At 38.4% G+C, this 237,400-nt stretch overlaps 16 protein-coding genes across 22 annotated transcripts; 9 read left to right on the forward strand and 7 right to left on the reverse strand.

The window, feature by feature from the left end:
• Positions 1-107,842: 107,842 nt before the first annotated feature.
• Positions 107,843-139,898, reverse strand: LOC124410372 (lachesin-like). The gene is made up of 7 exons (XM_046888673.1): positions 139,314-139,898; positions 138,904-139,064; positions 135,199-135,409; positions 130,305-130,432; positions 128,726-128,894; positions 125,126-125,253; positions 107,843-107,855 (listed from the first exon to the last, which is right to left on the reverse strand). The coding sequence occupies exons 1-6, from the start codon at positions 139,351-139,353 to the stop codon at positions 125,150-125,152; spliced, it is 813 nt and encodes a 270-aa protein (XP_046744629.1). The 5' UTR covers positions 139,354-139,898; the 3' UTR covers positions 107,843-107,855; positions 125,126-125,149.
• A 6,642-nt stretch (positions 139,899-146,540) lies between these two features.
• LOC124410683 (peptide-N(4)-(N-acetyl-beta-glucosaminyl)asparagine amidase) lies at positions 146,541-149,493 on the forward strand. Its single transcript, XM_046889245.1, has 6 exons — positions 146,541-146,932; positions 147,004-147,356; positions 147,630-147,833; positions 147,965-148,139; positions 148,198-148,617; positions 148,719-149,493. Exons 1-6 carry the CDS (start codon positions 146,714-146,716, stop codon positions 149,280-149,282), a joined length of 1,935 nt encoding a protein of 644 aa, XP_046745201.1. The 5' UTR covers positions 146,541-146,713; the 3' UTR covers positions 149,283-149,493.
• Positions 149,494-150,081: 588 nt separating this feature from the next.
• Positions 150,082-155,165, reverse strand: LOC124410681 (tyrosine-protein kinase hopscotch). The gene is made up of 13 exons (XM_046889240.1): positions 154,836-155,165; positions 154,434-154,732; positions 153,961-154,320; positions 153,623-153,826; positions 153,256-153,533; positions 152,829-153,165; positions 152,541-152,703; positions 152,314-152,435; positions 151,964-152,117; positions 151,492-151,813; positions 151,102-151,415; positions 150,648-150,985; positions 150,082-150,565 (listed from the first exon to the last, which is right to left on the reverse strand). The coding sequence occupies exons 1-13, from the start codon at positions 154,935-154,937 to the stop codon at positions 150,250-150,252; spliced, it is 3,309 nt and encodes a 1,102-aa protein (XP_046745196.1). The 5' UTR covers positions 154,938-155,165; the 3' UTR covers positions 150,082-150,249.
• Positions 155,166-155,649: 484 nt separating this feature from the next.
• LOC124410684 (proteasome subunit alpha type-4-like) lies at positions 155,650-157,116 on the forward strand. The gene is made up of 3 exons (XM_046889246.1): positions 155,650-155,759; positions 156,128-156,755; positions 156,847-157,116. The coding sequence occupies exons 1-3, from the start codon at positions 155,757-155,759 to the stop codon at positions 156,987-156,989; spliced, it is 774 nt and encodes a 257-aa protein (XP_046745202.1). The 5' UTR covers positions 155,650-155,756; the 3' UTR covers positions 156,990-157,116.
• Positions 157,117-157,331: 215 nt separating this feature from the next.
• On the reverse strand, positions 157,332-163,155 carry LOC124410682 (endoplasmic reticulum metallopeptidase 1-like). Of its 3 annotated transcripts, none has more exons than XM_046889242.1 (7): positions 162,948-163,155; positions 159,628-161,127; positions 159,234-159,414; positions 158,620-158,960; positions 158,311-158,516; positions 157,892-158,189; positions 157,332-157,795 (listed from the first exon to the last, which is right to left on the reverse strand). In XM_046889242.1, exons 1-7 carry the CDS (start codon positions 162,951-162,953, stop codon positions 157,634-157,636), a joined length of 2,694 nt encoding a protein of 897 aa, XP_046745198.1. In that variant the 5' UTR covers positions 162,954-163,155; the 3' UTR covers positions 157,332-157,633. The 3 variants fall into 3 exon arrangements, with proteins under 3 accessions (XP_046745198.1, XP_046745197.1, XP_046745199.1); XM_046889241.1 differs by having other exon boundaries at positions 159,619-161,127; XM_046889243.1 differs by lacking the exon at positions 162,948-163,155 and adding an exon at positions 161,311-161,456 and having other exon boundaries at positions 159,619-161,127.
• A 7,220-nt stretch (positions 163,156-170,375) lies between these two features.
• Positions 170,376-172,306, forward strand: LOC124410323 (elongation factor Tu, mitochondrial-like). Its single transcript, XM_046888590.1, has 4 exons — positions 170,376-170,977; positions 171,068-171,439; positions 171,513-171,704; positions 171,787-172,306. The coding sequence occupies exons 1-4, from the start codon at positions 170,426-170,428 to the stop codon at positions 172,054-172,056; spliced, it is 1,386 nt and encodes a 461-aa protein (XP_046744546.1). The 5' UTR covers positions 170,376-170,425; the 3' UTR covers positions 172,057-172,306.
• A 94-nt stretch (positions 172,307-172,400) lies between these two features.
• On the reverse strand, positions 172,401-175,677 carry LOC124410320 (ATP synthase subunit alpha, mitochondrial). Its single transcript, XM_046888585.1, has 8 exons — positions 175,517-175,677; positions 175,050-175,163; positions 174,511-174,860; positions 174,024-174,380; positions 173,518-173,899; positions 173,260-173,404; positions 173,010-173,127; positions 172,401-172,872 (listed from the first exon to the last, which is right to left on the reverse strand). The coding sequence occupies exons 1-8, from the start codon at positions 175,580-175,582 to the stop codon at positions 172,758-172,760; spliced, it is 1,647 nt and encodes a 548-aa protein (XP_046744541.1). The 5' UTR covers positions 175,583-175,677; the 3' UTR covers positions 172,401-172,757.
• Positions 175,678-175,952: 275 nt separating this feature from the next.
• LOC124410324 (guanine nucleotide-binding protein subunit beta-5) lies at positions 175,953-178,585 on the forward strand. Its single transcript, XM_046888591.1, has 5 exons — positions 175,953-176,534; positions 176,662-176,798; positions 176,892-177,010; positions 177,148-177,505; positions 177,595-178,585. The coding sequence occupies exons 1-5, from the start codon at positions 176,429-176,431 to the stop codon at positions 177,922-177,924; spliced, it is 1,050 nt and encodes a 349-aa protein (XP_046744547.1). The 5' UTR covers positions 175,953-176,428; the 3' UTR covers positions 177,925-178,585.
• A 332-nt stretch (positions 178,586-178,917) lies between these two features.
• Positions 178,918-181,730, forward strand: LOC124410322 (ubiquitin carboxyl-terminal hydrolase 14). The gene is made up of 6 exons (XM_046888588.1): positions 178,918-179,105; positions 179,222-179,400; positions 179,597-180,061; positions 180,184-180,456; positions 180,562-180,853; positions 181,003-181,730. Exons 1-6 carry the CDS (start codon positions 179,090-179,092, stop codon positions 181,257-181,259), a joined length of 1,482 nt encoding a protein of 493 aa, XP_046744544.1. The 5' UTR covers positions 178,918-179,089; the 3' UTR covers positions 181,260-181,730.
• Positions 181,731-184,304: 2,574 nt separating this feature from the next.
• On the forward strand, positions 184,305-194,073 carry LOC124410321 (tyrosine-protein kinase Src42A). Of its 2 annotated transcripts, XM_046888587.1 has the most exons (7): positions 184,305-184,957; positions 186,638-186,759; positions 187,465-187,628; positions 190,006-190,333; positions 190,421-190,756; positions 190,899-191,114; positions 191,583-194,073. In XM_046888587.1, the coding sequence occupies exons 1-6, from the start codon at positions 184,599-184,601 to the stop codon at positions 191,105-191,107; spliced, it is 1,518 nt and encodes a 505-aa protein (XP_046744543.1). In that variant the 5' UTR covers positions 184,305-184,598; the 3' UTR covers positions 191,108-191,114; positions 191,583-194,073. The 2 variants fall into 2 exon arrangements, with proteins under 2 accessions (XP_046744543.1, XP_046744542.1); XM_046888586.1 differs by having other exon boundaries at positions 190,899-194,073.
• A 1,463-nt stretch (positions 194,074-195,536) lies between these two features.
• LOC124410325 (ras-related protein Rab-23) lies at positions 195,537-206,994 on the forward strand. Its single transcript, XM_046888592.1, has 6 exons — positions 195,537-195,892; positions 199,181-199,302; positions 201,547-201,709; positions 202,924-203,003; positions 203,561-203,754; positions 205,597-206,994. The coding sequence occupies exons 1-6, from the start codon at positions 195,860-195,862 to the stop codon at positions 205,728-205,730; spliced, it is 726 nt and encodes a 241-aa protein (XP_046744548.1). The 5' UTR covers positions 195,537-195,859; the 3' UTR covers positions 205,731-206,994.
• Positions 206,995-208,899: 1,905 nt separating this feature from the next.
• Positions 208,900-210,680, reverse strand: LOC124410327 (BAG family molecular chaperone regulator 2). The gene is made up of 3 exons (XM_046888595.1): positions 210,278-210,680; positions 209,848-209,960; positions 208,900-209,547 (listed from the first exon to the last, which is right to left on the reverse strand). Exons 1-3 carry the CDS (start codon positions 210,444-210,446, stop codon positions 209,323-209,325), a joined length of 507 nt encoding a protein of 168 aa, XP_046744551.1. The 5' UTR covers positions 210,447-210,680; the 3' UTR covers positions 208,900-209,322.
• Positions 210,681-211,807: 1,127 nt separating this feature from the next.
• Positions 211,808-215,177, forward strand: LOC124410326 (receptor expression-enhancing protein 5-like). 2 transcript variants are annotated; one of them, XM_046888593.1, is made up of 4 exons: positions 211,808-212,034; positions 212,832-213,064; positions 213,786-213,921; positions 214,046-215,177. In XM_046888593.1, the coding sequence occupies exons 1-4, from the start codon at positions 211,908-211,910 to the stop codon at positions 214,090-214,092; spliced, it is 543 nt and encodes a 180-aa protein (XP_046744549.1). In that variant the 5' UTR covers positions 211,808-211,907; the 3' UTR covers positions 214,093-215,177. The 2 variants fall into 2 exon arrangements, with proteins under 2 accessions (XP_046744549.1, XP_046744550.1); XM_046888594.1 differs by lacking the exon at positions 211,808-212,034 and adding an exon at positions 212,522-212,672.
• A 155-nt stretch (positions 215,178-215,332) lies between these two features.
• On the reverse strand, positions 215,333-218,917 carry LOC124410319 (armadillo repeat-containing protein gudu). Of its 2 annotated transcripts, XM_046888583.1 has the most exons (9): positions 218,781-218,917; positions 218,254-218,560; positions 217,735-218,025; positions 217,378-217,626; positions 216,849-217,280; positions 216,357-216,761; positions 216,040-216,261; positions 215,845-215,960; positions 215,333-215,731 (listed from the first exon to the last, which is right to left on the reverse strand). In XM_046888583.1, the coding sequence occupies exons 1-9, from the start codon at positions 218,825-218,827 to the stop codon at positions 215,698-215,700; spliced, it is 2,103 nt and encodes a 700-aa protein (XP_046744539.1). In that variant the 5' UTR covers positions 218,828-218,917; the 3' UTR covers positions 215,333-215,697. The 2 variants fall into 2 exon arrangements, with proteins under 2 accessions (XP_046744539.1, XP_046744540.1); XM_046888584.1 differs by lacking the exon at positions 216,040-216,261 and having other exon boundaries at positions 216,531-216,761.
• A 4,669-nt stretch (positions 218,918-223,586) lies between these two features.
• On the forward strand, positions 223,587-227,527 carry LOC124410338. Of its 2 annotated transcripts, none has more exons than XM_046888619.1 (4): positions 223,587-223,888; positions 224,659-225,137; positions 225,422-226,214; positions 226,310-227,527. In XM_046888619.1, the coding sequence occupies exons 2-4, from the start codon at positions 224,666-224,668 to the stop codon at positions 226,527-226,529; spliced, it is 1,485 nt and encodes a 494-aa protein (XP_046744575.1). In that variant the 5' UTR covers positions 223,587-223,888; positions 224,659-224,665; the 3' UTR covers positions 226,530-227,527. The 2 variants fall into 2 exon arrangements, with proteins under 2 accessions (XP_046744575.1, XP_046744576.1); XM_046888620.1 differs by having other exon boundaries at positions 223,587-223,874; positions 224,662-225,137.
• Positions 227,528-227,885: 358 nt separating this feature from the next.
• Positions 227,886-228,768, reverse strand: LOC124410340 (ubiquitin-conjugating enzyme E2 T-like). Its single transcript, XM_046888621.1, has one exon. It carries the CDS (start codon positions 228,591-228,593, stop codon positions 228,114-228,116), a length of 480 nt encoding a protein of 159 aa, XP_046744577.1. The 5' UTR covers positions 228,594-228,768; the 3' UTR covers positions 227,886-228,113.
• Between the last annotated feature and the right edge of the window lie 8,632 nt (positions 228,769-237,400).

The following is a 237,400-nucleotide window of genomic DNA, read 5'->3' on the forward strand; positions in this document are numbered from 1 at the left end:
TCCGTTTCGACCCGAGGCCTGACCCACTGCCAAAATACTCTTTTGACCGCTATGAATACACGCCGAATTTTTTACCCCGTAATTCGGAGACGCTGCTTCGTACGATTGGATAGGAATGGCTCTAGTTAAATTGGATGATCGATAATTTGTAGTTCGCAAACTCGGCTTGAAATTAAAAGAACGCTTTTTATAACACCTAGAAAATATCGTCTACCTATATGCACTTACTGTTCATTGCAGGGTAATTCCGAAACGGCGACACGTCTCTAGGCAAGAAGTTTAACTTTAGTTTGCTAAGTCGTAAAGCTAATATTTCAAGTCCACGTCTTGGAAGTAACAAAGGAAGGCGGAGAAATTTCACTAGAATACTATAACTAGATAACGTTGCAAACGGACCAATGGAAGCGAACGATACACGTTCATTCAACCGGGAAATTTTGGTTTGTCAACCAATTTTCACCTTCGATGAGTTCGCAAATTATACCAAAAAGTCACCTCGACTAACTTCCGGCCGATATCCAATAGTTCGCAATTATTTTCAACAACTTGTGGTTTCCATCCTCTAGATTTCTTACGATGTCCAATCTAAGTTCCCGCTGATTTTCTTTTTTCTTTTCATACCGATGATTGCAGTGAAGCAGAATTGCGTATCAGAAGCTTGCAGGCGCATGGCTTCGAATACCGACATTTTATCAACACACTTGGCGACAAACATTTCGTGTCGTCGTAAAAATATTGCGATATTGTCTTTGCCGTGAAAGAAGTGCTTCTGAGATAGGCAGAAAATACCGTTGAAATTGGTTAAATATTTGCAAAGCAATATGATACCGAAATTTTAAACAGCCTCGACACCTTATACGTTTAGGTATTTCTCAAATTGAACAACACACGAATCGTGTTGAAACGGGCTAAGAGAGAACTCGCGAACCATAGCAGGGACGGGAATAAATATTTCATGCAGATCGCATCAGCGGCAGGTTGACGAGATAATAATACTTGTTTGAAAACACGTTTTCTCAGGCCCCTCGACAACCGGGTTTCACACGGCGGAGTTGTCCCGATATTTCTAAAATCGAATGACGCTGTAGGGTCTGAATATTTATTCACGGTATTTGGACAAAAGATTGCGTCTCGGCTTCAAGGGTTAGTTATCGACTACCGTTTTACATATACGTACACGTATAACATTTATACGTACAGGGTGAAAACTGCTGCTCGGTAGGAAGAGAATGAAAATAATTTTTTTGAAATTTTTTTTATTACTTTTCTTCATTTAAAAGAGGTCGAGATGAATAGGTACACACGTTAATTAATTTAGTGTATTATATGGGGCATAATGGCGGATAAAAAGAACCGAGGGGCGGGGGGGAGTCTGACGGGGATTCACCGCCCTATGGAATTATATGTATAATAGAGATACTCTCATGCCCGGGCTGATTGTAGGTGGATATAGGAGAGAGAGAGGAGGAAGAGAGATAGTCGGTTGTACACGGTTTGCCGGAAACGGTGGGAAGACGTACGTTGTTATAGGTATATACGAGAAACGTGCAGCGCCGCAGTCGCCGGCGGATAAAATTGGCGAGTCTATTCGCGAAAGTAGGACAAATTCAAGTCTTTTCAAGCATGGCAGCCGAAGATAGGAATCTTAGCGTTTCGACGTCGAGCTCGTCTGGTTGTTTCAACAATTCCAGAGATAATCTCGTCCCCTTTCCGCCGTCGTAAAGCCGGGCTGCCCGGAAACGCGAAAACAGGAAAATTGCTGATTGGCTGCGAAACAATCGCGCCTATCTTCATTCGCCTTTGAAAAAATATCCCGCAAGATAATTATATACGTGAGTCGATTATATCGCGCAAAGCTCATCTCCAGGATGAATCGTTCTTACAGAAAGAAATTTTTTCCCCCAGTTCTTGGGTGATTTTCGAATTTCTCGTATCAAACCTAAGCCACCTTCTCAGTATATAGTAACCTCCTCTGGGAGGCGGTTGATTCTTTCTCACCGTTCGTGAGGATATCTTTTTTCGCAAGTAAAAAGAAAAACTTGCTAATTGCAGGTGAGAGTTCGCACGGAAGTCCCGAGACGAGGGGACGGAAAGTATTGGGGAAGAAATCTCGAGCGGAAGAAGTCGCCGGGTAGCAAATGGCGTCTGTTCCGGACGGGGCGAAAGTCTCTCAGCTCTCTGCTGCAGAATTAGTCGGCCTCGCAACGAGGAAAACGTTCGCCGTTTCCCGTCTCGAGAATAGCCAGCGCCAGTGAATAGGGAAGAGATTCGAAATTGGGAAACGGGAAGCGGGAAGGCGGAGAATCGCTGTGGCTGACAATGAGAAACCTGGTCCGCGTCGTGGAGACGGGCAACAATTCGCAACAATTTCCCTCGGGATTAAAACCGTTAATCGTCCTGAAAATAAACGTCCCGACGATGCGAGGGGAGAGGATTCGGCAAGAAGTCCCAGTAGCTCTTTGTTAACTTGCCCAACGGTTGAAGACATTACTGATTCGTTAAATCTTCTTGCTTCGCATGCATATACTGGCTGTTTTCGAGTAAGTGCCGCAGTATGTTGGATTGCCTACCATTCAGGGGAACTATTATCGGTAATACATACCTACTGAGTTATCGGTAGGTAGCGCGTTTAAAGCCGATCGCGTTGCAAAGTTGTGTGGATTTGACCGAGCATTTGTTTCGTTGTTTGTAATTTATACCGAAGCGTTCAGTAATCGCGACCCAGATTTACGTTAAAGTGATTATATTACATGACTCGACTTGACTAGAGTGATTATCACTCGGTAGGTCTGTTTTACCGATATTTGTTCCCCTCGGTAGTAGGCAAGCCAACATACCGTGGTGTTTACTCGGAAACACCTTGTATAAATAAGATGCAGATATTTTGAACAAAGGATCCAACCGGGGAGAAAAATACACCTCGAAATGTTTGTTTGGTCCTGATATTGTCCAAGCTCGCGTGAATTACAAGTGATAAAAACATTGAGAAACACCACAAGCTCGGCCTGATGCAGAGAGAAGCAAGAAGAGGGAGGATTGTCGCAGGACCAAAAATCTCCGAGATATTCTTATTTCTCCTCGGACAAATTTCCATGAATTTTTCAACACCTTTCCGCGAACCACCGCGCGTACCACGTTGGAAGTCTTTTCGACTCGGGAGTATTATGCGTGCGGAAAGAGGAAAAGGGCTGATACATGAATAATTAAAATGGCAAAACCCCGTCTCCCGATTAAATAATAACGAGATTTTCAAAAATGTCTGTTTCCAATTTCGCCACGATTTTCGGCGAGTATGTAAGCCGCGATGAAGTAAAGGAACGTGAAAAAAGGAGATGCATAATTCTGGAAGACTCTCATCCCCGGAGCGATGACCTCAATCACACAAAATCTGCCTGTGAAGGAACATTTCAGTGTAAAAATTCGTAACAAGACTCTGAAAGAACGCAAACTCGAAGGATTTGAAAAAAAAGTCGAAACTCGCGTTTCGTTGTTAAAAAATACGCCACCTGCATTTGAATTGTGAAAATGTCGGAGGGTGAAAACTCGCTAAGCTTAACAAATCCGAGGCGGGTGCAGAGGGCGGATAGTTTATGAGCTTCGAAGCTTTTATACGTGGTTTATCAGCCATACAAGGATCCCGGAAACTGCCCGCGGGGGGCTTCAGGGGTGCTAAAACGCACATACAGTGCAGGTTGGCACGCGAGCGAGGCCCGCGTGCAGTGCAGGACCCGCTTTTATGCTGTTTAGGGTAAATGCGTGTTTTCCCACAATCCGCAGGAGCCCCGTGGCGCCGGGCTAAAGTAGCGCAAACTTTTCCTCCCTCTTTCTGCAGATAGCGTCAAAAGTCATGCGAGCGAGTTTCACCCCCCGCCGGGGGGAAATTTTCGTCCTTCGTCAGTATTTATGCGTGCGTGTCATTTCGGCTTGTAAGTCAAACGCTTAATCGGTCCCTTGATCCTGGTTTCGGTAGCCACCCTTGATTTTTTCACCTTTTAGTTCCTTGATAAGGGAAACGAAGTAGTTTGTTATCCGGTAATTTTCATAAGTAATCCAATCATTCGAGCTTTTCTTTTCAATTCGATTCTCTGGCATCCGTAGGTCTGACGAGTTTTTAAAAATAATTAAACAAAATTAGTTGAAGTCTAATAAAAAAACCTTAAAGCACCCCAAATAATGTTCCGTTTCTTTCGTACCAAAATCACGTTTTTATATTAATCAATTTTTGTGTATCACGTCGTTAACTTTCTTTCTGAATGGGATTATTTGTCACAATGATACGGTGATTTGAGGGAGGGAAGGAGGGGGGGGGGGGTGATTTACCTGAAGTAATTCGATACAAGCTTGAGGCTTAATTAACTGAGATTGCAGACATGTTGCGCTTTGATGAAAATCGTATACCCAACAATGTATTAATTGCTCAAAAAACCGATAATGATAGAGTCCTTTTGGTTAGCGCCATTCATCTGTCTCAAATGACATGCGAGGTAAATAGGGAGAATAAATTTTTTCAGCGAAACACAATCCGACCGACGACGTCTGCAGTGAGAGTTTTCGAACCTTTTTTTCTTACCTGAAATCGCATGAAATTGGAGACTATTTTTTGAGACTGTACAGATCCTCAAAGTGACCTTAAAGATCAAAGGACGTCAAGAAGAGCAAAGAATGCGAGGTAACAATTGCAAAAACTCAAGCTGGAGGGATGAAGCGTTGCGAAAGGCGTTGGCAAATTGAAAGGAAGAAATTTGACGGGTAAGTATGGATATTCATCGGGAATCCAAAGAATTTCCGTTTGGTAGCAAGACCGGCAATATATGGGATATTTATGCTTCCAAAAAATACGACTCTGAAGATCCTCGAGCGCAGCGATCGCGGCCAGTGAAATCTCGTCCGTCCGAAATGGCGGGCCTTGGTTAAGTTATTTAAAAGGGGAAATAAAAATCCCAATAAATAATATAACACCTATAATATAACAGGTACGCATAGCCCATAACCTTTAACACGTATAAACGAGAGCCTATCGAATAACGGATCCAATCGAACCGGAGATGAAAACGGTGCATGCGGTGAAAAGTGGAGGTAGGGGTAGAAAAAATGGGGGCTGGTTATAATAAAGTCCACCCGCCTAGGCATAAAACGTCGAAAATATACACACTGCACGGCAATGTAATACACACAAATCCACTCGCGTTGAAAATTCCTCGGGAGATTATTTTCTGTCTTATATATGTTATATAAGCGGTGTAAAATTTCTCCACAGTTTATTATAATTTCAAACTTGCAAGAAATGTAAGCTGCAAGTGTAAGTGCGTCGATCGATCTAAACAAGATTATAGCGCAGTCACGTTGATGGAATATGTAAAAATGAATACGAGTACGGCTCACTTTTCAGTGGATATTGATTGAATGTTATTTCTTTTTACTTTTTTCTTTTCTCTCTTCATTCGTTTTTTATACCGCGAAACGGATCGAGTGTAGCGCGACATTTTTCACCGACACTTGCAAGTATAGGACGAGCACTCTAAACTCGAAATCATGAAATAACTTGGTGTTGCTGCAGCCCAACTTCGCGGTATGACATGAGAAAAGTCGGTGTGCTGTGTGGGGGTGCGGCCTGAAACATTGGGTGATTTTTTTATATTACATACCGCAGATGAGACCCGAGCAAAAACGCGTGTAAAAAATTAGCTGCCTTAAACAATGAGCATTTTCTCTCACCGGCTTTCGCAGCTTCCATTAGGTATATAGCTAAGAAATTAACACAGAAATATTACCTTCGGGTGTTTAAAGTAAAGGGACCGGAAATTCTGTATAACTTGTTTCGAAATTCAACGTCTGATTTGTCGAACTTGAAAAGATAAACATCATTTTCACAATTTAGTACAGTTCTTGGCAGTTAATTCTTCCAACCGTAAAGGAGTTTGAGGAGTGGCTTTCATCCCCTGAAATAACTACTTTGAGCAAAAAATTCTTCCCGTATGATCATAGCTTTGCGTATTTAGTATTTCGTTTTTTTTTTTTTGTACTATTCTGTTTTCTTTCTTCTTCTACCGATAGCTGATGCAATAAATTCACACCGCGTTTCAGGGATGCATCGGAATTCAATTTTCCTTGCGTTAGGTTGGAAAGCAAATGGAGAGGGAGAGTAAGGGATTGAAAAAACGAAACGTCACAGCAACGGAATTTATAGCCCACGTCGTGATTGCGTTGACGAAGGAATTTACGCACGGTAAATTTCACCGTCGCGTCGTGCTAATTCCGACCAAATTTTTGCACAGGTACAATTATTCTACACAGCAGCAGGCTGGCTCGTAACGCGGGTCAACGGCTGAAACATGATCGGATCGCCGAGTGGCTCAGTGAATTAAAAATTTCAAATACGTTCGAATAACCACGGGAAAAGTGAAAGAGCGTTCAATTCCGATCTGCAACGAGTCGAAAGTGAAATATTCGAACGAAAAGGTCTTTCGGTGAGCGACACTAATAACCCATACAAAAATAACCCAAAACGAAAACAACCCGAAAAAAATGACCCAAGACAAAAATAAGTCGAGCAAAAATAATGCAAAACAAGAATAAGCCAAACAAAAACAACCCAAGACAAAAATAACCGAAAAAAAATTAACTCGAATCAAAAATAACCAAAAACGAAAATAAGGTGAATAGAAAATAACCCAAAGAAAATTAACTCGAGTCAAAAACAACCAAAATAAAAACAATAAATATAAAAGTAACTGATGAAAGAAAAAAAAAATTGTCAAAATATTCAATTAAATGAAATTAATAAAATTTCAAATATGATATTTTTGTAACAAGTTACTTTTCTATCTACTATTTTTGTTCGAGTCATTATTTTTGGAGCATTTAGTCCTAGCACCCTTTACTTTTCCTGATCACCATCCGTCGAAGACAAGCACGTACATACCAGCTTTGCCGAGACGTTAAACCAGCCTGACCGAACTCAAATGAAAGAATAAATTATACATCGGAAGCCCGCGGAGCGCGAATGATGTCCTCGTAGGTACAAGCCAGCCTTTCATTTGAATAATCTAATATAACACGCGGCTTCGAGTCAGGACACCCTTTAAATACGTATAGAGGGCTGTGCACGTACCCATATATAAATATACACGTCACGTGTACGCTGGAGAATTGTTAAAACGTAACGGGGCTGCGGCTGCTATGCCTGCAGGATATAACGGGTAGCCGAATACTTGTCGACGAGGTTTTTTAATTTTTTTTTTTTCTTTTTATTACATCATTTAATACAACTTTTCACGCAATTGAGAAGAGGCAAAGATGAAACGGAAAAGCATTAGAAAATCGAATCGATTGCTTAACCCTCCGCCAGCCATGTGGTTTTTTAATTACATTCCCGGCTAACGCGGACGATTTCATCCTGAGCTTCCCCCCCCCCCCCCCCCCCCCTCCACCCACTTAGAGCTTTCCAAAAGTTTCCAAAAAATTCAGGTCATTAGTTGCAGGTGTATACTTGACATTCAAATAGTTTGCATTAGGAAATTTACAATTAGTTAATTAGTAGAATTCCCGAGACACCGATAAGTGAGAAAGTTAGGGTGCATGATGTCGTTCATGTTGGCCGGGGGAGGCTTGAATAGGATTTTCAGTTTTGTACATATTTGATAAATTTTTTGGCGAAACGAATCCGATACTAAATGGCATTCTATTGTCACGTTATACGAAATGATTTGTATAATTTAATCGTTTCGGGCGTTTCCGCTGCTTCATAAATATTCTAAGAATGCGGTGAAAACGATTTCGGAAGCCAAAATTTACTCGGCTAATAATAGAACATTTATTTCAATTTTACGGAAACACAATTTTCAAACCAAAGAAAAGATTGATAGCAGACAGGCCGTTGGAAACATATTATGTTTGTATATTCTGTGCGAAATAGCTAAATTATATCAATTTCCTAGATTTTTAACAAACCTGAGTTAAGCGGGGTGAATTTGACACTTTTTTTTGATGCGAAATTTTTATGACGGAAGCACACATCACACATTTTGAAAACTATGTAATTACGTTCAGAAACGGTTTCTCGTGGAATAGCATCCGTTTGAACATGTGTCAGGCAATTATTCGCGAAAAAAAATCATTCGTTTAAAATTTATTAAAAACGAAATATTACGTACATTAAACAATTTTGCGACAAGGTCTAGATCATTGTATTGAGAATATCTATTCAAAATGGCGGAAACGAATGGCAAATCGTGAATTTTGATTATTTTTCAACGAAATTAACATAACTTGTATATAAAAATCTATTAAAAGAAAAAAAAATAAACAGTCGAAATTCACGATCGATTACACAGTGAAAAAAGATCGACCAAATTTACTAATCATGCCGATTAAATATAGCGAAAGATAAGTCGTTTGATAAAACAAAAAAGTGGTCAGGGTGGGGGTAAAAACTTTGGAAAATCGATATCCGAAATGGCTTCTACATCAAAATTTCAAAGAAGCAAACATAAATAACGTAAAATGAAGATCTAAAAATTCATCTTTAGTCGCTTCATTTTCGCATATTTGATGTATTGACCCTTCCAAGTTTCAACCCCCAGCCAGTGCGATTGGTCAGAATCCGTTGGTTAGATCGTTAAAATATTTTCTACACGACATAACGAAGACACCCGGTAGATTCACGTACGTGGCACATATGTAATAAAGTACATAGGTAGAGGGAAAGTTATAGTAGCTTTTCTCGAATGACGGTGCCGTTACGCCGTCAAACAAACAAGGAGGGGTGGGTGGCGGTGCTCAGCGCGGAATGTACTTTGCATAGAAACTATTGAAACAAATTGTTACTTCGAAGGAACGATTGCGGACCGTTTACGCCGATCGATAAAATCACTCTCAACCCTTCGCACACGCTGCAGCAGGCTTCTTGAGAGTCGGGGGGTGTTTTACCCTTGAGTGATTCGGTCTTCGCGTGCGAGTCGGAAAGTACTTTTGACTAAAAGTGAGATACGCAGTCCGGCAGGTGATTTTCGGATACCCCTTGCGATTTCCGATCACTCTGGATATAAATAAAATATAGGGGAGGGTGAACACGACGGCCACCCCTTAAGGGGTCAGTTATTACTTTTTGTGGCATTTTACCATCAAATTCATTTATTTTCCTTCTACTTTGAACAAATTCACCGAGATTTTATTAAAACTCTGAAAAAAAAAATTTTTTGTTCAGAGGCACGAAGGCACCGAGCTAAAAAATTGTAAAAACAATTTTTGATAACAATTTTTTTTTTTTTTTTTTTTCTCTCGAACGTTTATTTTCTTCAGGATATGGTAAATTGGCCTGAAACAGCCTAAATGGATGAATACCCTAAATTCACAACAATGAAAAAAACAATAAAATAAAATTTTCGACCCAATTTTATTTTTTATCTTATTATAATTTATATATATATATTATAATAGTGAAATATATATCATTATTCTGTGCAGTTTACCACCCCTGTGATTCGTAATTGTTTCGAATTCACGCCGAGCGATGGTAATTCGCGAGTTATCGACGCCCGGACAGACGGTGACGGTGACGATGGGGGTGAATGGGGTGGGTACTTCGATAAAGGTACTTCGTCCGGTTTTACGGGGATCACCGGTTAGAAGGCGAGTCCGTTCACAGTGCGAAATCCTGTTAGTACTGTTGAATTACCCTTCTACTTCCGTTTCGTTCAATAGAGGCTTAACTGCAAGTTTCGAAGTATAGCTTTAAAATAAGGGAACAAAACGAATATCTGTGACGTCACCCCCTTTCCACCCCGAAACCACGGGGCTCCATCGATCCGGTATAACTTTGACATTGTACGAATATATCCGAATGCCCATTGTGTTAGCAATCATGAATGTCTTCAAATTTTCACACCCCTAAACTCTCCGCATTTCCTCCCTCCCTCTCTCTCTCTATCTATCCATCCATCCATCCATCCATCCATCTCAATGAGACTGAAATACCATTTTCCTGGTTAGGCAACCTCAACGCGTGTCTGACAACACCTTCAAATACAGAATGTGATTCGATATTGTAGTACAAATTGTATTATACCTATATACATATATATACACGCGTGATATAATATTTATAAAGGTTTTCGGGAAAAGAAGCTACCGTTCTTCAACTTTTACACAGATATTTTCCAATCCTCCTCGATTCTCACCGGTGTTGTAAACATTGAATACAAATAACGAGAGAACTAGAAAAAAAAGGGGGGAGGGGGTGTGTGTGGAGAAGAAAGAAAAAAAAACGAAACTTGAAACTTGACAAGTAAAAGAAAATTCTCCGTTGATCTGGAAGACTGCATGATTGTTATATGTGTGCCGTTACCGAATCGTGACACAGATTTGCTTTGGTATTTTGAGAGAAAAAAAAAAAAAAAAGAAAAAAAACCTTCATCTTTAGATTTCTATACCATTCCACGAAATATTTTGTCGATTTCATTTGATTATACGCAAGAATTTAAAATCCAACGCAAAGTCGATAAAGTTTCAAAACCACAATGAATCGATCATCGATATTTTCCCGGAATGAAAATTGAAAATTGAAAATTTGTTATATATGTATATACGAGGGTGTAATAACATGGAAATGATCGGAAAAACGTATAACATTGATTAACACTATCCATAGACGAGCGGTGAAATCATGCGATTCGTTCAGATATGAAATTCCTTCGGTTTTTGGTTTAAATATACCAAATGCCTGCAGTCCGTTTGGAGGAAAAATTACGTCGGTTAGGCAAGGCGAGGAGTGTTTTATTGAAATTTTGTCGCGGTTTCGGGGGTTGGAAGGTGGAGGGTGGATAGGAGGCTTACCCACATCCAGCCTCTTATGGCGACCCCGAATTCTTATACGACCCACGACTTCCGCCCCCGTGGGGCGGCGGGTTAGCGGACTTGGTATAATATCGATGGGGGATCGGAGTTACTTAACTCACAAGCCTGGAGTCTACAAGATACCCATTACCGCAGCCAATCTCCGGAAAATTCATTAAACATCTCTTTTACCGGGTCATTAAACTCCGGCCGACTTGCTCTTTGCCACGCCGTCTCCAATAAGCCTTGCACACTGCCATGCCGTCAGCACCGCACGACCTTATTGTTATCAGAAAAGCCCGATATTTCACGCTCGAGTTATCAACTCCCCGTCAAAGGCGCCGCTTTTCACTCTTTCCCTCCTTCGTCCCTATAAATTTGATTTTCTTAACGAAACGCGGCATTCGCGACTTGCGGACAATTACCGTCGTCGTCGCCTTCCTTCGGGATACTGTAATTTATATTTAGCCATTTCAGCGCTTTCGGCTACCTATAGAGGGGAAAAGCCTTGTAGGATCTCCGTTTTTATTCGCCCAATTTATCGATTTAACCCTTGGAAGTAACGGGGTCTGAGGAATTTGAAAAAATCTTTTTTCTTTCTATATAGAAAAGTGATCTAAAGTTCATAACATTGGACCAAATTACAGTCAAATGTTGGTGGGTCGATGACCTTACGCCAAATGGGGTATTCCGATCCTCTAAGGGTTGAACAAAAAAATTTACCTGTTTTATTAAGAATGATTAAAAATTATCTATTTTCAATTAAATTCATTATTTAATCCCGATTAATCAACCGACTTGATTATTTTTTCTCACGATCTCAGTTTTTGTTTTTTACTCGAGGATCAAAAATTTCGTAGCCACAATGGCGGAGTTTTTTTTTTCTAAACTACGATAAGCAGTTTGATCCGGATTTTCCCTACTTTTTCACCATCGCCAAATGATTCGTAAAATAAAAATGAATTTTGCAAAAACGAGTTAAATAAAAAAAACTGGGTCGAAGTTCACTGTATCGAGGATAAAAGAAGAGGAAAAATTGATAAACTTTGATCTAACGATGCGAGCATGGAGTAGGTACAAGGCGAGTGTCACACGTGCGTGTATTCAACTGACAGCTTTGATGTTAAATGAGGGTGAAAAACAAAAAGAGAATCTGAACGTAACTCGCGCAGTTAAGCGACACCCGTAGGAGTCGACAGAATTCATCTCGTTATCTGCCTGACATATGCTCTGAGTTATTGTACACACGCATGTACGAGCTTTGGATAATAATTTTGACAAGTGGCGGTCTCGTATTTTCCGGAATTTTTTTTTCTTTCCTCCCGCTTCCCCCTCCTCGGCCATTCCATCGATTCCGCCTCACATTCAGCCTCAGCTTTATCCAATTTGATTCGTTAATCCGTGGCAATATGGTGATTCCGTTGGAATTCTCCTCCCCTTGACCCATGTCTGAAAAAATGTCCGGGTTAATTGTAACGCGGATATTTCTGAGGCACGAATACGGAATATTGGAATAATTTTATCATCAATTTTATCAGGCTCAACTCCTTGTCTGTTATAAATAATTTCTTGCTTGTCTTCTTCGCCGGCTAGTAAGTCGACTTAATAGAAGGACTTAATTTTTAATACCAAAAGAGGTAACTGAGGAGAAAGCCTTCGACGAATCACGAACGCGTTTCGCCCGTCACGTAACTAGCTTTACTAGCTGGCTGTAATTTTCCATAATTCAATAAAGGCGGCGATTTTCCGAGGATCCGGGAGACTCTTTGAAGTCACACATCAAGGGAAAAATTTCAAAAATCCTTCTACAAAGAGGTTAAATTCTATTTCGTTGTGAGGGGTGACAAATTTGCGATACCGTGTGGCGTGTTTTCTAAAATGCACAAATAAATAAATAAATAAATAAAAAACACCTCTGTTAACATGGAAAAAAATTTAATCTAAATTTTCAATCTGTTGTGGTGAATATATGAAAAGCACTTTTTTTAAATCTTGTAACTCTCACGTTTCTTTTGTAACTCTTATTATCGGTTTTATAAATCTTACCCGAATTCCTGTCATTTTCGACAATTCAGCTGCAAGACGAGATTGGATGAATAGAAAACGCAGAGAAATATTAAAAGTGTAATAAATTTTTGAACACACAATCATAACATATTCCCGCAGAGACTAGAAACAAAGTTGAAAGTCAAAGCAGGCGAAAAAAATGTTCAACTAATTTAAGTAAACTTTAATGCAGCTTAAGCTTTAGGAAATTTCTTTTCTTCTTCCATTGTATTTGCTTCCCTCAAGTGAAGCACTTATTATATTCCCGCGGCTTAAAATCGCCACCAAACCTTAGGGTCCGTTAATTTTGGGGTTTTCAGCTACAGTCACAAAGCCCCTCCAACCTTATAAGGTAATTCAGTCTTGAATCTTCCCAATGTAATCTAACCTAAGCTCAGCATTGTTAATTTTCTTGAGGAAAACCGCGCGGCTCTCTCCTCTCGTCGCTTCACTCCTGAGTAAATATTTCTGTCCTGCATATAGATAGATATAATGTATAGGACGTAGGTAGATGTAACACTTTACATAGCCTTGCCTCGGTGGTAAGGAAATTCTGCCAATATATATGTATGTGAAAGGTTGGTCTTGGGCGAAAAAATTCTTTACGTCTTTCTTGGCACGTCTCCGCCTCCATTTAGAGGTAGACTTTGTACCCTGAATCCAGACTTATCACGTATAATATAAAAAGTAGGGTTGGGCTAGGGCAGCTTAACAATAAGTTTGCTTCAAGGGGCTTGGTCATGATTTACTCCCGTCTACTTTCCATGCTATTTTATATTATGAAATTCATCCTCTTTCAATAGACTTTAGGTATATATGATCTGGGCTAATTACGGATTAGCAACGATTCGGTGTACCGAAAGGTATAAGCATGGATCAAGGATGAATCGGTTGGACTATCTGAATAAAACGTTAGCTGAGGGAGAAAAGATGTCGTCTAAATTGAAGAGAGAAATAACAAAAATTCCACAGACAAATTTAATAAAACTCAGTTTCTTTAATTTTTTTTTTTTTTTTTTTAAACTCTTTAGTTTCAGACACTTACAGCCTTCTTCAATTCTCCTGTTCAATTCTCCAGAAAATATTATTTGAGCGAATGATGATGAAATTTCTTGTTGATAGATATTTGAAATAAAGTTAAGAAAGCCCTTTCTACATAGTTATTATTTAATTAATACATGAATTACATAATTTCTTAGTAATATCATGAAAAAAAAGGAATATCGTTCTTGTCAAAAATTGACAATTGGAAAAAAGTTTATTGTAATAAGAACGTTCAAATAAGTATAAGCTCTGGTGTTTTGATCCGATTGGTATATTTCGTGATTTTATTTTCTTAGCCAAAGAGATATTCAGAAATCATTCTATTCAGATTCGACGAATTCAACGTTCAACAGTGAGGGTGAAAAATTTACAATGCAAGGTTACAATTAGAGAGAGAGAAAAATAAAACTGAATGTAAATTTTTCTCAGGCGCTAGCTTTAAAAACTAAGTAATGCAAAGAGGGATGAAAACCGAGCAGCACATAATTTCGGTTTGCGGGCGGCGCGGCGGGTTAAATCAGATTCCGTAAAGGCGACGGGCGAGAGATCGGATCGAAACGAAGTTTAATTTCGGTCCACGATGGAAAGTCCTTGAGTCTGCAGCGGAGGGTGCAAAGGATGATTTCGAAGGACGAGTTAATTTCGGGTAATGTACGGCACTCGGAGATTTTACGGAGATTAGGAGAGAGCCGAATTCGAGCCACATTTGCCTTATCGAGATCAGAGATGACCCGGAATCAATGACCGAGTCGTTCCACCGCGAAGGAGCCACAGGATCGATTTTCCGAAAGGGCATCACCGCTCGACCAAGGACCGGAAGTGGTTTCCCCCCTTCTCAAGCGGAAGCTCCGCACCCTTGACGAAAAACATTCGAGGGTGTACCTGGAAGGATTTTACTCCCCGAAGAGTTCGTCCGACTCCGGCGCACAGCTTCGACTTTCAAGTGTTTCCGTCATCTCCGGGGTTCAGAAGAGGAAAAAGGTCAGCCTCCATTTCCAGCTGCATCTTTTACGGGTAGTCGAAGGTCCCGAGTTTCCGATTCCCTCTCAAAGTGGCTGGTTTCCGATGATTTTACAATTCAACACCCAGTCGATACTCAGTGATCATTTCGAATTTCAAATAACAAAAGGTGACGGTAAGCAGGCATACGTAACTGGTTCTGGATGCAGATTTCTGTACCGACATTTTACCGACTCCAATAAAATTATGCAGAGTGGGGATATTCAGTAGCATCGAACGTTCTAAAAGTGTCGGTAACATGTCGGTACAGGAATCTGTAACCCTCGAACGCTCTCAAAGTGTCGGTAACATGTCGGTAAAGGAATCTGTAACCCTCAATCGCTCTAAAAGTGTCGGTAAAATGTCGGTACAGGAATCTGTATCCATAACCGGCTATTTATACCTCCTACAGCGTGTTTTTCGCATAATATTTGCCTTTGTTGTATTGAAATTTCCGTGGTAGGTATGTATTGAGGAGGGAAAAACCACCCCTCAGCCATCACCACCGCTGCGGATCAAACGATCTGAGGGATTACCGAACTCGGTTGGTGAATTGCGTAATGTAATCTCCCTGCGCGAAAATAATAGTAATAATAATAACAACAATAATCAGTCAGTGTATATACCGTTTTTGCCGTTGACGGAATTTCATCCAACCGAGCTGAGCTTATCGAGCGAACAGTCAGAGCCCGGGCTAATTCGATCATTGAAAGTTTACATCGTCCGATGAGGAATTAATATTCTTCATCCATTACGTTCACCGTCACGAGGTTGAAGGGCAGATTAAATTCTGGAACAGGGGATGGTGTATATTTCTTTCCCTGTTAGCGCGTGACGATTGACTTTCGTTCGATTTACACCCCCATTCTATACCTATTATATACGAAATATTCTTATAAGCGTAAATAACTGTTAAAAGTATATAATTTTGTGCTGAAAGGAACTGCTGGAATGGAAATCCGTAACTTAATGCAATGATCCGAGCCAACTGTCAAAAAGATAACTTTCCAAATATTTTCATCCAAATTCTCAACCTTAGTGACGTTGTGCCTTATACATACGTGTACGAATTTTGAAAAAGGATTTGACCGATAGATATTTCGTCGTGACGTGGTTGCATCCTCGGTTAAAAAAAACTTGTCGACATCAATTTTTCAATCAAACATAGAATCCAGTATCGCGTTTTATGCATATCCATATGGCGATAAAAAATAATCATGCACATGCATTGGTACGATGATACGTGAGCGTACTTCCGAAACTTGTTCGACAAAATATGAACGTGTGTCAAATATGTTATATAACGTCTATAGATACAACGCTGACGGGAATCGTGAATGTATTTGAAATAAATTTTATCCCGCGTTGCACAATCGACGTAGTTTCCGAAACGTGTTGACTATTATTTTTATTATTATTATTATTATTATTATTATTGTCGTTATTAGTATATTTGCATGAGGCGTAACAGGATTATTTTTTTTTTTTTTTTTACGGTTGCGTAAATCTGGCATCACCAGAGATTATCCGCAACGTGTTGCGTTACGTAACGTAATAATAACACGTTTTAAAACGAGACGAAGAACGTTTCATTTTTCGCAAGTTTCTAAACATTATTTTCCTCTCCCGTCCTCGTTTTTCGCCAGGTCGAAATCGGCACAGTTCAACCGTAACGGAATCGAATAACGCGTAGCGTTTGGTTACTATACGAAAATTCATTTTAATCATTCTTCTTCGGAGTGGTGGAAGTTCAAAGAGAAAATGGAGCGGGAGAAAGAGAAAGAAAAGAAAGAAATTGGATGAAAGAAAATAAGACCAAACACGGTAAATATGAGGATGAAGAAAAAAAAAAAGAAAGAAGATGAAAAAGAGGGAGAAAAGAAGAGTAATAATGAAATTGGAGAGAGATGCGGAGAATGAACTGGCGAGTGAAACCCCGTGAAGAAGGGGCAGAAATACACATCATCCCTATCTCGAAATGCTGCGACTTGGTAGCCGGTCACGAGTTTCACTGACAGAAGACTCGTCGAGAAGCCATGATGCAGGAATGAATCGAGGCTGTGAGAGGTTAGCTAATGTAAAATTGTCACGCCCTTGACACTACAGGATGTTGGAAAGGTTTATTTCTTCTCCAGTCTTCTCTCTTTCGAATGGTGCTGCAGGTGTATAAAAGAGTGGAGTGAATCGCGGTTATCTATGAATTCACAAGACATGGTCGAGGGTTCTTTTGAATCGCGAGGCGTGGACGGAACACTAAGCGGAGATTTTTAGAGGCGCAAAAGCGAATCGATCATGCCTTCTATATACGACGAAATCACAGCCCAAGATGATGGACTCGCTTTTTGGGGATAGCTTGCAGTAACTCCGACTCGATTCGCCGCGTCTACGACTGATTGTGAAATGGGCGAGTAGCCTGAGAACCCTGAGAAGCTCGCTCCTGAGGGGTGAAAAGAGAGAGGATAAATATTACTTGGAAAAAGTCACTTCAAAAGGAACTTGAGAGCATTATACTTAAGCCACTTTAACTCCAAGGGCTCCAAGTAGACATGCGAACCAACGAATTAAGGATTCTTTCCAGAAATTTTTATAGCTTCGCGAGAAACTCGCATAGAAAATTTGTATTTTTTTATACTGGGAGCTTTTTTTTTTTTTTTTTTGAAACTCGACGCTTAACACCGACAGACAGGTAATCAAAGCTACATTTTAGGTTTATAAGTACATATTCAAAAAGAAGTAAACAGGCAACTGAAGCTATATTTTGTATGGCTAAGTTTTCAGAATGTATTTGAATTTTTGTAACTCATTTTTTATCTTGTAATACATTTTCAAAATGTAATGGACAACTGGTAACCGAAGCTACGTTGTGTAGTGCGACATATTCAAAATGTAGCAGACAATCAACCGAGGCTGCGAGTTGCAGTGCAACATAATAAACCGTAGCAGAGAAACTACCTGAGCTACAATTTGCATCCATACGTATTCAAAATGTAGCGCAGAGGGTACTGAAGCTACATCGTCTATTTGTACAGATGTATAATATATATATATATATATATATATATATATATATATATATATATATATATATATATATATATATATATATAGGCATAAAAAAACTACTTTTTCTGTAGTGAAGCATATTCAAAATGTAGCAGACAATTAACCGAGACTACGAGTTGCAGTGCAGCATATTGAAACGTAGCAGAGAAACTACCTGAGCTACGATTTACATCCATACGCAGTCAAAACGTAGCACAGAGGGAACTGAAGCTACACCGTCAATTTATACACATGTAAGATATATCAGATAGGCTAAAAGAAACTACGTTTTAGCGAGGCATATTCAAAATGTAGCTTCAGTAACCTGTCCACCGTTTTTCGAATTTCTCGCATTACAAGATGTAGCTTCGGTTGTGTGCACGACGTATTCATTTTTAACATGCTACCCTGGAAAATGTAGCTTCAGTTACCTCTCTTCTGGCGTTGAGCGACAAGTTTCACAGAAAACTTTCGGCACGTATACATTGGTCACCACAATGGGTGAAATTTTCTAATTTTGTTTGTTTTCTTTTTGTTGCATCAAGTTTTTGAACAAGAAATGAACGGAATTTACATATCATTACCATTGGCCGGCGAGTGCAATTTGCAAATGTAGCTTCTCGCACTTCGTGCACATGTAGGTAGGTGTACACGGTGCAGATGTACACGTTTCACCGCATGCAATAATAATATATATGAGAAAAGACGCGGAATCAGTTTTCCCCCAGACGTTGTCTGCCGGCTAGTTTTTATTTACTCCGTCCTCCTCCTTCCTTTCCCTTCCTTCTATTTCTTCACCTCTGCCGCTTTCTCTCCTCCTGCGCTATACGCGTATATATATGGGGCATTCCATGTCAAATTGACAGCCCATATACCTCCTCCCTTTCGATTTTGATCATTTTTTAGTACGATGTTCTTACCGAGCCATATGGGTCTTTTTCAGATTTTCTTTAACCACTAGTGAAATTTATAAAGAATCACGAAAGCAATTCTGGAAACGCTATTTTTAAAAGTCTGAAAAATTTCAGCTTAATCACATTAATTTCAGAATTCCGTGATGTATTTAGAAAAGGAAATCGAATAGAAAGAAAACTCTAATTTCGACATGGAAAAACTAAAAACTTGCGAAAAAATAGTAAAAATAGTAGAATAGTAAAAATTTTTTTCAAATTTTACCGATGGCTAAAAAAATATGGAAAAAAATTCCGTGACCCTTTTGATGACAAGGGTGAGGTGCACGGGCTACTAAATTGACGCGGAATGCCCCATATATAAGAAACCGCCCTCTCAGTCGTAAATTCTGCTCGCTATTTCCCCGAGTCAACGCACTTAGTTGCAATTCTGCAGGTCTCTCCTTCCCCTTCTTCACCGAATGTACGGATTTCTTGTGGGTTTTTTAAAACGACACTCGATAACGAATGTGTTGTCAACGATGGTGGAGGTAGCTGAAGAGTCTTACTCAATTTTCAGCAAGAAAATCCGTTCGGTCTCTATACTCCTAGAATCGCGGATAAAGTTTCTATCCACCTGCAGGACGAGCTCATGCGGGTCTTTCGTTACCCTCCGATTTTTCTTGCGCCTGACAATTTTATTATCTCTTTTCATCCCTGCCTCCCCCCCCCCCCCCCCCCTTCCGCCCTGGAAAATCGGGAATCGAAGCGGCAGATAATCTTCTTGAAATGTACTTACAGCGGATTTTTTTTTTCGCATCCTTGCCTCCGATTCCTGAATTATCCGTCCGATTCTCTGACGAACTTTCCGCATATGGCGAGCAAAGCGGTCTGCTTAAGGGTGAAAAATCACCGACTCGCTGAGCCTCCGTCGGCCAGCCGTTGTCTCGGATTCGAGAGAGCCGAATAATCCGTGTCGGGCGACTTTTCCTTAAAACTCGAAGGATTATTTATATTTTATCTCCGTCACGGTCCGTCGGTTAAGTAACACCCCCCGACGGGTCAGGCCTCGGATTTGTAAGGGTTGAAAGAAAAATGGGGGAGGAAAAGGCGAGAAGGAAAAGGAGGAAAAATAAGGATACAATGGGAAAAAATGTGAAAAATCTGAAACCGGAGATAAACTTCGCAGATTTCTTTAAGGATGTATTGCCGTGCTATATATTATATATGGTTTGGTAGAAAAATCGTTGCCGCAAGTGATCATGAAATAAAGTATCATGAATCATATAATTTATTAAACGTTCTTAGAAACAGAGAAATGAAAAATGTCGAAAGAAATTATACTTTTCTAAATGAAACTTTTAATCGACATATTGTTTTTTTTTTTTTTTCTCACAAAGTATCATTCAATTATACATCAAGTGAAAGCAAAATTTTTTTCATTTCTTTCACCGCATTTGGTGAAAGCAATCATTTCTTTCTTTCTTGTGTGTGATAATAATTAGGCATTGCCAGTTGAAATTTGCAGTGTTTTTTAATAGATTCAATGCGATTAATGCAACTTTTGTTGCAATTTTATAAATTTTCCTTCGATAATTTTTGGTTGTTAAAAGTTCTTTCTTTGTCTAATATTTCATTTTTATTGTCGATGATTTGAAACAGAGGGCATTTCGAAAACAAATAAACATCGACGCTGTCGAGAAATGCAATATTTTTTATGTTGCAAGCATTATTGGTCCTTAAAAAGATTATTTATGAATTTCGACCGGCGCAGCCCCCAAATCGGCTCCACATAATTCATAAATATTTCCCCAATTTCTTCAGCTTTGTATCTCAACTTTAACCCGTGCCCCAAAGAGGGTAAATTCTATTCAACCCTTTCAGAGGCACATCAAATCTACCAAACGGATTTAGATGAAATTTCGTATGGGATTACGAATCTGGATTCAAAATTTGAAAATTCAAAATCGCGGCTCCAGCAGCGTGGAGCAAAATCCAAAAAGTCATTTGATTTCGATAAAATTCAGTAATCGAGGGTTTTCAAGGTCACTGATTACAAATCTGGACCCAAAATTACAAAATTCAAAATGGTGGATCTAATACAGTAATATCAAGTAACTTTTGAGGTTTTGGTCCACTATCTTGGAACCGTCCCTTTCAATTTAAAAATTTTGAGTTCATATTCACAATCAGTAACCAAAGACACCCTCCTGTATCAAATTTCATGTAAATCCGTTCGGCAGCTTTGATGTACCCCTGATGTAAACGTTGAATGGGGAAATTCACCCTTTTTGGAGAACGAATTAAAGTCAAGATAAAAATTTGAAATAATTTTTGAATCATTTTAGAATTATTTGGAGTCGATTTAAGGAACGGGCAGGTCAAAATTCAAAAATTACCTTTCTAAGGACCACCCTAATCAAAATGCATACGTTATGCAAAGACAATCCAAAATGAATGAAAAATAGTGATTTCAAAAATTACAATACAGGTAATGCTGGGCTCGTTTTATCCCCGGGACATTTTATTGACCGATTCAGCCGTGACTATAAACCTTGAGCGATTTCCTCCCGGAAGTTTTACCGATTTCTCTCAAGTTTCCTCCCCCTAATTTTCCTCCCTTTCTCTCGTCTTTCTCCTCATTTTTTCACCGACTATTATACGCGTATACGGATACCCGCGGCTACACACCGACGTGTATTATTGATGCGGCCACCGCACACGTGGACAGCTTGAAATTAGATTTCTTACGGTTTCTGAGTTCCTCCGATTTCTCATACGCAGCTCGATCTCGGCTCTCAGTCCCCTCTGTCAATATTATTTTCCCAATCCCAGGACCGCTGTGCAAAGCTCGTTTCCCCGAAATTACATTCCTGCGGGACCAACCGTTGCGAAAATTTTTTATGCATTCTTATGCACGTCTTACATATATGGGATTTCACCACAGGGTTTCGTTGTCTCTAACCAAATGGCGCTATGGCTGTAGTCGGTCTGTGAAAGTCGGGGACTGGCGGACCGTATTTGACTTTTACGTATTCCTATTCACCGCCTGCAATCACCTACAAGTGCGCAAACACATAGTCCACAGCCGTTTGCAGAGGAGACAGAAAATTGAGAAGTAGAAGAAAAGAAAAGAAAAAATAAATAAATGAGAAAAGTCTTCGACTAGCCGAGGCTCCGAGTCAGATCCAAGATAGATTCCGGGCTGCCAGCGAGCCACAGAAAATCTTAAACGAGGCGTAAAGACGATCCTTCAATTGTTTCCCCCCAAGGGGTGTTTATCGAATTGGTTTCTCAAGAACGAAGAAGAAGTCATTCCGCCGAGTCCGAGTCTCGAAACAGGCCCGAGGATCGATAGCGGAGATTAGAAGGTGCGAAAGTGATGGCTGAGAGACGAGAGATAAAATAACGAGGAGGAATAAGAAGAGGAGAAGAAAGAGATGCCCGTTAACAAGGAGGCCGAACAAGGTCGGAGCTCTACGTCGTCGTGGGGAAAAAAGAGAAGCCGTTATATTCCCGTCTCGACAGAAATTGCGAAATTTTGTTATTTGACGAGGAGCGGATCCCCGATCGAAAGCGATCATCCCCTACGATATTGCGTCTTTATACCAATACGTACACTCGGGGTGGGGGATAAATTCTCATCGCCGTGAACGGTCAACTAAATTTACGTTTTGTCGAAGCCCTGCAGTAGCGATCCGCCTCTGTCCAAACACAGAAGCACAGACAGGGTACAAGCTATAGAGATTCTCATCCCCTCTGTTCCTTAAACCGCAAGGGTTGGAAATTTTCAAGGTTAAATAAAGGAAGACAACAACGCCTCGCCGTTAGATCAGGAAGATACTTAAGGTATATAAGGAATAGAGAGCACGAAGAAGAAAGAAGTAAGAAAAGAATCGGGGACACAACCTGGGGAAAAAGTCCTTCCGCAAGGATCAAAATTAGGGCAGTATTAAATTAGACGAGATCTGGCCGCCCGGCGCGGCGACCTTTTATCAGAGCCACACAATTTCGTCCCCCGAGGCATCGCGTTCGCATTTTTCCTTTCGTTTTTGGGCAAGGAATAAAACCCTGAGGCGAAAAGAAAATGCTTTCACATTCAAGGGGCGAATATTTTGAGAGAAAAAAAAGGAGGCAAAAGTGTTATCTACACATCCGGGCACCGCGGTAAGACTGTCAATTTTTTTAAATTAAGAACAAGGAGTGAGATAAATTTTGTCTCGTTAATTTCAGCTCACGATGAAAGGTGAGAGTAAGAAGAGAAAGTCTCAAAACTTCCCCTCGCTGCATCGCTGCGATTGGATTCAAACGGGAAAGGGTCGATTCTACAGAAATCAGTTCTACATGAATATTTTTCTACAAGAAGAAACTTGAAATTTGCATAAAAAATTATCCTGCATGATTTATTCTACGTGAGAATTGTTCTACAGAAGATTTTTCTATAGAATAACTTTTTTTGTTTCGCACTCTATCCGTACATGTAAATTGAAAACAAATAATTTTAACGATTTGTTAGAAACATATTTTATACAAAAAAAAATGTTCCGTAGAAAAATATTCTGTAGGTAAAATTTTTTGTAGCAAAATATTCTGTAGAACAATTTTCATGTAGAATAAATCATTCTGGATAATTTCTGTTGCCAATTTAAAGTGCCTTTCTGTAGAAAAATATTCATACATAAACTAGTGTGTAAAAGATATTTTGTAGAAAATTCGCTCTGTAGAATTGCTTTTTGTAAAATCGAACCACACTCATTCAAATGCCAGAAACAAATCGAGTAGAGTTATCCTTGGAGGATCTGGTGCACGGTCTTGATTATAAAACCGTTTTCAACTGCATGGTGGCGACGTGGTTTGGCAATAACTGTTGCAGGAGGCCTCGCGGCAAGTGTCTGGAAATGCAGTGAAAATCCCCGTATAGGTAGTTCTCTAATTGTCTCTCCGATGCCCCGTAACTTTAAAACTCGATTTAAAACTGATTAAAGTTGGCGACGCGACGGCTGTTTGCCGGGGCTGAGAATCGTTCTCGAGGCTCGCGGAGCTTCAACTGCGAAGTCCCGAAAGTATATAATCTATATATATGTATATATGTATATATGTACCTGGTATTGGTGATAACTCGGGTCTCTCTCTGCTCGCCTATCGGTGCCATCTTATTTCAACGAGATCAGCAGACTGGCCAATAACCTTCCGACGTAATACCCTCTCGATGAATCTGACAAATGGGGAAAAAGCGAATTCAGACGCAACGCAGTTATATCTTGGAATCAAAAATTCATTATTTCTTCATTTTCTTTACTTTTCTTTTCTTTTTTTTTTTTTTTACTTTTGTTTTTTTCAACGGCAAGAAAGTTTCAGGCATTTCGAAGTGAAGGTTCAAGATTGTTGGTGAAAATTCGTTTTCGATGATTGTATAAAAATGAGAGCAAATTACAATTTCTCAGTAAACTGCAGATATTCACTTGCTACGATTTTAATGGCTCTAACTTCTAACTTCTCACCTAATGGAAAATAGGACTGCTGATTAAATAAATACTGTTTTATTAGAACGAAAAACGAGAATGTTATAAGCCGGATAAGTGATTTTCCATTGAAATGTCGAAAAATCCTTCCTTCAATCAGCAGATGTTCCTGTCTTCTAACAGAATTATTCTGTTCCTATGTTTCAGATAAGGGCGTTCTCAAGTTATCGTGGTCAGTGTAAAGGAAAAATTTTTTTTAGAGAATTTCGATACCCTTCTAATTATAAAATACATCTTAACAAAAAAAATTACATCTTAAATTCAATAAACTGCAATATGAAATTACACTTTGTTTTAGATTGAAAGAAAGCATTGTTTATGAAAAAAAAAATTCTTGAATTTCTCTCATGACAACTGCATATAACCCTTTAAAAAAAGCTTCGATAATAATAATTTTCTAAGGGATCTCCTCAACTGACGAGGGAAAAAAAAGGTTTTTTCAGTAATTTTTTTTAATAAGTTTTTACTGTAAATATTGATGTAGACTTTATTGGGCTCAATAAATACACTCAATCAACAAATAATTAATCACTTTTTATACACGAGTATCGTAGTTGAAAATCTGTCTAAAAGAAAAAGGTAGAAATACGTTAAAATTTTCGTGTAAAAAAAGTGATTAAAATCAATAAAAAAAAATTTCTTCTACATAATTCGAGAGTGTATATATTAAGATTAACAAAGCCTATATATATATATATATATATATATATATATATATATCAGTATTTACAGTTACAAGTAATTAAAAAAATTCTTAAAAAAAGCCTTTTTTTACTTTAGGTACCTAAATAGAAATACCACAAAGCAGTAATTTTTGTCGAATCTGCAATCTCCTCAAATCCTTCAGACGTAATTTTTGATTATCACCCCAGAACAAGCAATATTCTCGGATCGACTCGTCAGATCGGTTCTCTGACCTCTGAGCTCCAAGTATTCCTCAAGCTTATTCTTTCTGCTTGACACCTCAGGACTCTCGTTGACGTGCTAACCACGAATCGAGCGGATCCTCTTTTTTCGACGTTTCTTCAAAGGACATCTTCAGCGCGTTTTAACCCTCACATCCTTCGAGAGCTCTGCGCGAATCGTGAGACCATTCTAGAAGCTATATTGCTCCCGAAATTTCTCGGGCCTTTTTACCCACGCAGACAATTGGAATCGCGCTATTCTAACGCTGATCCCTTCTCCTCGACTCCCGAAGACTCAAACCTGAATTCTAGTCCTGCTCTAGTTTTTTTTTCACAACCTTATCCGACCCTCAGACACAACTGAACTTGCTTATCTTCTTTAAGCATCAACCGATTGGGGAGAAAAAAAAAAAGGAACAAAAATTGACCCAAAATAAAAGTTGATATTCTCATTTTATTCGTCTTGAGGCAAACAAGTAAATTGTTAGTAAAATTAAGGCGACACCGCTAAAGAAAACATTATAGTTAGTCACTCTATTACCATAACTGAACCGACCATGAACCTCATGACTTGAGTTTCGTTACATAAATGAAATTTGTTGAAGTACGATATCTGCTGGTTGCCGAAAGGAAGAGATGAAAGTAGAGAGAAAGAGAGAGAGAAAAAAATACGGAAAGATCACCGAGGGTGAATAAGAACTCGCGGAAATAACAATAACCCTTGATAATACTTTATAATCGACCCCGTGACATGTTGGTTTGGGCGAAGAGGGTGAAGGAAGCCGCCTTTAGGATGGATGGAAAAACAACAAAAGACCCCGGGGATTTAAATTGGAACCGTTCGCCGCTTTTCGCTCTTGGGAAAACTTAGCTTCAAACATTTTTTACACATGTATCCAGTTTGCTAATATCACTTTTCACTGTCAAAGGAATTTCGATACGGCGAGAAATAAATCTTTCGTTATTATTATCAAATTTTAGTTCAACCAAAAACGATTCGTTAACTGCACTCTTATGCAAAAAAAACAAAAAAAAAAAAACAACAAACAACAAACAACAACTTTTTTCTTCTCCTTCTTATTATCACGTATAATTATCATAGATTTCATGCTCCTAATTTAAAATATAGTTAAAAAAAAGGACGTACCACCTATACTCTTTTCTTTTAATGATTTTTTAAGGATGGGTGGTCAAAAAAATACCTGTTTTCAGGAGTTGATTGTTTTTTTTTTTTCAAGAACATGAAAGCATTTGGAGAAATTTTAGTTTCAGGGCTTTATTATTTACAGTTTCAAGAACATTTTAGAATTTTTTTTTATCGAAATTAATAACAAAATTGCGGCCTAACGCATATCGTTCGTTACTTATGTGCATCATGCCGCAATTTTGTCAATAATTTGAATAAATATTTTTTTAAATGTTTCTCAAATTATAAATAATAAAGCCCTCGAACTCGAATGACTTTGAGCGTTTTTATTTTCTTTGAAAAAAAATAAAAAAATCTCCTAAAAATTACAAATTCTAAGTTTTGAACAATAAAAACAAATCATATCACGTAATACATACGCGATAGTATAAATTGGAAAGGTGATCTATATTCGGCACTTCGATACCTTCATTTCTATCATATTTTTTTTGAAGGATGATTTCGTTGCAAAACAGTGGTATTAAAAAATTTTCCATCTATCGTTATTTGTTTGAACTAAAATTTTATAACGATAAAAAAAACATTTATTTCGACATATTCAAATATATGTTTGGCAACAGTGAGTAAACTCTTTTCTAAATCTTCGCTCACTTTCGTGTCCTGACTTCTGCAGAAACTCTGCACACGAATTTAGACCTTTTCTCGTGTATTTTGCGATAGTTATATAGGACTGGATTATAAAATTCAGCTCTTGTGATCGGATACTGATTTATTCCTTCCGCTTATTCTCCCTTCAACGTTTTATCACGTGTCGAATGCGTGTAATGGACGAAACGAAATACTTTTGAGGCAATAAATTTATCGTTTTTACTTGTCTAAAATCACTTCCATCCATCTCTTGCGTTACCGATTTCAATAAATACGAAAATAACCTTTTGTATAATAACGAGATATTTGAAGTTCGTTTCGAAAGGAGTTTCACCCTTGTTTTTAGGGTAAAAAGTTGCCTTTTTGTACACGTTAAGGGAGGCAAGTTATACGTTATTATGTAGATAAGAAAAAGACTGACACGATTGATATTATCGAGTATTTTTTTAACTAGCTTGAATCACGCGTCGAATATCATAACTCCGGGCATGGTGTTTAGATGAGAGAAGTTATAACCGGAATTTGATTCGTTTCAATTAAAATTGTCACGCTTGTAAATCACGACATTGTTCCTAAACGATTTCATTGGTATAGAAAGTGGTCTCCATTAAATTACCTTCATTTATTTAACGCGAAACTTTTCAGCCTCACATTATATCATTAAAATTGAAAATTCCTCGCCGCCCTTTCGAAAACTGTGAAAAGGTAAAGGGAAAGGGAAAATTGGTAAAATTACTAGAAACCGTCGAGTGAACTTTTCGCAAACAATAATCATTCCACGTTCGAGAGGGATTATAAAACGGGATGAATTTTGACCGCCGTTTACCGTTTGTAAGCGGGTAAATGCAAAGTTAGACAAAAGCCGGAATAACCGATAAAGGTTGTCCCTGGGATAAAGTATAACGTGGTTAAATTTCCGCAAGAAAAATGGCCGACAAAAAAAGTTAGGTACAATATTTCCCACCCATTGTAGGTACACTCGTCAGGCTGATACCTTAATTTAAAAAAGGTCCTCCTTCAATCCGCAAAGAAAATACGAGATCAAAAATTGAGACGAACAATTTTCCAAATTAACCGCAGAGTGACTTGCGGGGTATAAAATATTCACGATCAAAAGTAAAATAAGTCCAAGTAAATCAAGAATGAAGAAAATAAAAACACGAGAAGCATTATAAAATTGGAACAACGTTGCGGCTCTGATTTAATCAATCAATGTGAAATGTTTTTTTTTTTTTTTTGTTTCCGGATCTTGAGTGGTTTACGTTATAAAAATTGAATGTGAAAAGCTGTTTTACAAATATCCGTCAGTCTTCAACGTCAAGTTATGCAATTTTTTTTTTTTTTTTTTTTTTCTCTTCTTTTTTTCCTTTTTAAACACCCGAGTAATTATTACCCTCCGGTTTAAAAGGTTGATCAGAATATCAGCGACGTAGAAAATTCCAAGCTGCAATATATTTCATTTATTCAACTCACGAACAGCTCGTTATACATCGGAAATTATGTCGAATAACGCGCAGGTGTTACAAAAATTTGAACACTGCAGATATTGAACGTGAAAAATAAACGCCTTGTAAGGGAACGATTTGTTAAATTGCAGTAGAATTTCACGTGATAATATACGAGTTGCGGATAGAAAAAGTGAGCGAAAAAAAGTCCGAGCGGAAATAAAACGATGCGAGAGAATTGTTTACTTTCCTTTCCTTTCCTTTCCTTTCCTTTCCTACCATTTATCGATATCATTGCTTGTTCGTGACTGTGGCGCCATTCCACACGTTTTCCGAAATCTCGACACCTAACCATCGACAAGAAAACGTTGTACCTCTCCGCCATGGTGGTCACCGCAAATCCCATCGCTTACGATCCCAAGTCACGCGACCGTTCGACCCGACGACAGACGCACCAGAAAAGTTAATTAAGGGAGTATTTTGCTCTGGAGAGCTTAATTTTAGGCACTTTGCTAAGTAAGTTGAAAAGGATATAAAAAAAACATTTTTGCCATCGTTTTTTTTTTTTTTTTTTTTTTTTTTTTTTTTTTTTTTTTGCAAGACATTTTTTGACGTTTCAAGAATATATAGAAAAAAAAAAATCAAAAATACAAAAAGTTAAAGGGTGGTTAACTGGGGGCTACAAGGAAAAAAAAAGCGCGTCCTGATCGACATGTGTTTGACTCTTGTAGTGTTACAAAAAAACAAAAAAAAACAATTCAAAGAAATTCTTTGTTAGTAAAGACGTCTCAATAGTCCGGAGCACGGAAAGATGAAAAAAAATATATTTTTTGACTTTTTCGAATGACAAATAATAGTAACAAATTTTTTTTTTTTTTTCAAGATAATTTGAATTTCCAAAAATCTTCTTAGAGGCTTATTCTTCAAGTTCTTAGCTATGAAAGCATGGAGAAAAAAAAATCGATTCTTTCAAATTCCTATAGACCAGAATAGACCCTTAAAAATTATTTTTCGCCCCTTCGAAAAAATCCGAATCCTATCGAATATTTTTGAATTTATTACCGTGTTTTTCATCCGTTTCGTCTTTTTTTCATTTCTCTGATTTTGTTCGCTTTCTTTTACACCCTAACTCACCCTCGAGGTTCCTAATTGCTGTCAGGTTTTGTCTGATTCTGTTATAAACACTCACACGTACAGTGAAAAATGACGAAACAAATTATAAATTCAAAATTCAGGAGGAGGAGAATTATTACTTGAAGTGTTGAAGTTTTTCAATTCCGAATCGTGAATACGGATCACAAGAATTCAATTTATTTCTTCTTTTTTTTTTCTTCTTTGTTAAAAAAATCGAACGATTCTATACTTAATCTATACTAATGTCATCATGATGAATGGAGGTTCATTTAGTTTCTTAATAGATTTACTCCGAATCGTTTAAATTGAATGTTTTATAACGTTATTGTGTTCTTTAATTAAGAAGCATCGGTTTCTTAATTATTTCTTAAAACGATTTCGCACATAATGATTTTCCAATTACCTGGAAGGGGAATTTGTTTTTTTTTTTTTTTTTTTTTTTTTTTTTCCTTTTTGTCAAGGATTAATTAATCAACAAATATCATCAGCTATAATTAATGAAATACTGTGAGAAAACGGTACACACCGAGTTTTCGACGCTGAAATAACACGACGGAATTATATAATTTCTCCGAAATTTAATAATATAATAATTGGGATAAGCTTTTCCAAATGGAATTCGAGGCTTGGTTCCAAATTCTCGATAATTTTGTCTAGACCACACGCTCGATGAATCCCAATCTACATATACCAGAGGCACTCATAGTTCATAGTTCTCATTCCGTTTCACATTCCCTAATTTCACCCTGCTCAAAAACCGATCAAACATCCCGCAAACCTCTGGAAAAGTATACAATTTTTGTCTCCGTTATACCCAATATTGCATTATTACGAAACCAGTAATTATTACGTGCGAATATCCATAGAAGGGTGAAAATTTCAGGGGTTGACGGAGCAATAACGAGCTTCTAGTTCCCCTCGTTTACAAAAAAGAAAAAATACACACACATATATTTATATTAGGGTGGCGCAAAAAAACCGACTATTTTTTTTTTTTTTTTTTTTTTCTGAGTCTCGTGTGACAAAATGTTAGTTTTTGATGGTTCAAGAGCCCACTCCGAAGGACAGGTAAAAAAAAATTTTTTAAGAGGTCGCTCCACATTTTTTAAAACGTGAGAAATCGTCGAAAATCGATTTTTGATTTTTTTTTCTCGTTACGGTATAATTTTATAGACAAAAAAAAAAATAAGTTTCCGAAAGTTTCAGTTCAAAATTTGAATTTTGAAAGGTCGCTTATAACTTTTTTTCAATTTTTTGGTGCATTTCTTTAGATCTTTTCGAGCTACCTTTTAATATTCATATTAAAATGTCATAAATTTTTTTTCTTCAATTTAGTAAGAAAGAATCGACAACAATACACCACGATATGAATTAAAAATCAAACAAAATACTGAAAATATAATTTTTTTAATTTAATTTTTTGACAATTTTTGACATTTTAAAAAATTTGGAGCGACCTCTTAAAAATTTTTTTTTCGAGCTGTCCTTTGGAGTGGGCTCTTAAAACATCAAAAACCAACATTTTGTCACACGAAACTCAAAAAAAAAAAAATAGTCGGTTTTTTTGCGCCACCCCAATATAAGTAATATATATATATTCTCTATATAAGGATCACTTTCCGTATGAAACTCCGAACCGCATTCCATGTATTATTATTCCTTGGAAAATTACCAAACTGACATTAACACCCGCCTCGACCCTAGAAGCAACTGGCAAACAACCCGTTTTATAAATCATGGTCTATCACTGCTTGACCCTCGGCCAAAGGGTTGCAGGCAGCTTGTAGATAAGGTGGTTTCTCTTCGGCTTGTAGGTGTAAGAGAGAGTTTTTCCTCCTCCACATATTCAACCGAAGCGTTGATTTTTCCCATTCCTCAACGATTAACGATTAACGATATATCCTCCCGCGTCGAGACGTCCCGACGCTTTTTATCCCCCATTTTGCACGGGTTCATTTGGCGATCCTCGCCGTTTATGGGGGCTACCGGCCCGGATGACGACCGTCAAATTTATCGGAAACATTATCAGAACCGCAGCCTCGAAGGAACGACTTTCCGGCGAGAACGAGAACGGATCCGATTCGCAAGCTAGCGAGTCCCGAACCGTTCCAAGTTTCGAAAAAGCCGACGAAGCGCACCGAAATGCGGTTATAACGAGGCCGAGGTCGAATACCATTTGCAGTTGAGAAGAGAAGGAAATTGGTTGGTTGTGATCGTCAGATGGAGGCCAGAAGGGTTAATAAACGTAGTAAAACGGGCGTATAGAAAGAATTAAAAACATGGCGTTAACATCGGAGTGAAAATCAATTTTAATTACTTTTCCCCCGTTGTTTGAACGGCCCGACGCAGCTATTTTCCCATCATACATATATATATATATACCGAATGCGTGAAGGATAATCAAGGTCCCACACAAAGCTCCCTAAATTTGCCTCAATTCCCCAAAGGCCAAAGCTGATGAAAGCCAGGAGTGCGAGGAAGGAAGGAAGGAAGGAAGGAAGGAAGGATGAAATTACGGTATGTCTACATAGTTATAGCGACAAAAGAGCAAAGGCGAGAGACCGCCTGACTGTAGACAGCCCGAATGACGTATTATAGACAAAGCGTATCTCACACCCCGTTTACATAACCATATTAAACATATAAAGCGTGGAGAAGCTAGTCGTTGAAACCCGCGCGTCTAACTTCTCACGCGACGTTCGGTTCTAACACTAAGAGAAAACTGTGTTCTTCTACTGTTCGGAGATAAAGCCGGTCATGGACGTATACCATTTGCTGAAAGGAATCGAAATAAAAGAAAAAACCTTTCTCTCTCTCTATCTCTCTTTCTCTTTCTCTGGTAGAAAGTCTTTTCGCTTTTCTAATCGTGACGCGCCTGAACGAACGAACGAACTATCGTAGAAAAAGCTCACATAAGGATTGAGATATAGGTATTCATTTTTTGCCTTTTTTATGGGGAAATTTCTCTCTATATAAATATATATATATGTATATATGTATAGAGAGAGAGAGAGAGAGAAAGAGCTTTCATACGGTCGTTAGCTTTGACAAATAGGATTCCGTTTGGGACAGTCTGACGTTCTATCGCCAGCCGCACGCGTTCTGATTTCCTGATTTCATTAACCCCCACCTCACGCCTCACGCCAGTCTCAGCGATTACACGTGACTCACATATACCTGCCAACCAATAATAATCATCGGTAACTGCAATCTCGGTGTAAAGTTCTCCGATTAACAATTAATTCCGAACACCTGCGGCATCGCGGTTGACTTACGTGGTGTTAAAAATCCAAACGATGAAAGGGTCGTTAAACCGGGGTTGAAACCGGACGAGGGGATGTAGGAAAAAAAAAACTGCTTAAACTCCTACAAAGAAAGTTAAATCGCTCACGGAGTAGGTAAGGTATATATATATATACTTTGCTAATCGCACTGTTCTTCAACGTTATTTCCCCCAAGGACCTTCGATTTTTCAACTCACCGCCTCCCCCGCCCCTTGATCTCGTTATTTACAACCACCCACGTCCTTTCGTGAGGCATACGTATACATATACAAAAATATATATATATATATATGAATATATGTACATATTCATGCGCGTTGTTCAATATTCGAGAACGTTTACCGCAAGGCATCTCGCAGAGACTCGCGGTGAGATGATAGTTCGACCTGCAGCGACAGCCAGATTTTTATCCCCTCTTCCTTTTCTCAAGACGAGTCGACTACTTCTTAGTCTTATTCTTTAACCGAAAGAAAGAAGCACCTAAGAGCTGAGACATTCTCCTGATATAATATTGAATATCCTTCGGTCCAGAGCCAGGATTTCAACCGGCTTGGACGATATAATCTGGAACCGCGACAGGCTTAACCTTCCCTCCTCCGCCCCGCGGCCATCTTGGAAGTTCGTAAATTTTCCCAACCTCCGATCGGGGAGGACCCTTCTGTCTCTCTCTCTCTCTCTCTCTCTCCCGCTCTCTATTACTTCACACCCAGCGTCTCTCCGTCGGCTGTATAAAATTCAGTACATCTATAGCGAGCGAGTGTTGGGTTGGTTAGAGGGGTTGTTGGGGTGCGAGAGTGAGGGATGTGCCGCGTTCACCCGACCACTCGAATATGATAAATTGACGCACGATCCACGTGGACGAGTCAATTTAAGTTTTCCTCTGCGTGTCGTGTATATATATATATATATATGTATACGTAACCTCGAAAGAATATTCTCGCTTCTGTTCCACCCTCAATTTCCCCATTTTTCGCCTCTCGGTCCACCGTCTTCCGTATTTTAACCCGACCCGAATACACAACGTTTACCAAAACCATACTTGCAGGTCGGTCTGACTCTTGCCCACTCATCCTACCAACTTGAATCACCTGTCAACGGCGAATTGAGAAATGACGAGACTTCGATCTAACGCCGCTTCATCCCCTAAACGACGATGGACTATTTTCACCCAGCTCGTTACCCGGCCTCATTTTTTCCATCCAACACTTCAACGCAATCAGCCTTATCGATAGTTCGACTCCGGAAAACCGGTTGTGTGAAAACGATCGTAACTCCCGAAGATGGAGACTCATGATTTCTCACCACCGGTAGAATACTGTATTATATATTTTCCCCTCGTGTCGGCGGGGGTTGTAAAACACATCCTCTAAACAGGACACCGTAATTACAGTTATTTGTACGTTTATTTTTTGGCTAGTTAAATTGAGGCAAGAGTTTACCACTTTTATGACGTCGTGGTGAAATAGGTAAAAAAGTCTTGTAGAGTCACCTGAAATTAAGTGAAGTAATTTTAAGTTGTCTAAAGTGACGTGAAGAAATTGAGTAACGTGAAGCTGCCTAAACACACCTAAAATCAACTAGAGTCACTTGAAATCACTTTAACTGGCGAGAGTGACTCATGAAGTTGCCAGAAGTCGTGTTACATAAGAAAACGTCACCTAAGATCACGTTGAGTTTTAAAAGCTCACCTAACACGTGACACGTGAAATCGATTGAAGCAATGAAATCATTTCAAATATACACCCGAATTCAGGGGTGTTTACCACCTGTAGCCGAGGGTTGATCAACTCTAGAGTCACGTCGTAGAGCAGTCTCTGAAATGTTGAAACCATGTCATGACTCGACTACGGTGCAGAGATTCCTGGAAAAACTTTTACTTCTAAAAGGGACGATCCTGAAAACCCAGAGAATATCCATGGTAGAAAATAGCCTTGCGAATCGAGGCCAGAGGATCGCTTTTCATTCGTGCATTGCCGAGGTTTTTACCACAGAGAAAGGAGGCTGACCCGGTCAACTCGGAGCAGCACCGACGTGTGGGTGCCGAGTTGAGTCGAGACCTAAATCGTCGACGAGGGCGTAAGAACAAACTGAACTTTGGCTAAGGGTCGCTCCGATGCTCAATTGTTCTCGCGTTAGCACCGGCTCCGCCCTTTTTACCACTATACCTTGCACCGCCCATTGCCAGCACTATTTCCTGGAGGAACTACCGCGGGGAGCAACCCCCCGCAATCCTATTTCAAAAGGGGATAAATCAGAGCGTGTTAGCCGGCTAACTAGGCGGGATTTTCGCCCATCGCAGAGCTTGATCTCTATTGTAATGAGAAAATCAGATCCAACCGGTGTAATTTTTAGTCTTCTTGATTTACCGTGGTCGCAGGGGCGTTTGGAGAAATGACAAAATCGTAAAGCTGCATCGTCTGTATTGACATCGTAAGAAGAGTATCGAAAAACAACCGCAGCAAGTCTAAAACTGTGTATGTATTCCGGTCATTTTTTCTCTCTTTCGAACATTTTCAAAGTGATAGAAAGAGGTGCGGAATGAATCTGACGCGGAGGAAGTTCAACCCCGGACCGAACATAGAATTGAGCTTTTGCTTACCGTTCCGAAAAAAGATCAGAGATCGAGGAGATAAGTAACCTGCTCGCGGATGATCTAATTCTTCTTTTTCATCAATTGTGCGCCTCTAAAGTCGCGACTTTGGACTGCAAGCTTCCATAGAGCTTTTCGTGGAAACGTAATACAGAAAGGAACACGAGTGTCCGATGATGAAAAAGATGGAAACGGCTGTAGGAGTGAAAAAAATTGGAGACACAAAAGGTATAAGCGTTTCTGCTTTTCCAGGACTCGACTGAAAAGACCGGGCACTGATACAATCCTATTTCCAATAGAACCGCGGATTTGCATGGAATAAAAAATAGTCACAACTAGACTGGATCCACTAGTTTCCACAAACACTTTGGAAAGAAAATATGTAGCTAGAATCCGGCACAATTCACAGGACAAACTGCACTCTGAGAGTCGAACTTTAGCGACTACTTCAAACCGTATCTATTTCAATACTATATTAGACCCTACTTTGAAGCTAAAAATGTCCGAAATTTTCTGATTTACCAAGTTTAGGATGAAAGTAGGGTCTCTTTAGAACCTCCTTTAACCCTTTAGAGGTAGCACAGTTCAATGTATCAATAAATTTTGGAATTTCGTATTGATATCAACTTGAAGGTCCTCTTGTTAAAAGGGTTTTTGTATTCCCAAGAACGTTGAATAAATACAGTTGATTTGCAATACTTGATTTTCAAATGTTATTAAAACTTGACAAAATTATGTGGAAATGGAGGTGCTGTAGGTTGAATAGCATGAAAATAGGTTCAATCTTCTACTAAGAGCGCCAAAGTAGAGTTTGGTACTTTTGCTTTTCGGAATGGAGGTTCAATATAGGGTTCGTTCTTAAATTTTTATAAGTTGGAGAGTCAACGTAGGATTCCTAGGTTCGGTTTCCTTAAAAGTAGGTTCATACGAACCTTGTTGGAATGTCGAATGTGGTCTTTAAATTTGTACTCGGGCTTAAACTCGTCCGCGCATCGCTTCTCCCGATCAGTTACAGACCATCGGAGTGTTTTGCATGGATAGAGGATTGCTTTGGAAACCAGGGAATTCCCGGTAGCAGGCTCATCACCGGCTTCAAAATCACTTTGTCGTATCAATTTATCGTCGACGTGAATTTCCCAGCGTGTCCTGCAGGAAGAGGAGAGCCATTGCATCCGCGTAATTAGCGTTTGCTAGGCATCGGGACGAATGTAGACTCCGCGAGTGTGTGCTTTCAATGCATAACAAGGGACCGTGAGGTAGAATAATTGACTAAAATCCGAAGCAGGATGAAAGCGTACCACACCAGACACTATATCCCCATAGGCACTCTGCGGGGGATTAACTCTATACGTCGTAGTCGTACAGAGTACAGGTAACCGGAGATAAATGTTCTCTGCATGGATTTGCTCTTCCCGTATCCAGCCTCGGTGTTCATATCTGGATGCTCATTTAAACGGGCGGGACACTTCGTGCTGGCCAAAAGGTAAAATCGAAATTGCACAAGTTTCCTGATGGCCCCTACATTAACCTCTATCAGCCCGAATTAACCCCCACGGAAAACCATCATCAACCAACACGTCCGAGTATCACCATCTACGTGTGAATTTTGTGTAATACGTGTGTGCAAACCGTGTTTCGTTGCTTTCATTTTCTAACATTGCGACAATCTGTTACTTGCAACCGTTCGTGTTTACATTATGGCGAAAAACGGAAATATGAAAGAAAAAATTTTCAGACCAGAAAGGAAACTCCCGATAGCAGATAAAATTTTCATCGTTTCACCGACGTCGATATACCTACTCAGGTATAGTATATATCAGAGATTATTCGTATGGTAATAAAGAACCGTGTTAGATAAATAAAATGAATAATCACCGAGTAAAAAACGACACGTCGAATCGACCGGAACTCCCGAACGTCCACGAACCTGTGCACGTGTTTTACGACTCACTCGGTCATATTTCGCTTTAATCGTGTATTTCACGTTTAATATTCACGACTGTACGAAAAACAGTTGGACCCGTTTACTAGGTTCCAATGGAATCCGAGGATATTCGATGTTTTGCACTAAATTTAATCCGTTCGAACAATTATCGTTGATTTCGCTCCAAGTCTTCTTCGTACTCGTCGAAATCATTTCGATTGTATTTCATCTTCAACATAATCCGTGTCACTTAATTTTCAAATGTGAAAATAAACCTTCATCACAGTTTGTGAGATCGAAATCATTCCAAAGGTGACCAACCTTCGTGCAGTATCTTCAGAGTTCTTTCCTTTTCAGTGCATAGAATCCGTAACCCTTCCAAAAACTTCGCCATAAACTATGAATTTATAACATTGGGTAAAACGGTTTGGGCAGTAAACAAGTTCCTCAGAATTAGCCGATATCAAGAAGGATTTAAGTTATTCTGAGCATGGTCAACAAAGGTATTGATGAATTACACAATTACAACGTTCAAAGGAACTGCAGAGTTTGAACAAGCCAAGAAACGAATAAAACTCAGAGTTTTGAACACATGGCAAGAGTGCAAATGAACTCAGGTTCCATTTCACTCGAGTTTCTTCATCGTACAATTAAGAAGCGATCCACAGACTCATAAGGTAAGTGTGCCAGTTATTGTCACGATAAAACCCAATCACTGAACCTTTTATTTTCCAACTTATAAATAGTCGGTCCAAATTGTGAATATCTCAATGACTAAGATCGATCGCTAGAGGATTAGACACAAAAAATTCATTCTTTGGTACACTAAGAACCAAAGATCAAACAGACGCAACGAAAAATGGTGAGAGTCAATACCTGGGACACTCATTGTAAAAAATGTTGACTTCAAAAGTGGGCAAATCGTTATGTGGTTTACGTAGTTTTGCACTCACCATCGGCAGTTTAACGTAATAGAATCGAAGGATGGAGGCAGGTCATCACCGTTAAGCCCTGGGAGAGGAAATCTCTCGTGAGTAGGAAGGATCAAAGCCTCGGGGCGATCCGAGTGAGACAGTTTCGAATCTGCAACGACTCGATTAATTTAATTCAAGCGTTTGAATCGTCCTTGACTCGTCCTTTGTCGGAAACTCGACGAGGCCTCCTTTCACCCAAGGATTACACCATCGAGCTAGCCGATAACACCGCGTTGCAATACCTAACCCGGTGAACCTGAACCCTTCCAGTTTCTTGGCGGGTCATCAAAAACTCTTTTTCCTCCATTCAAGCCTCGGCTGTATCGACGCTCTCTGCCAACTTCCCTTAATCTCAACGGGGCCGAGCGGCGGGTTACGGAGGAGGCCGCTTCTTCCTTAATGAAAATAATCTCTGAGGTTCTTCCGATACCGCCGGATTGAAACCCGAACCAGTTTCCGACAGCCCGGGAATATTTCACATGGCAACGACAACCCCAGAAAGCTGGAAATAACGAGAAAAGAGTCAAACATCAGCAGGAATAGTGGAAAAGTTCAAACGATTCGCGAATAGTCGCAGAAAAAGCAATCGGTGGCTTCTCAATCAGTTTTTATCGAAAATATTTCAGTAAACATTGAGCAAATAAAAGTAAAGTTAAATTTGCGCAGAAATTCTATTTCATAGTCAAATACTCACGGTTAAATGATCAGAAATCAATACATATTTCGAATGGCTTTCCGTTAATTTGAGTTATCGGTATTTTCATTACGTCAGAAAAGCCTCGGGAATTCAATTTCGCGAGGTTGAATAGTAATAATAATAATAATAATAATAATAATAATAATAATGACAATAATAATAATTGCGACGGGACATGCATTGTGCAACGTAGAAATGTAGTATTTCAGAGAAGTAGGGAGCAGTTGGAGTTGAACAAGCACTGTTCCGTGTTGCGTGCCCTCTATTTCGTTCATCTCGACAATGCGAGAGGTAGAAAGAAGGAGGGAATTTCCTGGAGGAGCGAGGCAAAGGAAAATAAACAGCTAGCGAGTGGTGTATATAGTAGAGCGTATATACATGTGCAGCAATGTGCTGTTGCGCAATTCAATGCATCGCCGGAATTTTAGTCAGCTGTATAGAAGAATAAAAGAGAAGAATAGCCTCCGCCAGGGGAAAAGATTAAGAATGAGACCTCATCACGGTTTCTATTTACGAATCTTGATCTATGTATGTTTACGTATGTATGAATCGCCATTCGTTTCATTTTCCAGGTTTACGTTAGTCTTGAAAATTGAATTTCTTGAGGTTTTTCCTTCTCTCTCTCTCTCTACTGTGAGTGGGTAATACATTTCCAGCTTGTAGGGTAAAGAATCGTATGAAAAGTAAGCAAAAAAAAAAAAAAAAAAAAAAGAAAAGAAATGTGCAATACCTATGAAATATCTGGTCTGCAAACCGGATGTAATATAACCTGCGATTTCACCTTGGAGTCTCGTTTTCTACATTTTGCTTCTCTTCACGTTGCAGATATTAGAATTCGAACGTCACGTCGTCGTCGCTCTGAAGAAGCTCAAGTGTAACTGTTAGAGTGGGACGCCAGTCGAAACGCCAGTTGTTGCAAAACGGGTGACTCCTATTCGACTTCTAGTATTGCTCGTATCATGGATGGAAGGTGCTCAGTGGAAATGCCGTGTTATTCTATCCTGGTCGATGCGGACCAGCAAAGCGGAAGGAGTTTCCGGTAGCTTTCCAGCTTTTACGACCATTTCGCACTAGCATCGAGAGAACGGTGCCACTAGCTACATGTGTTCTCTCCTCGAACGCGGGATTCCCGTCCTGGAAGTTCCGGCGATTAAGCCTCATCTACGTCCCGCCGCCAATCCTCGTTTCCATCGATTTTCGATGGGCGATACGCCACTCGCAGCCCGATTCGTTTGAATGTGTTCATTTGAAAGGATCGGACGTCGCTTTGGATTTGTACTTGAACGATATGTACGTACGTACAACATATCTACAATCGGTGTGAACCGAACACGGTATAATGGATCTAAATTGAACGTCACGCTGGAAAAGTTTATGCATCGGAAGTGTTTCAGAAGCTGATGAGTTTTGATCTATAAGGTCTGAAAGAAGAGGCGTGCATCAAGCGAGCTTGAAGCGTGTGGTAAAGAGACGAGAAATAAGAAGAAGAAGAAGAAGAAGAAGAAGAAAAAAATGTATATAAAGAAAGTTTGAGAAGCGATCTCGCGAACTTCGCATCATGTCTAGAAGAGTAAGATACAGTGAGATAGAAAGGCCTGGAAAGAGCCTGCGGCGTATTTGTTCCGGTGTGGATTTCTATGAAACAGAAGACCGTGCCGAGGCTGAGAGAGGGATGATGATGATGATGATGATGATGATGATGCTGAGCGAAGTAGGAAGGGTGTAACCCGGGGGGTTGGGGGTAAGGCGCGATTTTGAAAAGAAACGGTGTACGGGAGAAAAGCAGTCGGGAACGGATGGTGCTTAGTTTTACACCTCGGAGAGTCCGGGAGTCTCGCACCGAGGCGCGATAATGAAACTCCAACGTTTTTACCCTCTGAACGGAATAAAAAGCCACCTTCCTGCACCACCGGTGAAAAAAAAAAAAAAGAAAAGCAGAGGAGGAGGAGTAGTAGGAAGAGAAATGAGAAAGAAGGGAAGAGTAGCGAAATAAAAGGAAAAGGAAGAGTAAAAGAAAAGAGACGAGGCGTAAAGTGGACGCCGAGACTTGGTGTCGATCGTCTCCATCTCCCACCCTTTTCCCTCCATCCCCTAGTATCTTCTCTTTGTTTTACTTTCCGCGGAGTACAGCGAAGACATCCCGGGCCGGACGAGAAATGCTGGAGTGAGAAATCGAAGCGAAACACTCGGTGCCGGCAGCCGAGTCGCCGAGTGGCAGATATGCAAGTCTGATTGCGGGTATTCATGCAGATTCCCCCAAGGGGTAGAGACTTTGGGGTGGTTTTCGCGTCCCTTCTTTTCCCTCAAAATGGCTGTGAGGTAGTCCTAATGGCGTAGTTTTGCCTCTATTGTCTTATTATGGCGCCCTTCAGGGTAGGCAGATTAGGGCGTCACGCGCGGCTACCCGGGTTGCCTGTATTGTGCGGAATACCCGCAGAGCGTAAACGGTGGAATTAAGACGTCTGAACCGGCTGAGCGGCGTATGTAAAGTGATTTCGTCAACTTCCACCTTTGTTCAATGGCGGCCGCCTCGGATCAGCGACGTAACTATGGAGAGTAGAGGACACAAGACAAGTGTCTCATGCGGGTTTTCGACTGAAAAAAAATGTCCGCCAAAAAGCGACGGATACTTGTTCAACGAGTCACCAAAATGGCGCTAATAAGCAATCAGGCTTCCCTTCTGAACTTGGCGTTTTCTTTTAAACGTGAAACTTTTAGGTACTTTCTATACACAAAGACAGTTCTCGTTACCTCAACCCTCCAGAGACGAAATCCTGCGAATTACGATTGAAAAGCGGGTATTTCTCCGTTTCTCGCATCTCGTCACTCAGGCAGTGAAAGAAGAAACACAGGGTGAGAAGATTCGAGAGAAAGTTCATAAAACCCGTAATAACTCGACCGTAACCAAACGTCATTGCTGCAGACGTAAAAACGTTGAGAATAAATGAAAGCGGGAGATAAGAAACAGCGAGAAGATTGTATAGATATGCATGTACACGAAAATTTCTGCGTCTCCCACGATTCGATGCGGATCTCTCTCGCTCTGCTTGATCAATTTTAATCGCAGCCGCGCTCGTTAAACGTTCCGTAAAATTTCATTCGCCCGGTATACAATATTGCGCTTCCGAAAACTTGATGAAATATGTTCACCACTTTTACCCTCGTCCTCCCTCCCACCCTCAGCCCCTCTCCTCCTCTCCCCGTCGGAGTTTCGTTATCCACTCGACCAATCGCCGTGTATCTGTTTTCATTTACCTACCGACAAACCAGCTCAATTTCTCCGTCGCGTCGCCCGGCGAGGCGCAAGAAACTTCAGCAATATATAGTGTCTTTTCCGGTCTTTTCGCATACCTCGTCCCATCGTTAAACCGACCGCTCGTTTATCCCAAGCATGTTATTCGGGATTAGCTCCACGCATAGTGGGTAAAAAAAAAAATGCCAAAATTTCATCAGGATCTCATCTCTCGTCCATCCAACACGCAATTTTTCATCCACGTAGTGTGTCCCTCTTTTCTACACAAGCCATTTCATCCCTCGATGAAAAACTCCAGCTTATCTAAGAGTCAGGATCAGACTCTTCGAAAACTGCAGTAGGTACCAAGAGGATCCTCAGTGCGGTCCATAAGCGCAGCAATTCCCTGCAGAACCCTCGACTGACTCTGTTGACTGACTGTATACCCGGTACCACCCGGTACCCTTCTCCAGGCAGACAATTAGGCGCTGAGAGTCTTGGTCCATGTACCTACTCTGTGCACGACGACGAGGTTCGGCCGTATAGCGCAGCGTCATCATTAGACATCCTCTCTACGGAACAACCTCCGGGATGAAGGAGCAGCGAGAAGGGAGAAGGGAGGAGGGCTGGTTCCTCGAGGCACGCTATAGACGCCCACACTTTCCTTTGAGACCGGAGCAGTCCTCGTTAATTACACCGGACGAAAACACATTAGCCGTCCTTCTCCTCCTCGGACGAGGTCCTTGGATGCTAAGCCAGTCTAGGCCACCGGTCACGGGCGAAGACGGGGTGCAGAGCACTTCGACGTTGGGGAAGAGAAGAGCTGCCCGGCTTTATTCAGGTAACGGACGGGCCTCGAATCCGGGGAATAACAGCTCGGCAGAGGCTGGGAGAGACGGAGGCTTGGAAGTCCCCTGTTATCGCTAATGTCCTCCTCCTGAATAATACCGCTATCGGTATAAACTGCCTCGCCACACACTAGCCGTCGTATCACTCGAACCAACGACTGGACTACGGCATGGCATCCCGAAAGTTCTTCCGACAGGTAAAACACCCGTTCGACCCCCTGATCGTGCCGCCAATACCCCATTACAAGCCAGCTTGTATACCTCTACTATCCACGTCGTTACCTGCCTCCCGACCCAATTGCCTACCGTGGCTTCATCCACTTCGCCATAGCTTCTCGACTCTAGGTGAAGAACACTTCATTTCGATGATATGAAGTCTGGGTCTGGGCTCGAATGGACGGTTCAATGGATCTGCGGCAGAGTATCTTGGCGACAAATTAATCCCCAGCGAAGGAAAAACAAGTTTGTTTTTCGCCAATTTAATTCTCCGAAATTTAAGTGGGGAACCTCAATTAAGGACGGGGAGTCAAAACAGTTTTTTCTTTCCCATCCACTCTATCTCTCTCTCTCTCTCTCTCTCTCTCTCTCTCTGTGTTCCGTGAACGTGGCAAACCTTACACCAATTAGCATAACACGTACGTAGTGCCCTTTGCGAAAACGTGAGGGTCAAGTTTTCTCTGTAATTCGAGTAATTTCCACCGACCTTGTACAGAGGCACTTCATTCGCTGTGTATCGCCATCTTCATTTCGAGGTATGATCGTTGAGCTGTGAGCCTCGGAAAAAGGTACACTAATTTCCTTTGATGCCTCAACCTTCCCACTGACTTGACTTCGTTCCTAAACAAAATGCGAGTTCAACTCTATGCGAACTACGTGACAATGGAAGAGATGATAGAATTCATCGTTACATAATTCGTATACAGAATTGAAATCGGATTTTGTTTCAGACTGAAAACAAATTAGCCAGAAGGTTCAGGCATTAATGAATGAATATCACTGTGAACAATATTATAATTCGTAAGTAATCATCGCTTCCCCTTAAAGTAGGATTACTCGTTTTGTCATACTTCGATTACCGGGTAATGGTAAGATTGGATTCTAGCTAAACGCCTACGTTCAAAGTGTATATATATACACTAAAACAACGTCACCGTTTTTGACAAGAGATGTAGATACTTTCGACCTTTCGTTTCACCTACATATTATCGAAAGCCAACTAGACTCAACGGTCTAAACTTGACGGTTGAAATCTCCGAATCCGAAGATACTCAACAATCAGTTTCTCGAAAAGCTTATTCGATACCGAGTCTCGTTTCTCTAAAGAAAAAAAACCTTGTTTCGTTGTTTCTACCTCCATGCGCTTTTCGCCAAAACTTATGCCATGCAGTCTGTTTTGCGGAAGAATTGTAACGGGGCAAAGAAGCGCACAAAAGTAGTCCGAGTCCGGGCTAATTTATTAAATAGCAGTTGAGCCCGAGGAAGTGGTACGGAGTTACTGAACTTGGAACGATCGACTCTCTGCCTGTTTGTTGTTTGGCCCAAATTCGCTGACCCCAACTGTGTTACACGAACCCATTTGTTTTCCCCATCCCCCACCCCCGGCGATCTTGTTCACGATGGTAGAAAATAAATCATAGTACCGTCATCACTTGTCCATTGGAAGTAATTTCACGTTTTATAGCTCGGCACCTTTGTCGCATGGTGTGGAAAACATCCTCAAGGATAATGGAAGTTATTCGGCCACAGTAGAGTGAAAGCGGGGAAAACCGCACCCTTCGTCCTTCTGGTTTAAGCCAAAGACTCTAGGATACCACGAGAGTCAATTTCAAAGTGATTCTCAATCATGCGAGGAGCTTCCATGTCCAGTTAGGTAGGATCGACGGTTGCGGTTGTGGCTTAGCCTGTCGTGTCCTGGCTTGCTAAAATGATACGCGGTCTGGACTCGTCGACTAATGCTGATCCACTTTGTTTGCCTCGGATTTATCTCCCTTCGGTTCCAGAGGGAGAATCGAGCAGACGCCCCACGTTGACCGGGAATGGCGGTATTTTCCCCGCCGCGCCGCGACGTGCTCGGTGGTTTTTGGAATATCGTATCCCGGAAACGACGACCGGTTCCCGTCTAATGCGGTTCGCTCTGATTGGAATTCACCCGGGCGGCGGTATGGCCCACGTATATCGCTCTACGGCCAACCCCTCGCAATTAAAAAATACGCCGCTCCACCAAAGAGGGTTTTTTTTTTACCACCACTCGCAACTCGGGTGGTCAAATCAGGCTAATTCAACACGCATCATTCGTCGATACATATATAAAGGTTTCAAATTCAACGCGTTGATTTCTCATCCAAATTTTTCGACGATGGGATAATATCTGGTTCTGTAGTTCTAGGAAGACGTATAGAGAACGTCAATTCATATTCCGAGGGGTTGATTTCTCGACTCACAAAATGAAGCATTTAGAATTTCTGAAGTCTTCTGAAAATGTCCATAGAGATCCTTTAAAACCGCATGTTTCAAGATTTTGTTAAATCGTATGAGATCGTTTGTATTAACTTTAAAGTCCTCAAAAACCACATAAGTGTCTTAAAATCATTCGACGTTGAATTAAACTTGTTGCACACACCATGGAGAAACTACCGAGTATCCGACTCCTGCAAGTGCATTCCAACATGTAAAGAATAATCTCCCTTCTTCTACCGTGAAAAACATGAAAAACAAACTGCTGCACAAGCAACTGTTGCAGGTGATTCGAAAGGTGAGTGGCTACTGCCGAATTATACGAGGGATAGAAAAAAAACGCTAACCAAAATGGGAACATCGGGAACGAAATAAATGGAATGAAGGGCCGACCGTAGAGATTGGCAGAGGATTTATCCCCGCGTTCGTCTTTCGTAATTGAAAAGTCTCTCGAACGCGTGTCTTTCACCCCGACCATCTCGGGTCGTACCTTCGCCGCCATGGCGTTGGAGTGGACCCTGGTGATCTACATGTACATGTGAGTATATACATACATACATATATACACAATGCATGTACACCTAGAAACCCCTTACACGCACACCTGTCGCCGACGAAAAAAGCCGTAATTCCGAAGGAGGGGGGGGAGGGGGAGGGGGGGGGGGGGAGTGAAGGAGGGGTTCACCTCGCCGGTGCAATTTGCCAGGGCAACCAGAAATAATGGGAAACCCATTGTGACCAGTCGTACCTACTGGTTACGAGACTTTTTTCTTTTTCTTTCTGTTTTTTTTTTTTTTTTTTTTTTTTTTATGTACCGTTTTTCCCCCTTCTTCCGTATTCCGTTCATGTTTAACCCTGTTTGTTAGTACATATACATATTTTATTTTCGTTTTATTGTTTTCCCTCCTCTCGCTCTCGCTCGTATTTTATCCTCCTATACTCTAGTTTATTACAAATTTTTGCATTACTATTCTCTCTTCAACTCTGAGTCGCCCCCGGGCTCGGAAAAACCACTTGGTTTGTTTTATTTTTTTTTATTTTTTTTTTTTTTTTTTTTTTCACCACTTTGGTTCGCGGCCGTGATTCCGTGCAGCCTTCGACCGATTCCCACGGACCCTGTAGTATACGGATCTGTAATGGGTTGAGGGTGGAAAAGCCATTTGGTTTAATGAAACTAAGTATACTAAGTATCCATTCTGATACCATCATCGAGGGGGTAAAATTGGGCTTTTATGCCGGCTATTTTCCAAATTTTTACTAACCTCGTTTCTGTTTTTTTTTTTTTTCCTTTACTTTTCTAATTTTTTTTTTTTTTTTTCTCCCAGCGTCAGAGGTGTTTTAAAAGTGATACTTAATCTTAACAGCACCAACGTACCGTGTAATTAAACCTCCCTGTCATTCTGAAAATTATTCTCTTTCTTTTTTGTCCAATCTTTTTTGTCCAATCTTTCTTCTCCTTTTTTTTTTTTTTTTTTTTCATTCCCTTTCGAATCCCACGAAGGCGCATACATTACGAATCACTATTTAAAAAAAAAAAAATAGGTGGGTCGACGGTAAAAGTTTGACGGATTGATCAAAACCGCAATGCAGCGCAGCGCAAATTTGATCCGCAAATTGAATGGTTTTCATTTCCATGTAAATTCTCTCTCTCTCTCTCTCTCTCTCTCTCTCTCTCTCTCTCTCAACTGTATCATTCGGATTGCGTGTTATCGGGAGACGTCGCGGAGCCGTATTATATAGTGATGATCATTTTTTTATTTTTTTTTTTATTTTTTTTTTTCCCTTATTTCTTCATTTATTTTTAGCAGTTCGTTCAATTATCCCAAGGTGGCGTCGAGGCCTGTTTTTTTTCATCTTGATCAAGATACGAGTAGGTACGGGGCGGCACCTTGGGATTCCGCGTTATTGGTATCGGCCACGCGATAAACACCGGAAACCCCGTTTCCTCCGATCAAGATGAAAATGTTATGGAGAGTTGTTTGCCGAGGGAAACGCTGACGTTGACGACATTGCCACCTGAAATTTATAACTTTTTGCATACACATTTAATTTTTAATACATGGGTTAAAGAGATGTATTGCGGATATCGCGGAATTGAGTCACACGTACATACTTACGAAAACATTAAATCGAAATAGTTTGACTAGTCGACTGTTAAATTATTGAAAAGGATGAGAAATCAGTGTCTACTGTAGGAAATTATTTGATTGAAAGATCGCGTGTCTCGTTTATGTATTATACAGATTGGCGCATGTAAAAAAAATGGTCGTAATTTAAGAAAATGATCGTAAATTTTTTAACCCCCAAAAACCATCTCAACATTTTTCCCACCTAAAAAAACCTTAGCGCAATTATTTTTCCACTAAATTTAGTTTATAGTTTCCACATTATATTAGTTTACAGTATCAGGTTAACAGAATTAAAATAATTTTACATAAAAAATAATACAAATATGGCGTGTGATATTTTTTTTTTTTTGTAGTTTTATTGGAAAATATTTGAAATTTCTGATTAGTGTTATTTTCGATCGCTGATATCTTTGAAACGATTGATCTGAGGAACTTTGATCTTCGGACGTTTTCTTTAGAGCGTGAAATTTCCTAGAAAATCTCTTTTTTCAGATTGTTGTTACGATGAACCGTTCCAAAGTAATAAAAATTCAAAAATAAAAAATAAAAATTTCCCGTGTCATTTAAATAGAAAATAAAAAAAGTGGATAGAGGCAAACCTTTCTATTGATATTAAAAGCTCATATTGGCGACAAAATTTTTGATTTTAGGTAAACTATCAATTTTTGGACGCCATAAGAAGAAAAAAAAAAAAAAAAAATCGTCTTTTTTTTTTAAACACCCTAGTATAAATATATTAGAAACACATGTAGGTACATCGAATGAGTCGAACTTTAACAAGGGTCAGACCGGAATTTGAAGCTCGTATAGATCATTTAATCCAGATCTTACTTGAAGACGAATGAAGATGTCGGCGCTGATTTAGCGATTGGCGTAGAGCAGCGGGTCCCCGGGATCCCGGAGCTTCCGGAAAACGAACGACGACGATCAGTCCGTCACTTCTGGATCCTGAGGGAGGAAGAGGGTGAGGGCGGGGGGGGGGGGGGGGGGGGGAACGTTTTTTGAAGTATCTCCCAAGGACGAAGTGTCGGGTTAGCCGCGCTTCTTAGTTCAATTTTCGAATTCCCCCCGCGCTTTGGGACTACCCAGTATCATCCGGATTTCAGCTTCAACCCCTGGCTCTCAGCCCTTCTTCCGTGGGGGATGATGAACGCCAGGCGTTGGAGGAACGGAGCTTCCGAAGCCCGGTATAATATTTCAAAGACGAATGCTAGCGGCGGGCTTTTCTGCCGGGACGAAGGATGGGTGAGGCAATGGGTAATTATCAACTTTTCAAATGCAAATGAGCCTTCTCTCTCTCTCTCACTCTTTCTCTCTCTCTCTCTCTCTCTCTCTCTATTCTCAGCTCTTCCCTCCCTCCGTCAAGCTTGTGTGACGCGTTGCGGTGAAAGAGTGTTTCTAATTAGCGAGATCCCTGACTTCCCTCCTCATCGTGTGACGGTAACTTGATGAGTGACTCGGTATAAATTCACAAGAAATATCTTTGACGGTTCGCTGCACCGTGAGAGAAAATAAAAAAAAAAAAAAAAACGAACGAACTAACGAACGAAAAGGGGTGGAAAAATACGGGAAGGATAGTTGAATGTTTTCTTTGTACGAATACGAATTTTCTTTTTTTTTTTTTTTTTTTTTTTTTTTTTTTCAAAAAATGAAAAAAGAAAAAACTCCGCACGCTTCGAATAATATTTAATTCGCTTTTTCTCTGATCCTTTTCTTATTCTAATACTCTTTAGGAATCGGGTCTCGTTAAAGAGGAGGAATTTAACTTTCCGTTATACATATAAAAATCACTTTGACAATGCCTTGACGAAGCTCTTGTTTTTCTTTCTGAACTGACTTACATACAGTAAATTGAATCGGAATCGTCTTTATGTTTCTTTCAGGGTAATATTACTCTTCTGCAATCTGCGAGTACATTAGCAGTATATTAGGAATCAAAGATATGCGATTAATCGAATAACTGTGAATTTTTGTAGATTGTTTTTTCATACAAAACAATAAAAAGAAAAAAATGTCCAATGTTTCATTACATATTACAGTTAAATTTTTTTCCTCCCTCACAGAGAGAATGCAAGAAATTAATTAATTTAAATGTAGCTATACGTCCTCCTTAACGATTCTCGTTTTTCGAGCTAACTGAAATGTGTAGAATTGATAAGATGAAAGTATCCGACAAAGGCAACACAATTTTTAAAAAGTTTTTCGAATCAAAAAGGCCAGATTTTGGATTCTATTTATTATCATCGACACGGAGCTTCGGAAAAATTCTCGTTAACGGGATCGCCGGGATATATATACGTGATGAACAGATTCCAAAATATCGACTATAACGTCTGCACACACAACACGTTGGCAATTAGTTAATTAGTTATCTGTAGAATAGATTATCGAAGCGTAAACCTCGGCGAAATGTGCCTCGATTTAAAAATTCTTCGAAAAAGTTTCGAGTTATTAAAACCGCGAGCTTTCAAGCTTTCAAGCTTTCAAGCTTTCAAGCTCACGATATCGTGTACCGTTCGCTTCCGGACGAAAAAGCTGCCCGGTAATCCGTCGGTTTTCGCTTCAGCTTCGGGATCTCAGTTTTCGACCGACGAATCCACGTTACACACGTCACTCCCTTATAAGCAGGCTGCTGCAGGGGCTCAGCGAGTATTTCACGTCAAATTTATACTCACATACACACCGAGTCTCGTTCCTCGGTGACAAATGTCTCGTTCAAGATCCAAGGAGTATGTTAACTCTGCAGGGTGCATGAATATTTTTCACTTCAAACTTTTATGAATCTTATTATATGTATATACGTACGACAGCTTTGATGTAGCGCCCGCCGCTGCAATTCCTGATGCTTGAATAATTCTCACGCGTTGAAACATATTGCAGCTCGTTAAAACATCGTAACAAATTATCGAGAAATTGATTTCGTCGATTGTAAAATTTAATTACTCTTAAACCCATGATAATAGGAATTGCACGTTTAGGTTAGGTTAGATTAGATTAGATTAGCTCATAATCGAAAAATCCGGCTCTTGTTATAAATGAAATGAAAAATAATTTTAACTGTAAGCACAAATTCATCATTTCGTTTGATTACGATCACTCCTATCATATTTTCACGCAACTGATATATTATAATTTGATGTTTGTGCAGATATAAATTCATACTATGGTCTTGGTGAGCTAAAAAAAATATAATTATTTCGACAGCGTAGCAATAACGAGAAACTGTTAGTGTATATCACAACTGTGATTACGCTAATTGCTAATACTTGTTATACATCCCAAATTTGCTTGTTATTTGAAGAATATTTAACGATAAACCGTTATTATGACCAAATCCATTTTACTTATGCCCACAAGATTTGAAATTTTATCTCAACGTTTCGATGAAATTTATCCATATCCACTTTACCATATCCAACAGTGATGGTCGAATGTTGGATATCGATGGTCTCGCATAAAATGGTCCATTCAAATTCACGAGATTTTCAGAGAAGCATCCACCTACGCATCCACAATCCCGAGGTTTTTCGGTTCGAAACTTTTAATACCTACCCCGAAGCGTTACGATCTAACGATCAGTTTCCACGTATCTTCTACTCTCAGACCAACAACGGTTGAGTAATTCAATCTTTTCGTCGTCAGAGAAGCGTCGTGCGCACTGCCAGCAAGGTTTGAAATCCAGGATTCGAATAATTCGACATTCCTCGTCTCGACCTTCTCGCAACAATGCCGTTGAAACAATGAACCGCGATCCTTACGTCTTGCCAAGATCCGTCACGCGGCGTATTTCAATTCCGCACCCTATCCCTCCCAAGCACACAGGACAGGAATTCTCTCCCAGCTGCAGGTTGAAAAATTAGTCATTTTGTGCCTGGAACCCACGATGCGCTATGTCTCTTGATCTTCCAACGACCATGACCATCATCCCACGGTTCGATCTGGTCGAGTCCTTTCAAACCACATCATAGAGAAGGATCTCTCCTGAAGGAAGAAGCCCGGCCGTGTTCCGAACGGTTCACCGATACCTCCTCCCCCTCCCACCCCCGCCGCGCTCACTCTCTTTTCCTAATAAATGGAGAAGAGCCCGCGCCAATCGAGTGTATGGATGTAATTTCTTTCCCTGATTCATTCAGTGCTTCGGCCATTTCAGACCCGGCGAACCGAAACGGGGAGACGGAACTACCGGCGGCGGTATCCGGTCGTAATTGGGCCGTTCGTCATTCGGCCACCCCTTATATATACCGGAGGATTACACATACCTACACTTGCATACGCGCTAAGATAGGTAGGTATGATCAGAGACCCCCGACTCTCATCCTCGCGATTTTCCCGGTTAAATTCCGCCCCCGGAACGGTTTGTAATCTGTGTAATATCTAAGGGCGCATCATGGACGTGAGTAAGTAGAAAAAAATTAAAAAAAAAAAATGACAAAAAATATCACCCAGACCAGTCTGTCAGTTGTGAAAAGAACAACAACAACCCCCGACTCGTACGGGGGATTTACGTGTTAATTTTGACAATTATTGTGCCCCGTTGCCACGAGGCGGGATATTAAAATTCAAATGTTACGACCGCACGCTCGGTAGGTAGGTAACTAATATTCCAGTTAATACACTCCGCGCCATTAGCTTCCGCAGACTGGGTTCTCCGTAATGGAGGGGAAAAAAAATAATTTTTTTTTTTTATTTAAATGATGATTTTTTTTTTAATTTTTTTTTTTTTTTTTTTTTTTTTTTTCAAAACTTCACCCGGGTAAACATGACGCGACGTTTTACCGCATACGTATTATATATATATATATATATATGTATATTTTTGAATTCAAATCATCCTGGGGGGTAACCTTCTCCAACTCCTGGTATCAATCATTATATTTAAACTCGCTATGTATATATATATATATATATATATGTATATAGCGTATGCAGGAGTTAAAATCCAGGTATTCATGTCAGGGTAATTTTTTTTTTTTTTTTTTTTCATCCGTTATCCACCAAAGGGCTCGTCTTTTTCAACGCGAGACTTTGTGCAAATTATTTCTATTCGTGTGTATATAGGTATGTATATCACTCGCGACGAGCGAGAAAAGAAGAGAGAAAATCGGCTGAAACGGGTGACCAAGATTCATTGAGGACAATGATTATTATCCGTATAATTTTGTCGTTACGTTCGTTTTTTTTTTTTATTTTTTTTTTTTTTTTTTGTGTTGTCGTTGCTTCTTCTTTTTTTTTTTGGAAACGAACAGTGACCGAGGAACGAATATCCCGCGAAACTTTTTAAAAACGTGAACATCCGCTGGGCGTTGAAAAAAAAATTCTAGCCAAACGAAGTTTCAACGAAACGTTTCTTTCAATCGAATTTTCAAGAAAAAATTTTGTAAAAATCATACACAATATTGTTAACTTTGACAATTCATCACTGGATTTTAATTTCCTTTTCCGTAATATCCTCGCGAAAAAAAAAAAAAAAAAAAAAAAAAAAAAAACTCGATAATCATATTCCGGCCTACGAGCACAGCGTTTCAACTTCGTCCGGAATCCCTCGGGTTTTCGTGGAGTAGATTATGATCGGAAGACACGATCGTCGTCATGAATCACGATTGACAAGTAAAATCGAACGGTTCCCTCGGATCCGAATGGGCAGTCAGGGGTTGCAAAATATGCGTAAATCCAAGGGACGGTGTATGCGTTCTGCATAAGTTGGTGGTTGGACGGTATACGAGTACATACATACGAGCTGCTGGTACATGGTAACTAATACATTCGAACGAGGAATCCGCGGAATGCCGAGTAGACGGCTAAGCCAACGTCTGCCAGGTTCCGAAACGAAAATACTGGTCAACAAAAATTCCATTTTTGTGTGTAACGTGAAAACTTTGAAGTGATTATGTTACAAAGAAGTTTTAATGTAATAGAATATAAATATTAGAATATTTTCAACGTAATATGATTTTATGTTTTTTTTTTTTTTTTTTTTTGGTGACAAGGAAAGTGCTTACTAATTTTGAAATACTTAGGATATCTACCCTTGTTAGAAAACTGTATGTATTTTGATTCGACCGAGTCATTTTTGATTCAGGGTATTTTTTTTTCTTTCTATTTTTATTTATTTCAACTAACTAACTGGTATTTATTGTAAGCAAAAAAAAAAAAACAGGGTGGAATTCGAAGATAATTTTTTACGAAACACCCCAATTTACTCCCAACCATCCACCCCCTAAAAAGGAGAGGTTCCCTTCTTGTTCACCGTTTCGCCAAGGTTCAACGAGTGCTCTAATTGTACCTAATTCACTCTTCTTGCTCCTCCCAGCATCTCCGGACGCCAATTTTACGACACTCGTCTCTCAACCGCCTCCACTTAACACACCGCACCGGGGTAATTTAGCCGCTCTGCGTCTGCTTCCTTTATATTTTGAAAATTGGCGGCAAGCATTCGCCTTTCTTCCTTTGTCCTGCCTTCGATCGGTGATTGATCGCTCCCCAATTTCCATGCTGCGAAAACGACGCGGGAGATTCGATGATCTTACTTCCATAGAAGTCGTAGTTGATCTTCACTTTATCACGGAGTAATGTGGCATGCGACCCATCTAAATTGCTAATTACTTACATGAATTTTTTAACAGCAGAGTGTATGTAGCAAGAAATGTTTCTGTTTGAGATTTGGTCTTAGTCGAGTATCAGTAATGAATAAACAATTCAACAGAACGAGAGTCACATTAATATTTGTTAAAAAATAGCGTATATAGTCTGTCTGAACGAACACTCGACATGCTTTTATAATTCCAATTAGACTGACTGCATTTTCCTGGTGAGATACGAGGGTCTGAAGAACCGCGAATTGTGTGAGATGAATAGAAGCTGGAATTCGCTTTCTGCAATATCGGCTTTAAAATTTGCACCATCGTGAATCCGACTTCGGATATTCCGTCTGTGAATTCTTCAGAGCGGCGCACTTTTGCTTCCTGGGGTCGATAATGCGCAGCAAAAGAGCTGGAGAGAAAAGGGGGAGAACTAACGAGAAGGCAAGATGAGCTTAAGAGGACAATTCTGAAGGATTTATTTCTTTGAAGTTACATCACGATTCGCGTTCACTTGATTAAACAGTCCGATCTATTAGAGAGTCATGATTCAGTCGGTGGTAGAGAGGCTGTCTGCTACCTGCTTCGGCCTTTGATTTCATCGATACTAAAGTGTCATCGAATTCGACACCGTGTAGGTACAGTAACGACGAACTAAGTGCTCGCGCCTCCGTTAAACAGGAATTTCCGAATCTGCTACGGGAAACGGGTTGGAACCTAGGATGACATGAGGGATGAGGAATGTGAGAGCGACGAGTTACAGACGAGTTCCTGACCACTCGTCAGTTCGCATTTACCAGATTCCAAGATACCTGGGATTCAAAAGATTTTACATGATTTCAAGGATTTCATAGAACCCAGAGATTATAGAAAATTTATGTGATTCCAGGGATTTCGAAGACGTCGAAGGGATTTCAAAAGGTTCCGAAGGATTTCACAAGATTTCAGGGGTTTCATATAATTGCAAAAATTTCATCGATGTGTCACAGATTGCGAAAGATCTTACAGGATTTATAAATATTTCATGAAACTGCGTGTGAGTTTAATGATTTTAAAGGATTTTATAAAATGTGAGGTAGGGGTTAAAAACTAGAATCTTCAATCGATAAAAGTACGAAAATATCTAATTTTCACAAGCTTGAAAATCATATTCATAGAATTATAAAAATTCATAAATTCTAAGTGTAGAAAATTGAAAATATAGGAAGTTGGACTAGAGAAAGAAAAAATATCAAAAGGTGAAAACATAGAACGGCAAAATCTCTATTCTATATTTTCAGGATGAATTCTGACGATTCTACAGTTCGACATTCTACATTCTGACCATTTGAACTGAACTTTCCAAATTTTTCGCTTCTTTAAAAATTCCATATCTTAAAAAATCTATTTATTGATCTTTCTATATTTTTACCCCCACCCCAACAGCTGTTGACTAAAAAATAGAAGAGCAGTGTACACACCGGAAGTCAAGGATGAGCCGATCCACCCCTACTTTTTCTAAACGAGGATGTCAACCGAGCAGTATTCGCGGTTTCGTACGAGTACAAGTTCCTCAAAAGCGAGGGTGGGTCGAGTTTGAGAAATCTGGACTTCACCCTTCCGCTCGATCCGTATAATTAGGACCAATTCTGCGGTTGATGCGCAGCCGATACGATACGAGCGAATTCTTTATCGTTTCAGGTTCGTGAAACGCGCGACTTGCGGGGGTTGGGAAATTCAAAAGTCAGCCGCGTTCATCCCTCCGGGGCTTTTTCAATATATAAGGAATTCGCCAATAAAACGAGTCGCTATGTTTGAATTGGCAAGGCGAAATCCGCGACCCGTTGTCCGCTCGAAGTTGACTCCAGTGTTCGGGGCGGAAAAGCCGGAGGGGAAAAATCGTGCCGAGGAAAACCAGGGCGGAGGTCGAGGCCCATGGATGTCCCGATGGAAGCCAGTACCAACCAGCAAGGCCTGTCAGCTGGTTCGGCGTAAAAGTTGTTTGAGTTTACCGTCGTTTGTTTGTTTTATTTCACCCCACCAACCCTCTCTCTCTTTTTTCTCTCTCATTCTCTCTGTCTATCTCTTCGTCCCCAGTTTCTCTGTACTTTTATCATGCAAGTTGTTGTGTCAAATTTCGTCAATTTTTCCTCCCACTAATTCACCGTCTGTCCATCGTTAGATTTTCATCTCTTATCTAAAAAATCTCAACGTTTTCAGGAGAATCTGAATGTAAACCGTATCGACGAATAATAACACTGCCGCATGGAATTTTCGAGTTTGTTTCCATCGGTAAAAATTACGTCTGTAAACCCAGGAACCGCAAATAGTTGTAAACGACGTGTAATACGGTTAACATATATGGTTTCGCCATGGTTAACGTGAGCTGTATTAAACCCGCAAGAATTTTCCCGACATTCCTCGATGATATATTTCGAAATAACATTCTTGGACTGCTCCGGTGTAATTTACCCACCGACTCACATCAAGGGGATGAATAAGACTAACCCTAAACGAGGCGAAGGATTAATCTTCATCTTTTTTTTTTACCCCTGCTTCCCAGTTCGCGGCAAAAAAAAAAAGAAAAAAAAAACAACAATCTCGGAATTGTGAACAAAAAAAAAAAAAAAAAAAAAAAAAAAAAAGAAACTCGAACCAGGCGACGCATTCCAAATTTAATTCGCCCGAATCTCGGGGTGTATAAATTTGTAGAAGAGAGGGGAAAAAAAAAAAAAAAAAAAAAGCAATTCGCTCATCGCTCACAACAGCAATCGGTATAACAGGGAAATCGTGTTCCCGTTTTTTTAGATTCCCGCCGAGCGACAGCGAAGGGATGGAGAGAAAAAGTCGAGTCACAAGAGGGAGAAAAAATTGTGTAGTAGATCAGAATAAGTGCATCGATCATCTGCATTACATTCTCGTTCATGACCTGGATAAGTTTTTTTTTTTTTTTTTTTTTTTTTTTATTATTATTATTATTTTTTTTTCTCTTCTGTCGAGGGGAAAAGACCATTTTTGCCGTTCCACGGGTCGGGAGGACCCCTCGATAATGATGATAACGTTACTGCGTATCCCAGGGACTATAAAACGCAGGTAAAGAAGAAGGAAAAAAAAAACAAAGTAATGAGAGAGAAAAAAAAAAAAAGAATGTATGAATAAAAAAAAAAATCCTTCTCCTCTTTCTTCTTCTTTTTCAGCTTATAGACAAAGTGGATTTCCTTTTTATAGGCGGCATCCCGGAGTTTATAAAATCTTGGAAGTGTCGAGGGGTTAATCGGCAGGTGCAGGGTTAAAATTTTCCAGAGAGGAAAGATTAAGAAGAGATCAGCTACTTGGTTGCGGTCCTCCTTGATGAAGACGTCGAATGACTTTGAGTAAGGTCAGACAGGGCGAGGCATCCCGGCCAATTTGGCGATCGGATCATTTCCGGTTCGAGTGCCGGAAGCAGCCGCCGCGTCTGGTGATCGTCTCTCCCTCGTTTAAACTCATACTTCATCCTCCAGCGATCGCTGACGCGCCAGCCGGGTGCCCATCACGTATTCAAATTCATTCCACGAGGCCGTCGAGGGGCGGGGATGGAAACGGGAAATGAAGGAACAAGGAACGGAACGAGCGCTAGAGATCGCTAGAGAAACGCGGGCGTTCCTGAACTTGCGGGACGACGAAAGTAAGCTTCTGTCTTCTTGACTCGCCTGCCTCTCTGTCCGTATCGATTCGAACCTCGAGGGATACAACGTCTCAGGGAATTAAGAAATGTTGTGAAAAAAAAAAAGAATTATTCCAACTCGTCGAATCCCGTTCGCGTCGAAGGAACCGGGACGAAATCGGTCCCGAAAATAAATCGAACGGGAGGAGAGTTGTTAATTCGATTGAATATTTTTTATCGCTGCGAATTGTTGCGTCTTTTTTTTCCCTCTCTCTCTCTCTCTCTCTCTCTCTCTCGAAATTCGAGTTAACCGTTGATTAGAATTTCAACAATTCGGAGCGACGGAACGTCGAGTTGTGAAAACTTTGAGAAGTATCAAGAGTTCCTAAATTTATAAGATCAATTCTCCGAACGACTATATCGAAATTTTCGATGTCAATTCGAATCGTTTGAATTTTGGTTTATTTGGAGTTTTGACAGTTCGATCCGTTGAGCGTGACTGAGATCGCTCGGCATTACTTTTGAATTTTTTGAATTTCTTTTCCTATGGTGGAAAAAAAATATTTGTTCGTCTTATCGATGAAACAGTCCTTTCTCTAAAAGTGAAAAAAATGGAGTACCCATGATTTTTTATTTTTTATTTTTTATTCAAGTCAGAGGCCCAGATTGTCTGGCTTTCCCCTGCAAACTTCGCAGATCACATCACGAGAAACTATATTACGAGTTGCTGTGGCTCGAGCGGCGCAGATCAGGTTCACCTGATAAGCAGTTTTATTAAGAGGATCAGTGCTGGCTGATCTTATGGAAATTGGAAAAGTGTCGGCTACTGAATATCTCAGCTTCTCGACCAGCGAATAGAACTTGTAATTGGTTCTAGTTGAATAAAAATAACCAAACTACCAGTCTTCAACTATTAAAAAACGCAATAAATTGCTGTAAAAGTATCGTTATCAGTAAATATAGTTGAATATATAAAAGGGAAAAATATTTCCGATAAGCAACATCATAGAAAAGTTAAGTAAAACCAAATTGTTTCAATAAAATTCGTTGATTACCGTACGTCGATAATCGATTACCGTCGGTCGATAACGAAGTCCAAGACCAATTCCTCGACGGCATTGATGATTTAGATCGATCTTTTCGCGCAAGATCGCTTAAGACGGGTGGCGATAAGCAAAATCATAGACGATAAGTCGCTTATAGATCAACTGCAAGCGATGCGATCGATCAATTGAGCCTAACGTGAGCTGACATTACTTTCCACCTTTTGGAAATCCACACGCCTTATCACGTAGGACGAGATCTCCATGGTTTCGGGACGCCAATCAGAACAGCAGATCAATCATTCTCGCACATAGTTATTCCGTCGCACGTTTCGAAGGCACATAGCTTCTCCGCGGATGTGATTAACGGTCATAGTTTCCGAAGGGCGGCGGGGGGGGGGGGGGATATCACGAAAGGGAATACACTGATTACAAATCGCCTAATGGACTATGTGCTGTTTTCACGATTTGCCCAAGACTCCTGGAATCATGAAGAGCAAGAGAAGCGATAAGGACTTCGGTGAAACTGCCCAATCAACCGTTTCTCTCAAATATTTGCGATACTGATACAGGACGAATATACAAAGCGAAGAAGTATTATTTATAGAGGTAAAGCTACAAGCGGAATAGAATCAAATTGAGAGAAATACGGAAGAGCATGCAGTTATGGCGGAACGAGGAAGATTTCGCTGTTCGTCTCGAAGACGAACTGAACTGCTTCAGGGTATTGCCGATCGACTCGAGAAAGCGCGAGTGAGCATCCGAGTATAGCCATGAGTGCAAACACAGCATGCTTGGAAAATTATTATTACAACCGGCTACGTTTCTGTTCCTCCAATATTTCATCCCCTTGACTTGAGGTGAACTCGAACGTGTTCCTTTTTCGCCTCGAGATACACTCACCAATATCCCGAGATACAATGCGGCTTACTTCTGCCTTGGGACAAATGAATAATATATACATATATTCCAGATAGACCGTTTCAGCGTTGTATATATATATGTATATATGTATATACACGCACACACACATATATATCACGTGGCACACAAAGATATTGTATGAATATTCCATTTTTTCCGTCTTCTACTACTTCGTCGAGTTTTCATCGAGTCTTTATACTTATGGGAAACCTGAGCTTGAATTAAACGAACTAACGAACGTTCGAAAATACAAAATTTAGGTAGGATCAAAAGAAAAAAAAAATTTACCGTATAATGAAAAAACAACAGCGATATTAACTTGGAATTGAATATTCTCGTCTTGAGCGTGTTTCGCCTTCGCGGTGTTGTTTTTCTTTTTGTCGTTTTTCTTTCTTCGTACCGCTTTTCAGGCAAACTTCACCGCCTCGATGAAATTGCGAAAACACTCGTTCGACCAATTTCAAAATTATCGATGCAGCATGTAAAGCACTTTTACGGAGAAAATGACAAAAATTAAACTCACCAAAAACCAACTACAAGAGGCACTCGTACGAAAGTAAAAAAACAGATTTTCACTGTGAGAAATCAATGCATTAACTGATGCACAAGCTCGGTGTTATCATTGTTCTAATATTATGATTATAACTGCCCCTTGAGGTTGAAATTTTTTTTTTTCTTCTTCTTTTTTATATAACAAAGGATAAAATTAAGTGCCTCAACTTTTTATTGAATATAAATTATTCGTAAATCATTTACTCGAGTAGTAATTGCACAGCTCATAACGTAAAAGGTTTGAAGTTGCGCTTTACTCTCAACTAATCAAAGTCAAATAATTTTCTGAACTTGATTTTATGATTAATTTTCTCACGAGAAAGTTAGATAATAATTTAAAATTAATCTTCGTATGAAAACTGAAAAATTTATTCCCATATTTATTTTTGTTTCTTCTCCTCCTGCTGCCTCTCCGGTATTTATTTATTAGTTTTTTTTCTTCTATCCGAACGTAATGCATGTACGTACGTACATTGTTGTACATTACAGGAACGAACATCGAGAGCTGCTGTAGTTGAAATGTAGGTTCGGAGCTACGCAATTAAGTCGGTAAAAATAGCGTTACAGTCGGTCGCGAAGCGTAGAGGTTTTCGTAAAAAAAAAAAAAAAAAAAAAAAAAAAATTGAACTGTTACACGAGGATAAACGACAAGAGGGAAGAGCTAAAGTTCACTGAGCAATAAAAAGAGTAGGAGTAGAAAAAACGAGAACGAGTTTCCGTCGTAAAAACGTTGGGCAAATCCAGAATTAATATCAGTTTTATACACGATCGTGGTAACAGCAGTAACACAGTAAGCGTTTTATTTTTAGTGGAGAGAAAAAAAGGTAGGGAAGAAAAACAAAAAAAAAAAAAAAAAAAAAAAAACAAGAAACAACAACAGAAAAAAAGAAATTTATGAACAAATAAAATTCAAGAATGCACGGAAAATAGTTTTCATGTGGCGTGTTTCTGCCAGGGGGGGGGTGGGGGGGTGGGGGTTAAAAATGGGATACATGTTATAATGAAAAGTAAAAAAATAAGGGAAGAACGTGAAACTGCTGCACCAGCCCCACCCCCCCCCCACCCTCGCCACCGCCGCCGCCGCACACAAAAAAAAGAAAGTATAAAAAAAGAATGAAATAAGTAAAAGGAATCTCATGTTACTCTGTTGAAAAACATTTTTGACCCTTCATGTGCCTGTATTGAGTTGATACTATTTTTAAAATAGACACGTGCACGAGAAGGTTGGTTGAAAAGGGTCTGCATCCGCGGATCCAGAGGGTATAAAATTGACCGGAAGGTAGACACTGGAGAGAAAAGCGCGGCGGAAATACCGAACGAAAATGAAAGAAGAAAATGTCCAATTCGTCTCGGCTTCTGCAGTTCCTGAACTATAAGTATCGCAACCCTTTATTATCATGAAAATATACAGGGTAGGGGTGGGCAAAATGGGATACCCACCCTCAATAATTTCTAGAAAAATTTTGTTTTTTCTATTTAAACATTATTTTCAATTTTCAAAAATATTAAAAATTATTTTACTTTTACATCTGAAAATCAGTTTTATTTTCTTTGGTTACAATGAAAAAAATAAAATAAAGAGTGTGTTTCAGTCCCCCCCCCCCCCCCCCCCCCCCGCTCACCCCTCCCTTAATAGTTATAAATATAAAAATATTTGGCAAAATTACAGCGACTCTCTATTTTCCTCTTTCTCTCTCTTCTTTGTGCCGAGACTTTTCGCGAGAGACGGTTCAAGGTCAGCAGATATCAGCCCCTCGGGAATACCAGCTAAAAAACCATGGCCGCGGTGAGTCGTTTATGGACCCCATCACCTCGTAAACAAGAATTCTGGGGAGATGGACGAGGGAGGGGGGAAGGCAAAGCCCTTCGATTCCCCGGAATGATAGGGTACATTACGGAAATACACACCGAGAGAAATTTCCAGATGTGGTTACTACGCACTCCGTAACTGTTTTCATCTTTCACCGTAAGCGAAAAATATATATACATATATATATATATATATATATATATATATTTGATTTCTGTATCTCTAACGAGAATTAATCTAGTCTGTGTCTTACTCTATTCTATTATCATCGATCATAGAAACATATTTACTTATAACTATTGCAACAATTGCAACGTTGCTGAAACTATAATTATTGACATCAAGTTATTATTTAACAAAAAAAAAAAAAAAAGAAATAAAATTAACAATTATAACCTGACTAAAGACTTAGTTGTGCCACATTTTCATCTGACGAAAATGTAACGATACTCATTTTTCTTGAAATTTTTTTTGAAGTAACTATAAAGTAATTCGACAATTCTTCGCGTCGAGTGAAATTAGCAGAGGAAAATACCGCTTCTTTACAATTCTCAGATTTTACTTTGTACTTGGAAAATTCGTTCGACGATGGAAATTTTCTTTTCTTTTTTTTTTTTTTTTTTTTTTTTTTTCTCTCTTATCTCTCTTCCTTTAAAATTTTCAAATTATTAAGCGAAGCGATATCAAATCTGGGCGTAATTTCGTCAAGTTAAAGACAAAGTGTGAGTTGAACTGCCACGGCACGAAGGATCGTTACTGTAAAGAGTAACTGAGCGTTCAGCATCCCTCTGGCGACAAAAGGAGCTCCGGGTTGTAATAACCTCCGGCATCTCAGGTGCCGAAAATTACCCCGGAAATTCATCCGGCATCATGCCATCCCAGTTTTCATTCATCGAGTGGCTCCGTCGTGTTTTCACAGTCAGATAAGTGTCGAATTAATTTTTGCTAATTAGGCTTGACTTTCTTTCGATAGTCGAGTGTCGATTAGAAAGTATGGAAAGCACTTCACGGTGTCTCAGTTATTGGCATCGAGTAAGTAAATGAATAATAAATAAATAAATAAATAAAAATGATATATTATACAACAAACAGTGAAAAAAAAAAATCACTCATCGTGGTTCTTTGATTTTCGATCAAGTTATTCCAGCACAAAGATATGTATAATTTTATTTCCCATATAACACAGCAAGATACCATCTTGCGAAACAATTATTTGGCAAAGTCATTAAAACTCTGTGAAAATTTGATGAAATTATTAACCACTTTGTCGAAGTATAATAATAACGAGAAATTCAATCTTTGAAACAGATAAATTATTAGCTTTCAATTCTACGGGGTTGAATATAAATTATCTAAATTATAACAAATATGTATACATTAGGGTGGCGCAAAAAAACCGACTATTGTTTTTTTATTGAGTCTCGTGTGACAAAATGTTAGTTTTTGATGTTTTAAAAGCCCATTCCAAAAGACAGTACGAAAAAAAAATTTCAGAGGTCGCTCCACATTTTTTAAAACGTCAGAAATTGTCAGAAATCGATTTTTTTTTCTTACATTTTTTGTCTCGTTACGGTATAATTTTATAGACAGCAAAAAAAAAAAAATAAGTTTCCGAAAGTTTCAGTTCAAAATTTGAATTTTGAAAGGTCGCTCATAATTTCTTTTCAATTTTTTGGTGCATTTCTTTAGATCTTTTCGAGCGACCTTTTAATATTCATATTAAAATGTCATAAATTTTTTTTCTTCAATTTAGTAAGAAAGAATCGATAACAATACACCACGAAATGAATTAAAAATAAAACAAAATACTGAAAATATCATTTTTTTAATTTAATTTTTTGACGATTTTTGACATTTTAAAAAATTTGGAGCGACCTCTTAAAATTTTTTTCTTTTGAGCTGTCCTTCGGAGTAGGCTCTTAAAACGTCAAAAACTAACATTTTGTCACACGAGACTCAAAAAAAAAAAAAACAGTTAGTTTTTTGCGCCACCCTAGTATACATATATATGTATGTATGTTTAAAAATAAAATAATAATCGTGTTTTCTCAACCATTTGAGAAAATAAATTATTCACCTACGATCTAATAACAATACATTATAAGAACAATTAATTATTAAATAATTGCAAGTTCAAATTCTCTCTCTCTCTCTCTCTCTCTCTCTCTCTCTTTTAATTATCTCAAATTGCTTCGTCAGCCTTACGGGGATTAAAAATACGTTAAAACGAACATGTGCTTTTTTCCCAGAATAGAAAGTAAAAGTACCGGTGATAGTCCTGCGGGAGCGAAGGGTGGACGGGAGGGCTTCCCGTGACGAAGGGGTTAGTCGTGCCTGTTCCTGTCGCTCGCCCGAGGGAAAAGCGAATCCCAGCCAAAGAGGAGGCATAAACGGGCCAACTACCGACGGCGTTATGATATTCTCCCGGCGTTTGGACATGGAGAAGGGTAACAAGGGTGGTTTCCTACGCGGAAAGGGACTCGACCCTACTTACAGAAGTCCCGATGCCATGCCGGCTCGACTTTCGGGTTCGCCAGGCAATCGCCTTTCCGTCCCGCTGCGAGTTGCACGAAATCCTTGACTTTGTGCGGGAACATGTATCTCGGACTGTTTGAAATGACGATGATATTTTACGAAATTTTTTTTTTTTTTTTTTTTTTTCATTTTTCTTTCTACTTGAACAGGAGTTTGATCGTTATTAGTATTGGCCGGTGAATTACATCGGTGAACACGAATTTTTAATCCGTTTTCTAGATTTCAAATTTTTCATTTCTTCCACGTAAGTAATAGAAGAAAAAAATAATTTTCCTCACGAGAAGGATATTTTGAATGTTAAGAAAAATTATCTCATTTTCTCAAAACATTTATTGTAAATAAAAATTAAACAAACTTCAGTTTCTCATTTAAATATCATTTTTTTTATAAAAAATTCAAATTTAACTTACGAAGTTTATAATTAATGAATTAAGATTTTCATTGTAACTCGATGCATGGAATCAGAGTTTATTTATTTAAATATAAACTCAAAGAAGAAAAAAAATTATTTCTTTAACCTGTGTGTTAGCTAAATTCTCACGGGACACTTGATTTTCCCGTTCAAAAAAACGTGAGAAAAAATTAAACACACTTTTTATATTACGTATCACTTCGCGGATTTTTTCAAAACAATGTGAACATAATCGTTTAGACGCATTATTAAAAATCATCTTCAAAAGTAATGATTACTTATTTCACTTATCAGTAATAATAAATCAGATAAAAAACAAAAACAAAAATTTCGTTACGTCAGTTTCAAAATACGGATCAAAGAAGCTACGAAAAAACGTTGCATCTATATTATATACGTACCTACATAAAAATGAGCTGCAACTGTGAAACATCAATTTTCAAAATTTAGACAAATTATTCGGTGGAAAAAAAGAATAACAACAACAATAACAACAATGATAAAAGAATCAGATCTCCCTCTCACATCAGCCGGAAAAAATTAAGACAATTAGTTCGAATACGTAATAATTTTGTTCTTTTTATCTTTTTTTCTTTTTTCACTTCATTATCCAGAAACAGCTTGCCCGACATTCTTTCGCTCTGCAGTTTTGGTAGAAAAATTCCTAAATTGAGTTATCTCAGATACTGGCTGTAATGGTGGCATGTATGTATATATATATATATATAGGACATGCCCTGCACATGCACCGTATATCTATGATTTACCACGATGGTGCAGGTATGTACCTACTCGAAGGAAAAATCTCTGCACCCTCGTGTATGCATGTATGTATGTATGTATGTGGCTAGTGTAACCCGAGCTCTACGAAGCCCATGTAGCTTAGGTATACCGTATAATATTATAAATATTCATCGGCACGGCTGGCGGGTAAATTTTTATCATATAGGATAAATTCTTGACGTGAAAATAATCAGGTAACCAGTTATTTAACGAGTAATATATATATATGTATATATATATATATATATTTGTTAGATGATAATGGCGTAATGCAATTTTCTGTCTAATAATATTATTATTATTATTATTATTATTAATATTATACGATAAAATATTAATGTATTACCTACACGCGGAATGTTTTAGCATTTTTTTTTTTTTTTTTTTTTTTTTTTGGGGCGAAGCTGAATATGCGTTGGAAAAATTTCAAGATTAAATCAAATATGAATAAATTTTGTGAGCCGCCGCGCGCCGTCCGCCTTCCCTTGAGAATTGAATTACTCTCGCGCGAACCGAAAGCAAACCGAATGAGAGAGAGAGAGAAAGAGAAAAAAAAAATAAAAAACGAAAAAGAAAAAGAGAAAATGAAAAAGGAAAATAAAGAAAAGAGGAAAGAAAAATTATTTGGTCGAACGAGACAAAAGATGGGGATTAAAAAGGGTGGGGGAGGAAAAAAAAAAAAAATATGCAATATTCACCCTTCCGGTATAAATAACACATCCGACATCTCCGCTCAAGTATAATATGAATATTCATTCGCGTGCCAGGAGAAATTTTTGCTAACGGTAAGAAGATTTCTCCGGAATGATAACAAAAACACAAAAAAAAAAAAAAAAATCAAAGAAATTCCACAAAAACAATTAAGTTGCGTTCTGTCCTGGCCAGAAGGCTTTTTTTTTTTTTTTTTTCCATATATAAAATACAAAAACGTATCAGGTATAGCTTGCAAAAAGTTTCTCGTAATTATTATCGATCTTTCGAATCTCAATTTCTCTAGAGTATAGTAAGAATATAAAGGTAAAAAAAAAAAAAGAAGAAAAGAAAAAACACTCCGGCACTCCAGAAACCTAAGCATGTCCGATTAGAGCGGTACACCGTTGGGAGAACGGAGTTTTCGAAACTGGAATTAGATCGGACCGTCGATTTCGAGGGATAAAAGCTTTGGCCTTGCGCGAAGACGACATCGTTTGATAAATCGTTCGGATCATTCGTCGAAAAATATAATCAGAGCGAAAATTTAACTTTAATAAAAATATTTCTGAACACCGTGTTGGATACGAACGCGGAGAAGAGTAATCAGTAGCACAGTGAAGTTGGCAATTTACAGAAAATGTATAATGACGGTAACCGCAAAATACCGGTATCAATATTCATTTATTCAAAATGACGCGCCTCCCCAAAAAAACTCGCCGGTGATAATAAGTGGTGCAAATTAACGCAAAACGTAGCCGAAATTACGTTGAAAATTAGTTTTTGTTTTATTGTAATTAAGGGTCGCGTAATTATTATTATTTAGTTTGTTTTTTTTTTTTTTGTTCTGCGTACGAATGCGAGGGACACAATTTGTGTGATAAAAAAAAAAAGAAAAAAAAAGAAAAAATTTCTACCGCAACGTCGTCCGAAGGACGAAGGGAAAGAAAATCTTTGGACGTAAATTTTGAACCATAATTTCGATCCGTTTATGAGATTCTGAATTTCAAGAGACGATAATCGGTCCAAGTACCTATGTTTGTTCGTATATATCGTGAGGCAGAGATCTACGGGGATGAAACAACCCCTGAAGGATTACCAATCTCAATGCGTATGAGATACGTGTTTGCAATGTTCTTATGGACGAATATAAAATAGGATAAAACGAATCCGGCACAGCTGGACTTTCGATGCAACGATCATTTTTCATCGTCGGTTGGTAGACATGCAGGCGGAGTAGTAGCCGCTCCTCATTCGTTGGCAATCCTGCAGATACGAAGGATTGCGACACTGCAGAGAAGCGGGGGATAATACACGTCAAGATAAATCCGCGTAGACGGATAATCCGTCGAGGATAGTCTCACTCCTTTAATCTTGTGTCACAATTTTTTTTTTTTTTTTTTTTTTTTTTTTCACAAATATGTCAACCTTACTTCCAACTCCGTCCTTCTGCGCGTCACGTGTAACAAGATGACGAAAAAAAAAATAAAAGACAAAGAAAAAGAAAAGAAAAGAAATAATAAAGAAGAGGAAAAGAATTCGCCGGTTATGTCTTAGCGGGGTGTGAAAAAAACAGTTGATAATGCGATAGCTAGTGTATGAAAAGGTGAAAATTTGACACGATTTTGCCAGGCTTTAAAAATTATTACCTATAGTACAGCAAAACATTTTTTTCATCTTTCTCGCTGCTTTTTCTCAACCTCAAATTTTCTTCTGCAAGCCTTAATTGCTCTCGTTTCGTAGGTTTTCGTTTCGTCTCGCTAGAATTCTCGTAGCGAATGCGATGAAGCGAGTAAAAAAAAAAAATAAATAAATAAAAAAAAAAAAAACCAAATCGAATTTCAAGACACCGGCGATGTATGCAAAAATGAAATTTTCACCAGGCTGTAGAGTAGTGCGCAGTTTTCTCGGACTATTATTCCGGGAACAAAGTTCTGTATAGGTGCCAGGTCTTTCTTTTTCCTCATTCCATTATCTGGTAGGAAAAATTTTTACTTTTTTTCGAAGACTTGGTACTTCAGGAAAGGCTTTCGTAGCTTCGGGGCCGTAATTAAACTGGCAAAGTTCTGTTTGACTTTTCACCTCCTTAAGCGAGAGAGAGAGAGAGAGATTTGATACATGTTTATTCATTTAGGCTCTGGGGGTTAACCCATAAGAGCTCGACACAATGCGTGGTACAAAATAAGAGTAGATTTGCCTTAAGGACTAATTAAATGAAAATAATAAGCATAAATAAAAACAAAATAATGCGAGAGAGAGAGAGAGAGATATAGAAAGAAATTGTTTATTCGATCCTGGAGTCAATCTCCCCCTAATTACTCAAAAGTATCAACAAATCGAAAATAATTACAAATCTTTAACAAAATAACAAGGGTTGAGTAAAAAACGAAGAATTGATAAGGAATAAAGAGAGTAGATTTTACGGTGAGCTACATTGAAAATATAATCATAGAAACAACTAGGAACTAAAGATAAGTATCCTTAAATACAATTACAAAAAGTTACAATTTACGAGTTTCTGTCCTTACTCAAGAGAGAGAGAGAGAGAGAGAGAGAGAGAGAGAGAGAGAGAGAGAGAGAGAGAGAGAGAGAGAAAAGAGGAATCGTCATGCCAAACACGAAGCGAGAGTCGAGTTAAAGAGTTAGGTGATCCTAAAATGAAAGTGTCTTCCTTCCTGTCGATATCAGGGAAAAATCCGAAGTTGTCTATATAGGGTATATAAAAATTCTTTGCGAGTCTCTAAAAGTGACTGTCACGATTTCAGGGTGTGTGTGTGTGTGTGTGTGTGTGACATAGAGAGGGTGGTTTTCCACGGAAGGGGGAAATACAGCGCAATAAAGTAAGAATCGATTCCCGAATCGGGGCTTCCCGGGGTCTCGGTTCTTCTGGGAATTTCGCGTGACGAGGAGGAGGATCGCCCGGACGGTTGCGGACCGGTTCAGGGCCAGGGTGAGCGCTGTATACCACCGTCGTTAGGGATTACATGAAAACTTCCCGAAGAGCCTGTCTAAGCGCTTCCATCCATCTACCGACTGTTCAGGATTTGCCGCGGCGGAATCTGGAGGACGGACGCCATCACGGGGGGGGGGGGGGGGGGGTGAAACCCACCCCCGAAGCTTTGCGGGGCAGAGAAGCTCCGCGGATCCGGGCCGAGTCCTGGAAAGTGGCCGCATCCGGCTCCTCGGTCCCGCTGACAAGTGCTTCGTGAATTTGTCCGGTACCGAGTCGTCAGTCTTCTTCCGTTTATGAATAAGGGAAGACACGGAGTCGTTAGACGGACGCTTTTTCCCTCCGTCGAGTGAGCTTTGTTATTTATTTCAACCCCCCGCCTCCCGCCCCTCCTCCACCTTCCGCTTACTCTCTCGCTTGTGCTTTTTATCCTTTTTTGTCTTGTGATTTAAAAGAGTAATGAAATGCCCTGGGAAAACACCTGACATTGTCAGGTTGATAACTGGGGATGAAACTACCCTTTGGGTTTGAGAGACGTAAGTCTTCGTATTGAATGATAAAATGAATTCTATGGCCAGAAGAAAAACAATTTCATCCAAATTTTAAGTGGTGGACAGGTAAAACGGTAATTTTTTATTTATTTTTCAAATAACTAATCTTTTTTTTCTTCTCCAGAAGACACGGAGTTTGAATCTGTAAATTTTAAGTAACATTCAAAAGAAACAAATCAAAACGACTGCAGTTTTTTTTTTTTTTTTTTTTTTTTTTTTTAGCTAGTTAGTTGAAAAAGTAATAAAAATTCACCATTTTGCATGCCCACTTCAGTTTTGGTTAGAATATTTTTGGTTTCGGTCAGAAGAGTTCGTGCAACTTTTTTTTCACAATTTTAAAAAATGTCGAAATATCCTCATCCAAAGCGATCTGAGGGTGCGAGCGGGGGTTATAAAATTTAAAAAAAAATTGGAATGCTTTTTAGAGTTGAAACAACAATGTAAAAAACGGTGGCGCAAATACAAGAGGGTGAGGGTCAGACCCTGGTTGAATTGACGTGGAATGCCCCATATTATTTTTGTACAACCGCTTCTGGGTGCCATGCCGACGTGGAAAACGACGGGGCTTTCCATGTCGTTTCCGTTTTTAATATCCCTCGAGAAAAACCTGAGTAAAAAACTTCTTCAACATTTGTACGGGTTGTCAGGAGGGGCGTGCAAGTCAAGGAGAACCAAATTCAAAATTAGGGGTTTGATTATTCTCAAATTACCATGCATTTTTAAAGCCCTGATATTTACTTAAGGGGATGCCATAGTCTGATATTACCGACTGCGTTTAATGACTTTTATTTTGGCTTATATCAGAGAATATACATCGCAATGCAATTTTGAATAAAAATTCAAGGATGCATTTTGGTTTTACGCAGAAATAGAGAAATGCTACAATAAAAAAGAAATCGTAATCACGGTTCATCTTACTTTCGTGATTAAATCGTGCATAAATCACGAAACATAACCTCAATTTTTAATTTTTAAACTGAATATCCGTTCGTACCGTTCCGTGTTTCGAAATTTTCGATGAAATTAAGAAACGTCACAAAACACACAGCGTGAACCTTGTTTTTTGGTAATATCTACTTTACAAAAATACTTTCGCCATTTAAAATAAGTTTAATTACGAAAGTGGTTCTTTGGTTAGAACCAGATGATAAAATCACAAGTTCAATATTTTTTCTATGCAGTATGTACATCATGTAAAGTCATAATTGTCTGCTTTTATAAATTAAAATTTTGACGCTTTCATTTATGATGATTTCGTGATGGTGATCCGTTCGAGAAAAGAACTTGTAAATTTTCTACCATCCATCCAATTATCCGATTCTTTTCACCGAATCAGCAGTCCACTTCTTCAAATTCGTTACCGCGTTTTATCCAACTTAAAATTTTCAAGCTGCTTCCACGCAGTCTTGAGCTTACAATTAGTAACATCAACGTAACGAAACGTCAAAAGCAAAATGTGTATTCAACTACTTTATAAAAACTTTGAAACAATTAAACTTAGAAAATACGGTGAAAAATATGAATCTGTTTTACTTTATTACACAGTTTACTGCAAATTCGAAAAGACCCCATATAAAGTTGCTAATTATAACGATTTTAACTAAAACCCGATCATATAACACGACCACATGAACGTGAGAAACTTGAACGTCTGACTCGAGTGCAGTGATTGTCGCATGACTAATGGATGTCCATAAAACTTAAAGTTCCTCTTCATTACAAAGTTCCCCAAAAAAAAAAAAAAAAATGTATAAATAAATAAATAAATAAATAAAAAGAAAAAAGGAAAAGGCGACGAGAAATTTTTCAATAGCATTATACGAGTTAGAGAAAGTAAAAAATGTTCCAATTTTCATTATTTCCCACCCATATCGTGGTAGAAAGGTGGTCTCCTCGCTTACACCCCGTTGTGAATTTTCATTTCCCCAGTCAGTTCCTGCAGAAAGGTTGCTAGTATGCATACATATATGGATATATAGGTGGCGGTACGCGTGCGTTATTTCGGAGATATACGAGGTGAGGTACAGGTATAAATTTGAGGGCGAGGCAGCGGTGAGAAGAGGGGTAGAGTTGAGGGGAGTAATCAGTACTTGGTTATTCTTCATCCCGTTCGTATTCCGGGATCTTTGGGTTGCCCGGCATTCGCGGTTATGTCGAGAGTAGTCGAGCGGTGCAAAAAGGACGCCCACCAAGCCGGAGGCATCAGCTGGGACGGCGTGACACGCGGTGGCAGGGTTTTTTTAATTACCCAAAATGCCCGGGGCCCTCCTCCCCAGAAAAAATGGAAAGGGGTTGAGGTTGAGGTGCCCCTTAGCTCGGTGATATGATAGTTTTAAAGCGGGCAACGTGCGAGTGGCTTAAAGCCGATGTATTGCCGGAGGAACTGTATCGTGAAACTTGGTGAACGGTCTGTCTGTGCACCGAACCTCCTCTCCTGGAATTATCGTCTTCCCAGAGCTTCTCCTCGAGGTGAAGATCATGCAGATGCAGATGCACAGGTAGCGGTACCGTCGAGTGGTTTCCTCGGTGAGATATCGGCTGCTAGACTCCGGCAGCTCAGTCCAATTCCCACTTCAGGTGTTAGTAGGTACGTTAGCGCATGTTGGACAGGGTGTAGTGAGCGTCTTATAGGTGCGCACGAACCCTTGGTTTACGCTAATTTCAACCGCGGCAAACGCTTGCGTGAAACCGTATACTTAGATTAAATTTATGAGAATACTGGGGAGGGACTGACGATGGTGGTGGTGGTGGTGGGGCTTTGGTCATAAATCGACCACGACGAAGCTTGCGTAGTTAATAAAACTCTGGAGGAGGAATTGCGAGGAAGGGAGAGAAGAATGAGATGAAGAAGTGGAAGTTATGCCCTGTTCATTTATGAAAATAACTTATGCCTCTAGGAATCCAGGTAATCTTTCAAAAAATCACCAGAAATGCTTTGAGGTAAAATTTCATTCTCGTGGCTCATGCTCTCGTGGTCATTCATGAGCAGTTCTTCATCCGTTTACAATTTTGATCACAAGGTATAATAATCACTGACCATATAGACAAAGAAGAAAACACCCCCTCAGCTAAAATACGAATGAAGCTTGGTACAGAAGATTAATGTTCGTACAGAAATGTAGGTACGATGGTGCTTGCAGACTGGATTGTGAGGTAAGGCATTTCCAGTCAAAGTGCAGATGCAGCAGCTGCGTGAAACTGCACGGGTATGCAGTACAACGCGAAGCGCATCGTGTAATTCACAATTAGTCGATTAGCCGAGCTTCTGGATAAGGACCATAGAATCGTGCGATGATATCTCTTCATTCAATTGGACCACATAACGGAAACGGTCTATGGCAATGGAGCTTGTCGAGGTGCAAGTTAGGCGTAGTAATCAGGTATCATTCGCGACGACAAAGTGATATTATGAAGGAAGAATACGACGAAAGAACTGCTGGTAAGTGCGTCGAAAGCTTTGGCCTTGGAGACGTCGTTGAAACTCGGTCGCATTTATTGTCTAGCTTGTAATTTCCGAGACAAATAACTTAAAGCTTGCAGATTCCCACTTTTCCACTCGTCTATGTAACATCGTGGATCTATACGTATCCATGAATGGAAAGGTGAAGAGCAGGTTTCCGTTGTGTCACAGTGGTACTAGAGAAACTCATGCAAGCCACAAAGAAGCTTAGCCGCGTACCTCATGTCCTGCCGGGAAACAATAAACATCCATTAAACTCGACTCCGTCTCTCAAGAGCTTCGTCTATCAGTATAACGTTGAGCTGTCTTTCGCACGAAGGATTCTTCCTTCTGCACCAACACCAACGTACTTGGATATTTAAAGAGTTAAGTCGAAGTGCGTAGAAGCAATTAATTTACTAATGTAAATCGAGACAAAGAGACCAAAGCTACACGCGGTGAAAGCCTTCCTTTAGTGAAACAATGACGAGTCATATTGTTCTCTTGATTGCCACGCAGCATTCACGATAAATGCCTGACACAGTGAACTCGACAAGCCCTCTCCTAACTGCACGCAGACTAGTGCTGTGCGATTAATCGATTAATCGATTAAGTCAATTTTCCGATTAATCGTTTTACCAATTAATCGATGGCCGATTCATATACCGATTGATCAGTGGATTCATATGAGGCGACTACAAATAAACGAAACCGTCGAGTGATCGATTAATTAGAAAAACGATTAACCGAAATGGTCGATTCATCGATTTCTGCCGATTAATCGCACAGTACTAATTCAGACTAGCCTCCATTTTTTCAGATGAATAGAGGCATAGAATTTATTTTTAAAACCTTATAGTGAATGCAGCCGTGAATAACCGAGCTTAAAGCGCGAAGAGTGTGGAAAAGTAGAGAGAGTCGACTGTGTGCGGAAAGTGTAAATTGTAGTAACCGTATATCGATCAAGATCGAAAATCTGGTGTGTTTTTAGCTTCCGCCCGAAGCAGGGGCGAGATATAAAAATACACTTTGGGCGGAATAACATTGAGAAACAACATTTCTATCCGGAATACATTTATGGACGAGTAACAAAATAATATTTAACTTTCTACGTAGCGAGCCTGTCTCTGAAATTCTGTTTTTCAAACTTCTCTGCACTTCTTTCCACACCGAGAATTTAAAAAGACAAAACCCACCCCAGCATCCTTCAATTAATACGATACCTCTACCCGCATATAATGCATTCGCAAACAACGAGGGGTAAGAATGCAGGGGGAATTTTTTAACGGTAAAATAAAGACTTGGCACGTGTTCAGAGTTCTCTGTGCCAGAGTACGGTGTGTACCTACCTCGTTCTCATGCTCATTCGCAACTACATTCACGTTCCAACCTATTTACGTTACGTATAGGTGTATATACTGTGGGTTTAATCGTACGTTGTGAATTTATTATTATATCTCGAAAAAAGCAGCAGCAGCAGCAGCAGCAGCAGCGGCATCAGCATCAGCAGCATGCAGCAGCTAGTGTAAAATGGGCAAAAAATAGTATAATGAATCGTAAAATTTTTTTCCCACCCCCAATGATCCTGCAACGGTGTCCCGGGTAGGTACATCAAGTGTAATCAATAACAAGCCTGATGACGTTTTACATGAGCGCATAGTTGGCATAAATAATACGTGTGTATACGTCCTGCTTAATAACGACCCTCTGTCCATTAGAGCGTCCATCCTGACGCCTAATAAATCTACCGTTCGTATATACATATATATATACATGAATACATATGTATATCAGCATGTAGAGACGCGTTGATCAATAAAAAGACGATCAATCGTTATTCAAAACATGTTAAACTTTTCTGACGTTGACAGAGCCCATTTAAAATCCCCCCGATGGTTGGGCGGCGAGTTTCGTTATCAGCACCTCGAAAGCATTGGATAAACATTATATATGCATATATAAGAAAGAGGCCATTGGGAACTGGAAACAGTTGACGAATCGACGCTATGGGATGATCAGACGCGAAAATACCGTCGCCTCGAATCTTTCACGTTTACTTTTTCTCTGACGAGAAGACGAAAGCCTGGATGAGTAATCACGTTTCTCTCATACGTGGAAATTTGTAACGAACAACCCGATAGCCTCGGGCTCCAAGTTGGTTATTAACCAAGGCAAAGTGGGCTTGGAGCTCGAGGTGGGGTGTAAAGCAAAGACCGAGTGGAGGAAACGTGAAACAGTTCATACGTGCGGAGAGCTTACAGAAATCATGCAAAATGGAACGTGACGAGAAGCAAATTCGACCCGTAAGTAGTAATTCAAAGCCGTTTCTAGGTACAGATTCCAATTACCGACACTTACCGACACTTTACTCGGACTCAAACGCGTCTCTGCGATTTTGACTTTCGGGTGAGTACAGTAGGGGGGGGGGGGGGGGGGGGGGTAATCGCGGCAACGTCATCGTGGAGAAGGGTTTGAGGCTGGGTACGATGTCGGTAAGTGTCGGTAGTAGGAATCTGTATCTAGAGCCGGTTTTGTATTACTACCCCCGTAATCTCTCCACTGAAAATCTTTTTTATTATCCTGAGTAATCCACTCCGCTGAATATATCGTGGGACTGGATGCTGATTGTGAGATCGAGTTTTAGGGATTCGGTTAAATCTGTGAGACTGAACGATGCATCAGGTCTGAATACTTTATCTTTAGTATTTTGATGAACAATACTTTGTCTGAATAGAAAAAAAAAATCTTTACAATCGAATTTCAACTAAAACTCACGGCTCTCAGAATTTGAAAGCAACTACTTCGTGAGTTTTTTTTCAATTTTAATTTTACTCGTGTGAAATAAATTCTTCCAAAGTCATCTGAGATGAATTATTTTCTCAGCTTCGCGGTTTAATCACATAAAATCATGTTGAACACTGTTATAATTGATAAACTTATTGCAATCGTTAAAAATTTGTTTCGGGAGTTTCGTGAAAAATCTGTTCATGAAGAAAATATGCCTGAAAATCCATCGAAATTCAAATCAAACAACAAAATCATATCTTTCACCCACCAAAGATATCAGAATTGAACTTTTTCTGTTTGAGTTTGCTGATGCGAATTGTTATTCTTGTGAGAAGATAAAGATTCTTGAAAATTAAATTCCATCGACTGAACTCCAGTCCGAGTTTTTAAAGATTCTACGTTATCACTTTTCTTTGTCGAGTTAAGTTTTTTTTTCACAGGTCCGTTACACGCCTAACGCAACCTCAAACTCCGGCGTATATTTATCTTCGCGGGCGATTAAATGTATGTACACAGATTTTCCGGGATTGCGTAAACGGTACCCTCGACCTTCGGAGAGCCAGCCGGAATGGGATCTCGTTGAAGGGCAGTACCGTAAGGGATTCGGTGGCAGGAAGTATTCCGCAAACTTGCAGATCCCGGTCCGTCCCTGTGAATATATTCCAAGGGGCAGTATAAAGCGTAATCCAAACAGCAGAATCCTCTTAGTGGAGTAAGTAGGTATATATAGAATGCTCTTTAGGCTCGAGTGTAACGTATGCATAACCGAACGCCCACGGAAAAACGAATCAACGTCCCAAACGCGCCGTTTGAGAATTGCAAAGAGGGCTCAAAGAGCCCGCGAAAAAAAGGGATTGAAAAAGGGGGGATTTCGGAAAGCGATGCCAACGGTTCCCAGGTGCGGCCATTATCGTCAATAAATTCGGCTCCTACCCTGACGTACCTAATCGTTTCTAAGGGCGTCAAGCAGGCGCAATCTAGATGGGGAGAGAGCGCGTAATTTAAGATCGCGGTAATTCATTAATGTGCACGCGAAGCGAAGCCGCTGCTCGTTGTTACCTCGAAGGGTTTAGCGTCGATGATTTGTGGAGTTTCGGGGCTTTTCGAAGCATAATGGACCCGTCGGGGTTCCGAGTCACGTTCTCCTTTCCTCCGCTCAAACGGAACTCGAAGAAGAGGACGAAACGGCGATCGAGAATCGGTCAAGAGTAAAACTTGTCCGATTGCAGCAATAATAAACAGACGAGATATCGCCGGGCGTTTCCCATCCCCTCCCAAAACAGTTGGCAAAGTTACGAGCCAACTTCCGGTTCCCGTTGCTTCCCTGATTTCCCTAGGTCCCTCTTTCCACTTAGGTGCAACTCTCCACCCCCCCCCCTCCCCCCTCCTTCCCGCATCCCTTCGTCTCGGTCTCTCACCGTCTGCTTCGATCTGATTCCGACTTTCTTCCCGAAGCGAGTTTCCAGAAACGGTGAATTTTCGTCAAAGTGTTTTCCTCCCGAGGACTCCCGACGACTCGGACTAGCGATCCTGCAGCGTCGTTAGGATCTGAACGTTGACTCAACCCATTCGAGTCGTATTCTGATTCAAAAACTAAACCAATATCAGGTCGAATCATGGCGCCGGGATCTTGGCTATTCGAAAAAAGAAAACACGAGTATCGATATCTGTGATGTCACGTCTTACTTCTCAGTTTCCTGAAACCTGTTTTTAATTTAAAACGTCTATAGCGTAACGTGTCGCAGGTATTGCAATACGTGTAATATTCCAGCTATAAGCAATTCGAAAAAAGAACCTGCTAAAAAGTTTGAAAAACTAATTAAAAGACGGGAACAACTTTACCCAATCGTAGAATTCCCCGCGCCCAGTTCTGCTGCTTTCTCCATCTCTCTTTCTTTCACGCCTCCCCTGGGCGGCTGTATCTGCCGAACAATTATACCGAAATGCCGAAAATGCTGAGCAATCTTGAGCCTAAGGAGCTTGCGCGCTTTCAATACCCATCTTTCACCTGAACGAGCCCGTATAACTGCTGTTATAATACCGCGAGCGTCTCGTCATCAAATAATTAAATCTGCAGTGTGAATAAACGAGGAAACTGTTCGTTTTTCATTGTCATTTTCTTACAGGGAGATTTTGAAAGTTGTTTAAGGGGCTGTCGGACATCCGTTAAATACGCAAAATGTATAACTTAACAATTCTTTATCATCCTAACAATAAGCAAACGAAGTCTCTTCAAACTTTGGAAAATGAAAAAAAAGTTGGTAAAACTGAATAATTTGCAGCTAATGACGCGACGACTCGATTTGATCGTTTGTGATACCATATTGTAGCTGAATCAGATATTTTTCAAATTCTATCATTAATTTTCCAAACTTTTCTTAGTCAATCCACAAACACAATCATTGTAAGCCTTATCATTTCTCAAAGTTTGAACAGATTTCATAACTCAATTAAGAAAGTATCACACCTCGGGATCACAGATTCTGCTGTGTTCCTTTGGCACAAAATACGAAGCTTCTAAGGTGTAGTTCCATCCATTGGCCATCCGTTCACCCTTTTGATTACCCTTTACTACGGTTCTGAAATAAAAATATATCCATGATTCCACTCTTTACACTGGTCACGTAATTGATTGTAATCTGTTTGAAGAACGGCCCAATGGATAAAGCTCCACATCTGAAGTTCCAAATTTTTAAACACATAAAAACCCCCATAAGTTTCAGCAGAATCCGTGATCCGGAGTTGTAATTAAACACCCTCCTCGCCAGTAAAAGTAAGAACCATAAAACACGACTCGCTGTATTTCACGTGAGTCCATCATCCCCCCAAACGAAAGCGATAACAGGAAGTCGAAGCAGGCTTCGAATTCGGAATCCGAAATCCATGTACACGACGAACATTACATGGAGATTGAGAAGCCAGTCGTATTGCCATCTGGCCAACAACAGCCGACCTGCACGAACGGCTGGCTGATGGTGGTCAATTGTCGCGATATTAAACCCTCTTCCACCCCTCCCTCTCCCTAAGAGAAGCGAAACCCAACACCCATCCAGCGAGCCGATCGCTTGAGGGTACAGGGTGACTTGATATCCACGGTAGAAAAAACCAGAGGAAAAAATCGAGATAAGAACGTAGGAAAACATCCTCACGGCGCCCTGGGGCTGATCTGGTGTATATCTGTGGGGTCCATTGCTCAGTTTTCCCGCACAGTGTTATTATCAGATCTTCTCTTAATAAGCGAACGAGCGGCGAGCTCTCGGCTGCTGCAATTTCCACTCGCCAACTTAATCCTGCTTGCTTTCTCTCCCTCCCTCTCCCTCTCGCTGTGTATTATATACATCCAACCCCATTTCCGGCTCATCTGTCCTCCCCCCTCCCCCCTCCCCTCCCACCCCTACCTTTTACTCATGACACTGAATTACACGCTCCGTTAGTCCAAGGTGCCGTGAAACGTGTCTTCGCATTGCGTATAATGTATATTCAAACTTGGTAGTCGACGACACCTCGATATACATATTCGCGAAACAGCGTGACGTGAGTGGGCAAGCGTATAAGAAAGCTGGGTTATCTCGTTATGACCGCCGAAAGAAGTGTCTGGTAGTAAAACCGAGAGGGAAGAGATTTCCACCAGCTTTCTCAAATTAGATGAAATCTCCCGAATCGACGAACGGCGACGCCACACTCGTGTATATATATATATATATATATATATATACATATATATAATACATATACATGTTTGCTGACTTGAGAGAAAAAGCAGTCAGCACGGTGTATTAAGCTCGCAGACCTTAATGGTTTTCTTTCGGTTTATACGCATACACACACACACACACACACACACACACACACACACACACACACACACACAAACGCACCCCAATTCCGTGTCTCGTTACAACGCGTCTGGCTGGAAAAAACGATCCGATTTTATAATAATAATAATGATAATAACAATCACTGTCGTTTTCCCTCTGCGATATTTGGTACTCCAGGATACCCTGAGCATACGCCTCGGGTTTGTCAAACCGTTTTTTCTTCTCTATTCGCTTGTCGCTCGGTCATTTTCAATTTCTGAAAAATTGTTTCGTCCGTTCTTGCTTTCTCGCACACTGGACCAAACCCGGCATTAATCACATTTAGTATAACGCAGGCAATCAACCCTCTCTCTCTCTCTCTTTCTCTCTTTCTCACTCGCTCAGACTGTACTTCGTCAATCAGTGCTTATACTGCTTAATACTCAACGTCACGTATTTCACTGGACATTTATAATAAATCCATGCTTCATGTCGCCTAGGTATACATATATATGTATAATATGTATATGTATACAGTTCCACTTCCATTAGCCGTTAGCTGCACACTACCGTGACGCTGCAGACTGCACACTTGCAAACATCCCTCACAATGCATACTATACAACAGTTCGGTAATTTCACCGTAATTGATCAATGTCAACGGGTTTGATTTTCAAGCTAATACATGCCTAATATCAAGTGAGCTACACCCAGCTACTCTACACGTACCTATAGTTCTTGGTAATTAATTAGGCATGTGTTTCACGTGGATGCAACGTTATACACAATGTAATCTGAATTTGCGAGCGTTTAATTTTACGACAGTTAAGAGACTATATATATTATACTCGTATGAAGTTAGATTGGCGCCAGATAATCTTCGATCGACATCAGGCAATGCGGTTACATTAATATAAAATGGTGTTATATCGACATCAAATGGCGTTACATTCACATCAGATAGTCTTGTTAGACTGTCGTCAGACGATGTGTATCGACATTAAATGCTGTTGGATTGACATCAGACGATGTTATACTACCATAAAATGATGTTATATTGACATCAAATGGAGTTATATTCACATCAGATAGTCTTAGACTGTCCTCAAACGATGTATATCGACATTAAATGCTGTTCGATTGACATTAAATGGTCTTGCCACTTGACCAAATGGTCTGAGATTGACATCAAATATTAATACTGACATCAAAATGGTGTTATATTGACATCGACTGCAGTTAAATTGACATCAAACAGTGTTGGATTGACATTAAATGTTCTTGCCACCTGACCAAATGGTCTGAGATTGACATCAAATATTAATACTGACATCAAAATGGTGTTATATTGACATCGACTGCAGTTAAATTGACATCAAACAGTGTTGGATTGACATTAAATGTTCTTGCCACCTGACCAAATGGTCTGAGATTGACATCAAATATTAGTATTGACATCAAAATGGTGTTATATTGACATCGACTGCAGTTAAATTGACATCAAACAGTGTTGGATTGACATTAAATGTTCTTGCCACCTGACCAGGGTGATCTGAGATTGACATCAGACATTAATACTGACATCAAAATGGTGTTATATTGACATCGACTGAAGTTAGATTGACATCAAATTAAAGTCCACAGAAGTCCACACCGAACCCCTTCTCGCGTTAGAAGCTGGGGTGGGTGGGGGGGTGGGGGGGGGAGGTTTGTAGTGTCAATAATTGGACGATCGACCTCAGTCTACGGTAATTTCTGCGACATCCTTTTCTCGACGCAATGCAGATCAGATCGTTTCTTGAGTACCCGGCCGGCTGCAAATTAAACGGGCAATCTCAGCCGAGCGGGCAATCCAAATTCATGAACATCAAGTGACTCTGCAGCGCAGAGGATAGACCGAGGGGTAAATGGATGCCAACAGACAATCAGGCATCTTGCATACGACGATGGGACACGTACATATATCTTACCCAGACTGAATATGCATTAGGCTACCCGAGATCCGGTAAACAGTCGCTCACCCCTTGGATGAGTGTCTTAGCTGAGGTCACCTTAACGACACCTCTGGACTGGCCGAGGTTCCCGTCAATCGAAGTCTGCGAAGAGACTTCGTCGAGCAAAGCTTAGAAATCTGGTAGCCGCATCATCAGACCCGTGACTCAATCGTTTCGACCCCATTTTGCCTCCTCGACTCTACAAACCTTGCTTGCGTGCGTCGGTTGGTATTATACCGAAATCCCATCAGGAGTCAGAGTCCTCAATTTTTTTGCCCGCTTAAGGAACTCCCACGCATCTACGCCTTTATCTACCTACACTCGTATCTTCTGGCTCTACCCCTGATCTTGCAGCCGATCCCCCTTCTTTTCGCCGAAAAAGACACTCCTCAAGTTATTAGCTTTCGTTCGAGACGACGTTTAGCTGGATAGCAGGTTTTTGCTTTCTTTTCTCCTATACTTTTAAGGATCCAAGGGGCGGGGGGCAGAAGAAACTGCAGACTTCGTTGATGGCACTTCGGATCGTTAACCCTGCATGGCCACGGATTGACTGATATTCTCTGCAGATTTAACTCTGCTACAACGTTTGTTTCTGCCTTTTCATTTAGCTGCGAAACTTTTTCCGAAATAAACTATGTGACCGGAATTCCGAGTGATTGTTACAAGCATATGAATTACTGCGAAATAATTCATAAATAAAAGCGCTTTCTGCTTCTTTCAAATGATTTTAATAACTGTCTTCGCAGAATCGTTTTATGTACATCCGTAATGCGGAAATTTGCTGGTGATGAGTAGAAAAAAAAAAAAAAATTCAAAGCAAATTTTTTTCTACTCATCGTGTTTCTGAACGTGAAAGAGATAAGAAAAAAAAATTCGTTATACCTTCGGATTTAATAACCTCGTACAACTTTTCGACGGACACTTTACTCAATTTTTTTACTTATTTATTTATTTATTTTTTTTTTTTTATATAACATCATGTACAGAATTAACGAACCGAAAATTGACACGATAATGTAAAATGGTTCCGCGGATATAATTTTCGAACAAAGATAAAAAAAAAAAAAACCGATAAACAGAAACTTGTGATAAAGTTTTTTCTTTTGGCTTGTCACGGGTATTCTGTAGAAAAAACTGCACAATTTTCTACTAGTCTCGTACATATATTATATATATATATATATATATATATATAAGTAGCTTCCTCGGAAACGATGCTAAAACTCTTCGCAAGAAATACCGTCTGTCTAATTCGATCAGACAGCAAAAAGTCAATCGCTTTTTATCTTGTTGAAAATCTTGTTGAAAAAATTAGAATATACAAAGACCGGTATAAATGGCAATAAATTTTTTTTCTTCTACTTTTCTTGTAGTACGCGAGTAAGTAGCGCTTTTCGAGCAATCGTGTTGCTTCGAAAAAAAAAAAAAAAAAAAAAAAAAAAATGAAGAAACAAAACGCTGCAAAAAAAAAAAAAACTCGTCGGAGATTTTCCCACCTCGTTATATATATATATATATATATACACATATACATATATGTACGTATTATACCAGTGAAATTACACCGTGGTAACGAGAGAAAAAAAAAAAAAAAAAAAATTCCATTCGTAAATGAGAAAAGAAAAAAAATTGACAAAACGGTCTCGTTAAATTATTATACAATCGGGTCCTCACCCGTGTGAAATTTGCCGAAAAGAAAAACGAAGAATGTGATTCGTGAAAACGAAAAACTATTTGGGAAGAGAAGAAAGGGGGGAGGGAAAAAAAAAAAAAAAAAAAAAAAAACCCCCACCATGGCGTCGAAATAAATCACGGCAAATTGCAGGAGGGTATTAATAATTTCAATATCGTCTGAACGTGACGCGCCCTGGCAACGCCGGTTTTACACCGCGTAGTGTACCGCCTATAAACCAGTGCACGTCTACTACACACCTAGGCACACGCGTTTTTACACGTTTACATCAATGTGTGTGTGTGTGTGTGAAGGTATGTATTATACATATGCATAATGCGACGTGCAACCCCCATCCGTATAGATTCGACGATATTAAAAGAATATTCCGCACATACGTGTGCGAAATCGTTCCTACCGCGTTATAGGAGAAGCGCCACGTTCTTGCCACTTTCGCATTTCTCAAGGGCTTTGCATTCATCCCTTCGACGTATTATATTTCCGCGCTCGAGGCACATTAGACGGATAAATTGATTTCGCCGAATTGTATCCACGGTCTAAAATCGTTTTTCACCACACGCACTATATACGCACGAAAAGTACAACCTTAGACCCTTCGAAAAAACGTGATGAAGGTTTATACTTTCCTATGCAGGGGGGTGGTGGTTGAAAAATATTACACGTCACAGGGGAGTGAAAAAGGATAAGAACGCAGTTTAGAATAGCCTACTTTTCCACCCTAGGTGCGTAATATTCTATCATCAAACGTCCGCCCGTATGTAATATTATCAATCTTGAAGCCATAATTTTCACGAATTATAACACCTTACGGTGTATGGCTTCGGGATCTTGCAGAAATTTCACTGTCGAACGTAGGTTTAATTTTAAAGAATTTTCATTTTGAAAAAACAGTACATCAAGTATTTTCAGACTGTTATTTTTCTTTTCAACACTCCCTTTTTTTATACACCTACACACACACTTGCGTTTTTGCAGCAGCAGCAACGTCAGAGAATCTTAACATTCTGCGTCCTCGTGAAATTCGATAGTTTTTTTTTTTTTTTTTTTTTTTTTACCTTCTTCCTTTTTCCCTCTCGTTTTTTATTCTTGTTTTTTTGTTTGTTTTTTTTTCCACTCTTTCTTCTCGGTTTTCATCGGATGTGCCGTTAAAAGCGTATTTTTTAAACTGCAACTTTTACTACAGCAGTAGGAGAAGAAATTTTACCGCAACAGCTTTTACTCGACAAAAAAGCACTCTCAGAGCCCTTAAGCATATATAATAGGTATGTGTAAGATTATATACATGAATTTCACATTTGAATGTCATCAAGTAATGAGAAACGTGTGTAGATTCTTTGTCAGTATTAGTAATAATTTGTAAAATTAATTATCTGATTAAGTAACGAGTTTCGGAAATTTATCTAACATATTATAAAATTATCTACCTAAACATCGTCGATTTTTAGATTTATTCGTGAATCAACGAGTATCAATCCTTAATCCGTGGTAATAAATGTATATTAGGGTGACGCAAAAAAACCGGCTATTTTTTTTTTTTTTTTTCGAGTCTCGTGTGACAAAATCTTAGTTTTTGATGTTTTAAGAACCCGCTCCAAAGGACAGTTCAAAAAAAATTTTTAAGAGGTCGCTCCGCATTTTTTAAAACGTCAGAAATCGTCAAAAATCGATTTTTTTTTAAATTCTTTTTCTCGTTACGGTATAATTTTATAGACAAAAAAAAATATAAGTTTCCGAAAGTTTCAGTTCAAAATTTGAATTTTGAAAGGTCGCTCATAATTTTTTTTCAATTTTTTCGGTGCATTTCTTTAGATCTTTTCGAGCGACCTTTTAATATTCATAGTAAAATTTCGTAAATTTTTTTTCTTAAATTAAGTAAGAAAGAATCGATAACAATACACCACGACATGAATTAAAAATCAAACAAAATACTGAAAATATAATTTTTTCAATTTAATTTTTTGACGATTTTTGACCTTTTTAAAAATTTGGAGCGTTCTCTTAAAATTTTTTTTTTCCGAGCTGTCCTTTGGAGTGGCCTCTTAAAACATCAAAAACTAACATTTTGTCACACGAGACTCAAAAAAAAAAAAAAATAGTCGGTTTTTTTGCGCCAACCTAATATATATACGTTGTATAAAATTGTTTAAAATTTTCACTCAATGTCATAGAAAAACGACAGAGGCACGTGATTTCATATCACTGATCACACGCCCAGGGTTTGATCCTGCTGTTCCTTCTCCCAGAAGACTTTTATCAAGGTTGAATCCGCTTACAGCACGCAAGGATAGAAACACCCTCCAGGCCGAGGTAAAGCAGGGATGCAAAGGGGGCCGAGGATTCGCGTTGTTACAAGAATTATATTACATTCAGGACGATTCTTTGATAGAATAAAGAGAGAGAAAACAGAAGAAATCGTTCCCCCGCACAAAGATACATGAGAAATGCAGGAGAGGAGAAAAAAACGTGACTCGAACGTCAATTCTTTGCATATATGATGCGATTTTGAAAACGAGGAATAGCATACGCCTCGCGTCCCATTCCCTCCGTTTACATCTTTGATGATATTATAAAAATTTCTTAACTATTCATTCCTATATATGCGTGAAATTGGAAATATGGAAACAAGATCTTTATAATTGTGTTTTAACTTTCCATATCCAGTGAGAAAAGAAATTAACAGTTATTACGTATCTTTTTACAAAAATTTTTTAAATATCAAAAATCGTCAAAAAATTAAATTAAAAAAATTATATTTTCAGTATTTTGTTTGATTTTTAATTCATGTCATGGTGTATTGTTATGGATTCTTTCTTACTAAATTAAGGAAAAAAAATTTGTGAAATTTTAATATGAATATTAACAGGTCGCTCGAAAAGATCGAAAGAAGTGCGTCAGAAAATTGAAAAAAAATTATGAGCGACCTTTCAAAATTCAAATTTTGAACTGAAACTTTCGGAAACTTATTTTTTTTTTTGTCGATAAAATTATACGGTAACGAGCAAAAAAATTTAAAAAATAAAAAAATCGTTTTTTGACGATTTCTGGCGTTTTAAAAAATGTGGAGCGACCTCTGAAAATTTTTTTTTTTTTCAGCTGTCCTTCGGAGTGGGCTCTTAAAACATCAAAAACTAACATTTTGTCACACGAGATACAAAAAAAAAAAAAAAATAGTCGGTTTTTTTGCGCCACCCTAATATATGAGCATATGGACATAATATATCGATACAAATACAAACAATAATCAGATCGACGGTGAACGCGGAAGTAAAACAACTACGCAATCAATATAATGCGAGAATTTCAGCAGCAGGTTGTATCGTAATATAACGATGAATTGTCGCGGATTAATTTTATCGGGAACACATCCTTCAGTATCGAAATTGCGTTATGATCCTGAAAATCATATATAGGGATGCGACTTCGATGCACGGTGCGTAAGCCCGTAGCCTCTCTAGTTTTTCATTTTTCAAATGATTCAAAAATTAATTTTTGCCATATTTTCGTCCCACCCGTGATATAAATATATATATATATACATATACATATTTTTTTTTAAATCGTATCTGTTCGTCTGTTCGAAAGAAAGTTTGAAACCGAATGAATAAGAACAAGGTATTCATACATCAATTGCTGGGGTAAAAGTTGAGACTCGGGGTGTAAAAATTTTTCCAAGAATTACAATTTGTTTCGCCCCAAAGCGAGCACAAGCCCGGTCGTAAAAGCCTCTTACGTCCGGCGTGACGTCATCGCCATCAACGTTATTAGCCCTAAAAAATTTTAACTTCTTTTTCTCAAATCATAATTATTATTATTACCCGCGAGTTCTGCCTTAATGGCGAGGATTTTCTTTTTCCGTTTCATTCGTCTCTCTAGACGTACCTTGGCGGAAAAAGAAATGTTGGGCGGAAACCGGGAAGAAGTGGTGAAAGAGCGAAATAAATGGAAGGAAAAAAATTATAGAAACAGAATATTAATTAATTAATTAATTAATTAATTAATTAATTTTTTTCATTTCTTTAAGCCCTCATCCCGCAACTTGAAGTATTAAAATACCAGCGATTTCTTGTTATAATATCACTCCGACGTATTTGATTAGTTATATTTTTTTTTTTTCTTCTTCTTCTTTTCACCTTTTTCTTCCAATTTAATCCGTTTCTAATTCATCTGCCCCCAATTATTCGTTCTTGTAGTTGTATTGTACGTGTACAATACACTCTATACAATAATACATGTGCATATCACTATGGCGTGAAATGTTTATTTACATTTGATTAACAACGATAATTGGCACTGGCTTTAGGAATAATTAATCACTTCCAAAGCTCGACACACGCTCAGCTACGTATATTCAGTCCCAATTAATCGGCAAAGTATTTGTATTCACCGATTAACGTTGCAAGTCACGTCGTGTGACAGTACAGGGTACAGACGATTTAATCGATAACATCCGCAAGTATAATTCGGACACGTTGTGTAAAGTGTGTATATGTAGTAGGTACGCGTACGTAGAATATATACATATCTATATATATATATATATATATATATACATATAATAAAAGCGGAATTGCGGTGAGTGCGAAAAATAAAATTTAATAAACCAGCGAAAGAAACATGATGATGAGAAAAAAAAAAACGTATTTTCGGAATATGGACTTCAGTGAGGTGGCAAACGAAGCGTGACAAGGATTAATTGACGCTTTTTAATCTAACAATAAAGCGTCAAGATTAACGCGTCCGAATCGATATTTTACAACAAACATTTCAAACTTGACGTAGCAAACAATCACACGTAAACAAAAATATTTTCCACAAAATACATATACATATTAGAAAGAGATAAAAAAAAAAAAAAAAGGTGAAAAGGAAAGAAGAGAATGGCAAAAAAAAAAAAAAAAAAAAACCACCACACACCCTCGATCGTTTCTCATTTTGGGGTACAAACTTGGCTTAAATATCAGATATAGTAGCGATATATATAGTTATACAGTATATACATATATCTGTAGAATTGTATGAGAATCGAGACCGTACTCGTAAAGTAGTTTGCAATTAAGAGAACTCCTAATTCCCGTCGTCGTGAGCTTTTAAAGTGGTAAAAAGAGAGGGAAAGGAGAGTTGGTATCCAAAAAGAAAAAGAAATAGAAAGAGGAATAAAGAAAAGCAAAAAAAAACAACAACAACGCAGAGTTCAAGCCTGGAGCTTTCGTTTCCAACAAAAAAAAATTTCGCGAACACTGTAATACAGTGCAACGATTCAAGTTAGCCGCACTTGGTAGGTATGCAGACGGGTAAATATTTCTGCACAGCACGTTTCGCGCGCGTCTAAGTACTAAGCGCGTTACATGGATGCGGGGATTTTGCCTGCAGGGGTGAAATTAAAACTTTCCAAGTAAAAGAACGAACCGTCGCGGTAAAATAGGTACATACATACATACATACTATTACATACCTACCAGCTGAGGGTAACGTAGAGTGTAAAATTTCGTGGTGCGATCGTGCGAGAAGCAAGTTTATTCAATATAGCGTCTAAGTGTTGTCCGCGTTTTAAGAGGAAAGATAGTCCGCATAGGAATAAATTAAGGAGCAAGAAAGAAGTATAGAGAAAGAGAGAAAAAGAAAAAAAAATTTTTTTAAATTTCAAGTCTCAAAGAGTGAGAGAGAGAGAGATATTTTTTTCACAATGCTGGTAGTAAATCACGAGGGAAAAACTTATTGAAATTCGTCAAGGTTTAAAGTTTATTTCTATTTTTCTAACCTAGGGCTTTCACGAAATATTTATTAATCCCGTGTAAACCGCAGCTGCAGGTAGTTTAAAATGTAAACGCGGTGTGTTCAAGACATGAGAAAATGCCGGATGCCGGAGGAAAATTGTTATTCCGTATAATGCAAATTTCTTGTAAATATGAGTATACGTATGCGTGTGTGTATGTGGGTGGAGTGTTGTTTTGTTTTTTGTATTTTTTTTTTTTTTTTTTTTTTTTTTTCAACGAAAATTTAACGCTCTCTGGCTTTATGTTTATGACGGAGAAACTTTGCAGAATTACGTCTGGCCGAGATAAGAATCACCGTCCTCCTGGGACCTTCAGGATCAATTTCTGATAACGATGAACACAACGAATAATCAAATTCGAATCGTACTCTGATTTGTTATTATTGTTAAAGTTACGAAGTACAGATGGATTTTACGCGGAATCGCATATTCTTGGCTCGACGAGTTAACTTGAAAGACAAACCGCAACTGATCATTTCAAATCCCACGATATCCAGCAATTACCTAAATTGCGGAACAATCTATATACAATTTGATAAAGATATCCGATAAATCTTGTCAGATCCATTCCCACGTTCACTCAACTACCTAGTAAACTTGATAAAATTAATCATAAAGGAAAGAACGCGAAGGAACTGAACTAAAACAAACTTCTTCTCAATCAAAGAAGTCAACGTCGATGAATTTCGTTATAATATTTTCCAAGATTGTCTCACAGAATACATAAAATTGTGAATTTTCATGTTTGCTATTGTTGTTCCCATAATGACTTTACGAAGACAGTAACTAACAGTTCTAAATGTAGAATCGTTCTCTCCTCTCTATTGCTTGAGCTCCAATTAACCTCCGTAAGTTTCGTCCCCTTAACCCCTAGGAGGTTATGTAAAAAAAAAAACATAATAGAAAAATATGTCATGCTAGGCGTAGATGCAGGGAAGTTCGATCGAAAGTCTTTCGAAGATGAAAAATAAGAGACACAAGAAAGGTGTCCCAACGTGTATCGCAAAGGCCCGGATTTCCGTTGATAGGATTTGACGGAGTGCAGCAGGAGTTGAGTGACGTAGTTTGGAGAGGGTCGAGGGTGACAATGGCGGAAAATTTACACTGGAAGTAATCGTCCTCGACGCGAAGGGAGAGTGTGTAGGTGCAACATACGTAGTCGGATGGTAGGCGAGAGAAGTTGAACCGAGAATAGAGAGGGTTGGTAATGGACATGTGCCAGTTGGTCGAGGAAAGGGTGATATACGTGTGTACATCGATGTCGATGCGCAGACAGAGAGGGAGGTGTGGAATGCACGTCGACGCAACGTGCATACCACCTATCCCAATTCAATTTCGGTAACTGTGCACTATTACCGAAGTGGACCTGGACCACCAGCACCAGCACCAGCACCAGCACCATCTGCAGGGTCGTGAAACACTCGAGGATGCGACGATGCGAGTGCAGCATGCATGCAAAATGAACAGACGAGTAGTGTGCATGTGGAGTGTGACATGCATGGTTACTATACACGTGTGTATCAAGTACACAGAGAGACCAGGAAACGAAACTCGGGAAACAAGACGTAAAAACCTCTTCACAAGATTCGATAAAAACGTACAAGCGAGTCATATTTTCTGAAGGACTGTAGAGTTACACCGCTGGCTGTGCCAACAAGAGTTGAGAGAAGCTTGGAGAGATGAAGAGAGAAAGAGAGAGAGAGAGAGAGAAAGAAAGATGGAAAAAGACAGCTGGTGAAAAACATTCAAACTTTTTCACAAAGCTTTTGCAATTATGCAATATTTCAGACGTAAACTTCTTTGGCATTACAAGTATTTCTAAGTATTTTCTGGGCATGTCTTTGTATCATTTCTGAAGATACTCAACGTTCCGTGTCAAATCGGTACGGACATTTTGGTTTTTGAGTTCTACGCCGTGTTTGAGCAATGTGAAAACCGAAACTGTCACGGTCATCAGCAATTGGTTTCCTGTGTGTTAGGCGAATAAAAAACCATGACAGTAGAGGTGTGGAGCTTTAGTTTTTTCATGTGAAATTTTCGGAACTCAAATCACTTGGAATATATATGAAATCACGGGGAATCAATTAGGATAACTGAACTATCATCGTAAATTGTTTATAAACTTAAAAATGACATAATGGCTCTCTAATCATCACGCGATAAGCATTGGAAATTATGTAAATCGCTGTAGGTCTTAGGGTAAAAATCAAATGGTTCCAATGCATTAAAACCGATATCGAATGTCTTATAGATCTACTGATTCTTATCTGGTCACGTACTTTCGTTGATTTCTAATTTTCCAAGCGATTCCCACTGATTTCCAATGACTTCCCGGCGTTCTAAATGAATTCCGATAATTTTTCACGACTAACAGTGATTGAATCCAGTCCGGAAATCAGTAAAAATCGTTGTAAATCACGGGTAACCTTATAAATAAATGTAAAACCCTCGGTAAACTGTAATCCAACGCAAATCATACGATAAATTAGAAATCATGGTAGAATTCACTGATAATCAATATTAACAAATTGAAATCATAAACTCGATTTCCAAGTGAACAATTTATCGGTTTTGCACAATTGCAAGTTTCACGCTGTAAAAGAATCGATACAAACTTCTGTAGAATCTAGATTAGTTTCAATTTATACATTCCGTTTCTAAATTTCGCATCCAGGCACGCTAGAAATTTTTTTTTTTAGAATGAAATTATTGACCGATCAAAGTAAAAAAAAAAACCGAGTCAGATAGCGAGCCATAAAATTCGGCATTAGGAGAACGCACTGCTGCGAGATGAAAATCTCTGGGGGAATCACCGTGGCTTCGAGAAACAGGCTTTACAGGATCAGGACCTGGACCCAAAGGCTGTCCTGGTCCCAGTCGCGGACTGGGCCACGTCTAGGCGAGCGCATTGCAGGGTCGAGGGCAAGAAAGGGTGGCGAGTAACGGTCTCGGAGAGAATCCCCATGGGCCGAGCCCATCAAACTTTGGGACAGAAAGATGGCGATACTAGGAACGAGCGAGAGTTGATCTAGCACCCTTAGGAGTTGCGTAAGTTAGGAAAGCCGAGCCCCACGTCAGAGAGTATCGGGTGTTCGATTCGACGCGATCATAACTTTGAAGAAAATGCCAATCGCGTTCACTCAATGTATCCTTTACTGCCTTTGAGGGTGAAATTTTTCTGATAAACGAAACGTTGAAACCACATTCATTGAGATTCATGCGTGAAAGTTTTTTGAACCGCCAACTACGATTCTGAGATCAAAATGACGAACCTAACATGCCGGCGATAGTGAATCAAGTTCAGAGTTTTTCATTAAATTTGTATGAAAACTTGTGTTTCCATGGTTTCTTTAAAATTACACAAACAACCATGATTCAGACTTTGGAGAATGTACCTACGCAAATTTCATAACCTAAACCCCCAAAATTTTAAAGACTACTGACACATGCATACACATTGCAAGATGGATGCCAAATGTGTATGGAAAAAAATGAAGGAAAAAACGTGGTTTTGCTTTTTAAAGGGTTAGGTACGTCACTCTTCCTCTATAATGCAGTGTACATACATAACTCAGCAGATATGAGATATGAGTCGAAGAGTCCTCCACTCTTTTCTTCTTTGTTCCTCTTTTGGTCCCCGCCCCTTCGTCTTTCTCCTCAAATCACTTTTTGATATCACTTTTACAATCTTGTCTCTCCTCCCTTCTCCACCCTCCTCCCCCTTTCCATACAAATCGTCCCAGGCTTGTCTTCGCTTCACGCTTGACTCAAGAAAAGTCCTCAAACTTTTTACCCCCCAGCCCAAACAACTTTCCTCGGCAATATAAGGGTGTATTCCGAAACTCTGTTTAATACTACAAAATACTTTTCAAAAGAACATCAAAAGATTACTGTGCTAACGTATAGCAATGGCCCTCAGGCTTTCCGCGGCAAACTCTTCATCCCCTACATAGCTATATACGTCACTTTTCATCACCGCTTACCGGTTGTAATGAATGATCGCGGTCCGCCCAACGAGCGTATAAAAGGCAATCCCCGCCCCTACTTTAGACTTTAAATTAGGACGAATGACGAGCGATTACTGACCACAGAGTTATACTTTGTTTTTAAACGTGGGGATCCGCCCTGACAAATCGGAGTATTAGGTTTTTTCTTTTCGTCAAGCTATGAAATGTTTGAATATTTCATGGACGACATCGAAAGGGTGGTAAGCTTTTATAACTTGCTTCGCAAAATGTCCGCACTCCAGGCAATAATTAACCGGATTTTCACACGTGATGTATCATGTGCACTTGTCAACTTGTATATATATATATATATATATATTCAGAAGAGAAGCGCGCTGACATCTTGATTTATAGGGTATTCTAGGGCGAGTGAAGCAATGACGGAATAAATCGATTCATCCCATAGTCTGTACTCCAGGATGAGCTTCCATCCTGGGCAAAGATGTCGATGACCACACACTCCTGATACAAACTACGAGCCAAGCGTGTCGGCTGACCAGCTCGATGTTATCACTTGTACTTTCACCGTACTTGGAAAAACAAGGAAACAACTCAAGTCGTGGAAAAACTTTGAAACAGAGGTTCAAGAGCCGGCCGAATGAAGTCGGTCACCAGTTGAATACACGTTTGGAAAAACTCGTTGAGTATTATCGTGTTAAATGATATTATGCGGGGGTGGAAATCGCTTATAAGACGATTTCAGGAGGAATAAAGTATATTTCAAAAAGCCACACCTTGTTATTGCGCCCGTAGCGGGGAAATAATCGGGTCATGAATTCGTTCGGAATGGCGATTAATCTTAGAGTGAATTTATAAGTCTCTGATAGAGGGTATTCTTAAGGTGAAATACTCGATTCTAATTTCGAATATCTAGGGGTGAGTTGGCCAAGTCGATTCGAGTGCGAAACGTCAAAGGGCTATAAGTTATCGAGCGACAGAGGATCCTGCTTAACTAACCAACTCGTAAGTGGCAATTCAATCCAATCTTAGCCGGCTTTGCAGTATTATCGCCAAGCAGAGCCGGGGATAGTAATAACCGCACAAATTTCGATTATACAGTATACGGAAGCGGCTGATCGGATCATCGTCAAGACGACGCGTAATTGCGGTTAGTAACTAGGAAATTTCCGAACACAACATCTGGGATGGATAATCATAATTGATGGAACCAAAAAGCTGGCTTTCGTGCTTTCCATAGAGTAATTAATGTAAATTCACGAGCTCGTGAAACTGTTTTAAAATTTTATTCCAGTACAGCGTGTAAATTTTTTCTTGTCAGTCTCACAGCCAATCGTCGAAAGTTCGAATCACTAAAATTGTATCTCGTCTGAAAAAGTTTGGCAGCGTTTCTTCTATGCGGGGGTAAATACACGGTTTTTACGAGAAATTCATCTGGAGTAATATCGTTTGTCAAGCGTTCAAGGAAGAATAAAGTTCACACGAACTGTCTCGTTTTCTTTCATATTTTCTTTTTCTTTTAACGTCAGACAATTATCCAGCCTCATGCACTGCTTACTGTTTACCGGAGCATTCAATTATCCGGAACATTATCACAGGCGAAAAGAAAGGCGAGTTCTGAAATGAGTAATTACGAAAGAAAGTGATAGACGAGAAGGTGAAATACGGAAAGCAAGACACCGTCTTTCACACTTCACTAAAAACACGAAAAACATCGGCGACTAAGTAACTTGGCGAGGATAGACGGCTAGAAAAAACATTCTAATCTACCGATTTACTATCATTGGATCACGCTAATCGTTATCGCCGCAAAATTGGTTCATTTCACGAGTAAGAAAATTACATCAATACGAAAGTGTAAAACATACCATCGAACGTACCGCAGACGCGTCGCTGATTAGGTTACGTTTTCAAGAAAAACCGAAAGTTGTGTAAATTTTTATACATTTGCTGATGAGAGACAAAACTTCTTACCTTTCAAAGATGTTCGGGCAAACTCACGTTGTCGAAACACTTTTAATCACTTTTATCTCACGAACATAAACACACTTTAACAAATAACTACCGTGCTTGAAGCTTGCTTGATATAATATTTGCAACATTTTCCGCGGCGTGACTGAGGTTACGGATGTTACCCATAATGCATTGCGGGCGTTACGCCATTAGCGCCACCTGCGGTTAGCTAGTTGACTTAGAGTCGACTCTCAGGCTGCATTTTGAAATTATTTGGCATCGCTAAAAATTCCCTAGGACCCTAGAGGCAGAGCGAATCACGAACTCGACAGTGCAAAAGAGATAAAAGATTGCTGACAGCAGTGGGACATAAAATATCGGAACGCACTCTTAAGTTGACTTGTAAATCAGCCAAACGTGGCATTAATTTCAACTAGACTTAAAATCGGCTCCAAAAATTCGTCTACGTGTCGGGATTTCTAGTCGACTATAGAATGAGTGAAAAAATTTGACTTTAAGTTTCCGTTTTTCAGACTGTGTTGTTTGTGAGTGCATTTTTCGAACTCGTCTGCATTTATGGGACTCGATCAAAAAACATCGATGCCTGAATGTGGTAGGTAACACTTTTTTTTTTTTTTTCTCTCTTTCTTATTATCGTATGTAATTATAATTGTTAGCGTAGGTAAGACACGTACCGTAATCAATGCTGAATCGGAACAGAGATGTGAAGATAGATCTTCTTCGTCAGATTCTTTATTCCTCGAAAAAATTAAGTTTCTCTCTCGCGGTGGACTGGACTTAAGTAAGATGTGTACCAACGACGCCAAAATCTGTAGCGATTAATTGCTGTGACGTTGAATCTGCGCGAAGAAAAAATGAGCGGGACTTTGAATAACTCACACTATACGACTATACACGATGGCATTACCGAGCGGGGTAACGTTCGCCGGAAAAATAATTCCCTAACAATATAGGGATTTTTTTAGACGGTTGGTACACGTTTCACTTAAAGGCTTTCACCTCGAAGAAAGCGGCGTATTGTGGGAGTTTTAAGCACACCATGTACACTCACAACACGAAATAGATGGAAACGAATGAATGCACCACAGTTATTTACATGTTTAAGCTTCACTTGTTGTAACTAGATTTAGTATGGCAGGTAACAATAAACATGTTTGGGCGAATCACACGCGACGGGCCGTAATGTTCGCGACATTTTGGAAACAAGTACGTCTAGTCGCGAACAAAGTTATCGAACGACTGACTGCTTATTATTCTCGTCTCACTTCGCTCGGAGAGAGAAAGAGAGAGGGAGAGAGAGAGAGAGAGAGTGAGTGAGCTCAGGACTCAAATTTGGTTTTGCTTAGTTTCTCTCACATCACTGCTCGCCTCGTGTTGCAAAGCGATACGAAACAGGTGGATTCGTGTGAATCGTTTGTGAGAACCTGTATGTATATACATGACACTGATTTTGAGGTGTATGTGTGTGGCACTGGCGAGGCGTTAAGATTCGCGCTATCAGTCAGTCGGTCCGCAAACGTGATAGTAATAAGACAGCATATGTAGGCTTGGCTAAGCAAGTTTTTCTATTTTCATTTTGCTGTGCTTTTAATAATTATTTAATTTATCTATTCATTTCGACGACCCTGTTGGGCTACATATATATATATATATATTATTGAATAGAGGATCAAGGACCGACTCTACGACGACAGCCAAACAAAAAAGCCAAGATCAAACCACAAAGATAAGTTATCACCAAAAAGGGATTTTTATACAGAGTTTTGTCGTTCTTTTTAATTATTTATTATTATTTGGTGTTGTTTTGTATGCATGTGTGAATGATTTTTCTTTTAGATATATATATATTTTTTATCTTTTTTTTCTTTATACATATTTTATAGATTTTGGCTATTGCCCTTAATTTTGTGTTGCTGTCTCTTTTATTTATACTTCTTTATACTTTTATTTATACTTATTTATACTTTTATTTATATTTATTTGTATTCTTATTTATACATATATCCATTTCTTTTCCTGTGTTTATTTTATTTCATTATTAATTTGAGACAACATATTTTATAATCTTAACATCATTATTTAATTTATTACATTCGTTACACGTTTTAACATTATTCTGTGATCTTAACTGATAGTTTAGAAATTTTAGCGATACATCTAGTATATAGTTGTTTGGGGAGATAGCGAAAGATATTAGTATAATTCTAGTTATTTTGTAGTTTTCTTTCTTTCGGCATCATCGATCGGAGTTTCGTGGCAAATCTCTTCTCTTTCAAATTTCTCCTTCAAATTCTCTTTCTATCAGTTCGAACTGATTTTGTATGTACAGTATATTATTCAATCAGATTAAAGTAGTGTAAATTCAATAAAGAAACACAACAAATTCTGAATTTTGAAGAAATAGAAAAAAAATCATCAAATCAAAATCAAGAATGGAAAGCAGATGTAGATTCAGCACAATAAAACCTTCATATCTATAACACATTATTTTTTTTTTTTTTCTTTATTTTCAAAGAAGGATTTCGTTGCAGACTTCCGTAATCAGTTTCCGCGTAATACCATTTCCCTTAATTTCCAGACCAATTCGAGGCGTCGATACAAGTCTAGTTACATGAATGACGAGTCAACCCTGGGTGGAGTTTTGAAAAGTTTAATTGGTTGTTTGCCAACCCGAAGGGTTGCGAGAAGACAAGAGAACCGGAAGGGTAGAGACGGCTAGATGGTACCGGAAATAGCGGGGTCTCTGTGTGAATCCGGAATCCACTTCCGCCAGGGTGAATAGAGCTGCCTGCCTTTTTCTATACTCTACTCCGCACGCCACAGAGTTCAGGCTTTTTAATTACCTAATGGCACAAAATGACGAGGGTAGCAATTTCTAGAACGGTAGGCAGGCTGCAGGTAGTCAGATATGGCTCCGCACCGCCGGCATAACGCTCCTCGTTTTTATAATCATCGTTAGCGGACATAACGCGCACCCGGTTGGCTCATTAAGTGACGTCGTACAGTCTCCTCGTTTCCACTTCTCTTATTGCTACCGCGAAACGCGAGGGCTCCAAGAAGGAAGAAACGGCCATCTTACTGAACCGTCGCGGATTTTATCGCCGTTTCTTTTACTTTTCTTTCTTCCTTTCTTTTTCTCATTTTTAATATTCACATTTACAATTCTGCAGGAAGCGTCGCAGTCCTGATACCCTAATACGTCCCTATAGATATGGTTTGACTCACCAAATGAAACCTAAAACTTGTTGATTTTGATTTTCTTTTTTACACATCGTGTCTGCAGTTGATAGTCTTTGATTTAATGCTAATTTATCCATTTTTTTTCATGTCTTCTTTTATTCAGTATCTGAGGTATTCCATGTTAAATCACCTGGTTCGTCACCCTGGTTGTTTCGAATTTTTTTTTCTTTTGTAATACAGTCAAATTTGAAACAAAAAATACATCCTTAAGCACCTCCTCTTTATAAGTAATTCAAGCTATCTCAAACACGATGATAATTTAATTTTCTAGAAACAATTTACATAAATTCTATCACGCTAAACGATGTTTTCAAAACCAAAATGTAAGCGGGATTCTAGTTTTTCCTATTTTCTTCACAGAGATTTAACTCTTTCACCTCAAACGATATCGACGCCATTACTCACAATATTTTTCCATACAGTATACCTATATATTACATAGTTATTTATTTTTTAGTTATCCTTGAAAAAAAAAATTCCTTCATCTAATTCCGTACACCTAAAAATTTTCTGAAAAATTGAATCATTCTCGTTTTTGAGGCAGACGTTTAAAAAAGAAAAAGAAAAACCGTCTCAACGTTTTGCGCAGTTATTCAGGGTGAGCATCGTATCACATGAAAAAAACCTCCGGAATGATACGGGTCGCGAGTTGGGTGATTCTTTCTACGTGCAAACGCTCCATTTAGAAAAAAAATCGTATTTCTCATGCGATTTATAGCGCGCTAATTTAAGGAACAAGTCGAATACGTTCGGGGGTCAGAACTCAGAGGCAGGCTGAGATCCCACGGAAGCTCCATACGTATCCTCACACCCCTTGCAGAGCTAACGGATTCGCGGGATCTAGCCTTGATTCATTTACCAATAAATTTAACGATGATCCTCCAGCTTGAGCCTTTCACTCCGCACCTTTCCCTCGCCCACAGCACCCGCCTCCAAGCCTCATATCGCACGCGGAAAAAACAACCCCTATGCCAGGAATTTTCATACCCAGGGACAAGGAAGCCACCGCCCACGCTGCACCCTTCGCCAACACAGCTATCCACCCCTCAGGGACGTCTTCCGAAAGGCAATACCGAGCCGACGTGGCGTGCCCGGAGGAAACTACCCCGCATCTCGGTATTTCGAACCTCTAGACATCCGGCTGTACTAGGTCTCTGGCCTGGGGCAGAGGGTGACCCGTTGTTTCCGTTCTACGCCAGTATTCGCGTCTTGCCTTGTCAGTAGGGTCATAAGATGCCTTAAGTTCAGTAGTATTCCTACCTTTACCGACCGAGCAGCCTCGCCCTTTTTCTTCCGATATTAAATAACCAATCAGCGTGGATTTGTGACTTTTGACGATTTCTGGTATATTAGTAACTTTAACAGAGCGATGTACCGTATAAATTTGAACCCTTTCGTTCGTTTGTTGGTTTATTTTATATCGCAAAGTAAAAAGGTGAGTCTGCTCGGTCGGTAAGCGTAACTGCAGTACATAACCTTAACCCCGACTTGCAAGATACGGCTCATAGAAAGCGACCCGTGTCTCTGTAACTTGCAAGAGGCATTCAAGAAACGGCGGTGTTACGCTCAGCGAGCATCCTCAAACGGCAGTCCCTGTTCCCAAATTCCCGTTGGCAAACGCGTCTTAATCGAATACATATAGCTCCGGGTGTTCGTATGTACATAGATCGTAGCGTCGGCACCTGTACGATGTTCTGCAAACCTGGATTAATTAGTTCGCCTACCTCTATTGTCTTCGAATCAGTGTGACGATGGCACCAAAAGAATCAAAATATTTACTGATGTCAAATTAGCGTCGAAAATATAGACAAACAAAAAAATAATAATGAAACTAAAATCAATGTTAATTTTCTCATTTTTAATTTCCTCTACAAGGCAACAATAAATTTGTGGTGATAAAAATTTCGCCAAATTTGCACGTTTTCTCGCTTCTATACCCGTATTATCACGCCTCTGCACGTCTGTATGTATAAATATTTTATGATACCTACTGATAAGGAAGAGGAAAAAAAATTTGCCACTGAATTATGGAAAGGAAATTATCCTGAGGCCCGTCGTCGACATGCACACACATTTAAACCACCTCCACAGCAGGTAGAACAAAGACTCGCCTTTCAACTGTACCCTCGATTTGTTAAATTGAAATTCTAAACACGCGGTTTGAATCTTCGGCCGTCCAGTAAACCGACTTCCACAAACTTCTGATTTTCGTTAGTACAGAATCTTTGTTTCCCTTCAATGGGACGAACTCGTCGATGGTCGATGAAGAAATCATTACATAAATGGTTCTTCTGCTACCTAAACTAATTGGATATTAAAAAATTAATAATTCAAATTCATTAATATCGATTTCGAGTATTTTTTCTGATCATTTCTGTCTTATCCCGTGAATTCCGTTGCTTTATAGTGCACCAAGTGATTTCCCAGTGCTCTTTACGATATCGAATCTTTTCCGGACAATGTCAATGATAAATAAATTGAAACGATCTTACATTTACGCAAGACTTTGCATGGATTTCAATTTATTCGCAATGATGTCCAGTGATTTCAACCACCCCAACCGATCCCTAGTAACTTATATCGCCATTCGAGTTATTCGACTTCCTTAGAATTCTCGAAATCATTACCCTTCAACCAGTGTTCACTCGACCCAATTCACTTCAGATAAACAATTGCACAGTTTCGTGAGTGAATCCACATTATTTTCCCCATTTGTCAAGTTGATTCACGCCAGTAAGCCCCTGCCATCATAATAATAGTGCTCAGGGTCTGGGGCTTCAAGCACTAAACGTGCATCCCATCCAACTACCGCAGTGACAGTGGCGTTGTACAATCAATTGCGACCCAAGGTCTGGTCGGGTGTTGTGTTGGTATATGAGTAGGCAGATATCGTGTGTGCCCAGGGATGGGCAAAACATATTTCATTTCTTGTCCTCCTCCAGACACGCGCGCCAACTCCTCTAACAATCCGGATGCTTTGACGTGAGCGAGGACCGTTACTGTACGCAATACGCAGAACGAATGTTCAACGCTCACAATACGTTCTCTATATTCGCGGGTTTTTATCTCCTTTCCAACCCACCTATCCCCCCCCCCCCCCCCTCCCGGCCCTATTTCTTCATCTCCTTCCTTCGTTCTTGTGACGAACGGACCAAAAGCATGCGAAGAATCGTTCCGAGGAGCTCGAAGGTTTGCTTATGGAGCCCATTTTGTACCTGTGTACTTCCACCAGCTATAAAAGATCAATCGAATTGCTCGGAACATTTTATCCCCGCGTCGCCACCGATCCTCCAGATGATAAATAACGAGGAAATTATGCTGACGTTTCTTTTTTCTTTCAATCTTTTCTTCTTTTTATCCTCCGCTTTACGCCTATACTCGTATCTTTAATCGAATTTCTTATAACCATTCGTACTTTTCCACAATTTTTGGAATAAACGTACACAGGGTGAAAGAAAAAGAAGATTTTTAATGAAATCGAATTTTATCTGATAAAATTTAAGAAGATAAAAATTGTAGCCCTTGACATTTTGTCAAATTTTTGCTTAACACTCATGAGATGTACCTCGCCGATTGTCTTCATTCTCCGATATGTTTTAGTACACATTCAAAAATACTAGATGAGTATTATTTCACGTGCCAATTCGGCCGTTGGAAAGGTGAAAACCACCCCCAAAAATCGTTTTTTTATAATTGTCTGACAACTATACGTGTCAACTGGACATCAATCATTACCATAAACGGACGCTCGAGGTTACATCCCTTATTTCAGAGGGGGTGAAACTTAGAGGTGGTTTCAACCCCTTAAAGGTCCAAATTAGCAGGTAAAAAATGTATTTTCAATATTTTTCGATGCAAACTAAAAAATCGCAGAATGAATAAAAATAAATTTTCTTTTCTTCGATTCTCTGATTCCGTACATAATACAGATGCAACATTATGCAATGTAGGCGGTGTATGAAAATGGAAGGCATTAATTTCTGCGCTAACTTACATAAGCTATAGGTATATGCGGTTTGTTCAAAATCGCGAGAAGCTCGCTGGCTGGGCGAGAAGCGTTTGTTGCCGAGAAGTTAACGGCCCGTTAAACTTTCGCCGCCGGGTTGTTGGGCTGCGCAGTTTGCTAAGGGAACGAAACGACGCTAACTGACAAGTGCTACAGAGGCAGACGGACCGGGACAAAAAAGTTTCAAGATTCGCTTCGTTCCGCGTTTCTCCCCGATAATCGGTCCCTTCTCGGGATTTTTCTCCGTGTAATTTTCTCCACTTTCTTCAATCCATTTTTCACCCTCTACGTTCCCCTTCCTTCTTTTGTTTTTCCCTATATACATACATATAATACTTAAACTTCTTCTCCATCGTATTATAAAAATCCGCAACAAGCAGACGAAAAGCTAACGCGATTCGGTATGAGAGAAAAAAAGACATCGTTTGGTTTTTTTTCAACAATTACTAACAGCGTTTGCACGATTGATTAACCAGTAAAAAACTTTCCTCGTAAACGATGTATCGAATTTCACGTTTTGATACCTTAAATATTTGCAAAACAAATTCACCGAGTATCTGCATAAAAAAAAAAAGGAATATCGTGCCGGCGACTCTTTGGAAAGTCGAGAATTTGAATAAATAAATAAATAAATAAATAAATGAGAAAACGAATGTAACGAAGAAAGAAAAGCTTGACGTGAACGACAGAGGGACGGCGTGGTAGGGGGGGAAGGGGCTGTTTTTAAAGCGTTAGAAACGAGGAAATAAATATATATATAATATATATATATATATGGCAAGTGTGTAACAGGCGTAAAAAAATAAATTTATAGGAAAGAAATTTCCGCTCACGCTGCTTGTTCGGTGTGAAATATAATTAATGACGCGGCTGCGTCAGCACTTGGCAACCAGGATCGCAGGGTGGTGTTACTGCCGGTATGTTATGTATATGTATGTAGAAGATGAATATACGAGTAGGGCAAGTAGGCAGTCGGGTGGTTAGTTATATTTATGCATAGGCGAATGAATGCACGTCGGTGTAGTAATTAATTTCCCGAGTGTTGTTGAGCCAAGAATTAGGAAGTAGGTTATGGCCGGTGCTCTGCGGCGACGCGATAAGTTGAAACTTGAAGAAGAAAGACTCGGTTTATACAGCAGAAATAAGCATTCGCGATGTCTCCCCAACCCTCATCGGCTGCCTCATAGGAGGTAGGCAAAATGAGGTAAAGTCGAAACGCCCGAGGTCGCATAACGTCCCAAAACCGCTCGAAGCCAGCTCGATCTGTGTTGATCATCGATCGAAATCAAGGAATCGAGGACAGGTAATTGAATCTTGGCTGAGATTGACAGACGATTCTATAGTCGAAATGACAAACCAACACGCCGCTGGAACTCGAACTCGTCGAATTCGCATGGAAACGAGATATTACCGAACCCTACAGGGTAGTTTTTTCTCCCCCCTCCTCCATTTTATTTATTAATTTATTTTTATTTCTTTATTTATTCAGACAGAAAAATTTTACCAAAACAATCCTAAAACCGTGTGTCCCAGGATTTATCCATTCGAATACTTTTCCACAGTCACACACACTAATACGGAGATGAAATCTCTTTCTTACTTTTTGGATTCGCGTTAATTGCACGGTTTTTCCGTACAGATATCAAATTAAAAATTATTATTACCTTCCACTCGATGCACACGACTGCGGATACTGCGAATCCGTGTGATTTTTTTCTTTTACTTCGCGTGTAGATATCTCGTTCAACTTTGCATATTATAAACTCAGCTGTTTACGTTTCGCGCAACGAAGCGTGTCGGTAATGCTAATTAAATTATATCGGCGAACCTTCGACCGATTCTGAGTGAAAAAAATTTAGAAGAGTGTAAAAGTTTTTTCGAAAACCCGCATCGCATCTGCGGAGATCTAAACTTGGTTCCCCGAATAACTGAAGCAAGTTGAAAACTCTACGGACAATTGGCACTTAGGTCAGACAAGACGAAAGCAATTCTCTCGAATGTTTACCGGCCATAAACGAGCCCACATCTAGCCGGCAAATAAAGTGATACTTCTGATACTCGAGCTTTCACTCTTCATTCGCTCCATTATTTCCAACCTCCTTCCCTTAACTCAAGCTCTATAAATAAGAAGGGAATGAATATTCGTCGAATAAAGTGTCGATGTACCTAAATAACAGCCCGCGTTCAAGTTTCATTTCGTTCGCGTTCTCAGCCAATTACAGAAGTGAAAAAAACGGCTGAACAAACGGTGTACCGACAATTTTCTTTTCCGGAATGCGGATGCGGGTTCGTTGAACAATAAAGTACAATACGCCGAAAAGTGAGAGAAATGAGAAATAAACAAGACAGATATATATATATATTCAGCGATGCGAGAAAAATCGCTTCGCAATTCTCTCGAAAAGTTTGAAACTCGGCGTAGAATAACGAAAAAAAAAAAATATATATTTATAAATAAATCAAATAAAAAGTAGAAGAGAAAAAAAAGAACGATTCTACGCAGTGAAGAAAATTTCGAAACAAAATCAACTCGACAGATTTTCAAAGAAATTTTTGGACCCCTTCCGCTTATTAGACCATGTCAAGAGTTTCGATAACAAGCTTTATCCAATATCCGATGAATCTGTGTGAGCAGCCAAACTGCGAGTGAAAAAATCTTGTTCCATCTCTGCGAAGGTTTTGAACACGCCGATAATTACTCTTGAAAAGTTTAGCAAAAGCGTGAAAAACTTCGTGCTACTTTCCACTCCGGCCAGCTTATTGCAAGCAACGTTTCAGAAACTGAGAGTCGATGGCAAAGCTTTACTAGCCGCGGCTCTTTAACTCTCTGAAAAGAGCCAGCATTCGCGGTATTCCGTTGAACTTTGTTTACTTATTACCCGTTTAATTCCAAAGGTTCCAAATTGCTCTTGCTCTGCCAATTAAAGGGCGCGTCTCGCTTTGCGAAGTTGTTGTTATCTGGAAGTATAAATACTGGTCGAGACACAATCAAACTCGATTCTTTTCGACGTGAAACACTGGGGAATATTTTCTATTCAACGATTCGTAACGGTTTACTTTTCGCCTCTTTCCTCCTTTGCGCGTTAATTAAATTCTGTGATTAAGAAAAATACCATCAATGAGAAAAGACAAACTGCGAAAGAAATGCCTTTCTTGTATAACGCACAAGAAAAAAGCAAAAGAGCAAGCGTGAAGTTGATCCAACGAATTAAAAACGACAACGAGCAACGTGAGTTCCTCGGTCATTACTCTGAGGCAAAAAAGTACCGAGACTCAAAAATCTCATTCGTCAATTAATCGTGCCGGAAGTTAGTCCGAGATGGTTTACTTGCGAACCGATTCAGCCCAGAATTAATAACTCTAAATAATGATGCAAATTACTGACGAAATTACGTGAAGGAAAAAATTTTTTCACCAAATACGCGGTGAGCGTGAAGTAAATTTGTATTCGGCGATAAAAAAAAAAGAAAAAAAAAAAAAAAACAGAAACGATAGCAGCGAGTATCTGGCTGTCAAAAATCTGAGCAGTAAAACCAGAAAATAGGGTCAACCTTATCGTGGAACCCGACAGCAACACGCGCTACATCATCCTCGCATCTCCCTCTCTCTCTCTCTCTCTCTATCTCACTTATTTTTTTCTCCCGCTGTTTACTACCCTTCGGTATTCGCACACATATAGGTGTGCACCCTCCGCCAACGGGATGTGCAAGAATATAGGTTGGTACATCAGTCAGCGTTGGTTCCTGAATTCGCAGGTTCGTTCATTCGTTGGTTACAGAGTGATTTGGAGGGTACATAACCGTCGTGGTGGGTCCGGCTCGTGGACGTATCGATAATCCGAGGAAATGGACGGGCCGTTGCATGCTGGGAAGAACGACACCGTCGGAAATAGAGGTAAGCGATTACCAAACCCTGGGGGTGAATTGATAGCCAGTACCTACTTGTACCGTCGCTGCATCGTACATAGTTGCAAAGTCATAGACGATACTTTCCGACATTCAGATCGATTTCGCGAAGATTCGTCCAATGAACGGCTTATCCAGCTGCCAAAAGTGGGTCCAACGACAGTTCAGGTTACAACTCCAGCCTGGAACTGCCTCCGCAGTGCTAACACGTGACCCGTTCAACTGGCCAGCTGGGAAAAAAATACGCAGCCATAGATAAGGGGGGAACGATGACACAGGAAACTGCAGAGGAAAGTGCTTGCGGAGCAGAATCCGCAACGAAAAGCTTCTCGTGCCACCACCAGCAGAAGCACATCGCATCCTCTTTTCGCGTCCCGACCCCGGTTACCCGGACCTGCGGACTGTTAAAAAGTTTAGAGCCGCAGAGGGACTATGGTTTCGTTATGTACCAGGACACCACGCGCGATTTGGGAGCGAGTGTTATCCACCCGCTGCCGGAAGATAACGAATTTCAAACGAGCAACAACGAGATGTTTGAAAATGTGTACAACAAGGTGGTCCGGAATCGGAATTCTTGTTTCCCGACGCTGGAGCGAGTGGAAAATACCTTGAAGAGACGAAGGAATGCAATAGCAAAGGGATTAGGTATGATCGAGATGAAGCAATGGTGGTTGTACAGATGTGGAAAGGAAAATGTTCTCACGATCACGGTATGCAGTGGTGTTTTACAAGGCTGGATGATTCCACGTCCTCGATATTCTATATTCGTCTAATGAATGGCTAATGAAAGTTGAAGAGGAAAATCGCTCCGAGAATAACGTCTCTGGGTTCTCGAGGTAGGTACTAATCTAGCAGACGGCTGGAATGCACGTCCTGAAAATATAAAAGCACCAAGAGGGTGTTTGATGTATAAATGTATCCATGAGGGAGAGGAGACTTTATACCTACGTGTCTTGATGGCCGGCGGTCGTTGGTCTCCGAAGTCGTTACCCGAGCTCTTCTATTTGTAGACGATGAACTAAACCACCAACGATGTACCCGACTATGGCGGTTAATTGAAACTTTATAGATCACGCGATTGATAATTACGAGAAAACGAACGAACCAACGTCTCGAGTCCATTTCCAGTCCCGTGATATAAAGACGACGTCGAACTGATTTTATCCCCTCGCTAACCTATAGAGATAGATAAATAGTATTGAGTAGAAACGGAGTGGATTTCTGGACCCAGGTACAAGCAAAAGATAAAATAACACTCCCGAGTTTAAGATGATGAAAGTTGAAGCGGCTCTTCGATCGATGTGGAAAGAACTTTTACCCCCCTTGCTGAGTTTCTCCTGCGCCGATCCATTATAACTCGTGGAATTGGCAGGGTGAAGGTAACTTGTTCGGTCTTTCATCGATGGTAATTTCCTCAAAGATGATACGAGAGTATTTCTAACTATATCCAACTAATTTAAGAATTTCCATTCTCAAAGGTGAAACAATTAGTCCAACGTACGAACCTTTTGCGGTGGGATAGTACTAATTGTAAAACGAAACTGTGGCTGTTACAGTAGACTGTATCAAAAAAATTGACTATTTTTTTTTTTTTTTTTACTGGTGTACTGAAAATATTGTTCAAGTTGACGAAAAAAAAATACCATCAAAATTTCAGATTTTAATATTGATATTTAGATGTGCCTCATCGTGATTTTCTACTTTCCATAAGGATAACATGGCAAAAATGGTTCTTGCTCCTTGCGATTTTTATAACTAGACAACGACGCATCGTACAGAAAATTCATAAACACATTTTTGTAGGAAATTGAACGTTCTACAAAAAAGGTCTCTTGTCATTTTACGATAAATCTACTCCTTCAAAAGTTATTTGAGGTCCTTTGTTGATATTTGACCTCAAATAACTTTTGAAGGAGTAGATTTATCGTAAAATGACAAGAGGCCTTTTTTGTAGAACGTTCAATTTCCTACAAAAACGTGTTTATGAATTTTCTGTACGACGCGTCGTTATCTAGTTATAAAAATCGCAAGGAGCAAGAACCATTTTTGCCATGTTATCCTCATGGAAAGTAGAAAATCGCGATGAGGCACCTCTAAATATCAATATTGAAATCTGAAATTTTTATAGTATTTTTTTTTCGTCAAGTTGAATAATATTTTCAGTACAACAGTAAAAAAAAAAAGAATAGTCAATTTTTTTGATACGGTCTACTGTTACATGCACTTTTCGATTCGTTCATTTATCGAAAGACGTCATTATCGCGTAGGAGAAGGCTTCTAGAAACTCGAGGGACACGGGTGAAGTCTAGATTACGTCCAATTTCCAACATGGAATGAGATCCTTACAGGTTTGACGTAACCCTCGTCACCTGTGGTTACCGTTTGTACTGTCGATAGCCAGACCCTCGACATCGACTCGATCCAGGCCCAATAAAATGCGCCTTCAATTCTCAGCCAGCATTCGCCGCGATCTTCGTCGGGGTCGTAAATGGCGGATTAGAATCAAATGATCGCAGGAGAAGGGAAGTTGCGTGAAATGGAGTAATCCACGGCAATATGCGCGTATCGATCGAGACGCAGAAGACGTCAAAGTGAACGTCTTCCGATCGAGCAGGTTTCCGGGTTTAAAGCTCTCTGCCTCTGGAACGAAGTGCTGCCGGGACCCTCGAGCAGCGGTTCGACCTTGACTTTGGCTTTGGGCGGAAAGGGTGTCTCCGTATAAGCCAGGGTAATCCGGTAGGTAAGCGTTTTAGTAACATTATAGATAATCTAATCGAAGAAGGACTTTTTCCCCGGGTTCACAAGCGTTTCTTTATTCTAAAATGGAATCGGTACGGTGGAAGGTCACACTACCGTGCCTTTTATAACCAAAAAACCTCGAGAATTATGATCAAGCGGTGCAGGACGGCGACGAGGACGACGATTTATGCCTGTAACGTAATATATGCCTTGTCCGATAGACCTTCTTTCGCTCTTTTTACCGTTTTTCTTATCCTCTTCTCCTCCTCTAAGGCTTGGGGTTTTTTTTTCTTTTTCTTTTTTTGTTTTTTTTTTGAATCGTCATCTACTTTAAAATAACGTTCAAAAAAAAAAAAAACGCGCCAAGGGACTTTGGGACTCCTGCAGATAACAAGAGACCGTCGCCTCAGCGTCTGGGATTTAATTAAAACTCGGCTGAAGGAACGGCAAGGAAAAGACAGAGGGATGAAGAAGGGCGGAGAAAGAGGCTGACATTTTCGTTCGCAGACGTCATTTTCTCCGGCCAGAGACGAAAGGGTCATCTTCTTATTACATCTCGCCATATCTTCGGGCATCGACGTTCAACTTTTGATCATCAACAGACTTTCCATCTCACCTGTGAAAGCCAGCTCGTTCGCTAAAGTTTTCTCACGCCAATTGACCGGATTCGCAATCAATCCTATCAGATCAGAAACAACGAAGCGTAAAGCTTGTTGGTTCAGCCATTCGAGTTCATCTTAAGTTCAGGCTTGTGATTCCGGATAGAAAAGCTTCTCTCGAGCATGAGCCTTGAGAACTCGGTCAGCTTAGGTTGCCGCATAGAACAGTTTCTCCGTGAGAGAGATAATATAGTCGAGAGTAGAAAATGAGGTGAGCTTTTACGCAATCCTTGAGTCTTCCAGAAATCGAACCACGACAGGGGTAGTCTGCTCGTGGAAATGGCTCGTTCAAATTTAGCTTGTTATCAGAAAGAGGAACAAGGCGATCAGAGGAGAAAAGGAAGAGAATAAAGCTTTTGAACCTCGCCGAGTGACTGCCGGAGAAAGGGTCGTTTGTGCCCCAAATTACAAGAGCCCCAAACACATGCAGTGATGGGGAGCAAAAGCGCGAGGACACGAGTCTACGTCAGACAGATTGTATCGATGTTTACCTCGTGTATTTACGCACATTTATTACGAAGAATATGCCCGAGGGTAGAAATATTGTTTATCATTTTCTATTATACCTACACCCGAAACACACGGAGGGAAGGAAATAGCCAGCCCGAATATAGGGCGTAAATCTCATGAACGTCGTAGCTGAAAATTAGCAAAACACAGTAACGACTGTTGCAGGAAACGCGGAATAGAAACAGTAGATTTAACTAACAGGAAAAGCAGAAAATGACTTGTACCTCTATATGCATGAGATATATACGGCAGCGGTTTTGCGTTCAAGCACAAAACGGCTTATCTTTTGTCAAGAATTTATGCCGAAGCCACATTTTCAACTTCCGCCTACAGAGTAATTCATTATTGGGATAAGAATTTTTACGCCCTTGATATACGTATAAAGTCGTAAAAATATTTATGCCTTAGGAGAAGAAAAAAAGAAAAAGAAAAGAAAAGAAAAAAAAAACACCAAGTTCCAATGTCCAAAATATTAAAGCTGGATACGTTTTTCGAATAAGCTGATAGTGAGTGTAAAATTTTTCGTTGAAATCTGTAAAGAATCGTAAAAAGGCTATCAATCATGGCACATATTTTCGTGACAGGTTCATGATTTCTGGGAAAAATCGGGCTGGGTGTTTCTGATTTACTCGGGAAAGTGAAAATCTTGTAAAAAAAAAAAGGGAAAAAATTCCTTTTCTTTTTTATTATTCTACTCGCAATGAAAGGACTTTCGAACGATGGAAAGCGAGAAACAGAAGAAACGTAAGACGAAGCTGTGACGAGACAAGGTAACGAAAATTTGGTAAAACGATGAGAGGGGAACGAGCGGAAAACGTAATTAAACAAGTTTGACGTGTAGGGGATCTCTTTCGGAGCGTGAGCTTGTTTCAACCTATAACCGTTGGTAGAACGCTCGACGCATTTCGTCCCGTATTTGCACAGGGTGGTCTCACATTTCCCTCAGCTGCCGTAGAAGGCAACCTATCCCGAGGTTATATTTATCTTTATCCAGCCTGTTTATCTTCATGATCTTATTTGTCTTGCCGCATGGCTTTTCGACACGATTGATCGCGAGAGAGCGAACACACGAGTCGATCCTTCTAGCGCATTTGAAGACGCAGAAACAGGAGCGTAAATCATCGTACAAACACACAATAGTCGGCGCGAGGGTGAATCGGTTTATCTACATTCGATGGCGAACTGGGTCTCTGGAAATTGTTGAAAACAATAATTTCCGGAATGGTCGTAGCGCGGATCGGAATCGCTACAACACGCAACGGATCGCGCATTTTCCTCGACGACGACGACGTCGACGACGACGACGAGGATGAAACACCCTTTGTGCAAGGTGTACACGACGCTGGGCGTAACCCGAGGCAACCCCCGGTATCCTGGGAAATTCTAAGGATACATAGAACCGTGCCGCGGGGTTTATTCAAGCGTAAATTGCGGAACGATTCATCGAGTAGTGATTTGGGAGCTCGGGTGAACAAGAATATGCTTCGCGCAAGCTCGTCGACGCCAAAGCTTTTCACTAGTTCTGTTGGAAAATCCCACAGCATCCAGCTGTTGTCTTGCCCGATTTAATACCGGCGGAAAGGAGCGCCAGCAGCGGAGGGGAGGGAGAAAGAAAAACACGAGCGTTATCGTGCCACCCTGAAACGATGGAACAAAGCACATGTTACAATACCGTCATCCCGCGAAGCTTTGAGATTCGTCTGGAAAGTCCAAGTCCGTAAAATCGTCGAAGCGGAATACGCCCGGGTGTATAATGTATACAATATTATCCTATACTTGTGTGTGTGTGTGTGTGTGTGTTTGTGTGTAGAAAAACCGATCAAAGCTACAGCGAGTTTCTCCTCCCCTTATATAAATCAAATTATTTTATACCGCGTCACGATTGTATGGGTTATGTATATAGGATAGAGGAACAGGACGTACGAGTTAAACCTACCGAAGCATTAAACTTTTATCCTATATATACATATATATATATATATATATATATATATATATATTCTTTATAAACGGTTCGCTTATCTTTCGACGGAGCAAAGTCTTTCACAGGTTTATAATCGTACCCCGTGATTTTATAGGAAAACGATCCGAAAGGACTTTAAGTATTACATTTATAGATTGAGTAAATACTGTAGGTACTAGATATACTCTCTGCTACTTGATACGTTTCGGATGAGAGATTGGAATTTCAACTTTCAACCGTGGTGGGATTCACTTTCAAAAAGTTGGCCAAGCTCTCCACAGTTGATTACCGCAGTTTGCTAATTTATTAGAGCTTCGTCACGCTGGTGTGGATCCACAAAATGTAAACTTGTACTGCCGTTGCGCGTTTTCACTTTCTCCAGAAATTACGTCGTTTTTAAATGTAGTCGATAATCCGAAATCGTATCGATTTTGCTAGTCATTTAACGGCAGTGTGCGTAGATAAAATCGAACCGAGTACATGAATCCAAAATTTTATGATACCTACTTACAAATACAATAAACTTACCACACAATTCATTAAATTCAAATTATTCTTGTGTGGTTTTCGTATAAATTTTATTAAAATCAAAAATTTTATAACATAATAATTAACGTCACTATAATAAATTAAAACTTGCAACCTTATTTCGTAAATTAACAACTTTTCTCTACTGTAAATATGTAATAAATTCACAATCATTTCTAGCAATGTCTACAGGGTGAATAATTAAAAAACTTCTGTTAAATAGTAAAAAACTCGTTAATAGTTAGTCGATTCGAAACAAAGATTGATTCATTAATTAAATGTATCTAGTTTCAAACGATTATAATTGAAAACAAAGCAGACTAAGCCTGTGGTAAAAGTTATAAATAAATCAACCATTTTAAATACATTATCGTAGGGTGCTTAGCGAAGAAAGCCACGTGCAAAAGTACAACCACGCAATTAATCATGACTTTTCTTTAAAATTACCAATTCCAGGGTGGCTTGGACGTGAGAAATTAGCCCGAGAGAAACGGTGGAGCCCATCCAAAAGGGGCGTAAGGAGGAGGGGGAGGATGAGGGGGGGGGGGGCTGCTTAATTAGCGTCGGTCCTGAGAGAGGAATCTCCGCCTATCGCTGCGCCCTCAAGAGATCACCGGAGTATCTCTGATTCGCTTTCTGTTTCTGTCTGATCCCGCAGTAGGTATGTACACTTCATAAATACATATCACGTACATGGATGTACACAAATAGCAGCCAGATTTTCCGGAGTCCAGAATCCGCGTTGAGGTTTGTCTCGCTCGGGGAAAGTTAGAGAGGAGAAATCCTGCAGCCACGCGTGGACTCCAAAATTGTTATCCTACTTACGCGTGTCTCGTGTGCAAATTTCATCCACTCACGTTGAGCGTACATGTAATGGGTACAGACTGAAAACCATGAGTATAATATAAGAGATTTGAGTAGCTTGCCGAACTAGACTGCTTCTAATGCCATGCCGTGACATCGTTAACGTCGAAAATCCTCTTCGACTATTCTGCGTAACATTGCGGAGCTTAGGGCGTAGGCCAAATGCCAAAACCAAGTACAACTCCGTAAGGAACGAAGTTTAGGCACGAGAAACCGTTTGCCGAGGCTCTTCTTTTCGTCAATCGATGTTCAGGTGCCGTTTCTATTCCAAACCGAGCAGGAAGTCTGGGGTGAAGGGGAGGGATGATACCAGATTCGCGGTAGCGAAAAGACTAGAAGAATCGGACGCGGATCTATAAGCGACAAGAATTTTGCTTCGCCTGCTGCACGCAGCGCACAAGTGTAACGTGTGTGTGTGTGTGTGTGTGTGTGTGTGTGGTAGTTTTTAAACTACAGAGACATGTATTAGTATACCTACCTAAACTTTATCGGAGGATGACGCGAATGTGACGGAAGAAATATAAAATACCTCGATCAATAACGACGTCGCTTTATATTCCAACGGCGGGTAAAGACAGCCGATAGAGGAGTGCCTGGCGTGCATTTCCGGCGAAGTTAAACCCTCTGGAGATTTGCCGGGGGCGGTGGGAGAGCGCCTGGATGAAAAGAAAAATGAATTGAAAAACTGTGCGGTCGGTTATGTGCTTCAGACGAAGAGATCCATCAGCGTCAACCTTTGCTCCCTGTACCGTTCGTACCTTAAACTCGCGCGATAAGGAAAGATGATGAAAGCGAGGCGGGCAGGTAAGGTAGGCTCAGAGCACACTCATAACTATGATTTTTCCAACTAAACTCCATTACCGAGGACGTCAACATGGCAGATGCAGGTCGAAACTAAAGGGAAAATGATAAACTGCGGAGGAGGAGGAGGGAGTGTATAAACGGCGGAATGGCGAATTGGTGCGATATCGACTATCGGCGGAGAGAGAGATCGAAGATATATGAAAGGAGCGGGTACATCTGCAGGGAACGTGGATCCATCAGCGTCAACTTGCACGATAACTCGGGGATCAAATCACCCGACCATATCCGGAAAAAGACATTTTCTCGCGTTGAAATTCCTTCAAAGAGAGCTCGGTCTTCCTGCACTGTGCAAGACAGCCATAGAGACGAGTGACGTTGCTTTAGCGGATATTTCCAGAGCGTTACAAGCATTCCCATGACGTTGTTGCTACTGGAAGACAGACGTCTGGTTTAAGCCCCTCACGACTAGTCGGACGTGTCTGAACGATTTCCGGCTGAAGGAATATCGACGCACGGGGTGAAGTGTCACTGAGTGAATGGCAGGAAGACTTGGAATTCGTGGGTCTGCCCGCTTACTGGAACCAGATGCCATCTTCTTTTCACTTGCAGTATTTATTGCCTTATATGTGCTGAGTGTAGATACATACATACGCGTATGGTGCAGGCAGACGAAAAGGTTCAAAATTTACGGTGTAGCCTCTCCTCCTGTGGAGCGCGTGGCGCCATTTCGCATGCAAATCTTCGTTCCTCTTCTCGGACGGGCCATTCTTTTTCTCTCCGTAACCGCTTAGCTATCCGAGTGAACGAGTTTCGGGCATTTCGGTTATAAGCTGAGACATTCGCCGAATATATCTGAGGGATAATGGAAAGACGTGCGCAATCCAAGCTGCGTTTTGGAAATGGAATTCCATCTTTTCTTACCTCGTGTATAAAAACTACGAAATTTCAATAGCGCATCGTTGACCCATCTAGACGCACAAGGAACGCACTCTAAGCGTGTACCAAAGCTCTTCACACACGAAAAGGGAAATCTCCGAATTCCTATTTCGTTACCGTTGTAACGACATGAAATATCCATCACAAGCAGAGGGAGAAAACGCTAGGGCGGAGGATGAACCTGTTTATCTGAGGACCATTCACTGACACCTTCAATTTGACAAAGCACCCCTGAGTTATGAGGCATGATACAAGCGACGACGCGACGCTGAGTGACTAAAGCCGAGCATTACAGCGTTGCGTTCTTGTAAGGCGATATTACGTAACACGCGGACTCCTTTCGACGTCTCTGAGTTATTCGAAAGGTCCTTTTTCTTTTTTCCATTCGAGAGACAAGGAACCATCAGACTTGTCTGCAAGACGGTTCTCATCTCGCTTCGACGTAATGAGGTTAAATGTGAACTTCAAAGGCCAATTGACAGCTCTTCAAATTATGGACGTGTAATCAGACTTTAATACCTTTCCAAAAATGCTAAAAAACAAGCACTTTCAACGACCTCAAGACCACACCAAGGAATTATCGAAGCCGTAACGATGATCCCCCGGGGCGCTGGGGTGTTGTTTAAGCATTTCGGGACCTTACAGTCTGTTGTAAAAAATTTTGCCTGAAAAGATTTCAAGACACCCATTTGGGATGTGCTCCTGATGAGGTTGGTAATTAGAATCAGTGCTTTTTTTTTCTTAGGTACTTGTTTTGCCTCCCAGGTTGGATTCATCGAACCCCCATTAACACAGTTTTCTGGTTTAACTGTACGCCCTGGGAACCTTAACGTCTGGATGTAATGTTGTTTATTTATTCCAAAGCCTCGCGGCTAAGAAGCTGAGAGTAGAACAACACGCCCACGAAAAATTAAAAGCATGGAGAGTAAAGAGTCCTGTTTTAATTCAGGATTTCAATGTAGCCTCATTACCATGTATGAGCATATACCATGAAAATGTAATCCCGACTTTAAGGTGAACGGAGAACTCTATGGTGGTATTTTTGGGATTCTTAGAATACTGCTCGAAGCACTTCAGACCTTGAAGGCTCCACGTCGAACCATGCGGAAGCACATTGTGAAGTGGTCACTCGCCGCTCAAAAGTCTCGTCCATTTTCCGATTTTCCGCGATTCCCTGGCATGGATAAACACAATTGAGTCTGTACTTTCCCGATATTCCATCAGGATTCGTTCACTGCACAGAAGCAGAACCCCGTAACAGGAATCGAAGTGCTGTTATCTCTCCGATGTCTAACTGATGATTATACCGTTGACTACAATATAATCATCGTTACCAGACGCCACGGAATTTCCAGGTTCTTAGTTCGCGGGTTGAGTTAAACGTGGAGAGAATTAACCCTGTCACCTAACGTCACACTGCATCAAGTCGGTCATGTCTTCCAGCCTTTGCTCCTCGCCTCTTTAAACCCATTAGAATTAATATACCGTAGAGTATAAACGCACTCTTGAACCCGAGCTAAAAGGTAAGCCGTGAGTACACAGGTTTAGGGCAGAGGTTGGCAGCTTCTCGCGTTCATGGTGCGCCTCGCTATCTGGTCGGTGAACCAAATTCAAGGAGCCCATTAAGCTTGATACTTGGGTCAAGCGAAGATCCTTCATTCTTTTATTTAGTACAAAAGTGTGCGGGAATTCCTTGATACAGGAATTATTCGACTTTGTACTTTTTGGCTGTGGGCTTTGTTCCACTGTAATAGAGTCACTCGTGCCAGTTGCCCACCCCTGGTCTAGGGCTTACCTACTCTCAGTGACTTTGCCTAGGAGAGCTGAATACATATAATCTAAATGTGTGCGTCGGGTTCTGGATACAACCTTCGTCTGGGCTTGTACATACATATGTAGTATCAAGTACTCTACTTCCATTTAGGAATAAATGGAGGTTGCGCAAAGTAAAGTAGAATTGCGTGGACCCTGCAGCACCGAGTCTCGACCTTGTTACAGAGCAACCCAACTGCGTGACGCCGGTTTTACCAGCTACGTGATTTGCTCGTGGATGAGACGGGGGTGGAAATTTGAGGGAGAAAAGTGGCCAGGAAAGAACCCTCATGTACTCAATATTTTAGAAGGGTTCGGGGACCAGGATGAATCATCTTCAATTTTCCATCACTCAATTGCCGTTTGATGATCCCTGAAATCGATCCTTCGATAAATTTTCTCTGCAGTGTGAATTCGTAACAGGATCAATCTCCTCTACGTGTCTATGGGCGATGAGTAATACTCGCCTGCAGGTAGGTATGTGAAAAATTAAATCCACACACAGTGAAAGTTTGCAAGTTTTAGGCAGCAGCTGGATCTGGCATTGAAGTATTCTCCAATATAACTGCTCGGGATTTGACAGTTTGAACGATAGTCTCCACTTCGTATACCTTATACTAACATGATTTTTTTTTCTAGCTTTACAAGTGCAGAGAATTTCCACATCGAGCTACATTGATCAATTCCAGGTGTCGTCAGCCCCAATCGAAACCTCTTTGTATACTTGTTGCTTGCGGAATGAGATATAGAACCGAAACACTTGGCGTATTTGCGAGTGTCTTCAAGTCGGAAAAACTGGAACTTGTGAGAGAAGAAGACGGGTTACAACTATCCTCCGAGAATTATGTTCCAAGAGGAAGTTCGAGCCGCGGTGAGTCAGTCCGTTGGCAGCGTTATTAGCCGTGATATAATATGCCAGCCGCGGAAACCTAATATCAGGAATTATTAGGTGTTGGATGGGCACCAGGAGAGACGGAGACGGCGAGCGGACGTCGCAGTAGAATACCTCGGTAGACCAACTTCCGTCGACTACGGTGTAGGGAAACTTTCAAGACAATTTCAACGAAGACTGGAAACTAGCGCACCCAGGAATGACGCCTCGACTTCCGGCAGAACGCTTCACGAACTGTGCAAATTTCAACCAACGAACTGAATCCAAATTTCTATGGGGTCTTGCCGAGACATGGATAGATCCTTGGATTCATGTTCTCGAACCACCCAGAATGTTTCTCCAGCTTGGAAGCGTTCTTGCGAAAAGCAAGTACAGAATATATGTCCAGAGATCAAATCGACGAAATTGATGAATTAGTGATGGCGACTAATTTCGTATTGTTCCAAGTACTGTATATACCTCGGGGTTTCAGACCATGGTGAAGAAAAAATGTAGGTATTACATGTGTACGGAACAAGGATGAAAACAGGCGTTGACCGAAAGCTCTGAAAAGCGTTTGAAATTTTATGGCTTAATTACTTCTGGGTAATTAAAACGCTGTCGTCAACAATTAATCTTGACGGAAGATTGCTCGTGACAAAGCATGTTTGACGCAGTTATTAACGAGGAATTGATATTCGGGAGAGCGAGGCTTTGGAGCTCAGGTAGGTATAGAATTTCTTGAATGCCGTATACACTTGGCGCGTATTCGAATTTGACGGTGTTGTTGAAACTCGAGAACGCTGAGAAAACATTCCTCTCCCTCTCATCCGTAGCTACTTAGGCCTCGAAAGCTCGTCTGTCAATCCGATGATGATAGCCCAGACATTACACAAGTTCATTCACAAACACACTTCGCTAGGCTTTACGATTCGAGAACACTCTGAGAAGCTCAGTATTTTTCTAACCTCAAATTTCAAAAATCAGATGAAATGTTTGCCCCACAAAACGTTTGAGACGTAGGTTAAAATAAGAGCTTTTATTGTTAAACACAATTTCCACATTTGGAACAGACGTTTGATAATATTGACGAAAAGCGAAAATCCATCTGAGCTTACTTAGTTGGCTGGCATTTGTTTCTGGTTTACCGCAGGATTAGGATAAACGAAGATCGCTTATTTAGACGAGGTGTAGTCAAAAGTGACGCAAATTGGCCAAAGAAATGGTCTGACTGAAATAAATTGCAATTCTTAACCAAACACAAGCGCCTGCAGAGGAAATGAAACGATCGTTGAAGAGAAAAGCTCAAAAGTAAGAATAGCTCAAGTCGTCAAATTATAAGTACCAGAATTATGGATACAATGATGAGAATCTAGTGGAGGTTTGACCATGAAACACGAGGCGAATGTCTCGCGATGATGGTGTGAACTATACAGATGCGTGATAGATTATTTATCAACAGAGAATATGAAGCAATTCATCAGTTTTAACACGTACGTAATACAGCTTTATTCCGTCAACTCGTAACGCTTATAATCACCCATTAATTATTCTCTGAGTTGCTCCCTTGTCGCTTGTCCCTCGTTGGCCTCATTCCACATCGCGTTGCGTTACGTTGCGTTGCTTTGCTCCTCGTTATACGTACGTCGTCGCATGTGTGTCTTTTCACTCGTCAACAGCCCAGGATGTAACAACGAACACGTCGCGTCGTGCGATTGTACAGTGTACACCGAAATACCATTAAATTTTTAATACGATATACAATGTAATATATATGTACCCGGCTAAACTCTATATTATAATGTAATATGGATGTGTATTTTTAATATACTTTTATTCTGTATTCCGATTTTCAAATTATATTATACAGAGTGATTTCCTAACCACCGCATAACCGCATGACCCGTCGTCTGATAAAATTTAATGCGCATGCGTTAAGACGCGAGAGCAACTGTTTGACGGGGTTACCAACTGTTGTCTCTAACCTCAAAAATTTTTACTCTTATGAATTGAGTACAATTGCTAACGACGTTGTTGAAATTTTTGAGATAACATTTATGACGGTCGGTCGCCCTGGCAAACAACCACTCTGGGATTGTAGCGCGTTCGCGTTAAATTTTAGCAGACGACGGATCATGCAGTCGTTAGGAATTCAATCTGCGCATCAATTTTCATATAATTTAGTATATCGGACGGCCGGAAACATTTAATTGTAAATCATCGATATCATTGGCAAATGAAGAGCGGATTATTTGAGTAATGAATATAACAACAGGAGGAAATGCAGGATTGATTGAGAAAATCTTCCGTTACAATTGTATTTCGGCCTTCCGTTATAATAATCACATTTATTATATTTATTTTAATCTTGTACAATATAATTTATCCTCACATCCGTTATCCTAGTTCCTTGTATATGTCGAAATATTCAATATTTACAAATTATTACATTACAGTTCGATTATATTATACGAGTTTTTATTTCTTCTTCGGTCTTAAACTTCTTGTACATTTCCTGCAATTTGCAGTTTTTTAGGTATAATAAGGTACAGATATTTATCTCCTTAAATGTATAAATACAAGTTCTTTTTGTTTTTCTTCTTCTTCTTCTCTTGTATCATTAAACTTAATTAATTCAAACAACAACTTGATTTTAATTGATATGAAACAAAAAACACGAATGCATTGCGCGCGATGTAACAATCGATAATAATGAATTAACATATTCGAAATGAACTTCGTTGTCTGTTCTCGATCATTGAAAACAACATCAAGTTTGCAATTTAAATCCCATTTCGCCTACACGTCCGACGCGAATGTCCCAAAATTGATCGTTTCGTTGATAACGTAATAATAACAGTATAATAACAATTCGCAAGGATTTTCTGAGATGTCGTGAAAATGACAAATTACGTGATATCTATATATCTATATATATATTATATTAAATATAAGCTTCCCCGTTACTTTTTGTCACTTAAACCCAAGCCTCGTCCGTCGATCATCACAGTCAATTTATCAAAATTATCCGAAAAGGTCGTTGCGTCTGGCTGTTTTCCCGATTGACCCATCGTCAGCCGGAGCGGCAACCCTCTTGAAAGCATGTCTAATATTTTTAACGATTACAGCCCCTGGAAGTGGCCACAGTGCTCCGTGAGTGCGGCGGGAATGTGCGGGAATCCTCCTCCTCCCTCCTCTCGCTCCATGGAAGAGGGGGAACGGGAAGAAGGAACGGTACAGGAACATCCACTCCGGCAAGGCATTAATGGGAAGAAATCGTACCTTCGGCCATTATACGCTAAACTGCACTTAGATGTGGATTTATGTATATGGGTCTATTAGCTATACGAAATAGCGTGCGAAGGCTGCCTTCCTCCCGTGAAACTCGGTGCGGCGTGCTTATCTGGCCCCTGGTTAGACCGGCTTAAGCTACCCACCCTTAAGTCGGGTTAGCACGTGAGGAGGGGGAGGGGGGGGGAGGAGGGAGGGTGCACACCGACGCGCTTTCCACACACCGATTATACAAGCGCTGACGAGCCAACGGGTGGCCCATTCCGAGTGTCCTTCTAATTTAGAAGGGCTGAGTGCAATGACATTTCGGAGATAACAGGGCGAAAACACCCCCCGGAAGGAAGGGTGATACGAGACGCTCGAGAGATCCCGAGCCAAAGATTTGCCCTCAAACTTATCGGTCACTCTCACAAGTCGAGGGGCTGGCTATTCGCTCAAGGAAGTTGTAAATTTAACAGTTGGAACGGTCAGATTGCGCGAGTCACGAAGGAACTTGAATTACTCGAATGTCTTTTCAAATCGGGAGTAATCGGGTAAGGGATTTGGAATGGTCGAAATCAATTGGGAATCGATTGAAAGCACCTCATGGCGTTGAAGGAATCACGCGGTAAGCATTGAAAATCGTTGAAATTGCTCTAGTGTCTTGAACTGGTGATAAAGTCGAATGGTTTCAATGTATCGTTAATATCGATGTAGAGTGTTTTTTATTGATTTCTATCTCGACATTTGATTCCGTTGATTCACAATTTACCGAGATCTATTTTCATGATTTCACAGTGTTTTAAGCGATTTCTTTACTCTATCGAATTAATATGGAAATTAATTGACAGACAGGGAATGAAATCTGATGAATTGAAATCACTGATTTGATTTCCAAGTGATTTAGTTGATTCACAATTAACCGAGATCCATTCCAATGATCTCACAGGGTTCTGAGTGATTTCTAACGATCTGTTGTGACTTCCTGTTACTCTACTCGATCCAGATATCGCTGGAAATCGCCAAGGATAAATGGAAATGAATTGGCAGACAGGGAATGAAATCTGACGAATTGAAATCACTGATTTGATTTCCAAGTGAACGGTCCCTTGCTTTCAATAGGAACAGCGGAGCTCTGTCGCCGATTGTGCGGAGTGGAGGAAAGCTTTATATTCTTTAGATTTTTACGTAGGTATACCGAAGCGGTTGATGCAGAGGGGAAACTGAATCCTCGTCTTATTGAGAATCCCTTTTCCTTATCTTTATTCTTTCTCTCTTTTCTTATCCTCTTGTTTCCTTCTCTGTCTCTATCTTTTTCTCCCCCATAGTGGAGTGAACTTTCTAATCACAAAGAGTGGAATTTTTACGCTGAATTTTGACGTACAGCGTTGTACAGATCAGCGGTTGGAAATCCCGCGAATTTTTATTCGTTCACAACGAATTTGCAAACTTTTAAAAATACACTTTCCTCAACCCCATCAAACCGAAAAATATAATTTTCTCCTACCGCAGTTGAATGATAAAATTTCATTTCTTTCTTTCTTATGCAATAATGGAAAAGAAAAAAAAATTCTGCCAAGTTTCATAAAAAGTATCCGCGAATTTTCATATCTTCTGCAAACGATCGTTCTACTTAAAATCATTTCACTCACTCGTCAATAGCTATAATATCAAACAATCTCCATATATTCCAAATAACCACGAACGATTGTTTGGAAATAAATTTTCAATAAACAGAATAAAATTTAATCCCATATAATACAGCTTATTAAATCTCGAACGAAAGGAAATATCACAAACATAAAAATAATCGTTAAACAACAATTTCTAGGTAGAAAAAAAAAAAAACTTGCACAAATATTCGAGGAAAAACTAACAAGTAATTACACTAAAATAACAATAACAATAATAATAATAACAGCGATAATATTTCATCTGCAAAAAATCTTCAAGATTAAAATCAGCACAAAATAAAGTCCCTCCCTTTCACGTAACTCGGATCACCCCGTGTAGATGAGGGTATATAATCCAGCCGGATGTATGTATACATATACAAGGCAGAGGTATAAAGCCGCGGACCAACCAAGCGAAGCGCAGAATTCGACCAACACTCGCAAGGCCCGAGGCATGCATATACATATATTAACATTTACACAAGGGTGGGGGGGTGGGGGGTGAAGAGGGTGCGCCCCTAAGGAGATATATTACTCGCGTCAGGTGGTAGGTAGGCCCGTCTTTGCAGAAGATCTAAGATAGCGTTGCGGAGCCAAGGGTGCTGGTAGCGAGGCCGGAGATAAAGACGGCCGGAAAGAGAGAAGAAAGGGGCGTCGAACGGGGGTGGAAGAGGGTTTATACCGGTGCCCAGGGATATCGAGGGAATAAGGGGTTGAGGGGATGAAGGGCGCGGGTTTGGTATAAAAACACACGGTCTTATCGAGACTTCCAGGGGCGCCTTATCACTCCCTTAAAAAAAACTCACCCTTGCATTTTATACATACGTTTTCCCGCCTGGGTATGGTACTGTAACAACGCTATATAGCTACGGCGCGTTTTAATCATTCAGAATCAGGTTCGTCACATGACTATCGAATCTCTGGTGTAATAAGAAATTTTTTTACGGATACGAATAATAGTAGAATTTTTATAATTACGAAACGTTTCTTCTCTTGTTCGTAACGACGTTCATTCGACGTTTCATATAGCTACGATTTCAAACGAAACATTTTAACCGACAATACCAACCCCGTTATCCCTGCTGCGACGACGTACGGAGAGGGAATGAAATAATTGATTTCGAAAGATATCCCAGTCAAAATTGATCACATAGTAACAACGATAAATATATATGATAGTACAGCGATCATGATTGAAAACACAACGAAGTAGTCTAAATATTTTAAACAATAACAATTGTAATGATGATAATTGTAATAATAATACACGCTGTTGGGAAAAATATGTTGATATAGGTATGGTTTTTTATTTTTTATTTCCCGTCGTTTTATTCATTGAAAATTAAGAGTTGAAAACACTCGATCATACATTGTATGAAATCGAGATGATTAATTTTCCGAATTTAAATTTGAACCTCTGATATTGTTTTACACGCGAATCAGGCTTGTATTATAAAATTTTCACGACATACCACAGCCTTCATTGCAATAAATACAATAATTCAATGTACGTTTAACGGGCGATTATTTTTATCGTCGACAAATGATTACCAACAGCGTGCGTCACGATATATATATATATATATATATATATATATATATATATATATATATATATATATATATATATATATATATATATAATATATAATACATGATATTCAATATACATATGCATTATACCGACATATCATTTTACAACGATGATCAGTGAAGGTTTAAAAACGCCAGTAGAGATGCGAGGAGTATGACGAAGGGTGGATTGGCGAGTTTGAGCTGCCCGCCGTGCTGCATCGCGGCCGGATATTCACCTGGAATTAAAACGTTGGTTAATTGCGACGATGCTAATTAGGATGACGAAGGTGGTGGAGTGCCTCGATCATCGTTAGCTTCAACCTAGGAGGAAAGGTGGACACCAAAAGGGCACCTTTTCGAGGGGGATCAAGACCGGCCAACTATGGCCAATCCAAACAGGGCTAATCCTCCACCTCCACCTCCACCTCCACCCTATGGATGTGTGCCCGATTTAATAAGACCATTGTTCCACGCAAGCGAGGCCCGGCTTAGCCTGGGCTTCCAGATGCTCTTGTATAAGGCCTCGACCTCTGTCAGAGAGCGATTCGTGTTCGTTCGTATAAGTCAGTCTCTCTCTCTCTCTCTCTCTCTCTGTGTGTTTGTGTCCGCCGCGTGTAACGTGTTCCCCCTTTATCCACGTCAATGTAATTGTTGTTACCCGGGTTCCGTTCTGCTTGCTACCGTTTCGGCATTCCGGAAACTCTCCTACAATGTGGGGACTGAGGGTCCGTATGTTAGCCAGAAATTAAACGCAACATTATTTCATCCCGTATCGTGTTTACTATGTATAAGGGATAACTTGTACAGGATGAGAAACTCCTTCGACGAACAATACCTGCACGTATCCAACTTCCTACACTGTTCAATCACGCTTTTGTTACAAGTTATAACTAGCTATGGTTGTTTCGATTCCACGTCTTTATTGGCTCGGATTTGCCTCATTATTGGGTTTGTCGTGGAAGAAAAAACTTTTAACGTTTTTTCAAAATAGCTAGTTTGACGTCACCATTGATTTAAGTTTTCATAATTTTCCAACAGAATTAACACGATTTTCATAAATCGAAGGGCCCTGCAACGGAGCAAAAATCAACACCATGATTACGTATTTCTTGAATACTTACATTTTATAGAGTAGTTATAGGAGATTATTTGACAGATAAATTTTACTCTGATCATGTGACTTTTCATGATTTCTAAGATTTCGTATGATTTCTTCGGACTACAAAGAAATTCCTATAATCCTAAATGACTTCTCACGACTAACAATGATTACCTCGATGATCACTGATGCAGAATTTTATTTTCAATACTACTGATTTCAGTGTGACTCCAGATATTACAAAGTGAATACTTTCTTCCACGTAACGCATTTCGATAGAAAAAATGTTTCGATTTTTAAAGGCATTGATATTCAATCTTACCAATAGTTACGTACTAGCAAATATAAAGTTTAGATCTCCTTTTCTATCTTCTCTATTTTTATCAATATCGTCAAAAAATCATTTTTATGAATAAATGTAGGGAAACAAGAAAAACGGTTGAAAAATTTAGATATCAAATTAAACACCATATTTCGTGTAATCTCCAAGAACACGTGCAAGCATGTGTTAAAATTGGCTAAAATTTCCCAAACTTTTCCGTACCAAACGGAATTCCTTGAAATTTCCCGGTTTCCCAGATTTTCCAGACAAGTGGCCACCCCGGTTATTTGGCAACTTGAGAATTAGTTTGAAAGTACGCTTTGCTTTATTCCAGCCTTTATGGCTGACGTCTTACTGAATTTCTGGCAATTCTGAAGTTGCGAGATATAGCAATTTCATTTGACGCTACGTTACCTTAACGATACAAACTTCAACCTTTCGACTTGTTATAATTTTTTTTCCTCTTATCTTCCGTTTCAAAAACAGCGTCTATATCAATGTGTGTGACAAGATGCTCAAACAGGTCGTGAATAATTAATTCTTCAATAATCGTTGATTGGATGTGAATCGTTTGTAAAATTAAAGTATAAAAGAGCGAATTGTTAAAAAAGAAAAACATGCATGGCTGATTCGAGGACGCGCGATAATTTTTCTTCGTCACCTCTTTTACATTTTTCACTATTAATTCTGACACGCTGACACACCAGCTTAGAGTTGTTCCCTATGTGTGTGTGTGTGTGTATAAAGTATTCGCGTGATAAAAAATATGTGTACATCGTTTTTCCTCGCTCCTTTCCGCCCGGAACTTCTACATACGAATGTCCACAAAGACGGTGTTTATTTATTTATTTTTTTTCTTTTTATCATCTCTATTTTCTTTATTTTTCCACCATACACACATTTCCACACAAATTTCAATTGCGAATAGGTTTCTCAAAGGGTGACGACGAGAAACCCGCGACGCGGGAGGAAAGAGGATCTGCGTTTCAAGGCAGCCGTGAACAAGACGGAGTACCGCATAAAACGGGGTAGGGAATGAAAATAGGGGGTTGTGAAAAAGTAAAGGGTAGAAAAATATACTCCGTGAAGGGAGTTCGACTCTATTCACGCATGATCCCCGTGTTATAAAATTCCGTAACTGCAGCTGGTTATAAATATGAAAGACAGTAGAGCTGCACGGTGTGTAACATTATTATAAAGAGTGTGAGAGGTACGGAATTTTTCTTCGATCCTCGAATGAAAGACCCGATCGCGTTCTTGGCGAGAATTATGAAAGGGAGTATCATCGATTCATTTTAATACTCGAATGAATCCGCAGTATTCCAACAGAGCGTGAAAGTCTAACAAATTGGATAATAAAGAAGAGAACATACTTAATGGAATAACTGGAGCGTGCGGACTCACTTCTTAAACTGCAAGGTTGCAAAACTTGGGTACACGTACACGTACGTTTTCGAATGAAATAGAAAAAACGTGAAATACAGTCGCGTTGTCATGTTGGAATTTCCGAATACCGCCGTCGGGCACGATTCGGTCAACACGCGAAAACTGTGTAAGCGTATTAAAAATTTTACCGAGGGAAAAATATTTGCTCGCACAAAACGTAAAGCAACGTAAAATTAAAATTTTCTTCTTTTTTTTTTATCGTTTATTTCCTTACTTATTCGTCAACATCGACGTTTTCAAATAAACTGCTCTGCCACGAAATTTTTCGTCAAAGCAAATATCAGAGCCGATTTAAAAAGATAAATAATAAAATACGTATACATCGAGAGCAGATTTTCGAACGGCAGGAATATTTCTGCCAACATGGAATGTGAATGCACGTAGCGTATATTTGCATTGATGGTAATTGGTAGTGAAATTAAAAAATAATTCATAGTTTAATTTACACGTGGACTATTTAATGCGGTTTCAATCGCCATGAAATTTTACGTTCATATTTGCACTACGTGACATTTCAGTTTTGTTTTGCAGGGCAATTGCCCTTGACAAAAAAAAATCTATCAACTTATAATTATTAAAGAAGTAAATGAAATCTTGTAGTCAAGAGAATATTGGAGTAGAAATCGAGTGAGCAAGTTCTATTCAATACTCTTTTCAGTCTTGGAAAATGATGAGAGGGTTGCTATTGTGCTTAGTGTGGACGTTAAGAGACGTTCTTTCCGGAAGTCCGGCAATAATCGACAAAGCTTAAATGCCATAAGTAATCCTAAATGATTTCTCATTAATGCAGAATTTTATTTCAATATTACTGATTAAATTACTGATAGAAACACATAAGTACCATTGAGCACATGGACGAGAACCGTTTTAGTGTTCGCGTTGCTGGGATGACACGTGTACCGACCACTGTCGGCAGGCTGGGCCCTCTGGACGAGGAGGTAGGACGTGGTGATTTCTCCCTTCTCCGTGATCACGGAAACCCCGCCACGAGGACTGTCGTAATTGATTTCCTGTAAGTTAGAAATTCCGATTATTTCAGGACGGGTGAAGATTTCTAGAAAGAAAAGGAAAAGAAATGTGAAAAGACTTCGGTTCCAATGGCATCTGGCGACGTGACGTTGCCCGCAAGATCACACGTCCGATATTCTCGGGGTGGTGAAGAGAATGAGGAAAATGGCGCAGGCTGCGATCCGAGATTGGCTCGCAAGTTTAATCTCCGCATCGTGGAGTTTCGTCGCCAAGAAAAACGAAGCTGCACCAACGTTGACCAGCCGATATCTGGCCCGATGCACACTCGACTGCGTTCAAATTTCCCGCGCGAACTACTCGCCGCACCGAGACGCCTGCAGCTCTCTCATCGCGGAAATTGTTTCTTGTGTAGCTGGTCTGACCGAGTATTTGGTATTGATCCCGAATTGAACTCGTATTTTATTTTTCAATTTTCCACTGATTTCTTCTTCGTCGAGATGATCGATGATTCTGCGCCGGGTGTGCCCGCGCAGTTCAAAGCACATCGTCGCATTAGTCAGCCATCTTTGAACCGATAACGATAATTGGACATCCGTCGATCTAACGTGCTTCCTGACTTAAGCTCGTAAATCAAAGCGTGGCGTATTACAGGAGGCTCCATTTGCCCTGGATGATGGCTGCGCGTCAAATTGCCGTTATATTCGAGATTTATCGAAAATTATGATTGAGTATTGACCGATCGATAGATAGAGTTTGTACCCGGACTACGCGGAATTTTACTGCCGATGTTGAACAACTGTGGGCATCAAATTACTTGCACAACGGTGTGGAAACTGGTGCAGCTCAATTATTTCCTGCGTTAAAAAATTCCGATTTTCAATTTGTCAAACCGGTTGTACGTACATGGGAACGATATTTCGCATCTATACGTCAAAACTCGTTACTATATCTATAATACGATCCAAACTACAGGCGAGAACACGGTGCTAAATTGCTGAGAGTAATTTCAACGCCCGTATCCATTCGAGCGTGTTTCTATTATATTCAACTACACGCGGATACTCTACAATCTCTGTGAAACAAATTTGTATACAGTCGAAACGATCCAAGTTTTGGATAACGATTGAATCGCGATTTTCGCACATTGCACGCACAAGATAATAAACAAAAGACTTGGAGAAAAAATGGAGTCACTTATTGCATTCCTTTTACTGTTCCACAAAGGCCTTCTGAACGTTTGAAGAGTAATAAAAAAATTCGAGTACGACGAAGAGGACCAAGGGATGGACGAATCAAATCAAATCAACGCGGCGTTTACAGGGAGCCCGAGTACCGAAGTCCTTTGACATCAACGAGTCTTGCGTTTGTTGATCTATCGCCGGACTGGAGGGGCCTTAGCTTAGCTAACCAACAGTGTGGCCGCCTAGTAAATTTGGAATTCGAATGCAAACCTTGTGTTCGTGCGTCCAGTAGATAACTGGCGGTGGCTCCGGGCTGTGTCTGACCACACAGGTGAGGTTCATTGTGCTCCCACGGTTTATGTACATTTCCGGACCTCCGATAATTGTCGTCACCGGCTCTGATCCAATCGATGTTTAATACACAGACCATAGACGTAGGGTTAATTAACGGGCTCTCATCCCTTCCTCTCACTCTCTGTGTCTCTCTCTCTCGCTCTCCTGATTGAGACTTCCCAATTTTAAGGTGGTCTGCACCACCAAATTTCCTTAAAAACTTATCACCCTTCAGTCTCGTCACGCCTTCAGCTTCGTCAGGGCAGGACAACAATAATAAAAAATAGGTCAAAGGTATTCTTTATTATTGAATTTCACTAATAAAACTGTCAAGACCACCAGGCGTCACCAAAGTGAGGAAAGGTTTATTAGATGAGACTATACGTCACAGACGCCATGACGTAGAGTTCTGAAAATCTCATTGTGAGACGGGGTACTAATACACATCATTTTCCAGAGCGTAAAATTCCGCAGCGTTTACCTACTTTAAAAACGTTGAAAGTTCGGCGATTCTGAATTCCTAAGGTAACAAGCTGCGGCAGACTACATATGCACACATTCCTGGTAGTGATTTAGTCCAAAGTCAGATTTGCTATTCAGGCAATGTGTTTATAGAGGCGGTTCGGCAAACAACCTATATGGTACATGTATAGCCTGCACGTAACGTCAGCGAACTTCTACAAATAGCTGAAGGAGAGAGGCGGACACTTAGATTTCCGTTCGGAGTGTTAACTGTCCCAATATCCGCGGATATAGTCGAATCGATGAAGCGAGCTTATACTACCGCAATTCAGAACTAGGTATATAAAGTTGAAAGGCGCCACAGCAGCATACTGCTGCATCTTCGGAAAAGTTATTTCTCGAATATATACCTATGATAAAGTGCGAAGAAGAGGGAAAATTCTACACGCAGAGAAATTTTATCAACGGAATCGAGAGATTCGTCTCGAAGGGAAATCTAAACTCGAAGAAAAAAGAATGCAATTTAAACTTACTAATTCCAAGATATGTACCGACAGCCGGTAACTGTCGGTAACTGCCGGTAACTGCATGTGATAATCGTTGATTATACAGTGCAAGATGAATTTTCAGGGAATGCTTTTGGAAGAAAGAGAAACAAAAACGGTTTTAACGAATAAAACGTGGTACAGAATGTACATACGTGTTCGGATTCATCGGATTTATTTTCGATTGTAAAAAGTTCATTCCCCCAGTCAGCCGTTGCGAATGTTCACGTACGCGCGCGCGTGTGTGTGTGTGTGTGTGCGTGTGTGTGTGTGTTTACTGGGAACGGAATTAAATTGCAAGCGTTACAAAGCGATATACGTTCGACTGGGAAATCCAGCTTCGCTAGGTGAAACGAGAGAACGAGAGACGCTGCTTTGGTATTCGTTGGGAAAAAGGCAATGGTCGAGGAGAAAAACTGTATAGATATTGTCCCGTTCTAGTTTAGGTACCTTTATCGACTGAGCGAGCCGACGTTTATTGCTTATTTCATTTGGTCAATAAAATTACATTTATAAGCTCCGCCTGTGCTTCTGGTTCTCTCTACTCTCAACGCGTGAGAAACTAAAGGAACGGCTCATTTCTTCCCTCGTAGTTCGTTTCGTCTGGTTTGTTTTTACCATTAAAACTGGCAGTTCCTCACCTCGAAATGAGCATCACTGATAGTGACAATTCACCGAATACGTATGGATGACAGAAAGTTGTCGGTGGTGGGAAACGGGGAAGTTTTATCGGATCACCCACCCTGATGCTCGACCTACACCCACACCCACTTCTCCTCCTCTCGGGCAGACATCGAGTGTGTACGTAAGGGACTGTAGTGTGGTCTGTTCTCGGATACTGACAATACCTCTTTCAATACCTCTCAAACTCGGTCAGGTCTCTCGTCATTCCCGGCTAGCCTTGTCCTGGAGTTCATCTCGCTTTTTAGAATGTTACATTATAAGAGAAGGAGTGTTGGCTTGTCGTTGAGCAAGTGACTCGACGCTCTTATGGTCGAAGAAATACGTGTGTGTGTAGAATATTAAAACTCTCTATATATAGGTATAAAATGAAGAAAAGGACTTTATATTACGAAGAAGACGCCTTTGTACATCGCATGGCCTGTAATAAATGGAAGAGGAAAAGATGGTCTCAACTGTCTTAACGTTCACGTATCGCTTTTGCATTATTTGCTCATGCCAACGCATACACAAAACTATTGTACATACATCAGGAGTATGAGCAGCAACAATAGGAGTAGAAGGGGACCTTCTATTTCTACAAACTTTTCTCCGATGAGCTGCTGCTCAAAGTTTGCTTGGTACTAAAATTGCGAACAAAGTATACGAGAAGCGTACTTTCTATGGGTATAAGGTATATAACCAAGGAAGGAAGGTGGATGGTTCGTCGTAGTCGTATGTATACTGCAGACTTGATATAGATTGTAGCAAAGTAGAACGAATTGGCAGAATATATAACCCCTGGGATATCTCCTGCGCTTTCTGGTTGAGCGTTGGTGCCAACCTTATAAATATATATATACATACACGCGAAACGAGAAAGCGAAGACGTGCAATACCAACGATTCTTAAACTTTCTCGATTACATTACACCCGGGGTGTATTGAATAATTTCAAATCCGTTGTAAAGTTCAGGTATAACAGGTTCATATAGATGTACATTTGTATATATATATATCGGTATGTATATATCAAGTACAGCAAACGACAAGCGCGAAAACTTTTTTCGCGATTTCCCTCTCTCTTTCTTTCTCTCCATCTCTTTCTCACCCCCGCCCCCAATACCCAGTCATTTTTACCTCGAACTTTTAACAACGGAACGTCGTACATTGGCCAAAAATATATTCCAGTCTGAATGTGATTAAAAATTTTCGCTCGAGTAGGCAGCTCTCTCGGGTTTTAATTTTATTTTATCGTGAAAGTAAAATGCGGTCTTTTTCCTCACAAATAATTATTTCTTGTCTTCAACCGCGTGTTTTATACCTTAACTAAGGACGTGGTACCACAGGCAACGTAGAAGCTAGAAAATTACGAAGAAGAAAACCGACTGCTGTTTTACTTCACGAGTTCAACTGCCGTCGGTTCCGTCAGTCATTCCGTCAACCGTTCCAAAGGAAAGTGGTCATTTGCAGCAGAGGAAAAAAGTAGATTAAAAGGATGCGGTTGTCTATTTTTTCTCCCAAAGATCTTTCACCCCTGCACGCTAGGCCAAGCTTTTGGTATCTCAACTCATTCAACCTCCCCCAAAATCCTGGACGTCACGCTGAGCGGAAATTTCATACACAAACCTCTAAGAAAGTCACGCAGATCTTTTGGGCGGAGTTAAAATAGAAAGACACTCACGAGACTCAACGATGAATTGTCAAAGTCAGGGTGAAAAAATCAAAATGTCTCCGAGACTCAAAAAGGTAAGTTGAAGTTGAAGTGGATTTAATTAAGCACAGAAGTTTTCAATAGAAAACTCAATTTTTCCGTTTTTCATGCCACCTTCATATCACTAATTATTTCATTTTAATACATAAGAACTCATTTCATTTCCAATATGTTCTCGAAAGACTTACTTACTTACTTTGTTGATAAATCAGAACAAGTTTATCACTTATAATCTATGATCGAAAAAAACATTAGCCACGAAAAATTTTCGAGAAAGTTGTTTGATTTTAATGGAACGTTTCAACATCAAGAAAAAATTATAAACAGATAATTAAATTACCCTAGAAATATCCTGATTCGTGGTTTTTCGGTCAAAATTTATTGGAATTGAAGACGTTTTGACTTTGAGTTTTAAGACCATCCTCTCCTTCAAGAATAGCTAAATTATTTCGTGTTTTACATCCTAATCTAAGCTCGCATGAAGGCATTAACTCGACCACAGAATTCATCTTTAGAAATTTATTGTCAACGTATAAAATTCCAAAAAAAATTTCATTGTTGTAGATCTGCCTTCTTCGCTTCGAGACTACGTCGCGAGACTCGTAATTACTCAAATTAGCGTCGTAGTAGCGATTCAGCGTTTAATTTAACGCGAGTTTAGCTTTCCGGAGAATAAATTAGTAAACTCCGAGCCACCAGAAGCGTTTCAACAACTCGCAAGCAAGAACACCACCCATCCCCTCAAACCTAAAACAACGCTTAAATTCCCCATTGACTATGTAACGACGTTGACTGGATTACGATGAAAACGTTGAGTTCCTTATCCGCGATAAGTTTCCAAATTATCCGTAACACCTCGCGTTCCAGCGATTCGATTGCCCTGATATTTCTTATACTTCTCGAGACCTAAGAACAACGACTGATAGAGCGAGTGTTTTCTGATTCCAAAAACTCCCGCTGAAAACGACAGCAGCTTTCCTTTCCTTTCTCACTCTCACGTCCTGAGCCCAGAATTTATCTATCACTGCACAGACGCAGTCAAACATAAAATTGTATAATTTTCTTTTACGACAAGTGTACAAACGCGCTCGTTACTTCCCTCATCAGCTATAAAAAGCAACGAATTCCAAAGGAGTTTAACACATTATATTCCCTTACTCGACTATGTACTTCAGTGAAGTTAGACAAATGCCAAGGAAAATTGGAGAGCATTCCATGCCAAGTAACCGCTCATTCACATGTCGTTCACTACTGCCGAGGTCTATTTCCAAGAAACAGAGAGAGATAGAGAGAGATAGAGAGAGAGAGAGAGACAAAGACAAAAAGCAGCCAAATGGCAGATGTCATTTTCTCTCTCCATTCCTTGGCACAAGTTCCCTCGGCTTATTGCTGATCAGGAGAGCGATGAGACTGAGGCTGAGATGAGATCGATTATAAACGACAAAACGAACCGACGACTGATAGGTGCATCGAGTGACCGATCGGCGGCGTCGTCGAGACCTGACACTCGTAAGTCCCGGAGTCCCGACGCTGCGGAAACTTGACCTGCAGGGTCCAGTCTTCCGTTTGGGGAAAATGGGTCGCCTGGAACCTGCCATCAGCCGTGTAGGTATCCTGGCCAACTGTCAGGAGGTGAATGTCCCGATGACGAACCCACGACACCTGCGTATCCGAAGCCGAAACCAGATTCAATGCAAGTAATAGTGTCAATCAATAGTGTAACTCTCTCATGCACTCTGTCGGGATCCAAAGGATGAAGGAAGAAAGGATCAAGAAGGATCAAAATTGATTTTCATCTACATTACATTGTTATAACAACGTTAACAAATCCTTGGTGAAAAGACGGCTTTCTGATCATCCCTCGTTCTGTCCGTTGCATATATTAGGAAAAAGGATCGAGAAAAAGAGAAGCCTTTCCTCCCCCCCTCGTACCCCGTTCGCTCTAAATATGTAGGTATATAATGAATTATGTATGGTACAATAAGATTGGCGGATATCTCGGCTAATGCGGGATCAGATTGAAGCTGAGGGTAGTAAGTTCTTACTTTATCCGCCGCGGTGTGTACAGAAATGGTATATACATATATATATATATATATATATATATATATATATATATATATATATATATATATATAAGGTAGGTGAAAAATCTACCGCCGACGGAATATTAGATCATCCAACGTCGAGTCGTCGTCTCCTTTTTCGCATCCTCAACGAACCTCTCAGGTCTCTTAATTAATTCCCCCAAGCAACGAGAGGCGAAAGACTCAAGACTCCACGAATGTGCGACGGCAGTCTTCTCTTGACTGACTCTCGAGAATCGCGTGTTATCCACTTCCTTTAATTCTAAGGTACAGTTGTGTCTGCATTATAGCTTCAATTTAGTATACAAGAGTCGCAGAACTACGCGCCACATTCCACCGAATTCTATATCGGGCTGAAACTCGTCTGCCGCCGAAAGCAATTAAAGAAGGGTTAATTAAACAATTAAAACTCAGGAGAAAAGTTTTACGGAGCGATTTACACCCGCGCACGATATCAACTTGTAGTCATCAAATCTAGAGAATGATGCACAGTTTTTTTTTTTTTTAGTTTTTTTTTTTTCTTTCTTTTTTGCTCTGTCGTCGCCGAAGTTTTCGACTACAGATTATACGAGAAAACCGCGTTACAAAGATGAAGCGTAAAAATCACAAAATTTCACCTTCGGACTTGATGTTTGACGTTTTATAACGACGGTTGGAAAAGTTCTGTAAAGAAAGAAAGAGAGAAGAATAAAAGACAAAAAAAAAAAAAAAAAAAAAACCCCGTACCGTAATCCCAACTTTCCCTGTTCTTTCCATAAGATATTAAAAGTGTTATACGCGTGGCGCAGTTGTATGAGCGAAGAAGAAGCGGTAGAGAGAAAAAAAGTAAAAAGAAAAAAAAAAAGACGATGAAAACGATGAAAAAAAAGTTTAAAAAAAAAACCAAAAAAAAAAAAAAAAAAGCAAGACACAGGCGAAGGAGAAGAAGAAAAATAAGGAGAAAATTTTTGCCGTAGACTTGGGAGCTATAAAAATGTACCTATAGTATACGCGACGGGAGCTCGAGAAGCGATCTTTCATAGAAGGAGTTTTAAAGGCGATGCGATCATGGACGAAGTGCGATCCGAGAGCGTGTGATTAACATAATACGATATGTATCGAAAAGTTGGACCGATGTATGTACATAGTTACATACATACAGTCAAGTTACACGGATAAGCGGGGAGTCGTAAAATTTTATTTCTAAATTTATTTTCTCCCTTGTAGGTGGGATGGTTTTTTCGATAAGATAAGCGATAAAAATACATAATAATAATAATAACAACAACGATAATAATCATGATAAAAAACAATAACGAAAGTAAAAGAAAAGGGAGAAAGAAGATTCCGTTTTGAATACGCACATTTGCGAGGCCCGCATATATTATCAAAAATCCGTGGTTCGAGCTTTTTTCTTTCTTTCTTTCTTTCTTTCTCCTCCCCCCCCCCCCCCCCACTCCCCTCTTTTTTGATTAAGAAAAGTACTTAAAACCGTTTAGAACACGTCTCGAGGACAAATGATCTTCTCGCGGTCATACTCGAATTAAAGTTGACAATTTGTATTAACGCGGGGGTGAAAACCACCCCTTATTTTACACCGCTCAGGTAGGTGGGTAGATACTGCCAAATTACACGCGGTTGACAACTGAATTAGCGACGTTATATAACAACCGCCAGCATACTCCATCGGTGAATTCTCGCGGTCCAGCACCGACACCCTCCCTCCCTCCCTCTCCCTCTCTCTCTTTCTCTCTCCTTCTCCGTCTACCGACAAATTCCCGATCCATTGTTCGCCGACATACGCGGAGTGCACTTTATACCTATATATACCCACGTCCGGTGCAGTTGTCGCGCGATATTCGGTTTTACCGCTTCCAAAACACGTATATATATATATATATATATATATATATACATATATGTATAGCTCACTAGTGTTTTCACAGAGGAGAAGTATAGGGGACTTTCAAGTCCCTCGAGTGTCTCTGACACCGAATAAACCGACGATTTTAAACCTACAACTTCTATTTTCTAACAAAGTGCGACGACAGGCCGGTGAAAAACGATAAAAAAAAAAATTTTCTAATTAGCGAATCGCGATAAACAATTGCCGGATTGACGATTGTTCGAACATTTATCTACAATTTCTCTACGAGGGTACGAATTGCGCAGGATGGACAGAAAGAGGGTGCGATTAACGTGGAATTCTATCGAGAAAGCGTGATATTCGCAAATTTCGTTTCATGTTTTTTTTTTTTGTTTTTTTTTTGTTTTCTCTTCTTTTCTTTCACCGTTTCGTTATTAACGAGATGAATATATTCTGTGTTCAAGTTTGCAGGAAATGGAAAAGAAACGATGGTTGGGTCTGATTGGTCCGCCGTCTACCGTCGCTCGTTGTTGGTTGGCGTGTCAAGAGAATCCAGTACGTGTTAAGTTTGCAAATTGGATGAATTTAGATTCAAATTCAACCACACCTCGTGTCGTCTATGCGGGTAAATGATTTTAGGAGAAACTCAGTTTTTTATACACGTCGACAAGGTAAATCAGAAACTAATTTCGGCAAAATCATTATTACGCGTTTAATTTTTAAGTACATCGATTTTATGTTGACAGGGTGTAGTCTGATATGTGCGATATTAACAATAATAAATAATAAATAATAATAATAATAATGTAGGAAAGGATAAAATTTCCCAGAGATTTTTCTACGTCTAAAAACGATTCCAATTTCCGTGGGAAAAATAAAAATTCAAGATATATCGAAAAAGAAACTCTTTTCAAAATGAAGAAAACTGTAGAAAAAAGTTTGATTATCGATACGATTTTTCAGTTTTCCCGGCACATGCAGAGGATTCATTATTTTTTTTTTTTTTTTTTTTTTTTTCTCACGTTTGTACGATGAAAATCGCGTAACACAATCGAAGCTTTATCATAAATTTATCGCGATCAAATATTGAAAAAAAAAAAACGATTTCTTTCATTATTTGTGTAACCAAAAACCGAGATTTCTCCGAAAATAATTCTGTGAAACGGTGAATTTCCTTTAAAAACCGTCCAAGTGCATCCATTTCCTCGGATTATTTTACCTACCGTACGATTGCCTAAATTCTTAACGCGACAATGCAGGACCGCGGTTTGTCCAACGAGTGCGGTTACGTTGTGCGATGCCAAGACATCGAAGTAAGGACCGCGATCCAGGGGTACAAAGTCGTCCTCGCGATCATCGTCGTCTCCGGTACACCAGGCCGGACCTTGTAACCCATACATTAAATTCAATTTTCTAATTTACGATTTCATAAATTATTATGCATTGCATACGCGATACAAAATTAAATGCAAGATAGTATTTCGGAGGAAAATAAATTTTTTAGAATAACAATATTAACTGCAAATACGTAGAGTGAAGTGCACTTTTTATCATTCCTGATGCAACACTCGAATCCTAAACCATTTGAGACTAAAATAAAATATTTTTTGGTTATAAACGATTAGCAACTTACCGGCAATTATAAGTGAGAAAATGATCAACGAGCCTCTCATTTTCACTTTGAATGCGTTGAATAAAATTATATGTGTGTACTTTATAGTTTCAAATAAAGTAAAAAGGAAGGAAAACGTTAAAAAAAAAGAGATCGGTAAATATATATATATATATGTATATGTATATAAACCGCAAGATTTTTTCGCTCTTTGGTTTTTGAAATCCCTCTTCTTTATTTATTAACTGTGGATTGGCCCCAGGGCCAACCCAATCGCCGGTACAATCCTCATTGCACTTTATCGCACCCGGGCGATGCTTTTAAAACTGCACCCTCAAAGCACTGGGAGAAAAGAAAGAAAGAAAAAAAAGATTCGTCTCACGTTAAAAGCATTGGCGCGACACTTTTTCGTATCTTCTTATACACGGCTGGTAATCCGATCTTCTTTTTTATCGGCGAATCCATTAATTGTATTATATCGTCAAGTTAAATGAACCCTCGAGATAAAAATGTTCCATTATTACACTTTACGATGAATTCTAAGACGACGGTGCTGCAGGAAGCGCCGTCTCTTTAGTTATTACACGCAGTCTTTCGTCAAGGAAATAAAAATGTAAAGAATTCGTTCGAGAGAAGAGCATTAAAAAAATACGAAACAAAGAAAAGAAAAGAAAAACTAAATGAATCTTTAATGCTTAAACCGTCTGAAAAAAATATACCGGGCGTTCTTTACTCGGTGTTTTAACTACGTTGAAAACGGCAGCACATGATGCAAACGGGTGACGCATTAATTTTACAAAACAGTTTAAACAACACTTTTCAATTTAAATAACACCTCAGTCAAGAGAGCCGAAAGCATTTGCATTCGTTTTTCGATTATCCTACAGGTCAAAAAACGATGATAATCGACGTATCCTGGGTAGTTGACACTAAAAGTTTACTTCATTTTACGCTAATTATGCACCTCGATACACCCACACTCACTGAAGAAAGAAAAAAATTACTTCAAAGTTTATAAGTATAAAAACTTAATTTTCAAACAGCAGATAGAAAGACACACTCGTTTCATCACATCAACGTTATTTTTATGCATTAAACGCCGATTCAATTCAACTATTATATCCTTAGCGAAAAAAAGTTCCTTACGATCCTTTCACCCACTTTCATCCACAATCAACGAATTGTCAACGCATAATTTCAACTCACGTTTTCGGGCGGTAAATGTTAACCATCACAATTATAATCTCTAGGTCTCTGCACGGTAACCATAATGATCACAAACCAGTGACAGAGTCGATCGGAAACCCCTTTTCCTCCCCCGACTATAAAATAAAAATAATCACTCGGGAAAAGACCGGAATGTCCGCTCGTTATTAGCCCCGAAAAAATGAACGAATCGCGATCGAGGATCGAGACACATCCGGCCGACGGATGATCACAGGCTTTGCCGCGAAGGAGGCTGAGTCAAGACTGGTACCACAACCGAGGTCCACCCCCGGCGGTGGCGCGCAGACGCAAAACAGCCACCACTTGCACACCGAGGTGCAAGTATACATATATACATATACATATACGTGCAGGATTCATCGCCGAGAGGGAAGGATGTGTGCGAATGTGTGTCGTGGCGTAGACCGAGGTTGGCACATCGACGTCCCTTTTATCTTACGGGGGTTGGAGGACACCCTGTACGTGCACTACGGAGCTGAGAGAAAATCCAACATCCAGCTCGGTATCGCGTTACCGAGTTGCCCTCACCTCGCCCCGAGAATCCTGACACCCCTCGGAGAACACCCCCGAGAATAGGGAGGCGGCAGAGCGGGGAAAAGATATTTGGAAAATCAGGGAAACGGCCAAGGCAAAGGAGCGAACCACGGACGGATTTTACAATAAGTCAAGGACCTCGAGGCTCTCGACACTCGATTACCGTGCAATTGTATCTAGCTCGAACTGACCATTGGTGTGGGGTTGTTTGTAGATTTATCGGTATCGGGCATTAAGCAGAAACTGTTTTGCACATAACGAAATTTCCGCAGTGAACGGAATAGCAGTGGACAAACTTTCCAGATGGAATTCAAATTGCTAACAGCTGCGGTGTTGATTCTCCTCTTCATCTTCACTTCGTTCTTTTTAACATTTACATTTCTTTCGGGCATATAATAAATCAATGAACATAATATATAGCTTTAAGACTATAACTAATATGCAAATGACTGTGCGGATTGCGGCCAAAACTCAGTCAACGAATTCAAAGTGTTCGCACGATCAGTAGTTGCACGTTTTGGTTTCTATTTCGATGTATTCGACGATTGAAAACTAATCAAATTGTGATATCAAGCATTAAAGTAACAAGGAATCGAAAAAACGCTTCACGCAACATCGATTCTTGATAGAAATTACTTCACTGTCTACATTTATATGGACAATTTTATGACCCACGTTTTTCTGGAAGCTGTGAAAACACATAGGATATAGAAAGCTTTCAAATTTTCAGAGGGTTGATTTTCAGAGTTTTTTCCTTGGTGAGCTGTTACACGTTTCTCAGAAAGATCCACGTTCATCTTTGCGGGACGTCCGGGGCTCATGAATTTATCATGAAATTGAAAAAGGACAGATGAAGATACTAAACCGACAGAAACGTACATTTAGGCCCAATATATGAGGCCAACTTTCAAATGTATTTTTATGTAATGTTATTTTCCTGTTATTCTCAGCAACACGAGGAATGAAAAAAGGCTGATTGACACATCAGACTATGGCATTCAGACGCTATGCAGACTATTCTTCGCGAGTTTTCTCAAGCAAGCAAATCGCGCGATTATATTGCAACTCGAATTGTTGTCAAACTTTTCCACCCTCCTTTCACCAATCTTTGCATCACCCAAATCGATATTTTTCATTGTCAAGCTCAGGTGTGTACATTTGCACCCGGATTTTCGTACGCATGAAATTTTTTCAGTTTTATCATCAACTACCAGAACTAATCGCTTAAACTCTCTGCGGCAAAGTGAAGAAACAGAAAAGCGAAATCACGTGGTGCGGAAAAGCACCGACAGAAAAAAGAGAGGACAAATCTCGGTTTACCCAAGTATGTGAATTGCTATACATACGAACGTGTCTCATCCTCAGACTCGGCTAGCCTCTTTCAGTTACTGTCTTATGAAGAGTACATAGGTTGGTGGTAGGCGCCACACAACTTGTTGCTCAACGTGCGTTGATGCTTCAACATAACAGCAGCATTTTACCGAAATCAAGTGCAGCGTACAAAACTCCCGCGTGTTTACCATCGCCATGCAGTTACCATAATAGCAGCGTCCATGAGCTTAATTACATATTACAACGCGTAATGACAGGGTGCACCGTTACAGACCGAAAGCGGCGGCCCGCCTCCCTCGAAGAAAGCTTTTCCTACCCGCTGCAAGCTACAGAAATCGATAAAAGTAATTACAATGAGGAACGACGGTGCTCTTCTGAAGCTTGCTGCACTAACCGGGAGAAAAGCTCTAATTTTGTGAGCCAAAGTTACTCCTCGACATGGAAAAGTGAATGGAAAATTACAGTGTGAAGTAATAAGCCCAATATTAATATTTCATTTTATAATTCAGTTTGAATACAAGATTTTTTCGAGTAAACGTCGCATTACGTTGGATTGCCTGCCACTGAGGGGAGCAAATATCGATACGAGTTATCGGTAAGAAGCGCGTTTAGAGTCCTCGCAAGTGAGCTGGAACTGCCCGTATTACCAAGTTGTGCAGATTTAGCCAAGCCGTTGTTACGTCGTTCATAACTTGTGCTAAATCCTTCAGTAATCGTGTTCCGGAGTTACATTGAAGTGATTATATGACTTGATTTGACTAAAGTGAGTATGACTCGGTAAGTCTGCTTTACCGATATTTGTTCTCCTGGTTGGTAGGCAACCCAACATACTACGGTGTTTACTTGGAAACACTTTCCGTCAATGCATCGTTCATCTTAGAAGTTGGAAGTAGATATGCTAATTTCGCATCCTAGATGTATAATATATTATACGGTTGGATTGGATTTCTCTTTCAGACTGAGTAAATCACCGAGTGAGAACAACGTATTTATCGAGAGATAAACCAGCCGCAGTATGTAGTAATGTTAATTAATGAGTTCCCAGCGGCTCGCCATTTTTTTCGGATTAAATCTGAAACAAATTTTCTTTTTATGGGATTTTTACACATCTACGATCAACGTTTCTTTCATTTGCTATATCACTCGCGTCGCTAGTCATTGTCACGTAAAATTTGCTTATAAAGGAAACTGGTTCCAGTTTTGATTCGAAAAAAATTGTGAGACACTGGGAACTCATTAATGAACATTACTGTACTCGGAACGAGTTTTTCCACTACATCTCAACGACAGCTTTCCCCTGATGCTTGATCATTCCGCAAGCACGCGTGATCAACCGCAAAGAAATCATCCCGGTTCCCTCACATTGTTATTCCGCGCGCGAAACCCTGCATAATATTTTTGCGATTGGTGTACAGCCTCTGGAAAACGTGCAGGTCCAGACTCAAGCCCCATTTTTGTGTTATTTATTTCCCACATCAGCGGCGAGAGAGCAGAAAATTTACAGTGGTATCCTCTGCGTAGGTGCTATAACTTAATTTCTTTTATTCATTTCCAGCTTTGCGTTGCTCTGGTACGAATTTCTCTTTCTGTCCGCGTATTTTTCCCATGGTAGCCCCAACCCATCGAGCGGAGTCCACACAAACGCAGAAATTCTCACACTGTTTCCATTCTAATTTTATTGTATGTGTATTTCGCAGCTGAAGCCGTTGTTACGTTTTGAGAATCTGAATTAGCGCTGAATTTATCGACGGTAAAAATAATTAATTTTCACACTCTGTAGTTCTTTATTAGATACGAATTCAATCAGTTTTATTGATTACAACGCGAACAATATGGATTCACAGTACAATAGAAACTGGAGTTGAAGCGCACCAATTGTTGATAATATAATGAGCCGGATGTAGGTATGTATAGGCTTCTCTTTACTCTCAACTATAAATCGAAAAATTCAACACGACTGGCCACGGTGAAATAAAATAAATCGCGGAAAAAATTCCCGCTCGATTCGCAGACAAAAGTTACTCACCTAATTTATATTTTTATCCAAAGTTATACAATAGGGGTACAAGAGCTGGCGTACATATCTGAACTCCCGCATACAGTCTCGGTGTTAAAGGGTTACGAGAGTTTAATATCGTTGTTAATTTCGTTCCCAGAAAGCTTTTTCCCGGCTATTGCTTTTTCCGAAAAGACCGATCGATTCGGGCTTTTCCTCGTTAAATCTATACGGAGATTATTCGGAGGCAAGCCAATTTAAAACTAAATAAAATAATTTACCGCAACGCACTTTTTGAAATGATGTTTTTTGTTCCTTTGCTTCTATTCATTCCACTTTTTTCTCTGTCAATATAATTGATGGAAAGAACTCTGCCCAGCGGTATTCCCGGTGTAATTCGATAGGCCAGCGTTCCAGAGGATACGAGGTACACTTTCACCCCCTGAAATTGGCACGTCTCAATTTAAGGGTTGAATTTCTTTCGTTAAACAAGTCCCTGGTAGACATCTTATTAGGATATAAGCAGCCTTACATTCTATAACTGGCGAAAAAGATTCGGGGATTTTCGAAGCACAACTTCCTGTATTAACTTCGCTTTTAAAGTCACGTGACTGCAGGGTCAACTTCAGTGGTGATAAACTTTCTTCGACAACTCTTTATGGATTTATCAGACAGCAACTACAGCTGGGATGGACTGAAGGAGATGGACTGGGATGGCAACAACTCGCGGAAACGCTGCAAGATAGTAGCAAGCGAGCTCAGTTTTAGCAGCAACCCAATTTCATGCGAGTCTGTCGTAAAACCTAATCTTTGGCGTCAAGACGTTCGACACAGAACTTCCGTCTGCTTCGCGGAAACAATTTTCGGGGTTCTGATTGAATGGGCAGTTGGGTCCGCCTGATTCTGGCATGATGACAGACTCGTGTTTCTCACCGTTTTATTATAAATCACAGAATTCTTCTCGCGCATGCGAAAAACTTCAATCCTGTGTCAACATTTCATCGACACATCGACAATCATTTATTATTTCAATTTTTCTTAATCCTCCTTACTACTTCTTGGCTATCAGGATTATCTAAATAATTGAGTTGAAATGTTTGGATGTGTTTTTCAATAATTTTATCGAATCCATTGAAGAAACGTGTTTTTTTTTTTAATATTTTGCCTATGGCCATAACTAAAGACGATTTTCAAAAATCGTGTGCGGAGTGTCATGTAACAATTATGATCCGCCAGCGTTCGTAAAAAAAATAGTTTATTTTATTATAATTCAAACTTAAAATTTATTTTATAATAACTATTCCAGCCTCTGTTCGAATAAAGGAGGATTTTTCGAATAAAAGCTCGCAGAATATGAGTCAGAACTATGAAATCAGAACATGCGAGAACACTCGTCACGTTTTTCCGTAGAGCAATAATTACAGTAACTTGATGCGAATTTTCCCTATTGTGGCCCATGCCATTATTTATATTCGGGGAAAATCCCGTTGTTGATCAAAAGTTTTCCAATTAAACCTCACATCCACAGCTAACAACTTTCGTGAGAAATTACATTGTTCGAAAGTATAAGCGCGTCCAAGCGGGGCTTTAAGCGAATGCGAATGTTCAAATATTGCGCTCTCATTATGTATGCTAACTCATCTGCGCATCATTATACTTGAATGAAAATTCCGAAAGCTATTGAAGTTTGTAGCTTGGAGCGAACTTGATCATTGGAATGTTATTACCGGAGATAATCATCGATTTATGACGAGTCGCGGCATCTGTACGTTGCTCGAACGACTTAAAAAAATATATCAGTGTTTTACTCCAATCGAATATCCCCAACTTACCGACTCATATAAGATAAGTGAAAAAATATTGCTAAAGCAACCACTCACGGGTATTATTTTGCAGCATGGAAAAGGGCATGGGGATAAGGGTAGTGCCCTACAGTTACCGATTCGCTTATGGTGGCTACGACGTTAGATGAGTCGGTACGGTAGGAAATTTCTTTACCGCAAATACCAGCTTCCTCCCTCGCTAATAATCGACGAGCTCCAAAATGCCCCATTTAGCTAGCTGCCTTTATCAATCCTGAGTCAACGCTTTCGTGAGATGCGAAATAAAGTTGCCTGCGTAAGCAGAAAAAGGACAATTTTTTTCGCCTCAAATTCGAATTTAAAAAAACGAAAATCATTTTGTTCGAGTAACTTCCGATACACGTAAGATTGCTTATCAATCTACGCGTTAAATAATTAAAAACATTTGTATAAACCTGAACTTGTTGAAAAATTTAATATCTGATAAAGTCAAGTTAGAGGTTAAGATAACTGTCAAAATCTGGCAAACGATGAGTAATGTAAAACGGTGCTTCGATTTGTTGAAAGAGAATGATGAAAAAGTTTACACTGAAGTACGGGACGTATTGTCGAGGTTGTGCAGAAACGTGATGAAAAATCCGAACGAAATTAAATACCGCAAGGTTCGCTTGAGCAACCCGATCGTTGCTGATAAAATTTTACCGGCCGTTGGAGCGATGGAGTGTCTCTTCGAAATTGGATTTGTCGAGGTAGGTGATAATTGATCAAGGATTGTTATCCTTGAGAATAAACAAACGATAATCAATTACCATTCCAATAGCGAGACGATCACCTTCTGTTACCTGAAACCACCTCCCTGACGAATCTACAAGAACTGCAACACCTACTCTCAGACCCAGGCCAAACAAAAGAAGCAGAAACTAAACCGCCTGCCCAGAAATCGTGTGCAGCAAGTCATCCGACTAGTCCCGTTCTCGCTGTCACATCAAGTTCCAACATTCAGACTAATGTCACACCCACAGTACAAGAGGAAAAATTTTTCCAGCAGATACGAGCACATTTTCAGGATGTATTAAAATACGAAAATACTGAGCTACAAAACAGAGCAAGAGCGATCATACCTCTGACGGAATTGCAAATAAACGCTATGGAGAAAATGAGATTAATTCAAAGGTATATGCAGCATAAGACGCTTCACGTATTAACAAAATCACTCTTCCCTTATCATCGTATCAATTGAATCTCTGGAATGTTAAGTATGCCGGTAAATTTAGTCAGAAGAAAATCTCTCCCTAAGCCACCGACAGGAGTTTTGGTTTTGCATGAGAAAACTGTTATAAGCTAAAGCCAGCATACTTACGTATCATCATGTGATTTTTACACATCACTACTATGTATTCAAAATAGCACGCAAATGAACTAACTGATGAAAAATCTTTGTTACAGAGAAGTAAAGTCAAACAGAGACGATAAACAAGTGGAAGATATTTCCATAGAGGATTTGGTTTTTGTCGAAGTATTAGGATGGTTTAAAGAAAAATTTTTCAAGTGGGTCGACAGTCCAGAATGTAACAAATGCCCGGGAAAATGTTCCTTCCAAAGAGTGATACCTGCCAGAGGACCAGGTGTATCAAGAATAGAGATTCACAGGTTTGTAATATTGTGCACCATTAATCGATGGACAGAAACGTAACCGAAAATTATACATTAAGTTAACAGTACAAACAATGAAAATGCCTATTTCGGTATAAGAAGTCTTATAGAAAAATGTTCATTTGTAGATGTACAACGTGCGCCAACACCGTTGAATTTCCTCGCTACTCAGATCCAGCTTTGCTGTTACGTACTAGAGAAGGACGCTGCGGTGAATGGGCAAATGCATTTGCATTGATTTGCCGCTCACTTAACTACGACACCCGTTTAGTGTGGGATTACACGGATCATGTCTGGGTGGAGGTAAATACGTGATCGTTGAAAACACGAAGCACGTAATGTATCGTAATTATTGATTCAGGTGTGGTCTGTAGCTGCGAACAGATGGATACATGCCGATCCATGCGAAAACGTATTGGATCGACCATTGATGTACGAAAAAGGTTGGGGGAAAAAGTTGAGCTATATTTTAGCTTTTTCAAAGGATGAAATGCAGGATGTGACCTGGAGATACACTTCCGACCAAAAGGCTGTTCTGAAACGTAGAAAACTGTGCTCCGAATCAAATCTTTTGTCAATTATGACATCGTTATCGGAAAACCGGCGTCGTACGAGCTGTTCCATTCCACGCCAAAAATATCTCATACGTCGATCTCTTATGGAACTAGTAGAACTGATAATTTACCACGTTGGTAGCAGTAGAAAAGACGAAAGTGATAAAGACTATCACGGAAGAACCTCCGGATCGTTAGCGTGGAGACTGTCTCGCCAGGAGGCAAAAGTAAGACGGCGTATACTTGCACCGATTTTATAAAAATAGTCTCCAATGACATTGAACTTCAATTGGTGGAATATTTTTGTAAAGTTGCATTCTTTCCACAGATTGATTCAAATCCATCCCATGTATGGCGTATACCTCCAGATGTGGAATCGATAAAACTTAGTTATACAGCATCAAGTGATAATTATGTCTTGGTTGACACGAGTGGAAAAGTGTTGGAGAAAATTGAGGGCTGGGCAAAAGGTGTTTACGAAGTGAATGGAGGAATTTTTCGCAAAGTCGAAAACGATTGGAAAATGGTATATCTGGCCCGCAGTCCAGAAAATGAAAGCGGGAATGTAAGCTGGAACTTTGAAATATCTGACTCTAAATTAGAAATTTCCAACGTCAGTTTGCGAGCTATCGCTGCTGTTTTTCACGGTGCAAGCATTGAGTGGAAAATTCTAGGATTTTACAGAAATGGCCAAACAAAAGTGGTCCGTATCAATGATTCAAAAGAATTTGAAACAGAGCAACTTAAAGGGACTTTTAAAATCAGCTTATCAGCCACACTTAGTGGAGGCGATAAGGACCTAGCCTGGCAACATGCCCAATTATTCCGCCAGAGCCTAGATTCCAAAGATCATTCCATAGAAATTTGTATCAATATAGTTGAAGTCATCTAACACACACTTTTAAAATCAATCGATTGGTTGATGGTCATAAAATTAACAGACAATTTATTGTATATACATTATTACAGACATTTATTATTATATACTTCATATCACATGTACCACTCACTTAAATCAAACGGTGAAATTCATTTCTTATGGTATAAAAAGAAAACAAAAGGCGATTATTAATACATATTATAATACATGATTTATGTGGGAATAATTGCAGAAGGTATATCTATATTGTATATTTACATGTATAGTGCATGTATATGTGTATAGCATATCGATTCGCGATAATATTATTAAATTTGTACTGCCCTACAAGGTACTGCGCATGATATATGAAGAAATTCATTTGTTCGTGTTACGATTGTGTGATAAAAATTTTTTTTTATAAATTTGGTAAGTATAAATATTTCGAAACTTCTAAGTTCAGTCACAGACTTTCTTCAGTTTATAAAAGACTTTCATATACATAGTTATAGATAGTTATTAATAATTATTATGACCATTATGATATTATCAAGGGTTTCAAAGATTTTAAAAAGGGAAGAAAGATATAATAAATATATACTAGTTGAACAACAATTTTACTAATCTATTGTTCATAATCTCTAAGAAATTTACAGATAATACGTTGTCAAAACAATTTTGAACAACTCGGAAATTGTTCACAATAGAAGAATTACACACACTAGCCAAATTATGAAAAAATGATAAATATTTATGACAGCTGCCTATTCATGATTACAACATTTTTTCAAATTTACGACATCCGCTATCTTTGATAAAAACGGAGAAAGTTTTTTCGTCACCTGAATCTAATCAAAGAGATTTAAGAATAATAATTCACACAGGATGCGAGACGTATCCTCGTATGATGAATAGAAATTATGTACAAAATTATGGCACCTTTTGTCATGTGCGAATTATGGATGGCAGCAATCACGGTCTAGCATTTTTGCCGCGCATCTCAGTATTGCGTCAACAAGTCTTGTATATCGTTGCAGAGAGTTAAAAAATCAGGTCGCTCGTGACTCTGAAACTGCCAGCAGGGATACATCAGTTTAACGTAAACAGCTTGCGGGCAAGTGGGAGGGCATGGTAGTCTAGAACCTCTTTCTAGCGCCTCGAATAGTTCGGTGCTACCTTCAGAGTTCCCACCATCCCCAACCCCAGGTACTCGAGGCTCGTCTCCAAGGCCGAATGTCTCATACATCGTCACTCCGAAAGACCAAACATCTGACTTCGACGAGAACTTTCCATCCTTCAAACTCTCTGGCGCGTACCTACAATAAAATGATTGTATAATTTCTGGGGAATCTTTGGATGGTTCAAAGTCATTGAAAGTAAGACAAGCTATTGACTTACCATTTTATGGGAAGATTTCTAATTGTCTGCAGAATATAGTAATCGTTTATTCCAGTTACTTGCGCTAATCCGAAATCGCTAATTTTTACTCTATCCTCACTAGCAACAAGAATATTTCTAGCTGCTAAATCTCTGTGTACAATACTTTTACGGCCTAAATAATCCATTCCTGTTGCAATATCAAGGGCGAAGCCTAGCAATTTCCTATGTGTGAGGGTCTCCCTGTGTATCGCTAAGTAACTCTGCAACGAACCATGCTTCACAAATTCCATTACCAGGCAAACTTCTGGCTCTGATATAACTCCTAGAATTTCCACAACATTCCGATGTTTCAGAGTCTGAAATGGTACGTAATTAATTTTCTATAAGATACCACAGAGATAAGAGATACTTCCCAATTTAGCATAACCAGATACATGGGTTTCATCCAAAAAAAATTATTGCAACATCTTACCTTCATAATTGATATTTCTCTTTCGAAGTCCCGTAAGTCTGCTTCCAAAGCTTGAGTCTTGAGCTTTTTTACGGCAACTTGCTGAGGCTCCGCGTCTTTGTTGTCTCTTTCGAGCAAACCTTTGTATACTTCTCCGTAAAAACCTTGTCCTATACGTCCTTGGAGTATCACATTGCAATCCGCATCCAGTTCAAAAATGCCTTGCATTTGTCCCAACGGTCCGCTTTTTACACCTCCTTCCTTAGCCAACCAAATCAAATACGTGGATAACTCCTCTTGATCATCTTGATCAGTTTCTCTTGATTCACCCTCTGCTGAAATAGAATAGCTGCTGTATACCACTGATTATTACGATAAGGCGAATTGAATTATGAAAAGTTGTTTGGGCACCTTCGTCACCATCATCCCAGGCCAGGCTGGTGCGATCAGTAAATAGACTACTAGCCCGAGATTCGCTGTCAGATGAATCGATCTCTCCCTCTCCCTCTACCTCGTTGTAACTGGTGTCAGTGAAGAGTTTAGGGAATGCAGTTTCGTAAGCGTGAATTCTTCTCGAATTATACACTTGGTACAAAATCTGATTGATATCTCGCATTACCGCTTGTGGTTGTTTTCTAGATCCACCACTCTCCCCCCAACATTCAAGCATTAGTTTATAAACTTCAGTTGGACAGCCAGCGGGCATATGCAATCGTTTTCCACTTGAATAGTACTGCAAGTGAAATATACAGACACGAATATAAGCTTGTAAATTAATCAGAGAATACAAAAACCGTCTGAACATTTTTTCATTTATAAATCAGAGGTAATCCCATGCATGAGAAGATGCTCTTAAGACTTGTGAATAACGTATATCACATACCCTTTTTACAGAATCAATGTCTTTGTAAGGAGGTAAAGGCGCGCCACGGGAGAAAATTTGCCAGAAGGTAGTTGCCAGAGCCCAAACATCTGCCTGTGAACTACGCTTAGCTAATTCTGCATTGCCATAACATTCGGGTGGCAGCCAATGAACACTAAATCAATTCGATCTGGTTAGTTTTATTATAAGAATTACCATAAATATGATGAACATGCAAACTGAAATGTGATGAATCTTGCGGGATTTTCAACTTGCTTTCTGACCTGCAAATTATGTGTAACCATGCAATAGCTATTTTTATCATTTTTGATAACTCGTGCTCAAAATACTCAAATAAAAAATATTCTTACTCTGCTTGTGTGTAGTCAAACAGGCCTGGGTCTGCTAATTTTACTATCAGACTATTCGCAGTATGCGTGTGTACCAAAAGCTTTCTGCACCTGATATTGCCATGCACAACACCGTTTTCCTCCTAGAAGCAGACGAGAGTGATTAAGGGGAAAAAGAATTTTATCTCTTGAACCAGACTATCAGAAATGCACAATTAAATGCAACACAATGTACGACTTGAACTCACCAAATGCCACAGAGCTGTGGCGAGACATGCAGCTGCTTCCACCATATCAACAGTTTTGATTGTTTGTGGTGAAGTGTGTGTTTGTAAGTATGCATCGAGCGGACCATATCGCACTAGTTCCAGTACCATTCCAATAGCTGGTGCAAGCGTCAATCCATACAACCTAACGAAAGATGATTGGTATTTTTTGGTTTCAAGGATTCTCATTTATCGTCGTTTTCTATCAAGATATATCATCTCAACGACATTTAAAATAATTGATGTACTGTTTAGTTCCAAGTTACTGACCGAGCTATCGCTGTAGATCTGAGCTGACCCCATTTGCCAGCCAGCTCGAAAAATTCTCGAGTGACTCTCGACTCTTCTTGTTCAAGAATTTTTATCACAACTTCAAGTTTTTTGCCTTTAGCTATTCTCCACATTGCTCGGTATGACGTAGTCGCCGGTGGTTTGGATTCGGATATTGACTCATAGTGTTTACGAAAAGGTTGTGCTTTGTATACCTGTAACTCATGAGGTGGAATGCAACGTGGACCGCCTTTCAAAAGCTCTGCCACTAACTCTTCGTCAGCAACTACATCACTCACACCGCTTTCACTGGCACAAATTAATAACGGTGATTTATCTAAAAATGTAAATTCAAGCCAAATCGTCAACAAGTTATATAAACTTTTTGCATGTATAATTGTAGAATTTTTAAGTTTTAGAAATATACCATATTCTGAAGGCGGCAGGCATTCACGGAGGAAAAGTTGATTATCAGGGTCTTGATGAGCAGCGACCAATTGCGCAAGGGACGTATACCTTTGCACGCTATCAGACAAAATAAATTCGTCAGGTCCCAATTGATCAATCTTCCTTGTTCGTGGCTTGCTGTCTTTACCACATACATCCAAGTAAAATACATTGTATTTTGTTTCACTTTCCCTCAGAACAAATGTGCCGGGTCGATTACTACGTTTCTCTTCCAATTTTGCATATGAAAATTCGCCGCTGTAATAATGTATGAATGACAATGAAGCAGTAAATTATTTTAATAAAATTTTAGAGAAAAAAAATTTTAGACTGACAAAGATTCTCACCCTACAGGTCCATGACACTTCATTTTATGAAGCTTTTGCAAACTTGGCGTTGTGAGATCTCTGCATAAATTAAATGTCCACTTAATAGCCAAACGATAATATCCATCCAGTCCAGAAACGAATGATAGTAAGAGAGCATTTGTACCAAACTTCAAATTTGCAGGGATCCCATTCTTTCGAGATATTTCTACCGTTCCATCGTGCCTTGAAAAAGAATTTTATCTTAGAATTTCTAAGGATACAGTTGTAAATTTCCTGAGCTTTTAATCTATGTAATTCATCAATATTCTTAACAAAGATGAAAAACAGAAACGGTGAAAAAGATATTCATTAATTACCTGATGGAAATGAAGCAGAGGTCTTCTATGGCACACAAAGTATCCTCAATGTTATTTTCCATATCGGTATACGTGACTTCCTTAGAATTAATTCGGAGTAAAAGTTTTCGTGGAGGATTAGGTATACCTCTGTCCATCAAAGCCTTATATTCTTCCAACAGATAATTTGGAGCCATGCATTCCAATTGATTTAAATACTGGTCCTTTACATAGGCAGCGTCGTGACCAGATATTCTAACCAAAGCATTATGAATGGGTTTTTTCACAAAGAATGAATGACGCTTTAGGCATTCCTTGGGAATGTATTTCTTATAATCGGATTCCACAATCTCTCTTGGTATATCTTTTTCTAGCATCACTCTGTAAGTAATAAAAATTATCAGTACACGAAAATTTGATTCAGATCAAACTTGCTGATATATTTCGATAAAGAGCTTTGGAAACTGTAATATTTATATTAGGAAAATGATCACCTGTACATATCGCATACTCCCAATCCGATCAATTCACGTTTATGTTTTTCATAAACGATTTCCGAAACCTTGTTATCCATGACATCGGTACGAGCTTGTAGAAAATAATAATCATAGGCTTTGATATCGATTTGTTTAAGCCTCTGTATACTCGACGGTTTGAACCTCAGCCTGAAGTCAAATTTCAATTTTTCTTTAATTTCCAGTTTGTGTCCAGGAGGACACCACAGCTTGGTCGATCGATTTCTAAGTGCAAATAAATGTCTTGCCACTGGACCGATACCGACTTGCTTGCAGACCTGATGAACACAAAGAACAAAAACAGAAAGATTACATAAATCTCTGTTGTTTGTATAATAGCTGAGATGTGAAGTGGATGGAAAACAAATAACCGTCACCTACCTTGATACACAAATCTTCTGCAGTCCATCCAGCAGTGTATGGAACAATTATACCCTTTGCATCAGTGGCCAAGTTAACTGTTGCTACATTTTTCTCCTCCATTGTTGGGCAAATTTATTATTACTCAAGCTTTTCTTTTTCTTAAACTTATAAGTTGATATTCACCACATTTTTTTAGGTTACGTTGCGCATCTCACTAACAACAATAAAACTATTCTGTTGACATTACAAATTACAATGGTCGCCTCCGTACCCGGACTTCGACTCTACAAACTCTAATCGATAGAACGCAACACCAACATGTGCAGGACAGATCGATCGTTTCCTCGATTTTTCGAAGAATTTAAAATCACGTTTAAAACGCGAACGCGAAATTATTTTCAGTCGAAGACTTGTCTATATGATATGACTACCTTGACTGTGGTAACATAGTGCCGATACAGCATCCTCTAAGATTACCATAAGATCACGTAACGCGAAAAATAACCCAAGGCTGTTGGTCTTTCAACGTTATCTATACCGAGGAACTGGAATTGTGGAAAGTTTTAAATACATTATAAGTAGGTAGAAACGTTAATGTTATGATAATCATATTACAACATTAGCTTGCCATATTTTTATTTATTAATGTTAACATTGACTTTTCTACCTACTTACATGTGTTTAAAACTTCCCGCAATTTCGGATTGTCAGAAAATGGAGGCGATCGGACTCTACTACTGCTGCTGTCTAGCTGCAAATTATGGAAGCATGATTCAAAAGTATAGAGATCAGTGTTCAAACAGACCGTGGTTCAAACACTTTTACAAATCTACGTATCGCATAGTTCATGCAGTTTGGGCCGGCCGTCAAACTTGCTTTCAGTGTGTTGCTGTTATTTAATTGCTACGTTTTTTGCTAGTTTTGAATAGGTTTGACAAGATGGTGAGCATAGAATTATTCATTTCCTCAAACTATCTGTAAACAACTATAGACTTATTTTCTAATTACTTGAATACTCTGAACTTCTGAGCTCGGAACAGAAATAGGTTAGAATACCTCTATTGATGCATTGTCATCCATACAGTTATTCCATCTAATTTCAATAAAAATTCCCCATAGCTCCAGATGTATCCACCTCAGTATTGTTTGTTGCGAAAATGTTCAGCCCTCTAATCGAGAAAAGGCTACTAAGTGAAAATAAACCGTAGCAACGATGCGACTAATTGGCGCATCGTCATGCTGACTGTAATCCAAAACTCACCACGTACCATTGTAATTCATTCCCAATTATTTCTCGATTTGTTGATCAGGCTCGCCGGTATGATACCAGAACAACTATATTCTCACCAGAGGGACGGCTATACCAAGTGGAATATGCAATGGAAGCTATAAGTCACGCTGGTACCTGTTTAGGAATCCTGGCTAATGACGGAATCTTACTAGCCGCAGAAAGAAGAAACACCAACAAGCTGTTGGATGAAGTATTTTTCTCAGAAAAAATCTATAAACTAAATGAGGATATGGTTTGCTCTGTCGCCGGAGTGACATCTGATGCAAACGTCCTAACTAACGAGCTCCGCTTAATCGGTCAAAGATACCTACTCCAATACGGTGAAACCATTCCTTGTGAGCAACTGGTTTCTTGGCTTTGTGATGTCAAACAAGCCTACACTCAATACGGAGGTAAACGACCGTTCGGAGTTTCCATACTCTACATGGGTTGGGACCGGCATTACGGTTATCAGCTCTACCAGTCAGATCCTAGTGGTAATTACAGCGGCTGGAAAGCTACCTGTATTGGCAACAATTCGGCAGCAGCTGTGTCTTCTCTCAAACAGGAATATCAAGAGGGAGAAACTACTTTGAAAGACGCAATGGCTCTTGCGATTAAAGTTCTCTCAAAAACTCTAGATATGACTAAACTCTCCTCTGACAAAGGTCAGTTGAAGCTTCTCAATTGTTGAATTGAGTTTGGTGGAAGGAGCAACAACTGTTCATTCTCCATATTAATACTGTATTTTTGTTATAGTCGAGATGGCAACTCTAACTCGTGAAGATGGAAAAACAAAGACTCGTATTCTACCAGCATCTGAAGTGGAGGCATTGGTTGCTGAACATGATCGACTAGAAGCACTTGCTGAACAGGCAAAGAAGGAAAAGCAAAAACTGTAAAATATCAAACTATCGAATTTTTATTACTTATTAATTCATAGTGAATAATGATTATTTGATTACGTGAACTTGAGCATCTGGCGTAAGTGATAAATAGCTTACATTTTTGAATAAAAATGAATTACAATAAGCATTCCTTTTCTCCTATAATTGCACACGTTGCCGCACTTCATACTTATAACAGTCATTGATTCATTCATCATAACGTCTTTTGAAAATAACAAGGTAACTCAGCATCTTTTTTAGAATCTCTTTAGTGATGTAACATTTATCGTATTTAATAAGAATGGGGACTGATGCTGTCAAAAAATGTTGTCGAAACTTTTTAATGTCATGTAGTGTGTTGGGTCCCCCAAACCTTTGATTCCGACTAAATATCGGACATACTAACTCACATTTATACTGGTATGAAACTATGATATCTCTTACTATTAACACTGAAAGCTATTACATACTGATGGTTCACCTTTCTTATTCCAGAAAAGTTTTCCCAAAATCACAATAGTCTTATCTTTTCAAGTTAAGTTTTAAAGCTTCATGTCAAGTCGTATACTCCAAGTTAATTTAACTACCAATATTCAAGTTGTGTTCTCAGGCCCCAGTTCAATAAAATAACCAGTAACTAAAATAAAACTTTCTTTTTTCTAAAAAATATAAGATTTGTAAGTAGATGACCAATGAAGTGGAGCAACCCACAGTGGCAACTGTTTGAGAATAGAGGCATAAGGTGTGCTCGCACTTGTCGTGTTATGCACATAATGAGCATTTAGAGAGATATCAATAACTGGATTTACTCCATCTGCAACCTGTAAGAAAATAATGGTAGATTGAATTTTATATTTGAATTAAAAACCAAATAACTATTAAACTATTGGAAAAAAAAAACATGATAAAACACTCACCACTAAGTCTAACCAAATTTCCACAGCAGTTTCCGGTTCTACAGCATAGTCGTGAAGCACAAAGTAAACCGATCTCCCATTCCACATAGTTGACGTAGGAACTTCTTCGAGCAATGACCAGTTGGATAAAGTTACGCCGTCTCTCGGTGCAAACACCAGACTCATATGGTCGGGCCCTGTTAAATTCAGGTACAACCGCCTTGATTCTGTAGTTGTGTCATTCCAAACACCTAAAAGTGCCGATGGTTGATACAACTGAACGGTTGGCACTTCACTTGGTATCCAAAAGCTCTTATTTCTGAAATGAAGTAATAATGTAACATAATTATGTACTTTCTGACATACTGGGCTTTAATCTACATTGCTTGAAACATGTCTTTCCAACGTAAAAAATACTTCTGAATAGCATTATAACTCACAACATGCCCATGTCTCTACCCTTCCAGATTGGAAGTCCACAGTAGATTGTATCCAGGCACGCATCTGCTACAGTTGTAGCATTGCTGTATTCAGATATGTATTTCTCAACTGTTCTCGGACCGTTCCGATCTAGATTTTGAATCCAGAATCCCCCATCATTATATGTCACATTCCCATTAATATCATACATAGTTCTTTCCGTATGCTGAAATCACATGTTCAGGTTATATTAGTGAGTTGTAAGGAGTTTGCACTGTGATTCAGTGAAACTAAAAAGACTTGAATAAGTAAATTTGACAGCGACTTACAATAAGCCAAAACCGTTGTGGCTTTGGACTTGTGAGATCAACTGTGTATGGAAAACCATATGTTGTGACAGTAGCTGCTAAGACAGTGATAACAGCAGCTAATGAAAATCCAAGTACTAAAACCTGCGGCCTTCGAACGACAGCTATCAAAGGTGCCCAAAAACTGCCGATCATTGAAGTTACCACAGCCATAATCAGGGATATGTAGAGATCAGGAGTGATTTGAGACCCTGATCTTCCCATTATTGGTAAAAAACTGGTCAGCATTGATCCGAGCCACAGCAAATACAGAGTTGGAATGAACAACCCCACACCGATAAAAATCGCGAGCCAAACTCTGACTGAAAGTGAAGACAATATGAAAAATGGATAATTCGATGATTAAACTTTCATTGGGCAAATTTTCTTATTTCTAGTCATCCTCAAGATGTAAGCACTATCTGAAATGAACGTAAAGTTGTGACCTTCTCAAGATTTTGTGCAAATCGCTTAATCAGATTAACTATCAGACATTGAACGAATGTACAGAGATCATATAGTTTGCAAATACATTCAAAGAATATAGACTTATTGAAGATTGAAATTTGGAGTATTAAGATTTCTAGTACACTAACCAAGTCTTTGCAGTTTGAATATTGAAGTAATAATGTTGGCTGCAGATACAAATCCAACAATTATAGCTATTACATATGCTGATTTCAAACCATAAATTGTCAATGCAATTAAAATGATTGCCCATAACATTCCTACAGCCTGTGTGTTTAGCTGTACTCGTTGTCCAGTACCTAAACGGTTCTGAAAATGAAATGCCTCTATAAGTACTAACGCATTAAAATTGCTGTCTGTGAAACTAACTTATTTACCTGGTCAAATGAAATTCTTTTTAAAAATATTGTTAAAGGTCATTCTTTGTAGCAAATTATTTAATAATATTATCAACTTTTATTAATCGATTCAATTTCTATAAAATAAAAAATTAACCAAAATTGCCGAACTAACTGAGATCACCTGCTCTATAGGTTGAGCAGTCAGTGCCCAATTAACACCCAGCATCGGAATCATAGTCGGTGCAACGAATAATCCAATCAATAGCCCTGGATTACTGTACCAGCTCATTGCATTGTCTGTCCAGTCAAGCAGCATGCCAAAAAAGACAGAGAGTCCAAGTCCTAATAGAATCCCCAATATCTGGAAGGACAAGCTTATTCCAAGGCTTTTTGCCGTGTCTTTGATGCTGCACCCGGGAATTGGCCAAAAGGGTGAAGCAAGGGCCAAAAGTGCTGTCAGTGCGTTCAGTATAATCGCAATCGTGGTTGAATATCGAATAACGAACAATCCCAGGAAATCATAGTATACTGAACTACCCTCGACAGAACTTTCCAAAAGTTCTGGTGCGTTACCTAGGGCTTTAATTAGTGCCAGCATGTTGTCTCCGGTGTGTTGATAGCATCCGTCTGGGATTATTTGATAATCATCATACAGCGTGTGGTAAACGTGGCCACCTGCATAATAGGCCATATCCAGGCCATGAAGGTTTCCAAAATCTCGGAATATCCTAAAATCGGTATCAGATGGGACCAAGCCACTCTCAAACAAGTCGGTAAGAACTGCTGATGCATGGGGGTGAGGAGCAGCGGAGGCATAATATGCGTCAAGCCACGGATCTTTTGGACCAGATTGAAAAAGTGCTTCTCTACCGCCAAATCCTGCCGAATCATAGTTGAGGAATACGCGTACGTCTGCCGCCCAACGATGAGTAGTTACAAAGGCGTGAGATGCTTGCAATGGATTTTCTTCGGCACCGTTGAACAGAAAAATGATGTCGTGAGTCAATGTAGTTTGACTTTGGGATAAAACTCTAAGTACTTCGAGCATTGCTGCACAGTTTATGCCATTGTCACTTGCACCCGGACTGGAAGGATGCGAATCATAATGACAATTCACTAGTAGAGCCACACTGGAATTATCTCCATCCGACAATCTAGCGATCACATTGCCAACATTGAGGTAAACGTTCGTAAACGAACGACGATTGGATATAAAATAAGCACCACTACCTCTTGCGACATCAATTTGGACAGTCTTGTTATTTGTCACTTCGGCCTGAATTTCTTGTAAAAGATTGCTCAAGTATTCCACAGCAAGAACTTCATTCTCATAACTACCAACTATCTTCTCTCCTATTTCTGCCAACCCAGTTAAATCAGACTTAGCTCTCTCGGTGATAAAGAGATCTTTGCCAGCTACTAAGTCATTGACTGTAAGTGGCGTTGGCAATCCGTTGTAGAGGTAATGATGTAACGTCATATTGATTAACAATATCAACAATATCGCCAGACCACACCACAAACTTGGTATTAAATCCTTTTTCTTTCTCTCCTCATCATAGTCAGAACTATCTGACGTCACAGCATAAATGGCTTCGTTACGGCGTGGTAGCTTCACCATGCTGTATACCGGGTCCTCACGAGTACGCCTGTAGCGTGCGTCTGTTCTTCTCTTTGGATCCTACAAAATTTGATCGGGGGAAAAATATTACTGAAAATTCTACATGCTTCAACTTGAAAAAAATGAGCTCAAAAAAGCAAAGTAGCTGTTAGTCCTTCAGTTCTTTTAAGTTAGCACATGAAAAAAGTTGAACGACGCCCTCCTTCACACTCAACTGAATCACGTTATCACCAATTGAATTGCCTATTTAAACTGAATTGGATAGAACCAGACTGGTTGTCGATCATACGACTAACGAACATCAAGATTCGTGTATGCTTTTGATTTTTACAATGACTATCAACTACTCTTTGATAATCTAACCGATATTTTCAATCGCTAAGAACAAAATATAATCGTGATGAATCCCGATCTTCATAGACTGAGGAACCAATTTTTTAAACTAGTATCTGATGTTGTCAATTTGATTACATTATCTGTAGTGACAAAGCCAGAGGGTAATAGCCCATTATAAATTATACGGATTAACTTATTTGGAATGGTATCGTAGCAGGTTGTTATTGTAAAATTTTGTTACATCAAGGGTATTCTATTGAGCGACATGCAGCATTTTTCAAGTGCAATAAAGATCGGACTTATTGACAGTATCAGAATTACACGGAAAGATTTAGTGTTCAAGAGATTCTATCCTCAGTAATGAGTTGTCCTAATCATAGCACCACATGATATTCAAGTAAAGAATTATAAAAAAAACTTGTAATAAGTCACTCCTTGTCTTCGTATAAACCAATAACTATCAGTGTAACTTTCTTTCAATAAAAGTGAATTACGTTTTGTTTCATTGGACAAAGGATAAGTGCATAATCATCACAATGTGTTAAACATTTGTGAAGCTGCTATCAATATAGCATTCAAAAAATCAATCTATCATCTTTACAAGGATAAATGATTATCTCAATTATTCATTATGTACCATAAATTATATAATCTTGTTTTATTTATTCTTCCATCTCATTTCATTCTTGATTCAATTCCTATAGATTTAAAATTTAATTTTTCCAGTCCACAATGACATCTACTTTCAGTTTATTTTTAGATTAAACTAGTTATTTTTTCTTCTCTAACAAAACTATCACACTTTTGAAGTTGTGTAGATCCACTTTAGATTTTCAAGATCGTGATAACATCAGCGATTGTAAGTACTGTTACTATTTCTGTAAAATAGCAAATGCGATGAAGTGTAAGATTATCGCACATGATAATCATGTTCTGCCAAATACGTATAAGACTTTGATGACATGTGAATTTTGTTGTGCAGCTTCGTGAAAGAAGTTTCATATGCACGATGTTAGATTACTGATAATATAGGATATTAATCAAATTCTAAAATCGATTTTCTTGATCAAACATGTAAATGAATAATCATTTGAATCAACATTGAACCGAGTTTTTTTCTGCAACATTTCATGGAATGATGAAAATGCTCATTTCAATATACTTATGATATGAGTAGTAGGTACAGGTGAATGGAATGTATGTACACACATTTTGGTCCATCATAACTGTACATACTTCTTATATTAAAAAATTTAATGATAAAGGTGTATTTGTAACAGGCAAAATATTTATCACTGATTGTGTACTCATGTTTTAAGGTGTGACCAATAATTTTTTAACAAAAATGTAATAATTCTTAGCACAAAAATTACGGAAGATAATCTGTAGTGAAACTGTAGAATATGTGCTAAAATTTTTAGTAATAGTGAATATTGCAACCGCTGATTTTATTTCCTAGTCATGTATATACGTAGGTAAATGTTATGTATAATATGCCTCGGCATGGAACGTTGCATCGTTATCTTTTCTATCGATCAACTTACCGCCATTACCACTTATGGAAATTCTTCAGGTAATAAAAAGAAGAAAATAATTTGCGTAAAATCGTAGGAATGCAGAAGCGCTGCAGTGGCGGTGGTTTTAAATTATTTCAAACCCCGAAAATTCATTCTACGTTACTGAGAAGAAAAATGTCAATATTGTAACAACAAAGAAGCATCAAGACGTTTGAAACCGGTGGATTGAAACAGTGGTTCGCCAGCGTCGTTGGCTGAAGTCATCGTTTAATCATCACAGTTCGATCCGGCTGTGGTTAGCACGTGATAAAATCCTGACTCGAGGAAGTAAAGTAAAAGCGACCGAATTCGGTGAACCATAGACTAAATTAACACAATGCTTTCGAAATGAGTAAGCAGCCGGTTCCATCGACTCTTCACAGAAAACATTTGCCTTCTGTGATTGCAGTTTTCCCCACAGATTTCTGTTACGCAAACGCTTTGTATAGAAATCTGTGAGTTTTCCCCGACAATTTGCTAATACATACATTATTGTCAACCATTTTTTCTCCATAGAGGTCGAATCGACCTTGAGAGTAAGGTGTGGTAAAGTATCTGGCCCTACACGTAGATTGCTATCTTTCTCCCTCTTGCGGCGCACGCGCGGTCGAAATTAAATAAATGAGAGTCTGCTATACGTCGATGAATTTAACCAATCAAAATATCGGTAGCGTTACAGCAGTCGTGTTCTGCATTGCCGGTAGAGCCTGTTGAAACTGTCGGTAACATTATTATCGATCTGGATACTATGATGTCGATGTTTTTATGAACAAAGTTTTCGATTCTGGTCTTATACCAAATTTCTCTTAAAACGTATTTCATTGCATTCAAGCTTGTGAATGAGTCGTGAAAAATCGAAAGATTCCCATGACATTCCGTTCGTGATTTTCAAATCTACGACTGGCGCTGCGACATGCAAAATCTGGCTGTGTTGTGCGCAACTCCCGTGCGCAGGTTAGTCCAACCAATCGATACCGGTCTTCGGCGTACCGGTCAAAAACGCGAGAGCAAATCACGCAGCGCTCATTCCGCTCCAGTCAGTGCTCGGTGGCAGTCGCGTCGGAAGAGTAAAGTTTGCTCAGATTCAAATAGCTCGACGAGAGCTGCGCACTTCAGTGTTGTAGAATCCAAATCGCAGTGTTATAATCAGTGCATATTTCTGGAAATTTAAATTCGGTAATTACTACGTAAGATGCAGAAAAGTGGCTCAGAGAATCAAAGTATTACTAACATCAAAATGGTCTACAATTGTTGAAGGTGAGTTACATTCATCCCATTTAACCATCGTGCGTGTAAGTTGAAGTTGCCTCTGTCCGCAGGATGTTGTGTTTTGTTTTTTGCCCGCACATTTTTGGTAACCACTCGATATCAACTGATGAAAAAAAAATGTAATCTCGATCATTCTTCAGAATAATCCAACATGCATATTACTTTTTCTATTGCAATGAGGAGATACGTTGATTGTATGGTGAATTGGCTTGATAAAACAGACCTTGCGATGGATGACCTTTGTTTGAATTAGTATTTCTCACTTCAGATCGCACATAACGCTCTCACAGGTCTATAAAATCCAATTATCGCGTATAGGTCACTTCAGCACAGATTTTTGCGTATTGAAAACAAGTTAGATGAAAAAAAATAGTGTCGGTCGAGCTTAAGGATTCATTGTTTACATACCTATAGTGGCGCTTATGTGGCGGCTGGTGCAGCTTACCTTTCGAAAACATACCGAGATTCGTGTTTATCACTGTGAGTGTTTCCTTGAATTCCAAATCAGCAAATTCATTTTCCTTTGCGTTTCTTTCTGATGATCGATATTATAATACGTCGTTTCATATTCTATTATATTATCTTCTTTCAGAAGTTCATATACTACGACGTTACTTATTTTCGGATTTCAAATACCTCGTACGTTCGGCAGCTTAGTTTTCTCGTTTTAAAATTATAATCTTATTATATGTCTGACAACGACGAAGTATATAACGGTAAAAACCAAGGAACGTAAACGTTTAATTATTCTCTAATCATGGTATTATTTTTTCTGAAAATGGTATAAAAGTTAAATTTTGCTTGATTAGTGGATCGATAAAGTTATATCGCGGTATCTTACCTGTTTACAGAAACGAACTACAATAACATTGATTGGTGTTAGCGATTATCTGGATCGAGTGACCCTATCCATGAATTTTGAAAATGAGATATTAACAAAATCTGGTGTTTTATCTGATTACAGAAATAAACTGTAGCAAGACTAATCGAGGTTCGCGATTATTTGAATTGAGATCAGCAATGAACATCGAAAAATAAAACGCAACATGTGACCGAGCCGCTGTTGAAATATAAAAAAGCAGGTACATACATGATCAAGATCATTTTCGATTACACTATCACGCTAAATTCACCCTAAGAAAGTTGACCCTTTTAGTTGAAATTCAATATTATTCACTCTTTAATTACGTTTCATGAAAATGGTAGTAATTTTCAATGCTTTCTATGATTTATTCTGTGGTTCATGTATCGGTGCATGAAAAATTACTGAATTTTATAAAAAAAAAAAAATTGTTTGAAATAGACAGTTTCTGATGAAACGAAATCTGATCCAAGTATGTTACATGAGTATTATTCTGTTATATTCTTATTGCAGTGTCAAAAGTGCTTCACTTCACGATTGAACCTGAGATCTACCAGAACTACTACATCTGAAGTATGGAGCAGCCCGGAGGAGGTGAAAATTGGTGAGTTTGCATGTGTTTAGGTTACGGATATTTCCCTGGTTTTCCCTGTCACGTGGCGTGGCGGTAACAATAATATTACATCAATCTTCGATTTCTTAGCTGCATGGGTAGGCTCATTCGCAATCGCAACGGTGCTTGACTTTCATTTGAATCTTTCTTTTTTGCACTTGGATTTACCTTAGCTTACTTAAAGTTAGAAATTTTGCACGTTGCTAAATGTGGAATGAGCATCGCGACAGGTAACCATCACTCATTCGCAAATCACAAGATCGAATCGTGTTTCGCTACTGATGTAATAATCTAGATTTGAATTTAACAATTATGTCGTTTAAGTGGTGGTTTCACCTGAGGTCTGAATGTATTCAGTTATTCACATTATTGTTGAATTGATGAAACTACAAAGTTCAGCATAAAGTAACGTAATGAAATTGTATTTTATATTATGAATCATTTTCAATTTTTTAACAAGCAAAAAGTATCTGTCAGATGTAAGCTTAGCTCGTTTAGAAAAATGCTGATTGGCATACAGGATGTTTTTAATCCATTTTACAAAAGGTTGATGTACCGATAGTCTGCCGGTATTTTCTAAAATAATGCATACAATATTAGAGTTGGCGTGATACAACCGCGATACTGTATTCTGAGTTGACGGACTATGGTACAAAAACATTTTGCTCCCTACAGGTAATCAACGAAAAAGTAAGTGACAGTGACCACGGCGCGAATGTGGAAGAACGATGTGTGTTGGAAAAAATGGAGAATCGTTTAGATCGAATATAGGTAACCGGGTAGGTAGGTGGTCGTTTTGGGATCCGTCGCGGGGGTTGATGTGGATGTGCGTGTGAATCGTTTTTCAACATTTCCGTTGGGTGGTTCCGTTGGGAATCAGGCGAGGGTAGGAAGGTCGCGATGTACCGTGATGTGACTAACTTTTGTAATCCACAGCGTCAAACTATCACAGAAATTTAATCCCGAAACAATTGAAAGACTCTGTATCTGAGTCTAGACTATTTATCAGTATTTGAATATTAAGAAGGTTGAAATTTTAATTTATTGTACTCTGCAATTATTTACCAGCTGTTATTCAATTCAATTATTCAGTCATTATCCATCATTATTTTATTCAATTAATCTCTGTGATCGTTTGAATGGGCAAAACTCATCTCTGGACTATCTATCGCGTTCCGTGGTACGCTAGATAGGGAGAGATGCTGAGCTCGAAGACTTCGCGTCGAAGAGGACCGCCGACCGTCACGCCACACAATAATGCATGCTTTCCAACCTCCCTCCCGAACTTGATTCGTATCTGAGAACAACAACCCGCATCGCAGTGTATCTGATTTGAAAAAACGTAGATGTGGATTGGGTTTCTACAGATTTTTTACGACAAGTTCTAAATATAAGAAACTTTTTGACAATTCATTCGATTGCGCCTTTCTGTGCGCCGAGTAATCACTGAAACCGGACGCACTTTTAATGCGATAATTGATAATGCGAATCGATTGCTCGTGCCTTTTGCGCATCGATTTTGCTAATAGTACGTGGGAAAGTGAAGCATATGCTTAGCTTTCAGCTGATGAGTCAATTTTCTTATCAACACACAAGTTTTCAAGTTTGACCGCGCCTTTTGCGCGTCCACTTGATACTTTGTGGTTATGAGAGAAAGCGCGGCATATATAAGCCGGTACTCAACGCGCGCGGATAAAAATCGCAGAGTGTATATTGATAGTGAAGAACCTTAGCCTCAGTATTTATGAAATACATCTGAGGTATATAAACATTTTTTTTTTTTTAACCACGGTATTACTTTTTCTTCCAGGACAACAAAGCAATTTTTTTTACAAGTACACTGATACCTATAAATTCCAGTCGAACAAAATATTTATTTCAATAACTCTTGGTGAGAAATAGATAATGATAAATAAATAGATGATTAAAAAAATAAGGAATTTGTTGTCATTATTAAAAATCATCGAGTTAAATTTTGTTGCCGCGAATATCATGTTGGACTCACTGGAATCACTGTACTTGTAGCAACTTCCTCTGTTTCAGCTAATCAAACCTTTCATCTGTTTTAGCTTATTAAACCTTTTATATGTTTCGGCTAATCAAACCTTTCTTCTGTTTCAGTTATTAAACCTTTTCTCTATTTCAGCTAATCAAACCTTTCCTCTGTTTCAGCTAACTAAACCTTTTATCTGTTTCAGCTTATCAAACTTTTCCTCTGTTTCTGCTAATAAAACCTTTCCTCTGTTTTAGCTAACTAAACCTTTTGTCTGTTTCAGCTTATCAAACTTTTCCTTTGTTTCTGCTAATAAAACCTTTCCTCTGTTTCAGCTAATTAAACTTTTTATCTGTTTCAGCTTATTAAACTTTTCCCCTTGTTTCTGCTAATCAAACTTTTCCTCTGTTTCAGCTAATTGAACATTTGTCTGTTTCAGCTCATCAAACTTTTCCTCTGTTCATGCTAATCAAACCTTTTCTCTGTTTCAGCTAACTAAACCTTTTATCTGTTTCAGCTTATTAAACTTTTCCTCTGTTTCTGCTAATAAAACCTTTTCTCTGTTTCAGCTAATCAAACTTTTCCTTTGTTTCAGCTAATTGAATATTTGTCTGTTTCAGCTCATCAAACTTTTCCTCTGTTCATGCTAATCAAACCTTTTCTCTGTTTCAGCTAACTAAACCTTTTATCTGTTTCAGCTTATTAAACTTTTCCTCTGTTTCTGCTAATAAAACCTTTTCTCTGTTTCAGCTAATCAAACTTTTCCTTTGTTTCAGCTAATTGAACATTTGTCTGTTTCAGCTCATCAAACTTTTCCTCTGTTCATGCTAATCAAACCTTTTCTCTGTTTCAGCTAACTAAACCTTTTATCTGTTTCAGCTTATTAAACTTTTCCTCTGTTTCTGCTAATAAAACATTTTCTCTGTTTCAGCTAATCAAACTTTTCCTTTGTTTCAGCTAATTGAACATTTGTCTGTTTCAGCTAATCAAATCTTTTCTCTGCTTCAGCTAATCAAACGTTTTCTCTATTTCAGCCAATTAAACCTTTTGTCTGTTTCAGCTAATTAAACCTTTCCTCTGTTACAAGCTAATTAAACCTTTTGTCTATTTCAGCTAATCAAACTTTTCTTCTGTTTCAACTAATCAAACTTCTCTTCTGTTTCAGCTAATCAATTTTCCCTTTTTATCACCAATCATAATTCATATGTGTATAATTTATTAGTATGTATGTAGTATAACTGTCTATTAGTATGTACTAACATTGAGAATGTCATTAATTACAACGTGAAAATTAAATGCCAACGACTCAACTAATAAACAAAGCATTTTTCTGTCATGTGTCTCAATTGTAAGTGACAAATCGTAATGATTGACATCTAGTTGGTTGTCGTATTTTGGAGTACAAAAAAGTAATCTGAAACTGTCTATTTGAGTCAGTTACATTTTTCGTTTTCACGGTGTAAAATTTAAAATATTATTCTATCCGCAAATTCTGGGCTTACAGTTAAAGTGAACACAGAAACTTATTATTAAGATTTCCTTGAAACTTTTTTGTTATTTTCTCGTTTTATTTTAAAATAGAATTTCATGCCAAGTTGTTGATCATGGTTTTATTGATACTCCTTCATAAATTTTTCGTTTTGAATCAAACTGTAGAATTCTGAAGATCTTACGTTTTGTGGTGATTGGGATTCTTCTTCCCCTCTTCCTTCTCTCATTATTTGTATTGCATACAAAAACAAATTTATCAATGTCGTTGAGATCAATTTTACATTTCTTCTTCGTGGAGTAGGCCTACTGGGGATACCACGTTTAAAAAAAACGCACTGAATGCTCTACCCCTAGTGGTGGTGTGGAAACGAGCTGTCACTATTATATTTATATGAAATTTTAACAAATATATTATTATAGTTATGATTGTCTTCATCTTCTTAAGGACATATACACAAGATTGAAAGGGATTTTAATTGAATTATATTATTAGAATGTATCGTTACAATTGTTATATGAATCTTATAATCTTTTAAGCAACTGGACTTTTTTAGAATAATCATCTTTCATACTGTCAACTAAATGCTGTTTTATTTCAAATATAAACCACTCAATGCTGGAACATGAATTTAATCAAAACTACCTTAAATGTGTACATATTTATTATTTATATTAATATATTTTAATTGAGTTATATTGTCACAATTTATTGTTACAATTTATTGTTACAATTTATTGTTACAATTGTTATATAGATCTTAAACTCTTTTGAGCAACTGGACTTTTTTTAGAATAATCATCTTCTATATTTTGTCAACTAAATGCTGTTATTTTTTTCAAGTATAAATTACCCAACGTTTGACCATGAATCTAATTAAAACTACCTTAAATATGTACAATTTACTATTGCAACTGACTGTGGTCAGAGCGTATTTTGAATCTGCCGGGGTGCGCCGTATTCCTATTGGTCGAGAACTCTGTATCGTAAAAATTCAGCCTATGTAGTACTCACACTCTTCGGGTTCTGGATTAGGTTAGGTTAGGATAAGTGAAGTTTGATTCTGAAAGGCTGGAGCAGGCTGGAGATCGTCGGTAGCTCTATGGTGCGCTGATCTCAGCTGATCTCGATATCCAGTCTATGCTGCACACGGACTTAGTTCTGCATGATGTCAAAAACAAGATGAGAGGTTATCTAACCCTAAACTCGTTCAAATGTTGGTAAAATAAATAAGGACATCATGCGTGGAATCAATAACTTGGCCCGTGTTGTTTTATCCGTTAAATCGATAAACGTGCAAAGATGGAATTCGAAAAAGTTTTACACTTTGAGTAATAAGTTGTTAAATGTACGTTCGCCGTTCGGCATAACCTCTCGTCTCTTTTCTGAAAAAGCTGACGATACAGAGAAGATTTGTAATGTTGGAACGATAGGTCACGTAGATCATGGGAAAACTACTTTGACAGCTGCTATAACTAAGGTTCTATCCTCCGAAAACGAATATTCCAAATATGTATCTTACGGTGAAATAGACAAGGCACCCGAAGAGAAGGCTAGGGGTATAACTATCAATATTGCACACGTTGGATACAGGACAAAAGCAAGGCGCTATGCTCACACCGATTGTCCTGGTCATTTAGACTTTGTCAAAAATATGATTAGTGGAGCTTCACAAATGGACGGTGCAATATTGGTAGTTGCAGCTACCGATGGCACAATGCCACAGACTCGAGAACACTTACTTCTAGCTAAACAAGTTGGAATAAAAGAGATTGTCGTTTTCATAAATAAGGTAAAACTGAATTTAAAAAATTTCACTAAGATGGTCGAATAAATTTCAAATATCATCTTAAATATAGAACAATGAACTTTCCATGTTTAGGCAGACATTGCAGATATGGAAATGGTAGAACTAGTTGAGATTGAAACCAGGGAATTACTGACAGAAATTGGATTCGATGGAATTAATAGTCCTGTCGTATATGGGTCTGCACTCCTAGCTATCCAAGGAGATATGTCAGATCTTGGAGTTCCTTCTGTCAGAAAGCTGCTTGATACTCTAGACAGTTATATCACGACTCCTACACGGGATTATAAATCACCATTTATCTTACCCATAGATAATGCTTTCACAGTTCCTGGTAGAGGTACGGTTATTGTAGGTACTCTGAAGCAGGGAACATTGAAAAAGAATGCTAATGCCAGTCTACTTGGCTTTGACGAACAGATTCCGACCACTGTTGGAGATATGCAGGTAAACCAAAAGAGTAAACCGGTAGATACTGTTTGCTAAGGTTTTACGATATGAATCTTAAACCTGTGTATAGATTTTCAAACAAAGTGTTCTAGAAGCAAAAGCAGGAGAAAATGTTGGAGTTTTAATTCGTGGCATTAAAATCAGTAGAGTTCAAACAGGCATGCTTCTGTGCGCAGCCAACTCACTGTCTATCAGCAATCACTATGCAGCCCAAATATATTTATTAACTAGACATGAAGGTGGGCGGAAAAAACCGATGCAGGTATTGCAAAAAAATATGGAGATAATATTTTTAAGATATTTATATTTGAATTAACATTTTAACTTGACTCATTTTCAAATAGGCTTCCGGATATATTCAACCATTGTATAGCTCTACATGGCACATAACATGTCGAGTTGATCTCAAGTTAACCAATGGCACCGAGCTACTGATGCCTGGAGAACATGCAGAGGCAAGACTAACGTTAATGAAAAAAATGCCGGTTTTGGAGGGACAAGCGTTTACTATTCGAGAAAATAAATGTACTGTAATAACTGGAATCATCACTAAGAAATTGGAAAGTATTCGAGTTATTAACAGAAAACTTAAAAAGCTACAGTTTCCTGAATGAAAGAAAAGAATATTTTATTATCACTGCACAGTGACTTGATAAATCTAATCACTGATTATGAAATTGATCTGTGATTATGTACCAACGCGATGTACCTCCACGTAATTAATTTATGCCAGCATATAGCAGAATTGCATTTTAATTGCAATTTACATCATCTCATTTTCAGTGAAAAGGAATTGTAATATATTAACATTTCAACGATGTTTGCGAGTGTATCAATAAAATGTTATAGTTGCGAATTATAAATTTCCCGATTATCTTTTGACAAAAATACAATCATTCACGTAATACTGAACTATGAATAAATAGTAAATAGGTAAGTGTAAATGAAAATATAACAATAGTGGATACTTTACATTTTATTAAAGTCCAACATGTAACGTACAGTATGTATTTGTTTGACTATCGTGTTATTTATCGTTCGAATGTGGAATTATTTTTCATTTATCAAATTCTTGTGTATCCTCACTTGGTTCTCACAGGATTGGCTCCTCATTAAACCTTTTTCGATCAGTTATATTACAAATCTAATCTCTTAATACAGGCTGCCAACAGAGCGCAAATAACATGTATTTTCATATAAAAAATTGAACAAAAGTACACGGTATCTGGACCAGTTATTTGCAGAACGCAACCTAAGACAAGTGGTTACTTAGCTAGTGATGGCTTTGAACTGATGTCTGGTGTTGAATATTAACCTACGCTGCGAAGGAGGACAGGAAATCGGTAACAACCTTCTTCAATTTCGCGTCCGAAGCTTCGCTGATGTGGTTCTCCTTTGCGATGGTCGCCAACAATTCCTTTTCACTCGACCTAAAGAATGGAATTCATAATATTAAAATCCCATAACTCCTTAGACTTGACACGTGGATTCGAAAAGAATGACACAGATATGGGATCAACTGTTAAACCAGCAAAATAGATTCTAAAAAATCTTTGAAACAATTTACTTTATATGGGCGAGGAACTCCTTCTCGAAGGCAGTGATTTTGGCTGGGTCCATTTTGTCTAGGTATCCACGGACACCACAGTAGATAACTGCTACCTGCTCTTCAATGGCCATGGGTACTGAAAATCATATTATGTTATTTTAATTTCAATCCATTGGCATTCTGGATCACCAAGCAACTTTGTCTAAAGAAAAATATTACCAAGATTTCACAACTTTGATAAATAACAAATCTAGAATCTTGACTTTACCATATTGTCCCTGTTTGAGCAGTTCTGTGAGTCTGACACCTCGGTTCAACAGCTGTTGTGTTGCAGCGTCCAAGTCAGATCCAAACTGGGCAAAAGCAGCCACCTCACGGTACTGCGCAAGCTCAAGCTTCATAGATCCGGCTACCTATTTTTTCAGAACAACACGTGTCTGGTAATAACTAATTCAACGATTAGAAAAAGCTTCAAATTTCATTCGATTATTTGCATAATTCCGAGGTCATTTTAATTTGCAATTACCTGTTTCATTGCCTTGGTCTGCGCAGCAGAACCTACACGGGACACGGAGAGACCGACGTTGATAGCTGGACGAATACCTTTGTAGAACAATTCAGTTTCCAAGAAGATTTGACCGTCGGTAATGGAAATTACGTTGGTTGGGATGTACGCAGATACATCACCAGCCTGAGTTTCAATGACTGGCAGAGCCGTAAGTGAGCCTCCGCCATGAGCCTCGCTCATCTTGGCTGCTCTCTCCAAGAGACGGGAGTGGAGGTAGAATACATCACCAGGGTAGGCCTCACGACCAGGGGGTCGCCTCAGAAGTAGAGACATTTGACGGTAGGCAACGGCTTGCTTCGACAAATCGTCGTAGATGATCAGAGCGTGTTTTCCATTGTCCCTAAATATCAAGTTCAAGTTAATACAAAGTAATATTGACTCCAGAAATTGTTTTCTCAATAAAATCTTGATTTTAGTCGTAACATTCCTGTCCTTTATAAAACAAGTCAATTTTCAACATATACCTGAAGAACTCTCCCATGGCGCAACCAGAGTACGGTGCCAAGTACTGGAGTGGGGCAGCGTCAGAAGCAGTGGCGGAAACAATAATGGTGTAATTGATTGCACCGGCATCAGTGAGTCGCTTGACAATCTGGGCAACAGTGGATCGCTTCTGACCAATGGCGACGTAGATACAGTACAGCTTCTTCTTCTCGTCAGCACCAGCATTGAATCGTTGTTGATTGATAATGGTATCAATGGCTAGAGCAGTCTTTCCAGTTTGTCTGTCACCAATGATCAACTCACGCTGACCTCGACCAATTGGCACCAACGAGTCTACAGCCTTAATTCCAGTCTGCATAGGCTCACGTACGGAAACTCTGAAAATGAAATAAATTCATACTTTTTGATTTATGGAATCTTCATATTATTACTCAAACAATGAGAATTGTCAGCTGGAAAAAAGTGAATAATCGTTCATATGGATTTTAGAAATTAATTTTCAATCACCTGGGAATGATACCAGGGGCTTTGGTACCAATACGGAAACGGAGTTTGCTGTCAATGGCTCCTTTGCCGTCAATGGCGTTACCCAAAGCATCTACTACACGTCCCAGCAGATGTTCTCCAACAGGAACATCAACAATGGCTCCAGTACGCTTGACGACGTCTCCTTCCTTGATGAGCCTATCGTTACCGAATACTACAACACCAACGTTGTCAGGCTCCAAATTCAAGGCCATACCCTTCAGACCAGAGGAGAATTCCACCATCTCATCGGCCTGAATGTTCTTCAGACCGTAAACACGGGCAATACCATCACCGATGCTCATTACACGACCAGTCTCTTCCAAATCTGTCTGTAATTCAAATTTCAGTTATAAAATTTTCTAGAGTTCAATAACTCTAAATGTATGGACAAAAGTGATATACGTCCGTTACCAATTCTGCTTTTGAGAATTTTCTAAAACAATTTAAGAGTAAACTGGTATCGTTGAATTTCTCTAAATATTTCACGGGATTGAGGGTATCACTAGATAGAAACTCACTTTGGGTGCAGCACCAAGAATGCGTTCCTCCAAGATGGAAGAGATCTCGGCAGAGCGACGACTGCATGATACATGATATTTGCGAGCAGCAAATCCAATGATTGGCCAGTTGACCTGTAAATGTGAATGAAGAATTTTTTTATCAAGAAAAATTTTGTCACTACAGATGAGGTCGATGACTATTACATAACGACTTATTCTTGTTTATGTAATATAGGATTTAACGTGTAACGTGTTCGGCGAACGGTATTGGCAATCCGGTTGATCTTAGTCGGTCTCTACTTAATCGTAAGACTATTGTTAACTCAATAGTAAGTGCAACACTGCATTGCGGAAACGGGAGAGACAGATGAAGTGCGATTATATTACGACACCCGTGAAAAATGTCGGCTAGCACAGACGAACCGTAAGTAAGGTGCCATTCGATATTATTCACACAAAATTCAGCCCGGGAATCGACAACGTACCTGAACAGTTGCGTTAGGCAGCTGCCTCGCAGCGGAGGCAGCTAAACGTAGAGATAATAAAGCCATTTCTGTCTTCGATGCCCGTCGACCGTACCACGGAGCCAAAGATGGAGAACGGTCAAGACAGGGGCGAGCAGAAGGAACCTTCGGTTCTAACCCCACTACGCCTACCCTGGTTTCCGGTACCGGAAATATCGAGCAGCGACAGAACCAGGAACTACGCTCGAACCCAAAATTCGGAATCTTTGAACCATTCCTCACGATATTTGCTTGCGATTATTTTAGGTTTGGTTTAGTTTGAGTAAAAAATTCTACACAATACGCGCCACGAGACTGTTTTTTGTTTTATAACAGCTGTCGTATTTGAGATGTTAATTTTAAATTGAAGGTAATAGAAGATAAGCTTTGTTGTCGAGACTATAAAAATGGCGGTGACATAGAAGATCAAGTGCATTTTAGTTTCTAGTAGCATTTTCGATGGTTTTTACGCGTTGAAATGGTATAAAGTGTCCGTCAGTATCTTTAATTTCCAAATCCCTGATATTTTGAAACTTTGCCATTCTATGTACGTTGAAAAAATGGATTTAAATTAACGTTTTCAAAATTGGTATCTCGTAGGCAGTTCATGGTTCGGTAATGTTCGTGTTTGTTCGTGTGGTTTCTCGCATCGGCGCCAAATTTTATTATTATCGATGTATTGATTAATATTGTTGACAGTTCCTAGGATTTAAAATGTTCCATAGTTGTAGTTAAAAAAAAGTTGAAAAACGAAAGGCAATTACGAGGCACAGGTTATACAGAAACACTAATTTGTGTCGTATTCTCTGCATCATTTATGACGGCGATATCATTAAGGACTTACTATTGTTTCTGACAGGACACGCCCAGGATATAATTGGAAAATCTGAAAGCATGGATTCTACTACTGAATTAGAACAGATCGAAATTTTAGCCAAGGAAGCGGAAACTTTGAAATTACGCCTCGACGATGAGAGGCAAAAACTAAACGATGTTACACGTAATTACAAACTCAGATTAAAATATTTCATCATTTCAAAAAATTGTCACAAGTTGTAAGAAAAAAAAAAAAAAGTTGCAAGAAATCAATTATGAATCGCTCATCACTCGCATTTGATATTTTTTAGTCGCCTCTGTAGCGGATAGACTGGAATCTATAAATTGTATGAACGTGAAGCCGCGTCGTATACTGAAAGGGCATCAAGCTAAAGTTTTGTGCTCAGACTGGTCTCCAGACAAACGACACATCGTTTCTTCTTCACAGGTTCGAATTGCTGCTGTTATAAGTCAATACATACTTTGAAGAATTTAGCCATATAATCCATAAATATATACAAATGATTTCCTTGTTCCATAGGATGGAAAAATGATAATATGGGATGCATTTACTACAAACAAAGAACATGCGGTAACCATGCCTACGACCTGGGTAATGGCATGCGCATATGCACCAAGCGGAACTCTTGTAGCTTGTGGGTAAGTAACAACTGAACATTACAAAATCACGGTTTATTAGGGCCATTGCCAAAATGCAAAATTATTCTTGTGCAAAATCACGTCAATTTTACTGGAGAAATGTTACAAAGGTTTATCTGATTTTTCTTTTTTTTCAGGGGCCTTGATAACAAAGTAACAGTCTACCCGCTCAGTTTAGAGGACGATGTTTCTGCACGGAAGAAAACAGTCGGTACTCATACCTCGTACATGTCGTGCTGCGCCTTTCCTAATAGTGATCAGCAAATTCTAACTGGTAGCGGGGACAGTACATGCGCTTTATGGGACGTGGAGAGTGGTCAATTGCTTCAAAATTTTCACGGACATTCCGGCGACGTTATGTCTCTAGATTTGGCTCCCAGTGAAACAGGAAATACTTTTGTTTCCGGAAGCTGTGATAAAATGGTACTCATATGGGACATGAGAAGTGGACAATGTGTGCAAAGCTTTCAAGGACATCGTTCAGACGTCAATTCGGTACATTGTGATACAAATTCTACACACAGTTTCTGTTTATGAGTTTCATATGATGAACAAATCTTACTGTCGTATGCGCTACGTTTCAGGTCCGGTTTCATCCAAGCGGCGATGCAGTGGCAACAGGTTCCGACGATGCTACCTGTCGACTATTCGACTTACGAGCAGACAAGGAAGTCGCTGTTTATGCAAAAGAAAGTATTATTTTTGGTGCCAACGCGGTAGATCTCAGCGTCAGTGGTCGTCTACTTTTTGCTGGATATAATGATTACACTGTCAATGCTTGGGATACCCTCAAGTGCCAGAGAGTCGCGCTGCTCTACGGTCACGAAAATCGTGTTTCGTGTTTACGTATCTCACCTGACGGTACAGCTCTCTCGACGGGAAGCTGGGATGCAACACTTCGAGTCTGGGCTTAGTAATCTTGTGTTGGGCATTGCTTCGGCCCTGTTCATAAATCTGATATTAATTCAGAATGGTTCAAAGTATCCAATCAAGCACATTGACTGGTTGTTTTGATAACGGAACAAGCTGGTCTTGGCGTTTTGAGAATCTAAAGAGATTACATGAATTGACAAAGAAACTGTCTTATACGTGTATATCACACTGAATTCATCTGCAATACTTGTAGTACTTAGAGCATGTCTAAGGAGAGAATGGAATTATGTACCGTGTATTGTATAGTGCCATAAATTGAATTCATGTGCGACAGTGTATGGAGCGCGAATTGTTATAGAGATGATGATACTTTTATTAAACGTAAAACTGATGGAGATTCCGTAAAATGGAAGAATATCAAACCCTATATGTTGACAAAGATTAATTTTTAAAGTGTAGTTACGAGTACGATAAATTAGATGAAGCTGGATGTCAAGTCGTTATGTTCTTATTGTTATACATATTGTTATAATGTAATAAGACAGTGATAGCATAAAAAATGCTGAATATTATATCCACCCATAATTGATCAGATATTTCAATGAAAAGGTAGAAATCGTTATCGAGTATGTAGATTATACAATCGTATTAATTGTATATTTCTGAATCATAATTTTAATAATTTTAATAAATATTTTGTTATCAGCGTTTTATTTTATGGTATACATTTTACAACTAATCACTCATCTTAATTATATTAAGTAACAAATTCAGGCATGCACATATAGACGAAGCATATCTCAATTCAAGTTAAATTTTGCCAGTCACTCAATTCAAAGCTCAGTCTATTGTCGGTGTTCCACTTTCTTGCACGATAATTCGATTGTTTTTGTATTACCACTGAAAGGCAATATATTTTTAATGATACCTTAAGTATTACCTCGCGGTGAAACTTTTTCATCACCAATAAATTCGATTCTAGTAAATTCCTTTTTGAAGTTAAACCCCACTCTAATTATTTTATTTAAAATCGTAGCCGGTTGCGCAGTGCCAAGTGCGCACGGATCGACGGTGACTCGCGGGGTGTGCAACTGACTTTGCATTTTATTTGCATTCAAATATCGTGATTGAAAGGGTGTACATAATATTTTAACCGAATACCTACAAATCGTCGTTCACATTCCTGTTTACGGCGATATATTAACAATGCCGTTGTACACCGGTAAGTCGCACGAAATGAATACATTATTCAAACAAGAAAATCTAACCTATAAGCGGTTTGTAAAAATTCTTCGCTACCGTATTGTATTCATTCTTTTTTAATACTTGTAATTGCAGTTAAAGTTAAATGGGGCAAAGAACTTTTTCCAAATGTCGAAGTCAACACTGACGAAGAACCGATGCTCTTCAAGGCTCAGCTTTTTGCGCTGACTGGTGTTCAACCGGAGAGACAAAAGGTTATGCTAAAAGGAACCACTTTGAAGGATGAAGACTGGGGAAACATGAAGCTTAAGGACGTAAGAACTCTTTCCAATTCAAACCTTATTAACTACACCATTGATCTCTAAGAAAATATTAGTCTATACGAAATGCAACGCACTTTTTTACTTGTCCCTTGCATGTTGCTTTTGAGTTGGCTTTATATTGTTGTACTATAGATGATTCGTTACATGTCACTAAATTCTTACACTAATCGGGCCTCTTTTAAAACAGGGAGTAACTGTTTTGATGATGGGATCCAAAGAGGAAGATGTGCCAATTGAGCCGACGGAAAAGCCTTTATTTTTGGAGGACATGAATGAGTCAGAACTGGCAACAGCCTTGGACCTGCCAGCTGGTTTAACTAATCTTGGAAATACATGTTACTTGAATGCAACTGTGCAGTGTTTGAAGACAGTTCCAGAACTGCGAGAAGCACTGAAAAAGTTTTCTGGTGGCCTCGCTGCAGCTGGTAGCTCATCTTTGGTCCCTGCCCAGAGCATAACTGCAGCTTTAAGAGACCTGTACGAAACGATGGATAAAGGATCTTCACTACCACCAGTGGTCTTGGTCCAGATGTTGCATTTAGCCTTCCCTAGATTTGCTGAAAAATCTGAACACGGAGGATTCCAACAGCAGGATGCTAACGAATGCTGGACTGAGCTTGTGAGAATGTTGCAACAAAAGCTACCAGCTAAGGTATATTCTCATTTCATAAAAATTTAATTCTTTCAAAAAACCCAATAATTTTTACTTTTCTCTAAACAATGATCACGTTCAAAGTGTCGCTAACGTTGATAATGTTTAATTCTTATTTACAGGATGGTGCGTCAACGTCTGAAGATAGTGCCCAAGGTTCTAGCAAACAGCGATCTGTTATTGAACAATATTTTGGTGGCACATTTGACACCGAATTAAAATGCGTCGAGTCAGAAGATGAACCTCCGACGAAGGGCAAAGAGGACTTTTTGCAACTTAGCTGTTTTATTTCGACTGATGTCAGGTACATGCACTCCGGATTGAGGTCCAAAATGCAAGAGCAGATCACAAAGCTATCGCCAACGTTAAACCGGGATGCTGTATACACGAAAACAGTGAGTGGAGATACCAGAATTACTACGAAAATCTCGAGAATAGAAATTCCGTCATGATTTTATTTTATATTTCACTAACAAGATTAATCTACAAAACATTTTCAGTCCAAGATCAGCAGACTTCCGGCCTACCTGACTGTACAATTTGTTCGTTTTTACTACAAAGAAAAGGGAGCAATCAATGCCAAGATTTTGAAGGATGTTAAATTTCCTCTAGATTTTGATGCTTTTGAATTATGCTCGAGTGAACTACAGACTAAGTTGACTCCGATGCGTGATCGATTCAAGGAATACGAAGATAGTTTATTGGAAGAACAAAGGACCGTTAAAGACAAAAAGGACATGGGTGACGTGATTAAAAAAAACGTAAAACAGGAACCGTATTGGTTTCCAGATGGTAAGTTGCGTGGTTATCATTGCCAGTATTTTCTCTTAAACGGAATTTTGGGTATATTCGATTTTCCTGCTAAGTTATAAGCATAAAAATAAAAAACATTCGCCAGCTGCAATGTCTCATGTTTTAAAAGATGTCTTTCCAATCTTCAGACTTGGGCTCAAACAATAGTGGGTACTACACGCTTCAAGCTGTTCTGACGCATAGGGGGCGATCAAGCAGTAGTGGCCATTATGTAGCATGGGTCCGTCAAAAAGGTGATACATGGCTGAAATGCGATGACGACGTCGTCAGCGCTGTAACAAGCGAGGAGGTGTTGAAACTGAGTGGAGGTGGTGATTGGCATTGTGCTTATGTCCTGCTGTATGGGCCAAGAATTTTAGAAACACCCATTCCAGAAAGCAACTAATTTTTCTACACTAAAACAACGATAATTATTTAAATGCTAACGCAAACGAATATATAGCCAAGTGAATCGTCGAGGAAGTTTTAAATGATGAAAAGAGTGTTCAAATTTTTTTATTCGGAAGAAATCTTATTCCAAAAAAAATTGAAAAAGATGAGTATTTGAGAGCACAATTGTTGGAGTCGACAGACGAACGTTCATGTCTTCTAAAAGATTGTTTAGTTTCATTATTTGTTCTAATTAAACAAAGTGGAAGCAATGCAGTGACACATGATGGTGTGACTGTTGACTTTGTTCTAGAATGTTGTCTAAAGGGAAAAAGATGAAGTAAGCGAATGCCGAGTGCTAAATTGTAAATGCAATTCAACAGCCAGTTTCAAGACGAGCAGAACCTGGAATACTGGATGATGGCTAATTAAATAATTTCAACATCTTTTAAGCTTCGTTTGAGCAGTCAAACATCACCTTACAAAAGTGAGGCAAGCAACGCAAAATTATAACGGTCTGTAAAATAATATATGATTGTAAGCCTTGAACGTGTTCTTTTCTAATAATAAAGTAACAGCTATTATTTACAAACAAAAGTAAAAAAATATTGTTTTCTTCAAAGTATAGATCGACAACGATTATACAAGTAAAATATTATGTAATTCCGAAAATTATGACGGAGTAACTCAGAATACGAAGAAACGGATGAAAATATTTCAAGACGAGTAACCGTGATCACAACAGAAAGTTTAACTGGGAACAAGTCCTACTGTATAAAAAAAATTCTTAATTTATCAAAATTCTTCCAAGTTCGGTAATGGAATTTTTTCGTAATGTTCAACGTTTCCTCGATATGGAGCAAAAAAAAGTATTCGTATATTTTCACATTTAATTGGTAATTTGTAATGACAGCATTGCTTTCTATAATGGTTTTATTAATATTTGAACGAAAATTAATTAACTCTTTTTACCGATTAAGGAAGTAATTGCGTAACAAAAGTATAAATACCAACAAACAAAACAACGTATGTAATTAATTATGTTGAAAAATTGATGGTTTGAAGAATTAGAAAAAAAAAAAAAAAACTGGTAATTTGGACTAGGTGGACAAATTTTTCTGCTAGATGGGAAGTTTTATAGTCACTGAAGTTTTTACATACATACGGTGAATTCTAATTAAAGAGAAAAAAATGTGGCCTACCACTGGCATATTCATCCTATTAATATAGTTTATCATTTTTCATATCTTTTAAATCTCGTGCGTATGTACACATGCACAGTAAGAGGGCAGACCGCATACGTATGTGTTTGATACTTGAAATAGCCGATAGGCGCGAAATTCTATTGTCATAAACTATGTATATACGTCGCTTAATCAAGATCGAGGTAGGATAAAGTCGATTTGAAACTTGAAAGATAATTCGAGTCTTAATCAGTTAACTCGGACAGTTGTCTTCGGGCAGTCTTGCCGACGAAGTACATTTTCTGACATTCTTGCCTCAGAACGCGTGTACATGTTGAATAAGTGACAACAAGTGTGTTGCCTGCGTGTAACAATCGTAGCTGGTGAACATCATGTACCAAAAGCTTTTCAGATCCGGTACTTTCCGAACATTGGCAAGCGTCTTTCAAAGGTGAATTATTTTTCACATCTAACTACCTATGTATTTTCTATTCTCTATCAGCGATCGAACGGTGTCGTTCTGTTCACCTTACATAAAACAATTGATTTATCTTTCGATTGATAAGAAATCGTCTCAACGTTGTCAACAAATAATCGCCATTATCAGCGGGAGTAATTCGGACTTAGAGCATATATTCGGTTCATCATATTGCCGCAGGCGATTACAGAATTCGGAAATAAATACAGAAATGAATTTAAATGTCCGATAATAAGACGACAATCCCGGAGTTCGTGGTTGGACGCACATCCTCCGTGTGCATAAATCATTCCAACAGGCATTTCGACATCGTTTATACTTAAGCACGACAGATTTATATCACGATAATCTCGCCATGCACGTCGGTATCAGTTCTGCCTCAATCGAATCTAAATGCTGCCGGGAATTATTGTAAAGGAATTAAGTAAGAAGATGCATATCGAAGAGTGGCGAGATTTGAAGGACGAGCCACAGGTCCGAGGACGTCGAGCACCGGTTGTTCGGCTTCCTTCGGACACTGTACCGAATTCTTCCGAACCGAACAATCTGGATATTCCCCTCATCCCCCCTCCTTACTGGGTGTTTTCACTTCGAACCGATGTATTAAAAATCGTCTAAATCAGGATAATACGATGTCCTGATCGTCAGTTTATCGGGCAGAGTCTCATCGACGTCAAAGTGCCGTTTGTGTTTGCCCCCGCCGCAGGGGCGTGTGCTCTTGGTGATTCCGCTAAACCCGAATATATAACAATTATATTTCTGTCCCCGCATGTGAAATCGGATTTGACGGCTAGCGGACAGACGGACTGACGGACAATGGCGAACGCTGCAAGGAGGTTCCCTCGGCCAGAAAGTTGATCGGGATTTTCGGGGATTCGTTGAGGGCAGGGAACAGAGACCTGTGATCGTCATATGTTCCCGATTTTATCCCGACAATAAATGCGCTGTTCCGCTGACTGTCCGATAGCGTTGTTGGTTGTTTTACGCTTTCGTAATACCGTGTTGTAAATGTTTGAAAATAAATACATGTATACGTAAAGGGGTATGCGTTAGGCCCAGTGCTGCTTGCTGTGTGGAAGTGGAGTTTAATCTCTGTGTGTCAGTTTTATCGGTAAAGTTTCGACTCGAAATATTTGCTTTTTATTTCGACGCTTTGCAAATCCGAGTTCCTCCTCGTCAAACTGACAACGAATTGTGAATACCTTAGTGTTATCTCGTGTCTGTCTTTGTAACGTCAACGAATCTGATTTCCCAGCTCTTGTTACCAGTAACCACAAATCGCTGTATCTTTCGTTAGCTACCGACTCGTTATTATCCTTGTATATATAACGCAGAAAAAACGGTGTTTATTTATAAGCAAAAGGACGAGCCAAGTTTTTTTTATCATTAATAATCTACATTGAAACAAGAAATCTCCTCAAAGGAACAAAGAATCTCGTCTCTGTTCTTCCAATATATTTTTACTTTTATTCCGTCATTTATACTCTTGACTTGACTGTTTATCGAGGAAATCCATACAAAAATCTATGGACCATGCAGAGAACGATAACCCAAAACACAGAACTTACTATCCAAATTTGAAAAAAGTGACTGACGATAGACGTATGAACATTCAAATACCAAAAGACACTTGCTGAAGTGTCTCAGAGTTGAGAAGTCACGTGCTTTGAGACGTTACCAAAACGCTATCAAGATGGGAAACTGTTTTAGCAGCCCAACTAATTCGGAAAAGGAAAAGTCCCAGAGGAGCGGCAACACCACCAGCGATCCTATCGCGCTGCCGGCTAGTCCAGTTCCGACTCCGCCTCCAGATCCTATTAGACCGATACCACAAATACCTGAAACCGATGCACCGACGGCTAAAATATTCGTTGCCCTTTACGACTATGACGCAAGAACAGACGAGGACCTCAGCTTCAGGAAGGGAGAACACTTAGAAATCCTTAACGACACGCAAGGCGATTGGTGGCTTGCCAGAAGCAAGAGGACCAGACAGGAAGGATACATTCCCAGTAACTACGTTGCTAAATTGAAATCTATCGAAGCTGAACCGTGAGTGTAAATTCCTTCATTTGTTTTTCATTAAGGAAGCTTACTTCAGTCTTTCACTGAACTGAAACCAATTTCTCTTACATAGAACAGCGTAGCAGAGTTTTACGTTGATCTGTTTCCACGAAAGTATTGAGTTTCCGTAAGACTCGACATAAATCCACGTTTCTATAAGCTAAAACATTTTCATTTCAACTACAAATTAGTGTTTCACATTTATTGCCAAAAATTTTGTTGTTTTATAATGTAGTTATTAGGTGATTTGAATGAATCCATTATTTTATTTCACAATATTCTTGACTGTTATCAAATCGGGTAAAAACCCACAGGATAAGAAATGCTATTAAAATTCTGGAATTCAAAGTATTCACATCTTCATGAATAATGCGCTACCAATTATGCGAAACCATTTTCTCACCATCTCAGGCTCGACTTAATCGGGTTTGGTATGAAAGCAAATTTAACTTAACTGATCTATTCTGAATATAAAAATTATTCCACGCTGATACAGAAAAAAAAAATTGTGCATTTTTTATCTGGAAAAGTTGAAGAGTCGTCGAGGAATTGTGCATGCGAAAATTTATATCATCTATGAAAATCCAAGTCATGCGCTCACCGCACGACCCATCCAACGATCGGTTTACAGTTATAGATCTGCTTGGAAAACCAATTAATCGATTACCATATGTTTAATATTTATATCGATGCCGATCGGTAACAGTGGATCGAATTGATATATTTCAATGGGGTATAGCCGTTATTTTTAATCGTGGCTCAATAACTTTTTATAACGTTGCAGGCGTGACTCTTGTTTTTTAAAATTCCTCTGCCATTAGTTTCTTTGCTCGTTATAATTATTATTATTGCATGAGATTGCTTTCACCTACTCCAAAGGTTCCTCACTACTTCATAATAACCTGATAGGTTGAGCGTCACTGTACTCTTCTGGTATAGGAGCCTATACTGCACACACACACACACACACACACACACACCTTAGACCTTACTATGTAGGAATTTGTCAGGAAGTAGTGTTCATATTTAAATATTAAAATATCCTTTTACTCGTGTCCTACGGAACTTTGCATCTTAAGAAATTTTCACCCATAATTGGTGACATTTATGTTACATTAAAGAAAGTATATATATATATGTATTTTTTTTTTTCAAGAACATTAGTACAACGGCAGTTTATTATTGCAAAAACGCCACAAGATGAAAGGAAAAAAACACGCCGATAGAATAGTGTTGCACGAGAAAGAAGTATAATTAAAGTTCAGTTCTGCCAGTTAATTATGTTTGACGAAATCGTGTCCCAATTTTGTGAAAATATAGTTTTCCACATCGGCTGGCCATTAACTTTGTTCGAATGTTGGAGCATCAAAATATTGTTCTTGCTGCTCGGTTCCTAAGTATAGCAATCATAATTTCATTCAATTACTCAGAAGTGATAGTTAAGTGCATGCAAAATTGATGTATACCGAAGCGTATGGAATGTTTTCAAGCTTTATCTTCTTACGATTTGTGTCGTTATCAAATGTCAGCGATTTAAATTTTCAGTCGATTTGATCAAAGGCTTTTGATACATTCTCAAAGATTAACTCGAACCTTTTGTATTGTATACTTTTATGATTTTACTTTGTATTTCGGATCAGTGACAGTAAATTTGTCTTTCTTTCTCAGATGGTACTTCAGAAAAATAAAGCGAATTGAAGCTGAGAAGAAGCTGTTATTGCCAGAGAATGATCATGGCGCATTCTTAATTCGGGATTCGGAAAGTCGACACAATGACTATTCCCTCTCAGGTAAGTGCGTCAGTTTTATTCGTTGCATCCTATTCATCCTATGAAAAATTATAAGAATGGGTAAAGGTAGTGCAGGGATACCTTATGCACAATAATAAGTTGGAGGAGAGAAAATACAGATAACTGTTTCACTTCTTCAGATTTTACTCAATTGATAATAATAATGTGTTGTCACTTGGTAGATAACATGTTCTAAAACCAGTTGATTAAATAAATTAATCTTGAAATTGATCTGTAGAGTATATAGTACGTGTGCTTGATTCGTTGGGTAGAAATGCACGAATCTTGGTAAGCAAAAAACGTTCGATTTTCTTTGGTCAAAGGTAACACTTTAAAATAAGGTTTACTTGGGGTAAATGATCCTGAAACAATCCATCCGACAGTTGACTCGGTGCCGTTCTATCACTTGATGATTAAATTGGTATATCCTGTCAGCCAGATTGCAATTTCCTGTTTTTTCCTGCCTTTGTCTCTTAGTGGTTTTCGCTGCTTTCCATCAGCGTGAAGTGAGCCACACCTCGCTTACTATACAATACGTTACCATCGTTCGAAATTTATATAAAGACTTCTCAGTTCCCATTTCATTTTCCTCAGTTAGCAGACTATTGGTTTCAAATAATTAATCCGTATATCGAATAAATTTAAATAATTTACAAACAAAAACTATGTACAAATTTCTAATTACACTGATTTTTTTCATTCTAGTGCGAGATGGGGACACAGTAAAGCATTACCGTATCAGGCAACTGGATGAAGGTGGTTTCTTCATAGCCAGGCGTACAACTTTCAGAACACTACAGGAACTCGTTGAGCATTACAGCAAAGACGCAGATGGTCTCTGTGTAAATCTTTGTAAACCGTGTGTGCAGGTAACAAAAAGTTATACGTTAAAATTAGTGGTCCACAATTTGTCTATACAGAGTTTAGACAGCTTGCTGCATGTGAAAGATTTCTTTGAGAATGTCATATTGTTAACTAATACTATATCTTTATATATTTATAATAAAATGCAACTCGTCGAGGCTTTTAGATATTATATATCGTTGTCGTTTGTAAAATAATATTTATGCCAATCTTTGAAGGGGATGTTTTAATCAGTACTTCTAGGCAACTCCCTTAGACACACCTGCGATAAGTCAAGTGACTAGGATTGCTTTTTTTGTCTATCGTTTCAGACCCTATTATGCACTATTGAACAATAGTTCAATTACTTTACGGTTCAAAATTTCCGTTTGATAACACTGATTTCAATAGGGAATAATATCATTGCGTGCGAATAAATCATAAAACTGATAAACTTAATCCCGTAAATACACCGTAATCTAAACAACTTTTAGTGTTGCTTTTTTTTTCAGTTTTCTTTTTCAACCTAATGTTGAATGCAGATACAGCACTGTCTAAACTTCTGTTGGACTTTGCTACTGTAATAAATTATATTATAAATATTATTTACGATTATTAAGCTTAATCCTGGAAAAACAAGAGAAATTATCACAATTTGGAGCTATAAGTATCTTGAATATTCTATCCGTAGTACACAGTGAGGGTAAGGTGTGGTGACCATTCTCATGATCAGATCCGCAGTTCAATTCAAAATACAAATTGAAATTCTTTTGGTAACTGTTTCCTCTAATTAAATAACTCCAGAACTATGTCCTGCTATTGAAAAAATAAACGATGGGTCAAGGATGTCGCTAGTTTCATATCCAATACATATTGCAAGGTGTTATCTCAACGGAGCGTGTCTGTTTGTCTGTTATTGCTTGCCCCGCCTCCCGCTGGACTTTCTTGGTAAATTAAATGTCCCAATACAACTTACTCGCTCATTCTCATTCATATCGTTGTTCACTACCCCCGCATTTCTATGAAATAATAATAATAATAATGTCAATAATAATTAGCATAAACCTGTTCTTTATGGTATCATGTTCCAACGTCACTAAGACACCGCAACTTGGAGTTATCTCTAATAATAATGATATTCTAACAAAGAATTGTAAAGCTAGTGGAAGTGTTTTCTTACTTTTCAACCATATGATATTTTTAATATCCGACAAGTAATTTAGAGTATGAGTGGTGTAATGTTAGTGACGTATCATTTATAGTTGTACATATATCCTCATTTTTCCATATGCCCTCGCTATGCATAGGTATATATTTATTTTTTACTCTTTGTCGAAGCTTTTCTCATTATTTTAAATCTATTTCTGTAAAGCATTTAAAAATGACTGATGATATGGCATCTTTATCCTGACACAGAATTGCCTTTTACTGTACTTGAAATTGCAAGAAGCAGATTAATTAGTAAATTGTAAGGTTAATATTTGAATTAACCTTTTCTTGCTTAATTAGTATTACAAAACTATTACTAAAACTAAAAAAAAATTGACTTTATGAATAAAATTATAAGTATTGACTGTTCCTATTCTAATGAAACTTTTAAACTGCTAGGTATTTTCTGAACATTTTTTAAGAATAACGAGGAAAGATTCACGAAAATCTTATCATCAAAATGGAATTACTAAGTCTTCAGTTCTGTGTTTTAGACTCTTTAATATTGCAATCATAGCACTAACAGGTTACAATCTCAATTTGAATAATAATATTGTGTATAATACATTTTAAGCATCGTTACGATGATGTACCTCTGATGGTAAACCTATTGTGTACCGTACATTTCTGAGTATTAAAATTTTTTTAATAATGGTTAAAAAAGGTAAAAAATTTCTTCATGTAATATAGAAGAACAAAATTTCGTTTCATTTGAAAATATTGTCAAAGGTATAAATATTAAACCCTTTTCTCCATCTTCGCATCTTGAATATGACGCCACGTTATGATTTTGATTGCAATGTTTAACCATCATCCAAACTAGTGTAATATCTAATTTAACTCACAGCATAAGATTTAGTCAATTATTAGTATCTTATGCATGTGTATTATAGCTTATTATAAGTAGTGCTGTAGCTGAAATCCATGGTAAACATTTTACGCACAAAGCTTCCTTGAGGTATTGCACTTGTCTTGGTGAAATTGGCCAATTTTTAATGATTAAATATAGTAATTAGTTTCATTTTTTATTAATCTGTCATAGTGAGTAAAATTGCAATATTACATGCACGATGTACATAAATAGGTCTGCTAACGATGTCTGTGGAATATAAAGCCAGACATTGTTACTGAAACAGTCCTAATTTTCTTGCTATGATTAACCGTTGACTGGCCCGTATTTGGCTTTGCTTTTAGGTTGAGAAACCTGTAACGGAGGGTTTGAGCCATCGCACACGAGATCAATGGGAGATCGATAGATCGTCCCTCAAATTTGTCCGCAAACTTGGTCAAGGTCAATTCGGTGAGGTATGGGAAGGCCTATGGAACAATACCACGCCAGTGGCGATAAAAACATTGAAACCCGGAACGATGGATCCCAAAGATTTCCTTGCCGAAGCTCAAATTATGAAGAAATTGAGGCATGCAAAATTGATTCAACTCTACGCTGTTTGTACAATGGAAGAGCCGATATACATCATAACTGAGCTAATGAGAAATGGAAGCTTGTTAGAGTTCTTACAAGGTATGGCTATGTTTAATTTTCCTTTTACTCTGGCCATATAAAAATATCAGATTTCCTCGATTCAAACTTCGCATATCCTTCGATTAGGAAAAGGCCGGGGCTTGAAACTTGCCCAGCTGATCGATATGTCAGCTCAGATAGCTGCCGGCATGGCATACTTGGAATCGCAAAACTACATTCACAGAGATCTTGCTGCTCGAAATGTCTTGGTAGCGGATAGTAATATTGTAAAAATTGCTGACTTTGGGCTAGCTAGACTGATAAAAGAGGACGAATATGAAGCTAGGATAGGTGCTAGATTCCCAATTAAATGGACTGCACCAGAAGCAGCCAATTACAGCAAATTCAGTATTAAATCCGACGTTTGGTCCTTTGGAATTCTTCTAACGGAGCTTGTTACTTATGGAAGAATTCCATACCCTGGTAAGTTTGTCAGTTTATTAGTTCAGATTGTTCAAATGTCAATTCAGGGGCTTCTGTTCTCCTATAAAACCATAGAAATAAAGAAATTTGCTTATTGTCAGCAGTTGACATAATTTTTATAAAAAAAATTTCCTCCTTATAGGAATGACGAACGCTGAAGTCTTGCATCAAGTGGAACATGGCTATCGTATGCCTTGCCCGCCCAATTGCCCAACAGCTCTTTACGACATAATGCTGGAATGTTGGAACAAGGACCCAATGAAGAGGCCCACTTTTGAAACACTTCAGTGGAAACTAGAAGATTTCTTTACTATGGATGGCTCAGAGTACAAAGAGGCATCTGCGTACTGATCTACGCGTTAATAATCGCGATATTGATTTTTTCAGATCTGCTGTTTTTTTATAGCCTAATACACTACTAGGAAATCGATATAGTGAGTGTAGTGAATGACTGACGGTTTTGTTGAAATCATTTTCAGTTGGCCTTGGCCAAACCTGATCTGTAAGATATCCGTAAAAAACACGTTTAACCAGAAGTTTCAAAATGTCAAATGAAATTTCTATTTTTATTTGATCAAATGAAGTCGAGGTGCGTTTAAATTATGTATACATGGCCTAGGTTGAAGCATTCGCAAATTTTATTCCACTTCTTAATTTCAAACATCCAGTTCATAACCAGATACAAAATGCCAAAAGTAGCTTACTATTAATTCAGTGTATCATCTGTAGTTCACGTTATAAAAAAACAGCATGTATTCTATTAGATATGATTTATTTTTTCATATAGAATAACCAGCATCGTCATTGACGATTTTTTTTATTCTAGCTGCCATATACAGGTATAAGTTCTTTTCTATAATTCTATTCTCAAGAATACGCGGACGATATTACAGAGTTTTAAAGCTAAACATTTTTCCCGAATATGCATGCGAAATTTAAAGTGACTTTTAAAAATAATGAATGATTTAGCGATGGGAATGTCTTAACTGTACGACAACTATAGTAGGGTAAATACATCGGTGAACTCTGTTGGTGATTGAAAATATCAACACAATTTCATTCACTGGTGTCTTTGTTTTCAGAATGTTGAAATTAATTTGATTGGAGAAAAAAATGTATGTAAACTGATGAGTTGAATATGGAGGAAACGTTTATCGCGGAGAGAGTAACAGTGCTGAAATGCAAATTAACTGAAGCCACGATAGAATTTCTGAGTGCGTGATGCATGGGAAAAATTATATACTACGTATTTAATTTCATTTGTCATCGCACACTACAGTTGAGCAACAAATCGAATCATAGATATTCGATTCGTACATCCTCAAGTTGGCCGTCGGCTTAAGTTCAAGGTAGAAACATACCTGATGGATTCAAAGTTGACCTTTGATACTGTTACGTAATAATAATTCAGTGAAGCGTATTATATTACTTATATATTTTTTTCAACAGTATGCCTCGAGCTATGAAAATTTGCGTGAAAAAAAAAGTTTGTTGGCAAGTTTATTTGATTAATTCACGAGGTTAAAAGCTTGTAATGTTGCAATGCATTTTTCAGAAAAATTGTTACTTCGTAACCTGAGAATTGATTGAATTTAAGGAAACTAATACAGCAAAACGTGATTTTTTTTTGTAAATTTTAGTCGTTGAAAGTAATTTCAAACTTGTAAAACAATGATGTTTTCCGAAATGTTTTCATTTATTAACGTTACTTACTTCAACCTCGTATTATTTCCGAAAGAGTATAATCATTAAAGGTTCAAGTCCTTTTGTCCTCGGCAGATTATAATGTTGCTACTACTAAGATAAAATGGCTGTTTTTTAGAACGGGTTTGGAGAGCATAATGCAAGACATTGCAAACTAATGTATTTAATCTCGACAAGATAATCGTTAAGTGTTCATGAAAGAGTAAGCGTAAGTTTAGTCTTAGCATAATAATTATAAGAATTTGTGTAATTCGCGAATTGTGCTAGCAATTAACTTACAAATTGTTTGTCTTGTATTTTTTTTTTTTTTTTTTTTTTTCCTTCTCCTGTTCCGGAATATAATTTGATGTATCGCGTCGAAATTTACTCACAACGCTATAGTTTTTTATTCCACTGCAATTTTCTTTTTCTGATTGATTCACAAATAGATCAGCTGAGTTCTATGAAAACTGATTGATACTAATACTTTTATACTGATTAACGATGTACAGAAACATTGTATAGTGTCAACTAGATGTTGTTTAGATCTTTTTTGCAATTGAAAGATGCATCGTGGTTGGACTGGGACCCTACGTTATATACATATATATATATACACATATAATTTGCCACGCATGCATATAGATAGATGTAAATTCGCTCCTTTTTACTAACCGCTAAACAAGGTATGTGCATTTTCGAGTCATTTGTAAATCTAAATGAAAAACATCACGCGATACTCTTAATAATCGTGTGTTTATTTAATATGTTCACAGTATTACAAGGGTACATATAATTCGAGTAGTTGCATTGGGGCGATTCAACTGTCCATTTAGTTCCCTCATGAAATAGATAAGAAAATATGCATTCACAAATCCCAGTTTTTTTTTTTTTACCCCGGCACAGTTTGATCACAATTTGTTGATGCTTTTTCAACAAGCCATTTTCTATGTTGAAATTGCAGTTTCTCTTCTTTATTTCTTCCCGTATTTCTCTCTTTAAAAAGCAAGAGATAACTGATTGAAATTGAACACTAATTTCAATCGAAAGCTCATATTCAAGACTTTTATTCCGTGTATAATTTATTCTTATCCGTATCAACAAAATTTGAGAGTCTGATTATACATTGTTATCGTGCGTCACAATTCGGAATCGCTTTTAGATAAACTCGATTAATCGGAAATAAGTTCCGTTCTGTTAGATTATGTAAATGTTGATTTAGTTATTACGTAGTCCAACCCTCATCTAGCTTTCATGGAGCATTTTGTGACGCACACAAATCAATCATGACCTATCTTTTCCAAGTATATATACATACATATATATAATTAAAGTCATTGGTATAAGCAAGTGTATAAAATAATAATAACAATAACGATAATAATAATGATATGGGTGCGATATGTTTATGGTATTCAAGTTACAGTCTGTGAAATACATTTGGCGCAATTTCAGAAAGAATCGATGTTTTCCCTTTATGAACTGACAAAACATAATTTGCTCTCAAGGATTATTAAAAACTACAACTGCAATTTGACGCTCGACGAATATAATAGTTGATGTCAATAACAACGATTTTCAGACTGCCGTAATAAATTGCATCTTTGTACATGTATAATATTTTACAAATTAAAATATATATATATATATATATATATATATACATACTCACCTATGTATAAAACACATAACCTAGATAACGTATTTTCATTGTAAATGCAATAAAATTTTTTGTGGAACGTCATTTTGCTATCAGCCTCCAAACGACATGCACAGAATATTAATAATATTATATTAAGATTAAATGTAAAAATCCGCTTATCTATAAGTATATACGTTATACACACAAATAGATACATACACATAGTATACTCATTTTAGTTTCTTATACTATTTTATTTTATATAAGAGCAATCTGTATTTTGCAAGCACTATATTTTTGTTGTCGTACATTTAATTATCTACATTCTAGTTCATACGAAATAAATCTATAGTTGTAATATTTCCGGAGTTTTCATTTCAGTACTATTACTAATATTGTTGATAATAGTATTGTTATCGAACAGTGTAATAAGTTTTTGTTACATATTACGTGTATGACCATGATAGTATAGTGTATGCTATCGGTTTATTCTGAATACTAACACTTTGCTCAGCTAATTATAAGTGAGTTTTTCTTCCTCACTACAATCGATAATATACCGCAAATTGCTCACTGCAAACGTAAATTTGTAGTATTAAAACATCTTTCCAATATTTTCAATTATAAATATGTACAAAGTACATATTAAAGTAAGTTTACTGCATGTATAAAACATCTGAGTATCGAGTAACTCTATAATGATTTGATATACGAATACTGATATTTAAAGGTAACACACGAGTTATCTTTCACCATACCAAGAAAAGACTCGTGGGATTTGAGCAAATCATTCGAACGTATCTGTGTAACATTCAAAATTTTATGCTGAATATTATCAACATTCATTTCGTTAATACACCGCCGCCTACATTGAGTACTGTATTGGTAATAAATATAAAACGTAAAAAAGAAATTCCTTCACTTTGCTATGTAGGTTCTTTTTTTATTTTTGTACTTTTACAACTCTTCGGGAAACATTCACTAGCAAATTTCAATGCTTCACTCCCATAATGTATTTACCTTAGTAGATAATAATTTGTCTTTCAGTACTAAATCATTTATTGGACTACCCGTCTTTTTTCCCATTTTTTTCCGTATCCAAATACCGCGCCTTGCCGTAAAGTTTCGTTCGTACAGCTTACAATAACAAACGCGCCAACCCGACAGCCTAAAAGTAACTAGTTCAACCAAGCGGCTGAGTATCCTTGCGCGAAAGCAGGTGTTCTTTTTTATTTTTGTACTTTTACAACTTTCATTGGAAAATATTCACTGAAAAATTACAACATTTTTAATCTTATACTGTACTAATTTATGATAATGGATTCGAATGTTCCGTTTAGTTCCGAATCGTTCAGTGAACTCTAGAGGTTTTGTCTCTTGAAACCAGGTTTGCCAACCCGATCGTTCAAAAGTAACTAGGCCAACCAAGCGGCTCACGACGGCAGGTGTCTGTCACAGGTGGCTCAGTCGGCGGTCAGCTACCGCGTATTCGAGGATCGCGGGTTATGCGTGAGCATCTTTTTTTGTTTAGCGAGGTCTGTGAATAGCGATATAGGATTTAATCTCTTTTCAGAAGTGATAGAAAGTTTAATCAAATATCAACGCAAGAATGAGCCGTTTTCGGGAGTGTTTAGCCGATCGGATTAACGGATGGGAAAGATGATTTTATTATACCGGAAAAGTGTTGGTACGATGAAAGTTTGACAAAAGGAATTATCCCATGTTCGAAAGGGGAATAGAAAATTGTTGGATATTATGCTAATCATAGCGGAGTCAGAATGCGAGAGGAAGAACTCGAAATATCACTTAAGGTACGAAACTAGTATAGAACTTAAGAAAATTTTACTTATCCATCGAGTTTTTTTCTCGAGTATAAACTCGATCAAACAGTCTTCTACAGTTTCTATTCAATCACCGTTCGCACAATCAACATAAATACACCGTTAATATACTATGACGTTTCATACGAACGAAGAAAGGGCTGCATGATTTGCACTTACACATACGTGAAATAGATGCATCTGCCTTATTCTATCTGATCCGGCATATGCATATAATCACAAATTATATCCCTATTAATATGAGTAAATTTATACACTAATTATAACCTTTGAACTAGCACATAATTTCTTTAATACGATATACAATAATTACATTACACAGATGCACTGAATTTAAACGATAAGACTTTTGCACAATTGTTATTCATATTTATTATACATGCTGCACGTGTTTAAATTTCCGCGTACCTCAATAACAAGCCTTATGGCGCTTATTCGCAGAAATTCTTATCATCCGGCGTATCAGTGTTAAATTCGGGATCGTTATTCCTCGGAAATTATTCGTATGACCTTACATACACGGGGCCGTAAGAAAGTAAGAATGCCTTTGCAGCTCCATCTTTGATTGTGTTAACGGTACACGTCTACATTACATGTGTGTGATTTTTCATCCGTGCCTTGTGTACCCGTATAAATATGGATTTACACGTACATACATACATACATGCATACATATATGCCGCCGATGGTGACATAAAGTTTTTTTCTTCGCGTCGTATCTTTTCGGGCTCAGACTATATACCGACCAGGATCACGATCGTAAATAAGTTTCTCTAACTCTCTGATGACTTGATGCTATTTGTTTGAATAAGTCAACGTCCTTGTATGTACATACATGTATGGTGTTCCTTTTTATTTTTATTATTATTCAGTCCGCTCAACCAACCGATTTTAATTAGCGATCGTCTTACAACTCGTTGCGTATAATGTATAATATTTCTTATAGACGCTGCGATAACTTCAGTGCAGCAGCTCGAGTTGACGATTTACAATTAGGCTGAAGTTAAAAAATCATATTTTGTTTATAATGATTTATTAAATTTTGGAAAGTTAGAAAGGTGCGAATTAACGATTTTGTCCTCAACATGCATCGTTGCAATATAACGTTACTAACTTCATCCTCATGATATACGTGCACATTAACGAGTCTGAAGTTAGTAACGTTATCGTAACGAAGTATTGGGGGAAAAAAAATCACTATTTTTTCAAGTTTACAACGATTTTAAAGGAACTAGGATTCTGGGATATGAGTGTGTTTTGTTTCATTACGGTTTATGTTTTTCCTTACGATACGTTACTAACTTCAATATGATCGTATTCAAACGTGTAATGTGAGTCCTTATATATAATATCTTATACCACGTCTATAAACGGAGAAATTATATATAAGTAATCGCGTTCTTAAATAATGAGACAAAAGTCGATTTACATAAAGCTGTGCGATGCGCGTCGATAAACGCAGAAATCGGAACGTTGGATAAAAGTAAAAACCAAGAAACTTACTAATTGGCTTTACAACTCTAACCGAATATTCTTATAATTAATATATGAAAAAATAAACTTGGTTTAATATTGCGGGATAAGTTAACGAATATGTAATGCAATTATCAGTCTCTTCCGGCAACGCTGAAACTTTCAGCAACATCGTTCGTTCGATTCTTATCAGGGTCACGGCTATATTTTTTTTGAATCGAATTAATTGGCGACGTTCATCGCGAAGCTATTAATTATAAATACAACCGTCCGACAACCGATTCAGTGATGGAAACCTTTCTCTTGAATGTCGAGTTTGCTCGCATGCACGCATAAATATCAACACGACACGTGAAGATTTTGCGAAAACCAGTTATGCCGATCAAAAAACGTTCCAGGCTCATGTACCAACTAGTTCTTCTTTCCTTGGAATTATTTAGCGTTTTAAGATTAACAAGGATCACGATCCACATCGTTATCGTCATCATAATTACTCAGATTTTACATATAAGTTTTATATAAAATACCCAACGATTTTAAACAGAGCGTGCAGATCAAAACCAAATTAATTCTCACGTATATGAAATTTTCAAATCTCTCACAATTAGTCGAAATAAGTGTGTACCTAGATAGATGAAGGCAGGTGAAAGCGGAGAAAGATGCGGCTTCATCTTATATATATATATATAATACACGTTTCACTATGTTCTATGAAAAATTTTAACTCATTATTTACATTACATTATATCTAAAAACTTTCCAATACTTTACGGAACTTCAGCTGTCCAAACAATTCTAATTCCGCGCCCCTTCATAATATTTCAAATATTTTTTTCGCCATAATTTTAGGTAAAATAGCGATAATTCCGCTGCTCGATTACATTATAGAGATATACGCAACTTATTGCTTAAAGTGCGTACACGTTGCCGTGACGGGACCCAATGAGAGTTCATATATTCTTCGATTCATTTCCTGAATTCGAAGACCGGTTATTCAGGTGAATCCGGACTTCGGCCTTCCGCGATTTGACCCACTTCAAAATGCGCCTGCCTGCACGCCTAACTGTTAACCGATATTATAATTTGGCAGCGCGCTTAATTCTCGGGACAAATCGAGGAAGGCGCGGTATTGGCATAATAATTTATGTACGTAAAAGAGGACTGGAAAGTAAAAAATTATTTTATGCAAAATAAATATTCGCCAATTAAAACGTGTTGATAGATTATACGTGACCGAAATTTCAAGATAATGTATATATATATATATATATGTATGTATGTATATAATAAGAAGTCGTTTTAACCAGGTAAAATCCACTAGCTTCTTCCAAAAACTGAATAAATTCACTTCGCTATATACAGCATATATCGTGTTTATCACATTTTTATACATTATGTATGTAAGCTTTTACATCGAATACAGCTTGCATGACTAATATAATCGTATGAATATATAGGTGTGGATAGGAGATTGAAACGTCAATCTTTGAGACATAAAACATGATCGGTTTTACAAATTTATTACCGACCATCGATCAGACGTTCAATGCGCAAATGTTAATTATCATATTACTAATTGAAGAGGAGAGTTAAAAAAGGTTGTAAACGCCATTATTATTGCGGGGAAAAGATATATTTTTAGAAACTTCGTAACCGCCAAAGCCAGTTTTTTGTAAAGAAATTTTTTGCTCTCCAAAAAATGTCACTTGCAGTTTCTTTTAATTCTCTATTTAGATTGACAAATTTTAAACGAGTTATTGTGAACCATATGGTGTACTGTTATAGGTGGTCATAGTGGGAAACGGTGCCGTAGGAAAATCGTCCATGATACAAAGATTCTGCAAAGGAACATACACGAGGGATTACAAGAAGACAATTGGTGTTGATTTTCTTGAACGACAAATAGAGTAAGTAAAATACTGCAGACGTACTAAAATTGCATGAAATTACATAGATTACTATAATATACACGGAGAGTATAATTCGCGCCTTGAGGATGCTGAGATATACAGCAAAGCACGAAACGTGCAGATAATAATTAAGCTACGTTCGATTCTTCGCTCTGCACGTCGTTGAAAATTAAAAAACGAACAAAAATTTCCTGCTTAAGAAAGTTTTTTTTATATATTATTATTTTACTCTCTCTCTTCTTGATCACTCCATCTTAATACTATTTTTGCATCAGATAAACATTATATTATAAACGTGGATGTCTGTACGTCGAATAGGCAAAATGTGAAGGCTACAGTGTCTAGTTCCATGTCGAGAAATTTGTGTCAGCTTGTCCTACTGGTTTATATTGCACTCGTTCCCAGTTCCTCTCTTTTTCTCTTTCTCTTTCTCTTTCTCTTTCTCCCTCCCTGGATCCGTCACGTAAAGTGTCATACACACGTATAATACCATATACATACTTCACGCATGTTTTCTGTTGTAATAACACCTTAGTTTTCACGCTCTCGATAACTCTGCAATAAGATGAAAATATCGTTGAAAGATATTTTTTTTTTTTTTTACACGGAAATTTTTGCAATCATTTATAATCTCCCTTTATTTCTTTCTTTCTATATATATATTTTTTTTTATTCACTTATTTTCCTATACTTTAAATTATACGTAAACACTTTATATAAAAGTGAAAAATTGAAAAGATTTACGTTCGATTTAAAGTAGCATAAAGTATGCATCAATTATACCGCGGCTCCATTATACGCAGATATGAAATTCAAATCATCGCTACAACTGGTATTACACATATGTTTTCTCCACGGCTATTTATCTCTCTCAGTGTCTACACACGTGTATATAAAGATGTATGTACGTGTATACATCTATACGGACGTATATTATTATCGGTTAATAATTTAGAATTAATTTCGCTTCTACGATGCATGTATGGATATCAGATCGTCAATCATTTCTTTATTCGTTTATGTATATGTATATATATATGTATAACATTACGACGTATCCTCGCACTATTAGGTGTTGGACATTATTACCGAATAATTGCCGCTTCCGCGGCATAAATTTTCTTATCCACATAGCATGTCATATATTTTTGGTATTACATTATAATTTCGTAATTTGTGAACATCATTCGCGTATAAATTTTGGATTCAGGTTGAGTTCTTAATGAAAGTATTACAATTGTATATATATATATCTTAAGTCCGAAATATTTTTGTTGTTTTTTTTTTTTTTTTTTTTTCCTTTTTACTGTAAAAATTGCAGTTGCACTGCACGAAATATCAAAATCATGTAAATACGAGAAGTTAATTTTTATTTTTGGATAATAGTTAAATCTATATCAAGGTATGATATAACAATGCAGGAAATCTCCTTCGTTATGCGAACAAAACGTTCAAAATTTAATTTGAAAATTGTTTACGAATTTAAACAATCACTTATAACTGCAATTATAATAAGTATCATCGTTCATCATACTTTCTACCCCAGAATATATACATATACACACAGCTCGACGTATGAATATTTTCTCTCGATCACGTCCTAAATATAATAAACTTTAAAATGAGCACGTTAAACGGGATTATTTGCATCTAAATGCGATTTTTTTTTTTTTTTCTTTGTTATCAATTAATCGGACAAAAGATTGACGAGGGTGAAATTTTGGAAACGCTCGAATCACACAATGATAATGATAATGTAAGTTATTATTGTTAAAAACAAATTTATTGAAAAAAAAAAACGTGGAAATTAAAGGAATAATTAATTTGCGAGAAAGTAAACTCTCTCTAAACATACATACGTGTTTTACATATAAACCGTGTGTTTTTGGGGTCGCTGATTACAAATCTGAAATCGGATTTAAAATATTCAAGATAGCGGATCCAATGTGGCGTACGAAAATATGAAATTCGATCGAATCCGGAGAAATAATTCTGTCCAGAAGTTTTCGGGGTCACTGATTACGAATCGGAAATCAGATTTTAAAAACTTAGTACGACGACTCCAATCAGCGACCCTGAAAATCTCTACGCAAAGTTTGTCGACCGTATTCGATGAAATTTGAAATGTTCATCTATAATATGTGACGCAAATGGTTGAAATTTTTTTTTTTCGATCAATGGTAAGATAAGACATGAAATGGAGAAAAAACGAAATGAATAATAAATGTTTCTCTGGGACAGAGTCGATGCCGAGGACGTACGCCTTATGCTCTGGGACACTGCTGGTCAAGAGGAATTTGACGCTATTACAGCTGCCTACTACAGGGGAGCTCACGCCTGTGTTCTCGCTTATTCGGCGACGGACAGACACTCTTTCGACGCGATACCATCCTGGAAATTGAAGGTAGATACCTACTATGAATACTAAATTCTCGTTTGGGAAGTCAGCTGCTGTTCGGTTAAGATTCTTCTTTAAATATGTACAAAAAACTCCAGTGTCGAGTTACATCTTAATGGAAGAAAGAAAGAAAGAAAGAAAGAAAAAATAAATTAAAAGTACATATATAGAAATAAATTGATTAATCGATAATCTTTGAAGAAATTATTTTGATAGTTTGAGGAATTGAAACGTTTATGAATTAGCTGTGTATAATCTGATTCTGGATTTTTCGACATCTTGGTCTCTGCATGATCTTCGAATTGCGATGTATTAGAAAACTCCGGGATGCACACGCGGTTTACTCGCTAGAAACAAGGTGGATGAATTAAAGATATGTACGAAGAGGTCGAGTCTATTAGAAACAGGCTCTGGAATACCTTTAAATAAAATCCGGTTTCGAGACCAAGTTCTTTCTCTGCGGAAACTCATAAAATGTATTCTCAACTATAAGCTCGCGAGTACCGAGACCGACGGACGAGATGAAGGTCCAGAGATGCAACTAAGCTAAGCTCCGTTCGCGTAGACTCTTTGCCCTTATACATGCACATGTAGGTAACCTGCAGCCAGAAGAAATGATTTAAAAAGTTGAGAGAACTCTGCAGGAAATACAAGACGCGTATAAAGACTCTAGCTTGAAGATGGAAGCTGCACCTCCTCTGTTCAAAAATACATTGTTATATAGGTATAGGCTAGAGATGTATATTTAAGGTATAAACCTTAAAGAAGTCTCGTTAATAACGAGACGTGGAATCGAGTTGAAAAATCATTTGTCACACTTATCAACGCCTAGATGTGTGGATTTATTTCAACCGTGATGTATAAATAATGTATACGTATAGGTCATAAAGAGCCAAACACACGAATCAGCTATATACGCATACGGTGAAATTCTGAACAGGTGAAGATTTTTTTCTTTCAACGCGAATTCAGGGTCGTTAGGATTATTCCTTCGAGCGGTATTCGTGACGTCACACACTTGATATAACGACATTCATATATTCGGATTCTGTTTACTCTGACACGTATATACTTGAACACAAATTTATATGTGTGTGTTTTATTTTCTTGAAAATTCTTAAGTATTTACAGTTTACTCGAGGCTCCCATGATCACATTTACGATGTGACAATAATGACCTGAAATAAAAATATTCACCTATGGATTGAATTTTTTTACAGGTTGAAAATGAATGCGGAGAAATACCGACGGTCCTAGTCCAGAATAAGATGGATCTGGTCGATCAATGCGTTATAGACCCGTAAGTTATACGTTAAATTAAATCTGTATGTTGAAAGTTTTCTACTTGTCGATGTGAAAATGAAGTACCTACGATAAAATGAAATAACCAACGTGATTTATCGCCACGCCTTTCTTTTACCACTTATATTATTTATTTTATCATATTCGCGTATTACCTTATTACGCACTATAAGCTGCAATATCGTTGTACAGTTTGAGAAACAAGATACTTTCTCCTCGGTATAGGGTATATAAAACAGCAATTTAATTTCCTCGCCAACGTTTATAATACCGCGATTTAATTACTTCGATAAATAACATCGCGGATCATCACGGGGCTGTTAAATAAAGCTAAAATCGTACACGCGGATGATTTTACTTGCAATTTATATTATTGTTATTATTTTCATTACAGTTCTACATACTCACATACACAGCTTCGAATTGAGACAAATTCTTTCCCCTTTGTATATATAATTTAAAAAAAAAATCGTTGCTTACACATATACGTATATTATAATATTTATTCGGAATTTTATCATTTTCTTTTTTTCTTTTCCTTGCTGTTTTCCGCAGAGAAGAAGCCGAAAGACTGAGCAGAGCCCTCGGCTGCAAACTCTTGAGAACTTCCGTCAAAGAGGACGTCGGGGTCGTCGGAGTATTTCGACATTTGGCATCACGATGTCTCCACGAGATGCGAAGATGCGAGGATGACTTTCAGGACGATCTTAGGCTCTACTCGGCGGGGCCAAGGTCTCCATCGGTCATAAGTACGTAATTAAGCTGAAATATCATTCGTCAGATTTATATTATACATTAAACACACCTTATCCTATTACATACGCTTCGTCGTTATTCTACAATGAAAAAATTGCTTGTTAAAGAGGCTGAAAAAGATGCGGTCTGATGGTTCCAGAGCCAAATTTCACGGCGGCGTTTGAAAAAAAAAAAATAGAAAAAAAACACAATTACATGTAAATGTATTTTCCTCGCAAACGCTTTATCTAATTTCACGAATCAGTCATTATTTTTCGTTCTTTCGTTACACTCTACATTGCGTTATCAATTTTCCGATATCACAATTTGTTATCGCGATTAGCGAACAGTTGTGTAGGCTTAATGAAATTCTTCACCGTCGTTAATTTTTCATGGAAATTTTTTTTCTCCCGTAGTTTATGTTTTACATAAATTATAAGTTTTTAGCATCGCTGATTACGAATCTGAAATCGGACTTTAGGAATTCAAGATGGTGGATTCAATATGGCTGACGAAAATTTAAAATTCGATTGAATATGGAGAAAAAACTATGTCCAGGGGTTTTTCGGGTCGATTATTACGAATCTGAAAACAGATTTTCAAAATTCAGTATGGCGAATTCAGTCAGCAGCCTCGAGTACCCCTGCATAGAATTTTTTTACCGGATTTGATTTAATTTAAAATCTTCTCCAGCGACATTGGATCCGCCATCTTAAATTTTTCAAATCTGATTTCAGATTCGTAATCAGCTAGCCTAAAAACCGCAGAATGCTATATTGCTATTGAAGTTTTCTCATCACAATAATGTGTTACTCAAAGGCTTAACTCCAAAAGTGTTTCGATTTAGTTGGGCCAGAATCGCAAGGGTCTGCAGTATTATACGTGCATGCATAATTCGCCCGTAAATACGTATATGTATGTGTATATGTATTGCGGTAGTCGATGACCGCTGTGACGTCAGAAGACTTTATAGTTCTAAGTATAAGGATCGATAGAGCAACGGATGTGGCCAAGGAGAAACACAGTAGGATCATAGAATACTCCTGGTGCTTCAAGTTTTTTATCACGCGATATATCTTGTATGTACTGCGACAAGTGTAGATTCCAATTCCTAATTTTATACAGTATTTATCATTATTTTATTCATCCGATTTCTTCCACGATAAATTCCCATTGAAGATACCATGGTTCTCGTATTTTCGATCCGAGTTACAAACCGAATCGTCATTATATATTAATTCTTGTTGGCCTTCCGCCACGTGTAATTATTTTTCAACGCGAAATTATTTCGTTATTAATGTATCAAACCTCACGAACGTTGACGGACTTGTATTATATATATATATATAGCTTCTGTAACACAAACTTCCATTTGACAAGAATAGAGGTGAAAAGGAACAGAAAAAACAAGCACGGTAACAATCGATCAGTGTCCCCTTAAGCACCGAGCTTTTTGCCTCGGCAGAGGTTGTTGGTTCAACCAGGTTGCAGGATATTAGCAAATGAGAAATAGCCTTCGTCATTTTCGTGGTATTTATTTTCTGCAACCGTGACCTGGGATGAGAAAGAGAATTCATCCATGCGAATGCGAATTGCGTTTTATTACTCCTGCTGCAGCACAAGGAGCAAAGAAATTACGCGACACAGGAAATTCATTGTCAGATGTGTAGCTGCACGAGTTCCTACCTGTCTGAACTCCCGCATTAAGCTTATACGAACCGTTATATGATCCTTAATTAATTATACCGGTACACTCGAGCCTTAATATCGTTGTAATTATCTTAGCCGCATAGGGAATCGTATTAATTATAATATTGTATAACAATTGTATTAATTTTATAACGTTTACGTTGCAGGTGCCTTTAGTCCGAACGGATCAACGGGTGGTCGAAGCGCCGGGAATGGAACGATAGTTTTGCGACCAGGAGGTAGTAAAACTCGGACGCATAGGAAGAAGAATTTCGTAAAAAATGCCTGCAGACTTTTATAGCGACGACGTATTATACCCTGCAGTTATATCTATACAGCTGCAGTCAGCTAATGCCCAATTCGTATAACTTCAACGGAGATTCGTCGCAGCGTCCACTTTTAGCGCGTATACTAAAGAAAATCTCTTGCGGATAAAATCACAAATGCACACAAGTCGATAATATAAAAGAACGTTGTGAAGTACGCGCGATGAATCTAATCATAAGTTAAATGTATGTAATCTAAACCGTCCGCAAAATATGTACAACGTACCTATAGTGTATAGGTATTCTGACAGAAAGAGTTATGACCGTCCATCTCGAGACGTAAGATTTATTTCACTCCTTTACGTGTGTTGGCACGTAACTTTGGGCGCCGGGTTAAAGGGGCCAGCTACCCAGTGATGTAATGACGTGTTATCCTAGACACGTAGATTTTATCCTTGTTTTATTATGCGAGAAGATGGAAACTCGCGGCGCGCATATTGGAGTAAAGTAATTATATAGTAAGAAAAAAATCGAAAATACTTTCAAAACTAGTTACGTAATACGTAGGAGTTACTGCGAAGTAACTATGACAGTGGTAGGTGTAAATCTTTGAATATGATTTTTCAGTAATTTGTAAATATGTATTTTATTTTTCATATACTCTATACAGATTGGTTAGTAATTTTGTTGTTTCACGACTTCTTTCTTTCTTGCTGTTTCTCTCAATTTTTTTCTTCTTTTCTTCCACTTTCCCGCAATTCACGGTGACTATAATTTCTATAATTTTAAATTTCTTTTTCAATTTTATAGGAGAAATATTAAAATTAATACATTATATACTGTAGACATATACATATACAAACAGGTGTAATAATGATATAGAGTATTTATGTTATACACGTTGTAATTTGTAATAACAATAACATTATATAATGAATACCGAGAACAATCGTTGGCAATAATGCGACAGGTTGCGTATAAATTTGTTTTTTCGTTTATACAATTTAATGGATTGTGTGCGAAGGTAACATGAAAAAAATGGAAAAACGCTGTCCGCATACGGTAGTCTTATGAAAATGAATTAATAGAATGGATATGTGTACCTACGCCGAAATAATTAACCAAATACAATGAACAAAGAATTACTTATTGCATAGAAAAAAGAAAGAGAATGAAAAACAGAAACTTACCTGTCAATCATTAGAACGTAATCATCGTCAAAATTGCGTTATAGGTATAACAGGTGCTTTTCATATGTATGTATTAAACACACGTATGAGCTTAATCGTTGCCGAGAATGAAAATATATATAGTGTAGATTATGAAATGGTTAATATATATATATTTGGTAATGAATTTCCTTACGTGAATGCAGTCAGAATCAAGTTTCGTACTTGGACAATGCATAATGTAAATTTTTTATTTTTTTTGCCGAATTCAATAACAAATAATAGTACCTAATACTGTTAAGCGTACACGTAAATATGAAGGGAACTGCAATCTCAAGTACATGTATTTTTCTCTTGTCCGACGATGGCCTTCACCTTTTACAAGGCCTTGCGGAAGAGCCAATGACCGAGTATAAGTGTACCTATATATATAGGTAAGTATGTTATATACCTATAATACCTCGCAGGGATCACCAGACACCTGTGAGTTACGCGTAACGACTTGAGTACACATATACCTACACGTATGTTTGTACGCAAGTATGTACAGCGTTGCGTGCTCGTGTAACTTACAATTAGTCGAAACTCGTCGTGCACATTGGAGCCCGCACAATACGCAATCCCCGTTGAATTTAACATTTTATTACAGCGATTACAGTGGCGAATATGCAAATTCATACCTTAAAACCAGGATACATGTAGTTATAAATTGTCAGGTCTAAAGACATTTTTATTATCAAAAACGCGTTAGCTGTATTGTATAATACAATTACGGTCTTTTAGATTCGTTGTAAAATTGATAAGAAAAATGAAAGAATGGATAAAATTGACGATTGAGTCATTTTATAACGAAGATGCGGTATTTGGCTAAACAAAGAATACAAATTATTCAGCGTAGCGAATAACTGTTGCAATAAATTTTAGGTTTCAGAGTAAATTTTTATTCAGAGGACACGATTGAATTTGATTCTGTATACTATTATTGTATTCCGCTTATGTCTATTTATACATACATGTATATGTATATTATATAATGATAGCGGAAGAATTATTTAAGAATAGAAGCTTGACACATTTATTGAAGACAATTTGATGTCCTAGGTCCGATTTATACCCATATGTGTTTGTCATTACAACCGATCAATATTTTTATCAAAAAGGCAAATTGATAAACTTACATTCTTTTCTTTCTTTTCGTTTTCTGTATTTCACATGAATGTCCACTATCACATTAATGACAATAGACATGATTTATACACAATATACATATACTATATACATATAATGTATACGAATTATAATTAGCAAGTCAACTATGTCATAGTCTGAAACATATCCGTATAAAGAAGCAAAAATGTTCGTACTCTATAACATCGAGTGCAGCCCAGCGCTACGCGTTTATTATAAGATTACACGATAAAAATTACATAAGTTATTAGGAATTTGATAAAAATAAGGCTTCTACATGAGAATACAATGTAACAATACTTCATGACTCTCGATAGTCTTCCCAACTGCATAACAGCTTTTAATAATAACAAGACATTACATTGTCTTGAAATAATCGTCATTTTCCTTGACGACTTATCAGTCGAAATAAATTTGATTCAGTCTATCTCGCAATAAATTTATAAATTACGACGAAATAATCTTTTTCCAACCTTTTATCACATATATATATATACCTAAGCTACCAATTGATGATACAACTTTCATATAGTAACAGTGATGAACATTTGTAAAAATATAAGGAACAGGTTCTATATTTTTCACGCCAGGTTCAAATTCTATTTTAATTTAATCAATTAGAGAAACAAAATTTATTCTATTTTTGAATGAAAAAATAATTCCGTTTTTTCTGGAAGGCGTAATTTTTTTTATCCTTCAACACGTGTGTTGCAGACGATTGTGCCCATTATTGAACAAATCTAAAGTATCATAAAATCGTCAATATGATTTAATTTGTCGTGGTGTAATATAAAGTATTTGAATTAAACCAGGAATTATCATTGAGTAGTTTTTTTTTTCTTTTTTGTCATATTACATGTAATAAATAAGTACAGTAAACGGCCTGACAGCAAACAGACTAAACTTTTGGTTTAGATTAAATCTGATTTCTTCCTTTAATGTAGCTAAAAGGTAATTTATATTTGCTTGATCTATATGGTCACACAGATCAGAATTACTATTTTGCTGTCATCATCAACGCGAAATTCGAACTTTTTTCTTCATTCTGATATTTGGCTTTTTTCTAGGACATTAAGGAACAATTGCAATCTGGTTGATTAATTATTAGAAAATGATATCTGCAATGTTTCATTGAAAATATTGGTTCTTTGCTATAGAACTCTAGTAATATGCTATGTCAAAGATAATGATAGTATACAATATGCTTGCTCAAAAGTCAAGGTGAAGAGAAATTCTTCTCAATAAGCTCTTAATGATATTTTAATCAAAATTATATTGTATGCATCTTACTAATGTAATCTAGCAGACCCTGCAGTCTTTTTTTAATGCGTTTTTGATCATCTAAAGTACAACCTAAAATAGCAGACTCGAAGATTTGTTCCGAATATTCTGGACCATGGGAAGTACAAGCATTCATGAACCTCCTACATCGCTCTCGTGTAGCCTGGGGATCTTCTTGCAATTGTATAATCAAGCTGTCGATCAAATCATTTACCTGTAACAAGACATTCCATTGCCAAGTGAGATATATATTCTAGACTAAAAAAATGCGACAAATAGTTTTCACTCAGTAATTATCAATTGTAAATAATTCGATAAAGAATGTTCGATTAGATTATTTTAAAGAATTTTTGCTCACTAATTAAAGAAGAAATTGCGTTACAAAGATATAAATATAAACAAACAAAATGACTGTTTAATTACGTGGGAAAACTAAGATAAAATGGGACGTTTAATGGTAACATGCAATGATTTTCATTCAGCAACAGATGAATCACAATAAAAACTTTCGTACCTTGTGCAGAGATTCTTCTTGATCTGTATTTCGCTGAGTTTCGATGAGGATTTCAACTGTCGAGGTGCGCACCCACAAACCCTCTACCGATCTCATGATTTCTTCTCTCTCCTCTACTCGGTTATAAAATATAAAAATAATTGATTAAAAGTGATTGTGGATAATGATAATAGTTATGAAATAGCAAGAATCATAGTAATATTTCACGATTCCAGTTGCAAATACAACTTTACTTGAAGGTTTGTCTTTTTCAATTATAACAGTAGAAAATTTGAAAAAGATTTTTGATTGTGTTTTGTTACATCATAATTTAGTAGCGAGGTGAACTCGGGGCTTCCAGTTGTTTCCATTAACCTCTAGAATTTTCTGTTCCTAATTGTTGTCAACGGATTTAAATGGATCGAACTTACCAAACTCGATCCAAACTTACCGTGCACTAATTCAAATATATTTTCGTTGTTTTGAAGCGCATCCAACGTGCTTAATAAGTTCTCTTTCTTTTCCTCAAGCTCCCACGCTTCTCTTCTTAACTCCTCAACACGAGCCTCGACTTGATCGAGGATACTGACTAACCTATCTCTGAGTTGTTTGTTGTCCATGATTTCTGCACACTGGATATTATCCCCCAGCCGTATTGCTTCGAGACAACACTTTCGCCGAAATTCAAAGTAACGTCTATTCAAATTTTCGAAAAAAAACAGTCTTTCACAACCTCACAATCCGGTGGAACAACACGTTATGAGTGATAATTCATTTCCTTTGGATCTGACAGCCTTCGGGGATCTGACAATCAATCGGTACTCACACCTATATATGTATCCATACTTTTCCGGTGAGAATCATCGCGAAAGTTCGGTACCGACTGCAGAGTGCAGCACGAGTAGGTGGTGCATCGAGAAGAAAGCCATGTCATTGGTCCGATCTAATGGAAGGCGGAAAAAATGTTGGCTAGCGTGTCTATGGGAACGTTATGTGCATGCTTATTGTGTATGGCAAAAAATCCTGTCAAGACTGCGGTTCTGATTATAAAATTTTTATAGATAATGAATACAGAAACGGACGTGAATATACATGATATTAGTAAACGCATCATAGATGTCTGTTGGTATATATATTATAAATTGTATGCATAATTACTTGCAAAATTATACTATAAATATTAGACTTTGCATTTAATTATTAGGATTTAATTAGGATTCAAATTATGCGAATATCCAACCGAAATCGTTGAAATGACTAGCGAATATAATGGCAAAAAATTGACACGAACACAACATACTTTTATTCATACAATTAGATTTATAAGTCTAGGCTTTGCATGTAAACCTATTTGAAAATATTGAATAGGTTCGTGCCGGTTCTGCTGTACACGAGATTTCCATTTACGCCTGACGCGTCGGACGATAAGCATCCGCATCCGCAAACTCCGCCGGTAATCAGCTGCTTTGTAGTGCTGCAAACCCTACAAACCACACTAAACCGCTGTATTGAGAATCCAGAAATCAAATGTCGATACATGATAAGTATAAATATTTTGATTATATTGGTCCAACTAATCCCGATAGCATATATTTTTGAATTATAGTTTCCCAACCAATAAGGTTTTGACAAAAATGAATTTTTGCTTTTGATAATTTGATGTGGTGCTGTATGGTGATTTCAAGCTTTGTCAAGTTGCCATTTATCAGTGTCATTTATCTCTTCACTTCTGTATGCAACTCTGCTGGTAGCAATTTAAGATCCAGCATGGATTCATCTAGCACCACGAAGCCGCGGCAAAAGACTCTCGATGGCAATCGGCGAAAGCATTGATTATAATAATAACTTAGGGCATACAGAATAATAACCAATAATAACAAACAATGGAAATTAGTTTACTCTTCTAGCTCGAGAGTGCGCTGCGAAATAGTGTTACCAACAAACGTGGGGGAAAAGTCAAAAGTTCTACTAAGAACCTTACTAAAGCATTGAGCAGCTAGCATCGAGTGTCAATCCGCTGACGGCAAACGACGGTTTGATTTTTGTACTGGAAGCAGGTGTACAGATTCCCGTAAACGAAAATGGCTAGAATAGCGGTAATAAAAGAATCATTGGATAAGGCATTGCGGGATGAAAGCAAACCGTGGACAAATATTTTTGCGATTGCTGAAAAAAAGATCGGGGTAGACCGGCTTTACATTTTTCTAGGTAAGTTAGGTTACCTATCACGCATTCTGTCATTAATTTCGTACTCTGAACACTTATTTTGCCCGTCATTCCTTTATGTAACGATCTCTCCATTTTCAATTTTATTATCATTCGGTTCAAAATTACTCACTGGGTTTCATTCTCATTTTGTGCAAACATCAATTGTTGATCAACCTTATTTAAGTTTTCACACACGTAATAAACGTGGTCTTGAATTTTCTCCAGACTGTAATTAGACTTCAGATATCTTATCGATAACACAATCTTAACCAGATTTCCAAATGACCGCAAGTTTATTAAGGTACAAATTCCACGTACATGACACACGACTTGCCTTCATTTACTTCAAAATTATTGAATAGAAACTGGGCATTCGTCACGACTGCTAAGCCAGTTAAACTGATTTTAAAGCGTATGATGACACTTTTATCGTGAAATCACTAGCTTACCTCGTTTGTTAAGATAAGTACTATCAACAAAATTAGAAGATTGTCTACATTTCTCACTTGTCAGTTATCAAAGTACATCCACAATGGCAGGTGTGGCTCATAACGAAAGTGTAGAAAGTACGGATACTGAACGGAATTTTTTTCATAATAATCTATCCGAAAAGGCGTACTTCCCAGTAATTAAATATGGTAAATGCCTAACTACTTATTAAGAAAAAAAAAAACTAAAAATTTTTAAACTATTAATCCACATCATGTTCGTACAGTGTTTATCACGAATAGTAGTAACACAAATGTTAGAATTTGTTACCTCTAGTAGTAAAATTATTTAATCATTTTTTTTTTCAGCATCTGTGGGATTTCTCGCACTTTATTTGGTTGTTGGGATAGGCCAGCAGCTGGTTTGCAATATTATCGGCTTCTTGTACCCCGCTTATTGCTCCATGAAAGCTCTGGAAAGTCCCCAGAAAGATGACGATACAAAATGGTTAACTTACTGGGTTGTATTTGCAGTTTTCACCATCATCGAATTTTTTGCTGATTATATTGTATTTTGGCTTCCAATTTACTGGCTAATCAAGGTAAGCAGATCAAGGTTAATTACTCAGCTGTGCCATCATAGATTAAATATAAGCCTTTCTTAATACCAGTTTATAGATCCAGTTCTTTTTGCTCTGTTATTCAAGAATCAACTTTTTAGTTTTTGAGATTGCATATGAAATTAATAAACATCGAAATTTTTTTGACAATCCGTTATTAAGCTAAAATTTAGATTTCTTTTGCTTTTGCTCTTTCGAAAGTATGGGAGTACACATTTCGTGTACTAGTGAAAGGAATGAACAATCTGTAAACTTTAACATCTTATTGCCAAATCTATACAGTTCTGAAAACGAAAAAAAATTTTACTGAGAAGCAACTAGAATTAAGCGTTTCGTACAGCTTCATTTTATAATATGATATTGACACTGTATTCAGTTATTCCATCCGTTCCACTAAATATCTTAACTCCTCAGTATGCTAGTGTCTGAACTGAAAATCATGATTTTTAAGTCCAAACAGTTTTACCTAAGTTGTTTACACCATGTAAAAATATAGATACTGAAGTTGATAACTAGAGTCAGTAGCCAAATAAATTATTATTGTAGAGTCATGTTCATGTGTTGAGACTGTTTGCTATGTTCTGCTGCTACTTACAGCGCAAAAAAAATAATAATCGTGAATTGACAAGCCCTTGTTTACTTATCGCTCAATATCAATATGCAAGGTGTATATTATGCAATAAAAACGAATTTATTTTCACAGTGTCTTTTCTATGTTTGGCTTATGGTGCCAATCGAATACAATGGATCTTTGATCATTTATCGCCGTGTCATTCGTCCAAAATTCTTGCAATACCAACCAAATCTCGATGCCATAATTTCCAACGCCCGCAATTCTGGTAATTATATAATATTTATAGATCAAATAAAACGTTCTTTGTTTTTGATTTTCTATGAATCACTTAAACTAGATGCAAAAATTTTTTGCTATATCATTCAGGCTAACATACAATATTATTTCAGCGGTGAAAATGGCAGCGGATGTTCTCACAAATGAGAAGAAAGATTAAATGAATACCCACTTTAGAAATTTCTATGTTCACCGAAGAAATGATTTCTAAATTTATACAGGTTGATTAAATTCTTCTCTGTCCATTCCTGAGAATCAAGTTGGCATTTAGGCTTGAAATCTTGCCATGTTTATTTGTGTATTAATTTCTTACCCAATATTCCAACTCGGAATATTTGCCTATGTCTTACATCACATGTGAATCGGCAGGGTTTGTTAGAATAGTAATTTCAATTTACAATTAGCTAAATTCTATTTGTGTATTTTGTTACTTGAAAATGACGAGTCTTTTACTGATGTCTTTTCAAAGCGTTCTGTGATTTAGGACTGTTTTTTCTGGCTTCAATCAGCACTTATGTATCAAAAAAAATGTGGATGTCCTTTTTCCTAAAATCACACGATTTCGAGTATGAAAGTCACGTCAGTGTAACTCATAAAACGCCTAGCACGCGTCATAAAATTCTATAAAATTTACGATATTTTTTCAAGTGCTGCGGTTGTAGTATTGTTATTGTATTAATTTGACAATATGATGTCTTCGGATATGAAATTGGTCGTTGATTAAACTTCTTTTTTGTTTCAATACCATTGAAATTGATTCATTTTAATCAGGTTGATATATTGATTACAAATATTGTACAGAATAATGTTTTTGGTTTTTATTGCATGTCATGTGTTTTTATTCCACTTAGTTCTGATAGTAATTTAAACCAATAATTCAGTTGAAATTTCTTTAATTTAATTTTTATAGCCTTGAAATAAATTACTGGTTATTGTTGAACATATTGCCAGAATATCCTTTGACACTATGCCATAGTAGAAATTGATAATGTACCTTCAAAAAATTACTTACTGGATAGAGGTAGATTTGAAAAACTTACCTCTTCACTAAATAAACGTCTTATCTCTTTAGGCATGGTGAAATTATTATTACCGTATTATGATCCTTGGTATATTGTACAACATAACTATAAATCAGTTTCATCGCTATCTCAAAAAATAAGTATTCAATGGCTTTTGATAGAATCTCTTGCTATACTATATTAGGATTATGATAAAGTAGAATATACTAAGTGATGTTTGTATCAGAAATATTTTACACTTTGGTTACGATAAGAAAAAATAAATTAGGATTGTATTTCTGCATTTGCCTCAACATGTTCAAACTTTAGGAAAATTGTATGTTGTTAGAAGACTGTTCTTAGTAACTGTAACAAAAAATTTTTTTTTTCCCTTTGGACTGTCCTTTGGAGTTATGATCAGATCTCTACTAATCGGCGTAATTGAATCTCATGTTGAGCTCGTAACTTTGTTGTATACTTTTTGTGTTTTATTTCTGATAAAAATATTCGATGATTAAGGACACTGGTTTACCAATTTGTTACAATTTTTGTCTATTAGGATGTTCAAGTGATCATATTACATTTATATAAAATAGAATTATGCGGTGCCTCAAAAGACAATTTTTTTACAACTTAATAATAAAGCTAATATAAATTGTCTGGGAAAAACGAATAAAGAACGATTTATTTTATATCCTAACTTCAAAAGCACCAGTAAGCGTTTCTTCGTGAAGTATTATTTGAAACCTGTATGCAGTGTTCCGCTAATTCTGATAGTTTATATCGTACAGCGAACTTCTGCAATTGATAAAGTTAATTAGCATCACTAATATTAAACAATTTTCATTCACAGTCCCAATATTTGCTTAAATCTACAACCCATAAAACCGACACAGAAATTGTTCACTTACATTTCCCCATAGTGGAACTTTTCTGCTGTCAATGCTAGCTTTCTGATATTTCGTATAGTTGTAGCCGCCGCCACTTGAACCTCTGGATCTTTAGATCCGACCATACGCAAAACATGCTGCAATTTAAAACGAAGAAATCCTCATCTCACAAGTTATACTCAATGAAAAGAAATATTAGTCATCTGTTAGCCTTACCTTCACAACCCCACAAGTATGCATTGTGATGCAATTGAGCGGTTCTTTGCTAAAGTGGCAAAATGCAATTGTGACTCCCTTGAGAACTTCTGGATTTTTGCTAGTCATATAGTTTACCAATGGAGCTACAGCATTCAAGCGACCAAACTCATAGTTATTCTTCTCCCATTCACAACAGTATGCGATGGCCAGTGCCAAATTAGCTCTCAGACTCTCATTTTCCTGCAGTGGTGATTGCAGGTAATTACAAGATCTACATTTTTTTTAAATTACATACTGAAGAATATTTGAAAATCAAGCTCCTTTGCATTGCTTACAGTGTCTACAAGATCAGCCAGCATCTTGACAACACCATGATCTGTTAATATGCCCAAGTTTTCAGGGTCTGTAGCAATTTGAGCAATAGTAGCACAAGCTGCACTCAAAACGTCCACATCCCCAGACTCCAATAGGCTGACCGTAAGCTCCAAACCACCTACAAAGGCTCGTACCATCTCAGGTGAGTCTTTGGCATATTTTATGCAAGGTACTAAAGCATAACACGAGTTCTTCTTTATGATATTGTTGGGATGTTTGAGTAGGGACCAGATCAATCGTACGCCGTCCAATGTGTGATCAGGATCGTTTATAATGTCCATGCATTGCTCGTCCTTGGCGCATTCCTTTAGTACCAAAGGTATATTTTCCAGTAATGGCTCGTAAGTTGAGCTCAATAGCCTGATCTAGATTAGAAACATAGAAATGTATATCACCTCATTATTTCAAGATCAATTTACTGTTCTGGTTATCATCTTTTTAGGAATTCTTACCAATTTGGGAAGGCCCCCTGATGTCCTCAGTATATCTCTGTTCTCTGGGTGCTTGCAACATTCGGATAGGGCGCCGACAACACTTGTCAAAACATCTTCATCTTCGTGTTCTTCCAACAGCGGCACAAGTGATGCAACTAAATTATTTTGATTGAATCTACTTATGTTCTCCGGACTCATGGCGCATTTCCAAATGCCCCCCGTCACTGCAGCTAGCAGGCGTTTGTTACTCCTTACATCATCGCTTTGCGCCAACTTGCACAAAGGGTCTAATCCACCAGCTTCACGCACCATGTCACGAGTCAATTTATTATCAGCGCATTTGTGAATTGCCAATGCACAGTTTTCTTTCAATTTCACATTTTTATCTTCTATGTGACGAATAATGTCCGTTATTATGCCCATCTGTTCGAAGGCTATTCTGAATGCTTTCTGAAAAGAATTATAAAATTATATACTTATTATCTAAGCAAAATTGGATTGATAAGTATTTTTTTTAACTTGACTGATTTTTCAAACTGCAGCCTACCAAGTCGGCACACTGCTGTACAGCTCCCATTGTAGGAATAATCAATTGCGTATGGCAAGATCGCAAGAAGCGGGCCATGTGAAAAACAACCCCTTGCTTTCGTAGATCTTCTTTGATCTTCGGACTGCTGCTCAAAGAATCGAGTGCCTTGGCACATCCGATTGCTACGGCGACAAGCTCGCACTCATCTTCTTTCAGCTCCTCGAGAGGTCTTTGCAGCACAGAATCCGGTACATCCATAATGTCTAACTAAATGAACGATCTTATGAAATGTGAGTTTTTGAGACACAGTTAGTTAAGATAATTGAACTTTAAGAAATCTTCAATCCTTCCTATACCTTCTTATATTCAACTTACAATCAAAGGTATACCCTTACGAATCCGTATTTGTTTTCTAGCTTTCCTCATCATAGCAATATTTGCCATAGTTTCCGCAGCCATCACCTGCAAATCCCTTGCTGGATGCTTCAAGATGTTTATAAGGGGGGTCACAATGTCAAGATCAATTAAAGCCTTCCTCATATCCGAACTAGTCGCTAGTTGTAACAGCACAGATAATGACCCAAGCTGACACTTGATATCGCGAGTTTCCAGAAGGTTTACCAAAACTTCCAAACCCCCCATATCATGTATGAGATGCTGTATCACCTGAAATTCCCGGACAAGTTACTTTCAAGTTTGACATATAATCAACCAGTCATAGTTCGCAGTGCAATGTCTAATAAATAATGCCCTAGCTATACTCGCTATTCTATAGTGATCAATTGAATTAAAAAGCACCAATTTGTACACATGGATTCCTCATCTGATTTATCGTTATTATTAATACGATACTATTGGTTCGATCTCAACTGATTTCTTATGTATGCAGCGAACCATTGAGGTGAGTTCGTGGTCCTTTAGTAGACAGAGGGAAACCATCGTGGCTGTTTGATTTCCGGCTTTCATGTACTTTATCAGCTTCTGAATGTGCCAAAACTCCGATGGAACACCGGACTTTAGGTCATCACTTAAAAATCTCGCCTCGTTATCGCTTTCGGACTCTGGCTCGTCGTCGGAGCTTTCCGCTTCCGCGTTTTCGTCAATGTAACGAATTCTGGGCCCAAATGGTTCGCCAGTCATCGCGGAGACGAGCGTCTTTGCTGGTGGAGTATCTAACTCCAAAGGCAATTCCGGCTCTGGCCTGAAAGATGATTATCTAATTATAAATATGGTAAGGATGGACCGTTTTTTTTATAAAAGAATGAATAATTCGTGCACAGCCACTTTTGTTGAGAAATCAAAAGAAGTCCTCGCAGCAAACTGCAGTGTAACACGACGTAATTAAGGTAAGGATAATTTTTGGACGGCTTTTATACTATGATACGGTGAATGTTACCGGTCTAATAAGTTAAAATATTTACTCGATAGGAGCTGGTGGTTCCTCATTGTCCTTCTTCTTCTTTGGCATGTTGGAAAACAGCTGTTCAAGAGTTATAAACTGTTCGAATAATTATGATAAAATTTGATTACCTCAATATTTGACACTTGATATATACTTTTAAAATGGTTAAACTTCTAAAATGACAGGCAGTGCTTTGCGTTTGCGATTGAACAGTTGAATTCGTGGCGTTTAATTGTTACGTCTGAAGTCTCTACCGAGTCTATCTTTGAAATTATTGATCAAACGCGGAGAAAATATTATACATATAACTATGCATGTGGGTTAAAAATTGTCGATACGCGTTTCTTTCTAATCCGTATTAAAAAAAGATTTGATCAAATGGGCATGTGAAAATTTTGCATTCAAGCAAATTCAACGGATAGTTACAACTATGTAATTGCACCTCGCTCCAACAATAAAGTGAATTCTTTTCACCCGAAAATCATAAAAATTTCGAATCGATCAAACATATTGTTTTAAGTTTACTACAGTATCTGGGAACTTTCCACGATGCATACTTCAGGCGATCGTTTTATTTTTAGCCGTTTAATAAAACATTTTCCTCATGTTTCCATATACATATACATATACGTATCTATACAATTTAGAGATGTTGTAATTTCTGAAATGAACTGAAGAGAATTCGGAAGAAATCCTTTTTCATTCTAGATCTTACACAATTTTGAATCCCAGATATTAGGAGCTTGAAATTAATCTATAACTATATTTTTTAAATCATTTTTCTTTCTTTCTCCTACTCAATTCATAAAGTCTGTGAGGTCGAAGCCTGATGTAGGCGTAGGTAGGTACCCTTTGGTGCACAGATGCATTGACCACCTGTTGGTGGATGTTGCGACATGATCAACAAAGATTATACCGTGCTTGAATACTGGATACAGCAGGCGGTACAGTCACACTCAGGTAACGGTGGCGTGTACAGACTATAATTATACATTCAAACAATGTGAAAATTTCAGGCTCAAGATCATCCAGAGAAATTTAACGATTTATGAAACAGGTGCATCTCTGACCGGTTGCAGTATGGATGGGGCATTCATTCGAACAGGTGGGGATACCGCGCACTCATTATATCCTGCAACGGGACACCTGCAAGTCTGTTTTGTTGACGTAGGAACCTCCTGACGGTATATTTGTACAGTGATATACACCTTGTTATTTATTGACTTGTTTTGCTACAGGTATAATATAATCTGCGGAATTGAATTCTGTATATTCGACGTGAGTTCGAAGGTTTGTGTTATTACTGCTGGTGGCTATATAAAAACAAGAAAATCTGGAGTTGTTCGGATTTTTCGAACAGTAGTATATAATAACACGAATGATATACATCACGAAATACCCAGAAAAAACCCCGAGGAAATTGAATATTTTATTTCTACACCAACCTATATACACTATTACGGGGTATGCAGGTATATTCTAAATGTATGCACTAGTGTAATCCTAATGACACCTGTCTACAACTAGATTATCATTAGCGAAACTTGGAAGCATCGAAGGTAAAACTACCTAAATCCTTGAGACATTAAACACAAAAACATTCGCAATCAATTTTGAAAGAGATAAGTGAATTCAATATTAACACGACGAAGATACTTTTCGAAAATTGAATAACGGGTGTGCAATATTCACCTTATAAACATATAATGAAATGATTTCTTTTCGCAAAGCAAGAGGCAATAAAAAGTTAATATAACGCCACAGCGTCGTTTACAGTAATTAAAAACGTCACCGTCTTAAAACAGTGATTTCCTGGAAACCGTCGAATGGAATTTTTGGAAATCCCGGGTTGTACGCTAATGCACATATATGTGATAATTATAATTTTATTCAATGTAAAAACAATTGTTAGTATATATCTATACGATGCGAACGATATGCATTCCTTGGGACTATAAATTGGGATCGTATATACTGCTTCGTCAGAATCAGCTTATATGTATGTACCTGCAAGCATATAATGCTTTATTGAGATATGTAAAAATAAAAATTATTACTTAATATATTGTAAGTATACATGTTACGATTCCCTGCCAATTAATTTGAAAATTGAAACTGACATAATTACGATCACGAACGTCATATATACAAAACGATTGATCGTTAACAAAATATACAATATATTTTGTATATATGTATCGTTTATATATTGGAAATGTCTAGGCTATGCGTAGGTAACATACCGATATCGGAATGATATTCACGGGTATAAAAAGTTGAAAACACTTTTGAGACCCATACGTTCAGGGATAATTCTGACTGCATATTACAAATGTTCATATGTAATGGACGAATGTAATTAACTTTTAAAATTCTGAGGAAAAGTCCCCTACTTAAGGTGTTCATGTGTTAAATCATAAAATATTTTTAAAAAATTCAGCGCGTTATTTATTACATGATTTATTTGTAAATTCAATAAAATATGTAAGAAATCATTATTACATTACGTCACGAAAGCACGAATCATCGAATATACTAGGTCAAAATTCATACAGTTCACTGTACATTTAGTTGATTATATGACTTTTGATCTAGTTTATCTGATGATTCGTGCTTTCATAATTTATTAGGTAATTTCATATATATTTTATCAAATTTACAAAATAAATCATGTTATAAATTACACGATCAATTCATTCAAAACATTATACGATTTGACACATGAACATTTTCAATACTGATAGTGCATGCTACCTAAAAGTGAATATTTTTTCGAATTCTGTGACAGATTATCCTGATACATCTGTATTATATATGTATAAAAATAGTGAAAATTTATTATATCGTGTCGTACAATATTATAGAAGAAATCGTGCAAGCGATCGTCCGAAACTGAGAATTTGAAACCATGACAAAGTAACTGATATATCCCAGATTAACGCCCGAATAATGAATAACGACAACTCTGTTCTGTGGTTCTATTTTTCCAATCAAGCGGAAAATTCGAAAACAGTCGTATAAATATTGCTTACGACAAACTGTTCGTTCCTAATTACAAAGACTAGGTCACATTTCCCGTCTCATTTCTTTCCATAAGCTCTAAGTGTTATGAAATCTTTCATTATTTCGACGTGTTCAGCAGCTATTAATTATCCACTGCCGGTATACGCGGACTGATCAATTCCCACGGGCCTATTGTCCGTCGTATTTTTACTCCGCGTAATTATACGCATTCCGACCGAATCGATCAATCATTTGAACAGATTATTATATTTGAACGTAATTTAATTTGAAACAACTTATATAAAGCAGTTGTTATATACATGTCCCCCTGCGTGGTATAACGTCACTGAATCATATTTTTATTGTAATAGCTGCAGTGGCAAGAAAAGTATTAGGAACATCTGAACATTTCGTAAAATATATATTACAGTAGAAAATATGTATAACGTTGTTTCTCGTTCGTGATTATAATTTGAGGCCATGAGTAGACCGCCTTGATTTGCTCGACGTACATACATACTTAATTCTGTTCAACCCTGGAAATAAAGCAGAATAGTATTATCGTATTACTGCATGCTTGAACATTACACGTTATAATGCGGTTGAAGCTACGTGTATGCTCGTCTAATACGAATTAATACGTGAAATAAGAATACAAAAATGGCAATGATGAATTGCCACATTTTTGCATCGCTTGCACAATTATACTTACAGCGTGTATGTAACGACCTGATCGCGTGCCTTTGTGATAAATATATATTATACATGTATGCCCATGACAATTGTTCGGCACGTGTATATTATATAGGTATAATATTGTACTTGCGTACACGTACGTTACGTATAATAGAAATGGGCCAAGGTATTCAGCCTAATTTCTAGAACCTAACGTCTCGAAGCAGTCTTATATTCTTTTACTTTCATCTCTTACACGCATACACTTATAAACATGTAATACGATGTGTACGATGTACACCAAAACGGACCCCACGCAAATTAATCGTCAGCTGCAGGCGAGTGTAAGACTTATGAAATGTGTCGAAAAATGTGTTTACAATCTAAAGTCCGTTGCGCTCATGTATTAATAGTCTTCGACTTTTGATTTAAATTTTTTCTATAATAATTCAGGCCCTTATAACACTGCCAATAACGTATCGTATAGCAAATTGCGATTCACTGCAATTATAATGCTCAACGCGATCGCCGATCGAATGTTTATGCATTCAATTGTATTTCAAATATAGCCGGTCAAATATATCACCGCTCTATCCACCTTCTACAGATAAATATTTAGAACTCCTGATTCCAACCGTTTATTACGGTATCTCCGATGTGATTTACTTAAGTGAACCAATATAGCTGCACATGCTAGTTTCCAGGTATAACGCCTGCGTAATATTTTTCCAATATAATAATATTTACAACCGCAGTGGAATAACACACGAATGTAAATAGGTAAAAAATCAGAATTCGAATGTATATTGCCGAACGATATTTTATTACATATATAAAGTATAACAAGGTACGTAAGTACGTACATTTACACATAAATACCAGTCAGAATTACTATGAAAATGCCGATGTGCAAATAAGCAGGTAAAAAGTTTTTAGAATCGTAAATCGCATGTCAATCGTCAAAGGGTATAACAAGATATATAAAGTTTGCGGAATGCGAATAATCAAGGGGTTTCTGACACCTGGGTGACCTGGGAAGACAACCAACCCTTGGGTGGGGTTCGTATATCGATTCCAGAAACGTGCTCGGGGGGGGGGGGGGGGGGGGGGGGGGGGAGCAGTGCGTCACGAACACACCGCTTGGTGTTATCCCCGGCTGAAGGCACAGGAAAAGGTTCGAGGCGGTGGAAACGCTCCGGCAGTCAGACGCCGCTGCACTCCGTTGTCTCAAGTCTCGCGGCAGCTAGCTGGGGGCTGACGTTGCATCGCTGCTGCGTGCATTCGTGACTATAATTAATTATACACTAACAAGCTTGAAGTTCAGTAACTCAAGGCGCTGCTTTGCGGAGCGCGGGGCATGAGCGTCATCGATAATATATATATACTGTGTTGTTGTGTTGTGATCGGTGCAATTTGACGTTTTCCCCCAGAAACGGTAATTTTTCAAACCTTTGATATTTTTCCTATTTCACTGTCGGTTAGTTATATTGTATGTACACATACCTGCTGTAGTGTATAGGTATTCGTAATTGTTATTATTTACCGAAAGAATTAATAGGGTGGAAATGTATATACGCTTTGCCGAGTCACGTAGCGTAACGCCGCCGAATATAATATACCTATATCGTTCCTTGATTTGGATAAATATCTTTTTTTTTATATATATCTTTACATATGTACTTGATTTCGATAGTTTCTTTTCTCATTAAATTTTACAGTTATACTTGTGATTTTCAACTGCATCCTCGATCAACCGTATCTACTTGCATTCATTGATTACGTTTTTTAAATAATACTTGAAGAATATTACTGCATCTCTTATTATATATCGGATTTCAACTCGGGATGTATAGGACGGTTGTTTTTGGCATAGCTGCAGGCTGATAACTCACTCGCAGTAGGCGTACATTTTTAAACGGAAACGGTTAATTTTATTCCCTTACTTTACATTCTTTTCTCTGAGCCCGAATTTCGGATATTTACTTATTATAGCCCGACAAAACCTCTTCGGTCTTCGGTGATATTATTAAAATCTAGCAATCTTGAAATCAAACCCGTATTTACCGTAAAATGTGATAAATGGCATGTATCAATAATCAAACCATTGAAAATTATGTCTGCTAGATTAATGTAGTCTCAATATATTAATTCAAAGTGTATAGAAAGACAAATTGACAAATAAAGGTGACGTTTTTAATTTGTTTTCAATTTTTTGGAAATAGGAAAATGGCTGGCGAAGATGCGGAGATTTGTGGTTTTCTGGATGCCAAACTACCTGGCAACAGAGGAATGACCCAAAGAGTAAAAAAACGTTCTCTAGCACCTTGGAAGGTCTGGAGACGTCATTGGTGTTCGGTGAGAAAATTGGGTCCGGGTCTTGGAATAGAAGTTAGATTAGACTGTGGTATAAGTAGCGGCGGAGCTACGGTACCTAAGGATCGTGATAACGCGATAAAAATACCAGCAGATGCCATTATCTGTCGTACAGAATCCAGGTCCAAACAATTTGCCTTTGGTATTTTTCCTCCGAGTGAAAGAAAACCTCTTCTATATCTCTGTGGAAATTCTGAAACTGAAAGTCAACGCTGGATGGCAAATTTTAGGCAGATACTTAAGCCCAGAAGACATCGTTTTATGGAAGGAATGTTCCATATTTCTATGGTCGATAATGCACATTCAAGAGGTGCAGGTCTCACAGGTATTAGAAGTTAAATAAAATTTTGAAATTTTACCTGCATTGCGAATATACAGTTTTTTCTTAGCACATTGTTCGGTATTTTCATTAATATACCAACATTTTAGTACTTGGATACTGTAAAATACTTTGTTATTGTTATGCACAGTTGGTATTTTAACATCCTGTTAGCTGATACATTCGACTGTTAAAAGCCTCATGATTTAGTGTTATTTTTTTTTTTTTTTTTTCATCTTTAATGTTATCACTACAGCAGTGACTGCATTTCTGTTGTCTTGTGATTGCAGGGCTTCATGGCGACCTGGTAGCCAGTCGCTTGGGCGTTTTTGTCAAGGACGTCAATTCTGGAGAAATAAAAGAAAGCTTGGAATGGAAAGAGTTGAGTCAATTTCATCTCCCAGCCGCAGGTCGACCGGAAGATGTTAAACGAATTTGTGTAATTCACACGTCTAAAGAATTTCGTGGGGGTGTTGGTGAATTGCATTTATTCTGCTTTGAAGCCGTTAGATTACTCCAGGACTTTGTAACACAGGGAAGAGGACCAAGACACAAGCATCTAAATCAGCGGCCTTTGAGTCTTAGTGAAGGAGATTTGAGAATTTCTATTCATAATGATGGGGACTCTGGTACTTTTCCCGTATTGAAATCCAAAGTTGCATCCAGTTTGATAAGTGCTGGCTTGGGCTTGTTATTGTCGACAAGATCTGGTAGCGAGGCAAAGTTATTAGATGACATATCAGAGAACAAACTTTTGGAAAAAATATCCCGTTCAAAAATGAACATGTGCACCCGAGCTGTCGACAATGTTTATCAACCAGAACCAGCCAGTATTCCAAACATTGGATCTAGTCTAGAAGAACTAGAAGAACCTTGTCCGAGAAGAGTGTCTAACATCTCAGTTGCTTCGGGTATCTATGAAGAGATAATGGACGAAATTGATCCATCAAGGACTATAAAAATGCCACTCAATTTGTACGAAGACCCAGAGGAACTGCTTTTTGGACCTTGCGGCCCCAGACAACCCCCTCCGCCCTTACCTCCAAGACAACGCTGTGGATCTGGATCAACTCGTAATGGAAGGTTAGTGACAACATTACCGTTTAAGGCAACGCGAATCGAAACTCTACTAGGAAGTTGAAAAGATCAAATTTCATACGAATTTCTTTACCGTACAGCATAAGTGATGATGGTCTGGATTCGGAAGGTGGAACGAGATCAGCTACGCCAAGTACCCAAGATGATACCACACCAACGCCAACGCCAGAGGATAAGACAAATACAGGCCACACGCCGATTGATAATTCGGAATATGTTCCGATGTCTCCACGACTAAAAGATATCGTGCAACAAGACCAAAATCCTGCTCAGGAAGACTTTTACATGATAATGCGCTGACACTGCTGTTCAAACAAGTATCTTGATAAATATTACGGTAGGTAATATTGTAGGTAACAAATTAAATATGCTAGGACTAATTCTGGGCGACCGTTTACGTGAATGTGCGATAAATAAGTAAGATCTTGACCTAATATAAATCGCTCATCGAGATGTAAAGAGCAGCTCATATCATGATAGTAACTTTGAGGTGATAATTATAATAATACTAATATATCATTTGAAACAACAGAAGATCCTGGTATCTCTTCTACTTAAATGTCAATCTATTTGTTTATTATAAAATCAGCTGCACAATATGACAATGCATAATAAATTTTATTCTGGATCTGAGGATTTTGACACTCAGAATAAGTATAATAGCTTGTTAATGTGGAATTTAACATTTCGTAGTCCTAACAACGACATGTATTACTATTAGATGTATTTATGATACGTCTGAATAGAAATCAGATATCTTCTGATTATAATATTCATGAAGACTGTGGGCGTAGAAAATTGATGAATTGATTGATGCCGAAAATCAAATGCAAAACTCACATCATTACACCAGTCAACTGGTCTGCGGGGTACTGTGTAAGGAGAAGAAAGAAATTTATATCAAGAGCGTTCATGACGTTTCTAATTTAGGGTAGAAGATAAATTATACTCGGCTTTTGCTCAAAAATGTTTCTACAACTTTTTTACAAAATTTATTTACAGAATTTTGATACTCCAAATATTTATCCCATATCTGTACAAAAGTACTGTGCTGAATAGCAATGATAATAATAAATGGCAATTTTAATCGCTTTTATACGGTAAATTTATATGACTAAATGATAGAGATGTATCTAAAATTTAATGTTCAAATTACTGCCTATTGCCTTTAGCTATGTGCCTCAATATGCATTGTATTAACTAAAGAAAAGCTTGTTAACGTTTGAATTATTGTTACTGAGTTTGTTGCATTACACAAAAGAATTTTGATCTCTTGAGGTCATAATCTGAAAACTTTCCTCAAATTTCTAAAAATTATTCATGATTTATACTCAAAGTATGGGACTCGAAATTTGTTGCAATGAGTTCAATGTGTACATACGATGTGTCTGCTGTAGTGGTTATCGTTTGTGTACTAAAAAAAATAATGTTGAACATTTATATGTTGAACGTTAGAAAATAATTTCCTAAAAATAATTATAAATCATTTTCAATCTATCGTATAAGCTTGACAAGCCAGTATCAAAAGGCTGTTTGACTACTTCACATATACATGATTGACAAAGCTTGTTTTAGGCTTTTATTCATGTTCTAAGAAAACGAAAAAAAGTAGAATAAAAAAATACAACAATTAAATATGAAAAAAAAAAAAAAAACTGATGTGATCTGATAATTATTGGTTAATATTCTGTGTAATATAATTATGCTATTTTAATTCTTCATTAAGTTACCCAAGTTGATCGACATACTCTGTAACTATTAAAATAACTGCTTATTGCTACGTGCTTATATACTACTGATTAACGTTAATTTACTGTTGCTTCTTATATTCTATGGAATTTACGAAATAAAATTCATACTTGAACCAAAAATCTGGTACGGGTTTTAAAATTCATTTTTTCTCTTTCCCATTGCATTTTCTGCTGTACTTTTGCGAGCCTTTCTCTCAAACACTGCTTTGTTTAAACGATATTCTTCAGCTATTTCAGCCATAAGTGGATCATCGGGATTTGGATAACTGAGTAGTAGTTGAACGGCAGTCAGTAAATTTTCTATACTTATTGTTGGTTTCCAGCCTCCTTTGGGTGGCATTTTTAACAAGTCCATACAGATTCTTCCTGCGTCATCTATGTTGGGGTGGTAAACAGGTGTCAAAAACTTCAGCCTAGGTGGTTCAAAAGGGTAACTTTCTGGGATTTCAATTTCTAGTTGGAATAATCCACCCTCGTAAGGACTTCCAAGTGGCCCCAAGATATTTGCTGCCAAAACATCAATTTTGTCACTCTTCGGATAGCAGCAAATACCCTCTGGGGGATTTTCTGCCATTTTTGCCAGTTCTCTCTTCATTCTCAATGCTTTTTGCATTTCACGTTGAAAAATTTCTGCAAAATGTACAGAAAAAACTTCTTTTCATAACAACCACTTAGCATGCATGATGTACTGACTACATAAAATATTGCTATTCCGAATTATTTCAAAGTTCTAAAACAACCTGGCAACCCGAATTCAAACAGATGATTTAAGCGTAAAGTTAATTATATCTATTCTTGTTCATATTTGAATGTACTTTCACTACAATAAATTATTTTAGGGGGTTTTTGAAATATATATGCACTAAGAAATAGTATCATCAGATTTGAGGTTAGCAAATGGTACAGGAATTTTTGTAACTAGTTTTTCCCGTCATTTCGTTATACACAAAGTGGATTATTTCTCTTAGAAAAAATCAAATCCTAACTTCGGATACAATTCATAAAAATTAGCAGCCACGCGGCAAATCAGGGCTGATCTTCAAGATATGTTTTTTTTAATTATTTTTGCACACTGATCTATCGTAAACAAACTCGAGCGAGATTGTATGAAATATTTAACAAACAATTTTTATTAAAAGCTGAGATAGTCCAGAGTGACCAATTTCACTCAATGAAATCCTATACCAATTCGTTCAAAATCTGACCAACGTTTACCGACTTAGTTCTGGAGTAAAAAAATTATTAATTTTACATCCATAATTTCGTCCTAACGGTATTTTTTTCTCAAGTTGAAATGATTCGGCCGGCAGGTTCACTTACTTATAATAACAGATTCTACGGAAAATACGTGCAAAATTTAAAAAGAAAATTACTTTTGAATACTTTTGAAGTATAGGGCATAGGGACAAGCAAGTACGAGTTGCGCTCCACAGACAATTTATAATTTAGGTTGCGCTCATCTTCGTACCGTTGAGATACCGAGGTATTTTACTCGCCACTAACTAAACAGTTCCAACACACATAATTTGGTATGGGGCTGTGCAGAGAGCTCCGGTACAGAAACTTCCTACAGTTGCCGACCTGGTTAGTGCAGTTAGTATTTCGAACCTGTCAAAGAGTCCTATAATCTGTTGACCTATATAGAATGTTTGATGATATTGGTAAATGCGATTGAGTCAGCTGGGTTTAATGAATTATCATATTGATTGATAACCAAATGATTTGCGAACTATAACCTTTGGAGTATGTCTTGCATTTCAATAGTATGATTGGGAAATTTGGCTGAAATTTGAACGATAGGTTCATTTAACCTTCCCGTCCTCGTTGGTATATCGACGTAACTCTGCAGAATTCGATTCTCATAAGTCTTGAGCTCACTGTAGACAGTGGATCAGAAATTGCAGCCGTGAAACAGTGTATTAAGGTGCGTTTTTCAAGTTCCCCGGGGTCTGATGATTGAGATATAGCGTATTACGAATAGATTCTGGAATAGAAATATTTTCACCTGAAAAAAAAGGAAGGTTAAATCCTTCTGGATTTTCTTGGGGTTCGACTCAGTCAATTGAGACTCATAAAAATCGATTCTGAGACAAAAATTGTTTGGCTCAAGGAAATAGGTGAGGCTAACCCATTTGAACTTTTAGGCAAAGGTTCGAGGATTCTGAAAGGTGTTGCAATATATTCTTTCAGACTATTTCACTATTCCGACGTAATTTTGCGAGATAAGGATAACCCTTTGGATTTTTGGCGAAAATTTCGACGACTTTGAAAAGTCATGCATTTAATTTTTTAGGGCACTGTTCCAAAGTAATTTTGCAAGAGGAATCGATTGAGCGCAGCCCCAATACGCTGCGAGCAACGGATCAAAAGTTACAGCCATAAAACTGCAGATTTTCATCGTCATTTCTCTGCTGTTGGTCCTACGCTTATTTCAAGGTGTTTTTTGAGTTCCTGGTGTTCCAATTAGCCTAGGAACGGTCATACAAATCAATTTGGTGACCAGAAATTTTCAGCCCTAAAAATCGCAAAAAAAGTAAGGCTAACCCCTTTGGATTTTTGGCGGAAATTTCGACGACTTTGAAAAGTGCTGCAATTAATTCTTTAGGGCACTATTCCGACGTAATTTTGCGAAAGGAATCGATTGAGCGCAGTCCCAATACGCTGCGAGCGACGGATCAAAAGTTACAGCCAAAAAACTGCAGATTTCCATCGTCATTTCTCTGCTGTTGGTCCTACGCTTATTTTAATGTGTTTTTTGAGTTCCTGGTGTTCCAATTAGCCTAGAAACGGTCATACAAATCAATTCGGAGACCAGAAATTTTTGGCTCTAAAAATCGCAAAAAAAGTAAGGCTAACCCCTTTGGATTTTTGGCGAAAATTTCGACGACTTTGAAAAGTGCTGCAATTAATTCTTTAGGGCACTATTCCGACGTAATTTTGCGAAAGGAATCGATTGAGCGCAGTCCCAATACGCTGCGAGCGACGGATCAAAAGTTACAGCCAAAAAACTGCAGATTTCCATCGTCATTTCTCTGCTGTTGGTCCTACGCTTATTTTAATGTGTTTTTTGAGTTCCTGGTGTTCCAATTAGCCTAGAAACGGTCATACAAATCAATTCGGAGACCAGAAATTTTTGGCTCTGAAAATCGCAAAAAAAGTAAGGCTAACCCCTTTGGATTTTTGGCGAAAATTTCGACGACTTTGAAAAGTGCTGCAATTAATTCTTTAGGGCACTATTCCGACGTGATTTTGCGAAAGGAATCGATTGAGCGCAGTCCCAATACGCTGCGAGCGACGGATCAAAAGTTACAGCCAAAAAACTGCAGATTTCCATCGTCATTTCTCTGCTGTTGGTCCTACGCTTATTTTAATGTGTTTTTTGAGTTCCTGGTGTTCCAATTAGCCTAGAAACGGTCATACAAATCAATTCGGAGACCAGTAATTTTTGGCTCTAAAAATCGCAAAAAAAGTAAGGCTAACCCCTTTGGATTTTTGGCGAAAATTTCGACGACTTTGAAAAGAGCTGCGATTAATTCTTTAGGGCACTATTCCGACGTAATTTTTCGAGTGGAATCGATTGAGCGCAGTCCCAATACGCTGCGAGCGACGGATCAAAAGTTACAGCCAAAAAACTGCAGATTTCCATCGTCATTTCTCTGCTGTTGGTCCTACGCTTATTTTAATGTGTTTTTTGAGTTCCTGGTGTTCCAATTAGCCTAGAAACGGTCATACAAATCAATTCGGTAACCAGAAATTTTTGGCTCTAAAAATCGCAAAAAAAGTAAAGCTAACCCCTTTGGATTTTTGGCGAAAATTTCAACGACTTTGAAAAGTGCTGCAATTAATTCTTTAGGGCACTATTCCGACGTAATTTTGCGAAAGGAATCGATTGAGCGCAGTCCCAATACGCTGCGAGCGACGGATCAAAAGTTACAGCCAAAAAACTGCAGATTTCCATCGTCATTTCTCTGCTGTTGGTCCTACGCTTATTTTAATGTGTTTTTTGAGTTCCTGGTGTTCCAATTAGCCTAGAAACGGTCATACAAATCAATTCGGAAACCAGAAATTTTTGGTTCTAAAAATCGCAAAAAAAGTAAGGCTAACCCCTTTGGATTTTTGGCGAAAATTTCGACGACTTTGAAAAGTGCTGCAATTAATTCTTTAGGGCACTATTCCGACGTAATTTTGCGAGAGGAATCGATTGAGCGCAGTCCCAATACGCTGCGAGCGACGGATCAAAAGTTACAGCCAAAAAACGGCAGATTTCCATCGTCATTTCTCTGCTGTTGGTCCTACGCTTATTTTAATGTGTTTTTTGAGTTCCTGGTGTTCCAATTAGCCTAGAAACGGTCATACAAATCAATTCGGAGACCAGAAATTTTTGGCTCTAAAAATCGCAAAAAAAGTAAGGCTAACCCCTTTGGATTTTTGGCGAAAATTTCGACGACTTTGAAAAGTGCTGCAATTAATTCTTTAGGGCACTATTCCGACGTAATTTTTCGAGAGAAATCGATTGAGCGCAGTCCCAATACGCTGCGAGCGACGGATCAAAAGTTACAGCCAAAAAACTGCAGATTTCCATCGTCATTTCTCTGCTGTTGGTCCTACGCTTATTTTAAGGTGTTTGTTGGGTTCCTAGTGTTCCAATTAGCCTAGAAACGGTCATACAAATCAATTCGGAGACCAGAAATTTTTGGCTCTAAAAATCGCAAAAAAAGTAAGGCTAACCCCTTTGGATTTTTGGCGAAAATTTCGACGACTTTGAAAAGTGCTGCAATTAATTCTTTAGGGCACTATTCCGACGTAATTTTTCTAGAGGAATCGATTGAGCGCAGTCCCAATACGCTGCGAGCGACGGATCAAAAGTTACAGCCAAAAAACTGCAGATTTCCATCGTCATTTCTCTGCTGTTGGTCCTAGGCTTATTTTAATGTGTATTTTGAGTTCCTGGTGTTCCAATTAGCCTAGAAACGGTCATACAAATCAATTCGGAGACCAGAAAATTTTTGGCTCTAACAATCGCAAAAAAAGTAAGGCTAACCCCTTTGGATTTTTGGCGAAAATTTCGACGACTTTGAAAAGTGCTGCAATTAATTCTTTAGGGCACTATTCCGACGTAATTTTGCGAGAGGAATCGATTGAGCGCAGTCCCAATACGCTGCGAGCAACGGATCAAAGATACAGCCAAAAAACTGCAGATTTCCATCGTCATTTCTCTGCTGTTGGTCCTACGCTTATTTCAATGTGTTTTTTGAGTTCCTGGTGTTCCAATTAGCCTAGAAACGGTCATACAAATCAATTCGAAGACCAGAAATTTTTGGCTCTAAAAATCGCAAAAAAAGTAAGGCTAACCCCTTTGGATTTTTGGCGAAAATTTCGACGACTTTGAAAAGTGCTGCAATTAATTCTTTAGGGCACTATTCCGACGTAATTTTTCGAGAGGAATCGATTGAGCGCAGTCCCAATACGCTGCGAGCAACGGATCAAAGATACAGCCAAAAAACTGCAGATTTCCATCGTCATTTCTCTGCTGTTGGTCCTACGCTTATTTCAATGTGTTTTTTGAGTTCCTGGTGTTCCAATTAGCCTAGAAACGGTCATACAAATCAATTCGGAGACCAGAAATTTTTGGCTCTAAAAATCGCAAAAAAAGTAAGGCTAACCCCTTTGGATTTTTGGCGAAAATTTCGACGACTTTGAAAAGTGCTGCAATTAATTCTTTAGGGCACTATTCCGACGTAATTTTTCGAGAGGGATCGATTGAGCGCAGTCCCAATACGCTGCGAGCAACGGATCAAAAATTACAGCCAAAAAACTGCAGATTTCCATCGTCATTTCTCTGCTGTTGGTCCTACGCTTATTTTAATGTGTTTTTTGAGTTCCTGGTGTTCCAATTAGCCTAGAAACGGTCATACAAATCAATTCGGAGACCAGAAATTTTTGGCTCTAAAAATCGCAAAAAAAGTAAGGCTAACCCCTTTGGATTTTTGGCGAAAATTTCGACGACTCTGAAAAGTGCTGCAATTAATTCTTTAGGGCACTATTCCGACGTAATTTTGCGAAAGGAATCGATTGAGCGCAGTCCCAATACGCTGCGAGCGACGGATCAAAAGTTACAGCCAAAAAACTGCAGATTTCCATCGTCATTTCTCTGCTGTTGGTCCTACGCTTATTTTAATGTGTTTTTTGAGTTCCTGGTGTTCCAATTAGCCTAGAAACGGTCATACAAATCAATTCGGAGACCAGAAATTTTTGGCTCTAAAAATCGCAAAAAAAGTAAGGCTAACCCCTTTGGATTTTTGGCGAAAATTTCGACGACTTTGAAAAGTGCTGCAATTAATTCTTTAGGGCACTATTCCGACGTAATTTTGCGAAAGGAATCGATTGAGCGCAGTCCCAATACGCTGCGAGCGACGGATCAAAAGTTACAGCCAAAAAACTGCAGATTTCCATCGTCATTTCTCTGCTGTTGGTCCTACGCTTATTTTAATGTGTTTTTTGAGTTCCTGGTGTTCCAATTAGCCTAGAAACGGTCATACAAATCAATTCGGAGACCAGAAATTTTTGGCTCTAAAAATCGCAAAAAAAGTAAGGCTAACCCCTTTGGATTTTTGGCGAAAATTTCGACGACTTTGAAAAGTGCTGCAATTGATTCTTTAGGGCACTATTCCGACGTAATTTTGCGAAAGGAATCGATTGAGCGCAGTCCCAATACGCTGCGAGCGACGGATCAAAAGTTACAGCCAAAAAACTGCAGATTTCCATCGTCATTTCTCTGCTGTTGGTCCTACGCTTATTTTAATGCGTTTTTTGAGTTCCTGGTGTTCCAATTAGCCTAGAAACGGTCATACAAATCAATTCGGAGACCAGAAATTTTTGGCTCTAAAAATCGCAAAAAAAGTAAGGCTAACCCCTTTGGATTTTTGGCGAAAATTTCGACGACTTTGAAAAGTGCTGCAATTAATTCTTGAGGGCACTATTCCGACGTAATTTTTCGAGAGGAATCGATTGAGCGCAGTCCCAATACGCTGCGAGCAACGGATCAAAAATTACAGCCAAAAAACTGCAGATTTCCATCGTCATTTCTCTGCTGTTGGTCCTACGCTTATTTTAATGTGTTTTTTGAGTTCCTGGTGTTCCAATTAGCCTAGAAACGGTCATACAAATCAATTCGGAGACCAGAAATTTTTGGCTCTAAAAATCGCAAAAAAAGTAAGGCTAACCCCTTTGGATTTTTGGCGAAAATTTCGACGACTTTGAAAAGTGCTGCAATTAATTCTTTAGGGCACTATTCCGACGTAATTTTTCGAGAGGAATCGATTGAGCGCAGTCCCAATACGCTGCGAGCAACGGATCAAAAGTTACAGCCAAAAAACTGCAGATTTCCATCGTCATTTCTCTGCTGTTGGTCCTACGCTTATTTTAATGTGTTTTTTGAGTTCCTGGTGTTCCAATTAGCCTAGAAACGGTCATACAAATCAATTCGGAGACCAGAAATTTTTGGCTCTAAAAATCGCAAAAAAAGTAAGGCTAACCCCTTTGGATTTTTGGCGAAAATTTCGACGACTTTGAAAAGTGCTGCAATTAATTCTTTAGGGCACTATTCCGACGTAATTTTGCGAAAGGAATCGATTGAGCGCAGTCCCAATACGCTGCGAGCGACGGATCAAAAGTTACAGCCAAAAAACTGCAGATTTCCATCGTCATTTCTCTGCTGTTGGTCCTACGCTTATTTTAATGTGTTTTTTGAGTTCCTGGTGTTCCAATTAGCCTAGAAACGGTCATACAAATCAATTCGGAGACCAGAAATTTTTGGCTCTAAAAATCGCAAAAAAAGTAAGGCTAACCCCTTTGGATTTTTGGCGAAAATTTCGACGACTTTGAAAAGTGCTGCAATTAATTCTTTAGGGCACTATTCCGACGTAATTTTGCGAAAGGAATCGATTGAGCGCAGTCCCAATACGCTGCGAGCGACGGATCAAAAGTTACAGCCAAAAAACTGCAGATTTCCATCGTCATTTCTCTGCTGTTGGTCCTACGCTTATTTTAATGTGTTTTTTGAGTTCCTGGTCTTCCAATTAGCCTAGAAACGGTCATACAAATCAATTCGGAGACCAGAAATTTTTGGCTCTAAAAATCGCAAAAAAAGTAAGGCTAACCCCTTTGGATTTTTGGCGAAAATTTCGACGACTTTGAAAAGTGCTGCAATTAATTCTTTAGGGCACTATTCCGACGTAATTTTTCGAGAGGAATCGATTGAGCGCAGTCCCAATACGCTGCGAGCAACGGATCAAAAATTACAGCCAAAAAACTGCAGATTTCCATCGTCATTTCTCTGCTGTTGGTCCTACGCTTATTTTAATGTGTTTTTTGAGTTCCTGGTGTTCCAATTAGCCTAGAAACGGTCATACAAATCAATTCGGAGACCAGAAATTTTTGGCTCTAAAAATCGCAAAAAAAGTAAGGCTAACCCCTTTGGATTTTTGGCGAAAATTTCGACGACTTTGAAAAGTGCTGCAATTAATTCTTTAGGGCACTATTCCGACGTAATTTTTCGAGAGGAATCGATTGAGCGCAGTCCCAATACGCTGCGAGCAACGGATCAAAAGTTACAGCCAAAAAACTGCAGATTTCCATCGTCATTTCTCTGCTGTTGGTCCTACGCTTATTTTAATGTGTTTTTTGAGTTCCTGGTGTTCCAATTAGCCTAGAAACGGTCATACAAATCAATTCGGAGACCAGAAATTTTTGGCTCTAAAAATCGCAAAAGAAGTAAGGCTAACCCCTTTGGATTTTTGGCGAAAATTTCGACGACTTTGAAAAGTGCTGCAATTATTTCTTTAGGGCACTATTCCGACGTAATTTTTCGAAAGGAATCGATTGAGCGCAGTCCCAATACGCTGCGAGCGACGGATCAAAAGTTACAGCCAAAAAACTGCAGATTTCCATCGTCATTTCTCTGCTGTTGGTCCTACGCTTATTTTAATGTGTTTTTTGAGTTCCTGGTGTTCCAATTAGCCTAGAAACGGTCATACAAATCAATTCGGAGACCAGAAATTTTTGGCTCTAAAAATCGCAAAAAAAGTAAGGCTAACCCCTTTGGATTTTTGGCGAAAATTTCGACGACTTTGAAAAGTGCTGCAATTAATTCTTTAGGGCACTATTCCGACGTAATTTTTCGAGAGGAATCGATTGAGCGCAGTCCCAATACGCTGCGAGCAACGGATCAAAAGTTACAGCCAAAAAACTGCAGATTTCCATCGTCATTTCTCTGCTGTTGGTCCTACGCTTATTTTAAGGTGTTTGTTGGGTTCCTAGTGTTCCAATTAGCCTAGAAACGGTCATACAAATCAATTCGGAGACCAGAAATTTTTGGCTCTAAAAATCGCAAAAAAAGTAAGGCTAACCCCTTTGGATTTT

Source organism: Diprion similis, chromosome 9 (assembly GCF_021155765.1).
Source record: "Diprion similis isolate iyDipSimi1 chromosome 9, iyDipSimi1.1, whole genome shotgun sequence".
In the NCBI taxonomy this organism is placed as follows: domain Eukaryota; kingdom Metazoa; phylum Arthropoda; class Insecta; order Hymenoptera; family Diprionidae; genus Diprion; species Diprion similis.

Excerpts from the sequence above, each read along its gene's own strand:
- LOC124410372 (XM_046888673.1), bottom strand. The coding sequence starts at position 139,353 with ATGAGAGGCTCGTTGATCATTTTCTCACTTATAATTGCCG. Across the intron at positions 128,895-130,304 it reads ACTGGACGCACGAACACAAG|GAAATCAATTACGACAGTCC; the intron begins GTTTGCATTCGA and ends TCTAACTTACAG. Across the intron at positions 125,254-128,725 it reads TCTCGTCCATGTGCTCAATG|GTGAATATCCGGCCGCGATG; the intron begins GTACTTATGTGT and ends TTTTAATTCCAG.
- LOC124410683 (XM_046889245.1), top strand. The coding sequence starts at position 146,714 with ATGAGTAATGTAAAACGGTGCTTCGATTTGTTGAAAGAGAATGATGAA. Across the intron at positions 146,933-147,003 it reads TCGAAATTGGATTTGTCGAG|CGAGACGATCACCTTCTGTT; the intron begins GTAGGTGATAAT and ends CCATTCCAATAG. Across the intron at positions 147,834-147,964 it reads TCAAGAATAGAGATTCACAG|ATGTACAACGTGCGCCAACA; the intron begins GTTTGTAATATT and ends GTTCATTTGTAG.
- LOC124410681 (XM_046889240.1), bottom strand. The coding sequence starts at position 154,937 with ATGGAGGAGAAAAATGTAGCAACAGTTAACTTGGCCACTGATGCAAAG. Across the intron at positions 152,436-152,540 it reads CCACAGCTCTGTGGCATTTG|GAGGAAAACGGTGTTGTGCA; the intron begins GTGAGTTCAAGT and ends GTCTGCTTCTAG. Across the intron at positions 152,118-152,313 it reads TTTGACTACACACAAGCAGA|TGTTCATTGGCTGCCACCCG; the intron begins GTAAGAATATTT and ends GAATTGATTTAG.
- LOC124410684 (XM_046889246.1), top strand. Across the intron at positions 156,756-156,846 it reads TAAACTCTCCTCTGACAAAG|TCGAGATGGCAACTCTAACT; the intron begins GTCAGTTGAAGC and ends TTTTTGTTATAG.
- LOC124410682 (XM_046889241.1), bottom strand. Across the intron at positions 158,961-159,233 it reads ATTCAAACTGCAAAGACTTG|TCAGAGTTTGGCTCGCGATT; the intron begins GTTAGTGTACTA and ends CTTCACTTTCAG. Across the intron at positions 158,190-158,310 it reads GGTAGAGACATGGGCATGTT|AAATAAGAGCTTTTGGATAC; the intron begins GTGAGTTATAAT and ends ACTTCATTTCAG.
- LOC124410323 (XM_046888590.1), top strand. The coding sequence starts at position 170,426 with ATGCGTGGAATCAATAACTTGGCCCGTGTTGTTTTATCCGTTAAATCG. Across the intron at positions 170,978-171,067 it reads TTGTCGTTTTCATAAATAAG|GCAGACATTGCAGATATGGA; the intron begins GTAAAACTGAAT and ends TTCCATGTTTAG. Across the intron at positions 171,705-171,786 it reads GGCGGAAAAAACCGATGCAG|GCTTCCGGATATATTCAACC; the intron begins GTATTGCAAAAA and ends ATTTTCAAATAG.
- LOC124410320 (XM_046888585.1), bottom strand. The coding sequence starts at position 175,582 with ATGGCTTTATTATCTCTACGTTTAGCTGCCTCCGCTGCGAGGCAGCTG. Across the intron at positions 173,128-173,259 it reads GCTCAAACAGGGACAATATG|TACCCATGGCCATTGAAGAG; the intron begins GTAAAGTCAAGA and ends TATGATTTTCAG. Across the intron at positions 172,873-173,009 it reads GAGTTCCTCGCCCATATAAA|GTCGAGTGAAAAGGAATTGT; the intron begins GTAAATTGTTTC and ends TCCATTCTTTAG.
- LOC124410324 (XM_046888591.1), top strand. The coding sequence starts at position 176,429 with ATGGATTCTACTACTGAATTAGAACAGATCGAAATTTTAGCCAAGGAA. Across the intron at positions 176,799-176,891 it reads ACATCGTTTCTTCTTCACAG|GATGGAAAAATGATAATATG; the intron begins GTTCGAATTGCT and ends CTTGTTCCATAG. Across the intron at positions 177,506-177,594 it reads ATCGTTCAGACGTCAATTCG|GTCCGGTTTCATCCAAGCGG; the intron begins GTACATTGTGAT and ends GCTACGTTTCAG.
- LOC124410322 (XM_046888588.1), top strand. Across the intron at positions 179,401-179,596 it reads GAAACATGAAGCTTAAGGAC|GGAGTAACTGTTTTGATGAT; the intron begins GTAAGAACTCTT and ends CTTTTAAAACAG. Across the intron at positions 180,062-180,183 it reads AACAAAAGCTACCAGCTAAG|GATGGTGCGTCAACGTCTGA; the intron begins GTATATTCTCAT and ends TCTTATTTACAG.
- LOC124410321 (XM_046888586.1), top strand. The coding sequence starts at position 184,599 with ATGGGAAACTGTTTTAGCAGCCCAACTAATTCGGAAAAGGAAAAGTCC. Across the intron at positions 184,958-186,637 it reads AAATCTATCGAAGCTGAACC|ATGGTACTTCAGAAAAATAA; the intron begins GTGAGTGTAAAT and ends TTTCTTTCTCAG. Across the intron at positions 187,629-190,005 it reads TTTGTAAACCGTGTGTGCAG|GTTGAGAAACCTGTAACGGA; the intron begins GTAACAAAAAGT and ends CTTTGCTTTTAG.
- LOC124410325 (XM_046888592.1), top strand. The coding sequence starts at position 195,860 with ATGCGAGAGGAAGAACTCGAAATATCACTTAAG. Across the intron at positions 199,303-201,546 it reads TTTCTTGAACGACAAATAGA|AGTCGATGCCGAGGACGTAC; the intron begins GTAAGTAAAATA and ends TCTCTGGGACAG. Across the intron at positions 203,004-203,560 it reads GATCAATGCGTTATAGACCC|AGAAGAAGCCGAAAGACTGA; the intron begins GTAAGTTATACG and ends TGTTTTCCGCAG.
- LOC124410327 (XM_046888595.1), bottom strand. The coding sequence starts at position 210,446 with ATGGACAACAAACAACTCAGAGATAGGTTAGTCAGTATCCTCGATCAA. Across the intron at positions 209,961-210,277 it reads TATATTTGAATTAGTGCACG|AGGAGAGAGAAGAAATCATG; the intron begins GTAAGTTTGGAT and ends ATAACCGAGTAG. Across the intron at positions 209,548-209,847 it reads AAGAAGAATCTCTGCACAAG|GTAAATGATTTGATCGACAG; the intron begins GTACGAAAGTTT and ends GTCTTGTTACAG.
- LOC124410326 (XM_046888593.1), top strand. The coding sequence starts at position 211,908 with ATGGCTAGAATAGCGGTAATAAAAGAATCATTGGATAAGGCATTGCGG. Across the intron at positions 212,035-212,831 it reads CCGGCTTTACATTTTTCTAG|CATCTGTGGGATTTCTCGCA; the intron begins GTAAGTTAGGTT and ends TTTTTTTTTCAG. Across the intron at positions 213,065-213,785 it reads CAATTTACTGGCTAATCAAG|TGTCTTTTCTATGTTTGGCT; the intron begins GTAAGCAGATCA and ends TTATTTTCACAG.
- LOC124410319 (XM_046888583.1), bottom strand. The coding sequence starts at position 218,827 with ATGCCAAAGAAGAAGAAGGACAATGAGGAACCACCAGCTCCTATCGA. Across the intron at positions 217,627-217,734 it reads GTAAGGGTATACCTTTGATT|TTAGACATTATGGATGTACC; the intron begins GTAAGTTGAATA and ends TCGTTCATTTAG. Across the intron at positions 216,762-216,848 it reads CAGGGGGCCTTCCCAAATTG|ATCAGGCTATTGAGCTCAAC; the intron begins GTAAGAATTCCT and ends TTTCTAATCTAG.
- LOC124410338 (XM_046888619.1), top strand. The coding sequence starts at position 224,666 with ATGGCTGGCGAAGATGCGGAGATTTGTGGTTTTCTGGATGCCAAACTA. Across the intron at positions 225,138-225,421 it reads AAGAGGTGCAGGTCTCACAG|GGCTTCATGGCGACCTGGTA; the intron begins GTATTAGAAGTT and ends TTGTGATTGCAG. Across the intron at positions 226,215-226,309 it reads GGATCAACTCGTAATGGAAG|CATAAGTGATGATGGTCTGG; the intron begins GTTAGTGACAAC and ends TTTACCGTACAG.
- LOC124410340 (XM_046888621.1), bottom strand. The coding sequence starts at position 228,593 with ATGCAAAAAGCATTGAGAATGAAGAGAGAACTGGCAAAAATGGCAGAA.